Source organism: Vespula vulgaris, chromosome 9, assembly GCF_905475345.1.
Source record: "Vespula vulgaris chromosome 9, iyVesVulg1.1, whole genome shotgun sequence".
Classification (NCBI taxonomy): Eukaryota; Metazoa; Arthropoda; class Insecta; order Hymenoptera; family Vespidae; genus Vespula; species Vespula vulgaris.
The window spans coordinates 3519656-3763448 of record NC_066594.1 but is presented as its reverse complement, the minus strand read 5'-3'; the positions used below and the strand labels follow the sequence as shown (position 1 = coordinate 3763448).

Below are 243793 nucleotides of genomic sequence, written 5' to 3'. Positions count from 1 at the left end.
CGGCAATAACCTGATCTACTTTCTGAAATATATACAAAGTCTGTGTTACAAGTTGTCGAGTTTTAAAGCAATATTAAAAGAAAATTCGTTTAGAGTCGAATTTCCACGATAACCTTTAAAGGTTAACTTTTTGCAGTCATAATCCCTTTTAGAATTATACTCCGATGGTTGGAATTATTTTTGCTTGTACAATGGATGACATACTTCGAAAGAATAATTGCCACGTAACTCTTTATTTTTAATTTTTTTGTCGAGATTCATCTTTCGTTGATATTTTGATATGTATATTTTAAAAAGGGATCTAAATGTAGTGCAGTAACGTGAGATATCTAGGGTTTACTTCTTAAGCAACAACCGTTCGCTTGTGCCAAATCTATCTCGACATACAAACGTGCTGGTAAGTACACTGCCGAGTATATCTCGAGGTTCAACGGCAAAGAGCTAAAGTAATAAAATCGGGATCAATCAGAAAAAGGGAAAAAAATAGAGAGGACGAGAACATAAAACTTTTTTCTCAGTTATGAAAAGCGAAGAAAGTTTAAAATCGCTTGAACCGAGATATGAAATGAAAAATTAGCGTTCTTTATTCATCGGCTGTATAAATGATCATCACAAATGTTAGCAAAGAACGTTAGCGATGAATGCCGATCAATAAGAAAAATAATTAAAGAATAGAATTAGAATAAGGGTATTTTTTATTCATGCTTGTGCTTAGAGTGACGCTAGGAAGAAATAATTGAATTACTCACAACGTATAAACATGAGTTTCTCTTTTCTATTCTTATCTCGGTATAAAGTACTTTCGCTTTAACGAGTCGCAATTTTTTTATATAATTCGCACTAATTATTTGTGGTCAGCAACGAGAAAAAGATCTAATGAATCACTTCAGGAATGAATAAAACGTTTTCTTTGATTGAGTACGCGCTCGTTATATATAAATACGTGCCCACCTCGCTAAATACTTTTTTCTCTATTTTTCAAAGCAAAAATGAAGAGAAATCTCCTCAGTGACATTTGTACTATGATAAATTCAAAAGATCATGAATATATTTAATTTAAAAGCTTCCAATTTGTAAAGACGTATAGTTCTCCTCGATCGAAAGAGGCTTTATAGTTCTCAAACCAATTTAAGTTTCCTTTAAATATATATATTTAATTGTAAATATCTCTCTAAAAAGAAAAAAAAGGAAGATAATTAAAGATAGCAAATTTACACAATGAACATCAAAGTTGTAACTACGTTGATCGACTTAATTAAAATCTGAAAAGAGTTAGAAACTTATCTCGAAGAATGTATTGACTTCGACTCTAGAGTGAGAAAAGAGATTTGGTAAGTTCTTCTCAGTAAACTTTTTCACCATTAATCTCTATAAGAAAGACGAGAATGAAAACTTGTGAAACTTCGCTCGTTCTTCTGTTAAACTTAAACTTTGAGTTCGCTATACATTTAATTTACGAGTTAAAAGTGTGAGTAGATCGTAGAAAAAATTATTCAAGTAATTCGATTGATTTTATGAGCAACGATAGAATCGAAAGGCACGTGCGATCGCGAGAAGGCGAATAGGAGAAGAGGGTTGAGGAATGAAGGGAAGGAGGGAACTAGGAAGGCGAGCGATAGCTGCTCGAGATTTCGTGAAAGATTCCTTGGGTCCTCGGTCGCGCTTACTCGGGCGTTCATGCAGGGTGGGCTACCAGCACGGCGACAGAGTCGCAGCCAATGCGCTGTGAAAATGAGTAGTTGGGAAAGGGGGTAAGGGAGGGTGTACCGAGGGCGGCGCGCAAGCGTCGTCGGCGTATCGACGCCTAAGCACCCGGGCAGACGGAGCGAGAGAGAGAGAAAGAGAGAGAGAGAGAGACGGAGGGTGGGTGAGGGAAGAAGAGAAGAAGGGAAGGAACTTGGCTGTTCTTCTCTCCCTCGATTCTCTGCTAGTAGTAAAGCCCAGGCCGGGTCAGCCGAGAGACTGCGAACATGCACGGACGTGCGTGCCTCGCGTGCAAAACTCGCATAGAGATCGCGTAGCGAGCTACCGTTTTAGTTTCAAGAGGATTCGAGATTATTGGCTGAAAGCTACCTCTCCTTTTCCTCTTCTCTTTCTCTCTTCGTGATCGAGTTCCAATCTAAAGAGAGAGGGAGAGAGAAAGAGAGAGATGTGTTAGAAGAGAAAGACCGAAAGGAATCCAGTTTTTTGGCTAAATAAGAAAAAGGAAGAAAGAGAAAGAGAAAGAACATCGAGAGACCCTGACACGAGGGTAAAAAAAGTGGCGCGAGCACGGAAACTCGGCCGAGAACGGTGGAGCTTCGAGCAACACAACGAGGCTACTAAGCGACGTCGTCGGGATGAAATCGCGAAGGTACGAATAAATAAGAAAGATGGCAGTGGCTGGTCGGTTCACCGCATCGAGTATCGTCACTAGGATGCTGCGTGCTCCTAGAGCCATCCTACTCGACTTCGCTTCGACTTTTTCTCCCCCCGATATTTTCTTCTCTTTTAAAGCATGTCTACGAGCTCGTAAGGGTCTCGTGACAAACCGCGGGAAACATCTGAGATCTAACTTCTTCTAAACTCTTCGTTCTTCTCAAATTCGCAGGGATTTTCTATCTTCGATCGCTCGTTCCAATTCGTAAGTAATTTACGACTGCATTATCTGGCACGTGAGTTTTAAAGAATTTCTTTTCTCTCTCCCTCTCTCTCTCTTTTAGCCCATTTTATTCCGATTTTAGTGAATACCTGATAAAAATTCTATCGAATCGATTAATCGATCACTTTACCACGTCTCGGGTAAAATATTTTTCGACGAAAAAGTTGATTGTTTCTGCGTATATTACATACGTAGCCTCGTATATAACATCTATATCTGTGCATATACGTACGTATATCGTGTCGTATGCTTAGATCGCTTCCGATTTTGCCTTTGACATTCTTCTTCAACAACTCAACCCTTGTCACATTTTCCTCTCTCTTTCTCTTTCACCCTCTTTTCTTTCCTTCGACGTTGCCTTTGATCTACTTTCCAACGCAAACGTTCGAAAATTGATATTTACGATACGAAAAGAGCGCATGCTATTCATATATAGAAAGGCGTGCGTGAACCTCGTACAAGCCAGCATGAAGGCAAAAGACATTACGAACACGCGCATCTTTCAGCAAATGTTTGGTTAATTAATGGAATATTACTGATAACTGAGATAATTCACGTGTGAAGAATATTAATGCAAATAGATTTATTCTATGAAAACAAAAAACAAATGTAAAACAAACGGATGAAAAGAATTTGAAACAAAAAGAAGAGAGAAAAAAGAATTGAAATAGTTGCGGACTTTTTAAAAAATGTGCCTTGATTAAGTTCGATTTTCTTTCCTCATACTTTTTTTCCTGTATTATACGAATTCGATCGTACGTCGCTGTAGAATGTAAGTAAGAAGGAGCAATTAACGAAGGGGTTTCTTATTTATGCGGCATCGTTGGCGAGCCGTCATCAATAGCACTTTGGCGCCGAGCCGGTTTTTTACTCGACTTTAATCGCTGCACGCAGGACACGAAATCATGGTTGACGTCTTATCGGCCGTATTCAAAGGAACGCTTTATCTCGCAATACACGAAAAATTTTCTTCGCGGCTCTTTCACAGCAATCGAGCACTTTTATCGCTGCGTCGATCAGAAAGCGATGGACAAAAATTTGCTGGAATAGCGATGCCGCTTGTTGGAATTCGCTTTGTTACTCTTCGGTATTTCGATGGAATTTTTCTCCTGTAAATAAAACAATACCTCGTAATTCGAGAATTTTATTATAATTTGCCAATCGAGTTATTAAACGCGTTTTTAAAGTAATTTCCGAGATAATATCGTCAACAATACAGATTAATTTGATTTTACAGAGTACAACATGGCCGCTTTCATTTTTATATTATCTAACAGCATGTTTTATAATCTCAATGGCCAATGTTTTACGAATATTTGCAAATATATGCAAAATATTTGTATTACCAAGGAACATCGTATCATGCTATCTTATCTTTTAATAATCACTTACCTCTTATCTGTCACATGATAACTTTCTCAATCGATTGTTTTCTGATGATACATTAACGGAGCAGATAATGATCCGAGAATCTTTCGGTGAAAAATCTTTCCAACGACTATTCGTGTAAGCATCCTGTACAATATATAAGCAAACGAAAGATGGTAGAATTCGAGTTAAATTTATCTTAACTGAAATCGAGAATACTTTTTTGAGAGTTCATTGTCCGAGATGAAGGTAATGAAAGTTTAAATTACAGGACTGATTCGCTCGATCTATATTTTACCTTTGAATAAAGAACCTTGATAGAGTCACGTGCAAGGGAAGACTATTCGCAAGATAAAAAAGTTACAATGAGAGAAAAGAGAAGAAAGGGAGTAAAGTAACTTTGTAATTTCAACATTATACCTCGAAGACTTCGTTAAGCAGCTTTTCACATAACAGTATTTGATCGACGCGAGTATCGCGTGACGCCATGCACGAAGATTTTCTTAACAAGTCGTTATCGACAAATTTATTTCGTTCCTATCGTGACCACGAAAAGGCACTTACCTAGAAAAAAAGAAAAGAACGGAAAATAGTAAAGTCTCGAAATGGTCGTTTCCAGTAGAAAACTTTTACTTGTTTCTACAAAATGTCACAGTGTTAATACAGATTTGGTCAAAACTTTCTAGCTGGGTTATTATAAAAATCAATTACTCTTCTTCGAGACTTTTTAAGTTAATCCTTTCTCAGATAATAAAACTACAGAACTTTTAGCCAAGTCTGTACTTGTACAGGAATTAAATCAATGAGAAAACCAATTCGATAAGAAGTATTTATTTTAGATAAAGATTTTAAATCCAAAATCGTTTTATCAAAAGTTGTCCTCTTATATCCAAATTAACCTTTTGACGTAGAATTTAATTCGGATTATCTTTCATATGAATGCGATTAATATTACAAACCTTATGACAAGTGTATTTGTATAAATGGAATCTAGATTTGGCATTAAATAACCATAACGAATCAGATTCGTCATCTGAGGTTAAGGAGTTAATCTTAAAAACTATTCCTTTGTGAATAGAATTTTGATCTGAAAAGATGAGATTATTATTGAATCGAAAACGAAGAAGTTAGTTGAACGTTCGCTAGAAATGAAATATTACGACAGATCATACGGCTTCGTATAAAATCCAGAAGTTCCACTTAAATTCGGAGAAAAGGAGGCAACACATATCTGCCACGCTATACTACATAATATACCCCCATTCAGAATCGACTGGGCTAAATTATGAATGGCGGTCGATATCTGCGGAGGGTAAGCGCGTGTAAGCCATACGACGTGTCGCGAAGAGGAGAAAGCTACGTGGCTTTTCCTAAGAATACGAAAAAAAATTTACCTCGTCATCGTTCATCATTTCGTATGGAAGATTTTTTCTATCAAAATCACGAGACGATTTGATATCAGCGATTTCTTTAAATTCATCTTATTCTCAAACGAATAGAATTTTCTTCCTCTTTCTTAGCTTCCACAGTTTACGATTACACTGTTTGATTGACAACTTTCTTATGTACATGAAATATGAAACATTATCTTGTTTCTGACTACATCATTTTAATAGATGGTGATTTTTGATATATTATAATCGTGTATAAAAACATTTCAGCTTCGATTTGTCGATTATTAAACATCAATAAATTCGCGCTTTTCATTACAGCGATGCTACTCTATCGATTCTTCAACAAGATCGTCGAAGATGTGAACCGTTTGCCGAGGACTGTATCGCATGAAGGGCTCCAAGGTTTGAGTCAAGTGGAACGACGGACGTAGAAGATCGAAAAACGAGAGAAAAAAAGAGAGAGGAAAAGAGAGAGTGAACGAGCAAAAGAGAAAGAGAAAGAGAGAGAGAGAGAGAGAAAGAGGAGAAGAGAAAAGAAGAGAGAAAGAGAGAAAGAGTGAGAGAGAGAGAGGGTTTCGTGAAGAAAGAAGGCCGTAAAGAAGGGTAAAAGGAGTTAGAAGGGCGGGTGGGGGGATGCAGCTCGAAAGGGTGGCGGCATGGAGGAGCCCTCGCTGGAGGCTCTCATGCAGGCAGGCCTCATCTTCGTGGTCTGTGTCGCCATCATCCTCTCGAATCTCCTCATCATCGCCACATACCTCAATTTCCGTGGTAAGTTGTCGGCCAATGAGCTACATAGATAAAAGCAATGCAGTTTACACGATTCGCAACAGCGTTCGACCGTATTAGCTTTAGACGAATTTATCAACGAGGGAAAAAAAGAAAGTTAAGCAAGTGGAATAATAAATAATTTTGTAAGAGATTGCAAGAGTTCACAGTATACCAGCATGTTGTAATATACTGCTCTCCTATAAATAAGTATATATATATATATATATATATATATATATATATATACGTTGTAAAAAGTACAACAACATTTGAAAAATGTTTCTAAGAAGATAATACCTCGCACAGGTCCCTCCGAGGTGATAAATTACTACTTGCTGTCGCTGGCTTCAGCGGACCTTCTTTGCGGTCTGCTAGTGGTTCCGCTCTCCGTATATCCGGCTTTGGTGCGAAGATGGGTCTACGGAGACATCGTGTGTCGTCTGGTCGGATATCTCGAAGTTACCCTCTGGGCGGTATCCGTCTATACCTTCATGTGGATTTCCGTCGATCGTTACCTAGCCATCAGGTGAATCTAACATATTTTTTCTTGACTTATCCAATCGTCAAATAACAATTTCATTTAACAAATTTAAATGATCAGTTTTTTTTTATGAATTCTTTTTATTCTTTCTACTGTTAATAGAAAAATAATGACAATTATTTTGTAATAATCTTTACAGGAAACCACTCCGATACGAGACCGTTCAGACGAAAACTCGATGTCAATGCTGGATGGTCTTTACGTGGATCAGCGTTGCCATGATGTGCTGTCCGCCTCTTCTCGGCTTTAACAAGCCGATCTTTGATCGCGAGGCTTTCATCTGCATGCTCGATTGGGGCAACATGGCCGCTTACACTATCACCCTGTCGATCCTCGTACTAGGACCATCGGTAATCACCATCGTCTATACCTATTTCTACATCTTCTCGATGATGAGACGACTGAAATCGGGCGTACTGATTCACGACAAGGAATATGCTACTGCGCTTTCCGAAAATTTGAGTAACCCGAGCCACATCATGTCCTTCGTCCTGGTGATGGCTTTCTGGATATCCTGGGCACCCTATGCAGGAGTCAGAATATATGCTGTCATTAACGGACCTCCTCAGGTACTGTTTCATTTTTTTTCATTTTTTTTTTCTTTTTTCTCTTAAAGGCTTCATCTCTCTTCTTCTTCTCTTCTCATCTCCCTCTTTTGCCTCTATTCCTTTGTTCGTTGGATACACAAGCGAGCACTGTACGAATTCTTGGCTACTTGTAAGATTTTCACATTGAAAGCTTGCTATTATAAGACGAATGGTCGCACGTTTAACGAATGAGAACGATACAATGGATACACTTGATAAAAAGAAAAGAATTTTAACGACTACCTCGGAAAATTTGGGTCAGACCATTTAAGAGGCGGAGTAGGTTAACAGAGAATTCTTAAAGGTGGAAAATAACGTGTAGATATAGATATTTACCTCGCATGGTAATTTTCAAAGATGGGTAGCTATTTTTTTCTTTTTTTTTTAAGAACGTAATATGTCAACCGTGAAAAATTTAGAACGTAATCGCCCTTAAAAAGCATCGCATTTTCTAAATTACATGGAGATTATTGCTCGAATCTTCAATGTTGCAAATTCACAATTCTTATTCTATAAAGTATGTAGTATACGATACTAATATTTACAATAATATTTTTTATAAAAATACTCGACAAAAAACTTTTGATAAAGTATATCCTTTATTTTTCCATCGCTATCACAACAGAAGAAATCTCTTTTTAACTTTTAAACATTCCTCATACAGCACACTAACTTTTCCTTACCTACTCAAACTTTCAAATTTTTTTTTCGCTTTGGAAAAAGTTATTTAATTAAAAGAAAAAAGATATTCCTGTGATTGACCGTACGTAAAGTATCACAAGAAAAGCTACCAAGAAAACTTTGAAATTTACAATTTGACTTTTTTTTATTATTCCCTTACATAGAAGTATACGATCATATTTTTCTTTGATCTTTCCATCAACCTTTTTGTATTCTGCAGGTACCGTTTCTACACTTTGCCGTGGTATGGCTAGGGGTGACAAACGGTTTTTGGAAGGCGATCGTCCTCGGAACTCTCAGTCCTCAGTTTCGGCTCGCTGCGCGTGTTCTTTGCTTGACGGTGTGCTGTCGACACAGAATGCTTCCGCCGGAGCTTCTCGGCCTCGACGACGACGACTAAAAATTGAACGAAACGCCTACGCGAGAACGACGATTGCTTTCCTACCTTTACGCGCGACGCATTCCTAAAGCATCCAGCTTTTCCTATTTTCAAGCTTCCTCTTTTACTTTTTCTCTGTCTCTCTCTTTTTCTCTCTGTTCTTCTCTTTCTTCCTTTCTCTCTTTTTCTATCCCTGTCTCTCATCTTTCTCTCATCTTTCTCTCATCTTTCTCTCATCTTTTTTCCCCCATTCGCTCCCGTTCCCGTTTTTCCTAGCGTGCGCTCTTTAAACTAGTCAAGGTCGTTGTCATACCCGGAACGACGACCGTCGATGCATTTTCTCTTCTTTTACTCCTCAAAGCGTGAAAAAAGCCACACATCAGGCTCAGATTTGTTCAATCACGGTCTACGTTGTGCACAGAAGCAACGTGGAACTGCATCCTCGCAAGCCGTTAGGAGAGAGAGCAAGCGAAGCAAGACCGACCTAATGCGCGTGCAAAATATCGAACTACGTCGGCTTCGATAAAAGGAAAAGAGAGGAAAAAAAGCGAAAGGGGAAGGAGAAAAAATAATACTCGATCCGTTCAGTCGCCGTTCGCGCGGTTGAGCGTGAAGCACGCAGATACACAGCGAATTACGTACGTTTCGTTGAACGTATAACGTATTATCCGTGAAACCGTTTCCAGAGCAGCCTTTATCGATACGTCCGCTCGGTTCTCATTTAAACATGAATTATCACGAATTTTCAGCACGGCTATATACGACGAATCTTGCAATTAACGATGATCAAGATGTGATTTGTCGCATTTAATATCCTTTCGGCACTCAATTTTGCAAAGTTCATTTTAAACCGTTTTTAAATTTCCTTTTTTTGAGATATAAAAAGTTAAAACTATACTTCTCAATAAGAAAAGAAAGTCTAATATAAAAAAATATAACAATGAATTATCCTATATATTTTATCTATGAAAAATTATGAAAGATATTGGATGAATATATCGATTTTCTCAAAATCGGTTCGACATTCAACCTGTTAAATATTTTATCGTCGATCGATTTAACGATACACGGTAAATTCGGAAAAAGATATATAATTATATATGTATATTTTTTTAAACTACATTCTTTTACGATCGTAGACAATCAAAGTGATTCCTAAGTGTTATTCGGGCTCAACCGAAAAACGGTCGCGATCTTGCAGCTCCACGTTTGCGTCAGTACAGTGTTTTAAGAAAGATCTCTACGCATTTCTGGATACAACGAAGATCATCCTACTCGCACGCACGATGTCACGTGCACGCGTTCATGCTCGACGATTTGTTATACGAGAAACTTCAATAAACGAGCATAGACTGAACTACGATCGCACGTATTTAAAAAATATCGTCGACGTCGTTCGATAAGATCTTGCTTTTTTCGTAATGATATTTTACCAGATAGAGTCAATTTTTCTAAAAAAAAAATACTAGCCTTTTTAAAACCAAAGTATAATTATATACGGTAGCTTGTAACAATAACAAAAAAAGAAAAAGAAGATACAGTACGGTGTATAAGAGAGAAGATCTAATTATGGCTGTTTTTGAATCGGCACACGAACACTGCATTAACTCATTTGATTTTTCTTTTTTTTTTTTTCTTTTCATTTTACGATAAGCATAAACGAGAGAATAGAGACGAACGAGGTTGAAGGATAATATCGTAATTTGGTTAATTTTCACATTTTTAGTACATTTTTTTCTCGATAATACGTTATGTCGATCCCGTAACTCGCTATTGTCAAAATATGTCAAAAGAAAGAAAAAGTAAAATAGAAAAAAAAAAGAAACGAGCAAAAAAATGAAATAATGAAAAAATGAGAATGAATTAATTGAATAAAAGGATCCTTTTATGCGTACGGTACCTGAAAGGACGACTACATTTTTACGTTGTTGTCGTAACTGTGAAGATATTTCAATATAATCTCACATCCTTCGGAAATTCTAGAGCCGAATATTTAGATTTTAAAGTAATCATTTTCTTAACGCGAAACGTACGAACGTGTCATAATCAAACGGAAAAAGAAATACTAATGAGGAAACATAAATTCGTTTAACGATATTTAAAAATTAGTTGTTGCCTATTCTAAATTGTAAGATCATGCTGAATAAGTGTTGTAGTCTATTTAAATGAAACAAAAAGTTACTATGGCTGTCGCGCGAGCTACGAAAAAAAGGATAACGAGAGATAGAGATAGAGATAGAGATAGAGCGAAAGAGATAGGGAGAGGAATAGGGAGATGGTAAGAGAGATTTGTAGAGAGGGTGAAACGATAAAAATCTAGTCAATTAATGGAGATGCCTCTACAAATGCGACGTGCAGATGCGATCATTCTCGTTAAAGTGCGCGCCCGTAGAAAGCCCCTAAAAATAAAAATTACAAAAAAAAAGAAAATAACTAGGTAAAAAGATGTCACAGAAAAAAAAACACGTCGAATCAAGAGAATCCGTAGTTACTTTCTTACGTATTTTTTAACGCGATTCCTCTCTTATTATCGATGCTCAATACGATTAATTCTCCTTATTCTTTCTCTCTTCTACGTTCGAACGATCGGTGAAATGGTCTGCATAGTTCGACGAATATAGAAAACGTCGATTGAATATAGTTATTTATATGTGTGTGATATGTATATATCTTCGCACACATAAATACGTTTGCATATTATTCTAATAGCTTCACAAGTATTTATGGAAAATCTTTTATTAAGTCCAGTATTTGTTTATAATCATTATCATTAGATTAAATCTTATCTATTGAGTTAACTCCTTTCTGAGTCTTTTTGAATTTAGATACGATTCTACGTGGTAGACAATCGATGCACATGGTTTGTCGAAATAAATTCGACTATAAAATTCATATTGTTACATCGATGTGTAGAACTTACGTTAAGAGATTTTAAGCCTTGACCGAGTAGAGTTTTTCCAAATCTACATAAAATGTTATTTAAAATGTTAGCGTTTACTTAAATGTTAAAATCATTGGTAAACGCATTGTTTTTAATGGAATCTCACGATCGATCCTTCTGGTGCTATTACCAAGAGATAGCAGAAATCTGAAATTTTAGCAGACCTTCTCACGATCTACATAGTTGGACTGTCGTTAGTTTTCTTCTCGATTTATGGGGTCGTAAATACGTTATTGTTCTTCCTAATAAAAAAAAAAAAATGATCCTCGCATCGAACATCGCACATCGCACAGGTAAAAACGAAACCGATCGACTAATATTTCTCTCAGTACGAATATATAACGTCCACTTATCGCATTATGATTGAAAGGTGATTGAAAGTAAGTAAATAAAAGAAAGGAAATGGATTGTCAGTCGATATCTTTGTATCGAAGAATGGTAGACCCCATAAGTCGTAAGAAGGATGACATTTTCGATTCTCTACATGTTGCGAATAATGTTTATCTAATCGCGGCCGTGGCCTCAAGTTTTTGGCTAATCAACTTGATCAAGATTTAGTGTCGCAACGTGATTGACAAAGCACTTGTAAGAAATTCCGTATTTAAATGGAAATAACAAATCTCATCGATCGCTTCGTTAAAAAGTCGAGCGAAACGAAAAAACCCTTCGGCCCTCGTTATTTCTGCCTCGTAATTGTACTTTCAATCGATCGAAAAAAAAAAGGAAGAACTCAAACTTTTAATTATCTTCCAATAAATTGTCGATATATATATATATGTACACATAAATAATATGGCAAAATGTAAAAAAAGTACAATTGCGAGAAAGAAAAGACACAACGCTCCTGCTTAAACTAGGCTAGAAAGCTAGAAATAGGCTTTCGACGGGAGCGCTCAACTATCGCCGCGCGAAAAACGTTCTTTCATTTCGAATTATCTCACCAGTTTTTCGAAAATGAAATTTCGGCACTTTACAATTTTAAGAATATTTTTTCTGCATTAAAAAGAAAAGAAAAAGAAACGACAAACATTAACCCTTTAAAAAAAAAGGAAACTTAAGACGCCAATCGATGTCTGGTAATATAAGAGGTCTTTTTCTTCTGATCTTTTTTTCCTTTTGCACGGACGAATTCCTCAAACGTTCTATCCTAATCGGTAGAATGTCATTTTTTCTAGGATAACGCGTTCGATTTTACGCGAACCCCTTCAAGACGAGCAATCAAAAACGTTAAACCCGTTCGGGACATATCATAAAATTTTGATAAATTTAAATTAATAATTAAAGGGTTAAGGTGCCTAGAACGACTAGAGTACACACACGAGTCGTAGATAAATATGCGAAATAAGCAACGTTTTCTCGTTATTAAAGGTATTTGCAATGAGTGCATTTAAAAATGCATTTGTGCGATAACCAAAAAGAAACGGGGAAATGAGTTTATGGCATCACTGTGTATTACCGATATAAATATAGAGAAGAATCAAACAAAATTCTTTATTTTATCGTAGCAAAAAATCGTTTAGATGACATTATTCGGCTAAAATTTGACGCCGAATCGATATGATCTAATAAATAAATATTTTTTAGAAATGACATACATTGATAAAATTAGAAGACACGTGATAAAAGTGATATAAGCACTGTAAAGCTAAAAAACGCTCGACGCATAACACTTTCTCGCTGCTTACCGACATGGTTGAACGTCGACGTTTAGTCGGATTTGATTGAGCATATAAAATACTTTATACCCGATGCCTGTCCACGTGAAACAAGTAGGATCGCGTAAGATTGCATTCTTTTTCATTTGGATTCGTTATTATAAGCTTTAATCTTGTACTTTAATAATGTCTCGAGTGCATATTGATTCGAGGTAGTCACGTTATTAGAAAGAAGATTCTTCGAATAAATTTTCCAACATAAATGGGCATAAAAGAGTATCGTTCTAACGATATATATCTATACAATTGGATCGCTGTGTGTAAACCTTCGCTTTAAAAAAAGATAACAAGCCTGAATCGCCTTCTTTGTCTCTTTTACGATAACTTTCAAATAATTGTTATTTCCACGTTTTTATCCAAAAATCTCGATGTTCTAGCTCTTACCGATTATACTAATCGTGACTCTCGTACCATTTTGCACTCGTAAAGTCGCCAAAAATTGAGCAGTATTATTATCCTCAGCGATAACGAGATTCTAAAGAGATCGCGAAGTCGTGCAAGAGAAAAATGAGAGAAAAGAGAGAGAGAGCAAAAATTCATGCATGGCTACGCAAGAAAGAAAGAAGTGAGAGAGAGAGAGAGAGAGAGAGAGAGAGAGAGAGAGAGAGAGAGAGAAGAAAAAGAGGAGTAAAAGAAGAGTTTGCAGGAGAACGGAGGGCCGTAGGGTTGCAACCATTCACCGGGAGTACGATGCAAATGATTAACTCGATGAATGAAGGGTGGAGGGGGAAAATAAGGAAGGAGCTGGTCCCTGGCAGTTTCCCGGGCGGCCTCCATTATTAACGATTAATTACATTTTTGTACCTAGCTGCTAGTTTTGTACTAGTTTTCTAACGTACCTCACAATGGACGTGCTGTTATTACATGTTTTAAACGGTTGTTAAAGAGAACAAAAAAGAAAAAAAAAAGCAGAGCATACGTTGATCGATCACTCGTACGTATTCGTAATAACGTGTTGTAATGTTCGACTCGGTGTGGTTATCGAGTAGGTATCATTTATTTCGCCTTTGCGACGAAGAAAAAGAAAAAATATAAAATAGAAAACACTTTTGTCAAAGGTGTTCGGTACTTAAAGATCGAGAAGAGAAAAAGCAAAAAAGAAAAAAAAATAACAAAAAGAAAAAAACAAGAATCAGTGCTTTTGCGCGTTGACAGACAAATACCCATTTCGATTAATAATCGAACATTTAGCGAAGCAACGAACTTATTCGCCGCTGCTTTGTAAGATTCTTTCTTATTAATCGCCAAGAAGCATTTAAAGTAACATCATCACACTGACTAAGCGATTAATTATGCTTTGAAATGCAACGCGATTGATCGGGAATGTTTTGCAGTTGTGATAGGATTGAATACACAGATGCAAACGAAATCGACACACCAGTCGGAAGCTTTCGTCGATCGTGCGAAGGATAACGAAAGGGATATTCGATACTCGATCCTATGCTATCATGTGATCGGTCGACTTTTTTTTGCAGACCTACGTAAAGCTTTCGTCTGCGTTTGAATCATCAAATATATTGTCTTTTACACGGATATATGTGTATGTGTAATCGTAATGAAAGATTTCTTAGGGTGGAAGCATCTTAAGATATAAAGACGTAGATATTGGAAGGATGGAATGGGAAAACAAGGAACGACAACGGCTCGATGATTGGTATGCCTCCACCCTAAAATTCTTGGTGAACATTAAAGATTATGGAAAAGTATTTATCACGATGGACTTAGAAGCAATCCCGGTCGTCCGAAATTAATGATGTGTACACAAAGATGCTGTGTTCTGGCGTGAATGACGCGAGATGATAATGGTACAATATTAATGATTATTGTCCTAGAATCTAGAATATAGTGAAAAGAAGATTCCAAATAATAAACAGCGAGGGCATAGATGCAACAAAAATGTCATTCTTTTGTGTCATGCAACTAGACGTTTCGTTCATTATTCTTTTTAATCCCACCTCCCGAATTTTCATAAACCTCGAACGATATATTCGGTTATCGATCTTTCATATCGTCAGCAGAGATTTATTGTTACCAAAGTATTACTCCATATTTCTCCTCGTTTCTCGATCGTTACTACGCGGAAAGTTTGTTAAGTCTGATTAAAAATTGCTTCGACAGGATTGTAAAAGATTCGTCAGTTTATTCTAAAATAACTGACTGACCTCTTAGACTCCAAAGTGCAAAACACGAATTATCGTCAATAGTATCGTACCACGAATGCTACAAAATTAATCGATAGCCGAATTGAATGTTTATGTACGAATCGAACGTTCTTTTTTTCAGACGTTATTCAAAGAATGTAGGTCAAGCAATGAAGCAGTTCTTGTACCGCATCCTCCGTATAAATACGCTTCAACCTCCAGCTTTACACGGATACACCGTAAGCACAGACGTACTCTCGAGTGTGTCCGTCCTGACACGGAGTGGTACTACTTGCTAGTTCGACACACCAACCAACCATTAGTCAATACTTCACGTTAGTCGATACACGTTATAAACTACTGCCAACGCTTTCGATATACCTATATAGTTCCCTGATATAAAATTATCTAATTTACGATCTTCTGTCAGTGATAATACAGTTTATTACCCATTTATTATCGAGTAATCTTCTCTACTGGAGAAATATAGATACCTAATTTACGTAATTATCTTTTTTTTATTTTTATTTATTTTTAATACTTCATATGAAATAAAAAGCATGCGAACAATATGTTTAGAAAAAAAAAGATCTTGATAGCTAAGTATTAAAGTCGGCAAATATTTGGATTAAACAGATTTACTTTATCTACTAATTATAGATTTGTACTGAAAGAAAGGAACCCAGAAGAGGAATGGGAGAACAAAAGCTGAACACATTATGTTAAAATTTCATGCATCGTTCTAGCAAGTTCTTCTATTTTAGGACAACGAAAAATTTTATTGACATCACCAAAACTACGAAAGAAGCCAGAATAAGCAAAAATTAAAAATTTAGATAAGAAACCGAAGAAATTAATAAATGAATTATGTTTCTTTTTAGCTCCATATTAAAATAGTTATCAGATAACTGGTTGATAACTGGAGTTCATTAAAACAAATTCATTTTACGTAGAACTATTCTACGATGTATACTAATTGAGTAACGAAATAGAATTCGCATTAGTTTTGCAGAAATTAAGTATCTATTTCGTAAACGTTAAAGTAAACGTAACTTTTTCAACAAAACATCCAAACGAGTTATATTTACAAACTTTCACAGGAAGTGGTTCTCTTCTTTGAACGTTTCTAAGTAATAATCTATTCGTACCAGGAACAAAATGCAAAATTTTAATACGATCGCATGCAGCAAAGAGTATAATAAAGTTGAGATGAGGAAGCAATTTACGTAAAAGGAATATGAATTCATAAGTATATTTACGGCGCTATGAATGTGCACACATCGTCATTCAAAATTACACCTGTGTATATACGTCATGTCGTTCTTATGTTACCCAGAAAAAAATATTGTAGAATATTACGTACTGCGAGTCATATATAACATATGACGTGAATGTATTATTCGATTTTAGTGAAAGATAACTTTTTAATCTGATTTCTGCTTATTGTGCAGTAGCTTGATTTATTTAATGCATTTTCTTTTGATTAAAATCGTGCATTTTAAAGTTGAAATATTAAGACACCGTAAGGGCATCAACTGTTATATTTATTTATTAATCGTAATTCATATAATACTAATTGCAATTATACAATAATACATCAGAGACGTGCAAAACATGTGTGCACTTTATTAAATTTTTAAAGATAAAGAAACTTCGATATTTCGTATAATGCATCGATTATTTAATCATGAATTGCATTGTAAGAACATATCTTTTGGTTCCAATACTTATTTTATCGTTTCATGGCAGGATTTTCATTATATTTAAAGATTTTATAGCGTTGCCAAATAAATGGTAATACATATCTCTGTATTACCGACATTTTACAGGAGCCCCTTTCGGCCCAGTATTTGTAACGCTCCTGGATATTTGTAGTATTACATCGTGTTCATTATAAATGATGAAACTTTCGAATGTACTACTAGGTAGCGCTTCGATCACCTATGATTTTATGAACAAGATAAATCATCTCATATTATTAACTTAACGTTTTCTTAATCTATAGCTTTACAATGATCAAATAAATTTCATTGATTTTAATAAATTTTCTTACATATGTAACATAAAAAGTCAAGACCATAATGGTATCCAGTATGTCTAAGCTTTACTGTACAAGTTAAATATATTTTTACATATATATATTTTAATCAGAGAGATTTATATAATTCTTATTTAAGAAAATTTGCAAGTGCTGCATTACTATTAAATATTATTCAGAGTGATAATGAAAGTTTATCAAATAAATTGCATAGTAAAATAATCTATAAGTATCATATAGCATAATTGTCTATAATTAATAAAATTGTACTTTTTATAAATTATAAAACAAGATACAATACATAATGTTTTATATATTTATTAATAAGTGCAAAAAATAATAGTAAATTACATACTTGAATATACTAAGATTTCATATTTTTAGAGATAATGTCTCACATATTTTTGTTTTTGACAATAAAGCAATTAAATTAAATTCCTAAACATGTTGCAAATGCAATTCAATTAAATGTCAAGTAAAAAAAATGTTTACTGCAATAATATGCAATCTTCGCGTTTCATCTTTTTTATATTATAATTATAATTATATACGCAAATATACATACATATGTTTATAAACATATCTACGTATGTTGCATACATATTACTGCTTTTTTATTATAAAAATTTCTTTAATGTTATTTATCGATCAGCTTTAAGCGATAAATATATTTAATTATCGACTATACTACATTGGTAATTAATAAGTATAATCTTATACATTGAATAAATAGTCAAACTTTTCAATAGACTTTTAATTGGTCATTGTCGTCAAATCCAGCACTGTGTCCTGCATTGCGTACAATGAAACTTGTTCCATCATAATGCATGCGCCGTTCTCCTCGGCGTACAAATAAATGAGACGTTTGACCCAACGAGGCCGTGCAATGTAGAAACGGAGTTGTTAAGGATGCAGTTCCATTGCTAGGTGATGTTCGTAGCTGATATTTGTTGCTATTACGTCCAATTCTGTTAAAAATTGTAAAGAATTTATTGCGATTAATTATATTTGCATACGCTTTTTAATGGATTTATACAATTATCTAAAAATACCTGACAAGTCCATCCGGAGTCTGAGAAATTCTAACATTATTGATGATCCAATTTTCAACACCTTCATCTGTAATCCAATATTGAGAAGCTCCGAGAACTGTAGCCGCTTCTTGTAAGCACGTTGATCCATGTCGCGAGCCGGAGTAAAAAACATTTAAAGAAAAGTCCTAAAATAGTATAAAAATGAATGACTGATATAACTACGATCGCTAAATTTACAAGATAATTAATCTATTATATACTTGACTCATGTCCAAAAACGAGTCAGTAGTCGTTCTAGTTCCTGCTGTATCCACTAAATATACAAGAGCACATTGTTCACACGTAAAACTGACACCCTTGTACCACATCTTTGCGTATCTATCAGAACCAGTAAAAATTATAATTGTAATTAATGATAATGTCCTTCTTTTTCTATAATCTTTCAAAGATAACTAACTTATTATTGCCATGCGTATCGTGAGCCAGAATTTCAACGCGCGATCCATATTGATATATTCTTCCATTCGGATGTAGTAATGCAGAGGCTGTTCCAGAACAACTTAAGGAAAGCACGATATTATTCTGCACTGACGAAAGATGTAACAGATATATGTAACTATCGTGTCAATACTCTTTTCGTTAATACAATCATCGTAAAATTTATAAGGGATCATCATAGAGTGAGGACTGTTCGTCGATATCACCGAAATGAAAATTTTTACAAAATGATAAGCGCACCTTAAAATTGATCACTCTCACAGCACGATCAACAGTCATGTCAACTCGAATCCTATTGCGGAGTCTCAAGGAGATGGTACCGTGTGGTGTAGTGATGGCACCTCCGGTACCCGCATCTGTTTCATGTTCTCTCCAATTTTCCGTATAAACACAGGGTTCCTCAGTCGCGTAATAAGGAGTTGCAATCGTTTTAGGATTTCTTGGCTGTCTCCAAATCGCCGCCGAATTCGAATAAGTAGTTGCACCCGTCATACTAGTCCATTGATCCGCTGGTGGTGTTTCGAAGTACTTGGAAAATTCACTGTATCGCTGAAAGTTCGTTCTCGGACGATTACGAAAGAGGAAACACGAGAATGCGGCTTCCAATAGACGGTAGAGAAGACAAAAAAGCAGAGAAAAAAGAGAAGTGAAACTTGTAGGTATGAATATACATACTTGAAAGTTAGCGTCCTCGGTCTGCGCGTGATAACTGTGAGTCGTATAAAGTGATCGTGGTCGCATTGGCGTTGTTGGTGCACTTTGAGTTTGAATCGTCGTCATGGAACAAGCCGGTAATACAGCCGGTTGCGGACCTGCTGGCGCGATACGTTTTTGCATATCCTTGCGGAATTCCCCACAAGGATTTGCCATGATCTTCGCCTATGATATGTCATACAAACAGTTAATCCAGAAAAACGATTATTATTATTATTATATTGTCATATTTTGAGGAGATGTTGAAAAACATAAGAAAAAACTCTTTTCCATCAGAATCTAATGGATATTTAAATGACATAAAAACTGTCCTTGTGTGTATATAAAAATTAAATTTTAGATAAACCTTCGAATCACTGGTCACGCTTTTCGCTTTTTTGCGACGAGCATTTCGGTGTTTGGGCACCGTCGTTTGGCTTCCCTCGTTTATGTGATCCACGGCTGAAACGATTTTTTTCCTTCACTCTAAACTTTGTTCTTCTCTCTTCGAGCGATCTTCGACGTTGTCTTCTTCTTTCTCTTCTTTATCTAAGTATGTATATGTTATATTTATGGGAAACCTCATCTAAGAGCTATCATATGCTGCTCTTACGCTTTATTCGTTTCTTCTTCTTTTTTCTTTATGAAAAAAGTCTTGTGATTCAAGAAAAAGGACGCAAGTCAAGCAAAGAGAAATCGAGACTGATAGATAATTATCCAAAAGGAGCTCATTCTAAAAAACGATTCCGCTTTCTATCTTTACGATAGAAAACAATTGAAAAATTTGATTGTCCGTTGCCCTTGACGATCGAAAGAGAGACTACGCGATACACACACACACAGACACATACATTTATATTTATTATATATACGTGTGCATGTATATACACACATATATATACACACAATCTCTAAAATAAATCGTCAGAGACGTGACTTACTTCGCCTCCTTGCAAGTGTCGCATTATTCGTATTAAACGCTCGTTATTATAGTTGGCTTGTTACATCGTCATCACGGTGTAACGTTAGTATCTACCAGTCTCAATCTGTGCCAATTTGTGCAAGGACATTTGATTGAATAATGATATAAATAAAATTAAGATAGAGAATTTGGTACAATGTATGTGTGTATGTATATATATATAAAAGCAAGATATTTTTATAAGACTTCAGAGATAATTAGAACGACAATAATACTAATACAATTTTTTACTATTTTGTTTAAAAATATTGACGTATTATATATAATTAGATAATTTCTTGTCCTTTGATTTAAGCTAGGATAAAACGTTTATCGGTTAACGTGTCTAAGGTAATATTGTTTTATATGTAATTATCAATATTTATAATTATATATATATTTAAATTATACTTAAACGTCACAAAAACTTCAAAGTGTAAAATCAACAATAATATCGTTCGTTTAAAACAAACAGAAATATCCTATTATTAAAGTATGATTACAATCTTATGATTCATTCCAATATTTTTCTGAATAATGTTATCTCAATGTGAAATCATGAACTTCACCTTGTATCAATAAATGAAACTACGAATAGGATAGAGAGAATGAGTTTTTACCTTGAACTTGAAGGCCTTAAAAATTAGTTTATTCTTTCTTTGTGCTATGTTTAAAACGCAATTTATACTGCAATAATGACCTTACTATCGCTAATCAATTATTTTTAATTACATCTGGATATCATACACAATACATAGCGTAATATTACTTATCTCATTTAACTAATATTGATTGAATTTCATTTTTTCATTGTATATATGAAACAAAAATAATTATAAAATAAAATTCATATGTAGTAATTTAATAATAAAAAATTATATTATATATTTAAAAAGATTATCATATCATGTATATACTACACTTCGGTATCTATTTTATTATTGACAACATAATTTATAATACAAATATATATATAAATATATATAAATATATATATATATATACACACATACACATACAAATATGTACACATACATATACGTATATCTCAACACATAGTAATTTACATTATGTTCATCATTCTCAAGACTATTACAAAACTTTCCTTACGTGTAGTCATTTCTTGTGTATGGTGGGGATGCGCGACTTATCTACTTGCGCTTGTTTCAAAGCTTCAATTGGCGCGTATACGGCACGCGTAACTCCAAAGTTTATATTTTACGTAGACGTTAAGTAGAAGCCTGTTCACAAAATAATTTACTTCATTTCATATTATTAACATGAATTTTTTATTGTTGTTCACTCTTTTGAGTGTTTTAAAATTAGATTTAACTTTAGGTAATTTTATTTCACATACCATTATTTTTTGTATATTTAAAAAGAAATTGTGTTGAGTTTACGAACATCAAGGAATTTTAATTGTGTTATCATGCTAATGTAATTCTTGAAACTATAAAATGTACAAATTACTTTTCTTATAACTTCATATTTCTATAAAATAATCCTATTTATATTTCAGAATCTCCTGTTTCAAGTGGCGATGTTAAAGAAAATGAAGCGTCACATAATTACGAAATTAACGAAGATACTTTGCGTCTAGTTATAGTGGTAAGTTTAGCATGATAATATTATGCTTAGAAGATTAAGAAATTAGAGATATGAAAAACATGTGCTCAATTTAATTCTTTTCTTATCGTTATTGCAATGATTATTATGTGATACGCGTAAATTAATTTGTTAAAAATATGTGTGCTATATATATATGTGCGCGCGCGCATGTTATATATATATTTTTAAATATAAATATACATATATATATATATATATATATATATATATATTTACGTTTTTATTTTTGTTGAAAAAATATATATTTTTTTTTCAACAAATGAAAAGAAAATGTATATATATATATTTTTTCTTTATGGCCATTAAAAAATTTTGTACATTTTTTTCTGTTTTTTTTTACATTAGTTTTATACTCGCGTTTTCATATACACTATATAATCTCATCTTAATCCATTTATCATCAATGATAAGAATCGGCAATAAGGTAGAATATCGTGTTCCACGATGAGCAAGCCCACGTGGCCTCGTTTACGTAACAGATGTAATTAAATTGATTTATCGAAGAACCATTATCGATAAGAAAAAAATTATCGTTTATATTCTACTATGGACAAAAAAACAATTTATGTGCATACGTGTATGTATATAATGTACTATTGTTTTTATCAAATTTTAGGTCATGCGTCATGGCGAACGTGCACCCCAAGATACTTATCCAAATGATCCTCATGTGACAGATACCATGAAACCATATGGTTGGGGCCAATTAACAAATGTAAAAATACTTTTTTTTTCATTAGTATTATGCTTTTTCTTTATTAGAATTTTGCAGCATGTAAATATTACGTCCTTATGTTTTTACGAATCTAGTTAGGTCGAGTTAATCAGTATAATCAAGGAATCTTTTTAAGACAACGTTATAATCAATTTTTGGGCCAGACTTATAATCCTGATATATTTTATTTGCAATGTACCTCTGTCGATCGTACTAAAATGTCAGCTATGTTAGAAGCAGCTGGACTGTGGAAACCGACTCAAGAGCAATCTTTCAAAGCTGATTTTCCTTGGCAGCCTGTTACATTATTTTATCAGAGACGCTCGGAAGATACCGTAAGACACTTTTATTTCTGATATACATTAATATATATTAATGAATTTTTATCGATTATTCTATATAATCTTACGAATTTTTAGCTCATGTTAATATGGAATACATGCCCGAAATATGCTCAAGCGCGTAACACTATATTGCAATTACCGGAAGTTCAAAATGTGCAAAATGAAAATAAACAACTTTACGAAGAATTAACAAATTTAACAGGCATGACAATTGCATCTCCTGATGATGTTAGTTCATTGTACAGTACATTAAAAGCAGAGGTTCGTGAGAAAAAATATTATGAACTGTATATGCGTTACTTTGCCTCGTTTAGCGTTAAGTATAGAAACTATTAATAAGATAAAAATGTTTACTTTTAGGTAGTAATGAATTTAACTTTACCTGATTGGACTAAGAAATATTATCCTGATAAATTATTACCCTTAACAATGTACGATTTTAAACTTAACACGTATAACGATATGCTTAAGAGGCTTAAAGGCGGTCCATTGCTTAAAAAGATCGTTTATGATATGATAGCCAAAAAAGAAGGAACTTTACATCCTGAAACAAGAAAAATGTTTATGTATGTAGGACATGACAGTACTGTAGTAACTTTACTTGATGTACTACACATTTGGCATGATCAAATGCCAGAATATAACATTATGACTCTGATAGAACTTCATGAAGATGACAATGGTTGGAATGTTCAGGTAATTATTGCAAAGAGAGATATTATTTCTGTTAATACAATTATAAAATTATATACATTTTTCCATAAAAGGTATTCTTAAGAAATACAACTAGCCATAAGCCATATCCAATGACTATACCTGGATGTGCCATGATTTGCCCAATAGATAAATTTATAAAAATCTTAGAACCAATGATCCCTGATAATTGGGAGGATGAATGTAAAATTGATGGAAAATATACTTTACCACCAGCACCGGCGCCATGATCATAAAAAAAAAATAGTTCTATGACATTGTTAATAGTGTGATTATAGAAATGAATTCATTATCTCTAATAACTTTTAAGCAGAAAAATTTAGTATTATTTATAAATATAAAAATATTTTATACTTTAACTAGACAATGCATCATTTATTGTTAATATGCAGGCTGTGATTACAAGTGGATTAAATTTGACAAACTCTTTTAGGATCTTTTGGACTTAACTTAAGTTATCTATAATATATCACAAAAAGTAATGACTTTTATAATAATCTCTTGTAAGAATATTTTAAGTACATACCTCATCAACTGTATATTATCTCATTTTAATGATACTTCAATGTTTTTACAGTTTGTAATCTTTATTTTCTTCACCTGAGATAATTAAAGAGCTCATATATTTTTTGTCTCCTTATGTATAATAGAAGAAACAATATCAAATCATATTTTATCTTTTTTGTAGCCATTAATAGACTACTTTAATATGTGTGCAGATACTTATTAGCTTCTTCTTCAACTTGCTGCGCTAATACATTGAAAAAATAAAAAAAAAATTAATAACTGTATGTCCTTTAGAACCATGATAAGTATAATATAAAAATATTATTATTATTATTATTATTATTATTATTATTATTATTATTATTATTATTATTATTATTATTATATACCATGCTGGTGCCAGAATCATATTTAAATAGGGAGAAATACATCTCCTTCCTTCATTATGTTCCTCTTTAAATATATGCTGATCTTTTTAAATTATTTCTATTAAGAGCCTTCTTAGACTAATGGAGATTATACCATTTATGATCCATTTTTTTTAAATCTTATTCTTCAAGAGCTAAAACAGTATATTAATATAGTTTTTAAAACTATAAAATATTTAAATTAAAATTTAAATTACTTATTTTTAATTATTAAAGTACTTACTTTTCTTGTTTGTTCTCAACTTCTCTAAATCGTTTTTCTAATAGTTCTTCATAATAGTTCTAATAGATCTTCTTTCTAAATCTTTATATCATTAACTGCAAGATTACCTCATTTAAAAAATTATATATAGTGTCTTCCTTCATATTTATTGTTGTAATCAATTGATATATCCTCTTATATAATTCAATCAAATACAAATTTCCCATTGATCAATCTTTTAACCTGATGTTTCATTTTTACAAAACCAAAATATCGTTTCTTCAAAACTTCCGGTTCTTCCTCTTTATCTTTATCTTTTATTTCTTCTTTTTGTAATTTGAGCATCTCTGTATCTGCTTCATAATATAAAAGAATTTTAACTTTACATATAACTTAAAATCAAAATGTATAATCCAACTTACTGTTCTTTATCATCTTGAATTAGACAATTAGAGTGAAACAAAAACGAAGGCAACATAATAATTCTGGTTCAAGTATATTTAAACTGGAATAACGAAGGAACAACTTTATTAATATCACATAAAGATGTGGGATGGAATTTGCAAACAATAAACTATACTTAAAAAAACAGAAATGAGCAACTTAACCTTACTTTTAGTGTTAGTAAGAGTCACGCGCCCTATGAATAGGCGTATAAAGAGTGTTATACTGTATTACTGAAAAGAAGCACTATCTATCAGCGCCAAAGCGTCGATATGTTAAATGAATGAAACAAAATGCAGCACTGCGCAAATCCACCAAGATTGGATGAAAAAGAAGGAAAAAAAATAATCAGAGATATCGATTAGTCATAAACATTGATATTTTAAAGATAGAAATATTAAAAGAACTATATAAATAAAAAAATATACGTACTTGATACTTCAAAAAAGAACTATATAAAATTCTTTTCGAATCGTCCAAGAACTTTTGAGAAACAATAAAATATTATATAAGATAAATGTATCGTCAAAATCCTAATGAATTATTAAATAATTTACGACGAATTATTTAAATATCGATTTGTAATTCATCTCGTATGCGTTTCATCTACGAAACGAAGGGGAAGAAAACAAGCTTCTTCCTCGAAAAGGATGAACGATGTATTCTTGATGCAACAAATGCATCAATGGATAGATATCCGGTGTAAAATTATACGAAAGCAGTTAAAAGCACTATTGAATGAGATATACGAACTTGGGATTCCATAGATTTCATTTGATAGCTACTACTAATCCCACGATTCTTCTTTCTCTTTTCTTCTTTGTCTCTTTCCCTTTCCTCTCTCTTACTATTGTTCGCCAGACTCAATGAACAATTGACCTTTCTTACCACTACTCTTTGTCCTTGTCCCTTTCTAAGAACATCTGCTTTGGTGGTACAAAACATATATTTCCATAACCAGTTCCATGCCTTGTGCATGTAAAAATTAACTACATAATAGTTTTGATTTTTTTTTTTTTTTTTTACAAGCTTCGATAACTATATATATATATATATATATATATGCTCTATATACCTATGAACAATTTGTTCTTTTTTTAAAGACAAATTATAAAGTGTTAATGAAAATTTCTTCGATTAATTTTTTTGGAATAAATTGACAAACAATTTGATTTTTTAACTTCCAAAGCCTAAAACTCGAATAATCATTAATATTATCGCATTGCGAATATTAAAAAGTTGATTAATAGAATGTTTGAATAGAATGTTTGAATACGAATTAAATAATTCCTTTTTCAAATGTTCGTCGAACAGTAAAGCAGTTCTTGTACCATAATCTCTATATAAATAGGATTCAAACTCCAGCTTTATATGGATACATCGTAAACACGGATTTACTCTCGAATGTGTTTGGCCTGATACAGAGTGGTACTAATTGCTGGTTTAGTCTACCAGCCAGCCATTAGTCAATACTTTAGCTTTAATCAATACACGCTTTCAACCATTACCAACTTCTTTGTATATTTATAATGATTTCCGATATAAAAATGCCTAATTTACGATCTTCTGTCATCGATAATATCGTTTATTATCCGATTATATCGAATAATCTTTCTCTTTTGCAAAAATACATACCTAATTTGCATAATTACTTTTTCTTTTATTTTTCTTTATTTTCAATAGTTCGCTTTGATGAAATAAAAAGTATAAAAAATCTCGACAGCTTAATTCGAATATTAAAGTTGGCAAATAAAAAGATGATCTGTTTGATTTATTAATTATAATTTTAATGTAAAAGAAGAATACGTAAGAGTGGTAGGAGGAGAAGAGGAAAGACAAAGAGGGAGAGATAGGGCAAGCAGTAAGGCTTAGATACGCAGTTAATGTCGCATTACTGTGCAAGTTGCATAAGGACGTACATCGTTCTGACGATTTCCTCTGCTCTGGGACGACGAAAAAAATTGTTGACATGTCCGAAACCACGGAAGAAGCCAGAGTAAGCAATAATTAAGAATATAGACAAGAAAGTAAGAAAGTTAATAAATTAATTATGTTTCTTTTCAATTAGATATTAAAATAGTTATCATTCAATTGATTTAATGACTTGTATTATATTATCAACGAATTTATTTTACGTAGAACTATTGCATGACTATACTAATTGAGTAACGAAATAGAATTCGCAACAGTTTTATAGAAATTAAATACTTATCTCGTAAACGTTAAAGTAAACGTAACTTTTTCAGCAAAACTTTTCGAACGAGTTTTGTTTACGAACTTTCATAGTGGATCTCCTTTCTTTAAACGTTATCTAAAGAACAGGAACAAAGTGCTAAATTTTAATGCGATCGCATGCAACGAAGAGCGTAATAAAGTTGAGATAGGTCAGCAATTTGCGTAGAGGGAATATGTATTCACAAGTGTATTTACGTGCTACAGATATGTACAAATCGTCGTTCAAAATTACACTTCCATACATAGGTCATATCGTTCGTATGTTATTCAAAAGAAAATACTGTAGAATATTACGTGTTTTACGTACATATAACATGTGGCGTGAGTATATTATTCGATGTTAGTAACAGATAACTTTCTAATCCGAGTTATGCTTATCGTGTAGTAGCTCGATTTATTTAATGCATTTGCTTTTGATTAAAATCGTGCATTTTAACGTTAGTACGATATATATTATGGTATCATAAGGCCATCAATAGTTATGTTTAGTTATTAATCACGGTTCATGTAATATTATTACAGCACGCTCTATATTTTACAAATAATTAATCGTTTCTTCATGAAAGGAAAATATGACGATATATTAATATAGCTTAATATAAAGACATATATATCGATAAGAAATATATGCACTTTATTCTACTTTCAAGATTCTACTCAAAGATAAAAAATTTGTTTTAGTAGCGTTTTTTAATTTTTCATATAAAAAATTGCATCACACAATTTATTTAATTCAGGAATTTGTTTATAATTCAATATAAAACCGGTTCATTAAGAATTAATAGTTTCTATAAATGCAAACTACAGATAATCCTGAAATAATGCAATATTATTTGATTTTATAGACAATTAAGAAAAATGTAAAGAAATTTATTAAAAAAAAAATGTTGACCTTTCTATTCAAGATTTCAGGCAAAGTTATATATTATTTTAAGCTCACGTATATATCAATGAGAGCAACGTTAAAAACAATTTTTTATTTCTACCGAGCAAGAATTACTAATAAGATATTCACTTTATTAATATTGAATGAATTTAATGAGAACAAAAGTTCAAATATTTAAGCTCACCTATTTGTAAATAAGAAAAATCACAACCAAGTACATTTGCAAATAGTTCATTGTGTAAATTTAGCTGCGAGAAAAAACACGTTGTAATATCGACTGGTAAAGGTAGAATCGCGAGGAAGTTCCCACGTTAAAGACACGAACGATACGTAGAAGGGTGGTGCCAGACACGAAATAGTGATACTGTTAACCCACCCTTTCCTTCGAACCCTCGCCTATCCAGCAAAACTTTCCGATTTCAGTCGTCATAATAGTGATACTCGAGCACGATCACCTGTCGGTTCTTACTTATCTAAACATGTTTGTCCAAGGACCCGGTATGGTCCAAAATAGATCAGACAATTCCGAGGAGGAAAGCGAAGATGAATTTTCTGGTGACGTTCTTCAGGTCGAATTTTAAATTAAAATCAAACAATTATTTATTTCTTAATTTATTTATTCTATAAAATTAGAGGATTAATCTAAATTTTTTGACAATTCATGATCGATATTTTTCAGAAACGCCGCGAAGAATGCGAGAGAAAGGCTAGACGAGGAGAAATGGATCCTCGTTTGGAATTTGCTTTTCAGCTTTTGATGGATGCGACACAGCTAACACGTCACGAGGTAATGGACCATGTTTTCGAAGGCGACATGTTAGACGAAATCAATCAATTGTTTTTACCTCACACGAGGTCGACTCTCGTCTGGTTTTATCAAGAGGTCGTTGAAATGGAACCTTCTCGTCCACTTGATACGGTAAAATTTATACGTTTACACGTTTGTAATACTAATCGCTAAGTTGCATTGCTTGTAACATGACGATTAGAATTAACATCGGTTTAACAGGTACAAACGAAACCTACAGGTGCTCGAATCGCCCCAAATACGTCAATGTCGAAAGTAAAAGAATTACAAAAGGAAACTAAAGAAGCAACGAAAAAGAAACTTTTTTTAACCGACGGTTGGCAGGTGCCTTGTACAGGAATCTGTATTTATATGTTTCGGTATTTACTTTACTTTTTTATATTGATTAATGTTGTAAAAACTACATTCTATTTCCTTTATTTATTCCTTAGAATTAATCTTTCAAAACAACTACCCGAAGAAGGATTTCAAAAGGATTTGTACACAGGCATTATAGATACTATGAAGATTGGTATAGTACCATCGATTCAACGTGTCGTTGAAAATGTTTTTATGGAAGCATTGGCACATTCCATTGGAGAAGGAGAAGATGATTGTCCGATGATAAAAACTCTTTTGTTGCCTGGTCTTAGATCATTTTGCAGCGCTTTAAAAGGTAATGATTTCTTTTTTTTTATTTCGACAACTATTTAAATATATATGAAATAAATATAATAATACTTTCTCTTAAAGTATGCGAGGACGTAGCTTTGGAAGGAAGTATATTCGACGATGGTCAAAATATAATGGTAAACGTCCATAATTTTGAGGAAGCAAAAGTTTTTATATCTCAAGAAAATGCCATCACTAAAGTCGAGGAAAGAGTAAAAGTATGGATAAAGAAATTAAAAGATTTCATGGCGGAGAGTAAGCAAGTTAAAAGAGAAAACGATAATTCCGGACCGCAACAAGAATTGGAATATTGGAAACGAAGAGGAGCGCAATTTAGTCAACTTGTTTGTCGATTACAGGTTCCATATTTTTTTACTAATATCTTTACGTTTTATCTGTAATGATAATTTAATGATAAACGAATTTATTTCGTTCTCAGGATCACGAAGTGCGAATGTCACTTCTATGCTTGCAAGTAGTTCGCTCGGCTTACATTAAAAACTGGGTCGACACCGAAAACGAAGTGACTTATTGCTACAACGAGGCAAAAGATAACGCAAAGTTTATTCAGGCCTTAGAAAAATGCTGTCACTGTTTATACCTCGACGATCCCGTAAGATGGTCTTTCCAAAAAGATTCGATGATCAACCGATTCCTAAAAAGCATCGATTTTGATTAATTATTTCAGGTGAAAATGAAAGATTCTCTTATATCGTTGCTGCAAACTGTAAGATTGATATACAGTGTATCGAAATTTTATAATACTTCAGAACGAACTAGTTCGTTAATGATCAAAATTACTAATCAAATGATAGTCGCTTGTCGTGATTACGTCACGAAAAGAGGAAGAGAAACAATTTGGGGTCAGGACAGGATGGCTGTTAGATCAAGATTAAAACATTGTTTAAGATTGAACAAGTAATTGTTCTATTTCTCATTCGAAAGAAATCTATTATTAAATTTCTAGTTTTTTTTTTTTTTAGAATAGAAATATGTTCTTCTTTCAAGGTCGTACAGAGAAACATACAGATTAGTACGATGTTCACCAGCCGTGACAGAACAAGAATTTTCCTTTTCTGAAACTCACGTTTTTGGAAGATTTGATTCTTTTTGTGCGAGAATCAGAAAGATTCTTACAATGTTCGATCTCATTGAAGATTATCAGAATTTGTTCGAAAGACGAATGGAAGGATTATTACTAGGAGAATGTACGCTTATATTTCGATACGATTAAAATTAATTGCAGATACAGTCATATTTATTTTTTTAGCTTTAGAAGATGCTATGAAGGTTTTCGAAGAAGCTAAGCAAATAGCTACGAATAAATCATACGATTATTTGGATCCAAGAAATTTTGAATTTGATACAGACTATGACGAGTTTATGGTGAAGACAGATAATTTAAAAGAAAACATTGGCGATATCATTGAGAAAAATTATGCCGATGTTTGGGAAACTCCGCAAGGTATACGCTTTTTAACGCGATTCGAGAAGGTAAAATATAATATTAGCTCGAATTTATGAACTTTTTATTTATCCATGATTAACGAGTACTTTTATTCTATGCAAGGTCAGCAAAAAGATTCCATTGACGAAACTCGAAGAGAAATATAACATTGTGATCAAATATTGTGATAGAGAAATCGAAAGAATCTTGAAACTGTTTAAAAGACAACGAGACGATCCACCATTGCCCAGACATATGCCTCCTATAGCTGGAAGAGTAACTTGGGCAAACTCATTAATGTAAGTCGATAAGAAGATAATTGCTATTGAACAAAGTTTAAATCGTATATGATGGTTATCAAACTAAAAATCTCTCAGAGTACATCTAAACGAATTAACTACTTCTGTGACGAGTCACCCAGTTTTAAAAACGTTACCTCTCACTGGAGATTTAGAGAAGCGTTACGCCCAGGCACTCGTTGTCTTAAGTCAATATCGATCGGATATTTCCGAAGTTTGGACACATCAAAATTCATGGATTATCGAAGATTGCTTAAAACGGTAATTGTAGATTCGAAGAAGTTTAATCGAATAAAGGCTAATATCCATCCTTTTTCGAAGTTCAGATCATTGTTAGCAACTGATCAAAAAACAGGAAAAATCAAGGTCAATCTGGAAAGTCGTATCGTTCTTCTATTTCGTGAAGCTGACTGTTTGGCAAAGTTAAATTTTAACATTCCTATCGTTGCACTGGCGATATTAGCTAAACGTGACTACTTCACAATGGTCTCGAATTCTCTTCAGTTAGTAATAGAAGAATTTGTTACAACAGCTCAACGAGTAAAATTAGAAGTTAGACCACTTCTTTTACCACATTTGGTCCGTGTCGCATCGTTATTCAAACCTGCTTTAACATCGTTAACATGGACGCAACCGGATTGGAAAGAATTTTGCCAAAATACAAGAGAACAAATCAAAATCTTCGATATACTTATAATTAGAATTCATGATGTATATTCCAATAGGTATTAAATAAGACAAAGTAGTTGCATTTAGGAGTTTATAAACTTTAACATATTTGTTTCGTAGAATCTTACACGTATTAGAAAGCATGCAAAAAATCACTTTACATTCTTTACCGACTTCCAATGATCCATGGACGATAGAGGAATTTATAGAAAAAACGGAAGAAATTTGTAGAATTGCTGCAGTAGATTTGTATCGTAAAAGTATGATGGTGGAAGAGGCGGTAGAAGAAGTTTTAGGTTTAGTTAAAAATGCCGCTGCTGATTTCAAACAGATTGCTGACTCTGATCAATTTGATTTGTTAATCGAAGAAGGTTTGATGCTTTTTATAAAATTTTTTATATCATATATCAAACAAATATGAGCTTTTTTTTTAAAGAAAACATAGAAAAAGATGCGGAGCAAGGAGTGCAGCAACACGATTGGTCCATCGTGTGGGCTTATTTTGACAATCCTCATCAATTATTAACGATAGATAGTTTACCTAAAGGAATGCAAGAAATGGTTGGAAATGCAATGTCTGAAATGAGAAGATACTATTCCAGAAAAGTCGTGGATGTATTGATAAAGGTTACAAAAGCTTCTTTAGACGCTATAAGAAAACGATTTGTTCGAAATATAGATCTTGGTAAATAATTCGAAAGATCAATAACGATAAGTACTAATAGAAAATTTCAATTGGAAGTATTTTTTTATCGTTCATATTCATAGATTGTCCTCCGAATCCTGTGTTCCTATTACACGCCAATCTAATGATACCAACAGTAACAGTAAAACCAACTTTAAACGACGTACAAGAAACTTTATGCTCGGCTGGGAAAATAATTACCGGCGTATCGAAAGGTGTTTCGCAATGGAATGTCAAAAGCAATAAGGTATTAAAAATACCACGATTCGAAATAGCTAGTAATTATTTATATTAAATTATGCATTCGATCGTATAGAATTGTTGGAAAGATTTACAATGGGATATTAAAAGGAATATTACTGATGTAATAATGCGAGTGCAAGTCGATGTTACGAAGAAGAAAGAAGAACAATTGGAAGATTTAAAAACTAGAAGACGCAGACTTTATAAAATAATCTCCGAAGAGAAACCGATATTTATAATCCAGGAAAGAAATTTTTATTCAATGGTTATCGAAAATAAGGACATCGTCAAAATACTATCGATGTTGAACAGTTGCACCCAAGAACTTAAACAGGTAAATCATTTAATCGATTTCAAAAGTTCGAAAAATCTTTTTATACAAAATATACGTATTTTTGTAGGATTTGTCAAATTTTTTCGAACGATGGGAACCTTATAAATTTCTATGGGAAAACGAACGAAATATGCGAGAACTTTTACTAGTTTCTCTATCCGAATTTGAAAGTACTTTACGAAAACACGGTGAGCTAGAAGATCTTTTAATCACCGAACCCGATATGATTCTTTTTGGAAGATCCATCGCTGTATCTACGGAAAGGTTGAAGTATGGACTCTATACGGAAATAAAAAGCAAGTTTATTAAATTTTTATCGTATAAGGATACTGTTCGAAATATTCGTAACTTAGAAATTCTTTTAAACTTCAGGTTCCACACACAAAATTGGTCAGGCAATGAAGAAGAAATATCGAAAAGAAATGGAATATGTTTATGCGGTAATGAACGAAATGGATCGTAAATTGGATCGACAAATACGCGATCTAGACGACGTACGTCTCATAATGGATACCTTGAAGAAAATTCGCGACCAGGAGGTCGACATGGAGCTTAAAATTGATCCGATCGAAGAAGCTTTTAATATAGTTACAAGATACGAGGTCCCTGTTGATCCCGAGTGCTTAGAACAAGTCGATAATCTTCGATACACTTGGCAACAATTATTGGCACGTGCACAAGAAAGTCATGTTTTATTACTGAATCTCCAGCCTCAGTTCGAAGATGATTTGAGAAGGAATCTCGAGAAATTCCGTATCGACAATGAGACTTATTGCGAAGAATATAGATCGTCGGGACCAATGCAGCCTGGTTTAAGTCCTAGAGATGCTTCCGATAGACAAATACTTTTTCAAAATAGATTCGATGGAATGTGGAGGAAGTTACAAACGTATCAGAGCGGCGAAGAATTATTTGGATTACCTATTACGGATTATCCAGAATTGTCGCAAATTCGAAAGGAATTAAATTTGTTGCAAAAATTATATAAATTGTATAATGACGTTATCGATCGGGTCAGTAGTTACTACGATATACCTTGGGGTGAGGTAAGAATCATAATTAAGATTAAACTATTTATCTTTATCATCGATGTAAATTCAACTTGGTGTTTGTTCATATAACAGGTAAATATCGAAGACATCAATAACGAATTGATGGAGTTTCAAAATCGATGCCGTAAATTACCGAAGGGTTTAAAAGAATGGCCTGCATTTTTTGCGTTGAAAAAAACGATCGACGATTTTAACGACATGTGCCCGTTATTGGAATTGATGGCGAACAAAGCCATGAAGCCACGTCATTGGCAGAGAATCGTCGAAGTAATGAGTTACTCTTTCGATCTCGAAAATGAAAATTTTTGCTTGAAGAATATTCTTGAGGCACCCTTGTTGAAATACAAGGAAGATATCGAAGACATTTGTATTTCCGCGATGAAAGAGAAGGACATCGAAGCAAAATTAAGAACAGTGATAAACGAGTGGTCTTCTCACGAATTGACCTTTATGACTTTTAACAATCGAGGAGAATTGTTACTCAGAGGAGATACCACTGCGGAAACAATAGGACAGCTAGAAGACAGTTTGATGATTTTGGGTTCCTTGATGTCGAATAGGTATAACGCACCCTTTCGCAAACAGATACAGCAATGGCTTGCAGATCTTTCGAATACAAACGAGATTCTTGAAAGATGGCTACTCGTCCAAAATATGTGGGTTTATCTTGAGGCTGTATTCGTGGGTGGAGATATAGCTAAGCAATTGCCAAAAGAAGCTAAAAGATTTAGTAAAATCGATAAGAGTTGGCAAAAAATTATGCAAAGAGCTCATGAAACCCCTGGTGTTGTGCCTTGTTGCGTGGGGGATGATTTATTAAAGCAACTTTTACCGCATTTACAAGAACAGCTGGAACTTTGTCAAAAATCTCTTAGCGGGTAAATATATTAACATGATTCTGATCTATAATGATAATCTACGATCGTTTTTATTTGTAGGTATTTAGAAAAAAAACGCATGATGTTTCCAAGATTTTTCTTCGTATCCGATCCAGCACTTTTGGAGATACTTGGTCAAGCATCAGATTCGCACACGATACAAAATCATTTGCTTTCGATTTTCGATAATACCAAATACGTTAAGTTTCACGACATAGAATACAATAAAATGACTGCAATTATTTCCTCGGAAGGTGAAACGATAACTGTGAGTATTAAATATACTCATAATTTAATTATCAAAGCATTTCGAGAATTGAAGATTTAACTTTACAGCTGGAAAAAGCTGTGCGAGCTGAAGGTTCTGTAGAGACATGGTTGATGCAGCTTTTACAGACATCTCAATTATCTTTACATTCCATCATTCGTCAAGCCTACTCGATGATGAATGATATTAGCTTTAACTTATTAAATTTCCTGGACAAAATGCCGGCACAAGTAGGAATATTGGGAATACAAATGATTTGGACAAGAGATGCGGAATTAGCTCTAGCACAAGCACGTGCGGACAAAAGAATCATGAGCGAAACAAATAATAGATTTCTAGATTTGTTGAATACCTTGATCGATCAGACCACGCGAGATCTCTTGAAGATCGATCGAACTAAATTCGAAACGTTGATCACTATACACGTGCATCAGCGTGATATTTTTGATATACTGGTTAATATAAACCTACTGACATTAAATCTAATTTATTTCCGATAATTTATTAATTTTTTATTGTAGTGTCGCATGAATGTACGTTCCGTAAATGATTTCGAGTGGTTAAAGCAATGCAGATTTTATTTTAAAGAAGATATGGATAAAACTATGATATCTATAACAGATGTACAATTTGTATATCAAAATGAATATTTAGGATGTACTGAGAGACTCGTTATAACACCATTAACAGATAGGTATAACTTATATAATAAATTAATAACTTATAAAATAAATAAATTCTATACATTAATATATTTAAAATATTTCCTTTTTGTTATATCTCAGATGTTACATAACGTTAGCACAAGCGTTGTCTATGTCAATGGGAGGTTCACCCTGCGGACCTGCAGGAACTGGTAAAACTGAAACGGTCAAAGATATGGGAAAGACATTGGCAAAATATGTCGTAGTTTTCAATTGCTCCGATCAAATGGATTATAGAGGACTCGGCCGAATTTACAAAGGATTGGCTCAAAGTGGATCCTGGGGATGTTTCGACGAATTCAATAGAATCGAATTACCTGTCTTGTCCGTTGCTGCCCAACAAGTTGCTGTTGTTCTAGCTGCTAAGAAAGAAAAAAAAAAGCAATTTATATTTACAGATGGCGATCAAATAGATATGTGCCCTGAACTTGGAATATTTATTACAATGGTAATATATGTTAATAGGATAAAAAGTATATCCTTCATATACTTGTTTATCATATACTTTTTTATAGAATCCTGGTTATGCGGGTAGAAAAGAACTTCCAGAAAATTTAAAAATACAATTTCGTACCGTAGCCATGATGGTACCCGACAGACAGATAATTATACGAGTAAAATTGGCTAGCTGCGGATTCCTAGAAAATATTACTCTAGCTCGTAAATTTTATACGCTTTATAAGCTTTGTGAGGAACAACTTACCAAACAAGTAAATATTCTCAAAATTCTTTTCATAAACCATTGCTATCTTTACATTAAAACTATCATTTCTTTCAAGGTTCATTACGATTTCGGCTTAAGAAATATCTTATCCGTACTTAGAACGTTGGGTGCTGCAAAAAGAGTAAATTCCAAAGATTCGGAAAGTACAATTGTGATGCGTGTTCTCAGAGATATGAATCTCTCAAAACTCATAGGTTCACATAACCAATGATTTAATCTTAATATAACTATTATAGTGCAATAGTAATTATACTACCAATAATAAATGTTTTTACAGACGAAGACGAGCCATTGTTTATATCATTGGTAGCAGATCTTTTTCCAAATCAAGCTTTAGAAAAAACTTCGTACCCGGAATTAGAGACAGCTATTAGTCAGCAGGTCGAAGAGGCTGCGTTGATTTACCATCCACCATGGGTCTTAAAATTAATTCAACTTTATGAAACTCAAAGAGTACGACATGGTATTATGACTCTCGGACCAACAGGTGCAGGAAAAACAACCTGTATCCATATACTGATGAAAGCTTTAACTCAATCTGGTGATTACCATAGGTAATTAATTACTAACTACATTTAGAAGAATGTTTAACGATATATAGAAGGTATATTGAATCATGTTAATATTGTATTCGACAGAGAAATGAGGATGAATCCAAAAAGTATTACAGCCTCTCAAATGTTCGGTCGCTTGGATGTGGCTACCAATGATTGGACAGATGGAATTTTTTCAGCACTTTGGCGTAAAACTTTGAAATTAAAAAAAGGCGAACATGTATGGATGGTCCTTGATGGACCGGTCGATAGTATATGGATCGAAAATTTAAATTCCGTATTAGACGATAACAAAACCTTGACGCTTGCCAATGGCGATCGTTTATCAATGGCACCTACATGTAAAATTATTTTCGAGCCACAGGACATCGACAATGCTAGTCCTGCAACAGTTTCTCGTAATGGTATGGTATACATGAGTTCGTCAGGATTAGATTGGAATCCAGTAGTTACAGCATGGCTCAAACGTCGATCGCCACTCGAACGGGAGACTTTGGAGCAGTGCTTTGTCGATTCTTTTGTTCAGGTATATCTTTAAATATAAACAGTCAAGTTTTCTTAAAAAAAATAAAAATAGTTCTTATTTCGCTTATAGGTATATTCTTGGTCCACTCAAACGCTTTTATTAGCCATCAATGTTCTACAATGTAATATTGTTCAGCAAATGCTTTCTATCCTCGAAGGATTAATACCACCTGAAATATCGGCGGAAGATGGTGAAGATAATGATAACGAAAGAGATAGATCTCAACCTATAACTTCGGAACATCTAAAACGTCTCTACATTTTTGCTTTAATCTGGGGTGTGGGAGCGCTTTTGGAAACAGCCGATAGATTAAAATACGATGTATTTTTGAAAGAAAACTTTCAAAGCTGGGATCTTCCAAACTCAGAAAACTGTCCTGATGCGAAAATCTTTGATTTTTTTGTCACCGAAAAAGGCAAGTGGGATACTTGGACGAGTATGGTAACGAATTATGTGTATCCCGAATATTCAACACCCGATTATAGTAACGTACTCGTGCCAATTCCCGATAATGTACGTATTCAATATTTGATCGATGTGATTGGCCGCCAAGATAAGGCTGTTTTATTAATTGGTGAACAAGGATCTGCTAAAACAGTTATGATGAAGTCATATATGAAAAAGGCGAATTCTGATACCACCTTAAATCGATCCTTCAATTTTAGTTCAGCGACTAGCCCCTGCCAATTTCAGAAAACTATCGAAAGTTATGTAGAGAAACGTATGGGAAACACGTTTGGACCACCAGGTGGTAAGAAGATGTTGATCTTCATCGACGACATAAATTTGCCGCAAATAAATGAATGGGGTGATCAAATCACTAACGAAATTGTACGACAGACTATGGATATGAAGGGTTTCTATTCTCTCGAAAAACCTGGCGATTTCACCACTATCGTTGACGTAACATTTCTAGCAGCAATGTGTCAACCTGGCGGAGGAAGAAATGATATACCTTCGAGATTGAAACGACAATTTTCCATTTTCAATTGCACTTTACCCAACAACGAATCGATCGATCATATTTTTAGTGTACTCGGAGAGGGACATTACAACACAAAAAGAGGCTTCTCTGATGAAATTAGAAATCTTATTAAAAAAATGGTTCCGTTAACCCGAATTCTATGGGAAAGAACGAGAGTAAAATTGTTACCTACTCCAGCTAAATTCCATTACGTTTTTAGCCTTCGAGATTTATCACGAATTTGGCAAGGAATAGTTGGTACTTTATCCACGGTAATAGATACAGAAAACGTATTAATGTCACTCTGGAAACACGAATGTATGCGAGTTTTTAGTGACAGATTTACAATGCAGTCAGACAAGGAATGGTTCGAGGAACAGGTTGTTCTAGTTGTAAAAGATATTTTAGGCGAAGATTACATCGACATGACGAAACCAAATCCTGCGTTTGTAGATTTCATGAGGTAATCCTCTAATTATTATTACGTTATGGAAAAGTACTATGGCACGAAACTCTTGACATTGATTTTTATTTTAGGGACGCGCCTGAACCCACTGGTGAGGAAAGCGAAGACGCTGACGTAGAATTACCAAAGGTATATGAACCTGTTTACGATGAACAAGTATTACGAGACAGGTTGGAAATGTTCCTGGCACAATTTAATGAAATGCAACGAGGCGCCGGTATGGATCTTGTATTTTTCCCCGACGCGATGCTACATCTAGTAAAAATTTCTAGAGTGATAAGACATCCAAAAGGAAATGTCATGTTAGTAGGAGTGGGTGGCTCGGGTAAACAAAGTCTGACAAAGTTATCCTCTTTCATCGCTGGGTATAAAACCTTTCAAATCACATTGACAAGATCCTACAACGTAGCAAACTTTTTGGAGGATTTAAAATTTCTTTATCGATCTTGTGGTGCTCAAGGAAAAGGCACCACTTTTATCTTCACCGATTTGGATATCAAAGAGGAAGGTTTCTTAGAATATTTAAATAATATTCTAAGCTCCGGTGTAATCAGCAATTTATTTACGCGCGACGAACAAGCAGAGATCATATCGGAATTAACACCTATTCTGAAACGTGAGAATCCTAAAAAAACCATCAACAACGAGCTAACGATGGATTTCTTTCTGCAAAGAACCTGTCAAAATTTACACGTTGTCTTCTGCTTTTCACCGGTAGGAGAAAAATTTCGAAATCGAGCTCAACGCTTTCCAGCATTAATATCTGGTTGCACGATAGACTGGTTCCAACCTTGGCCTAAAAATGCACTCATTTTGGTCGCCCAACATTTTCTCCATGATTTCGAAATTGCTTGCACAAACGAAGTTAAAATCGAACTCGTGAATGCTCTTGGTTCTATACAGGATATCGTCGCTAAAACTTCGATGGATTATTTTCAACGATTTCGTCGAGCGACGCACGTAACACCGAAATCTTATCTTAATTTTATTGGCGGTTACAAGAACATTTATCGTAACAAACAGCACGAGCTAGGAGAAGGTGCAAAAAGAATGGACACTGGGTTGGCTAAGCTCGAAGAAGCTTCCATATCCGTCGAAATTTTAAAAAAAGATTTAGCTTTAATGGAAAGGGAATTGGTGCAGGCATCGGAAAAAGCGGAAACGGTTTTACTAGAAGTGACGGAAAGAGCGACGCAAGCGGAAGCTTTTAAAAATCAGGTACAAAAAGTGAAAGAAAAAGCAGAACAATTAGTGGAATGCATAGCCGAAGAAAAGGCATTAGCAGAGGAAAAGCTCGAAGCTGCGAAGCCTGCCTTAGAGGAAGCGGAAGCTGCCTTGAATACCATCAAACCTGCTCATATAGCAACCGTTCGTAAACTTGGAAGGCCGCCTCATCTTATAATGAGAATAATGGATTGCGTATTGATTCTGTTTCAACGTAAAATAGGTTCAGTCGTACCGGATCCCACGACCCAATGTCCAAAACCTTCATGGGCCGAATCCTTAAAGTTAATGGCTAGTACTACGTTCCTCTTGCAATTACAAAATTATCCAAAGGATATAATTAACAACGAGATGGTCGAGCTACTGCAACCTTATTTCAAGATGGAAGATTATAATATGGAAACAGCCAGACGAGTTTGTGGCGACGTGGCAGGATTGTTATCGTGGACCAAAGCCATGGCGTTCTTCCATTCCGTAAATAAAGAAGTTCTTCCCTTAAAAGCTAATCTAGCTTTGCAAGAGGCCAGATTGAAAGTAGCTATGGAGGATTTGGCAAATGCCGAGAGAGAATTGTCGGAAAGAGAGATGGCTCTTCAAACTGTAAAGGAACAATACGATGCCGCGGTCTCGGAAAAACAAAGATTAACCGATGCTGCAAATGTATGCCTCAGAAAAATGACAGCAGCGACGACTCTCATCAATGGTTTAGGAGGTGAAAAGATTCGATGGACCGAACAGAGTAAAGATTTTAAGCTTCAATTAGGACGTTTAGTCGGTGATGTTTTATTAGCGACAGGTTTTTTATCATACTGCGGTCCTTATAATCAACAATATAGAAGTAATTTAGTAACTGCTTGGATGGATATTTTAACGACGAAAGTCATTCCATTTACGAAACATTTGAGTATAACCCATATGTTGGTCGATACCGCAACTATGTCGGAATGGACACTTCAAGGCTTACCGAACGATGAGCTATCCGTGCAAAATGCATTAATCGTTACGAAATCCACGTCGTATCCTTTATTAGTGGATCCTCAAAATCAAGGTAAAATGTGGATTAAAAACAAAGAATGTTCAAACGAATTGCAAATCACTTCTCTAAATCACAAGTATTTCCGAACGCATTTGGAAGATAGTTTATCGTTAGGCAGACCTTTACTAATTGAAGATGTAGCGGAAGAACTCGATCCTGTTCTTGACAACGTGCTTGAGAAAAACTTCATTAAGTCAGGCTCTATAGAAAAAGTCATTGTTGGAGATAAAGAGTGTGATGTAATGCCTGGTTTCATGCTTTATATTACAACTAAGTTGCCAAATCCTGCATATAGTCCCGAGATATCTGCAAAAACGTCTATAATAGATTTTACTGTGACAATGTTGGGTTTGGAAGATCAATTATTGGGTCGAGTTATACTTATGGAAAAAGCTGATTTAGAAGCTGAAAGAGTAGCTCTGTTTGAATCTGTCATGACGAATCAGCGTTCCATGAAAGAACTCGAGGGCACTTTATTACATAGGCTCACATCTTCAGAAGGATCTTTGGTGGACGACGAAGAGTTGATAGGAGTACTTCAAGAAACTAAATCTACAGCAGAATCGGTAAATGAAAAATTAAAAGTATCGGCTCTAACCGAAAAAAAAATTACATTAGCTCGAGAAGAATTTCGGGCAGTTGCATCTAGAGGATCCATCTTATACTTTTTAATCGTAGAAATGAGTAACGTTAACGTGATGTATCAAAATTCTTTAAAGCAATTTTTAACTATATTTGACAATTCTATAACAAGATCAGTCAAAAGCTCTATCACCGCGGAAAGAATAAATACGATACTACGACATCTCACATATGAAGTATGGGCTTTCACGTTGAGAAGTCTTTACGAAAGACATAAATCTTTGTTCACATTAATGTTAGCCATGAAAATTGATTGCCATCAGGGTACGATCTCTCATACGGAATTCAATGCGTTCATAAAAGGCGGTGCATCCTTAGATCTCAATGCGGTTACTCCAAAACCATTCAAATGGATTCTCGACATAACGTGGCTTAATTTGGTTGAAATTAGCAAATTAAATAGCTTTTCAGAAATTTTAACAAAAATTGAATTTAGCGAAAAAGAATGGCGTGTTTGGTACGAAAAGGAAAGACCGGAAGAAGAAGAGCTGCCATGCGGCTATCAAAAAAGTTTAGACGTCTTTAGGAAATTATTACTTATCAGATCTTGGAGTCCGGATAGAACTTTATCTCAAGCAAAAAAATACGTTGTTGAATCCTTAGGCAGGGAATACGGAGAAGCAAAAATCTTGGATTTAGAAGTAACTTGGTTGGAATCGGAAGTCCGGACACCATTAATATGTTTATTATCGATTGGTTCTGATCCTAGCCCACAAATTACAGCACTAGCCAAGCAGAAATCCATTCGTAGGTATATTCATGTTGATAAACAAGTAATATAATTCTGATATACGTATCTACTTTTTTTTTTTTTTTTTTTTTTTTTTTTCTTTAGAATTAAAATCAGTGTCTATGGGTCAAGGACAAGAATTTCATGCACGGCGAATGATCACGGACGCAATGAATACAGGTGGTTGGGTTCTTTTACAGAACATTCACTTATCTTTATCATTCTGCACGGAAGTAATGGATGCACTCGTTGAAACAGATATCGTTCATGAAGCCTTCAGATTATGGATGACAACAGAAGTGCATCCACAATTCCCTATCGGTCTATTACAGGTTTATATTAAAAGCAACAAATATTTAATTATTTCAATATTATATTATAAAAGATATTATCTCGATGTGGTTTCAGATGGCAATCAAATTCACTAACGAACCACCCCAAGGTATTAGAGCTAGCTTAAAGAGAACTTATCAAAACGTAACACAAGATACATTGGACTATAGCACACAATCACAATGGCCACCATTATTATATGCAGTAGCATTTTTACATACGGTTGTACAAGAACGTAGGAAGTTTGGTCCACTTGGTTGGAATATACCTTACGAATTTAATCAAGCAGATTTTGCAGCTTCTGTACAATTTATTCAAAATCATCTTGATGACATGGATCCCAAGAAAGGTGTATCCTGGCCAACAGTCTGTTACATGCTCGGAGAGGTATGATAGAAGCGTAGAATGGACAGTACTCGCCATTTGCATTTAACGATATCGATTGAAACCCTATATAAGACATGTTATTAACGCTGTAAAACTTCCAACAGGTTCAATATGGTGGCAGAGTTACAGATGATTTTGATAAGCGTTTGTTAACAACCTTCACGCATGTATGGTTCTGTGATGTTCTTTTACGTCCTGGTTTTGAATTTTATCGTGGCTACAAAGTACCGCAAACTCGAAACCTTCAGGCATACGTAGATTACATCGACAATCTTCCAACGACTGACAATCCAGAAGTATTTGGATTGCATCCAAATGCAGATATCACTTATCAAATTAATACAGCTAAGGGTATTTTAGATACTATTCTCAGTGTACAACCGAAAGAAGGTGGTTCACAAGGTGGTGAAACTAGAGAGACTATCGTTTACAAATTAGCAAACGATATGCTATCCAAGCTACCAAAACAATATAATTCTTTTGAAGTAAAAGAAGCACTTCACAGAATGGGAGCATTATTACCAATGAATATTTTTTTAAGGCAAGAAATAGATAGGTAAATTTCACGTTTGATGTCCCTTTACTAATGCGCAAATTTAAATTATATTTTATCTGTTGTATGCAATGATATAATCGATTGATATTATTTGTTATATTTCATAAATGAATTTTATTTTTCAAGAATTACAAGAGTTATTAAAGAAGTTCACGATACATTAACGAATCTAAAGTTGGCTATCGAAGGTACTATCGTAATGAGTCAGGGATTACGTAAATCATTGGATTCGATGTATGATGCCCGTATACCAGAAAAGTGGTTGAAAATTTCTTGGGAATCAGCTACTTTAGGATTTTGGTATACGGAACTTTTAGAAAGAGATCATCAATTTAGGCATTGGTGTATTCATGGAAGATCTAAAGTCTTTTGGATGACAGGTTTTTTTAATCCTCAAGGATTTTTAACAGCAATGAGACAAGTACATACATTTAATATCAATATAATGACGAATATACTATATACTAATATTATATACTAATAATATAAATACAATTATTGTTACTCCAAAAATATTCCATAAATTAGGAAGTCACCAGAGCGCACAAAGGTTGGGCTCTAGACTCGGTAGTGTTACAAAATCTTATAACACGTTTTAATAAAGAGGACATTAAAGAACAACCTCAAGAAGGTGTTTACGTGCATGGATTATTCTTGGAGGGTGCATCTCTTGATCGTAGAGCTGGAAAACTTATAGAAAGTAAACCAAAAGTCTTATACGAACAAATGCCCGTAATTTACATATATGCAATTAATACGACTGCTGGCAAAGATCCAAAACTTTACGAATGCCCTATATATAGAAAACCTCAAAGAACAGATCAAAAATATGTTGGTTCTATCGATTTTCAGACTGATCACAACCCTCGTCATTGGACTTTACGTGGCGTAGCTTTGTTATGCGACATTAAATAAATAAAATTAATAAAAATATTTATATAATACAAATATGCAATCGGATGTTATTTAATTTAAAAAAAAAAAAAAACATTTTTATTATTTTAATTACAATAGTTAATTATAATGGTTAACAAAAAATTATTAAAAAATAATATTTTTAGAATGTTTAGAATTGATAACAAATTTGTATTTTACAAAAAAAAAAGAAATTGAAAGAATTACTTTCAAATAAAAATGATAATTATTAAAAAAATAACAAATAATAGCAAGAAAATAACTTTAGTATTTAAACTGAAATGTTACAATAACATTTTGTAAAATTCAGTAAAACAATGATTATTTTCATAAATTATTACTGTGCCCTTTGTAATCATTTTTTTACAAATTGTAACACAGCCATATATTAAGTTTTATCTTAAGAACATCTATATATGTTAACTACGTTAACTACTTTGTTTTCTCCATTTTGTATACAGCCTTTGACAAGTAGAATTGATAAATTTTAGTTTGTTATGAATATGTTCCAGTAATACATAAAACATACACACATATATATTACTTTAAACATACATAATATATTACTTTAAAAGCAATATAAGCGAATCTATTAAATTAATAAGTGCTTTATATTCAGCTTCCTTTTTAGTTGCTCCTGAACTACATTGCACAATACGTGGAGAAGAATCAACTGCCATACTGACTATAAAGATATCTGAACTTATAGCATCTAATGGTGTTACAGTAACTTGTAAAGCCAATGGTGTTAAAATATCCTGCAGTTTACCTAAAAGAGTATCTACCATATCATAATCACTTGTATCAGGTTTAATAGCTTCCAACTTTGTTACAATCTCCTGGTGTATTGTTATGAAAGTATTTTTTAATTTTGTATGATAACCAGAAACTTTAAGTCCTAAATTAACTTTCTTAGATGTACTTTTATTTAACTGAGGATAGCGTGCTTCAGCAATCGAGTTATTTATCATTTCATTTATTTTATGTTGGTTTTGTTCATTATTGCCTAAAAGCTCTGGACAATTAACAGAAACAAGTTCTTTTATACGATTTAACATTTTTTTAGCTGCTTCATGTTTTGCTTGTTTCTTTGTAGTTGCAATCCCTTCCTCTTTAAATGTTGAAAGAACACATTGATAAGTAAAGATTCTTGCATGTGGTGGACCTTCATCATTAATAGCTATATACTCTGGTTCTTGCAAATTATTTTCTGCACACAATGTCTGTAAAATATAAAAGATTTATAATGACCATGTATTTTATATTTTTATAATTAATACCAACTTAAATATTAAAAATAAAAAAATACCTGTAAAGCACCTATTGCATTTACAAAAGGTTCGTTTGGTGGAATTCTTGGAGAAGCTGGTATAACGGTTGGTATACATGTTTTTATGGGAGACTGTGCAGGTGAAGCTGGCAATTGGGGATAAGCTCTATGAGCTGCTATTTTTTCAAGCATAGCTTTGGCAGCCTCATGTTTTGCATCTTTTTTACTACGTCCAGTACCTGTTGCGCTAAGCCCTTCACATGTAACACGATAGGTGAAAGTATTTACATGTGTACCACCACCATCATGTATTAATTCATAATCCGGTATCATTTGTTTTTTCACCATCATTTCTTGAAGTATTGAAACTGGTGTCTTACTCATATTGATTAATTTATAATTTTTTTAATATTAAAACCTGAAATATAAATAATAGCTTTAATATTAATCAAATAGTATAAGACGTCTTATATATTATTAGCTAATATTTTTTAGTTTCTTAGTAAAACAAGACAATAACAAAAAAGAACGCATAAAAAAGAATTCTTAACTCTTTAAATTACTTAATTCCATTAAATAGTTGAACGTCTATACCTGTTAGCCGGGAAAGATCTTCGATCGAATAGTAATCTTCAATCGAGCACTAACAAACAATTTATATTATTTTATCAGATGAGAAAAGAGATTTTCAAGACGAGTTACTCTTGTCCTCTCCAATCAGCAGGTTACAATTATAAATATTTACAAATTACATAAATACATCTTACTGATATTAATAAATACCAACTTGTGACCTTTTATTACTAATAATGGTTTTACTCACCCTTCATCATTTGCAGACTCTACCGCCCACCGGGGACTTCAGGGAACTGTCAAAAATTTGCTTATTGATTTTCGATATTGTTATATTATAATAATATAAAATTATAAAAATATAAAAATATAAAAATATATAATATTATAATAGTAAAAAGAATAAAAAATTACATGACGCGACAAAGCGTACAGTCTGCCAGCAGTAGAGAAGAAAATCGATTAGAGTAAAGAAACGATCGTATTCTGATTGTCTGTATAGTTATATAGTAAGTAGTCATGGATGGTGCTGCCAATAAAAAAATCTGAATGCAGATGAAAAATTCGTACATAGATACATTTATGCTAAATTTGTAACATATAAATATTTATCTACATGTATAAATTGTAAATCATTATTTAACTTCAAAATGCAAAATAAAAATTCATTAGATAGCAATAAGATAACAGAAATAATAGAAAAAAAATTGAATTATTTCTATTCTTTAACTTTATTTCTTCTTTTACGTGAATTTCTTATGAAAGCATAATGAAAGTGCAGATTTTAATTTTAAAAATAACGATATTCCAATATCGAAGCAAGAATTTATTACGTTCGTGATTTTAAAAAATAACTAATCTATTTAAAAAAGACCGTTGAACTATTAGATAACAAGATTTTATATGATTGTTTTATTTTAAAATAGTCAAGGAATAGGACTATTAAGATAGTTAATGTTTCTTTTCTTGTCTCATCATAAAATTTGTTTAAAAAGTTTGAAAATGTATGATTGATATTTAAAACTACCTAGAAATTGTTGAGTCACCTAGGGATTTTTGATATACCCTATATTTGATATTAAATATTTATCAAATGTTCTTAAAAATAAAAATGTATGATCTTTTTTCTTTCTTTAAACGTGATTAAGACTCAAAATATTACATTCGTAATGTGAAATTTAGATATATAACTATCTTTTAAAAGATTGTTAGTGATCATAAAAAGCAAGCAGATGTCGCAATTGCACATAGCCATTGTTAGGGAAGTTATCGAATAAATGTAGATTTTATATTTACTTTTGAACGTATTTTATTTTAATAAATTATTTTATTAATATGTAAATAGTGAGAAATCTCTTAATTGGTGGTTAGTATCTCTGATAGAGAGAAGAGAAAAAAAAAGTGAAATAATATCGCTATTACGAATAGCGTGTCTCATTTTCAAGCTCGTGCCACCCGCCATAACGAACGCTTCTTGGTACGAATAGTTCGTTTGAATGAATCTTCCGAACGTGCTCGGGTTTCGTTAATTGGTGTTAGTTTTTTGGTGTAGCATTTTTAATGCACACAAGATAATTGCATGCGAATTGACTTATGGTGACAATTTGAAGTCATGGAAGTGGCACGAAAGTTGCATTTTGATGCGTGTGATATAGAAGATGAGGAACTTAATATAAGCAGCCTTGGAAACAACTCGAGTTGCGATATCGAAGATGTTTTTGATTCTTCGACCGAGTATTCCGCATGCTTATCTACACTTCAACCGAAAAAATTGTCTTTCACTAGTCCAGCCACATGTGAACTCAATGGAAGCTTTACAGTACCACACAATAATAACAAAACACCGGCCATCAGTGTGACAGGTTAGAAATAAAAAAAAATATAATTTAATAAATGTATGTGTATATATATATAGGTGCGAACACACACACACACAAGTATTTGTAAACAAACATTAATATATTTGTAGTTGGAAACAATGCTGTCAATGAAATATTAATCTTTAGAATGCATTCTGCTTTGTCTTATGACATACGTCTATTTGCTTGAAACATCTATCAGGTATACAATAAAGAAAATTCTTCAAATAGAATTACATGTGTGTGTTCAAAACATTAAGGTTAACATAAGATAGTTACTTGATGTATCTTGTAGATATAAGAAGATGAGTTATTTATTATTTAATTTTATATCAAATACTTTAATACTTCGACTTATATATAGGACCTTCTGGAATAAAGATTCCATCTCGTGAAATTGGCTGTTCACAAAAAATGTCTCTAGCTTGTAGTCCACCATACAAGCGTGTCAGAGCATTGAGATTATTTGACTCACCTGCTACACCTAAAACTTTAATGGAAAAAAGTACAATGCATACTCCACTTCCTTCCAAATGTACTAGACTTTTCTCATTAGAAAAGCCTAGACCTGTAGCTAGCAGTTACCAAAGTAAATCTGATAGACCTGCAGCCAATGTTAATCCTTTTACACCAAATGGAATGTTATTAACAGCAAGAAAAAGAAGTAGATCAAAACGTAGTCTTAATGGGTATGGATAAACTATTCTATGTTGTAAGATTTGTTTCATTTTATATTTTATTAAATATGTTTTGTTTTTGTTTTATATATCAGATCTCCAGATGTTCAAAATAATAAATTTGATCTTGCCGACTCTGAGGATTCTGATAATGAAATAGAGCAACCAACTAAACGTGTAGCTTTACATGAATCTAACATTCCCAGGTACCATAGAGAGTTCCATGAACTTGGTTTGATTGGTACTGGTGAATTTGGTTCTGTTTATAAATGTATTAATAGATTAGATGGATGCGTTTATGCTATTAAAAAAAGCATTAAACCTGTAGCTGGAAGCATCAATGAAAAAAATGCATTAAACGAAGTATATGCACATGCTGTTCTTGGTAAACATCAACATGTTGTACGATATTATTCCGCGTGGGCAGAAGATAATCATATGATTATACAAAACGAATATTGCAATGGTGGTAGTTTGGCAGATGCCATTTTAACCTTGCAAAAAGAAAAAAAGCATTTATCTGAAGCAGAAATGCGGCAGTTATTGTTACATGTTGCTGAAGGTTTAAGATATATCCATAGTGTGCAATTAGTACATATGGATATCAAACCAGGAAACATATTTATTTCAAAAGAGAAAAGGTTACTTGCCGTTAATTATGATTCAGCTGATGATGGTTTTGACGAAGAAGAAATTGTCGAAGAAGAAATTACATATAAAATTGGAGATTTGGGTCATGTAACATCTATTAGTAATCCACAAGTTGAAGAGGGTGATTGTAGATACTTGCCAACTGAAATCTTACATGAAGATTTTAATCATTTAACAAAAGCTGATATCTTTGCCTTGGGTCTTACGGTATATGAAGCTGGTGGTGGTGGTCCACTTCCCAAGAATGGTCCCGAATGGCATGATATTAGAAATGGAAATTTAAAAGAATTATCGCCCTATAGTAGAGATCTCAATGATTTGCTAAAGGTAAGTTAATAACTGCATAAGAAGTTGTAATATGTTTTTAATAGCATAACTTATTAGTACTATTTAAAAAAAAAATAACATTATTTGCAGTTGATGATTCATCCGAATCCTGAGATGAGGCCTTCGGCTATATCACTTATTCAACACAGAGTATTATGTCCATATGGAAATAAAACAAAAGCTCAGCTTCGACGTGAATTGAATGCTGAGAAATTGAAAAATGAGATTTTATCAAAGCAATTACAAGAAGCAGCAAAGTGTATTAAAACATTTGCTCCAAACGTAGCTGCAATAAATGGCACAGTAAATTCTGAAAGATATAGATTAAGATCAGCAACAAATAGAATCTCAAATAGAGCTATTGGCAAAAAGGTCAATCGTAGCAATAGTACTACAAATTTTTAAATGTTATGTATTGCTTTTACACTTTATTAAGAATACAAAGAAGATAAAGGTGCTACAGAATAGTAGTTCTGCAAAGCATTTTCATCTTAATATTGTGATATCGTATTAATTTTAGTTTCTAAATAAGGGTAAGCCAGCCAACTTATAAACTTCATATCATTGTAATATTATAGAACATTGGTTTCATTCTTATTTATAAAATAGATTTATTATTATTAAATCTTGTTTTGGAAGGTAAGTGGATTTTGGAATCAACAAGAAAAAAGAATATTAAGTGTAATTTATAAGTAACATTTGATACAATGGTAATATTTCAATGATATAAAGTGCAGTGTGTAATTGCATGGAACTATGATTACTACTTTTTACTGTGATGAAGACTATATAGTGTTAAACAAAAACTAGGAATTTTACTTGAGGAATTTCTTTTGCTTTTGTTGTTCAGAACATCTTGGACAAAGTAAAATCACATATAATATTTCATGTTACACAGCTCTATTATTCTTGATTATCACTGTTACGAATATATTCATCTTTTTTTACTGAAGAATACAGTTGATGAAAGTAGTAATATTAGTACAACTTAATACGTAATGATTGATTATGATGGTTGTACATTTTCTAAATTTTTGTGCAAAATGAATCAATGCACTTAATGTTTATAAATACAGTAAATGAATTCAACTAAAAAAGTATTTTTGCCATTAAATTTCATCAGTTTTATATCTTCTTAAATTTATCATTTTATTAGATATTAAGTATCATTATTTTACCAAGGGATTAAGGTATCACTTAAATTGAAATTATGCTGTGTTAAATTTATAACATAGCTTTTTTTGTGTACACTAGCAAATAACAGCAAACTTTGTGTGAATTTGCTTTTTCATTATTCATTTTTTCTTTCTTTTTCTTTTTCTTTTTTCTTTTTTTTTTTTTTTTTTTAAATATGTACACAAGTCTTATCTTTGATTCTTTTTCTGTGTGTTACAAATTATTACATTTATTTCAATTTTATAAATTTGATATTTCTTGCATGTTCACAATTATTTTTATTGTTTTATCTGAGTATTAATTCGTAATACATTTATTATCCATGATTCATTGACAGTAACAATACTATTTTTCGTTTTAGAAAGCTTGCCCTATCCTTAACTAGTTTATTAAATCTAAAAATCATAATGATAAAAGAACTTTTTTTTTTATCTATATTCTCATGTATTAATATTTATAAAGGCTCAATTATTAATTTAGTATTAATTACTTAAAATAGATTCCACATGACTAAATTCATTTAGTATTTTTCTGGCAGTGACTGAGCGCATTTTACACAAATTTAATGTGCTTTTAATTTATATTTTTCAGACATATTATATCATTTTTTGATGCATGTAATTAAATATAATAAAGAGAAAAAAGGTTGTGTCAATTAAATAATAACTTTTTGTTCCATAAATTTTATGTTTAAAATATTTTTAAAAAGGTTTTTTTTACAATATAGTTATCTATAATACAAACATTTATCAGGTATTGAATCATACTTATTTATAGTATGTTTATGTTCATAATAAGATATTTAGCTGTAATAAACCATGTTTCGTTGAATGGACAATTTCTATGTAATAAATATTGTCAAGTTTTTAAATTAGCATGAGAGAAAAATAAATTCAGCTGATTATAGTTACATGTGCATCAATTTAGTATATATAATTTCTATGACAGAGTTAAAAATTATATATTTTTTACATCATTTATTTTGCCTCATTTGCAAACAATATTGAAATACAAGCCTAAAACAGAATGTATAATAGCATGTGTAGCATTACGACTTCAAATTGAATTTAACATTTGTTATTTAAATGATACATAAATTTATTTCTTTTAACAAGTCTTTGTAGTATCCAAATATGTCTTATATAACGCAAATTTTGTTCAATTCTGTTTTCTTTGCTTTTCTAAGATAAAAGAATGTTTGAACTAAACATTTAATTTTCATAAAACTTATTACTTACTTTGGTTTATTTTATATGTAAACAATAATAAATTTTGTAAGATGTTTGTATCACAATAACGATTATATAACCTAATATTAAGTTTATAATAATTTTAACTTACATATAATTACATTTGTAAACCATTGTTTTTTGTATTTAGACCTAAGTTGATCTATCATAAAACTTACCTATATAAATTAGGTAAGTAAAACAATGGAAGTTATTATGTGCCAATGAGGGTGGATCCTGATACCTGGCAGAGAACTGATGTTTTCCATTTTTCATATAAATATAGTATTATTTTTTTATTACTAATAATATAATTATTACAATAAATAATAATAAATTACAGTATCTTTTTTATTTATTTTTATAATATACGATTTCCATGAAACTTGTCGCGGTCATATAAATTTAAAATTGCAATAGAAAATAAATACAGAAGACATTTTATCAGAAGTAAAGAATCATGATAATATATAAAATAAGAGAAATGGAATTCTCTTTCAATGCAGTTCTTAAATATAAATATGTGCATTTTTTAGGTCAAATTTCTTAATTTTTATACGTGAATAAAATGTGAAAGTTATTGTTTTTAGAAGAAAACGTTTTACTTTCTTTTTTTATAATTGTACTTATTTTTATATTTAAAATAACTTTACACATCTTCAATTACTAATGTATCAAGTTCTTGTCCTGGACATAAAACAGAGTCAATATTATAAAAAATTGCATGAAGTGTTACTAGAAACCAGGATGCACCTGTAACAAACATACATATATTTAAAATTGTTTTAATTTTTTTTTAATATTTTTGTGTAAATATCAAATCATAGTAATGAATACAACTTTTCTTTATCTTACCAAGTACCCAAAATAGATCTGCTCCAGCACCAATAAAATAAAAGAAAGGTAATGAACAAATCCCAATTAATGCATATAATTGAACTAAAGTTAATTTATGACCATGAATCGACAATCTTTCATTAACATGCCATTTAGATACTATATAACAAATTCCAAAAAGCATTATAATAGCAAGTAGTAATAAACTTGATGTAATCCTAAAATAATATTGCGCAAATAATTAGATATTTAAAGTATGAAAATACAATATAAAAGTAATGTTAAGATAAAAAGTAACGTTTAAAAATTAAATTTGATAATTTATATATATATATATATATATATATATATATATATATTATTCCTTATTAAGTAATTTTTCTCAATAATTTCTACATTGTAAATATTATTCATAAAACTTACAAACAATATATAAATAATCCAATGAATACAAAGAGGTAGTTGCTGTGAAAATATTCAAGGTTTTTCACAACTCTTTTACTTAATATTGACACGCTTTGGGGTGATTTGACATAATTAGTATTTAGAAATAATCTCCAAGGTTTTATATTAGTTTTCGTATGTTCGATCCATGCTTGAACTTGAGGATATCCTAATTTACTAAATTGAAGTTGTGGTAATTGTAAAAAATTCAATTTAATAATATAAACAGATTTAAAAAATTAGTTATATTAAATTATATGTTAATATTTACATAGTACGTATACGAATATAGTAGTAGATTATAGAAAATATGTATAGATATATATTTTATATGTTTTAAATATATCTTTACCCGCTTATGTTATTATGTTTAGGCGGTTGCATCTTTCCTGAAATTATAATATTCGTGTCTATTATTTTAGACTTTTATAAATATAAGTAGCACCAGTTGCAGTAAAATATAGTAATATTTCAATACGACCAAAAATGCAATTGAAGCTAGGTATACATATAAACATTCTGGAAATAAATATTAATCGTATTCCGTTGATTATTGAATAAAAATTATTGACATATTTGAAACAAAATAATAACAACAAAATTCATAACATTAAATTCATATGTTGATTAAAATTTTCCATTCTTATTTTGAAAAATATTTTTCACTAAAATACGATTAAAAAATTTGATAAAAGTAGTCGAAAAATATTTTAGGGATCTCAATTGTTTCCATTATTAAACTTTACTCATTTTCGATATTCAACAAATTTATTACTTCTCTAGGGGAGTTTGTTTCGCTTAAGTGGTAACCATGATGTCTCCTACTTAATAGTTCAGAATAGTTAAGAAAATGAAAATGGCCGATTAAAGTTATTGTCAGAATGTGTAATATGAAGATAAGTTGTTTTACAATGGAATCCTTTGAAAATATTTTGAAATCAAGACAGGGTAATGCGACCGAAATTGTACAGCATAATGGTGATACATTTATTACAAACAGCGATAGAGGTTTTGCTAACAAAAGTTGGTTTCGACATACTGAAGAAAATTTCATTTGCAATTACGCCTGTAGAGCCTATCAGCATTGTAAGTCATCGATACAATGAATATATTATAAATTTTATTTAGATTATAGATAATTTATTTACAACTATTGTTTTTATATATCTAAGCTCGCTTGGTGCAAGGAATTTGTCCCCGCTAAAATGCTTTTGGCAGACTCAAGGCCGTTTAGTAACGGCCACGTTACGACTGACGAGGAATATAATTTTAAACGAAATACATTTCGACCACGTTTAATATCAGAAAGTTCAGTCGATTCAGAAGATAATTATGAGATTGTTTTCGAAACAGATTCGGAAAATATTTACGACAGCGATTTTGATTACAATGAATCGACTGATGAGAGTCAAAATGAAAATGAGAGTGAATGTGAAATAGCTCAGAATGAAAAAACATATAATTTTCAAACTCGTAAGGTAATGAATTTGAAATAATGAAATATTTATAGTCTTAATAAATTTTTATAATTTTTTCAAGTTTGTTTTAACATATTGAAAATGTAAAGTCTGGAGCAATTATAAATAACGTGAAATGACACATAATAGTTCAAAATCGCTTAATCATGTCTGATGCAATAATTTATTTTGTGTTATTATTTTATCACATTGTTAATATATTGCAGGTAACATTTAATCTGACACCAGTTGTACATACGATGGTACAGTGGGACTATGCATATCGTGCTGCTCGAAAAGGTCCATGGGAGGAAATGGCCAGAGATAGAGAAAGATTTAAAGGACGTATTAATTGTATTCGATGTATTCTTGAACCTATTCTACAAATACAACATCGCACTCATATATGGCAAGAACGATTTGCATAGTAGGATCAATAATTGTTTATTATCTGTACAAAAGAAATTTTTCACAAAGGTTGCTGAAATCACTAAGGAAAGGGATGAATATTTTGCAATAAAAAATAATATGTATAATAAAAGTCTTCCAAAAAGAAAATAGAAAAAGGCTGTGAAAGTATAGTTTAGAACAGGGATTCCCAATAGTTACTAAATTTAGATGAAAAACATCCAGAAATCTTAATAATATATGTTCAATGGTATGAAGTAAATGATGAAACAAAATTTATATTTCTTCTTTAATTGCAATAATAATTCTTTTACAGAAAAAATGAAGTTGTCAATACACAATACTATATAAGAAACTATGGAAATTAAAGTAAAGAAATCATTTGATGCAATGAATACACTTTTGAATATTTTTTATAAAATATTTGTAATTTGACTTTAAAAAAGTGGAATCCCAGTATTTCTTCACAGTTTCATATTTTTATTCAAAAAGGTTAAAAGATTTGTTACTTATAATTATTTTTACTATATAAATATACTATTAAAGAGAGAAGATAAATTGCATATAATAATGAAATTAGAGGTTTGCATAATAACTTCAATTTTAGCCAACATTTTTTTATTATTTTAAATATAATATTACATACAAGTAATATATTATTTCAATATTATTTAAAATGTATATTTATAAGTATTGCATTCAAATAATTTCTTTTACATAATACTAAATTCAATTGTTGAACATCAGTGGAATCATTGCTAGCATTTGGAGTATATCTGGTAACACATATATTTTTTATATTATGAAAACCAAAGAAGCATAGTTATATGTCATTGAAAAATGCAAAATAAAATGTTTAAATAAGTCATTCTTATAACGCATTTCTTTATTAATGTGTTGATATCTATTATAATTATTGTCTTAAACTTAGCATACATTATAAAAATTTCAGTGAATTATTAAATCTTTTTTCAATTATTATTTGTAAGTAGCAATTGTCAAATGATAATGAAATACAGATTTTAAATTTATGACAGAAAATGAAATAAGAAATAACAAGTGTATGATCCAAGTTATATATCCCAGAAAATTCAGCAGCCTTGTGAAAGGTATTAAAGATTTTTCTTAAAGCGTTTAAGCTTAATCTGGACAAAAGTTTAGAAATAAAGAATATTATATACAGGATGGTATATTAAAATGGAAACACTCAACAATTCTTTGTCATTTATGAATTAAATTTAGACCTTTAGAAAGACATTCTTTTGGACAAAAATATTCTATTATTATATTTATTCTTCCAAATACTATCTTTTTCTTAAAGAATATTTTATATCAATAATTAACCAAGATATTTAAATAGTTTTCTTTAAATGTTTCATCCTGTATATTTGTAATATATATTAAAACTAGGTGTAAATGCTAGAAATCAGTAAACTCACATTCTAGAGCACATTTCCGCGTGGTTTTGTTTTACACATTTTATGTAATATATATATGTATATATTTGCGTGTGTGTGTATGTATGTATGTATGTATGTATGTATGTATGTACGTATGTATGTATGTATGTATGTACGTATGTATGTATGTATGTATGTATGTATGTGTATATATATATATAATATGTATGTATGTATATATGTTTATATATATGTGTATATATATATATATATATATATATATATATAAAATGACATTAAATTATTATACGAAAATTATTTTAAACTGTGTACTCATCAAATGTATATAACAGATTTTTAATGTATTATAATACGTTCACAACACGAATATTATGATTTCTATGCGCACCATATAAATATGTGTGTATATATATATATATATATATATATATATATATATATATATATATATATTATATGTATATGAAAAATGCGTGAGCTCAATAAATTCTACGATTCGAGTAGTAAACAACATAGGCTTGAACTGAAAAAATGCGAGAAGAAATGGACAGAACGTGGAACAATACGTGCGATATATAATGAGAAACTCTTCACTGCTATTTTCAAATCTGTCAATAATTGACTAATCAAAAATCACCGTTTTATATGCTCTTCACATTCCTAAAAAATATACTTCTCCATTAGTAACAATAATCGTACATAAATACATAGATTAAAGCGTTCTGTTTATTAATAATAAAATCATTTCGCTGTAATATGCGCGAATGAAGATGTTTATAAAAAAGTGCAGAATTTTGTACAACTCAATAAAGCTTTGTATAAAAATTGAGAAGATTATTTTACGATATTTTACGATTATTTACAAATGAAGCATTGTGGATCAGTAAATATTTGGTATTTTAAAATAATTTATTTTATGATCAGGTATAATTGTCCTTTTCTATTTTTATGTTTTAAATAGCTATTATCGTTAACAATTCATCGTATAAAAAATTAGAATATTAATAAACAAGACAAGTATATAAAACGAATATGTTATATAAATAAATGAAGTAAAAAATTGAAATTAAACGTATAGCAACGACAATAGCTATTCAAACGCTAATATAAGAAAATGATGAAACTATCGACTTTGTTCCGTAAACTTACGTATCTTTATAAACACATTCTTGATTTGTTCGACTTTGTAATGGTTACTTATTCTATTCTAAGAATCGCATCCTTCTCTTTTAAAAATAGACCACTTGTGATCTCTAATCTTTTTCTTGTACTTTCTTAGACTGCATCGTTACTACATACGAGATCATTCTATTTTTGTACCAATTTTTATCTCGTATAAAGATTTGCTCAAAAGAGGATAATGACGCGACACTTTCTGATAAATCAAATCAATGACGATGACGAATTAATATCTTGTGAAGAATGCATTCGTACATATGTATATATGTATATACGATGCTAGTGAAAGCGTGTGTAAAATGGTAACCATTTATAAATATGTGTTATGGACATTCGATGGCATAAGTAATCTTATATTTCTCCTTTCACTAAGGTATATCGAGATTGTGGTTATGGATATGCTTATCATTATGCTTGAAATATTCTATAAAATACGAGATTAATAAAAAGAGCATCAAACAAAATTGATTCTTAACAATGTCTATTAGCTTACACGGTTTCGCTTATACAGAAGATTAAAAGAAAGAAATTTTAATAGAAAATAATTTTCATATATTATTTTGCATATTATATTTTTTTCATTTTTTATGATAGTAACATGTGATATTAAAAAAAAATTAAATTAAATATAGATCTGAATTGATCTAGATACGATAAATTTAACGATCGTTGCTTTTAACATATAAAGAAAAATTTCGACATTCTCTTTAGACGTTTAAAGTTCCTATACAGATGGTTGAATTTTCTTTAACAGAGAGAATTTCTTTTTTTAATAATATCATATATCCAAACAATAATATATATATATATATATATATATATATATATATATGTAATATTTTAAACATGTACATAATATTACATATAGATAAAAAATTGAGAATTATTTATATATGTTTCAATAAGTATCGATGCGATGGCGCGACTCGTATCATCTGGCTCTTATTTTTCTTCGATACGACGTAATTACTGTTTCTATCAAAATCCGACCATATTGTTATACTTCGAAATTTCAAACTCCCACTCCCGAGCAGGTGTACTCTGACGACGATGTAAACACTGTGCACATATATAAGCAAGGCGAATGGAAAGATTACGGTTCTTTTCGCTTTCAATGTAAAACGTGGAAAAATCTCGATTTTGTTTTTAACAGGATAAAATTTGCGTGTCGATACCTTCCTTCACGATTAATTTGAATTCATATTCCATTAGAAGTAAGATTAATTATAATATCAGTAGTAAAACTAATATCATTGCACGTGATTGATGCATTGGAATATGCGAAAAAAAAACTGGGAAGAAATTATTAAATGACAAGTTTCGTAAGAATACTTAATCGTTAATTTTGTTAAATATGTCATTGATCTTTAAACTCTTTCATTAATCTTTTTCGAACGTTGTATTATTAAATTCGATATGACAATTTTATAAAACAATTCGAACTTGGGAGATTCTGAGAATAGAATTCTAGGAATGGAATAGAATTAAAGATTCTATTTAAAATTCTATTTGATTCTGGATACAAAGTATCCTTATGATCAGCAAAGAATTTTAGCAAATTAAGCGAATGATATATTCGAAAGAAGAAGAGAAAGAGGAATAGATAGATAAAAGAAAGACGTGTCTTAAAGACAACATTTTCGAGAATAAACACAGCAATATAGAGAGTGACAACGGGAATGTTTTTACAATTGTCCGATGAGGTATATAATTCGCGAAAGACAGAAATTCATCATCAATGTACGAAGTACCATCCACGATGAAGATATACTTGGCATATTTTCTTCTTTGGGGTTTCATGAGCAACCAGCAGTTGGTTAAAGCTACGGAAGCTGATTCTTTGGCATCGACATTGGCTAATGAGTCGAGCGTTAGGGATGATGCGGCTGTCCTTGACTCAAGTTCGTACAATTGGTCGTCCGGTGACGATCAAAAGTCGATTGACTCGAAATCGTCTAACTTGGCAGAAGCAGATTCAGATGGAGAGGTTTTAGCGAAGGCGATTTTGAGAAAACCGGTAGGTTTGAAGAGCGAAGTAGGATCATCAAGCGCAAGTTATGGGGAAATTAATCCTGTTCTACAGGATGATCATGTTCCAGAAAGCGGCGGATCGTTGGAGGCGACGACAGAGACGCAAACGAAGGCAGATTCAAAGGCTCAAGCTCGTGCCGTGGAGGACAAAGCGAATGATGAAGCGAAAGCAAGAGTGAAAGCTAAATCCGAAGCCGAAGTTCAACCCGAACCCGAACCCGAAGTCGAAGTCGAAGCCGAAGCCGAAGCCAAAGCCGAAGTTAAGGCCGAAGTCAAAGGCAAAACCGAACTCAAAGCTGAAGCTGAAGCCAAACCCGAAGCCGTACCTGAACTCAAAACCAAAACCGAAGAAGATAGAGTTCGAGTCATGACCGAAGCGAAAATTCGTGCCGAGGTCGAAAGTAGAGTGCAGACGGAGGTAATTAGCCGAATGTTGGCTCAGGCAAAAGCGGAAGCGGAGATACAAGCGAATAAGGCAGCGAAAGCAAAGGCTAATGCTCTCGCGAAAGCGGAAGCTTATGTGAAGGCATCTATAGCTGCTAAAAAAGCTACTACGGATGCGGCCGAGATATCGAAGAGAGCTGTAGCTGCACGAATGAAGGCAGCTAGGAAATCAGCTGCCGCCCAAGCGGCACTTTCCGATGAAGAGACGACATCTATGCGTGCTGTCGCCTCCGCGGCTGCGGTCCAGGCCGCGCAAATGCAAGCCTTGATCGCCGCCCAAGCTGGGGCTATCGCACAGAAAAATAGTTTCTTTCAGGCTTTGACAGCGAGCAACATAGTCACGGCGAACGCAATTGCTGCCAATGTAGTTGAGAACAAAGCGCTCATCGTAAAACAGAAAGTCAACGAAACTATGAACGAAACTCAAGCGGCTATTCTAATTCAATCAATGGCCGATGACGAAATGTCAACGGCAACCTTAGTTCAAAATGAAGCTTTATCGGCGGCCATTACCACAAGTGTTTCGCAAATCGCTGCACTTGCGGAAGCTAACGCCGCGTTACAGGATATTCTTGCGGTCGACGTTCGTCATGCGGAACTTTCTGAAAGAAACCTTTTAAAGACATTTGTCCCAATTGATTGATTTATTTTTCTTTACGAACCTATTGATATACGCTCTCTCTCGTGAGCATTATGAAATCGAGTTGTTAAAAAAAACGAACTTTTGCATGTTCAATAAAGCAAAATGACAGTAAATCGAAAACGAATTGTTTGTTTGTTAATTTTATTTTCTCATTACATCCAACATAGTTCCTTTACGTTTTTACGATCGTAACAAAATTTCACATATGTACAATGTATGAATAAGAATTTTCTTTGCAGACAAAGTTCTTCTCAAATAATTGTTCTTGAGTATGTGCCGAAAATCGAACATTATATTTTACTATTTTATCCAATTTAATATTAATAGCTTAAAATCATAAAAGAATATACGCATTTATATTGCATATTCATATATATTGAAGCTTGTATTATACTGTGAATATATTTTATTTTGTAAAATATCTAACAAGTTACCATTGATGTTGTTTATTTAATACAGGCAACGTTTTTTATTAACGTTAAAGAGTAAATTTGTATTTATCGTTTTTATTTTTCCTTTCGTGTGGCTAAAGTAGAATACAAAGCATACATTTTTTGCTTTTACAATGTAATATAACGAATGGCAAAGTCATGACGAAAACATATTTTAGAATGATATGTTAGCATTTTAACGTATCACGATAGCAAGAAAATATACTTCTGGAAAGTAGTCAATGTTGAAACTAAAAGTTAAAATATATTCCAAATTTCATCTCTCATGCGTAGGACTCATGTAAACTATGTGAAGAATCTCGAATATGTTTGTTTCTTTATATATACGAATTCGAAACATCATTAAAGCACTGATATGGTTTCATGTAAAAACTAATGTTTATATTTCAAATCGAGGAGAATGCACCAATAAAGAATAAACAAAGATTTAATGCGAGGGACATATATACTTAAGGAAGATTGAGTTTAAGACACATACAAATTGTGAGAATCGAGGAAGCGAGTCTAGACGTTGATTTTTCGAAAGAGGGGGGAGAATTTGCAAGTGTTCGGAGATTACTGAAACAATATTTTCGGAGCGAATTGACTCGTACATGTAGCTTGAAAGCAGAGATTTCGCATGGTATTTAGACAATTGTGTGCGAATCGGTATATAACGAGCAGCCGCGAGGGAAGATCATCAATATTCGAAGTCACAATCGAAGATGAACATCCTAACGATACTCGCGACAACACTTCTTCTGAGTGGCTTCGCCACGGCAGCAGAAAGCTCAAGCTCAAGCTCAAGCTCCGCGGCGTCTTCGGCTTCGTCTTCGACATCATCCTCCGAAAGTAGAGGACAGTTGTTGGTTCCGTTAGAAAGGAGCTCTACCAGAAACTTACTGGATTTGGTGAGCAGTACTACGAGCAATTCTGCGACAACCGCATCGGCTGCAGCCGGTGCGAAGGCAACTCTTCGAGCGAGTAAAGCAACAAATGCCGCTCAAGGGGAAGCTTTGACGCAAGCGGCAGCTTCTGCAGCTGTGAATGCAAAAGCACGCGCAACCGAAGCTGCTGCAGCGCAAGCCACTAACGCAGCCGTTAACGCGCAAGGGAAGGCTTCCGCGCAGGCTACTGCAACAGTGGAAGCGGCAGAATCTTTAAGGAAATCGGCACTCCAAGCTCAATCCGCTGCGAGCAATTCCAAATCGGAGGCAGCTCAAGCTTTAAACTCAGCTAATGCCGGAGCCAGTGCTCTCGTGACTGCTTCTGCCCAGGCCTTATCCGCGAAGAAGGCGGCCCTCGCCTATGCCGCTGCTGCCGCTGACGCAAACACCGCAGCGGCTAACGCTCGTGCCGCCGTTCTCGCCGCAGAAGCTGCCTCTCGAGCAGCTGCCCAAGCCGAAAAAGACTTCACAAATGCCTCCTCCCTTGCGGCTAAAGCCCAAGCTGAATCCAGAGCTGCCGCAGCCGCGGCTGCAGCAGCGAGACTCGCTGCATTAGCCGCAGCCGATGCCAGTGCCCAAGCCAATGCAAGAGTCAGACTCACTTCCGTTCAAGCTGCCAACAATGCTCTCAACAAAGCAAACGATGCTCAAGCCACAGCCGACGCTGCAGCCATAGCCAGAAGCAGCTCCAGGGACGCACAAGCGAACTGGGTTGATAACAGGTCCAGTTCTTCATCATCGTCTAGTGCGTCGTCCAGTGCATCGGCCAGTGCATCAGCCAGTGCATCGACCAGTGGATCGGCCAGTGGAGAAGCCGATTCGGAAGCCGATTCAGGATCTAGTGCATCAGCTGGTTCACCAGCCGGTTTGAATGCTGATTCATCTTCCGGTTCAGCCGCCAGTTCAGCTGCTGATTCAGCCACCAGTTCAGCTTCCGGTTCATCAGCTCGTTTAGTTGCCAGTTCTGCAGCGGACTCATCAGCTGGTTCAGCAACCAGTGGATCAGCTGGTTCAGCAGCCAGTGCATCAGCTGATTCAGCAGCTAATCCAGAATCTGAAGCTTCCTCCAATGCCTCCGCCGGCGCTTCTTCTGGTGCTTCCTCCAGTGCCGCCTCCGCTGATGCCTCCACTGATGCTTCCGCCATTGCTTCCATCGATAACTCCGCCGAAGCTCTATCTAGCTCCTCCGCCGAGTCTTCGTCGTCCTCCTGGTCCTCTTCCAGCCAGAATATCTGGTCCTCGGATTGGTAGATCAAAAAAATAAAAGCTACCACATCCACCCAACAAACCATTTCGATGAGATATTTACTTCGAGGTAGCTTAGCCAGTGAATCTATGTACAAAAATGTCTAAATAATGTGGAATCGTGTCTAAATTGCTCTCAAGTTGTAATAAAAATAAATTTGAATCTAGCATATATATGATTTTATCATCCTCTATACATTACATGTCTTCCTTTGGTTATGTTAGACGTTTAATGACAAACGAATAGAAAAGAAAGAATAAAAAAGAAGACACGATATGATGGATTCGCTATATCTGCGTTAAAATTCTCGATTAATTATTTCTTTTTTCGGGTAGAATTCAATACTTATACTTAATTTCTCGTGATCTTATTAATTAAGTTTATATCTCTTAAATTAGTAATATATTAAAAAGATAGACAATAAATTGGGAGCAAATATATAGACAAAGAATTTAATATATATATTTTAATAATTATTTATTTATAACTTAAAAGTTATTATTAATAACTGAATAAATCGATATATATTACATCTACTTGTACGTCAACAAATTTTACTTGTTTTCAATCAAATTTTTTCCCTTCCATCAAATTTTTGTCCTAGAGAATAAAATTTACGTTTGATTATCAGTTGCTTGACAGAAGAAAAATGTTTTAATCTCTTTACAAATCTTATAAATATATAAATAAATGTTATGTATATTGTGAGCATAAAGTGTCATGAATTTATGTTAAATAAAAGATTTAATATAAATCAAATACATTTCTTCAATTCTACTTTTGTCAAAATGAAACATTCATCGATTAAGCATACAAGAACGAACTATTTATTGTTTCGATCATTGAAAAATATTTGGAATTGCTACATAAATACGAATGGAAACATTCATTTAATATCTCGATCCATCTGTAATGGCTCGTGGTGGAATTATTGAATAATCCGTAATGAAGAAGTTACCGTGATTTGCATCTCTTTTTCATTTGAAATGAAAATATTGAAATGTTAAATGTACGAACTAATGTTTATTTAAATTTTTAATAGTTTTAATAACACGCCAAAAATTATGATAGTCTTCAATGACAATTTTCTATCGTATACTTTAACTCATTAAAGGTATTGTTGCAATTGGTTCTATGAGCTTGTTATTTATTCGATATAAAATATCAATGTCCGGACGTTGTGTTCAGTCTAAACATTTACAATAATCGTTGTCGACTGTATCAATACGATAAAAATAATTATTAAGTATATTGTGTAAATTTTGCCAGAAGAATTAGGTAAATAAAAATACAAGAAAGATATATAACGAAATTCTCGTGGCAACATAAGAACACGCTTTACGAGGCTGTGACTATTAAGTCGAATCTTTATGACAAGTGGGCCTTGATTTTCTTTGCCAACAGTAGCAAGTGCAGAGTAATAAACAAAAGAGGCTGCGCGTGATTGAAACAACAGAGAGATAGAGTAAAAGCGAAAAAAGAGGAGAAAAGGAGAGGAATTTGTATACGCAGCTATTGGATGAGTGGGGACGAAAGAAAATATTTTAAAAGAAGTTGGTTGGTGTGTTAGGAGGAAGAACGGTAGAAGCAAGTGTTTGTACAATTGTCGGCGAGCGTTGTAGGTATATAATCGCGTATTCGTATATCATTCAGCATCAATCTGCGAAGTACCGTACAAGATGAACATACAAGCGACATTCGTGTTTTGCCTGCTCGCATTGTTCGGCAGCGTAGCTCAGGCTTGGCCACCAAGGTCGTCCGAAAACAGTGACTCGTCCGCAGCATCTTGGTCTTCGAGTTCGGCCTCGAGTTCGTCCTCGTCTTCGTCCTCGGCTTCTGCTTCGACTTCATCAAGTTCGACAGACGATAACAGCAGGGTTAAAGCATGGAAGAAGGGAAGAGGTGGCGGCGACAGCTTAGTATTGTCGATCGATGCATCAGAAGATCCGAAAAACAGAGAGCTTCTAGAGACGGACGCCGGATTGGGTGCGGTCGCTGCATTAGCGCGAGCTGCCGCGGATGCCCAAACTAAAACAGCAATAAGCGCCGATGTTACGGCTAATAAGGCAACCACGAAAGCTCTGTTATTGGATGAGGCTGCAATAAGGGCGGAAAACGCAGCGAATCAAAAGATCCGTAAGGCGTTGTTAGCGGCACAAGCTCTCGTCTCAGCATCCAGTCGTGCGAAAATAGCAGCTAAAGCTGCGAAGGAAGCTGCTGCGGTCTCTGCTGCAGCTGCCGCAAAAGCTTCCACTAATCAAGTAAAAGCCAACGCTGACTCGCTTGTCGCTAATAGAGCTGCAGCCGCTCTTCTTGTCGCTGCCGAGGAAGCTCTTCAAAAAGCCAGTGCTTCGCAGAATGCAGCAGCCGAAGCTGCTGCGAAAGCTCGCGCCGCAGCTAACGCAAATGCCGCAACCACCAGAGCCGCGGCCTCGGCTGTACTCGCCGAAGCTCGTGCCAAAAACGCTATCATTAAAGCACTTGCCGCTCAAATGACGGCTACTTCTCAGATTACTGGCGCTTCTCAAGTACAAAATAATGCGAACACACTGCAAGCTGCAAGCGCTTCTTTAGTCGAATCCAGAGCAGAAGCCGCAATAGCTGCAGTTGCGGCACAAAATGCCATCGTCGCAGAAGCTAACGCTCAACTCGCTTATCTCAACAAAGCATCTTCAGATGGTTCCAATGAGGCTTCGGCTTCGGCTTCAGCTTCGGCATCAGCCTCCTCGAGTAGTAGCAGCGCCTGATTACTCTAATCGACTACTACCTTCCTCCGACGTCTCTGTGTGCTGCCCTACACCAACCCCTTTTGGCACACAATATCGTAAATTCATCAGATATGATCCCCAAATTTGCCTAAGATAGGGCAATGGCGAAAAGCAACAAAAGCAGATGCATTAACGATTCGAAAATTGTAATAATATCAATAAAAATCTTTTATCATCTCAAATATTTTTTTTATTTCACTATTTATGGTTATCCTTATATTCCCTTTGATTTAACTATATACACCTAGATCTAATTATAGATCGATGATGAGGTATTTCAGATATGATGTAAATCTATACTTCTGTTTGAAATTAAATCTATATGTTTTTTAGTTTAAACTTTCGTTTTTTCCATCTTTGTACAATTACTATCTAAGCACAATTATTACGTATAAAATAATGCTCTATATTCAAGATCTTTGAACGTTCTGTATTGCTCTAATTCTTTACACTAATGTAAATATTATTGTAACATTGCAAAAATTTCAAATAAAATATGTATTATAAAGAAAAGAATCTGTGTAATTAAATTTAATGGTACTTATCAATTACTTTATCCCTATAGTGGCTTTTCAGATTAATTTCCTATTTCCTTTATAACATGCTTATTTTAAAACTATAATTCTATACGATTTCTTTCTATATAAAATAGAAATTCTTTAATTCTCTTTCCTTTACAAATTTATGTATAATAAATATATTATTATTTTATTGGTAGAAAAAAAATTTCTTTTTTCTTTTGTTATGCTTGCACATTTATCTTATAGAAAAAATCGAGATTGCAATTTATTGCTTACAGAAATTATGAGAAAAATATCCTCTATTTACGAAAATTTTCTTTATATATCATAATATCTAGGCAGATTTGTGTTGCTGTTATTACCAAGAAATACACAATTTGGAACTAATCAAACTAAAAATGACGTTGATAATGTTGATATATTATGCTATATTATCAAAAATTTATGGAAAATTTAAAAAAGATTTGATTGACTTTGATTTTTACTGCCAATTTATAGCATGATACTCAGCGTTTTCTGAAAGTCCGTTTGACAACACGATACCGTAGTATAACTTTCTGATTGTAATCATAATAAAAAAAGAAATTATTAAAACATCATAGAAAATAGAAGAACGAAAGAAAGAGGATAGCTCAAGGAAGATAGTACGCGTTGGATGGCAGCGTTATCATTACTCGGCAATATTTACGATAAATAAACGAGTTTATTATGACAATAGAATCGGTAGCGGGAGGAAAAGACATGTAGCAATATTTAGAGAAGCGCGGTAATCGCATTGAATGTTTTCACAATTGCGTGTCACGGTATATAACCGGTGCATGATAGGCGGTTGTCACAAAGCTACAAAGTTCTGTGGAAGATGAAGATCCCCTCGATTCTCGTAACGTGCCTTTTTACCTGGGGCTTGGCTGCCGGGAGTAGCAGCTCGTCTGCGGAATCTTCGGCATCGGCGTCAGCGACAGCGTCCTCAGATGCATCCTCGAGTGCGTCCTCGAGATCGTCAACGGTTGCTTTTAATAGAGCACCAAACGTGGTTTTAAATAGGGCACCTCAACTAGGTGTTAACCCGGCAGCGGTTGCATCGGCTCGAGCCAGCATCTCGGCAAATGCTGCAGCAAACGAAAAATCGGCTCAAGATACGCGAGCAATCGCTTTGGCCCGAGCAAGAGTTGCCGCTACAGCGGCAGCACGAGCAATTGCAAGGACGCAAGAAGCCGTTGCGGCGGGAAGAGCCGCAAATAAAGCTCATGCGCTTGCTTCTGCTAAAACTTCGGCAGCAATTTCTGCATTAGCTGCAGGAGAGGCTGCCGCCCAAAAGGCGGCTGCTGCTGCTCTCGCCGTAAGGACTTCCAATCTTAAATCTTCCAAATGCGCAGAGGAAGCTCTGGCGGTGCAGAATAATGCGAATGGAGAAGCGGAACATGCGAGTCGTGCCGCTGCTGCTAATCTTGCCGCGGCCATCCGTACCCGAGACAATGCTCTCGATACGAGGAAAGAAGCAGCTCGGCTGAAGGCACTCGCCACAGCTGCCGCCAACGCCAATAACAAAGCGACCAGTCTTAACGAAGCTTCTAGGAACCAAGCAGCTGAAGCAAACTCCGCTGCCGAGGATACATTTTCCGATCAATTTGCTGCTCTCGCTCAATCTAGGGCCCTTGATACGCTCAGCACGAGTCTCGCTGTTCTCCAAAACACCCTATCCTCCAGACAGGAGTCCAATGTGGCCGAAGATGAAGCTTCCGCCGCAGCCAAAGCCTCGCCTAGCACTGCCATAAGAGACGGACTTAACCTTGGTCTCGGCTCTGATGCTGGTGCAGCCGCTCAATTGAGAGCCCAAGCCGCAGCATTAGCACGAGCAAGTAGAAGAATTAGTTCCGGTCCTGCGTTACCAGCACGGAGGAGCGAAGAATCTTCGGAATCGTCAGCCTCTGCAGTTGCTAGCTCTAGCGCCAATTCTAGTTCCAATTCTCGTAGCGCATCCGGAAACTAAATCGATTTCGAGACTCGTACGACAGCACGACGATCGAAATCGTCTTAGCAAAGCGTTTACCAATACGAAGGATTCATGAATTTCAGAGCTCGATCATTTGCAGAAATGAAAAACTAACCGAAATTTTGTCATTCCAAAATTAATAATAAAGAATAACATGCTTTTCAATCGATTACGTTGTCTTGCCTTGATTCCTCTAGCTTCATGGGATGAACAAGCATCTTCTATGTAATCGATAATTGGTCATTAATTAAAAATAAACATTTATAAAGAGAACCTTTTTCTTTGTCTTTTTTTGTCCTTGTTTTATAATAAAAAAACTACGGAATCCTGTTGATTGAAACAAGATCAACTTAAATTTTAGTCGATAACATTTTTTTTACATGTTTCATACAATAAAACAATTTTACGATTGTTAAAAGAAACTTCAAATGCTTATTGTATATATTTTCCAGGATCATATTACTAATTTATTATATTAGACACTCAATATAATCCAGACTAGAACTTGAAAATAATTATTTAATGCCATTCACATGAATCGTATACTTCGATTTTGATCCACGTTGTCTTAAGAAAGACACAGATTATTTGTTATTTTCCTCAAACGTTAATAGTTGTTACTAGTTACAATCATTTATGCAATTAACAAAGTATCCATTTAAAAATATCCGATATTATGATTTTATATTAGAAATCAATATACATGTATATGTACGTATACATATGAATATATAAGTTGATGTAACATGTATGTACCTTAGAATTTATAAATTATTCATTAGATTTTAATGTAATGATCTTTGCATAAAAACGTATACAAAATCGTAACAATATCCAATCGAATCTTTAGACGAAAACTATAACTTTTCAAAAATATTCGCAATATCATAAAATTGGCATAAATTGTTATTTTAATAAACGGTGTTTTATAACATAATAAGAGTTTGCAACATAATAAGCAACAGAGTTTGTTATTTGATAAAACAATGCAATATAAATAACATAGATACTATCGTAACAACAATATCTGTTTTATTTTTCAATATTATTGATTCGAGTGGCTGCGATGTTTTAAGTGTTCGACTACTTCAACATAACATAAACAAGAGATAAGAATCGACTGTATCGGTTAAGAACAACAATGCTCCAGATTCATATAATGCGGATGCACGCGATGCTTTCTGTAAGAAAACAAAAATCTATCGATTCAGGCTTCAAATATCCAACAATAAATCTATGTCAATATATGTTTCACTTGTCGATTTATAGGGGTATACATTCAAGAGGAATCGTGAAAGAATAGAATATTAAAAAGACGTTGAATTATTTAAGGACAAACGATCAGAGACACGGTAACGATGGGCAAAGCATAATAATTTAATATTTATATGATATATTTAGGCAAAATTAAAGAAACGCATGTTAGTAGAACAGTAATGACACAGAGACGTTCGCGTGCCGGCTGCGTATTCGTATACCAAACAGATTTTTAAAAGCATTAAAGTACGGACAAGCAGGTAGCGTGTAATGTTTGGACAGTTGTGCGATGTGGTATAAAATGGAGGACTATCGGTGCAGGTGCATCAATCGACGAAGATCCTACGAAGATGAAGTATCTCTCAACGCTCGTGTCGTCGCTCTTGTTGGGAGCCTGTGTGCTCAGTGTCCATGCCGACAGATCGTGGGCAGCATCGGATGCAAACGCTCAGTCGTCATCCCCAGCAGAATCGTCATCTCTTTGGGAAAATTCATCTAGCGGAAGCGCAGGAGCGCCAGCTACAGCGGATTCATCTGCCTGGGATGATTCATCCAGCCCAAACGCGGGAGCATCAGCTGCAGCGGAATCGTCATCTAGCTGGGAAGATTCATCCAGCGGAAGCGCTAGTTCCAGTTCAAGCGCTAGCTCCAGTTCAAGCACTAGTTCCAGTGCAAGCGCTAGTTCCAGCGCAAGCTCTAGCTCCAGTGCTAGTGCTAGCGCTAGTACGGAAGGGTCTAGCGAATCAAGGAGGGGTATCGCAATTGAGGGGGCCCTTGTAGGTACGGGCGCGGCAAATTCGGCTGCGGCATCCGCGGAACTGCTTTCGGACACCGTAGGATTAAGTCAAGGTAGTCTTCAAGCACAAATAGCGGCCGTAACGCAAATCAACGTTGCCAGCGAAGCCGTCAACCAAGCTAATCGATTGGCGGCTGCTGTAGCAGCAGCGGCGTCAGCCGCAGCTTCCGCACAAGAGAACGCCGCGTTGTTAGCACGAGCTTCGGTGAATGCGGCTGAAAGTGCGGCTAATGCCAGCTCGAAGGCTGAAGCGAGCTCCGAAGCGGCTAAAACGGCTGCGGAGAAAGTTTTATTGCTCGCGCAAAACTCCGCACAAGCGCAAGCTCGTGCAACCGAAGAGTCAGAATCTTCGAACAGAGACTCAGCTGCCAACGCGGCCACCGCTGCGGAAGCCGAAAGGAAAGCCACCTTGGCTCTAAGAGCTATAGCTGATGCCAAGGCCAAGGCCGCTGCAGCCGTTGCCGCTCAATCGGAGGTTGCTGCGGCCACCGCAGCCGCTGCAAAGGCACGCGCCGAAGCCGAGGCAGGTGCCACTTTAGCCGCGGCAGCGCGTGTTGTCGCCGCATCCGAAAATGCTGCTTCCAATCGAAACAACCGTCAAGCTGGTGTAGCTCAAGCTGGAGCATCCGCCGCAGCCGAGACCAGAGCGCTCGCATCCTCTGCCGCAGCCACCGCTAAAGCAGCCGCTTACTCTAATGCCGATATCCGAACACTTTCCGTAGCTGCTTTGGAATCTTCCGTATCTTCGTCCTCAAGTAGTAGTGCTAGTACATCCTCATCTGCCAGTAGCAATGCCAGTAGCGGTGCCAGTAGCGGTTCCAGCAATGGTTCCAGCAATGGTTCCAGCAGCGGTTCTAGCAGCGGTTCCAGCAGCGGTTCGAGCAACGATTCTAGCAGCGATTCTCAAAACCTCACAGGAGATGATGCTTCATCCAGTGTCAGTAACGCAGCTGAAGCCGATAATAGAGCTAACTCGTTGGACCTAAAATAATCTCTCTTCCTTTGACCAGAACGTCCGTCCATCCGTCCACCGATGGAGTACCCGAAGTGCTTACTTACCACTAAACTAGAATCACGATTATGCTCAATAATAAATCTTTAATAGAACCAATATCTGGAAAATATTTTACGAGTAAACTTCTCATAAACGAATTCTTGCAAACCCGAAAACCAATATATTTCTTATTTATCTCCATACCCTATTAATCAAAAGATGTCAACCCATGGTAGATGATATTTTCTTATTCCCGCATTCTATTCTCTTAAGAATGTTGAAATAATGACGTTTTAATAGAAATGATCTTAAGAAGACGACCGTGTAATTTAATGACTTACTACCGCTGAACTATTAGAAGAAAAAGAAAAGGGAACACCGAGTGGTGCAAGATCCATTATTTGTCGTTTCTATATAATTCCGAGTATACGCGTAGTAGCTGTCCCATTGCCGATTGTGGGTGCGTCCGACGCTTGCGAGTGAAACACGGGCTACGAATGTGAACGATTCTTTGGTGACTGGTGGTTCAAGAGGTGAGAGACCATGAGAAGTTGGAGGGGGACAACGGGGCCTCGCCCGGTGAACGGCTATAAATTGCCGGCAAGTGCTTCGGACCCAACCAGTCTTGATCGGAACACTAAGACCCTTTTTTTTAGCTATTCCTCTTGGAGGATACTTTGCTTTCACTTGGAATCTGTAACGATGAAGCTCATCGCACTCTTCTGCCTTACCGTTGCGGTCGTTCTCGCCGCCTCCGAAGACGAAAAAAAGGAGCCAGAACGGCCCAAAACCTTCAGAAGACTTATACCGGCTGATGTTCTTCGTGGTGAGTTCTCAGCATCGATTTTAACCTTTTTCACGTTGGATCTCAGCCGAACGGAATGTGATAATCTTTAGAATGTATCACTTTTTCTTTTTTATAATTTATTAACGTTGATCGTCTTTGCAAATGTTTCAAATGTACACGTGTGTAACAGACACTCTCTCCATTCTCCACATAGACGTATGTACATACATGTATACGTACGTATCGAAACGATAACCAGTTATTATCTTTCGTTTCTTTGCTTTTGTAATCTCGATATTGTCTATTATATAAATTATGTTCATGTAAGTATCTTATGGATGGTTAATGGCATGAATGAAACATTAAAATCGAAGAAACATGGAAAGAGTCGTATAATTATCGAACGTTCGCCGATATTGATCGTTATGTATAAAATAATGGGAACAGAATTAGGTACTTGATTGATTCTGTCTGTCTATCTATCGTCCTTCGTGTCGAAATCCAGTCGTACGAAATTCGTTCGATTGATGATTATTTTTTCATCGCAGAAAAAAACAGGGTCGACCCAGTCAGAGCCGATGTTGTTCGGTGAAAGGCAGCATTTATTAAGGTCGTTTGTATGTTCGTAAATAGGGAAGCCCGGAACGTCAGTCGATGAATCTTGCTTTCAGAAAAAGAGAAAGATTTTTGATACATAAATTAATCACGCTTTGAGAAGAAAGAACTAGATAGTCTTTTTCGTAAATAGTATGCCAGATTAAAAGATACATGCAAAGTAGGACGATCTTGAGTTTTATTTTAAAACTACTGATATGCATCTGATATTCGTCTAGAGTAGTTTAACGAGTTCAAGTGTCGGAAAGAGAAACTCCGAAACATCGAGATTTAATGTCTTGATGGTATCTTCGATGACTCGAGAACTTTCCAAAATCATTCTTCGTTATATGTAAGCGAAAAATCCTTTTTTTTTTTTTACGATATTATTAACGATCCACGTACTTTATTACAAGGCGCATTAATCAATGAAAAATATTGCTTTACCGTAATTAAATTAATTATTTATGGCTTATAGCGATAGAATAATAATTACAATCGATCCATCGAGAACTTCCTTTTAATTAGAAATCGTCACGCTCATGATTACCGATGAGAGATATTAATATTAATAAAAAAAAGTAAAAAGAAAGAAAAGAAAATTATAAATCAATCGTAGTGATGCGTACACTGAAATAATCAAATAATGCATATTATGAATTTTATAATTAAGTATGGGTAAAATTATGGGGAGGAAACATACCTTTAAGACAATGCAGCCTTGATATGCCGTATGTTTTACGTTTATTCGTAATTATGTCATATGGAAGAATGATGCATAAATTCACATCTCATTGTTTCCAAGTTTCGATATGACCTTCCGACGTTTTTAAAACTATGCCATACATATAAGTGCATTTCTGTAAGGCAGAAAGTACAAGAAAAGAATGGCTCGGTATCTATACGAGTAAAAGGTTCGTCAAGCAGCGAATCAGAAAGTGCAAATGAAAGCGACGTCTCGATTTCTTCGAATCGCAAAAGGTCTTCGCCTGTCTCTGTCCCACGGCATTCCGAATCGCCACATCAGCTTTACGATAGTCACCCTGCAGGACCATGCTGTTATACGCTTACTCACGAGTCGATACTGGTAATGTAGACTTCTTAGTGCGTATACGAAAAGAAAGACAGGAAACTATATCCGCGCCAAGAACGTAAGTTCACGAGAAAGTATATTGATATAACTATCGCTTCTCTATCTTCCTGTAGCAATCTCGACAGTTTTTTAATTTCATTTTCCTCGAGATATCTCGTATACGCTTTTGAATTAAACGTATATAACATTCGAATGTTCCTTTATAAGAACTTTGATATTTTAAAGATCTTCTGGTTAATCCTTGATCATTATATAAAATTGATCATATAATACCGAAGGTGTGAATATGCTTTTCAAGAAACTCTTTTAGTATCTAGAAAAACGATATTTAGCTTTAACTCACTTTTAACGCATAACTTCTAATTGGTACGGCCTCGATACCCGTTATGCGTTGCTCTAGTCCCAGATTCCCAGGAATACTTGAATTACCGACAATGACCTCGTTACTCCTATTAACCAATGGCGTACTTAAGTTCAGGGATAGCGCGTATTTTAGATCTTTTAAGTGGCGCTCCATTAGCATAACCCTTTATGGCAATTTTCCTTCGAAAGTGGTATGGTATCTAGACTTACGTAAACAAACGGTAGTCGTAGGAAAGTGTGATCGCAAGCCTACTATCATAAGATCTATTACAGAATCTTAAGGCTACGATCGCTGCACATACTAATTACCGTCTTGCGTTTATTCTCCTTCGATTTGCAATATCGTGACATATATTCTCGTTGCGTCTTATTGTTTATTACGTTATATCCGAGTCCAAAGAGTACAATTTTTAAATTGTTGAAAAAAGAAAATCAGGTCATCGTCCGATCCTATATACGATATTTTTCTCGAGGACAATGAACGTCGGCGACGAATATAACGGTACTACGAGAAAGAGAACCGCCGAACAGTTATTTTAGAATAAGACCAAAGAAGAATGACCAATATTTTACGTTCTTATATTAAAGTCACTTAAATTTACGATAAGATTTTTTTTAAGAAGCGTATTGTTACATGAAAGTAGATACAAAGATGAAATTTAGGTAGCACGAGTTCAACAGTTAACTGGATCCGTTCGTTTCTCGCTTACAATGGACGTTCAAAATACATATATACAACATATGCCAACAAGAAAGCGAGAAATTAGAGATGCGAGTACACTCTTAGGGTATTCACTTTCTTCTCGCTCTGCCAGAGAAACTGCATCAGAGAACCTGCTCTTAAATGCATGCTCGGATCGTATGAAACGGCAACGAGTCGTTGGTCTTTCACAGATTCAGATTCGAGAAGATTTAAACATGTTCTTTTTTTTTTTAATGAAAGTAACAAAGAAAGTAAAAAGAAAAAGAATATCGTAAAATATACGCTCAATTTTTCATATTATAATTTTAATAATAAAATTATCACACAATTAAATCAAGTTGGGAAATACGTTTCGCTAATCGTACATACCTATGTATAAATAAATACGATTCTATTCGAAAGCAAGGTCTTCTACATATTATATCTGTACATTGGAGATGTATAAATGCATTCTATCTCAGCATCCAAGAGGTATGTCGATATATCTGTATCACCGTTTCGCATAAGATTTACGTTGGCGTTAAATGTTTCACATCTAAGACCTTCGTTTTATGGATAGCGTTGGGATAAGTAGAGCGAGCCGATTATTTAGGTAAAGTCGATATGCCATTACGTAGTTCGTATGTACATAATTGTACAAACGATGATGACTCAAAGTCTAAAGCTTAGACTCTAAGGCGTTGACGGCACATCGTCGTTATTGCCATTGTCGTTGATATTATCATTGTCATCGTTGTAGCTCTTGCATAAACGGTATTCCGGTGTGTGACAGTGAAAGTGTTTCTCCTTGAAGTTTCTACTGTGATCATTGTCGATGAAACTTCAAGTTATGCATACAATAGATGAAGGTACTCGATGACAATAGAATTATACCTACAATTCGTCTCAGGCGTATGATTCGAGAAGATACGAATGACTCATCTTTGGAAAAAATTAGATAATGATTGTTTTCGTGAGAGTTATCCAACAATTTGAATTTATGTAAATTCATCGATTGATGAAGAAATATATGATAAATATTGAAATTCTTTGATTAATCGCGTTCCCTTTATTATTTTTCCAGATTTCCCTGGCATGTGCTTCGCTTCAACCAGATGCGCTACCATTGAACCAAACAAAACTTGGGAGCTTTCACCGTTCTGTGGTAGATCCACTTGCATAGCCGCTGATGACAATTCTGGTCGCCTTTTCGAACTGGTAGAGGATTGTGGACCTTTACCAAAGGCCAATCCAAAATGCAAACTTTCCGATAAAACCAACAAAACGGCCAGCTTCCCAGACTGCTGTCCGATTTTCGAATGCGAGGAGGGCGCTAAACTGGAGTACCCTGAGATTCCAACTTTGCCACCACCGACGGAAATCTTTGAAATTGAAAAAATAACGGAAACGTCAACGGCGAAAGCTTAATGCATTGCGCTTCCTATTTTTGTCCCTTTTTTTTCCTCTTCTCGATTATCTTATTCGAAAGCGAATAACACTTTTAAGCTCTCTCAATCACGCCCGATTTCTAATTAGTATCGCATCATATCCTGATCATGGCGAAATAGATCGTAATAGTGCCGTGAATAATTGGCCCCTGGCAACTGGTTAACAACTTGAATCATTAATTTTACTTGCAAATGTATACGAAATGTTACTTTCACTTCGATTCCGGGTTATAAAACTATCGATCAAAACTCGGTGCATCCGAGGAACCTTTAGACACTTTCGTCTAAATATCAGAGGACAGCAAGATCGTTAAAATTTTTCTTGATACATGCTCAATGATTATCTGCGCTACGCTTTTGCTGGTTCGTCATGGTTTAAACATAATGGTTCGCACTTAATGCTCCTTGAACGAGAATTTCGCCAAGCTTGCATTTGTCGATCCTAATTTCCTTAGCAACATATGCGTTTTCACGATTGCAACTTTCTCACGTTATTTCTGCACATCACGATTGCGAAATCAAAATACGATCTTTTCGCATTATTATCGTCCTTATGTTTATGACGTGCACTTCTCCTAATATAATTAATGCGATCCCGCTAATTTTCGTACTTTATGCCAGTGATATTGTATAAACGAACTTGCATATGCATTGTAAATGTGTGTGATCCTAAGTATACTATAAAATAATAAATTAATATCTATTTAAAAAAACGAAATTATTGTTCTCATTTTTTCCTTGTATCTTCCAAAACAATTTTTAAGTATGTGAAAGGGACAAATATTTTCTTTTTACAGATATATATATATATATATATATATATATATATATATATATATGTATGTATATATATAAAATATTTAATTATTTCATAGTAATAATATAATAAACTGTTTATTCATATTTTTATAATAAATTCAATTAATTTTTAAATATTTATTAATTTTCTTTTCTTCCGCTCGTTAATATTACATGTTTTCTGATATGTATTCTCGATTTTCTAATACAAAACTCGCGCGTTAATGGAAAGAGTGAAACATAACCTATAAAAACGAAAGAGCTCTTAGCGCTAGTTACTAGGTCTTTTCATGACGTCAATGTTACATCTTTTATTACGAATATCCCTAATATTTGTAACTAGTGTTTTGTGTGTGGGCGTTATATTTACTTGCAGTTTTGTTAGATTATTTTCATTGTATGTATTAAAAATATAGTGCTCATCTATGAACTTTTCCTAATTTATATCACAAAGTAACTTCCTTTACCACTTTACCCACTTTTGTCGATGTTGCTACGTCGACAGAAACAGATTAAAAGAAGCGATGCGAACTGTCATTACCAGCATGTGGTAGCTAAAGCGATTAATATTTTTAAAACATTTACATACAAACGTTTACACTGTTTGTTATGTGTAAATCTTAATTAAATAAATTAATTTTTACGTAAATCATTTTTAAAATGTCAGAGAGCTCGATAATATGGCTCTCCTTAGTTATGCTAGGTGGTTCGTATTTGGCCGGTTTTTTACCGTTAATTATGAATTTGTCGGAGGTAAGAGTATTTGTCAATTAAAATTGTTCAAATTACTATATCTATAATGATTTATAAGATCACAATTATACAACCAAACCTATTGATTGGATATTCTTTAATACATATCGGAATCATGCATTATGAAGTATCAACTTATTTTTAGGATAAGTTGCAATTAGTATCTGTACTTGGAGCTGGGCTTCTTGTTGGAACTGCATTAGCTGTAATAATACCTGAAGGTATAAGAGCATTATTTACAGCTCCTGCTAGTAGTGATCACCAACAAAACGATAGTAAGCTGTTATATAAATTTATACTTTCAAAATATAATAATATTCTAAAAACATTTAAAGATTACATACTTCTGTTATATGTTTTATAGGTGATCTACATTCTTTGATAGGAATTAGCTTAGTACTTGGTTTTGTATTTATGCTTTTGGTCGATCAATGTACAAGAAGAGGCGGAGGAAAGGAGAAAAGTTTCACTGCTACGTTAGGCCTTGTTGTTCATGCAGCTGCAGATGGAGTAGCATTGGGTGCTGCAGCAACAACCTCGCAAGCTGATGTTGAAGTTATAGTATTCCTAGCAATCATGCTACATAAAGTAAGAGCAAAGTAAATTGTACAAAAATAGATTTATGTATAATGAAATACTTTTTATGACAGGCACCTGCTGCATTTGGCCTAGTATCTTTTTTACTTCATGAAGGTGTGGAAAAAAAGAAAATAGGAAAACATTTATTAGTATTTTCTCTTTCTGCACCCTGTCTTGCACTTTTAACATATTTTGGTATTGGAAAAGTAAGTTTGAAAATTATTTTTTAATATGTTTTTTCATTGCCATGCCAGTACATGCATTTATCTTTTTTGTATATTTAGGAAGGCAAGGAAACGCTTAGTAATGTCAATGCAACAGGAGTAGCACTGTTGTTCAGTGCAGGAACTTTTCTATATGTAGCTACTGTACATGTTTTACCAGAATTAATGACCAGAGAAGTTAATTATTCTCGTCTACCAACAACAGAAACAACAACAACAAATGTCTCTGGTCTTAGATTTAAAGAAATATTAGTACTAGTAATTGGTTCATTTTTACCATCACTACTTACAACTGGACATCAACATTGACACAGAGCTCATATTTTATACTATATCAGTTCCACTCATTGTGCTCATACATTCTTATAATTTAATTTTTTATACAGATAAAAACGAAAATTTCTTGAGAGGTGTATGACTACAGCACTCTTTGTTATTAAACGATATGTATATAACATTATACAAACTTGAAATTGAAAGAAACTCTAGATACTATCATAAAAAAATATTATTTAAAGATTGAAAACAAAAGTTTTCTATTATTTCAATGTTTCTATACATCATAATGATAACCTATTTCTTATTCAAAGTTTAATGAATACAGGGATATCATTTAGTATGGATATTGGGAATAGTAAAGAATTTTTGATTTAAAATATATTGTTATTGCATTATAAGTAATGCACAACACAATAGAATTTTGTATGATAAACTATCTCAGAAAAGACGATTATACATATGGATATTAATTTCTGTTGATAATATTGATAAAATAACCTTATTAAAATTTCTATTGATTAGAAAGATACATTTATTTTATAATTATGTTTTAGATAATAATTTTTATTATGTTCAACGCATACAATGGAATTAGTGTATTTTCCGCAATTAAAGATAACACATTAAATCTTGAAAACCACATGAATATAAAAACAAACATATTTTAAAGTGTTTTAAAGATAATATGTGTATCTTGACATATAAAGAATTTTTTTATTCACACGTGCAATTGTCATCGCATACGATCTATAGTAAACTAAATAATGAACAAATAATTGTAAACATACATTTCAGATTATATTTTTAAGAATAATAAATTATTAAGATCATTTTTCTATATCAAATGACATTCAATGTATTTTATGTATTTTTATTTATATTTATTTTCTTTAATTATTTTATATCTTTTCATTTGTTTCAAATAATTCTGAACTTGTAAAAACAAAGATCTGAATCTTATATAAATCATCCTCGAAGAGGTGGATAGATCGTGTGTGAACAGTCTGATCAAATAATAGGGTATTTAATTCTTCATATAAATTATTATACATATTAGTGTTATATGAATCATAAAGGTTGGCAAAAATGTTTCGTGAAGATGGTATTTATCGAGATATATTGATAATTTTATTTGATTTATGGAAACTATTGGTTTTTAATAATGTCAATCAGTATTGCCAATATTAAGAAAAAAGAAGAAATAATAGGAAAAGTAGTAGTAGACGAATCATAAGATATCTCATGTTACATAGATATAGTGACATAAATATAGTGTAACAGTGGGACGTAATGTGCCGCCAGGTCGTGTGGGCATTTGCCTAGTAACGTAGGTGTTGATACGTTTTGATATATTATTATTTTTGTTAATGTACACGTTAAGTGTTTATTAATGTTCTTTAACGAAATCAAATCTTTCGTTTAAATATAATTTATTTTAAATGCTTAGAAAGTCCTTTTCTTATAACTGAAATACGTAAATAAGCAGCAAGAATGGAAATATAGTAATGTGTTGTATTTTTAAGATGAATATACATAACCTATTTTGTGTGTGATTATAAAATTATAAACTTCACATATTGTTGCATTGAAATGTAATCATGTTACTGTTCATTTTAAATTTATAGTTCATAATACGTCACGTTTCATATTGCAAAATAAATTCTTGGTTTCATAACCTATTCGTTATAATTCGTATGTTTTATACTATTGAACGATTTAACCAAAATGAATGGAGCAGTATTGGATGTTTCAAATGAGAATTTAAAGTCAATAAAAGAGTATCAGCAAATACTTCTAAATCAAGCACTTACACAGGTATCAGTACGAATGAATTAGTTAATATATTTATTTTATTCCTTAGTAATTCTATAATATAACTCTATGATTTTATTAAAATATTCATACTTCTTTATATGGTGATTTATTTTTATATATGATCACACAATTATATTTAATAATTTAATATTATAGGGAATTCAGAGAAATGAAGAACAGTTCAAGGTATGGACTGAATATAAAAAAAGGCATAAAAAAGTTATAGAAGCACTTGAGAAATTACCTTTAGAAGTAACAATTAATTGTATGGTACCTATTGGTAAACGTGCATTTATGAAAGGAAAATTAATACATACTAATGAGATCCTGGCTTGTCTTGGAGATAACTACTTTGCAAAGTATAGTGCTGCTCAGGCAATTGCTCTATGCAATCGTAGAATTGAATGTATGGATACACATTACACAGAGTATTTTATTTGTAACATTTATAATAGTCTTATTCTCTTTCAGCTGCCAATGAGGTATTGAAAAATTTGGAGAGGGAAAGAAATTTATATGAGATGAGACAATTTATCCCACAAGAATTTGATGTTTTTGGTGAGAGAGAAAGGACAGATTTAGTAGAACATTGGGATGAGAAGAAACTAGATGATTGGAGAGGTGACTATTAGAAAAAATAATATTAGTTTACCCAAAGTAATATTTGTATATTGAAGTTGTATTTGTTTATAGCTGAACATAGACAACGAGAAAAAGAATATCACAAAAAACTCTCTGAATTAAGGAAGAAAGAAAAGACTGATATTCAAACTGAAGAAGATCTCTTTGAAAGATTAGATGAATTGGAACTTCAAGAAGAATTAGCAGATGAAATAAACAGGTCTCTATCTTATTAGTTTGTTTTATACCATAATAATCGTAAGTTCTGATATTTCTTGCATATTTGATTATTTTTTTTATTTCTAATATTTGATAGATTAGAAGAGGAACATGAAAAGTTTTATGGAGAAGAATTACAAGAAGGAGAAGTATATTATGAATCAGATGAAGAAGAAAGTTCGAACGACGAACATTCTTTAGAAGAAATAGAAAAAGAATTGAACAAATTGAAAGAGATTCGAATGGGCAAAAATGCAAATGAACAATCAACGAAAAGTAGCGTGCTCAATACTACTGTACATACAGAAAAGGAAATACCTAGTAGTAATTTAAAGGAAACTGAAGAAGTAGAAAAAACTTTATTAAAAACTACTAGCGAGGTTTCCTGTACTAATTACGATGAAGATAAAACACTTAAAATTACTAAATCAAAAAGTATGAGTAACATAAGTAACGATGAAATAAAATTAAAGGAGAAAAGAAGAGTATCGTTTGTAGAACCAGATTTTTCGACGTACAATGATGATAGTAAAATAGTTTCTATTAAAAATCAGGAGGAACAATGCACAGAATTATCGAGTGACGATATAGATGATTCAGAAAATGATAGTGATATTATTCGAATTGAATTTAAACATACAGACAATAATTTATATATACCAGAGTTCACGGAAAATAAAATAACGTCTCCAAGAGATATATATAAAATGTTTTCTAAACCAAAATCTATTTTGAAAAGATCACCCAATGATGTTATGCCACCACAAAATACTTCTTTACCTACATATAGTTCAGAAGAAGAAGAGGAGGAGGATGAAGGCATTAAACCTTCCGCGTATAATTTTGTAAGTACATATTTCTTTTGCATATTCGATTATTTCGTCAAAGGGTATAACATTTATATTAATTTGATTGTTGTAGATTGTAAAGGACATTTGCGAGAAGGAATTAGCAACCTCTAAGAAGAAGAACGTCGAGAACACAGAGGACAAGAAACTAGTCAGTAGATTTAGGATGGAACGTTCCACGTTAAAAAAATAAAATAAATATATCGATCGCTGCATAATTGAATCCTCGTTTATTTTCTTAATTTCACGTTATTAATTAATTAGACGGTAATGCTGACACATTCTAATTGCTAATCATACCTATGTCGAATAATTGAGAGCTAACTAAATAATAAGCCTTGTCGTTTAAATCCATTTTAATGAGCCATTTAGAATAGGTTTATGCTCGACAAGGTCATCGAATTTCTCACCTATTCATTTATTCGCGTGGTGTAGCATAAAGGACAAAGGGCTTATGTAACATAGCACCCGGAATGCAAACGAGTCGAGGAATACCGTGATTAGAAGTACGATTAGTGTAACGATCTTTATCTCGTGACAACGATTAAAAGCTTCGCAAGTTCGATTCGTACGTGAGAACCTTGATGTTTATTAACAGATTATATCGCAAAAAGAAAGTTCTCTTTTTCTCTTTCTCTTTCTCTTTCTTTTTCTAATTATCTCTCATAAATTTATTCAATCTTAAGATCACCGATAAAACAAAGGCTACAAAATTACTTGGCGCAAAATGCATGTCATAATATAATAGAAGTTCATTGACGTTAATCTTTTCGTGCACTAATATCTTTGTTAAATCGTTTTTTCGCATTACGATAAGAAAAACGATGACATTAGAAAGGGGATATCTTTCGTTTTTTATTTTTTGTCATGCAATATACTATCGTGCGAAAAATAGACGGCCTAGATAATAAGGATGACAAGTGAGGTCGCGAGCAATCGTCCTCGTATTAATTAGAAAGGATAGAATAAACAAGAAATAGAAAAAGAAAAAGAGATAGAAAATGTATTTGGAGCGAATCGAAAATGATTGAGGTATATAACAATTAAAGTTGTTCACGTCATATTTACGTCTATATACGGATACGTGATTATGTAGGTACATAATTATTTTTGTAGAGGATACTCGCGGTCAATGAGGTAATTCTATATTGTCGTACTGTCTCTTGTTTTGAAACAGAATTTAATTAGAACATATGTTAAAACGTCAAGGTACCTTTCAAAGCAAGGATCAAATTTAAGTGTAATCGAATCTCTTAATTTAATTTTGAATTTCATCCTTTTCAAAGGTAAATTTCAAAGGTAAATGAAAAATGAAAGGATTCGGATCCTTTGATCAATCGATCTTTTTTTAGCTTCTCAGTTCATTGACTTCCATTAATCTGTATTTGAACAAAAGTAATGCAATTTGTGTTGGAGACTTATTCCAGTCGCGTCAATTTTAAAATTGCCAAGAAAATACAATGAATTTGATCTCAATTGTTTGAAGAAAATCGAACAGAAGGATTGTCATTTGTGTACGTATGTGTGTGTGAAAGGAGGAGTGAGAGAGATAGGAGACATGCGCTCTACGTGCGTTTCCCTTTCTTGTTGCAACGGCTCTCCGTAGGGTAGCAGCCAGTTTTCATCCCTCAGTTCAACGCCGCGTGCGAGCGTGACACGATGAGAGACTACGGTTCATTTCTTCACGCTTTTTTCTAACTAAAATTACTAACTCTCAGTGTCACGTTTTTCTCGCTTTCCCCCTTTCCGTGCTCTTTTCCAATCACCGAACTTGTAAAAAGGAAAAAGAGACACAATGACATTCGATCTAATTTATGACTTCTATTCGTAGTTTTACGATAAGATTTAAAATAATCTTCTGTTTCTTCATCCTCTCTTCCTACATATTTCTATCGTTTTAATTGTACTTATCTTGCTTCTTGAAAAAAAAAAAAAAAATCGAGCAAAGTACCAAAATCGTAATCGGCGCAAAGAAAGAGACAAGAGAATGGAAGATAGAATTGGTATCGATGAATCTCCATTGAAATTGCGAGCGTGAAAGTGACTGGTTTTTTTTTTTTTGAACGCTCCTTATCCCTATCTATCCAACTTCTCTTTTTCTCTCACTTATCTATGTCTTTTAAGGCGACGAAGATCGCAGAAAATCGATGAACTATGCGTTCGGTCGATCGACCGACTCTCGATAAGAAAATTCGATTCTCGTAAATAACGTACGTTCCACGGAGATTTTTTTTTCTTCATATCGATTAAACACCACGAAGAAGGCCTCCTCTGTCTTCCAGGGTGACACGAAGGGAATCAGTCATGTCGATGTCGTTGTCACTTGCGAGATCGAGAAAGACAGGCACGTTTTTGCGATCGTCCAAGTGGAAGGTGCAGTGCCTTGTGGCGTTGGAATTTCGTTCGAAGGGATAAGAGGAGGAAAGGGTAGAAGGAAAAGAAAAACTAGCTAAACTCTTTCACGTTTGCGTCCGACGACGACGAAGAAGAAGAATACAAATCACAAAGAGGATTTGCAAAGATATATTGCTCTTGTCAAAAATTACTAGTGCCAATTGTGGTGATAGTGGTCACACCATGACGTGATTTATCACGAGAAAGGATCCTCGGAATAAAGGGGAAAAAGAAGGAGAAAGTTCCTAATGATCGAAAAGAAGAAGGGATCGGTCTAACGATGAGTGTCAGTAAATTTCGTTACGCTCTTGTTCTGCTCGCGTTTACGCACGAATTTTTGTTAATAACCAGCAAGAGGGAATCAACGGAGATCGAGATGTCCAAGGAGTATTTGCATCATCAACAGAGTCATCGGCAACGAACCTTCGCCATGGATCGACTGATGGATAAGAGCTCGCGAGAAGAGGATTCAACAAATGCGAAGAATTACGTGGTTTTCGTCGAAACACCGACCAATGGGAAGGCACGAGGTGTAACCTCGGAATTGGCCAGTAAGGAAATTGAGAAAGAATTGGAGACGAATATCGAGAAACCGCAAACGACTCAGATCAGACATGGCAGATCTCGCAGTCATTTCGTTAGACAAATCAAACTCGAAGATCTGGAGTCGTTGCGCGTTAGGACGAAAAGAATACACCTTTCTTCGAATTTTACCGATACGGAGAACGAGAAGGTGCTTGAAGATTCGAATTATTCGAGGAGATACGAGTCAAGGGAAGGAAGGGAAGGTAAAGGGGATGATACGACAAAGAAGGATCGATGGTCTTACGGTACCCCAGAGACGTGGACCGAGTCAACGAGACAGCTGAACGAGCTAATTCGTAAAGTCTTTCGACAGCACGCTGACGTAGCTCGTGTGGAGCATCGCGAGAAAGAAGATATCTTGGTGAACAAGTTTAAAAAAATTTCTCGATCGGATAAGCATCGAATCGAGGATCCGTTCGATTCGACGGAGAATTCGATCATCGCTTACGGCCGTGTTCTACACTCTTCTACGATCGATGAAGACTCCTCGAAGATAGATCCTAGCGAAAACGATTTCGACGGTGTGTCTATCGAGGATTTCGATAAGTTCGTTATTCGTCAAGTCGTTGAAAACAGTTCGATAAGTAGAATCAATGATTACGAGGATATAGAGGAGAGTACAACTTCAGACATTGAGATAGATAATCTTTCCACGAAACGACATCTCGAGAAGGAATCCGTCCAAGTCGACATTGTCACGAGGTTTCTTCGTATAATCGAGAATCAACATTTACTTGGGGAAAACTGTACCGCCGGTACTGATCTCAATCTCGGCGAAGGTGTCGTCGACCGTTACGCTCAAGAAAGGTTTCGGCTCGAGGCAAATCTCGCGGTAAATCGGGCCAACATGCTCACCAGGTTATGGAAATATGCACCTGAGGTGATGCTTTCCTCGGAATATCTTCTACATGCAAGCGTGCTTTCAATGGTCGAGTTCGATGAAGATATCTTTGCCGCCGGTAACTGCTACGACAAGCTTCAGTACAAAGATCACTGGCTCTATTGTCCCTTTGCTCATCGGCTTCAGGATCAGGAGGGTGTTTTAGTAAAGGACTTAGCGATCGAGTATAAGTACTTGAGCAACAGCAGCGAGTGGTTTTACATTGCCAGGAAGAACGCCGAGAGGGTTATTGCCAGTAACAACCAATTTAGCCGAGGTGAGTGTACGTCCTAGTATTCTTGTAGCGGACAATAGATCGGTTCACTTGGAGTCTATGCTTCTATAACGATCTCCTGTTCATCGTTTTTGTCTCTTTCTCTCTCTCTCTCTCTCTCTCCCCCTCTCTTTCTCTCTCTCCTTCTTACTTTTGTTGGCAGAATACGCCTGTATATCGGAATTATGCGGATCACTTGATTTAGAAATGAAGAGAAAGAGAGAGAGAGAGAGATAAGAGGGTGGATATGCGAATTAGGAGAATGGAGAATCTCAATGGTTTTTGTTATCTATATATAGCTCCGACTTTTACATAAAATTTATAAGATCGGAAGAATATGAGTAGTAATGGCTCGTTTAGGTCCGTATATATTATTTTATTACTTGCTATCTGTGATATTTTTTTCTTTTCCTTTATTTATTTATTTTTTTTTTTTTATCTAAAATCGTTTCCCTCATCCGTTAAACTTTGCGTGACACATGGTGCTTGGCACAAAAGTTAAAACGATTTATGCGTAGCCACGCGTCGTTCAAAATATTCATTTTCGTCCTTCAAAATTCAATAGGGCCACAAAATTCATGTTCCCTAGAATATAAAATATGCCAGGTCGTTGTAATTGACGACAATTAATTTTACAATTAATCCAGTTAAATTGGTACGTGTGGTATCAGTAGGCGTTTCCACTTGTTACGTCGTAAATCGCTTTAATAGCCATAATAAGACAGACCGTATGAGGGTATTATCCCTTTATGCTCTAATCAATGATGAATAAAACGTAGCAATAATTAAAGCAGATTTTACAAAAGGATCGATTTTGTTCTAGCCTTTCTTTTTTATTCGAGAAATCGAAATTAGCTTTATAATATTTTTTCCAACTATTTTCGTTTGCGAACGTACGTGTAGTAAGATCAATACAAGTGTACAAGACATTTTTATTTTTTGTGATGGTCTAATTATGAAGCCAATTGACCTGAGAATAAGTCGTCGATTAATCGACTCATCGATATGCGCAGAATTATTGATATGCTTTTTAATCTTTACATATTCAAAGAAAAAGCTCTGTTTTTTCGTATTGTGTACGATCGATCACTGTACTTGTTTTTCCAATTTTCCCTCTTTCAACCAGGAATTAATTTCAAGCAGGGAATTTTCATTTTCCGTTTTAATTTTTCCGGATTTTCCAATTCCACGTTAAAGAAAGAGTTTATTGATTTGAAAAATTCTTTGCAATCGTATCTAATTAAAGAGATTTATAAAGAGCATCAAAATGTTAATAATGCATAGCGGATGTAGTTTAAATGAAATTTTATTCCATATAAATCGAAGATACGATCGAGCTTTTGTTTCTTCTTTTGAGTATATACTTATTGTATCAAAGTGTCAAGCGAATGCGATAATAAATTAGATTAATTTAATTTAATAAATTAATATATTATATATATGTATATTCATACATTGACCTATATTATTTAATTATCCATTTTATCTATGAATGGATTATTCGTGAAAATAATAGTTTCGCAATCATCGGTTTTACAATCAGTTCCTTATTAGACCTAAGATTTAAAAGTTTCGCAGTGAAGAAAGTTTTACAAAGATTTATTCATCCATCGACCAGAATATAAAAAAAAAAAAAATCGTAAATTTTACTGGCATTGCATATAATCTGATTTATCGACTTTATTTTTGCTTTTGCTTTATACACGTCGAAGTAAGAAATGAATTCTATTGATTAAACCTTTGTCCTCTATTAAAAGTAACTCTGTCCTTTTGACCTATCAGATCCATGATTAATATGAGAACGAAAGAGATAGAGATAGAGATAGAGATAGTAAGAATCGAGAAAAGAAATCAATATATAACAGCTCGCCGATTATTATCGAATTGATATCAAATGTAATAATATAATCAAATGTATTATTATAATATTTGCGACCAACAAACGTTTCAATTAATCGTTTAGTGGATTGGCTGTCTGCATCAGTAACTGTATATTATAAGTGAAAATTAAAAGAAAAATTTCTATAATAAATAAATGTGTTTATAATTGCCTTGTATGGCTGATTATTTATAAGTGTACATTAGTACGTAACGATAAATTGAGATAAATATAATGAGCTTTGGATAAATCGACGGAATTTCAACATTTGCAGTGGAATGAGAAATGTATGTTAAATCGACTACGAGTAATTAAAATGTTCCTCGAAAAGATAACGATGTTGTGATTCCAATTGAAGAATTTCCCATGTAATCGAAAATTACTATTGTTTTACGATTGTTTTTCATACATTCGAATAAATTTATATATTCTTTTTTGTTTATCATTCAATAAAAAATAACGAGGCAAATAACGTTTTCTTTTTTTACGTGAGATAGTCAAGGAAGGAAATAATGTAGGTATAGTGAAAAATTTAAATTTCGAACGAGTAAAAATTTCGAAAGTAAATATAATCAAATCGTGATAACTTTAGATCGAGTTTAAAAACCAACCTACACAAAGTTCTTCGATATTTTTTAAATTGAACGATAGGGAAAAATTCATCGAATGAAAAGAAATTAGAATATATATTACAAACTTTCTATTTTCTCTTCTGCTAGACGAGGTCTAACTCCTTCTGTAGAATCCTTATACGATCTAATTTCTACTTATTCTAGAGTTTGTTAAAGACTGTTTAATCAATGTTCGATCGGAATAGTAGAGAGGAACAGTTAGGAAAGTGATGTGATAGATATTAAATGAAGTAACTAGATATTAAGTGAATGAAAGAGGAGTGTAAAAATGTTGTAATTAATTTTACGGTAGTGAGAAGTGCTCTAAGGTTGATTATATAAGAAGTAATCATCCTTCGGCGATATCTTTCCTTATCGCAGGGCTAATTACAAGTTGGAAAGTTCTAAGCGATGGAAGTAAATTCGTCTCGTCTGTCGAATTAATCGGCACGCCTTCAACGATCCAGATTGCACTTTCAAACTTGACAATCTCGTGCGCTTGTATATTTTCTCATTCTCTCTTACATTCTTTTACACAGAGAAATGATCAAGAGTCGTATCTTCTTTCAAAGTATTTCGTGCATGGATACTTCTGAATAGTTTATTACATGTTTCTTGAGCGCTTAATTAATGTGTCGATTGAGACATTTCTTTCGCCAGATTTAAAATGTTTCCTTTGAGTTACGCAAAGGCAAGTAAATTTTTCATTTGCTGCACTCGTCTATTCAAGGACGATAAACTTATTGTATAAGTGCTTATTTACATTTACATACGTGATTTACATATACACGATATCATGGCGTGGTTGAAGGGTCCTTAATATTTGATAAAGGCTTCTTTTCTCTACGGTGTGAACGAGAAAAATGTATACACATATATTATCGTTGCTTTTGAAGGGCGTATTTTTAGCGTGGTATCTTTACGGTTTGTATCATTAGTAGTTCATTTGCATTTATATCACTCATTTGTCCGCTAAAAGAGTCCTGAAAAATTAGGAACTAATAAGCGTGGAATAATCATTGTTGATCGAATTATTAACTTCATTAAATACAAGCACATTTACGAACGTAATTAAAGTAATTTCAAATTACGAGAAAAATTCTCCCATTGGAATTACAATGACTATTAAATTGATCGAATATATATGGTCCTTTTAAAAATTATATTGTTGTGTTCTTAGTTTTATCAATAGTAATTTTGCTAACGTACTTTACACGCTATATGAAGTGCATTTACTTACGCGAGATATCATAAAAATTTCACAAATAATTTTTAGAGAATTATGTATCTTTAATTGTGCTTTGTCTAGTAATTATCTTCGTGCATCGTTTTATAGAAACAATGGATTATCCTATCGGTGGTTTTCAATGGAATCAAGCATTCTCTCGTTGAAAATTAGAATATCTACTGTTCGTTATTTTTAATATACATATTTGTGTGCGTGTCTCCAAACAAGAGGATTATTACGTCTATTATTTAAACGCTGTTCGCGACTGACATTTAAGTCTCTTTTAAGCTCGTTTTTATCCCTGAATTTTAATTACTATTCCATTTTCAATGGACTCTATTTTCTCCATTATCATGTACTCTTTTATTGAATATAATCATTGAACCTTTTTACCGAAGCCAATTTCATTTATAAAAGCTTCCGATCTCTACTCGCTTCGATGAATAGCTTCAAAGTGGTAACATTCAAAATCGGATATTTCAGTGGAAGCATGTACGTTAGTATATTGCGATAAAGAGCATTCGAAAGATCGATGCTGTCTTCATTTTTCAAAATTCGTTTGACATACAATATTATAAAAGAAAACGTAAGAGCAGCCAATATTACATCGATCCTTTATTCTTTACTTCTTTTTTTCGTTTTCTTTTTCCTCTCTTCTTTTCTTTTAAGAAAGATAGGAAAAAAGGATAATAATAAAAAGATGGATGTAGAAACATTGTTACGAGTATATATATGGTATAGTCTCACGGGATGGTAATTACGAGAATGTTTTAGGTACTACAAGAGACTTTATTCTTAAAGAAATGTTTTGCGTTGACTATATTGCGTTTTACTATAGTAAAGTCTTCTTTCAACTGATGATAGTCAGTAAAATTTAAGTTTTTCCTAATAAACCGATTTTATATACTGTAGGTATCAAGAAAGTCCATATATAAGGTGTATGTGTGTGTGTGTATATATATATATATATATATATATATATATATATATATATATATATATAAAATAAAATGATTCAATTTTATAAATTTTGTTTTTAAATTTTTCTTTTTCTTCTTTTCATGCATATGCAATGATTTTAATGCCGAATTTTTACAAAAAGTAACTTAATTTAATCTCTTTAATATAATTCGATATTAAATGTAAAGAAAATAAAGATATACTATAGGTATTTTATCATTATAAAATAATTATGATGCGTTATAAAATTCTATTTCAATCTATATTTTTCCTATATTATTAATATGATTTTTATTATTGTTAATAGATATTAATATTTTGTAAACATCTTGTTACATAATAAATTCCAGAATAATAATTTGCTTAAACGATTTACGAGTTCCTTTTTCGTGATATGTGTTTAAGCGACAACAACATATGAATTTAGCACAGAGATTTACCCACGGAATATTTTGTCGCCCGTGAAAATTAATCCGCCACTCTTGTCTCGACTTTTCTCGGCTAACGACTCGACTCCGACATATAACTAAAAATATAATTGCTATGAATCAGAAAGAAAATAGATTACAATGCCAACTTTTAAATGGAATAATGAACTCTCGACATTTTCTCAGCCTATAAATACCGCTGTTTATTTAGATAATTTTTTCGATCGGTAAAAGCTTTTCTGACCAAAAATGACGAACGTTCGACGAATAAAAATTTTCTTTTTGCATCCAATATTTACTTAATGTAGTTATATAGGTACCTATCCGTTGTTATTTACTGAGGATGAAATCGATTGTACAGAAAATAGCTAGACGTAAGCATATGCAAATGCCAAAGAAGAATCAGTTAGTAACATTTGAAGTTATTTTTTTCTTTTATACACGATCAACGAAAAGCTTTATGAATCGTTTCATGTATGTATGAGAATTGAAAGAAAGTATATTTTAGAATAGTTATGTGACGAGTACGAAGAACTGATGTAGAAGGAAATATCTTTCTTTAATTGGACTGAAAAGTTTTGGGATTATTAATTTGTGAAAAGTTCGGTCGGTAAAGGGAAAATTAAGAAATTTAAAAGAGGAAGAAGAAGAGAAACAGTGGATGAAGATCGGAATAGTTAGTAGACGACACCGAATGTATTGTTGCTCGATTTATAAAGTTCATTCGATTTAGTTACAACTTGCACAGTGCTGAGTTACCGTAATGTGATAGAAATTCTGAGACACGTAATATACACACTTCGCATAACTTTTAAATTATACGTTGCATAAAAAATCGTTTTATATCAAAGTTATGCAGGTTTTTAATAAAATTACTTATGTTGGCCAATACTGTCAAGTAAACAAAGTTACCTCCTTAAATTTTTTAACGACATTCAATTATTAACCTGAAGTTAATTTAAAGAAACAAAGTGAAACACTTTGTTAAATGTTAAATTTAAAATCGATAAAGATGAATACATTTTTACTGAGAATTGAAACTTCGTTTGAATGTTGGCCGACATGTATATAATGCATATAATCAATAAGTATATCTATTATTTCATTGAAAAAAGCAAAGTTGTGACCTTCAAATCTACGTAATGTTTTTACCTAAGAAAAAAATTGATATGCCATCTAACGACCCTCTTGAAACTATGCAACTTTTATATACAACAATTTTTCATAGAACGCATAATTTAAAAGTTATGCAAAGTGAGCCTGTATAACGCTTACGGCCAATAATACCGACGTGCAAGCGACATCGATCACCGAGGACATGCTTTCCGACGTCATGCTTTCCGTCGGACCGCTACGGATTATCGATTGTAAAACTCAAGATGGAAGGAGAGAAATACGCGGATTACTTCCGTGTCGTCGGCCGTTATTCGCCTGGAAATAAAGTACCCGCGAACGATGACTTATCATCCTGGGGCAAAAGCCACGAATGTGCTGGATCGCAGAAAGATTTTCCTGTGGATGAGAAAGAGAGAAAGAGAGATGGATAGATAGATAGATAAATAGATAGAAAGATATATATATATATATATATATATATATATATATATGTATACATATAAAGAGAAAGAAAGAGAGAGAAGATAAGAGAAAAGCTTTTACAGAGTTTAGATCCGAAGCTATAAATAGTTCGGTATTCTTTCATACTGTAGGACTACCCAAGAATTTAACTTGACATTACACCGAACGTTAATTACATACTAACGTTTCTATCGATATCGCTCTTAATTGAAATAGAACGTTGAGGTTTTCTCATCGGCGCCGTAGATGGCTAAGGATTAAAAGTCATTAGAGGGAATATTTCGATATGAAGTTCATTGCTAATAAGGTGATTGATCGATCATTCTCAGGTTAGTTTATTACGATTACGTAACGACGTAGATATATTTTTAATTTTGCTAAAAATATTTGGGTCAGCGGTGGTTAGGAATGTCAGATATTATCGGCTTATCCGTCTGCTTCGATTTCTTTTGTCTCGTCGAAAGAAGTCCGTCGCTTTGCGTTTGGCATTTCATCGAAAATGCTGACGCATTATGTCTGGCTCGAAGAAGACGTATTAAAACTATCTTTAAATTCTAGCGAATGCAAATTGCATATATGGATTTCGAAAAGAAATTTTAATCCGAGGAAAATCTCTGGATCATCTTCGAAACTTTTTTTCTTGCGTAATATACTCACTCTAACTTAGCTACCTCCTAAGACATTGTCTATTGATTTTATAGTCGTCCTATGTATACGTCCACGATAACAGTTATAAATAGATACTAGTTTTATAAAGCTTCTCCTGTTGAAATCTCATAATATTCTTTTATTTGCTATTACTTAAAAAGATGGAAATTTTTTAATAAATAGACTTTTTTGAAAATGTACAATAAGGATTCATTGTAATTAAAATTCTCTGACGAAAAAAATGTCAGAGAGAAAAAAAGAAAGAGAAAGATAGTACAAACAATTCTTCCTAATAATGACAAATACTATGTCACGCAAATAAAACTACGTGTTATTCTTCTATTTTCCGTTATTATTAGAAGCACCATAATTACAAGTACAATGGAACTTGTGTTTACCTTAGAGACGCAATATTTCCTACTTAATAAGACAAATATGTCGTGCTTAATAAGACAAATATTTCGTTCTTTAGATCGTTTACTTTTTAGATAACTCGTATGACCCGCTTAATCTTTTCGTTGTGTAAACCTACGAAGTAGTAAAAGCATTACATGAAATGGACCTTTATATTGTTGACATTTTCCTTCGGCTTTTTCTTTTATTCTTTTTCTAAAAATCTAACCATTGAAAGGGATAAGGGAGAACGAGATAGAAAAGAGATAGAGATAGAGATAGAGATAGAGAGAGAGAGAGAGAGAGAGAGAGAGAGAGAGAGAGAGAGAGAGAGAGAGAGAGAGAGAGAGAGAGAGAGAGAGAGAGAGAGAGTGTCGTGCGAAATGCACGACTTTTCATAACAATTTCGCAAGGGTTGCGGCTGGTCAGCACTTTGACCGAAATCTAGGACACACGTGCAAGCACACATTTTTACGATAGGCGGACAGTCTCGCTTGAAAGGACCACTTATCCTTGCTGGCTCTATCGTTCTCTCTTGTTCTTTCGTTCGCTGTTACATTCTCTCTTTCTCTCACTCTCTTCCTTTTTTTCCCTCTTTCACTCTCTAAAGTAACGTCCATCCGGCTGCAAATTCGAACGCGAAATACGGCCTCTCGACGGCCTCTCAACGACGATAAACCCCTTTTCCAGTCTCATGCTTGATTTTATCGTTTCTCACGAATACTCGTGAGAACCGTCGCTTTTTCAATCCTCTTCCAAAAGGCAGACTCATTCGTCTTATTTCTTCTGTCGTATTTCCACGATTCGCATTGTTCGCCAAATTCCACCACGAGCTATTCGTTGCTCTTTTAAAACGCACGCGAGAAATCGTCCGACATCGAGACGAGAATATTTTTCTCTCCCGATCGATCCTTACATTCTCGAGTATTTTCTTTAAATGTTTTCCTTCGTATCCCTGCGAAACGATCAAAGCTCGCGACTCATGTGTTTTCGTGAGACTCGGCAAAGAGAAACGTCATTGGAACGAGCTTCGATCGAGGAAAAAGAGAACACTGAGAAAATGCTTTGATCGATCTCTTTTTTCGATACATTTTTAACGAACTTCTTCTCATAAAATTTTTACAAGCTGTATTTATGATCGTTTTTATATATATATCTACGTATGTATCCAGATTTATATACGTATAATCAGAAGTTTTTAACAGCTTTTTTTTATTCAAACTTGAGTTTATCTCATAAATTTATATATACCTATAATTAATATATAAATATTAATCAAATACACGAATAAATACAAATAAATACAAATAAATACAAATAATACAATATATGCATATATAAACATATAAATAATTAAAACGATTAAAAGAATTAATATGATAATAATTATTATGAATAAAAATCATATCATAAATTTAATATCTCTTTAACGAAAAAATATTCTACATTTTTTACAATAAATAATATGTTGATACATAGATTATATAGATAAAAAGAATAATAATTAAATTCGATACTCTTTCATTCGGAAATTTACTGCACGAATAACCGCAGATAATGAGCTCGAAAAGTCATGTTGTATGCTTTTTAATGACAGGATAAAGCAACAGCGTTCTCAATTAGATAGAATACGAAGAGTATAGGTATACATATGTATATATCAACCAAAGTTTTCCATGAGAAACTGGCTCTTTAACTGGCACCTATTTTTCAACTTAATTACTATGAATACTGTTACACTTCATCTCCGTATTTTTTCTTCCCGTTTACGTCCCGTTATAAGAGATGAAACTTTCAAGATTCCTTCCATCATCCTCGTATTTCTTTCGAAATATTTCGACGAATAGATAGACGTAAATAGATAGATAAGATATATCATAATAGATAATAGCAGAATATATCATAATAATTAACAATAGGAGAGAGAGAGAGAGAGAGAGAGGGAGGGAGAGAGAGAAAGAAGCAATGACTCGTCAGAAAATATATATAATTTTCTTAAAATGTTCTTGCCAAGGCGAGTTGTATTCTGCGTCCTTTGAAAATTCTTTTTATATGTTCGCATGATTGTTCAGTTATTTCTGACTTCTTTTTCATCATCTCTTATCTCTTACACCATATTCCAACATGATCATCTTCATACAAGAAAGAAAGAACATTTTTTACTTGTTTTCTATGAAGATGCTTGATCAGAATGATTCCTTCCATTTCATTTTTTAAATTTCTTAAAATAATTTTCTATATGCAAGGATGAAGAATAATAATAATTATATATACTGATATTTTTTTGAGATAATATTTTTGTATATTGGCGGATTCCATTACCTAAGTGAATTTTTTCTCTTTCTCTCTCTTTTTTTCTCTTTCTTATCGAACCTGATAAAAGAATTTTTCTCGATAGAATTCTTATTTGCATTCCTGCGTGACTTCACTTCATATTCCTCATCTCTCTGGTTCTTTGTGTTCGTTTTACATTTAATAATTTTTATTCTTTTTTCGTTGAATGTATTTGTAATAAAATCCTTATAAATTACAAAGTCTATATAATACAATACATTTCGAAACACCAAAAATGTATCAGTACCTTGTTTTCTGTTCCAGTATGCTAATGAGCAAATGTTATCTTCTTGAATTTCCGAATTGTCATAATTTCGTGAAAATGAAATATTTTTTTCTTACTGACAAGTTCAGAAAAATTTAATATATCCTGTAAGACATTTTGTAAAAAAAGAAAAGGAAAAAAGAAAAACACAGAATGAATAATAAAAAAAAGGAGAAATAGGAATAGAAAATAAAAAGAAATAAAACATAAAAAGTAAAGTAAATTAATGATAAAAGCAGCAGCAGCAGAGTACCAGTAACAACGGGATCCTCGTTATCGTTACTCGTAATTAAGAGAGCTCTATAATAAAAAAAAAGCCTGAGCGTATACCCTTTATTGTCCTATTATTAAAAATTTGTTACTCTGATAGGTACTATCAGGATAGATAGACAAAGAGAGAGAGAGAGAGAGAGAGAGAGAGAGAGAGAGAGAGAGAGAGAGAGAGAGAGAGAGAGAGAAAGAGAGAGAGAGAGAGAGAGAGAGCAATAAAAAGCCACGAGTTGTCGTATCATAGGAAGTTATATACGGTTGAGAAACTTTCCTCCGATTTTATGGATCATTACGTGCGTTCATTCTTAATGGCGTAAAGAGCGTTAAAAAGCAATAATCACTGGGTTAATGGTTGGCGAAGCGTAACACGCGACGATTAAGGCGACAACGTTTGAAGACGCTTTTAAAGCAAAATCGTTACGATCGATCCAGAAAGAATTTCTCATCTTTTAATTAATTTTTATTGATCGGAACGATTTAGTAATTGAAATGACGGTAAAAAGAGAGAAGAAATGAAGGAACATAGAATTCTTCACTTCCAATTCACCATGGTGTAACATGGATGGACGTCTCATTTACTCTCGCGTTAAGAGGAACTAATTTTCTCACTGAAAGCTAGTATTCGCTCTACACACGCCCCAACGAGCAAGAGAGGCAGAAAAAAGGGAAGAAAGAAAAAAGAGAAGAAAGAAAGAAAGGAAGAAAGAAAGAAAGAAAGAAAGAAAAGAAGAAAGATGGTTGCATGGCGTGGCAAAAAAATAAAAATAACAAAAGATAGAGCAGGGATGAATGTGTCCAGATAGAAATAAGAAAATTAAGGATACGCTTTTAGAAGTCCAAGTCACGAAATAATTCTGACGCTTTTTTCTCGGACAAAGATCGACTAAATTTGTTCCCGGAAAAAAGAAATATCCGGTGTTTCATTCGGTTGTTTCATCGTATTTTATTTATTTATTTTTTTTTTTGAATAAAGAAAATGGAGAGGAAGATAGATAGATAGATAGATGGAGATAGAGAGAGAGAGAGAGAGAGAGAGAGAGAGAGAGAGAGAGAGAGAGAGAGAGAGAGAAAAGAATATTGGAAAATGTTAAAAATGTCAAGAAGCAATTGTTAACGAATTCGTAACAAATGAAGAAGAAATACGCGTGCACGTGCTTAAGTATGTATATATAGATTGATATACATTTACACGTGAAACCTTCTACGCGTGCAACGAAATACTCTCAAACTTTACTTGTTTGCTCTCCTCTTCTCGTGACTATTTGGCAAGCTTCCAGTTCTCGTTCCTAGCCAGCCGTGAGCGTGACTTCAAATTTACCATGAATTTCAGGATCGTCGCTAGACTTTTGTAACACGCAAAGTGACCTACCATCTGGTTATGTTTCTTTCTTTCTTTCTTTCGCAACTTTCATCTAAATCGAGATTTTTATACATCTATCGAGAGTTAGCCGAAAGTTTATATTACCTTCGATATAAGCATATACCTTTTTCACTTTCAACTTACTTTCTCATTCCATTCTTGCTTCGAATATTGGCTATTCTTTTTTATATCTCTTTTTTTTCGTTAACTATTCGATTTTTATATCTGACATTTTTGTTATTAAGCAATCGTCGTACATAGAAGTTGACGGCGATCATAATTCTTTTCTTTCATTCAATTAAACCACCTATCGCGTTCTTTACATTCAATTTTCAAATATAATTATGTTTCGTAAAGAATATCGCCTGCATTCATTATTTTTATATTAAAATAGCAGCAGAAAAGAAGAAGCAGAGAGAAAGAGAGAGAGAGAAAAGTATGAAATTAGAAGGACCGCTTCAGTTTATACGATTTCATTTGAATATTTTCGAGCGAAGAGACAATAATAGTCAGCTTTTTTATACTCTGCATTATGTAGCTAATGCAATCTTCAAATATTTAACGATATATTTTTACTTTGTATAATATACAAAGTGAAGTTAAAATTATTCGTCCGATAAAAAATACTAAACGACAAAATAGTTATATCGTAATACATTAAGACGTATCTATAAAAGCGATTGAAAAGAAACAGTCGATCGAGTTTTACGAGAAACTTTTAATTGTCGATGCGATTCAAATCACAGGCATCCTACAAATCCAATTTGTCCGCTTTTCAATTATCTCAAATTAAATTCAATTACTTATTTCACAATCGCCAAGCTTTTCCATTTGTTAATTTTTTTAAAATTGCATCTAAATAAATTTATATTATTTTTTTCTTCTTGCTATATTGTTCGAGATAATAAACGAGGATCAATAAATTCGCAATGAATGGATTCGATGATTGTATTTTTTTCATTTTGTTCATGAAACGAATATGATATTCAGGGAATAATTTACCGAATTTCATAACGCTTATTAAAAATCAATTTGTTCAATGGTCTATTTCGATGCGATAGTTCAACTTTTTTGTTTCCTTCCATATCAATTAGCTATTATCAATTATTTTCTTAAATTGAACAAACCACAGTTCATTTGTTCGAAAAGGTAATCTGTTGTTAAAATCTGTGGTGATAAATATTTGGACGCATCTGTATATTTATCGTTGAATTATAGATTGTCTCTAATTTCTGTTCAAGCAATGTGAGTATTGGAATCTGAATGGAAGTATCGGAAATCTCTCTGACATCGGTAGGTACATTAAAATTTTGCATATATGTGTATATTAAGAACGTGGATTATTGTGAGAATCTCAGTGATTATTGATACTCTATTATTGCTTAATATTTATAAAATTGTGATGATGAATGATAATTAGTTCGATATGAACAATATTTTTATTAAAAAAAAAAAAATCTATGAAAGAATATTATTTTTTTTTATTTATCTTAAAAACTCCATATTTCCTACAATTTTCTATAAATATAAATGAAGAAAGAGAAATTCAAATCGTAATTTTTTTTTTCGATTTTCATACGAACCTATCTAAATCGTTTACAAGATGCCGGAAGATTTGTCGTGGAAAACATCACGATCGTTCGTGAAAAAGGGCGGGAAATGCAAATCGCCATCGTTCGTTGTAGTTTCGATGCTTTTATTCGACGACTAACTTATCGTGCTCAAAGATCTCGAGTTCGCGTGTCTAGTGCAACTCTCGTCGTCGGTCTCCGTTACAAGCTCGCTAGACGTCCATTAAGTAGATTTAAATTTTCTTGATTGAACAACCATTCGATATAACTTCTTACCGTAGTTGATGTATTACCCGACTATACATTTTTCCGGATGATGATAATTACACGTTCTCGTGAGCGAACTGAAAAAACTCTTAAACGTTTAATAAAAATAAATAACTTCTTCTTCTTTCTTTTCTTCTTTTTTATGTCTCCATATACGTCGAAATATACGACGAAATTCTCATAAAAGTAAAACTGACATTCTCGAAATAAATTCAAACGTGTTTTGTAAAGAATTTTGTAACTTAATCTTGGAACGATTCATCTCGGTAGAAAAAAAGGTCAAAGAGTTGACAGGAAAAACGAAGAGAGAGAGAGAGAGAGAGAGAGAGAGAGAGAGAGAGAGAGAGAGAGAGAGAGAGAGCGTGTGGAGAAAATTTTCGAAAGTAACCAGACACGCCAAGAAATTCAAGGCAAAGGTGCGAAGTCAGACATAGGAAAGGAAGATATACTGGCGAGCTGTCGACGATAGAGAAGTCATTCTTTTCCTTTATCTTCTTAGACGCATGAATCAGGTCTTCTTGGGTCATGAGCTCATGGCTCGTACCCGTACATTTTCGCTGAATTGGCACATAGCTTTCTTGATGTCGATGAAATTTCGCTTAACCTTTGATCTGCAAAGACATTTTTTCTGTTCATTTTCTTTTTTTCTTCTTTTTTGCATTTTCATGACAAATTACAAAAAACATTCTCCTTTGAACTAACAAGAATTTTTTTCTTCCCGATTAATTATATTTATGTCGTCGATATATTTAAAACAATTTCACTATTATTATTATTATTATTAAAGAATATATATATATATATATAACGATCGTTCGTGTATTCTTTTACGATCCTGTCAATTTTTATTACCTTTTCTTGACGGTAGCTCATAATTTCTCTTCATTAAAAGACAAGAATAGCATCACGTTCGATCAACAACACGACCATTAAGTATCGTCGAAGTGAGATAAGCTAGATCGTTTAAAAAGCAATTTAAAAATTGCCATAATTAGAAAAGTAAATAAAAAGGTTTATAATCATCAACGATTTCTCTGTAAAATCTCATGTATTATTACGCAGATAAGTGGATAAAAAATAAAGAGTGAAAATATAAAGAGTAGATCGTTCGAACGAACGATATCACGAATTTGAGAAAAATCGTTTTGATTGTTCTAATTTACCGCATGATATCTTTTCACATTATCCGCTCAAATCGAATTGGCATGCGAATAAAAAGGCTTGTTTTGTGCAACAAAAGCACCAAGACTGAAAGATGCTTGAAATTGTTGAAGCGTTACACGCCGAGCTTTCGTGATTTTATTGGATTCGTCAATGCACCTCAGCGATCCGTGAATAAGCTGATATTTCAATTGAATCGACTCGCTTTCAACGATTCCGAACATGCACATCTGTCCCTTCCACCTATTACTTGAGCAGGAGCCGTACCGAATCCAACTCCTGATCGAATAAACGAAGGTCGTGTTTTACGAACACGAGCTACATATTCGCGTTTGCACGTTATCACCCAGGATATGATGCACGCGTGCGAAACGTGTGTGAAGCCACTGAAAAATATAAATTTCCTTGTAAATAAAACATTCAAATCTGATTTATTCTCTACTTCAATATTTTTTATTTGATAATTCTCTTTAAACGCTTTCATACGATTTTTGTGATAACAATTTTATACAGTTTTTGTCGCACTGACAATGAGTGATAAGTGAATTTAAAATAAAATTGGAATTTTAAATACTTTTAAAAATCAAATATTACAACTTAACGCGCGCGTTCAATTAAAACGTTTAAAAAATTTATATTTTTATCGAGAGGATATTCAAAAACGATTTATTACTTAAATAAGACATTCAAACTATTGATTCTTCAATATATTTTCTTTCGAACGATTTTGTATCATTTACCTTCGCAAAATTTTATGTAACTGGAATGTAGCGTTTATCGCTCGATGAGTAATAAGTTAAACGAGAAATGTAATCGTTGAAATATTAAATATCTTAGAAAATTAAATTTTTCAACTTATCGTGTCGTTAGATGAGATAAAATAGATCACGGAGACGGATTACCGAGAATAATTTATCTATATGCTCTGTCTTAAGAACTATTCGAATTCGAAGTGGATGGAGATATTTCGAATTAGTGCCATCCAATAAAGAATAACCGTGCATTAAAGATAATCGGATAGAAAATCATGAGATACTTCCAAGACTCGAATTGAATATTATCCGGATCGATATTTAACTTTTGCACGATTTGACGTTTTCCGTTGAAATAAGAAAAAAAGTATCGTTTATCGTTGGATCAATGTAATTTTATTTCTCGATTTTATTGCTCGATTTTTATTTAATCAAAAGAAAAAACAATTTTAATAAAGTCATTCTACAATCTTTTATTTCCGATCGAAAATATTTTTATTATTCTATTCTCCGATAAAAAAATTTTGTTATTAAAATTAATCTAATAATATAAGATTAAGGTATTTTTTTATAATATAAATTTCCTTGTATAATATATTGTCAGATTTTTAGAGAAAATGTTTATGTCATTCGTCAAGAATGAATTAATATTTCTTTATAAAACTTAGAATTCACGTAGGAAATGTTTGCATATTGTCAGTTATAAACACGCAAGTCAGTTAGGACCATCCATCATACGTGGATACTAATTATGATTTCGCGGCTGTATTATTGCACGCTTAATTTATTCTCATTATCATCGTCGAAATGATCAAATGACCATGATTGCATACTTCATTGATGAAAATACCTATTCATTTCGAAGGAAACTGGTACATTCGTCATCAACTTAAAATCGTACGTTGCTCTTATCAAATTTAATTTTCTTTTCTTTTTCTAATACTTGAAAGTACGTGTGGATTTCAACCAAGTTTTCTAATCAATAGTAGTATACAACGATTAATTCACAAAACGATCGATTATTCAAGAAAAAGTATATTTGGTTTATTATCGTGTTTGAACTTGCAAACAAGTACAACCTTCGATCTAAAATAACTCGTTCGATCTCACCGCAAAAGAGCTGTAACGACCTAACTTCGAAGGTAAATACCGATCTCCATTTTGCTCGTTAGCGTGTCAAGAAAATCAATTTCGGTTAATAGCGACTTATAATTTTACTGGAGTGTGTGTGTGTATATATATATATATATATATATATATATATATGTATATGTATATTATATGAAAAGAGTGATTGGATAGAAGAACGATCGTGAAATCGATAAAATTTCAGTCTCTCACGTTAAAATATGAAACGCCTTTCGATGAAGATGAGAGAGAGAGAAAGAGAGAGAGGGCATAATGAGTGAACGATAACAGAATTATCTTTAGTGCATTTACGGAATGGATGCTGCTCAAGATATTATCGAAATTAACATTAGACATCAAGCGTTACACTTTCTATCACACAAATATTCCGTTAAATGAAATATTGAAACTCGGTAAACCGGTCGACACATGTTATATCCACGTTGCTTTTGACGCGACGAATTTCTCGCATCGGTGATTCGTTTCAATTAAAATGTCGCGTTTTAGTCACGTCGGGAAGTTGCAAGCTGAAGGCAGAGCCGGAAGAAAAAATATCATTCTATTCCAGTATGACTAGACTGGTCTCTCTCGAAAAACTTTTGACGTTTCGAACGCAACAACAAAAATAATACACAAAAGAGCAACACTTTTTTCTTTTTTGTTACATGTCTCTACGTAGATACCATTTATTTTTCTAAAACTTTCTATTTATAGTTCACGTAAATATAAAAAAAAGAGACTTTTTCAATTACGAAACTCGATTGATAGAACGTGATCGAAAGAAAGAAAGAAAGATAGATAGATAGATAGGTAAATAGAAAGAGAGAGAAAGAAAAAAAGAGTTTAATATTCCAGGGAAAGAAATATTTGTTGATAAAAAATGTGGATATACAGTTTTTTTTTTTTTTTTTTTTTTTTTTTTCATATGAAGTTAAGCAATTGTATTTCCCGATGTTTGCGCTTTGCATATATTGAAACACTGATGTTGATATTGAGTCTTACGGGAAATCATCGTACAAGGGAATACGAGTAAAATTTTTATTATTCGAATAATTGTTTGTATATTGAGAAAATAGCTTTAAAAATACCAAGAATGATATGGAAGAGAATGAACATTCTTGTTATTTATTAAAAAAATAAAACAATTGTTATTATTAATAAAAATAGATAACAACTATTCGACGTAACGATCAACTTTTTCTAATATTTATTATGTCTAATAATAGTAACCACTCGTGTTCTTTTTTTTTTCTTTCAAAGGGATGAAAAATAAAAAAAATGTAATATATTTTTAATTTCCTTTTTAATGGCATCTCTCACAAGTTTTACTTAAAACTCATAAATTTTTTATTACATACAGAAATAGATTTTTCGTTTGAGTTTTCGTTCTCATTTACGTCAATGTAAATAACTACTGTCACCAATATCGCATTTCACGCAATCATTCGAACGAAATTGATTCGGAATCGCTGTTTTAAATTTTTATTCCTGATTAAAAATATTTTCATTTCTTCATGTACACTACGTGTAAATATTTCATATCGATTAATAATAATAATATCATGGAATAATAATAACGTCGTAGGATATAACAGTTTTTTGCTCGATTGAAAAAAGTTAAATCACGTTTTGTCTCTTGTTATACAAAAGAATCGTTTCATGGTATCACGTGACAACTTAAATTCTAGAAAAGAAAATTGTGTTTTAAAATGTTTTTTATAAACAAAAACGACGATGATTTTTCTCTTTGAAGTAATCGAATATTCGACAAAACAACCATGTTCTCTGTTATAAGTTAAACTGGTATTTGATTACATAAAGAGTATTTAAAAATAAAACATAAGTTGATGGGAAGTTAGACGCTCTATTGAAAATTGCAAAGAGTTCTTTTATTGTTAATTTCACTTTGAGAAATTCTATCAGCGTAAAAGATCGTACAAAACTCGACAAAGAATTCAGGAGGATCGTAACGCGCGAGAAATGAAAAATAAGAGAACAAAAGCGTGAGGAAGGAAAGAAAGCGTAAGGGGGAAGCAAATACGTGCGCAAAATCGATAATACATGAGATCAATCGATATCGGTCGAATGTATCTTCGATATCGAATATATTTCACTCGTCATAAGAAAACAAGGCTCACGTTTCTCGTAAACGTGCGTGCAATAACGTTCCCTGATATCGAAGAATCATAAAGATCTCATTCTCTCTTTTTCTCTCCCTTTGTCTCTCCTTCTCTCTCTTTCTTTTTTCTTTATGTTTTAAATCTACACTGGTTTCTTTTTCTCTTTTCTTTTCGGTATTTATTGTCGAAACTGCAAACACGGTCGAAAGGAACCAATCATTTTAGTTTGTTTCCGATATCACACGAGTTTTAATATTACTTGAACATTCTATTGTAAAAATTTAATAAATTTTATTTGATTTTTTTGAAAGAAAGAAATTTTATCTAAATAAATAAATCCAATTTGTTAAGAATTCCTTACGTCTACGATTATTACTCAATAATTCGTAAACATCTATATGTATACATAGTTTGAGTTATTTCTAATGACATAACCGATCATAATAAATGCACGTTGAATACATATATGAAAGTATATGTATACGAAGAACGGTGTGCGTACGTTTATAGGATACCTAATTATGCGCCAAAATGATACGGGACTATGGGAGGTTGCTTTAATATTCCGCAGCTGGTTCTTGCTATGTAGCAAGACGTAACGTATTACGGTACGGAAACATGTTTGCGACTGCATTTAACCTATTCTCTCTACCATTCTCTTTTCATCGGTTTAATCTAAAAAGACGATGTGAGAGGAATCTTTCGTGTGCAATCACGATGGTTGTACATTCGTATGTTCGCAGTTGCAAATCATATGTTTGGCATGTATAATTAGTAAAGAAGAAAAGCTTGCGTAAACATATCAAAAAGAAACAGAGAGAGAGAGAGAGAGAGAGAGAGAGAGAGAGAGAGAGAGAGAAAGAATAATTTAATTTTAGCTAAAGAAAATTTTAACGAAGGAAAAGAAAAACTTAGAATTGAATTAAAATGTCTAAAAATTATATTGTGTGAGATAATATATAACAGGGTTTCATTAATAAGAGAAAAGAAAAGAAACTCGAAAGGAAGGAAGAAAGGAAGAAAGAAAGAAAGAAAGAAAGAGAGAAGAGTTGAGTTGTAAAAGCTCTTGACACCAATGGAATCGCACTATTACAATAACAATATGTGACGAGAAACTGTTCGTATTCGAAACTATAGAAGCGGAAACCACCACTAAATCTGTCCGCTAAATTTAACGCGAACTGGAAAGACTCGAGATTTTCGCTTAGGTGTATATGTATCTACATATAATACCTATACCTATGGCATATATTTCTACTTACGTACATATATATATACACACACACACACACACATACACTGTCGTAGCCCTGTGGGCTATTTCCAACTTTTCCTTCCTAACTTTTCTTTCCCTACTTTCTCTCTTGTTCTCCATACTTTATTCTATCACCAGCATCGTTTCGCGTTTTTCGATTTTTTCGAACGACCACGATACCGAGAGAGAATCACATCGATAACTTTTTTTCGATGTTTTATGAATTCCTGAGAGAAAAGTTTTGGTATTTTCTTGTATTCTTAAAAATCATTGAATTTTGCAAATTCAACGAATACGTGACAAACTCGGTGTGTATATTCCAATCTTTTACGTCAATGCATTTGCAATACCTGATCGAAATCTAAAAAAATCTATTTCGTTAATGATATTTGTAAAAACGTGATATTGTATGTACATATATCATTTTTGTTTATATTCACTCGAGTTAATTAACTTTGGCGTATGCTTGAAAACTTTACGTAACACACACTTGTTTCATATTTCTTTTTACACTTCAAAACACTTTTACAACGATCACAGAAATCTGTTCAAATAACAAATGACTTTATAAATTGACTTAAGTTCAAATGCCGAAGTAAATAATATTATCTCGAAAAAAGAGACCTGTAGCCGACTTAATTTAAATTAGCTATCGTTATATCTTACATTTAATTGTTAACATTTCTATTTGTTTTCTGATCTGTTAACAAAAGAGACTTGTACACGATAGCTTACAATTTAATTATCAATTAACTCAAAATTTCTACGTCAGTAAAAAGACTTCAGCAGAAGATTGAATCGATGAATAAACAGGTATTACATTACATTTTGATACTGAATAATGATGAGAATAATGTAGCATTAGTAGTAGATAAATACTAAATAAATCAGACGACAAGGCGATACTACAGACGTTTATTTCTTTTATTTCCTCTAACTTGAAAGGTTAAAACCTCACTGAAGAAAGCATTTATAGAGAGGACCTATATAATTCGTGCGACATTGTTTCAATAATAAGATTGTTCAAATTCGTCTTTGAAGTCTTGGCCTATATTTTAAGAACACTTCGTAGAAGGAGACCACTCGTTCACGTGGCGCATTTCCAAGGTGCACTTTGTACAAGCCCATGTTAAATGCAAGTTCAGGGAGGGTAACGTTTACGGCCTTCGGTCTTCCATTCGCCAACTACTTCGATCACCCGACGAACCTATGCACCTTATCGTATATACTCACCGTTACCATCTCGACGCGGTTATTGGCTGCTATACTCGCATGGGAACATAAATTATTGCTTTAGTTAGCCAGTCAGGGCTTATCCGTTTTTACGACGAACACGAAAAGAAGCTACGATTTCGATCGATTTTCTCTTTGTCTGTCTCTCTTTCTCTGTCTACTTCAATTTCTCTCTTCCTTTCTCTTTTTCTCTTCAAAAATATAGCAACTTATTTGAAACGAGTTTGAACTAGTGAAATCATTCTATTTCAACAGAGCATATATACCAATTTAGATCTTGAGAATAGACGTTATTTTCCATTCGGACATATGTGACATTTTCAATTTTATATATGATATTCATTCACAAACGATTTCCATTCTTTTTTCCTTTTTACGACGAACCTGTGAATCAATGTTCGTCTATACCAAACCTACGTCCATATATTTTTCCATTATAATAATGTTTCTTCTCAAAATTGATTTACATTAATTCTTTTGTAGCATTGAAACGTTACATCATTTGAAATGTCATAAATGTGATCCCAATAATCTAATGTTATCTTTATAAATAAATGTTTTCAGATCATTGGATTCATTCTTAGTTTTGCTGGAAATCTAAATAAAAACAATAAGATTTTTCATTTGAAACGTGTCTACAGAGAAATAAATCACGTATGTACATATATACGTACTATATGTACGTAGGTATAGCATAAACATAGGTATAGTCTGAAAAGAAAAATGATAAAAAGATACGTTATCGTTTAATAACATTATTAATCGATATTCCGTTCTCAAGCGACGTTAAATTCATGAACTTCAAGAAAAATTTAAATTGAGGCAAGTTTCTGGCATTATTTCGAAACAAGTTTCGAGACTTTCGATCACACAAAATCGTCAACGTCGATTACAACCTATCTCTATATAAGCAAGCATAGAACATCACTCGTAACACTTCATCGAGCAGAGTGACGTGCTCGATCGATCGAACTGCGTGATTTTGCCATTCGGGAAATTGTGAAAAGTTCTTTTACTACTCACATTTCCACTCTCTCAATTCCTTTTACTATTTTTTTTATTCGCTTATTTTTGAATGGTACGAGTTGAATTGATTACAGTTTTCATTATCGTCGATTGTCGGAGAACAATAGCAGTGGTATCGAGAATATCTAGAGGGATGGTACGGAGTACAGATCGTCTTTGATATAGTATACGTTTACTCGAGATACACTACGTGATCTACCAAGAGCTTTGTCTGAACATTTGATTTGTCCAATCGACAGACGCGGTTCTGCATTTACCAAGATTCCTGCCATTCTAACTCAATTATGGTAGGATAATATTAGATATTAAAACAGGAATTGAATATAATCGATAGGTTCACTTCGGTGATTCTTATCATTATTATTCTGATTATTATTAATACACACTTATCGGTTGATTTACACAATATTTGCATATGAAATATTGGAAATATTTCAAAAGAATATATTCTTTCAAGATTTAAATAAACTTGGAAAACATACGAATAAAGAGATGTTTAAAACAAGATTAACGTATCGAATCGCATTGATTGGAATTTTGCTATGATTTGAAAGAATAAATAAGACTTCTGTCGTGTCTAATATTTTCTTTTCTCTCTCTTTCTCTTTCTCACTTTGAGTTTTTTCTTTTTCCTTCAACAAGCTTCAATAGCTTTCTCAGCGACTTTGAGTAAAGAGGACAAAAGAGACATAAAACCACGTACTTTCAATGTCCTTCTGGGAATAAGTTTGGACCATGAGTTAACTCGAAGAGTAAACTTTTTTTCAGAAAAAGAAACTGCGAGTACTCGATGTTTCTTAAACATCATTTCGACAAACTTATTTGAGGCAAAAGAAATAAAAGGAAATAGATGGATAGATAGACAGATAGATATATAAATAGATAGAAAGAGAGAAAGAGAGAGAGAGAGAATAAAAATATCAGAAAATAAAACAAAATAATTCTACAAAGTAGAAGAAAGTATTGTATAAGCACTTACGTTAAAATTTTGCGAGACGATGAGAATAGAAAAAACATAGACAAAGTTACAAATTACGGTCAAAGAGATGGAGTACTCCTATGTTCTGATCGAGTTTTTCGATAAAGCAAGTATCCTGAAAGCTAAGAGCTTCGCTAATTTCTGTAACAGTCTATAAACGAGGTAAATGAGAGATTTTCTGAAAGTTTACCTTTCGTCTCTCAAAGTTATGTTTTTATCCGTGCTTCTATGTTTATATAATATACTTAAACAGATACATACAATGCGTTTCTGTGTGTACATACACTTTCCTAACACATTCATATAGAAATATTCGGAAACTGAATGTATAACTTTTTGTAGTATGGATGAAATGTTCTGAATTTTTTTGAAGATTTGAACATGTTAGTATGCTTGATGAAATATATGAAAAATGTTAATAAATTTTCCTTTGATCATGGTTTCTAACATAAAATATAAAATAATAATTATTAAAATATTTTAATTAAAAACATAAAAACTTATTATTAAAATATTTTTTAAAAATTTTATAAAAATATATGCATTTCGTGTATTTTAATTATCTTATCTGTATGCTATAAATATTACAATCAATCGATCCTAAAATAATTTATTATTTAAAGATTCATAAAATTGCTATTGTATCGTAAGACTCTTTTTATTATAATTTCCTAAATCTTTTAATAAAAAAATAAGGGTTATTTTCTATTTCTTTTTTCATCGCACCTACGTGAACTACTATTTTTTCTCCTATTCCTTCCTTTTTTTTTTATAATTATTAATATTTTATGATATATATATAGCACATTGATACATTCTTTTTACATATATTTATTAAAAAATTTCCAGTTTTTTGTTGAATCAACAAAAAAAGAAAAGAAAGGAAGAAAGAAAATTATCCAATTTCAAAAATTTTCCGAATATTGTTGTAACCTACTATATATTGTCGCAGCCTTTAAGAGAGAAGTAATCTTTGTAATATAGCCCTGATATTGGACTGTAAAATCTCAGCCGTTAGTATATTTGACTACGAAATGGTATGAAAGGACTGCGAAATGTGTCGTAGTTGGCCGAGGAGAGGATTTCACCCTGTACGATACGAATGTGAAGATAGAGCTGTTAGAATGGTTACGTCGTCGTCACAGGAACAATCGTTATCGTACGAGAGGGCGCGAAACATTTCCCTAAATTACCATTCACTTTTAATAACGACTCTCGCACCCTTCCATCGCATAAACGATTGAATTTTGGTCTCTTTTGTGTCTTTTAAAAGATCTATTCTCTCGATAGACGAGATCTTTCTCTTTCGTATTTTTTCAAACTCACAAAATGATAGACGTTAAATCCTATTCTTCTTATAACTTCTTGTTAAATACTCAATGAAACTTGTGATTATGAAAAGAATCTAATTAAAAGTCATATACATATAGTATATTTTTTATTCCGAGATATTTGGACATTTTCGTTTGAATCATTTAAAAATTATTTTACTATAATCGCAAAGATAAAACAAAGTATATTTATTTTTGAAAAATAATTATTTACGTAATTAAAAAATTTGAAGAATATCGTGTTACGACATACATATTTTAATATCTCAAATTACTTAGACCACTTTCATAGCCATCGGTACACGCATGTATATCTCATTCCATGAATTTACGAGCTTTATCGTTGAAATTTGTGTTAGACGGCATACAGTTCAACTACAGATAAGATAACATTCCAATATTATTACTTCGTCGTTAGTTGACATGGATTAAGTCATTTCATGGTCTACTTTCTGCGAACACAAACACTTCATCGTCATATTACGATATCCTAACGTTTCAATTTCCGTTTGCTAGTTTGTTATATTGTATTGAAGTATATAATATATATACATATTTTAATACAATATAACTCCAATTTGAAAAATTCAACATGCGAGAGCTTTTCTTGAATCTTTTTTTTTTTCACGTCTTATCACGAATTATTTTATTTTTCTCGATAACGATATTATTCTTTCCGCGTGTAGTCCCTGAAATCGCTTGGAGAATCTTTCGTATGGTGTCCAATTATTCGCGACACGATCTGGATACGAGGCACGATCGTGTTTCGGTTCGCTGAACATCGAGGCGCATAGCTTCCGTTGATACGTCACAACTTCTTATTGGTAGGTACGTGCCGGTGACCGACTAACATTCTATCCTCGTCCGTGGATATCTATTTCTTCTTCTTCTTCTTCTTCTTCGATGATGCTATTTTTCTTCAAGCCATTTTCTCATAGTTTATGAGTCAGTAGGGAAGAGAGTTGGTTACCTACCATCTAAATCGTACCTCATAAATTTTATTTTTATTACCGAGTGTAAAAAATATCTAATGGTAAATATAATAAATCTATCGAAGGAATTAAATATATAAGAAAGGAATTTTTTTAATTATTTAGAAATATTTGAATTGATCGGGTATACACATTTTTGGATTAATTTATCTAATCGATAATAATCGAAATTAATTTATCTAATCAATAATATCAAATAAAACATATGACATATGATATCTTTTTGTGATACAATTTTGACAACTCTACTCTCCTGTAATTCGTCAAATAATGAAAAGTTAAGTTAAGGTCGATCAATGGATTAGATTGATAATGAGTTAAATATTTCTATACATGAACAGAATATTAGATATAGATTATACGATCATTTTGTCTGTATTACGTATTCGTACTTCTGTCAACTATACACATATTTATATTTTATACAATTTACGGAAAGATATGTATATATGGAATAATAAAATTATATATCAGAAATGATTAGAGAAGGTCGTGATTCATTTCATTTTTCTGACTTTACTGTATCTTTAGAAAGGTCAAGTCATATTGCCGGCCATTATACGAACTATGTTAAAAATCTTGACTCGTAGACATATCGTAGATGCATACGTCAAAACGAAGCTTTATTGAACTAGCTAAAACGTCAATAATCGAAATACGATCGTTCGATGTATCAGATGGATGTATCTCGCACGAAACATATAATTTCAGCGGCAGGTATGGTATTAACTACAAATACAATATTTGTTTTTAGTTAAACTTATGTACATCTAGCTAACGTTTATTTAAGAAGAATTAAAGTTTATTAATTAGCTTGATATTATTTACGATAGAATACGTACTATAAAAAAAAAAGGTTAACATATTATACCGAAAGTAATATCGTGTACTTAGCTTTGATCATGCGAAGGTTGTTACATGCTGCTTCTGAAGACCTATAAGCTAACGGTGACGTTGCTCTTTTTTAGTATTATTTTTTTAGTACTATTCTTTAAAAATCGAAGTAATATCAAAGCGTCATTTAAATCCCGGAATAACAAACTGAAATTTAATGTTTAAACAAATATATTTTTGTTTAAATTAAATACATAATTTATTATACCTTATATACATTATTACATTATTTAAATAACTATAAAATAATCAAAGATATAAATTATTTAAGCTTAACCGTATGGAAGGCTAGATCTTTAATATTTACTTGTCGGAACTCAAATGAATATTAACTCGATAACTGTTAAAATCGTCGATGTATTTGTTTTATATATAGCACTTGTATACATTTAAAATATATTTAAAGAAATAATATTGCGAATTAATAATCTTTTATTGGATTAAATATCAGTTCGTAAAATTAATTTAAAATAATATTTCAAATCGTTAATGAAACCAAGCTATTGATGAATGAAGTAAACAAATCTTTCAATCGATAAATAAAGTAAAAAAGAAGAGAGAGAGAGAGAGAGAGAGAGAGAGAAAGAGAGTAGAAGAGATATTTTAGTTAGTTAATATTTTAGTTAGTTAATATTTTAATTAGTTAATATTTTATAAATAAACAACGGCGAATAATTTGGCAAAGATGTAAACGAATAAACAAAGAAGTTAGTGCTAATAATACGGAAGACTTAGGTAAGTCTTAAGAGTAATCTCGCCCGGAAGCTTTTAAACAGTCGAGTTTTATGGTCGTTACCTGTGAATTTCTCGTAGATCTTAACTACTTTTTTCCATCTCTCTCTCTCTCTCTCTCTCTCTCTCTCTCTCTCTCTCACTCGCTCTTTTTTCCTCTCACTTTTTTTCTCGTTTAATAAACTAAAGCCTTACCTTCTTTCTGGGACACCATGAATTAATATTTTTCAATTGGGGTGAGTATCCTCGAAAAAATGGACGAGAAGGTATAAAAATTGCATTTCTATGAAATTCCAATAAAGGTCGCTGAATCTAACGAACCAATTTTCTAGACTTTCGATGATTTAATTACTTAAGATATAATAATTGAGCATTTCTTGAGATATATCAGATCGGAATATAAACTGCTATTCGATGTAATACGAAACCTCAATAATTTTTTTTTTCTCTTAATGCGACGAACGTGATAGTTTCTCATGCTATGTTCGTGATAAAAATAAACAAAATCAATGAATACAAGTAAAAGGTAAAAGATAACTGATCACCGATTAGAAAGAAGCAATGAAGGACGATATTTATATTTTTATTTTTTTTACTATAGCTACGTTAAAATGGTTTTATTGACGTAGGACTCGATTGCTCGCGACACGTACAACGAAAATGGTTGACACGAGATTTTCGAGAAGCATAATATACACAACGGAATTTTCAGAAGATATTTGCGCAAGTAGGTATGTGTTTGTATACTCACGCTATAAAACTCTAGGCCATTTTGGAGAAATAGGTTTTTCGTTTAAAGAATACACGAATGCGACTCCTTTTCTCTCTTGACTTTTTCTTAGCTTTCTTTCTTCATATTTCTTCCTTTTCTTGAAAAGTACATTTTAAGCGTTCTTTGAAAATAACAACGTATCAAGAATTTTCCTCGAAATTCTTTAATCTTTTATTTCTACTTTTTAAACTTTTTCCTTTTATTTTATTCATACGAACTTAAAAATTTATTTGTTTCGAATTGCTTCTCGAACAATGAGATATATATATGTACGTTCATTTCAAATAGTTTCATTTGTATTTCCCTACACCGAAGAGGTTTCTCATTAGAATTAATAGTGATAGACGTTGATAGACGTGCGAACGTGGAGTAAAATAATTATTAATCGGTATAGATAGCCAAGCGTCGAACTCGTTCTCTTTAAATAGTTTTCATTATATCGTTTTCCTATCTATTTACATACACACGTGTGATCTTTTTATTATGTCGATTTAAATACTTACGGTGAAAAATGATATCAAGATAATATTTAAATCGCGCAATAAATACGTTTCATTTAAAAGTATATAAATGTACGAGAGATACTCGAGCACTGAACTAAACCGTATGACTGCTGTACACAAACTAATCTATGTCTTAAGAAGCTACATATTAAGACGATCGATAATGATCTAACCAAAGTCAAAAGATAAAAACCAAACAATAATAAAGTTTGTTGCCGATATTAAACTACGCGTATCGTTTGCTTTGTATTTATCTGTGACCTTTCCTTTATTTCATATTAAATAATGAATGACTTTGTCATGATGATTCACGGTCAAATAAAACGCGTCTAGTCAATTTTGATTTCCGAGCAAATTCATGTATTTTGAACGTACGTGACATACATCACTATGACGCAATATCTTGCATTTATGAGGTTTATAACGAGTATTGCGATTTGCTCGTCAATGATGCATCATGGACGGTCTCGAAACCAGAAACGAACGATGAATAATTGCAAGATAAGGCAAATGTTAATAAGTTTTTTCGAGATTAATTTATTCATAAAAAAAAGACTTTTTTCAAATTTCTTTGTTGGCGTAAAGCATTATAAAAGTATGACTAGTGAACAGCTTTAAAGGGGAACAATCGATTTATCTTTCTAGATGAGTTATTTTCCAATGAAAAATTGTAAAAGTTTTAAAAGGCTATTATCGTAAGAACGATATTGTTCGTATCAAAGAATATTATTTATCGTAGAATCATAATGCGTGTGCGATATAAAATATAAATATTAATGTAAAATAATAATTCGAAATAGAATAAAATTAAAGGAAAACGCGAACGTATTGTGCAATATTCTTTATAAAAATACAATTATTTCTATATTTTTCATTCTCGATTTTCTATACCTTTTCATATGTCTGTTTTATCCTTTGTTCGAGAAATTTTCTTCTCGCAATTCCAACAATCAAACAGAACACATTGAGAGTTCTCATTTTTTTTTTATTCGATCGCTATCCTTTCTATTCTATATTTTAATAACTTTCTATAATATCGAAAGATGTCGAAACAAGAAGTCAATAATTTACAATCGAAAGAAAAGAAAATATACATACATACATACATATATATATATATATATATATATATATATATATATATATATATATATATGATTCAGTATAGCAGTAAGGATGACCGAAGAAGGAAGAGATAAATCGTCTCTCACGGAAATCCTTAGCGAATAAATCGAAGTGGAAAGAAAGAGGAAAAGAGATAGGGAAGAGCAGAGTCGTCCCACTTTCGAGCTTTACGAGGACTTTGCATTCTCGCAAGAAATGCGTGCATATCGCATGGGTCTTGAAGAACCTTAGATGTAACTCAAAGGGTGGGAAAAATTCACGACGCTATCAATTGCAAGCTATACGAAAAGGTAAACGAGTACGTAGTAAAGGATCAAAGATGAGAAGAAAGAGACGAGGAATAAAACTGAAAAAGGAGAAATCTGAATAGTCCCGAATGAAAGGGAAAAAGGAAAAGGATCTTCGTAAAATATTGAGGAAAAACGAGGTACCGTATGTAATATAAATGAGGATAAGAGAAAAAAAGAATAGTCAAAGGAACCAACTTCGTAAAGGAGATAAAGAAAACAAGTTGTCTACATGGAAATCAGCCTTCTCACTAGCGAACGCTAATATATGGATACCTTTTCCAGCTAGTTCGAGAACGATAACGCCTTTATTTCCCATACATTTTCCCGAGAAGCTAAGAAATTGCTTCGCTTTATTGGCTATGATCCGGTCGAACCTGAGAAATGTTATTTACGCTACTGCCAGGGAAGATCTCGTTTCATTCGAAATATATGTATGTAGGTACACGTTTTAGAAGCTATGCGTATTCTTTCTTCGAACTTTGTAAGAGTTAACGTTAACCGAACAAATCCAACTAGTCTTGTATCTTTTTATTCGATCCATTTTCCTTTCTATCCTCTTCCGTTACTCCCTCATTGAAAAATTAATAAGTTGTTCAAATAGATCTAATATCAAGCACCCATTATTTTTCTATAGTGTCTTGGAAAGAATGTTTTTTAATTTCTTTTACTTTTCCTTTATTTTTTTTTTTTTTTTAGATCATGATCGATTAACTTAAACACTTAGAAGGTCTTTTAAAAGCCAAATGTATGTACAACTTAACGAATAGATTAGCTCGAGGTATTAACAAAAAGTATTGATATGAAAAAGCGTGGAAAATAAAGTTGAGAAAAAACAAATATATATGATTCTAGCTTTCCTTTAATCTACTTATGAATATTTCGTCTTTAGCTAAAAGCGAAATAATAACTGGCTTAATGTTCTGTTTTTTTACGGAGAGTTATTATTTTTAAAAGTTGATACAATTACAAGATTGAAATTCTGATTTTCATCTCGTATAAATGGGATGTAAGTGAATGTTACGGAAATTGAAAAAATAATTCTGTACATCATTATTGACCATGTAGACGTACAATATTGAAACACTACGGATTACACCAGTTTTCGTAGGCTTAGCTGCTAGATTTTTTTTTTTAGATAACTTCTTTGGTAATACGCACGCCCGGATATAGAAAAAAATATACGATATCTTTTAAAAGTTAACATAAAAATCATTTACAAAGAATATAATATTTACCATAGAAACAATATCCGGATTTAAGCCGCTTTTCGAATTCGTAACGAATTTCGAAAAGCTTTGATGGACATACGTCTGTTAGAATACGCGTCGTTAAATTACGAATTCGTCCTCGATATATTCGTTTCGTCAATGTCGACGTTTAATCTGTACGTTTTCAGCTTGGTTTTGAATACTAAGATTAAAAGATTAATGATTTTTCAGTATTCTCCACTTTTATGAATACCGAAAAAGATTATTGTATCTATTGTTTCCTCGAAATAATGTTTAGAATGTGCAGTGTATATATACAGTAGGTGAGCCTTTTTTAAAGATAGACGAGAAAGAAAATGATTGACAATATCATCGAAATCGAAATATTGTTTATCAATCAAAAATAATATTTCGTATCAATAGTAATAATCGTGGCACTATCAGTGTGATTCAAAACTATTGATACAGAAATTGTACAAAATAAATATGTAAATATAACTAAATATTTTATATCATACTAATTCATAAAAAGTATCGTTTTATTATAATAAACTGTTTATTTATAATAATAGAATCTACTTGTTTATGAATTAATCGAATGTAATATAATTTATAGATATATAAAGTTTAGAAATTGAATGGATCTGTTTGAATAAATACGATTATAGTATCCGTGGGAAATATTATTCCAATATAAAACATTTAATATCAATTGCACATGAAATATATTATCCGTTAAGATGATAATCTCGTGTCGAAGTACCATTATGGGTAGGTATGCTATTTATTGTACGCCTATTACTCACGGTGATTCGGAACGCATTGACACCACGATTATCGATTTTGACCAGCTTCAGAGACATATTTCACAAATGTTTGTGTCGTTGGCAGATAATTATTATCACTATATCCGGTCAAGCGAAACAATGCTCTCACATTTCGCGCGTCAACGATTCGAAAACAAAACTCGATTGAATTTAGCATCCAGAAACGCTTTTACATCATTTCGTTCGTTCCATTTTCTCCTTGATTATTCTCCGCTTCATACTTCACTTTTCGAGTCACGCGAATATTAGCGAGCTTGATCGATTTTTTACCACTCTTTAAGAATTTCTTGGAAATCCGCAAAGCACGAGAGATTATGATTACGTCGTAAAAGTAATCGCATGTAAATCTTCCTTTCAAAATTTCTCCTTATGACCTATCTATAATCAGAGAGAATTGATTATAGTATTGTAAAAACTACGATATAAAATAAACCTGGCGTATCATAAATTATTAATAAAGAGTATCTTTATGTAAATAAAAGAATATGTAATATATTCATTATTGCATAATGGTATAACTTTAATTGCATGTTATACGTGTGCGTGTTGAAATATATTAATAAGTTTATTTAAGAATTGATTTATATGAACAGTATTAAATATATTAATAAATTAATTAGGTTAATAAGCGATTATATTAAAAGAAACTCTCTCATGAACATACGATAGGTACATACAGGAATGTAGTTTTTCATTAAATTTCCTAAAATAATATATATACATTATAATAATATATATACATCTATATCTTTCTTAATTAATTAAAAAATTCTAGAGTTGGAATTTTATTTCCTAACTATACTAAAACTAGTACCATACATTTTTTTTCGTAAGAATTTATACAAGAATGATTCCTTCCATGAATATACTAGGGTCATTTGAAAAATTCATAACTTTTTTTTTTTATTGTTCATTTTAAGATATGTTTCACTTTAAGAATGAAATGTATCTATATATCCTCGTATTTAACGTTCGTTGTAATGAATTATTAACGTTTGGCAAAAGTCGGAAAAATTTTAATGATAAAATTTACGTTTAACGATTTACTTGTTCTAATGAGTTTTCATTTCTATCTTTGAATTTATTCTAATGATAAATTTAAATTAATAAACGTTGCGCTTTTACAGGTTTACATACGTATACTTATAACGAGAGCACCCATACCGAACGGGAGGAGGACGAAATACTTACTGTGAAATATGAGGATGGCAGATGGTCAAAACCTTACTACGATTGTGGTGGTGGCAACATTTGGATGTTGACTTATACCGTTCCTTTCTTTGGATATGTTAACGACACATACTTTTTCAAGTACGTATAAAATATATTAATTACGGTACCTCGAGCAAATGAGAAAGATAGAGAGAGAGAGAAACATAGAGAGAGAGGGAGAGGGAGAGGGAGAGAGAGGGAGAGGGAGAGAGAGAGAGAGAGAGAGAGAGAGTACGAGAATGAAGATCAATGGGACACATTGAGCGACGTAAATCGATTTTACGTCAACCAAAGAACGTTCTTCCATCGCGAGGACGACGTCATTACACGCACGGAAGAAGCTTTGTATGTGCTAATGAATATTAAAACCTTTCTTACCTTTTCCCTTTACTGTTGGCATGCAAGACTCGAGTTGCGTTAATTAGTAGAGGTTTCGAATTGCCAATTTTAATGAACGACGTTAGAGACGAATAGAGAGATACATTTACTTGTCATGTTACTAGAAAGACATTTGAACTTTCGAGTTTCTTCCTTCTTGAAATTTATCGTACGACATAACTTGTACGAAAATTTTCTCATTCTTTCTCTCTCTCTTTCTTGATTTTTCTCCCGATCTTTCGCTCTCTCCTTTTCTCTTTTCCTTTTGATCAATAGATCGGTCGATCGTTTACATACGAAAAGTAAAATTGGATTGTATTGATGACGAAGGACAAAGGTAAATCGATATTTCCTCGAGGTACTCGACTCAGCTCCTACGCAGCTCAGGGACAACTAAACGGAGACTGAAGCGAGCTGCCACAAGTTACATCAAAGTTTATGACTTACTCAGGCGCAACCTTGCCGATATTGCTTCAACGAAGTTGAGTTAGCCTCCGGTAAACAAACTACTTCAACTGTTTCGAATTTTGTTAAAAAAAATATATATATATACATATATATTTATGGGTCGAATAATCTGCGTTGTCTGCTCACCTTGAAATTTTCGAAAATCAATAATATTTTCAAACACTTTTTCCTTCCTCGGAATAATAACGTTTGTCGAAAGGTCAACAAATGTGTATATTTCTTTCTATAATAGTTTTTACATTAATAAACGTTTGCTCGTTCAAATAAATTTTGTTTATTCAGAAAAGCGTATATATTTGTTATAAATGAAGAAAGTGGAATTATTCAAAGACATTATTTATCCTTTCTTGGTAAAAATGTTAAGAGAAAAAGAAATAAAAAAGAAAGGAATAACAATAATTAGATCGGAACGACGGTCCTGCAAATACCATTCGAGTCCTGTCGTTGACCAGACGGACATCGTTTTCCTGTATGATTTGGAAAACCGATCCTTCCGGTTTCGTATCATTTGAGGATTCCGTGGTGGGAGATTCATCAGTCTGAGAGAGCACGGGATCAACGAAATTCGTGAAAATAAGGAGAGAAATCAGGGTGGTTGCAATCAGTGCCACTGGAAGGTGTTTCATATTTGTAAAGGAAAGGTATGCGAGCAAAATAAAATTGGGAAAAGGTAGAAAGTTTTTCCGTGGAAAAAAAGAAAAAGTGAAAGTTTAATCTTTCGAAAGGAAAACGAAAAGAAATTTGTAGTCTTCCTTGAGTGCGATGATTGGGTTGTTCTTCGTCTCTTTCCGAATAGTAGCAACTACAATTAAATCATGAAATATAATGTTATTAATTATGCCGAAGTAATCAATTTTAAAAAATATTCTTCATTTCCTATAATATTTCCGAACAATATCTTTCATTAATTTTAACAAATTCTAATTGATATTTATCGTTTAGTGAATATCGAACGAAACGTTATACATATCATTGAAACGAATAAGAAATTGTTTCTATCGATTATTCGATTCATTTTACTTATGTTTTATAAAGAGATCAAGGTACTTTCTTGATCGTCATCAAATCTCGAAAATAATGAAAAGATATTGTATACGGAATTCAACGCACACACACACACATTCATACAAATTTTCCTTTAAACGAATTTTTCGATTATATCAAAAGGATTTATTATACGTTTTAATGCTCAAACTTCGCAATTTTTATGTAATCGACCTTCTTAAGTTCATTCATATTTTTTCGATAAAATTTCTTATCTCGTGGAAAATACGCGAGCCGTAGTTGTATCTATTTATAACGTTTACCGCAAAATAAAATCGTCCATCGATGACGATCATGTGTTAATTAACTCACATCACAGTTCACTCGATATTCTTTTTCTCCTTTTCTTTTTTTTTTTTTGCTTCTTTTGATAAAGACACTCCACGAGGAATGACGTGATCGACGGATAAAGAGTTTTCATATATAACAGCGAATTCTATACCTTTGAATTATCGAATAGCTTATATACGAATGCTCGTTTTCTTTGTCTTTCCTTTATTTCTCTATATATTTTGATTTCTTGAGCTTTTTAATATCGATATTATAGATTATGCAAAAGTTCCTAATAAGAAAGCAAAGATGTTCTCGCAAGAGTATCTACCGACACATCTGTTTCTAGCAGCATTCCACGTTCATATTTATAACCTACTGCCAGCAGTACGCTGGTATATGACGTAATCTTTATCAATGCTTCGCGGGTGAAAAGTTTTCTTGGAAAGACATAGCAAAATTCGCCCTTGAATTATAAACTCATACGTATTTCATGCAAAGATACCACTACAATATACACAGGTATGTACATCCGATGTATGTACGTATACCTTGTGTTATCAGTGAGAATAAGGTCGCTTAAATTTTATGAAAAATAAAATACAAAAAAAAAAATAAAAAGAAAAAACAAAGAGAAAGTAAGAAAGATTTACGTTCGTAAGTTTATGATTCGATTTAAAATATGATACTTTATAATTTTTAATTCAAACAATTCAATTGGATATTAAAAAGATGAAACGATTCGCATTTTCATTTTTAAACATTTTAAAGCTATTTTTATCACTCGTTATATCATTTATATGAATTTGCATACGTTTTCAAGATGTATTTTCGAAAAGGCGTAACAAAGCATGTCTGTCGACACGATGAATACGTTCAACAAATGTTACGTTATAAAATGTTTCTTTGAATCATTTTCGAATCATCCTTTTATCTCGTAATCGGTTCGTATCTATAAAGATCAAGATAGATCTAAGTAAGAGTTATATTTAGAGATCTAATAAGAATTCTATTCGTCTCAATCATTTTTCATGATCTACAATATTACCATATTTTCAATAACGACGACGAGTTTTATCGAGAAATGAAATTTTGCTCGATTCGATATCTAATCTTCGAACTTTAAAATTATTTATGAATTTGCGACAAGATATTAAATTTATTTCTATATATAAAAGAAAACTTTTGTAAAATTTCTTTTCCTTTATAACAATTACCATATCTAATTTTACGGTATCTAATAGTTGATTCTCTTATAATTTCCACATTATTTTCCTTCCGGTAATACTGTTATTAGAACAAACAAATTTGACTTGTTGCTTAAACGATATATCGAAATTGAAAGCCATATCCTGCACATATAACATAAATTGTATGATTTCACGATCGTGCTCTCATCGCAATTATATCTCAATTAATCGTTAGTAACAGAATCTATGTATCTCTTTATATAAATTTATATTCTTTGGTACTAGTATATTGATAATAATCGTGAATTATGAAAGGGATCAACCGTGTTATCATCGTGTTAACTTTTTTAGTATATTCCTGGAATTCAGAAATATCTGATATCTGTATATAGGAAAGTATTTCGCTAAAAAATATTTGATTTACAATGCTAACAAGCATCAAGGATTACGTTTTATGAAGGACTTAAATTTCACTCCATCTCTTTTTCATACTATTACTATTTATTAACATCATCGTTATAATCAGTCATAATATTAAACATTAATCTTAATATTTGATATGAGTGTTATATAGAGTTTTATCTGAACTATTTCATTCTCTGTTTATATTGTATGTTATTTTTAATGTCTTTATTAAAATAAAAATTATCAATAAGCCAATATAGTATATAAAATTCTATTTGTATATGTGTCTATTGTTCACTATTTTAATATTATTATTATTAATATTATTATTATTATTATTATTATTATTATTATTATTATTATTATTATTATTATTATTATTATTATTATTATTATTATTTGAACCGATCAAAGTGCTCATCTAGTAGTTCTATTTTTTCAAACTTTTTCTATTCCCCTTTTCGAAATATAAAAAAATAACCGTAAAAATGATATTTGAATGATGTTAAAATATTTTTATCGATAAAAATAATGTAATCTTTGTATTCTGAGCATTTTATTATTTATTTTATTATCTCTTTTCGGTTGTGCATTTAATATAAAAATATATGATTAAGGATTGACTGGTCTCCAGTTCCCATTCGTATCTAAACGATATTCAATTTCATCTTTTATTTTAAATACCGGTGCTGTAATAATATTTCTTTTTGTACGTTTTTTGCTGTTATCGTTGCCATCCTCTTCTTCAGACTCCTCTGCATCACACTCCTCTGCGGCTTCTTCACCTTCAGCTTCAAGTTCCTCCTTGACTTCTTCTTCCACAGGCATTTTCTCATTCGACTCGGACGATGAATTTTCTGCCATTTTAATTATCTCACAATTGACTGGTTTTTCCAACAAAAACAAATTTCCTTTCTTCTATCAAACGCAAGGTCACCGATATTCTCCTCAATGACGATAACTTCAATGTAATTCTTGTCTTCCTCTTCTTTCCCTTTTCCTCTCTTCGCTAATACCGATAACGTCCTCTTATCGAACGTTATCAATTTCACCCTGAAAATGTCGAAGAAACAATTCGTCAAATGTAATCGAAGCAAAGTAGTAACACCAAAAACTTATGAATATTTGCATAAATGTGTCTGTATATATAGAGATAAACTTATTATCTGTGTTTCTTGCTTATTTATTTTCTTATTTTTTTTTTCTTGAGCGATTAATTTCAATTTACTGTTGATAAGCAGTTGATTAATATGTTTTATGTCTGATTTTGAAGTCAACAAAAAAGGCGTAAATTCGAGAACGAACTAAATTATTACCAGGAAATGTTCCAGTAGAAATGATAAATATTCGAAAAGTACGACAAATAAATAACGAGCTTGAAATCTAGATATCTTCGTCTTTATGATTTGATTTTTTATCTATTATAAATACTCACCAAAAGGAGATATAAAAATTGTAGTTAGCTGCGCTTAACTCGTCCGATCGAATCGTAGTTATTCCATTGAAACATAGATCTAGAATGAACGCTCTCGAACAGCTTAAAACTATTGTAAACTTCAAAATGTTAAAATAATCCTTTTACGTTGAATTTCTTTTACCTTTATCGAGTCGAAAGTATAAATATCGGATAACGATAAGCTTCTAACTTATCGTTTACCTCTTAGATTATCTGATCGTATAATTTTACGATACAATACACATGAAGATGTTTTACGTTAGTTCTAAAAAAAGAATGATCGTTGAAGGTGAAATAGCTTGATCTAATTTTGGCATGGGTTTTCTCTCTCTCTCTTTCTTTTTTTCTCTCCAAGAGTCGAATTTATCGACAACTCAATGTCGGCTGTGCGAGAACGTTCAAGACTCGATTCGACAATACACTCCGACGATCCTTTTCACTATCTTGTGTGTTTCCAACTGAACTGCCCCGACGAAGCGAACCTCTTCTCTGTTTAAACATTGTTTCCATTTTCGCTTCGAGTATTCTACAATGTAACTAACGATTATAACGTTGGTCACTAGACAATCTTTGTCTTTCTTAAAATAGGAAGGAAAGGAGAAAGAATAAAGAAAAAATAGATGTGAACGTTCGAAAAGTCATTAAACTTCTTCAGAAAAATATATTTGACAAGTTCTCTGTCCTAGAAACTTCAAACGGAACACGAATTTCTAATTTAATTTTCGAATTTCGTCTCATTACGAACATTCATTCGTGATTGGAAACAGTAACTCCTTTTCTCTTTTCTTCGATGTTATTAACTTTCTGGGTTTTAAGAGTCAGGTCAAACGAAGATACGATGAGTATCGACCGACCTTTTAAACGATATTAAAAGAAGATCCTATGGTCTAAGCAAAGCCTCAGTAATGAGAAACTTGGTGAAATTGATAAATGATTTATTTGACTTGGTTTTGTATATTCTTGATTCTACAATCTTTAGGAACATAACAAATACACTTGTATGCGTATGAAAGCTATTAGAGAGTTTAGTTAAATAGATGTGTTAGAAAAAGAGAGCACTGACCTGTGATAAAATTCACCGTAACCATGTTACAAATTAGATCTGCTAACTCTCCTCTGCCAGATAATTCGTTTAAGCGTTTAAGCTCGAAAATAGTAGAAAGCCGAGTTTCGTTTGATGGCAAGCGTATAGTACCTCGACAGAGAGAGAGAGAGAGAGAGAGAGAGAGAGAGAGAGAGAGAGAGAGAGAGAGAGAGAGAGATGGAGAGAAAGGAGGAAAAATAAAAGTGTGTTGTAAATGGATTTTTCAACGGGTTAACTGTAAGCCACAAGACCGGCATAGGTAAATCTATCCGTAGCACGATTTCTCTTGTCGATTAAGTTGTTAAACTATATTGTCGCTAATAAAATTTATGAAGGATCATTTGTTCGTTGAAACCTTTCGTGAGATTAATGATTTTTGATCTATCAAAAAAAATCGTCTTACAATTAGATATTTAAGATTTCTAAAAATATTGCAAATTACGATGTTTAACAAAATATGGATATGAGCGATGAACAGACGAGTCGTGGCAGACAATAAACCTTTATTCTTCTTTGGAATCTTTATTTTTTTTTTCTTGTTAAGTCACTTTTTATTAAGTTAAAATAAAAAAGTCAATCCAAAAGCTACGATCTCTTTAATCTTAATTTATTCAGCCTATTTAATCCTTGATTATCTTATTCATTTATATTATTGATACATATCTTCACGGATTTTCTAAGCGTCATGATTATATTTGTAGACACATGCTTCCGCTGGCGATGTAGTTGTTTCCGAGAATAAAATCACTAAGCCCTCGGATGAAAATTAATCTAAAGGAGACCTAATTTTCGTATATTACGAAGTAAGGTTGACTGTCTGAATAATGATAAAGAAAGTATAATGATATAACATATTCTTATATTCTTATGATTACTATAATAAATCGAGTTAACTAATGAATACAACAAACACATTGAGATATAATTTTATGACTTGGGATGTTGCGACTGACTATTCAGCAAAATGATCGAAATAGTTTGGAAAAAAGGGAAAGGGAAATGGAAAGGGAAAGGGAAAGGAAAAGGGAAAGGAAAAGGAAAAGGAAAAGAGAAAGTGCGTAGGAGGAGTTTCCAAATGAAAAGTGTACAAAAAGGGAATGATATCTTGATTGGTTGTTGTAAACGTGTTCGGATAGTTTATTTAAAATGTTTAAACAATTTCATGTGGTTTCTTATACGAATTGACAGCACGGATGAAATGAAAAGATGAAATGAATGAGGTGAAATATTTCAAGCGTAGACTTCGGACAACCATATTAATCTTAGCTAGTAGTCTGAGTTTATTGCCTTATACATTTTAGAAAGCTAAGAGCTCAACTAGAAACGTCTAAGACTCGGACAATGACGAGCAATGTATATTTTATTCTTGGTGTGCATCCAAAATCCAAAGAATTCTCACGATCAAATAATCTGCATGGTTCTTGAAAGAAAGTTTAAGAAAACTAAGAGTAGTATACGTCAACGTATAAATTTTGGCATAAACATCGTTTATCGTGCAATATTAAATTATTATTAACGTACTTCCCTCAGCCAATAAAAAAGAAATCTGTTGCCGAAGAAAATGAACGATTTCCAATGTCCTCTCACCTGTTGAACTCCTTTACTCGTTAAATCCTTCTAATCACCTTTCCAGCGCATCTAATTAAAAAGAATTTCTATTATTTTTTCACACAAAAACCTTTCATAAATCTTACGAAGAAAGGATAAAATATATAAAAGAAAGAATTGGCAAAGTTCTTAAGTTATCGATAAAATGATAAAAATTCGTTCGTGAAATGAAGTGAATCTATCGATTGAATCGAGAAAACTACTATTTGTTCAATCTTTTCTTTCTTTTTCTTTTAGCAATGGTTTTCAAATCACGATTCGTTCCTTCGGGATCGAAAGCTTCAACGTTTTCAGCAGATTCTCGCGAAAGGTTCGTCCCGAGTGCTCTTTATCCTCTCACCCTTAAACCCGTTTGGACGTTCGTGGAATTTTACATTGGGACTGTAGAGTCGCGCTCTATCGGATTTGCAATTACTGATCTTCCTCGAGGGAGCCACACCTGCGAATGATTGAAGACGCGAGAACGACCTCGTCGAATCTCGTCGCTTTGAAATAGAGACGTCCTCGCAATCTAGCATATGGCGACGTTTGTGAGATGAAAAGAAAGGAAAACTCGATTTCATAGCTCTCGGACCTTTTTAATCAATTCCGTTTTACGCCATTGGATTTTCTATTTCTTCTTTTTTTGACATCTCTCTTTTATTCTCTCTCTCTCTCTTTTTTTTTGTATTTTTGAGAACGAATATTAGGTGTTAATTAAATTCCAAATAATCGTTAGCATTTGATTGTTTTGCTTCTAAAAAAAAAAAAAAAGATTAGAGAAAAAATTTTTCATTTTCGTACACCTGTAAAAATTCTATAATATTCAAATCAAATTGACTTATGTCGGCGATATTTAAAAAAAAAGAAAATAAAAGACTGAAATACGTCAAGTTCTATAACAGATGATATACGCCTGGGGTTAACCGCTTGTTAAAGTTATCGCTTCTATCGAATAACGTTTCGAAAGTATCGCTCCTATCGAATATCATTTCGAAATTATCGCTTTTATCGATTTTGCAAAGCAATGATGATGTATCATCGAACGTCGACAAATTAGTTAAATGACACCACCTGAAGTTGAAAATTCACAATGACACTTTATAAAACGAAGTTTCTCAAATTTACTGCTCTGGAGATGAAAGTTATATTACAGTGGAATATAATGTGAAAGGATGAGCAGCTGCAAATTTTAAATGAAATAATGAGATTTCGCGTGATGACATTCCAATGGGGATTTATGTATTTGCCTTTTGTTCTACGATTGTTCTCGTTTTGAAATATATTAGTACGTGTAATTATAAATTCGTAAAATTTCGAGAATTTGTTTTTTTTTTAATTTTATTAGTTTACATTTTATGGAATTGGAGTATTTGTTTTATAAACAAATTTTTCCAATCCGCAAAATGAAGAATTTGAATGAGAATTTCTATATATTTCGTACCGTTTAACAATGAACCGGATACGTTTATAATAGGGAGCGATTTTCAGGAAATATTTTTTTTATCGGATTATACACTTCCTGATAATAACTATATAAAATAATAACAATAAAAAATATTATTGTATTTTTGTAAGTAAATTGGCATTCAAATGTTCTTATTTAAATGCACCATTTTGTACGATATTCAAATGGAGATGTCGAAATTTAATGGAATTCATACGTTAACCTTTTTATTGCATTAGTGATTAGAATACAATTCGCGAATATTCCTCCTACGTTATATCTTATACATTATACAAATCTATTCCGTGCGAAATAGCGTGTTCGAGGACAGAGATATCAAAGAAAGAAAAAAAATACTATTGAGCTTCGTCGACGTTAATGAACTTCTCACGTTCCTTTGAAAATGTAACGTGTAGTCTATATTTTAACGTGTCCCTGAGGGCAAGCACATTTGCACTGTGAAATTCCACCTTGGAGCGAATATTTGTCGATGTCATGCTATTCGTCGATTTGCTATAGACCTTTTTTTCTTTACTTTTCTTTTTTGTCTCTCTAGCTTTTTAAAAAAATAACCAGTCGCAATCGTTGTTCGCTTTTATTGCTTTCGAAATAAACGAAAACTAGTCGCGAACAAAGCACGTTATTCTTTCTTCTTTTCTCGTCGATGCGTCCCATCTTTTGTACACGTTTGTATTCGATCGACAATTTCGTTTCTCTTATCGCACCGATATGGTACGAGCTTTCTCGAATTCTCTTGTTGTTACTCGTATTGTACAATGACGCACTTTACCTCGTCGAAGACGAGAAAAGAAGGGAGAGATAAAAAAAAGAAAAAAAAAGAATGAAATAACTTTACGTAAAACCAGAGAGAGAGAGAGAAAAAAAAGGGTCAGTTCTTCTTTTTATTCACATAAACAAATTTGTTTTTTTTTTTTTTTTTTTTTAGATAAAGTAGAACGCAAAACAACGAAAATTCATTTCTTTGTATTTTTTCTACTGTTCAGAATAATTGACTTCGTTAATTCTCTTCCTTCGATAATATAGTAAAGATCATTTCTGATCACTTTTACCACTATGCCATGTAATATAATATTTGATAAAGAAGGTTAAAAAGATAAAAGAGAGTATACCATAGCGATTTTAATATTCTTCCTATTTTAAAGAGATCAAAGTAGTTGAGAAGTTCATGTGACAACATACACTCAAATGAAATTTTTCATTCTATCTTCTTCACGTTGACCTTTTCTTTCCTTTGATCTATTATCTCATTCTCTTTCTCTCTCTCTCTCTCTCTCTCTCTCTTTCTCTCCATTTATTTTCGCAGTGTCGCCGCTGAAAACAGTAATTGCCGCAGATGAAAACAGTAATTCAATAGTATTCAAAGTCTCACGTTGAATTGAAAAATTTCGTTACGAAAAAAACTTTAATAATTCATTGCAAAAGTTTTGTTTTTGAAAATATTTGCCTAACAAATATTTGCAAAATTGATTGCTTTGCGTATAAACGAATATTTATTACTCGTGAAATAAGATTAAGAAATGTTAGTGAAATAACTTGTATATACTTCCACTATTAGATTTCGTATTGCATTTTTCATAGTTCTATATTCTATGATTTTGCATTGTCACAATTTCGAGCACGAATTTTTCTTGTTTAGTAATCATGAAGTTAATGAACAAGGAAACAAAAGTTTGCAAGCGATTTAACTTGATATCGTTAATTGGACTACGTGTCCAGCAAAATCCTTACGGTAACTCGACATACGGTGAAATTAAACAATAGATCATCCTTTAATTGCCTTACCTTTGAAGCATGAACTTTGGTCAACCGATATAAAATCCAATTAATGTATTTAATCATGATTCTACTCCAATTCCTAGATCGGATTCAAATGAAATTGAAGCATTTTAGCGTAAATAACTGAGTAGATTAAATTAACGGATTTGAAAGCATAGAGAGAAACCTGAAATTATGCGCTTTCAAACAAAGAAGGAGAAATGATAGCAATTAAAATAGTATTTATCTAATATAATAATAACTATTTGTAAAATATCAGAAATATGTTTGATCTATATAATAAATAACGTTTCAACGGTAATTTCAGAATTATTTCCAAAACCATCGATAATTTTATCGGTGAATTTTTTAACAAATCGTCAATATAATCCGGTTAACAAGAGAAGATTCTCAAATTTGTTTTAGATAATCAAATTTCATAGACGGAATGTATCAAAGTTAAACAATAAAACTATCCAACTATGTGTGAAAGGTTATTTAATTGATATACGAACGGTGTAAAGTTCTGTATTGTTAACTTTGACAATAATGAGTGAGTTTCATTTAAACCAAGAGAAATGTTAACGGAAGAACGAATAAATTATTTAATTTAAGAAACTCAATTAAGGTAACTTAGAATAACGTATGATGATTTAGCGCGTTACCATTATGACTAACGATCTCAAACGCTTACTAAATCTTCTTGATATATCCTTTTGCTCATCAACAACATCGGTAAATTACCTATGTCAAATTAATCCTATTTCGATTTAATCCAATTAACTTTGCCTCGTTATTGAGAATCCATTCTCTCGAGGATCGAAATCCTCTCAAAAAGGATACACCTTTGTCTCTCTCTCTCTCTCTCTCTCTCTCTCTCTCTCTCTCTCTCTCTCTCTCTCTCTCTCTCTCTCTCCCCTTCTCTCCTTTCTATTCCTCTTTCTATTGAAATAAAGCCAATAACTTCTTCATTCGTCTTATATATTTTGTATATCCAGTAAGACATTTTCCCAAAACTCAGCCAAAAATTTCAACACGATTCAGCATTTTTAACTTCTCTCATAAATTGTAGTTTTCAATCGTTAGTTTCATCGAGAAATAAAGAACGATCATGCAACGTTGAAAAAGATAGAAGTCGGAGAGAAAATATCATCGAGATAAAATATTGTCCGATTTTTACCTATCCAAAAAAAAAAAAAGAGACGAGAGTTCTACTAAATAAGCGAAATATGATTTATACACAGTAGATATACAATAGTTTTCCATGATTCTGAATATTTTCTTTATTTTCATTTCTCTCCTTCGTTTCTTCTTTCTTTTCTTCTTTTTTTTATTATTATTATTATTAAAATCCAACATTCGCCTTTTCATAAGCGATATGAATTTCTACTTGATTTAACTTATATTAAATTATGAGAATTCCATTGTCGAAGGAAAGAAAAAAAGTTTGCTTATAAAATCGTACCAAGAAGTAGTTCCAATAACGGTGCTTTTCTGCGCTTTAAAGAAGCATTACGCGCAAATGTTGGTGCGATCAATTTTCCGAAAGATTCGCGGAGAGGTAACGGCAGTTCGATTAATCTTGGAACGGTACCACCTCCAAAGGTCTCTATCGTTCTCCAGGGAGAGATTGCGAAGGTCATGAGGAATGACAGATACATTATGTCGCATCCCTCAACGAAAGTATACCGTGAAAATGTATTTTCGATGACGGCTTTTGAGCATCCACCACGAGATTTATCCTTTAGAAACAAAGAGACAAAAACAGACAGACAGACAAAGAAACATAATTTATCTTCATTAGGTACTGTTTTAGTAAGCGAAAAGAAGATAGAAAAGTTATAAGATAATTCCAATTAAAATGAAATATATATATAATAAATCATGAATTTTCTTCAATCAACTTCAATCAACAATTCTTGAATCAACTGCGATATTAGATCTTTTCGATTAAATGGCAAACTTCAATTTATTAAAGAAACTGTGATCTAAGCACGAGTTTGTAAAATCTATTGCGATAAATGAACAATTATTTTGATTACAAACAAATTTATTGAATTAATAAAATAATTTAGTGACAAAATGAGATTTTACGTTGAAACGATTTGTTGCCATGAAGGTAAACAGAAAGTGGAAAGTAAAGCGAAAAAAAAAGAAAAAGTCGAAAAGGGAATGTAAAAAGTCGAACGTGAAAATTCCATTTAGCAGCTCAGCCTGTGTGAGAACGATCATGATAAAAAAAGAAAAAATGAAAAAAAAAGGAAAAAAATAGAAAACAAAAAGATGTTTCTCTAATTTGTTAGAAATGAACGAAGCACGTTGGAGTGTGACGAACGTGCACATTTACGTGAACGTCGAATCCACGAATTGGAGAACGGCCAAACAAGCCGCTATACAGAGGTGTGGCACGTTTTCCAAACTGGACCATCACCCCTCTCTAACTTCACTCTTATTTAACAGCGATATCACACGAGAATCAGAATTATTTTAACGGCCTCTATTTAAAGATCGACGTTTCGATAGACTGAAAAAATATTATTTGATATACTATATAACTGCATTACCAATAAAATGCATTTCTTTTCGGACAGATAATGAATTTGAATTCGAATTCGTCCGCGATAGTCGAGTACAATTTCCTTTCTGAAACGTGTCTACCTAAAAAAATGATTCAAAGGTGGGACAAGAGAAAGAGAGAGAAAGAGAGGAGAGAGGGAGAGAGAAATTCAGAAAAGAGGAAATAAAGCGAGCGACGTCTCGATAAAAGAATGAACCAATGTCCCTCAATAAGAAAAATGCAATATCCGTTTAAAGGAAATTTGCTATCGGGAGGTGTGAACGGCAACGATCGATGCTGTAATTCTCGCAAATCAAGAATCGATAGAGGGCAAACCGTCGAACGGCGATGAGCAGGGTAAACCGAGAGGATAGGGTGAACGAGGAATGAGAATAAACGATAGAGAGAGGGGGGAGAGAGAGAGAGGAAGGGAGGCAGGGAGGGAGAGAAAAAGATAGAGAGTAAATAATGGTGGTGATGTTGAAAGAGGCAGAAGCCAAGGGAATAGAGTCGAAATAAACATCAAATATGTTAATTTACATCGTTCAGGCAAACCGCCAATCGTGAGACGAATCATTAAACTTCAAATGTTAATGGTGAGACACCCTTTAATGGGAGAGAGAGGGAGGGGGAGAGAATGAGTGACTGAAGCTTGTCCAAGACATTAAGAATTCCTCTCTGAACTTAATGTTTTCGAAACTCTGTCTTTCTCTCTCTCTCTCTCTCTCTCTTTCCTTTTCTCTCTCAAAGTTATAGGTACGTTGGGATATGTTAGGTGGAAGGTCTCTCCATTTTGAAGGGAGATTATCCGGATATTTCATACACACATACATATACTCGTGAAACTAATACTCATAAGAACCCGATATATAGTTGAAAGCTCCAAACAAACTTATAGTTTTCGTTAAAATCGATAGCTCCATAGTTTCTCTATTTCCGTTTGCTAAAAGTCAGTGAATGGGATTAAAGCCATCACATATAGCTTTTCGCTGATGCGATTACAGCTCTCTCTTTCTCTCTTCTTTCTTTATATTTTGTTTTCGCTTACTTATCATGTCTAAGGAAGCACGTAAGCTTCTTATGTAGCTTCGACAGAGCAACCGTGGCTCTTAGATATGTCTTTTTCTCTTTATTTTTGTTCCGTTTTTCTTACTGTTCCCTCGCAAGTAAAACCTATCTAACTGTGAGAGAGAAACATGTGAAAAGAGGATCGTTGTATAGAACAGCCATTTCCGATGACTCCGTAGGAAGAGAAAAAAAAAAGAAAAAAGAGTCGAGAAAAGAAGAGAATAGAATAAGGGAGAAGGAGAAGAAAGGAAAATGATTTTCTTTCGCGGCTCGCCACGAACGGCCTTCGACGATATTTTTGCAGAAATTAAACGCGATAAATTTCGATTCGTTCCAAATCGGCGCGAGTACAGCATGGTAATAATGATCGCAACATAGAAAAAAGAAATTCAATAAAAGGAAAATCCTTAAAATGATCTCCATCGTCTCTTTTCCCTTTTTTTCTTTTTTTTTTCGACCGATGACAACGACGCAAGCAGACCTTAGCCCGATGTTGATTTTCATTATAAGACTAATTTTTATGTCTACCAATAAAAAAAAGAATCGAACGGATAACACATTTATTTTCCATTTCTACAGATATGCTTTTTCATACGCTTACTTCAATAACCGTTCAATACCAGCTATCATATGAATCGTTGAAAACCTCAAATTTCATTCTAAAAAAAACATGACCTCGAAGATATTTTATTTTTGCAATCGTTAAAAAAATATAGACCGTTTTAATAGAAGCATATAAAGTTACAATGAAAAAAAATGTGACGGGGATCAGTTCAAGTCTCGTATTGCAATTTGTCATTATGAATTCTGTTAAAAAATTTTTCACGTCAAAACGAATTAGAAGAATGAAATATCTCGGCGGAATTTATTTCGCTTGGTTTTGATATATATGACATTTGAAAAGAAATCTGATACGGAAACTAAGATAGAAAGGAGGGAAAAAATAGAAAAAGAAAGAAAGCCCGGTTGAAACACGTAGATCATTTTCCATTGAAAATGCATTTATGCATTTCGAACGAATTGACATTTCATGTAGAATATAACAGCATCTGAAGCAAGCTTGAATCTATTTAAATTTGTCATCCTGATTTAAAACGTTTTTATAAAATGATTCACATAAAACCTCATCTAATGCTTTTCTTTATGTATTTATCTTGACAAAAATAGTGCTAATAGCAATGATTAATGCGTAAAGTATTTCTAAAAGAATGCTTCATGTTTACATTAAATGCTGAAAATTACATTCTTCTGTCTCATTATTATCCACGTGCATGATTGACGTGTTCGAAAATATATTTTGAAGCGTGTCAAATAATGAATGAACTGTTCGACAGATTTTTAGAAAATTTTTAAATTACTACTGTTGATGTTAGATTGAGAATGACGAAAAAGATGAAGTTGGAAATTTAAAAGCGTCTCATGAGTATTCTGATTTTCTATTGTGTGTACAAGTTGTGCATAGAATATTTTTCATCTCGTCATATTGTACATGTAAATAAATAAATAATGCTTTTGGCATAGAACGATGTCGAGATGAAAAAAATTTATCGTAGGCTATCTTCTGTTATTAATTAATAAATTAAAGCTAGTATTATAATGGACATGGAAAAATAAACAGTAAAAAAATATAGATAGATGAGAAAATTGTGGACTGATTTGATCGTTGATCTTATTAGCTGTTTAATCATCTTTTCTAATCATTTTTTTTCCTAATCTACATTCAAAAAAGGTAAAAGACTTGAAATTTACAATGTTGTTTGAGAACATTGATATCGATAGCAATTTAAAAAAAAAAAAATTAATCAAAGTTTCGTACGTAACGTGGTACCGCATAAATTAAATTTCTTTTTAATCCAACAGTATGCTAGGCACTATGTGGCTTATGTGCACGCGCACGAATGAAAGATCTACTCGAATGAACTAACTTTACGAAGTTTATTTGAAATTGTAAATTTGATATCCCTGTTTGTACATATCAAGAAAATTTATATTTTCTCGAGAAAGTCACTTCAAGAGTTTTACAAATTTTTTTTCCATCTCGTCCGAGTTTAATTTTTAACTTGTAGCTGGCTCAAATGTTAAAAAAAAAAAATCATAAAAAGTATGTGTGTGTGTGTATACTAAAGAGGAAGAAATTAATGACGAAAATAACAGTAAATATTTATTTATATAAAATTATTCTCGGAAATGGAAAATATGACGATTTAATTGTTCGACCTAATTTATTCAAATTAGACTAATTAACTCATTGAATAAACCTTTATTTGTCCTCTTTCTTTTTTTCCAGAGGTACCAGTGGAATTGATATCGATTTACGAAGAGTCGACATAGATCAATGCCCTTTACCACCAGGATCTAATCAGCTCAATATATTCGCTGCCAGTGACAAGTGTAAAAAACGTACAACGAAGGTAAATTGTATATTTAAATTAATGCATTATTGATTTCAATATCATACGTAGTTCGTCAAATTTCATTCATCATTTTTAACGCATTTTCTCGAATATTGCTTTTTAATATTCATTTCAAAAAATCGTTGTTAACAATTTTCATACTTTTAAATGGCAACAATTGTTTCTCATTCACAAATATGCGAAATCAAAAGCTAATACGTAAACAATTCATATTTTAGCAAGATAAAAAATAAATTGATTGAAAATAAAATTTGATTGAAAATTGTTACGAACCAATAAACAAAAATTCAACGTTTACCTCGTATGAAATTATTCGGATGTTCTTTTTATTATTATTATTATTATTATTTAGATTTTGTATTCTATCTTTTGTGTTACTTATCGTTATTGGCATGCACTCTAACAAAACGTGAAGTAGTTTCCATGTTTGTTGAAATACGAGTAACACCTACGGATTTACGCAAACAAGAATTTTTTTGAATTTTTTAGCGTTATGTAAATTCCGATCGTAAATATTCGAATTCAACTGTACAAAGTACACCAATCGATTTCATATAACAAACAGAATTTATTTTATTCTAACGCGGTTGGAATATATAACTAAATAAAACAAAGAAAATTCTATATATACATATATATGTATATATTTATATTAAATAAAAGAAAAGAAAAAAGTTTCAATCGTAGCATCGTCAAATTTCAGTGTGTCGCTATTCCTGGATTGGGTTTTCGACGTGGAAGTTACCGATGTGTTTGCAAACGTGGCTTTTATTACCCGGATACGAAGTCAACCAAACGTTATTACAACGGAACCGTGATCGAAGAAGAGTATGAAAAATTGATGATGGTATGTTCTCAAAATGTCTTCACGCGAGATCACATGCACTTCAAATTGATCCTAATCGATCACTCTTCGGCATTCTATATAATACAGATAACATATATTCATTTCTTGGATTTTTTTTTTTTTTTTTTTTTTTTTTGATAAGAAATAAATTCGAACAAGCGAAGATATTTTTATCTTGCTCGACCGATCGATCTCGAAAATTGGAAAAGACATTTTAAATAGAAATCAAAAATAAAAGGATGATTGCTTCATGCACTTTTATCGATTTACCAACAGTACGCGGTTTTATTTTTCAGAATTAAAGGTAAAAGAAAATCTCAAACGTATTCGCAAGCAATAGGCTACCTCATCTCGCTACAAGACATGTAATATCTACTGACAGTAGGTGCCATTGTGCATACTGTCGATAACGATTTTATATGAAATATAAAAGAAACGTGAAAATTGCGTAAAGAGACGTCTCGTCCTGTTTGTTCTTCTTCGACATTGACAACGTTTAACATTTTACATCTACAGCATGTATCAAATTTAGCTTGTCATTTACCCAACCATATACAACAAATATGATCGTAATTTCTGCACATCAAAGAATAATTAGATGACAAATATGATTCTCGATTTAATGAATTAGAATTGATTACAAGTACTAATAAATCAGTATCTATGTAAAATGAAAATTACATGTATCTAGTCGACTTTGGATCGTTGCATTTTAAATCCGTATGAGATTAGTAATATATTTTTCTACGCGATAAGATAGAATTTCTGAAAAAAAGAAGAAATTTTCAGCTATCAGCGTCATATTGATCGATATGCTGTTATTAACCGGCGATCTAGATACATACATTTATTTGTTTCAAAGTAAAAGTTAACAATTCACATATTGAAAGAATATAGTTTTATTTTATAGCAAGTCTATTTGATACCTTCGTTGAAAATATCGACAAATCAGCTAACGATGTGTAAATAAAAGTTTGAAGAGCAACTAAACGGAAAGAAACAACTAAACCTCGCGGTATTTTCGTTTCAAAAATATCTTGTTCCAGTAAATAATCTGTTTTTCTAGACTCCTGTTTATGCTTCAAGTTATGCTCTTGTTTTCTTTCTTTTACCTTTTCCTTTTAATGAACGAACGTCAGTCATAAAAATAGAACGCAAATAGAAAGTATTCCGGAGAATATTTTCGATTTATAAAAGTTTATTGGTTGGTTGAGAATTGAAAAGTTATCATTTGATTTTGACGTGAAAATTTTGATGTCGTTCAAGTGTCAACTCATGCTTAAATCATTGATATAAATGGAGAAAAAAGTTTTGATATCCAGACGAATGGGACGTAAACAAGTCAAAGATTACAACGGAGAATATAAAATGTGGAAATAACGTAGATAGGAAGATTCGCCAACTCTCGTCTTGTCTGACTATAATCGATCGGTATTTATTTGATATACGTCGATACCTATCTCTCTGGCTAAATACCGTGATCAATTCTCACGTCGGTGATCGCACCAGCTATCCATCGACTGTCAAATTTCGTACTCGGCATCGAGCGATAATTTAAACTTGTTTGTGTCTATCAATAGAAATTCTAATTGCTCCAGGGATACGATCATAAGGGGAATGGAAAATGAAAAAAAAAAAAAAATCGTTTATGAAAAAGTAAATATCAATGAATCATTTAATAATCGTTGAAATGAGTATTATTAAATTTTATTTTCTTTTAAATTATATTATACTTTTTCAAACTAATTTTTTAATAATTTATGCACAATTTTAAAGCACATAAATTTAGTAGAAAAAAGTTATTTAATTTAATTTGAAAAAATATGTAAATGTTTCTACGACTTGTATGTAAAATGTTGGAAAAAATAAAATAAACGGAAAGTGGAACGGAGATCAAAGAGCATAATGAATTCATGCTCCAGGAAATTTTTTATAAATTTCCTTTTGCAATCATTCATAATTTCTACAATTTTTTTTTTTCTTTTCGAATAGCGAAACAGACAAATTAAAAGCTTCCGTAATTTAGGCAGTAGACTTTATGAAAGTATATTGCTCATTGAGCATTACCGTCCTTTTGTCCTGTATTAAAATTAATAAAATATTTGAACGTACAATTCTTTTTTAAAAAATTAAGTAGAATTACTTTTCCTTGATATAACATAACGTTAAAATCGCAAATTTTAATAATCTCGAAAGTTGAAAATCTCCGAATATTTATTTCTCGAAAACTAATCCATTAAGCTTGCGTTTCTAACAGAAATCCATATTTTTCCGATAATAGGAAAAACTACTTTCCCACTCGGCAACGTTCTCTATAACTTGAATGAACGTAACGAGTCATTGTTTTCTTGTTTTATAAAAAGAAAAAAGCCAATCGGCAGCTCGGAGCTTATTGGATTATTCGAGAGTATCAACGTAGTTCAGAAATACTTGTTACTTTTTTCACATTTATTAGTCCATTGGTATCAAAATTCCAATTCCAACGTTGATCTATTGAGAATTCTCTTTTTATCAAATGTTTCATAACGTATTTGAACGAAAGAAAAGTAAAATAATTCACGACGTCAAATGTTTTTCCTTCTTCTCATTCTTTCACGAATTTGGTTGTGTTCACGGTCAATTATGAATTATTAATTGTTAGAAAACGAAATGAAACAAAAAAAAAAAAGAAGAAAATATGCGGATTCGAGGAAAAAGCTAACACTGCAGTGCAATTGATAAATGAAATTTTAAATCTTTCAATGACAGAAGATCTTCTACCTTGTTGCTTTTGGAATTTATCTCATAGAATGAAATGCACAAGACTTGATTCTCGGTAAGACCTAACCCAAACGCAAAGACGAATACATTCGTTGTTGACATGGCAAGTATTTCAGCTCTCGATTCTTTTGAAATAAGCGAGAGCAAGCAAGAAAGTGACTGAAATAGAGAGGAAAGATACCTCATCCAACGACTTATATACTAGTAAATATTTCTTTTTTAAAAGCATTCAAGGTAACATTTTTCGCGTTTCTTCTCAGCAAATCTGTAGCTCTCGCGATTTCGCGAATAAACCCGAGTTTCCTTCACTCGAACAACTTTTAATGCATTCCTTTATCTTACATTCCTATGAATATAGCGGATATCCTTTGACCTCTTTTCGTCTTACTACAAAAATTGAAAGAGCAAGAAAGATTTGTAATAAAAAAGGTTATCCCTAAAAAGTTTGTCCTAAAGAATTGATAAATCCAAATAAGAAGAAACTTTGTCTTGGTTGTTGAAAAACTTTACGTTTTAATCATGCAGTTGTTGTCAGAGTTTAATATCGTTAGGTATACGTCGAAATCAAAAGTTGGCCGATACATCATAGTTGTTACTTCGTCGCGTTCGTTATTAATAATAAAGGAAATGATAATTTTAAACGAGGGTTAATCTCGGACTGGCGCATTTCGTGCAAGGTTTTATTAAGGTTCATCGGTCTCGGAGAACAAACGAATAAGCAAAGGATTCGATGATGTTACGAGATGGATGGTCCAGGCAAAAGTTTAGAGAACCTGTCAGAATGATGCATCGGCAAACGCGACAGAAGTTAACTCGAAGATTCCCGACGGTCCTAATAACAGGAAAACCGTCAAACTCTCGGCTCCCTTGCCAACAAAAGAGATAAATTATGATTCGCTCATGCGATACCTAACCTTTTGCAGGGCGAAGAAAGTCAATACGCCGTTGAAGATTCCTTCGAGTGTCTTCCTTGCGCGGAGGGTTGCGAATCCTGCGTCGATGGCTCGCCCTGTGTCGTGTCCTTGAATTGGCTCATGAGAACAGCCATACTTATCTTGGAGTGTTGCGTCATCGCTTGTCTCCCTGCCGTCGCGCTCTTCACCTGGAAATACGGAAACGTCAAGGTCAGTTACCATTATCATTTCTTTTCCTTTTGCCTTTTCTCTTTCTTCTTCTTTCTCTTGTTCTTGTTCTTCTTCTTCTTTATCTTATTTCTCTCTGTCCCTTTCTTCTTACTTTAATAAATAACACTTTAATCCAAATGAAAGTGAAAAGGATCCGTCCTCGTGTTTAAAGCCAACCAAACTCTTTCCCGCCGATCTTGCATTTTCTCTCGCGTGGAAGCAAAGCTTTAAACAAGATTAAGAGGTTTCGGAACAATCACGTCGTATCTCTTCACTTGATCTCAGCCGAACAAGGTTAACGAATTAACCTTGATTTATCTGATCATCCATTAAGATTACCCACCGTAACTCACCTAGCCCACATATATTCTAGCCATTCTCTTGTGATGGTTTTGCAAGTCTCGAGGCAACCCAATTTCTATGTTAAAGACTCTTTAACTCGAGAGATCTCGGGATGACGTTTTTTCTTTCATAGATATAAAACGAAATTTTTAGACCTTGATCCTTCTTGCTTGAGTTAAAAGAGATCTCGTTGCAATAAATTGAATTCAAGCTTTTAGTGTAGATAGAAATTCGTGAACTGAGCGTCGCAACATTAGTTCTCATCAGAAGAAACTTTGCTAAGTTTTTCGGTGACCTGAAAACTTTGTGCGAGTGAAAAATCTTCTTTATCGAGACGACTCGAAGAAACCGCAAATAGATTCGAGGCGTTGAACGTATAATAAATTTCTCGAGAAATTCATGAATTTGCATTATCGAGGATTAATTAAAACTGAAGAAAATAAATAAAGGGGAAAAATGTATATATGTATAATAATACACAGAAGAAATAAAAGAGAGACAAGAGCAGATTATTATCTAAGGAATCACTGATTGTTTCGGTTCCATATCAAGGGATTGCTGTTTCTTTCTCTTTCTCTCTATCTTGTTGTCCTTATTGCCTCACTGGCAAGTGAGAATAGTTTTCCCCGTTTGCCGGTTATGAGAATCACGTAGCCGCAGCAACGTGTTCCTCGGAATATCTATGTGATAAATTGTCTCGCTCGGTATCTTTAATACGGGCTCCCAACGGAGCACTCCTAACTTCTCTCTCTCTCTCTCTCTCTCTCTCTCTCTCTCTCTCTCTCTCTTCCTTTCTCTCTTTCTCTTTTACATTTTTCTACATCTTCATGGGATACCACAGTAAGTGGACCGTTTTCTCTCAGATCTGACTTATGACAGCTTTTGGATTTCTAAGATGTAAAGAATCCCTCGAGCACGATTGTGAAGTCTATGATCAACTTTATATTTTTGTAATACCTATGTGTGTGTATGTTAAGTAACACTTGAGTAAAAATATTCAACGAAATATTTATATTTATAAGTTATATGAGTGATAACGGTACGGATGGATACATATCATACAGTTGAATGGATGAATACTTAATCAAAGTTCATTTAATTTCGCGTAACAAAATGCCAATTATCATATTAAGTACGGAGATGACTAAAGGACATTCCCTAATCATTTAATAAAAACTTTAGAAGGTCAATCGGTAAGCATAATGTTAAGTATTACATAAAAAATCAATATTATCTGTCTTATATCTATTCTTTCTATATTAAAGTACTTATTAATATAAAATCTTACGTTTTTGAGATACGTTGATATCTATTATAAATAAATCAAAGGCTCGAACAGAATTATCAATCAAATTTGTTTAATTGACTCCTATTTTATTTGAAAAATAAAGGTGTTTATTATCAAGCTTTAAAAGAATACAATTACGACAATGTTTGTTATTCGTTGATATAATTGTCACGTAGTCAAGCGAGCTTCTTCGAGGATCATATCAAAGTAGTAAAAGTAACTTCAATCATAAACTAATGAATATCTAATTAAGTTAAGTCGAGAACTCTCGAGTTACGTAACTAGACAGCCACGATGATATCGCACTTATCGTATCTTTTAATGAATCATTCATTGAACTTTGGAGACTTAGTAAGGGAAACATGTCAAACAAATATTTCTGTCTACATTATTATTTTTATCACTTCTTGAGCAGGCAATACTAAAAGCAAAAAAATAAACGCATTCTATGGAGATACCTAGTCATTTATATAATGTGCGTGTGTGTGTGAACATATATATATATATATATATATATATATATATATATATATAAAATTACATATGTGCATTAATAATAGGAACTGCGGTCTCTGTAAGAAATTCGAAGAAGGAAAAGAAGGGAAAACGGTAACAAATCTGTTCATGTTGTACGTCGAATATGAAAGAAGATGGAATAATGGAGCGACAAAGTAAAAAAGAAGAAATCTTTTTTGGCGCATTTATATGCTAAACTGTTATATATTACCGGATGGTGGCACATTGCCAAGCTTATACGCGCGAATGTATTCCGTGCACGCTTTTTAGAAATGGATGCTGCTATGGGAACAGCAACGTGCAAATTAGACGTCCTTAACGTTTTCCGATTGTGCCGAAATTTTTTATTCAACATAATTCTATTCTTTAAACCTGAGTGATCGTTAAAAAGGAAAAACGAAAAAGAAAAAAAAACTACGAAGCTGATAACGCCGATAATCCTGATCGTTAATTCAAGAACACGAGCACGTAACTAATTCCTATGGTTTCTGGTTACGTCCGAGCCTTGAAAATGCTTTTAAGACGTCCAGGAAAAAAAGAATAAAAACTGGAGATCATTAATACTGAAATACGATAGGAACGATCCTAAGTAACGTGAAGTAACTAAAGAAAAATACAGTAGAACGTTCTTGGAACCGACATGCTTCCGTAAACGCAATTTTCATTATGCAGTTCTTGTTAAAGTTACGTCGAATTGGAGAATAAACAATATACATAGTTGGATATTGTTTGCACAGTATCTATGAACAATGTGTATCTAACAAAACACGAGTAATATAGCTCCAAGAAATGCTAAAATAAGATTGAAAATATTTGAAATTATTCAGTGCATTGAAATATCAATTTATTCGAAAAAGTAAGAAGTAATATTAATAATTGAAAGAGAATTCTGTCGAAACGAAAAAAGAAAAAGAGGAAAAAAAATACAAGGAACATCGGTATGTAACCTTTTTCTCGAAAATTGCAAGTTGCACATTGGTAGATGATTTCGAGGGCGCGAAATAAGCCGCGAAATTTAAATGAGTAAGCCACGCCACAATTAAAGAGAGGAGAAGAGAGATCTTCGGTGAGCATTGTAAATTTTATTAAGTGTTATTACTTTCGAAACAAATGAGATTCACGGGTTAACCGCTTGCTTCTATTTGACAAGACGACGTCTATTCTGTTACCCTTGCATCATCCATTCTGGTATCCCTAAGATTTGACTCCCTCGAATAAGAGAATGACTCTCATAGGATGACTTTGAAGACGGTCTTTGAGAGTTCATTTTGAAGAACCTCTCTCTCTCTCTCGCTCTCTCTCTCGCTCTCTCTACCTTCGTTCCAACGAATTCTTAATTAAGAGTAGATCCCATTGAATCTAATCTCGTTAAGAGAAGACATCAAATTTTATCATAGGAAGGTTAATTGTATATATTATTATATATAACTTTTCTTATCCTCTAGTTTATTAAGACTTAGCTCCACTACTACTTAGTATATAAATAAACTTTTAAAATATTAAAATAGTATATGAATAAATGTTACATGAATATCAATAATAAATGAAGTATTAAAGTATGAATATATGTTAAATTAACCATTTCTATCATTTATTAATATCTTTCATGTTTATTTACATTTAAGTTTCATCATTGACCTAACTATAAATAATTTTATGTAATCTAATAGTGATAAACGTTAATAGTGATAAATGTTTTTAAAATGGCCTTCTATAAAATTTATCATCAACAAAAAAGAATTTCATTTTCTTGTTAATATTTAATCGTAAAGCTCCACGTTATCGTGCCATACTCCGAGAAAATTGATCGACACGTGGTTATCTGCACGGCGATGAGTAAAGAGCTCGATGAGCTTTCAGACGGTGTTGCAGGCTACGATTAGACTTTACTACATCACCCGTTATTATTCACCATTTCGATAACAACACTTTATAATGCAGTCTTGAGTTTCCTCTATTATTTCTAGCAACCTATATATTGCTTTATTATCAAAAAAGACATTGAAATATTCTCAATTGCATCGACTTGACTGTAAATGTAAAAGAAAGTAAATTTTTTCAAAGAGTATAAAAATATGTTTCAGTTTAATTGTTATCAGCTAAATGAAACCATATAAAAATATATACAAAGACTTATATATAAAAATAAAAAAAAAATCCCTACTGTATAAAGTGTTTAACAGGTTTTTATCAAAACCTGAAGTTTTGTTCAGAGAAATTATTAAGAATCCATACTGGTTTTATATCGTATTTTGTAATAGTGAATATCCTTTTAAACTCAAGTTAACCCGAAGTAACATACGTACGTGTACGTAAATATTAGAACGGAGAGAGAACAGGTCGCGGCTTGTGGCTCACAAATAGCAGGACACCAAGGTAAAACCCAGAATGCACTTAACGCGAATATACGTTATTAAAGTTATAATAGAGGTACGAGAGTTGTAAAAATATTATAGGGAAAGAAAGAGAGCGAAAGAGAAAGAAAAAAAATATACCAGGTCGCTATAGAACCGTGTCAAAATGTGACGATCATTGTTGCACCAATAAACTGATTATCCAATCGATTTCCTACCAAAATAGAGAGAATTTTAACGTTTAATTCCAACGAACAATGTAGAAAATTCAACGAGTAATGGCGAGTTTGTCTAAAAGTCAAAGAAAAGAAAAAAGGTACTTGACTCTATTGATTTTTCTAATTAACAATCGGTTAATAACATTCATTTCAATATTGATGAAAAAGAAAATGCACTTCAAAAATATATTTCTTATCGATGTAAAGTAGTACTATAGAAATATTATAACTATAACATTCTCGTATCTTCAATGGAAAAATATCTAGTGCTCCAATAGACATAGGTATCTAGTATTTGTATTCGATATGAATCATTCATCTATCTTCATACATTTTACATGAGAGCAAAAAGCGAGTGGAGGAGGTTACCTTTGAAATTCAAGAATATTATCGGTTCCTTACACGAAATAGTTTTCTCTCCTTCGTCCTCAATGATCTCGTGCGAACGGATGTTCTTCCCAATTTAGTCGTGATAAAGAAACGATAGAAAGGGAAGATAAAAGTGAAGATTTATCCAACGAGATTGCTTTGAAACGATCAAAATAGATCTTCTTGACTTTAAACAAACACACGGAACGCTTTGATGGTTATAATTTTGAATATACGTATAGTAGAAATGTCGAGAACGCTCGACCATTCCAATGAGTATTTTTAATATATAGCTAAAGAAAATCTTTTATACTTTTTCGTACGTTCTATTGTACAATTCAAAATGTTTGAAAGAAAAAGAATATTAAAACATCAAGAATTTTATAATTAAATTTCTGACTTTACATAAATTCTCTGACCGCGATTGAATCAATAGGTTTTTCTAATTTTTCAATATGATATTACATCTATATATATATGAACTTGTGTTTATAAACGAGTATGTATATGAACACTCCAGAATGAGGAATAATTAATTCTATACGATGAGGAAGAAAATGAGAAGAGAGCCATGGTAAAAAGGTTATTACGTATTCGAACTATTTAATTATTCTACCTCGTTCTTTTCGAAATCTGCTTTTTGCGAAATGCACCTCTAATCCAACTTAGCGTAAGCTGAGAATTTCTTTTATCATCTTGATCTCAATTCAATCTTTATATTTTATCCCTAATATATATGTATATCCTTATCATGGTCATTATTTCAATTTTAATAGATAAAAATAAAAGAGAACAGCGAAAACCTTCCGAATCCTGAAACTTATCTCTTGATAAATCTTATTTAAGATGGATAACATCGTGTCGTAAAGAATACTTCTTCTCGCAGCTTTTCTTATCTTCTTCAAATTGAATTTCGTTGTAAGATTGTTCACACATCTTACTAGACAAGATTAAAAAACCGGCTAGATATCACGTTGATCACATAACAGATCACCTTTTTTAAATTCATTTGAAAATTAAGAGTATAATTAAGAAAATTAATCAATTGGTAAAAGTATTAATAGAGGATTATTATACGTATACCAATGTTTGCTTGTATATTCTTTTCTTTCTGATTTAATTATTCCTTCCTTTTTTTGGAAGAGAGGGGAGTTAAGTTTCTGAGATATTCACACCAAAGTACAAAGTTTTCTTTGTACGATAAAACTACAAAAGTAGTTTGCAAGCACCCTCTTGTACTACTGCTATTCAATTTGTCCCCAAGTATTACAAACGAAAGAAATAATATCGCCAAGAGCGAATGTAATTACAAATCTCTAACATATTTTGAACCTTCTACCTAAAGATCGAGAATTGTTCGAAGTTATTGCTTCGTTGCTACGAGCAAAAAAATAGTGAAATCCATTAGCATACATCTTCCAATCTCTATTACTACATTTCGTGTGATGAACGATCGAGATCAATCAAATTTCTCTCTTTCTCTTCCTTTTTTATGTTTCATTAAATAAACTCATTACATTTTTTTATTTCTAATACCAATGTTTTTCTCATTATTACGTAACTAAAAATTTAAATTGTAAAAATGATAACAATTTTTTAAAGAACACATTGAACGTATCGATCGATTTTAAACAATAAAAGGAGAAAAGAAAAAGATTTTGGACGAGAGAATATAAAAGACTTTGATTTTTAATCATTTTCCAAAGAAAGTATAATCTACGTTATTATTTTAATCGCAAAAGAAAACAAGACTTTTACACTTCCTATTTAAATAATTTCTTCATCATTTCAAAAATCATTTCTCTTGGTATTTACCCCGAATTGTGGTCTTTACTTTTTAACTATAAAAAAGAGTATTAAAAAACGGTAAAGGGATACTAACTACTTAAGCGAGAGACTGTCGGCCAGCTTTAAAATTAGCATTTCTCGTGAAAATGAAAAACATATTTTTATTCAAATTTAACTTGCATTTCTCTCTCTCTCTCTCTCTCTCTCTCTCTCTCTCTCTCTTTCTCTCTACCTTTTTTTCTTTTTCTTTTCCTATTTCCTCGGCCTTAATAGATCGTTTCTTCTAAATGCAATGCCTCGTAATCCTACGTTTCTATACGGAATTGCTTTTCGTAATGTGTTTCTTATTGGAAAATGCGGCAGCTGGTGAATAAGTAATATTTAACGAATCCACGAAACAAAATTACTCGGAAACTTAAAATATCTGTTGTCGAATGAAGAGATGCAAGAAAAAAAAAAAAGAGGAATAGAACTATTAATCTAAATGTAAAAAGGTCTCGTTTATTATATAGAATGTATGACATGTGTTCGTGCTTTGTTGTTAAATCGACCAACTTTCGAACAATTACTGTACTGCTGTCCATTTTATCCAGCACGACATGTACACTAGTACAATAGACAGCTATTATGGCTTGTCGTCTTGCTTCTAAATTCGTCTCTCGTTCAACAATCATTTAAATTAATGGCGAGCAAACAAAAATGGCTGAGGATCGCGATATTTTCACGAATTTTATTCACAACAATAATAAAATATAAAAGAGAATAAGAATTTTTCTTTTTATTTCTGAAATAAATATTAAATGATATTGATGCACTCACATGTACATCCTTGTGACGGTCCATTAGACCATATTTTCCTAAAGGTTATTTATTTACTATACGAGTATTATGTACTATTCATATACTATACATTCTGCTAAGAGTTATTTATCTATTAACTCGGTGCAGCTATTACGTGCAAGGGACCACAAATGAGATTGTTCAAACATAATCGAGACGAAAATTCGAGACGCAATTTTTTTTAACACAAACTTTTTCTTTACCTTTTCTCTAATATTACCAATTTTCTCTAATCTCCTCCAGATAATTACTCGATTACAAAATCTCAAAATGTAAAAAAACGGGAAAAAAAATTAATAAAAAAATTACGAATACCTTGCATATGTATCGTTGCTTCAAATGACGATATAAAAGATATCTATTCATCTAATGTTTAAAAAAATGTATCAGAGACACACGAAAAGAAATCAAGGAAGGATAAAAAAAAATATGATAGCAACCTTCAAAGAACTTCAATTTCGATGACAGTTACGAACGAACGAGGCTAGCCGAGGCTTTTCCTACGATTACGCTCCTTGACAGTTCATTTTTCTAAGACGTAAAGTTACATGATAAATCGCTCTAACATAGCACGTACGCTCGTACGACGGTTAATTTTGTTTGGTGAGTGCTGACAGATGTACTTGTCCGACAGTTTGTTTCATTTGCATCTACAACCTACTACGTAACGTTCATCCCAATATATAACAGGAGATCAACATAATCTTCTTTCTTTCATTTGCATGTACCTATTTTTATTAATAGATAATTAATAAAACTACGTTTCAATAAAAATAATATTGACATAGCATCTAGGATATAATAAAAGGAAAGAAATAAAAAAACTAACGATATAACACGCTTTAAGACATTGATCTTATACAACCATCGTTCTGTGACTACTATTGCGACGATAAACAAACAAATAAAAAACCAATAAAGCCAAGTTTATATCCGTGTTCAACCCTTTGGCTACTACACCCCACTATAGTGGCTTCTCGCTAACTCATTTCTTGGAACATAGCGTTGCTATAGTAACTTTCCTCTGAGTGATGCTTTTCACTTGAAGAACCATTACGGTGGCTTACTTGTTTTCTTACTTTGAAATTGTCCGAGAGATGTTTTCAACTTATGATGGTTTCCAATTTTGTATATGGAAATAAATAAAAATATCGTAACTTACGTCAATGCATTATCTGGTATTAACGCAGATATGATTAAATACATGGTTGAGGACATAGAAAAACACCAATTCTGGTAATTTTGTTTACACGTACCTTGCGGCGAACAATCCTTACAGATCGTACAGTTTCACATTTAACTTCATCGTAACTAAAGGGTTAACTTCAGAATACTAAGGAACCCACATGCTTATGACATTTCATTTCCGCATTTGTCTTGAATTCTATGGAAAGGAAGGTTAGCAAAGTGACTTTTGATCATCGGAGTATTAACATCTTTTAAATGTTTACGTCCTTTTAATCTTCTAAATGTTACGTCTAAAAATAACATGTCATAAGCTGTATGTGTTTAGCTGCTTAGATAATAGCAATAAATTATCGATATAACATTCTTAATTCTCAAAATAACGATTTCAACGTATCATCATTTCAAACTATAGTTGAGCACATGAACGAATATGATAGATTTAAAACCATTAGAAACTAACTATAAACTGTCTCCGTCCAGAGCATTAATCGTGACACATGTTCCAAAAACTTGACGTTGAAATAGATCCTTCTCCAAAGTATCAAACAAAATCAAAACTATTATATATAAAGTATCGTCGTATACTTTAGAAAAAATATTTCATATTTTTCATCAAATCTACCGATCGATATTGCTTTGATACAACGTAATTCAATCGCTTTTTTCAAATTACGATCAATGCTCTTTTCGGTGCAGTCGTGAACTATCGTTATCTTGGTGTTATCTTATCCTTGTATCTTCTAATATGAAACTTCGAAATAAGAACTGCGGAAAAAGAAAAGAAAAAAGAGAGAGAATAAGAAAGAAAAGGAGATATTCTCGAAGGCATCTTTACGCTAGTACTATGTTTTATCAAGTTGAACAGACTCACAACACACGAGAGGCTTCATTAAATTTCCCCCTTTCGAAAGAAGGGAAGAAAGAAAAATAGAAACACGAAGGGCGAAAACCCTTGCTATGTACGTGATAACCATAAACGGACCAAGAAATTCCTTTAGGACGGATGAGTCTGTAATCTTGAAGAAAATGAAGTGTATGATACTTCTTCAGTATTTATTTTCGTTCGGTATAACTCGAAAATGAGGTCTACTTGATATTCACTTAAAAGTCGAGAATCTTATGTATATGCTCCTTTCAGATTAAAGATTTAATTAAGCTCAGATGTTCCCATACAACTTTTACAATGAATTTTCTATATGCTTGATAAAAACAGTCTCGAACATCGTAACGTAAAACTTTGATAAAAACGCTTCAGAAATAGTAAAGATTTTGATTAGTAAGGAAGAAAAAATATCAAAATGGTTAATATTTTTATTGAAACCTTCAAAATTTTTTCAAAAATATTATCCTTTTTACAGTTTTTGATCATTTTAGTATCTGGATTCTCTCTTTTTCTGTATTTCTAAATCAAAACAACTTTTTATCGCCGGCTTAAAAACTAATATGATCTTTCTATTTGTTGATGAACTTTAATGACGTACATAAGTATGAGTATATGCATAATGAAATGAGAGAGTATAAAATTTAAGCCATACTTCGAGAAAATTTCAAAACAAGTTTATTGCTTTTTCCTAACGATCTTTCTATGAAAATAAACCACGTTGAGACATAACCGAACCATTATCGCGCTATATCGGCATACTTTCTGTTCGCATACGAAGAGAACGGCTTGAATATATCAGACTCTTCTTCTTCTACATTTCTATCACCCTTCACCCCTTTTACACAGCACTATTTAAGACTAAGCCGTTTTTATGAGAACACTAACCGTTTCTTGTACCTAAAATACGACAATGTAAATGGCTGATTAATATTATTTATAACCGTAATAACGATACCCTTCGTATCGTACGCGTATTTCGCAATAACTATACCCTTTCCCTCTTACGTCCCTTGTTTAAATGTAATAACATTTTTCGTTGCTTTTTAAGGATGCCTCGAAAAATTGGGAAAGTCGTAGAAAAAGATAGAAGGATCCTCGTTGTTGGTTGTTCCACTCTATGGCTAATTCCACTATTGGATTTTCTTTACAAAAACAAACACTATTTATCTAGCTACATTGGAAGAAGCACGTATATCCTCTTTTCTTATTTCTATCGTTCATAACCTCTTTTCCAGTCATTGTTCCGAGAACGAACGTCTTTCATGTTCACATAAAAAAGAAAGAAATTCTCGGCAACAGTTCCCTGCTGATATGGGAGATAGTAGATACTTCAACATTTTGTCGTTTCTCGAATAAGGAAGAGGGTCTTGCGAGATGCCATTGAATGAAGTGCATTTCCAATTTAATGTAAAATTGCTTTGGTTACGAAAACATCAATTTAACTTCTCTGCAATTTTCATCGAGTCTACGTCTCTCTCTCTTTCTCTCTCTCTCTCTCTTTCTCTATCTATCTATCTCTATCTTCCTCTCTCTTGTTATTGCTTGTGCTCTTTCTTTTGCTTTTACTTTTGCACTTCTCCGACCCTGATTAACTTCTATTGTAAGGGATCGATAAAATGTCGACGTAGGAGAAGGTCGAGAAATAATTTTTCTTTATTCCCAAAGAAGTGGCGAAATGGGAAGATATTGAACAGACCTGCCATTACTCCTCTTATTCGCAAATTACAACGCATAAAAGTATTAAGAATGAAAAAGTATTAAAATTCAGTTATATATTTCATTTTAATAATAATCTCGTTAGATACGAAACAAGGATTCCATATGTATTTTCACAAAGATGTCTTTAGGAATAAATTCAACGTTAAAGTGATCCCTCTGCAAGAACATTCTGTTCTATGCTTAGAATCTTGCTTTGATAGTATCGCAAATTCGCCGATTTGCATAAGGACAAATACCGATGCATTTAGATATACAATAGGAACATTCTTCGTAGATCCATTTAGATCTAAATTATGAAGGGTCCGCAAACATTTCAGATCACATTGTTGTAGAGTATGCCTTCCTGCAATTGTGGTACAAACGAGAAGGGAATTATTTTTGAAAAAACAAATCGAAACAGTAGAGTAATCAATTTTTTATACGAGACTTGGATCATTCAACGGATATCAATGCAAATTAAATATATCTCTCGTACGAGTGTATTTATAAATAATTGATAGTAAATCATAGATTAATAAGAAATCAAAATATAATAATACTCTTTACGTATTGTCTATTAATACTATATTTACAGTCAATTTTCTCGAAGACCTAACTAAAGAAACTTTATTCTACAATTTCGATTTATTTCCTCGAAATTCTCATTACTAGACAAGCATATATATTATTATTTGCTGCGCACGGATGAATGTGATTATTCGATCGAATAAATAGCGATCAAAGACTTTAATAAAAATAACGATTTATTCTAGGTTAACAGTTTGATCGACTGAGCACATCCGTGGCTTGACTGTCACTCCCTTCGAACGTGCATGTTATTTGCATTGGAAAAAAAACATCAAAGGATTACACTCGCTAGTGTAAACATTTGTAATGTGCATTGCCTGACAAAAATCTAAATGATAAACAGTCGTATTAGCTTCGATAGCAAGTTTCTTTTTATGTTTTAAAAAAAGATCAACCTATATGCAGTATGTGAAATAAATTGAATGGCAAACAATGAGAGTAAACATTGTATATGCAACGAGATTATATATTGATCCGTTATGAAAAAAGATCTGAATGAAGGAAGCAAGCCTCATTCAATTTCGCACGTTATGTAACTTTAATTATTACAAGATTTAGTGTAATTCAATAAAAAAAAAAAAAAAAATATGATAGAAACTTAATATTTATAAGTGTTCGAATAATGAAACAAGAAATTTTTTGAAGCATTGAATTTAGTATATTTAAGAAAGAAATTAGAGAGAATAAATAATTCATTTTCAGATTTATAAGCAACATTTTTTCTGATCTTTAAAAAATAATCTAAATTACCTAAATCTTGTATCATATTTAACTTTGCGCTTTTGTCCAAATCTGAAAACATCTGTGAACTTTATCATTTCTCTAGAACACCTCGAAAAAAAAAGAAAATGAAAAAAACATCTTTACCGTCGTTTTTATTGAATTTATTTACTACCTCGATATTATTTCAAACGTTCCGACGTCGATTTAATAGAGTATTATTACGAACGCGATTTATTTTTTATCGGTATAAGAACACGAAAGAAATACTAACGTGAAACAAACATCTGCATCGATAGAAAAGGAAATGCAATGCTTTATAAGAAAATACGTCGTGGATTAAGAAACGTTATATGACTACATTTTTATCCTCTTTTTATTAAACTATTATAATTTTTCTTTCTATTCGAAGGATCCTTTCGTATAAAATCTCACATACATATTACATATGTATCATTGAAGCGATAAATCTTAGAAGAAATAAGGTCGAAACGAGGACGATGCAGCAAGAAGAGGACGCATTAATCGAGTTTACAGCTCGGACTCTTTTTCGTTTGAATAACATAGAAACTTCGAAATAGCTTTTGCGTTTATGTACGTCCACGAAGGTGCTGGCCAGTTTCAAGAAACTTTCAACGTTACAATGAGACCACAATCTAGACCACCTCTGCTCCATTTTCTATGAACGATGCTTTATCTCTTTTTGCGACACAAAAATGAGTACCTCAAACTTTGGAATCGATCTTCTCGAATTTAACCCCGTTTACCTTTTTCCCCCATTATCCGATCAAATTGAATTTTTCTCGTTGATGGATTTGACATTAGTACAATATATCAGTATAACAAAAAAAAGAAAAAATAAAAAACAGTCAGCGAAACGAAAGAGAGGATAACAAAGCAAAGTTCGTACTGGCAACAAAGCTAATTTCCCGTTTGCGTGTCTCAACTGTTTCATTTACGGCATTACATCGAATATACTTGCTTACTGTCTGTGTTCTCGACTACGTGTACACGAGAAAAGAGTCAAAGAGAAAGAGAGGGAAAGGAGAAAGAGGTAGGGAAAGGTAAAATGATAACGAATACGTGCGAAAGAAATTTACAATAAATAATTAAACTATTGCATGACATTCTAACTTGTCATGACTAGCTGACTTTTGTTACAATGTCACGGAATATATTATATTTACTTGAGCATCAAATTTAGTTGCTCATTGAAATACTTCCTCGTTTGCTTTATTCGCTCATTTTTTAACACGAATTAATCATCTTCATATCTTAATTGTACAAGAGCCAAAGAGAAGCGAATGTCGTTAAAGAGAGAAAGAGAAAATGCGACTGTCTTGTCTTAATTAAAGATCCTTTTATAAAAATATGAAAAGGTCTCTAACAAAAAATACCTTTTGCTTTTCTATTTCAGGTGGTTAGAGCTGCCAGCCCCGTTTTGCTGCGCGTTATAGTACTGGGCGCCTTCTTCATATATTGCACGGTAAAATCTGGGTCTTTGTCAAAACAAGATTAAAGCTTTGGAAGATTTGTCAAACTTTTTTTTTATTTTACGGATAAATATTCCTAAGGATAAAAATAAGTATTTAGCATAGAACTTTGATTCATGTACTTTGCGTTAACGTTAAAAAATTAATATTGCTTTTACATTACGTTACCATATCTCTGCGTTAATTATCCTCTGCTATGTCTATAATGACAAAGATCATTTAAACCATGTTAAATACGATATGAGAAATTAATCTCTCATGCTTTATCACATCGTTTCGTTAGAGAAATTCTATTCTTTTCATCTTTTGCAGACAATAGTTATGTATCCTCAGCCAAACGTTATAACGTGTACTGTTCGAGTTTGGCTCCGAGAAATCGGTTTTTCCCTGACGTACGGTGCTTTAATGTTGAAAACATGGCGGTAAGTAAACAATAGAAAAAAATTGCCCTCCAAATATCCTCGAGAGATTTCTGTTACTCGCGTTCAATAGAAAAATATCGATAAAAAATGGAGATGGAAATTGCAACATCGATATTATTTGTTTTTGTGTAGGTGTTAACTAAACTTTTATGTTATTGAGCAAACGCGGTGATAATAAATGAAACTTTAACAAAAAAAAAATAAAAAAATAAAAAAATGAAATAGCAATTTTTCCATATACTTCCTTTTTTTTCTTTTTCTATTTTCGTACAACATGAAGATAAATTGTTATTACGTTGTGATATCAACGACTGCGGCGTTACGTTTTTTCCACTTATTTTCTCGGATATGAATAATTAAATTTTTGAACGAGTTGAAAGAAAGAACGTGATAAATTAGTTTTCCTTTTCGATAAATCATAAAATACAATAAGGTGGAAAACATTTAATTATTTAACATCGATGATATATAGAATCGAGAACGTATAATAAGACATTTATATATAATAAATTTTGAGTAGGGTAAATCAACGCTCGGAACCATGTCAAGATTATTTGATATCTCGATACATCCGAGAAAATTGCGTTTATGAAATTTGTTATTACACGATGAAACGAACTGTTAATATAACTTACCCCGGATGTTCTATACTATCCTTTAAACAATAGAAATATATTAAATTCATCAAAAAGCATATAACACTGATATAATCTACTGTCCAAGCTAAGATCATCTGAGTGTTCACTGGTCAATTTGTATTTAGCTATAGATACATATGTTAACGGGTCAATATACCTACGCGTTAGGTATCTACTGCCATTATTCCGATTTAGTTCGATGAAAGCCACATCTCTGTCGTATAATATCTACACGTATACATATAATGCGTATCTATATGTATATGTATGTTGTTGGCATACATCCGGTCGGTCTGATAATATGGCTCATATATCGATATATTCAGTAAAGTCTTCGTCAACCCTGTTAGTCCGACACGTGGCAGAAGCTCTAATCCAGCCCGCATACCACCTCTAATGTCTCTACTCCCGATCTCTGCTTCGAGATCGGACATTTTGAGATTTAACGTGTTGGTACCAACCTCACTCGCATTCGCTTTCTCGCTAAATCCGACATCACCGATCTCTGTCCGAGAGAAAATACTACCCTTCCCGCCGATACAAATACCTCCATGGATATCTCGGACTCCCCCAGGATGGTTATAAATTTCTCTCTTTCCCTATCCTCCCCTTCATGCAAAATCACATAAGCGGTTCGACAAAGGCGTTACGTTATTTTCATGCAGTCATCTTTCGTGAATCATAAAAGATACTATTGAGTCTATTCCACATTGAAGAGGATTTTTCGCAAGGTTTTATATCTCATTTGTATTCGTAGCAAACGACTGGTTGCATTTCTTTTGCCGTTTATCGGCTAAGAAATTCGATGAAAGATCTTTCGGCAGTTTCTTCCTCAAGGATTCACGAATTCTTTGAAATAGGTAACCCGATGCAAAAAAAAAAATATCGTAAATGCTTAAAAGTTGTCTTAAAAGGTAAATGTACAATCCAAAGTATTAGTAGTAGAACAATTTTGAAAAATATTATGACTTTTGTTCTTACGGAATAATCTTACTTCTTACGGAATTCAAACGTTTTAGAGATAATTACGATATGGGGAGCAAGTAGACGGAGAATATCTGTAGGATTATGGTACTTCTATCTGATAGAGGGAGAGAAAGGAAGAGAGATTCCCGTTGAACATGGGAATGGCTTGAACGAATAGAAGTACGAATACTATAATACTTGCAATCGAAAGCTTTAGTAAATACCTGCTAAATACCTTCATAAACCTTTAATAGCACATCAGCCCTGCATTTAGCGTCTTCTCTCGAACTACATCACTGAAAAACGCGTCAATTGCTGGTTAGAACTAGAAAGAGCAAGGAAAGAGGGTCGGAACTTATCAAGGATCGATAATCGAGCCGGTTCCTTACTATTTCCTCGTACTTGTCTCTTTCGATCCAGCTTCTCGAAACCACAGGATTTCCGGGTCTTTCAAACTTCCGGAACAAAAGATCGCTTTTCCTTCTGCTCCTTTTCTCTCTTCTTGTTCCTCTATCTCTGTCTGCCTCTTTCAACTTCCTTCGTTTTCATCTTGAGAAAGTTCGAATGCGAATCTTCTTGATCTAAACCTATTTTCTGACCACATGATAAAATAGAAATATTTCAATGTCGTTGATATATCCATTTAATCGTAAATTAAATAATATCTTTTATGCGAAGAATAAACCTTGCTATTGATTTATGTACAACTGAATTTTATTATGGTAAATTGGATATGCCAATGTCGGCGAGTCGTTAAAAGTAAATAAAGTAAAATGAAGCAAAGATTCTTTATCCAGAGCATTAAATCAGTTTCTATAGTGTATTCCTTAGATCGACGAAACTAACGCAAAGCTCACCCTTTACGATCAAATACACTACTATGTCCCTTTCTGTACTATTGTCAAATCATCGTTAATCTTCGTCGACATAGATTTTACATTACGGAACTGTTCGGCTTTTACGATTCGCATTCGGTACTCTTTGTTAACGATAAGAAAGATCCATTGTTTCTCATGCTATCATACTTGACTCGTATAGTCATTTATCGTTAATAATGAGAATAAATTAACGAATTACGAGAAGATAAAAGCAAAGAAAAATTATAGAGTAAATTATTGTTTATAACTTTTTTACTCGAATTGAATTTTCAAATGTAAGATTATCTCAAATCTTTCATTAATTATAAAATTATCAATAATTCATTTGTGGTTTGAAATAACGAATGTATAAACACAAAAAATATTCTTATTTAATTTAATAATTAAATCAGAAGTTTCACAATCTAAAAGTTGAATTTAATAGAATATTAGTTACGTAACTCTATACTTAATAAAATTCATACATATTCGTGCGTTTCACATTACCCACAAAAAAGAAAAAAGCAAAAAGATCGATTACAGATTTAAAGAATATAACGCTCATACGTAAATAATTAAAGACGATAATCTGTTCTTTCGTTATTACAGGCAGAGATAATAGAAAATAAAATATGGTAGGAATAATCTTATACGAGAAAATTTATTCAGATATTAATGTAAATGAATCGGAAATTGGAAATGCATGCAAACGAAGATTTTTGAATTTGTAATATTTAATACCAATTTTGATTCCTAAGATAATAAATATACCAAGATAAATAAAAAAGGAAATAAAAAAGGAATAAATCTCTATCTCGTTAATAAAGTTAATAACGAGAAATTCGATTCTTCGCTTAATGCTTCCCATCATCTTTCCCGTAAAAAAGTCAACATTTTTTACGATTATTATAAATACTCTTTTTTATTTACAGAATATCGGTGATATTTCGAGTGAAGTCGGCAAAGGCGGTAAAAATTACAGATGCCAGTTTACTCAAGCGACTTGGTATCATAGTCATGATATTCAGTGTATTTCTAAGTATTCGTACTTTGGTTGCACCACCGGTAGTCATAGTCGCACGTACAGCCGATGATTTGAAAGCGTATCTTTGTCGAACGGATTGGTGGGATCACAGTTTCACGACGCGTAAGTAGCATAATTTCCACAATTGCAATTTAACGAGACTAACTGATTTAATAAACTATAAAAAAAAAATATAAAGGAATCAGCCGGCCGCATGTGGCTCCTTTTTTTACTTGCCTGTTCCATATAATAATATGAGAGGAGAAGAGCCCTACTATTTCACACAGTTTTACATATTTCATGAGCTGCATGACTTTTATTTTTATTTATTTGAAATAATCGGTTGGAATGATACTAAACTTAAGTATCGTACAGAGATCATAAAAATATTTCTATAAAACACGCGGGTATAATTGACTGACTCATTGCTTAAAGTAATCTTATAGATATTGATAGAATGACATCTACAAATCCTATTCATAACAAAGAGAAAGAATGAGAACTATGTATTGAAACTGATAGTGAGTCGGATATTACGATAAAATATTGGCATAGATTTTTATTCACGATCCAGCGTAAATATGGAAATCCTACAACTATGTAACTAATTGTAAGATCCTACCCTGTAGATAAGAAAAAGACATTAAAGATAGGGATAGGCGGAGCAATCGAAAATCTCCTCTTGCCGTCCCAGTGACACTCTCCTGATCTCTGCAAAATAGTGGGGGAATGGATTGATTGATGATGAGGACCGTATGCCTTCTAGCGAAGAAGAAGTTACCCACCTTTGATTTACGCAAAAGATCCAAGCTAACGACACATGGTTTAAGTGCTATTAACAGTGGTTACAGGTCATTACACGCGTATCGTTAAGGCGGAAACTTTAACAGAAGATCATAAACCTCGTTTCGGGATATTTCAGTTGAATAAGCAAACTTCCAATCGATCTTAAGGAATCATATAGGCATTTAATTATTATAAAAATTAACATGCACATTAATAAAAATTAACACATACACACACAATGGTGAAATTAACTATTCATGTAGTGAGAATATAGAAACAATAAAATGCATATATGAATACTTAAATCTTTCAAAGCATATATGCAAATGACTTGGATCGTACCTGAATATTTATCGATATTTTCTTAAAAAAAGAATCGATAAAAGAAGAATTCGAACTATCCGAATTTTTTCAATGAAACATTTTTTCGATGAAATATTTCCAATTTTACTTTATCCATCTTCCTCTCTCTTTCTCTCCTTTTTTATTTTTTATAGCATACTGCTGATACCAGCCCCTTTAAATTTTCTCGTCTCTCGAATGAAAGTTATATTCGTGCAATCATCATCGGAATGGCGTTACGTTCCCTTTAAAGCTTTTAAGTGTTTCCTTCGTGCTGAGATCTTGCGAATTTGGAACGATTAACTTTTATCTTAAAAATTAAAATGGTTAAAAAAGGTCGAGGGTCATTGAGTTTCTTAAAATCATATCTCGTTGCTGATTACAGTCGAAAAAATAAACTTAGGAGCAAACGATATCGTTTTTCGTCGACTAAGCTTACTGAGAAACGTCGATTAAATGTGTCTCTCTTAATCCGATCGATTAGAAACAATTGAGTATGTTCGATTCGAGAGAAACTATAAGAGAAGGAAAGAGAAAGAGAGAGGAAGCGTCAAGACCAGCAACGAAGTAATAAATCTTTGCGATTTAAGTCTAACCCAGCGTTTATTCTCTTTCTCTTCAAGGCAAGAAGGGATGAAACTAATCGTAACTAAAAAAGAAAGCAAAGTATAAGAACTTAACCTCTGGCGGTCTTTTAGCAAAAGTCCAAACCTGTCCAAGTTAAATCTCTAGGACTTATCTTCTCTCTTTTACTCTTTCTCTTTCTCATCCTTGTTTTTTTCTTCTTTTTTGGATACGAAAAAGAAATCTAACGGCATTACTTTCGAAAAAGAACCGTACAAGAAAGGAGAGTTAATTGTTCCAAATTACCTATATATCTCTTTTCTCAAAATAAAACAGAATGAGAGCAGGCGCCGTTCCGTTGCAGAAGAATTATTCTTTGAATAAATACCTTTCCTTTCACGTTTATTTCCTCTTTCTTTTGTTAATGTAAAATGAGGAACGAGAGACGACAAGTATTTACTTCAGTATTCGCAAGTTTGGCAATTTTTCTAGCAGGGAAAAAGAAAAAGTTGCATTACGTTAACTTGCAACTTCGTGCTTTGCTTAAGTAGAAAATAGGACGGTCTAGGAATTTAAGTTTCACAAAAGCGAGGAAGTCGGCTTACATCAAAGTCAAGCTTAACGTGGGAACGCGAAACTTGCGAGAGCTATCCGAATCGTTTCGTTTGGCGAGAGACACAGAGAAAGAGAGAGAGAGAGTGTGTGTGTATGTGTGTGAAAAAGAGAGCGATTAATTGCAGGAAAGGCACGAAAGTGAATTTATCGAGTGAACTTTTTCGTTCGTGTAAAATAACACAACCAATTCGTTTGTTCCGCAAAATTAAAATTCAAAACTCGAAGATTATGGAATCGAAATAAAAATATAATATCTACTGATGCGAATGAAAAAATACCATCATTACAATTTTTTCATTTTTAAAATTTTTCAAATATATATTTCTCTTGCGTTGTATATCGAATGTTTTCGTGACGAATTTTCTGTTTCCTTCAAATTAAAAAAAAAAGAATCGACGAATTCGATTGGTTATTAATTTAATATGTTTAATGATAATTAAAGTTTTGTGTTGTCCACGTAATAAATGTTATTAAAAACCGTCCTTAATCAAGCTCAATTTTTTATGTTAATTTAAGCGCATTTAATAAACGGCATTGGATTTTAAAGAATGATAATTGTTCGATTACTAATTAACTAATTTCAATTCGATATATAGAATATTATTATCGATATATTAGCATGTGTATTTATCTTGAATAATAATAGAAACAAGGAACCGTCGAAATAACATAATTGCAAATTACGTTAATGGTCCAAAATAATTTAAAATCGATTATATCATGCTAATTTCGATAAAATTACAAAGACCCATGAAGTACTATCGTCATTATTATTATGTGTTGTTCTCATTTTAATCTTTTAATTTAATAAATCTGTTCTTTTTTCTTTTCGTCTTTCAGTCGAAGTGATGTTCCTTATTTGGGGTATCAGACTATGCATCGTTGTAAGAAAAACTCCGTCTGAATTTAACGAGAGTCGATTTATATCGATGGCCATTTACAACGAATTTTTGCTATCGGTCTTCCTCAATGTTTCAATGTGAGTGCACCTATTATACATTAACAATTCCAACTAAATAACAACATTTTTACTATAAGTAATGTTGAAATTTTGTTGACGCTATTGATATTACAATGTCAATTAAATACACAAAAAAAGTTATTAAAAAACTACCTTAATTGCTCATTTTTAATTATTCACGAAACAGTATTTAATTTATATTGCTCACTATATTACGCATTACGGGAAATCATGAGAGATTTTTTACTGTTAAACTAAAAAAGTACTTGCCCAGTATTATAGATATTTATTATAAATTCATCACTTTTGTTAAGTCAATGAAAGTATATTTATAATAAATTCTATTGGTACCATATACACGTATCGAATTTTTTAAGTTAACGAAACGTTGTTAAAATCAAGTGGATAATATAATTTTGCGAATCAAATTTAAACAAAAAATAAAGCTAAAAGTGTAAGAAATCATGTTTCTATCTACTTGATAATTGCATACTGTTTTATAAGATATTTCATCAAATTTATCAAAATAATATAAGATCTCACGAAGTTATTAAACGTGTACACTTTTAGAGGAGAAATTTAATCGACATTGACACATAGAAACACTTAATAGAAGACAACTCGTTCAATTGAATTCTACTGTACTCACCAAAGTGCCGCTCGAAAGTCTATCCAAGTAATTATCAATTTCGCTCGTAAATTTGACAAACTAGAGAAAGAATCTCGAACAATGAATTTCGAACTATTCATTTAATCGAATCGACTTTTCTTATTCGGCAATCTCCTATATTTAATTCGACATTTCGCACAAGTAAATCTCCCTAACTTGAAACGATAGTTTTATCGCCACATTGGATATATCTCTTTTAATCTATGATAGTTTTTTTTACTCCCAAAATAACTCTCGAAACGAAATAAAATGTAAATGAATCCAAACTTCGTTTAGAAAACATTATTGCGAATTTGTAGTTCCAAATAAGTTTTTGAATCTTTGTGAAGTATGTACATTTGAATTTTACTTTTTTTTTTTTTAAATGAAACTTTCGAGATAATTACTGTCATGGTTCATACAAATTTTTTTGTCGTTACAGGCTGTTTCTGCAATCACCGGCCAATCCGGATTTATTGTACATCATATTTTTCTGTCATACCCAACTAACCGTCACACTCTTATTATGTCTTATATTCGGCAGCAAGGTAAAAAAGAAATAATCAATGTGTCGAATGATTTATCAAAGAAACTCTAACTTTATTAACTTGTTAACCGAAAAAGCTAAAAAAAAAAGATTTAACTTTCTTCGTAATAAAAGAACAAATAGATTATTTTTTCTTACTCTTACGAAAGAAGAATTATATCACTTATATACTTTTTTTATTTCTTTATTAGATATACTTTCTTTTATAACGAAAATTTAACCTTTACCTGTAATATTTCATTTTCAATAAAGATAAATGAATTTATATTGACCAAACCAAGAATTTCTTCGGTTAACATGTTAAACGATATATACATAACTTTACTAATTGAAAGGAAAACGCTCATTGCTTTTCCTTTATCAAGGCTTACGTGGTATTTCGCGGTTATGGCAAAGAGGATTCAGCCGGTAAACTTTCTGGTCCAGCCAGCAAGTTTTTGAGTAAAAGCAGTCGACCTCAAGGTACCAGCAATCAGACAAATTCAATATCTCTCCAACAAGGTAATTTCACAGAGGAGAGCGACGGTACTACGGTAAGACAATTTCAAGGACACTTAGTTTTTTTATTTTATTACATCTCGGATATTTAGTCTTAGTGATATTAATAAAAAGTTGGATTACGTAGTGAAAGAAATAGAGATGATCGTATTAAAGATTCAAAGACAGGCAGAGAGAAAGACAGAGGAAAAAAAATTTATTCGTATTGACTAACTTAACCTTTTAAAACTTAGATCGCCGAAAAGTAAGTTCGACAATTACGTTAAAAAAACTCGATAATATTATGATTAGGTTCTCGTTTGGTATCTATAATTACAACATAATTTCACATGTCTTTTCACACTTCTTCTGAATAAAAACTACAAGTTTGTTTAGTTCATATTAGATATTTATCGAATAATTAAATCTACTTCGTACATTAAATTAAAGCAAACTAAAACTAAATTATACTAAAACTCAAAATTAGTCATAACCTTTTCTGCTTACTATTATAGCTTACAAATATATAGATAATAAATGACGAAAATACATTTCTGTATTTGAACATAAAAATAAAAATCAATAAGCGTGCGACAAGCAAGTATGAATTCTAAGCATTGTCATCATTAAAAATTTCGATAATTGATAATACATTTTTGGTTAAGATTTTTAACAAAGTACTTTGTATTTGATGTTCGAATAAATTGAAGAACAAACCACAAATATACGGTTCGTAGCATTGGCTCAGCAATTTCAAGCGAGCTAGACAGGGTCGATGATAAGGGAGCGTTTGTACGACAGATTGATTGTTTCCTTCAAACGTTAATACTCTTACCACAAAAGTGAGGAAAGTGATGCCTTCGCTTGATAAGGATTTAAGGTTGGATTGAGCACTTAGAATCCGAATCGTGTGTGTGTATATATATACATATATATGTATATATATATATGTATGTATGTATATATATATATATATATATATATATATATATATATATATATATATATATATATATATATATATATATAGACACACACATCTTATATGATCGTAGAAATATATTACAATATCTATGAACACACTTTCTGATGATCCACGAATTTATTTGATTAATTTGATGCTTCTCGGAGTAATAACTCGCAATACTATTTAATTCGTTCAAATCCTATATACATAAACGTAGAAATGAATGGGAAGACAGATAGCGGAGTGGAGAACAGAATGAAAAGGAGAAAGATATGAGCGAAACAAAACAAACACAAGATAAGCGTTAGAGGACGACGACATCAACAAGGAAAAAGTACAGCAGTCGAAAATATTGTAGACACTCAACTGCGATGATCGTTCGACCTTTAAAAGCTTTAATTTTATTATTTATTTATATACTTTTAAACTAAATCAACAATTACTTAAATTTGGATATATCCCATCTAATATATTATATACACGAACAGAATAAGTTGTAAAAAAGAATAAGTTCTATAAATTCAATGTCGTCTTAAACGAATTAAATATATTATCATCGAGAAAATTTTTTAATCGTTCAAAAGTACATATCTATAAATATTATCTATATATCTACAAATATTATGTTAGATTTCGGTATAATCACGAAAATAGTTTAAATCACGTAGATATTTTTTTCTTTTAACTGATATTAGTCATATCAAAATATTGCAAGCACTTTATCGATGTTTAGTTATACTTTTCTTTCGACATAAAAAACATCGATAATACCATGTTTTTACGAGTCGACTAAGAATAATCCTAACTTTTAGTATGTAAATAGGTTTCTCTCTGTCTCTCTATCTCTATTTCTTTCGTCGTAATTTACTTTATAAACTGCAGCTGACGATTTTTTGAAAATAAAGATATACACACGTACACACATATATTTTATTTAAAAAGTTTGCTTAATCTCTCTGACAGTTTTCAACATCTCTCTAACTGAAGTGTAAATATTGTAATTCCCTTTTCCAATCATAGTACGAAAATTTCTCCTGTTCGTTCCATGTAACAAATTTTATTCCATTGGGACTTCAAAACTAAATCTACATACAAATCGTAATCTGAAAAAAAAAACAAATAGCATTTCTTATTCGATTCTATCTCGTGTGATCTGATACATGTATATATATATATAAAGTCATATTTTGTCAAAAAGGAAAGAAATTTTATTTGTGAGATTCAACTTTGAAATATATAGGAAACAATTATAAACTTTGATTATTTTTCTTTTCTTTCCAAGAAATTAGCTTAGTCATTTCCCATTCTTCTTTCTCTTATTCTTTCTTACAAACACTCTCACACGAACACCTTCCCTCTTTCTCTCCAAATTCTGATAGAAAATTACAAAAGAAGCGGAACTATGCGGAATTCGCATTAAATTTCAGGAGGAATTTCGTCGTCTGATCGCTCAACTGGATGTTTTAAAGGAGAAAAACGTTTTATTGGGTAACCACTATCTAGTCAGTAAAATTGCAGCGATGCAGGAAGCTGCAAATCGTAGCGAAGCCCAAGTATCGACAATTCAAGCAATCTCTACGAGCATTAGACTGAACGATCTTAACGGTTCGCGAACGGTCGTGGAAAGCGAATTGGGTATATCATGTGAAAAGGATCACAAACTTATAGGTAAGAGTAACAGTAAAGTAGATACTCAAAAGGCTTAATAGGTACTTAAGAATATTTCCAATGAGAAATATCTTCTAAGATAGGCCATATGTATAATAAGACCGTCTTCACTACATCAAGAGCAAATTTTTTCCATTTGATCAATTTCTTCGTTAAAATTTGGAAAAAATTAAAATAAAACGTTAGAATGTTAAGACTGAGATAGATTCTAAATGAAATAAATTATAAAGTAAACGTCGTTGTATAAAAGGTATTGGACTTCATGAGAAAAAGTGTCAGGCTTGTATCGAGAAGAATGGTCTTCGAAGCAAGGACCAACATCGCAATAGTGATCCTAGCAGTAGCACCACAAGCATACGAAAAGGAGAATATTCGAATTTGAAAGAAACCGATAAAGAAGTTCGCGCTAGCGATGGTAAGAACGATGTTGGCGTTTCGACGTCCTCGAAACTAATCGGCACCTGTGAGGACATAGCCACGGAAACGAACCCTGAGCCGAACGGAAAAGAAAATGATGCAAAAGATAAGTCCAAGAGCAAATCCGGTCACGCCAGGACCCATGCCATTGTAATCAACCTCGACGATAAGAGCAGATTCTCAGAAGAGGTCACCGTCTAAAGGTTCATCGAGATAACCTTCAGACCCTTCTCCTTCCTTCTTTTTCTTCATGACGAATGAACAAATGAGATTTACCATGGCCATCTTCCTTTGTCACGATTTCGATACATTTATTTCGTCAGTACTTCGAAAAAAAAAAACTATTTTTTTTTTTAGAATAATCATCGATAATAAAACTTTGTTTCAAAAACGAATGGAAAACGGTTCAAGATCGTCCTTGAAAATATAACAAAAATCCTTGAAAATGATTAATTATTTGAAATTCGACTATTGCGCAATAATTGGTTGTTCAATGAAATATATATGATCACTCGTTTTTTTTTTATCTTTTTTTTTGTACTATTGAGCGTTTTTACGTGCTCTAAGCGAAAGAATTAAATAAGATCTGCCGTAATTTACACATGTAAATACGTTTTAATGCGCGCGTTCAAAGTCTTGCCGTAATTATACACGAACGCATTGTATATATCAATATATAAATGTAATAATATGTTTAACGATCAAAAGTGAATAAAAGTGAAAGAAAATAGGACTGAAATTTATTTCCTTCTACGTAAGGATTAATTGACGTCTTAACGTTGGGAAAAAAAATTTATTCGAAACAATTTGAGAAAAAAAAAGCGGACTCGAATTTAAAATATCGATTTGTCCGTTCTGCCATATCATTATTTTGTAAATATCTTGTAAATAAAAAACAATATCATTGCAATATTAAATAATTACGTTTGTCTAAAGTTTGCACACATACGTATCGATTACGTTGAAAATGGATATATGTATATATATTCAAAAAATAACTCATGCTTCACGAGATCATGCAAAAATAAAATTAAAAAAAAAAACAAGAATCTCAATAAATCAAATTCATTTGTCGAATTACCGAACAACTTTTTCATTAATTTTTTAATTCATAACGATTTCGATTCGACCATTGATAATTTAATCGGCGAACATATACATACATAACTCGATTTTAAAGCTAAGCTTTTAAAAACATCCGATGAAGAGCAAAAGATCATCTTATATATTGACCTTGGTCAACGATTGAAATGACCTTCGCAATATTACGTCGAATTCATTAGCAAAGTTCTTTTTTTAAACATAACTATAAAGAATACACACATATACAATAATAGAAACAGATCGTAGAGCACATAAAAAGAAAGGAAATAAAATCAGAATTGGAATTGATCGCTCTACTTGCGCAAAAAAAAATGTTGCTAATATCAACAACAACGCGTTTTACTAGGGGAATAAAAAAAAACAAATAAAATAAAATAGAATATAAAAGCGCAATATTCTTAAAGGGATCATTTCTTATGTCCACCGTCGAAATTTTATGCTCCGTTGATGTACAATAGATGTACCTAAATGTCCTAAAACAAATATCGTAGAAATTAAGATAAAAAAAAAATAAAATAAAATAAAATAACCAGCAAAACGAAATTCGTAAGGCGCTCGTTTCGATCTAGAGATCATCGATTTTATGCACCTTAGAGAGCACAATCCACATCGAATTTTATCTCTCGAAGAGATATCGAACTCTTTGGACGATCGGGCTAATTCTTGCAATTACGTTGAAGGGACGTCGTTGTAATACAATATATCGCTGTTGTTTGTTGTATATACATACATATATACAGTAAGTCCAGAAATATTTTAAAGATCTTTTGAAATTGACTAAAATTCTTTTTAAATCGTTCATATTATACAACTTATTTAAATGTCTATAAAATCTTCATCAATATATTCTAAAATTCATCGTTTTACAATGATTATAAAGATCATAATTTGCTTTAGCATTGATGGAATTTTTTTTCGTGTAATTTGCATATATGTATATATCCGTTTTTTTATAAGACTCGATGAGAAAATTTATTTTATAAATGTTTACTACCAGAAGAGAAAATCCATCTTATCTCTTAGACATACTCGATATCTATTCAGGAAATATTTATTCAAAGTTTTGTTTGAACTAGAATAAGTTATACAATTTTAAAAATGTATTCAAACATTTCTATGACTTACTGTATATAAATTTGCCGGACAAATTCCTTTTCAGAGCATGTAATGAATGTCTTTTGGTGTATGGTGTGTTCTACGTATCTATAATACGTACATACATATGTTAGAAGATTAGAGATCTTACGAATGCGAAAGTACTTACAACATTGTTTCTGTTAAACAGAAAGAAAAGATAAAGAAAAGGAAAAAAAGAAAACGAAACGAAAAACGAAAACAATTTTTCCGAATAATCTTGCTTTATGTTGACGCATGATTAATGAATACTCGTGAAATATGTCATAAGAACAAAATAAAAAGTAATCATCGATCGACGAACGATAATTTTCTCTATGTTTTTATCGTATCCCTTCTCTTTTCCTATTTCCTTCTAATGTCACACTTATATCAATTTCAAGCTCAATAGAATACCTTGCCAAATGACAGAATATTAAATCCTGATAAGATATACGAGTTGACCTGCTGAGATCAATGAACCGAGAAATAACGAGAACGATGTACATATTTAACGAGACGTATCTGACAGATCCTAACACGAACATCTGGCAACAGGCATACGCATATGTCACGCATATGTTCCGTCAAAACTAATTACTAATTAATGTAAGAGGATTTCAATAATCTAACTGGCACTGCTTTCAATCGGTTCCCATGAGCTATCGTAAACTGAATAAGCAATGATATCAATTAATATGTTTTTCCCGAAACCTTTTTATTGTTATGAATATGTTTCAAATACGTTTGTTGCTTTTATATAATATTTATATTTTTGTCTATATATGATAGACATATGTGGAACTATGATTTATATGGATTTATTTATATATCTATACCAATTTCATTGAGATACTAAACGATATTGATGCAATATAAACTTAACCACTAAATTGTTCTATCTTGTTCATAAAAGTAAACGTTCTTATTACAAGACTGTATTTGTAATTATAATAGATTCACTGCAGATAGAAGAGAACAATGGCATATAAATTTATATTATTGTCGACAGTTTTATTTCACTCCCAGGTCATGAAAAGAGTAAATAAGTAAATAATTCCGAAAAAAAAAATTTCCGAGAGAAAGCAACGACTAGTAAAGGAAAATAAAGGTTCATGTAACGAAAAAGTTTGTAACAAGTAGATAGTTATTTTTAATAAAAGAGATTAAAACAAGAAAATTCTACCATTTAATGCTTAATTGTACATTTTGTTTTCGAACTGCATTCGAAGTAGAGGCGGATTACTTTTTTTATTGTGAACATTTCTGATAAAATATAGCCTATGCAAATTGCAATTAAACGGTGCATGCATATGCATATATATTCTGTATGTCGACAATGCTTTAAATCAGTAAGTTGCAGCTACATAATATTAACCCCATTCTCTTGCCTTTGCTTGTCGGCATTCTCATTACAGAAGAAATTTACGATTACGGTATTCTAATTATCTGTATCGTAATTCCAAACAGGTTGTTCCTGTACCATCGTTGCTTATACAGTTTTCAGCATACAACTTTATTTCAACGTTATATTCTGTTTCCTGTATCTACTCTTCGGTGTTCCGCTTGAAAATACTTCTTTGAGAAAAAGATCTTTATAAAACTACTCTCATATGAGGTTATGATACATAGTGAAGTTACTATATTTGCTGGCTTGTATATTACAATAGATACATAAAACTTTACGTAAAATCTTTACAATGCCCGAGAGATAAATGGTCTATGTATACATATGTGCAAACATGTGACATGATGTGTATGTGTGTGTATGTGTACATATATACATACATAGATAAATACAAACATATATATATATATATATATATATATATATATATATATTATCTTGATATTATAAATATACTGAAAAAGCCAGAGTAGATGATATAAAACAGCATCCGTATTGTCTTATAGCAGCGATTATTCGTCACCGTTCCATTTAGAAGCTACCCATAATACCGTGCCGACAATTTTTAATCGTTAAGATAGCCCCGCTGTTCTCCCTAGAGCTTTTTAACTCTTAAAACACAACTGCCATTGTTCTTGGCTTTTCTTGGAAAGTTCCAAGTAAGCACATCGAGAAGGGATACTTTAAAAGCATTCGCATGATACTTATCGCCAAGAAATAAAACTTGCTGATCAGTGACATCGAAATTTGTGAATCGTGAATATCGACCCAGTTCACTCGATAACTGACTTTCTTCGTAAATCAAATTGAGGAGAGAAGAGACATTTTGCTTCCTTATCAAACTTGAATCTCTTAAAAAAAGATTATACGCTGGGGGATTTTACTACAATATAAAAGATGAACCGTATTAAGGTGATAATTTGTAATTGTATTATAGATCCATTTAACAAATTTAAAAAATTGATCTATGAAATATCTACGCTGACAAAATTATTGTCGCACGTATGACAAGTATCAAAAAAAAATATTACTAATACTTCGCATTACTTTTATTGTATATCTATCATGGAAAAAAAATCTATCAATGACAAATAAAGACAAAAATAGTTTCTTAAATAAAAATGTAATTTGTTTATTAATTAATTATAAATCAATTATAAATCATTGCATCTGAATTCTTTTTCCAAAAAGTAAAATGAATTCAGTTCTTAAGAAATTGTTTATAAAAATTGTTTATAACAAATTATTAATTAATTATTAATAATATGCTGAAAAAAAACAGAAAAAAAATTCCGTCTTGTGAAATGGTGTTTGATTTAAATTTCTACGACTTTGGTTCGGAAGATATTCCCATGTAAATGGAAAATATGATTATTAATAATGTAGAAATTTTTTTAACAAAAACAGTGATTTGTTTATTACTTATGCATTAATTTATGTAATTTTATAAATCAGTATCAATCTGAATTCCTTTCTGACAAAATAAGATGAATTTATAATTATTAACAATTTGTTTATAAAAATTGTTTATAACAAATTGTTAATTAACTATTAAGAATATGCTAAAAAATAGAAAAAATTCCGTCTTGTAAAATGGTGTTTGATTCAAATTTCTACGATTTTTGGTTCGGAAGATATACCCATGTAAATAGAAAATATAGTTATTAATAATGTAGGTTTTTTTTAATAAAAAAAAAAGTGATTTGTTCATTAATTATGTATTAAATTAAGTAATTTTATAAATCCGTAGCAATCTGAATTTCTTTTTAACAAAATAAGATAAATTTACAGTTATTAACAATTTGTTTATAAAAATTGTTTATAACAAATCATTAATTAATTATCAACAATACGCTGAAAAAATGGCGAAAATTCTGCCCATTAAAACGGTATTTGTTAAAAATTTCTATGACTTTTAGTTCCGGAGATATTCCCATTTAAATAGATGTTTATATCAAGTCATTGACCTATATAATTTCATTCATATTGTCTCATTGACACACTGACCTACTTAAATTCTGAGAATCTACGCGAATCAGCTGGACAAGTTACTACTACTACTACTACTACTATTACTACGAACAGGTGATCTGTACAAATTATGAATGAAAATCTTTCGGAAGCGATATCTTCGGAACGAAAAGTCGTAGAAAGTTGAATCAAAGACCATTTTCAAGTATAATTTATGCTTTATTTATTTAAATAATGCAATAATATTGGTATAATAGAATCGATTTTGTTAATAATTTTTTTAATTAAATTTTTTCTTTTCATTCATAATAAGAACGTAGCAATAATAAAATCATTAAAATTTTTATTACTATCATGTAAATTTTATTTTGTTTATTTAAAAAAAAGGAATGAAATCTTATTAATAATTAATAATATATGAAATTGAATTATCAAAAACACGAAAGACTTTCTTTTCGTAATAAGTTTATAATAAGTTTTTCTTTCGTAAAAAGTTCGTAATAAATTGGAAACTCTAATGAAACGAATATCTATATACTCGTACCGTTAGAAAAATGACTTTTTAGTCATAAACTTCATTTTCCAGTGAATAGTAAACGCAATATGGCGAAGCGAAGTCACCCGTTGATAATACGGAATGCTCCTTATCGCAGTATTTCAAGAATGATATTTCATGAACAAAACATATTTTTCCTCAAGAGCAAAATTTGTTGTCTTTTTCAACAAAGAGAATTATTATTTTTATTTTATACTTGAGCAAGAAATATATGTTTCCTACTTCACCAATGGTGATAATATATCATTAAAATAATACGACTTAAATTATAAGAAAAACGATTGAAGAATATTCTAATCGTATTACAACTATGTACTTCATGAAATTCAACGAAATAATTAATCTGATCAAGACTCTTTTGTTAATAAAAAATTAAATATAGTGACTTAAACTTAAAGAAGCTTAAATTAATTAAAGAGCATTAATTACTTGCTTCATTAGTTACAATTCCTCTTATAAAAATTAAAAACAAATCTAAAAATATCAAATTTGAATAAATGTTTGACAAACATATTCCCTATTGTCATTCATGACTGATAATAGTTTCAATGTTTGTCAAACTCCGATGTTATAAATCTCGTTTCTAATCTGGTCAATATTCTTGAAGAAGGAAAAGGATCGATCCGCCGTAAAAAATAGTTAAAAATCATGCCCTAGTAAGGCAATTCACGTAAAATTAGATCCTAGAAAGTATGCGAAAATCCAGGATGAGAGAAAGTTTCAGTCCGGATAAAACGTATTTTTCACCGACAACAGATTACCCTTCGCGATAATCAGCTTCACGGAAAAATCGTAATTTTACGTGTGAAACCAAAAAAAAAGATAGAGAGAGAGAGAGAGAGAGAGAGAACGAGGAAATGAAAAAGATCAAAATGTGTGAATCAGTAAAAAATTCAAAAATAATGTGAGTATGTTGAATTATTTGAATATTGTCTCAATTAACTAAAGATTCTCATTTTAATAGATTAAGTCAAGTTTATTTAAAATCCTTATGACCTATAAGTGATTAATATCAGATATATATGTGAAAGACAACTTAAACGAGTTTATAATTGTTAATTATATTCGATCATGCCCATAATAATAATTTTTCAGCGATTTACCGATTAATTTCTTATATAACAACTTTTCAATTAAAATCTAACTTCTTTCTTTATTTTTCATCTTTTCCATTGCAAGTATATTTCTGTTTTGCTGTATCTTCCGAGTATAAAATTCAACGACTTCTTTTTACTTTACTACCTTGAAAAAAGTTACCTATCAATAACTTGTAGAATATATCCTCTATGAAAATTATTTATTGTTTTTATTGGGATTATGACTTGTTATAAACACGAATTCATGAAAACATTACATCGTCCAGAAATTCGACAATTTTAAAGAGACGAGAGGCAAGAAGATTGATATAAATAATAAGAAAATTTATATTTTAATTACTTGCCAAATGAGACATGCAGAAGTTCAAACGGATGAAATACGAAAGACTCTTCTTGATGCTGAAAGAGAACTTTTGCTGAATTCTTCAAGAATTCAAAAGTTCTCCCTGGTCAACATGATAAAAATACATATCTTAGATGAAATATAAGTATAGATTTCTTTTAAAAAGTATTACTATATCTTTTTACCGTAGAACACTTTTTCTCGTTTATTAAGAAAAGATATTTTCAGATTCGAGTCACAGCAATCGAAAGCAAAATATACATTTCATTAACATGAAAGCATCTTTTCCCCTTTCAAATAAGTAGAAAATAACGTCTTATATAGGAGAGAAAAAAAATAATAAGTAATAAATCTTTCACGTAAAAAGTTCAATACGATAAAAATTCGAGACGCAAGGAACAAAGCGATGTACAAAACAAAATATTTTAAACGATAATAGATCTGTTATGTCAATAAAAACGAATGTAGGAATGCATTAAATCAATCGCAATAAAATAAAAATAAGACATTAATGATCCAAGCTAGCAGCTCTTTGAACTTTCTCTTTTCATTACCTACTTACGCGAGCGAGTAATTATCTAAAGTACTTAGTGAATAGAATATAGAAGTTATTATTTCTCTATATTCCTTCGTTTTAGGAATTTACTATATCTACTATAAACTTGGAACATACTTGTTAAAGCTTGTTATATCCCCAACCATTGTGTTTAAGATTTGCTATCATAATTAACGTCGAATAATTCGAGTGTAAACTTTTCTAATTAACGTATATTTTAGGAAATGTATACATAGATACATGCATGCGTTAGAAAGAGATAATTCATGACAATTTTATGAATTTATAAAACTAGAACATCGAACGTACGTGAAAATTTGTACAAATGTACCAAACGGAATTTAATTAGTCCGAAAATAAGTATGAGAAAAAATTGAATTCGTACAGAAATAACAAAGTTTGTCTATAATGTTATTTTAGTCATGTATTTTACAATGTATTTTAATAAATTTTTACACGAGTTAAATAAAAAAGAATAAAAAATAAATAAATAAAACATAGGATATATTATTATTTTAAAAGATGAGATCTTTAGTAATTCGTTCGATAAAAAAAAGTATTTGTTACTTTTTATCCTTTTTTCATCTTTCTTATTTTTAAGCGAATAAAACAATCGAAGGATGAAATAAATTTCTTTTTATGATAGTTATGCAATTGTGATCAATACTTCGAATCAAACAACACAAGTAAGAAGATTCTAGAATTACGTTGAATAAAAAACAAAATAGATGAAAAATATTAAAAGAGCCAATTGAAAATACATGAATAAGTTATTCCATTAGTCATAAGAATATACTCGAAAATTAGAAATTTTTTTTTCACTCGAAACAAAAAATGCGAGTGAAGGATGCACGATAGTGCGGATTTTCGATACGATTTATCCGTACGTATTTGAATAGAAAATACGAAGGACGAGGAAGCATCTGAAAACGGGATTCAGTCCGAAAGTAATGGCAATCTTAAGATAAAATGCAAACTACAGTCGATCAATCGTTAAATTCAAATCGACATTCAGTTCGAGTTCCATTTACTTTCCTATACATTTACTATACCATCCACACCGACTGTACAATTGTATATCTCAGACTACTAAAAGAAAATTAATATACTCGACGAAACGTTTCATACCGATAAATACGAACCTACGCAAACTGAATATCAAGGCGATTTCTCGATACAAAAAGTGACAATCAAATGCTAGTCACACTCGAACATTGAATTTATAAGCGTGAAATTAAGGAGAAATATCGATGGAATAAAAAAATTTCGCTCGTGAATCGATTGATAAAGAAGAAAAGTTGTTATTCGGGTTAGCATAGTATTATAATAATATGCATAATGTTTTTTCTATCGAATTAACTTGATTTGCTTTGTAAGTAGAAGTTAAGTGGATCTTCGACTAAAACACGACGCATATGGTGCCAAAGAGAATTAAGCCGCCATAGAGGATAACTCCCTTTGTCGAAGAAGTTTCTAACTTCCACACGAACTTGGTATTTCTCTGCATTACTGCAATTCTCCCTCTCCCTCTCCTTCTCTCTCTCTCCTTCCCTTTTTCTCTATTTCTATCTCTATCCTTTTCTTACCTACCCTTTTCATCTTTACGTGCCTCCACCAAATCATTTTACAGAATGCGGAGAGTGAACAATAGATTTTTCGGTTGGATCGTCCAATAAAAAGAGTCGATACGTGCTTTGCACAGATTTCAAGGGAGATAGATTCTATTCGGTGTTATTGATTTTAAAGTAAGGACGAGTTAAGTATCCTCACCGTCCTCTTTTTCTTTCTCTCTTTTTCCCGAAGCATCTATGTTAGAAGTTAATCCTCTTCGTCGTCAATCTATCTATCTATCATTCTCTCTTTCTCTCGCTCTCTTGTGAAAGATAGAGTAGGCACGCATAAAAAATTTGTCTGCAACGTTTCCTTCGTTTTTTTGATTCAGAAAGAATTCTTCATTTAACTTACGCAAAAGAAGTTCCCGTCTTCTCCAAGATGAATCTTCTTCATTTTTTTCTCCCGATGCACCAGATCGTCTGATTCAAACGGTAAATTCCCTAATTACAAATGTTGACTCAACTAATTACAAGGGAAAACGAACGTTTAATTTTTGCTAGGATGTTTTTTATAACTTTAAAAGAGTAGAACGAATAAAAACGCTCGTAACTTGAAATAAAAAAAAATATATATGAGAGAGAAAATATATAAATTCGACGTAGAAAATGAATCATTACAAAATGTAAATTTGAACGAGTAAAAACGTTGAATTTTCGTTATCAAAAATATCAATAAATTCGTAATATTCGTATTAATTAATATACGAACCAGAAGATTAATGATATTTGATTGAGCTTCAATGGAATGGTTCATTTTTCTATGTTATTATAATGAAAATATAATGTCTAGATGATTCGCATATGACAGAAGAGAAAATAAAGTGATTAAAATACTGACTTGAAATAACTGATTATATTAAATTTTCCATACCTCATTGATCCCTATCTTTGATTGATTTGTAAATCTAAAATTATTTTCATAATTTCAAATTATCCTTTCAATTTTTTATTGACGTGTAAACTATATACTGCATTTAGTCGCTTCATAAGCGATGAAAATTAATAAATACATATGTACGTACCATACATAAGTAACGTTGATTTCACAATTAATATACATGTGAGTTGATACCTATAACGTATGAATAGTAATCAATAGTAAATTCAAAATATTAACCGCTCGAGAGACTACCATTAACACAGTATAAAGAACAACAATGAAAATCGATTATCGATTGAAACCTACGATTATCTCTTTACAAGATATTTCAAGTGGATGTTAGAAACAAAGCGGAATCAGTGCAAAACGAATTTCAATTATCCGATCCAATATTAATAATTAATATTGATTTGAAAATTTGTAGAAAATCAACAGAAATACTTTAATACTAATCTAAAGCAAAAATTGAAAGAAAAAAGCTCTTAAATAAAATATCCACGCTCTTACTAGCTTCGTGAAATTATGACAACGTTTTTCTACGAAATCTAGTATGAAAGAAGGAAGATGAAAACAATGAGATTACTCTGTGTATATGTTTTTTCTACTGTCGGATTTGAGTCCAGCTTTCATCCGAATCCAGCTTCCATTTAAGAAGTTTATGTAAAAGCAACGAATATATCGGAATCCCTTTACAAATTCCAAATCCGTAGAGTACTTGACGCGTAAGTAGGAAAAAATGAAACGCATTAACGAAATGGACGACTTATGTATTCTTATTTCTACCTCTTTTCTCTTCGTGGAACACGATAGATACTAGAAATAGATTATTTAGAAAGTGGCTGTAAGCTTCTCAGGTTAATAATACAATTAAGTAATGAGTGTTGGGCGCATGACCATCACAGCCATTAATTCTATTAGGCAACTAATTACCTGTTAACTTTCGCCGGCAGGCATGAACAACGTAATACATCGATAGAGACAAGCGAGGAAAAGCCTCTATCCCTCTAACGGCTCGTCCGTTAGAAAAATTTCCATTGATGTATATACGTGCAATCGATCCCAAAAATATTTGGACATTTTTAAAAATGATTTCTTAGACAAACGCGATAAGCAACGTATAAAGGAAAAAAACTGATTTTATCGATTTAAAAACCAAGATAAGCATTTGTCGAATCGATTAATCTTACACGATATAATAGCAATAAAATAATAGACGAATTGATTGGTTTTGTATGTATTTACACTATTCCGAGACAATGTTCTCACTTGATATTTTTCATCGTTACTATAATACATTAAAAACATTTCTTTTTAATTCTTCATATTGCTAAAAATAATTATTCCATTTGTTCGAATATTTCTTTGATTGATAATACATAAATGAATGTGTAGGTACATAAATAGATCAATAGATATATTTATTATATTCTATTTATGATATATAAAAACTATAGCGAGCTATTCGGTATTAAAAGTAGATTGAGAATGAAGATTCCATTTTATTAAAATTACAAGAAATTTATGATAAAGTACGATTTATGCTGCACGTAGAAAAAACATTTAAATATTTATTGCTCTTCTCGAAATATTAACTTCACACTTTATCGTATTTATTCCGATAAATTTATACTTTCGCGATATAATTTAATATACATTCGATGTTCTTTGTAATTATTTTGTGTAATGTAGCGAATTTCCTCTTCACTTTTAATTTTTCAAGCGTTCTCATAAATAACTTTTTGAATGTAATTTTCAACCAATCGTTTATGAATACGAAATGATTATGAGGATTGTCAATAATCCTGAATAAAATAGAAGATATTAAATACAAAAAAGAACGAGTGAACACGTGAAACGTAATTAATCGCAAAAATTGCTCGGAACGGTCTTGAAGTTGGCACATTGCAAACCTGGATATCTATATAACAACAAGTAAAAACAATTGTGATCACTACCAACAGTGCCAAGTCGTAATAATGTTAATCAGGAGTGAAATAATTGCAAAACGGTTCGCGATGTTAGGTATGAAAATGCGTGTACAAGATCAGCTTCTATGATAATCCCCGAGATTTACATAAAAGGTAGCTTTTACTACAGCCAAGGAGAGCATGACGTCACTAAGACTTTAAATCTCAGTGTAAGGGAAGTCATTGTGTGTACTTAATTACTTTCTCAGTAATAACCCAATTTCTTTCTTCTTGTAATAAATTTAGGCTTGGCCGAGTAGAAATGCGTATTAAGTGTCACGAAACGATTCACCTGTATAACTAAACCTCAAAAAGAAAAAAAGAAGAAGAAGACAGAAAAAAGAAAAAGAATGAAAAGAGTGTAAGTATAATTATACTTACTTATTGTAAATACATACAGCGGGAGAGTAAAATTAAAATGATAGTTATTATTTCTAAGAAAAATCGATTTGTCAATTTAATTATCTAACATTAACGATTAACACTCTAACATTCCTAAATTTCTAACATTTGCTCCTTTACCTCATGCTCATAGAAATCTAAAAATCGTTAAAGCAGGTTTTCAACATGTGTCTAAATTGAAAATGAATCTACTAATTTATCGTTCCAACTTTTTAAATCTGACGCAAGTAAACAGTCACGCAAGACTTACAAAAAGAATAATCCGAAAAGCTTCGAGACGTTATCAAAAACTTTGGCAAACGTGCGACGAAAGCTCCTATCTTTTAGGTGTCGATGCCCACTTTAGCCTGACAAGCGAATATTTATCGACCGTTATAAATTTAAGCTTTCAACTTACGTATTGCTGCCAACCGTATTCGGAAGAAACGAAATATGTTTCCCAACACAAAGGAAAAATGTTTTTATTTTCATCGTATAAATGCTTCATTGAATCTTAGATTCTCCATAATAATAATAAAATTGAATAAGATGATGTACATCACTATTAAAATTGTTCATCTCTTTTTTTTTCTTAGATAATCTACCATCGATGTTAATAGAGCTTTTTCGATAGTTTCTTGAATGATTACTTATGACAACAATTAATAACATCTTAATTACGTTCAAATTCACGAAATATTCGATATCGAAACGCCTCGATTTGATAGGTACACCGTTCTTCTCGCTTTGTGCTACGCTTAGGAATCCTATAATAGCAAACGCTTCAATCGGTCTGATTGTCCTCGCCATATCGCGTAATTTCCACATTCCTCCTTTCCTCTGTGTATCGGCTCTGGAGCACTGAATGGAAGACAAAGATAGAGATAGAGATAGAGAGAGAGAGAGATTCGTTTCATCTCTCGAGGAGAGACAGAGAGAGAGAGAGAGAGAGAGAGCGGGAAACTGTGAGATAGAGTTATATATGGTGAGAGAGAAGGGAGAAAGGGAGAGTATAGAGAAGTAGAAGCATGTAGGCATGGATATTAACCTGCTTAACTCATGACCAAATGCCATTCCTATCTCTAATACCGAACCTCATGAGTCGAGTAAAATCTATGACATTGAACTGGTAGCTTCAAGAAGCGATAGAAATTCCAGGTGCATATACTCTTGGAATATTAGCGAATCTTGTAGTTGGTAAGCTCGTCACGGAATGACAATCAAATCTGAAATATTGTCATATTGTTCCGGATAATATAGATAGAACGGATAATAAAAATTCATCAGATAAACGCTGTTTATTGAGACTAATGAAAGTAGACATCCGAATTAATTTAATATGTATGTATATATTTCTTTCGTAATAAAAAGGATTAACACATGTTTTATTATCTTGACGATCTTGAATTGAACTTTAATACATTAAATTTTGACGATTATATAGTTCATATAATTTTTCGAAATTAGTAAATCAGTCATGTTAGAGATTTTCAAAACTAGAGCAAATTCTAATTTTGATAAAAATTCATCTACGTTGAAAATGTAAAACTTTTTCAAAATGTAAAATTCTACAAATCATTCTCCTTTTCTCTCTCTCTCTCTCTCTCTCTCTCTCTCTCTCTCTCTCTCTCTCTCTCCCTCTCTCCCTCTCTTCTTTCTATTTTCGTAACTCGTTAGTATGGCTTAATATTGGAATATATTATATAGATTTAATGTAGATTGTAAAAAAGACATGAACAAGTTTGTACCAGAGAAATCTCCAGAAAGTTTGCGAATGCAGAAAGTCTGAAAATTCTAAATAAAAATCCCATGTCTATTGTATTCATGAAATACGTAAATCCACTTTCCTTCTTAAGAAATAAACCTCTCGTAAGACGATTTCCTATTAAAATTCTAATTGGAAGATATTTCTATTCTTATTCTCTATGTAATGTCTCTCGATTACCCAATGTTGTTCTCCGAAAACGAAAGCCGTGAATTAATTGGCTTCTCTCGATGTATCGATCGTATCGGGTTCATATCGAATGTACGTATCATACTTACACATATCGCATATAGGTAATCAAGTTCATTGTCTACTCGCCAATAACCGTATTCACGAGCTATGATACGCTCATTATTCTCTGGCTCGTTAGTTACATGCGTTACACGTCAAAACCATTATCGTCACACATAGAATCTCGAAGTACCGTTTACATATATGTACATACATAAATACAATCGAATCGTTCAATAATTTTCTTAAACGATTTCAAGTCACAACGAATAAATTTAGTTAAAATGTGAAATAGTCGACAAAGAATCGACATGGAAGCTATTTAATGAATCATTAGCTATCGTATATTCCCTTCACTATTTATTATTTTACCAAAGGGACCAATAACACGAGACCTCTCGCATTTTATTTTGTCATGGTCATCGAAAATTCACGTACCATCGTCCTCGATAAATGGCTCGACGTTTAGGAAATTAAAGAAGTCGGACGTTGCAATTCGATAAATTAAAAGTTAAAGGAAATCATTCCGACCGAAAAAAAGTTTTTTATAGTATACAACTATTCATTGTTTTTTTTTTCAAATGATAACTTATCACTTAAAGAGATGACTCACGTTTATATTTTCCATGAAAAAAATTAATATAATCTCTTCACTTTTAATTTTTCGATATTAAAGATAATCGATATTAAAATATCGCAAATCGTGGGTTAGAGGAAGAACGAAAACATTAAGAATAACGAGGAAGAGGAGAGGTAGTTCATTTTAACCCGCATTGATATAGACAGGAGAATTCTCTCAGAGAAATTTCAGTGAACGTGAAACTCGGGAGATGATCCGTTTTGAATCATCAACAGATGTAGCCGCCACATCGAATTACAGGATTTAGAAGAGAAAGGCAGAAACGTTAAACGGTTTAGAAAGAGAATTGAGATCATAACTCGAGTTAATACTGAGAGAAAGATAAGTCGAGAATACGACCGAATTGAGTAGCATGCTTCCTTCGCTATTGCAATAATTCCTTTTTTACGTTCTCTTCCGGTTTAATGATTCTAAAACTAAAAATAAGTACCATTGTTGATCAGCAAAAAAACGAACTTTGACTTTTGCAGTACCGTCCACTCGTTTCTGTCGACTTCACTACGTTTTAACATAAAAAATATTTTATAACGGCGAGTCCAATCGATGAAAAACTTTAAACGAACCAGCATTACATTTGTGACTTAAATAACTTATTTATGCGCTCAGATACTATCTTCCTACAGCATGAAAAGTTTCGTCGATCGCATCAAAATGAAAATTAAAATCATTCATAGAACACATATTAATTTTATTTTCATTAATATTTAATCATTTATTTTCTCTTTCTTTCTGTGGACATATAAATAAAATCGCGTCGATTTTAACGGAAATGCTTTAATATTTGTCGAAATTTATCCGGTATCTCATTAAAAATAATGTCATAATCGATTCCTAGTTGCTCGGATAACCATTTTATAGTAGTAGGACATAGAAGAATAATGGCGATGATGCTAGCCGTCAAATGCATAAAGAACAAGCGTACCAACTGAAAGACAATTTTCTTTGCTGAATAGGAGTCACGGGTTTTTTTGCTAAGGGTGACAGGCACACCGTGTGAAAGCATAAATCTTGCTACTAAACGAAATAAAGTGAAGATAACGTACGTGAGTTATCGTTGATACCACCAGCCATCCCAGTAAGACAGTACTCGCTGTATTCAAATACGACGCATATTCCGAACGAAAGAAATATCGCAGATATGGAACTTTTGTATTCAAATCCATCCAGATTACGTCGAGCTATACACCGTAACAATTCGAGATTATTGTAGTTATTGAAAATATCGTTAATAAAATTTGCCTTTTCACAAACTTTTTCTCAAAATTTTCATTGTATTTTTCTCCTGTGTATGTTACATTATTTCAAATTTTAATAAATTATCAAACCCTTTGTTGTATATTTTTTACCGAGAATTATTCTTCGAATAATAAAATCGTTACTTACATCCATTTTGCGAAAGAACAAACGAATTCTTTGCAACGTAAATGAATTTGATTTAAGCTTTTTACATGTTCAGATTTGAAAGCCCTTGGGATATTAACCGATGACAAAACAAATGATATGTGAATACTAATCGATATGCGAATCGAGCACGCTCTATGAATCATTTACCTTTCGGTTATTTTTATATAAAATTAATAGTAAAATTTCGTTTCATCTTATTTATCATCTACTTTCATAAAATCCTAAAATTCTATTCTCATAAAATATCAATAACCGACATAACACTCGAGGAATATATCTGAATAAAAATATAAAAAATAAATTTATGACGAACGTTTCGACGTAATTTTCTCGGCAAGCGATTGGATATACAAAAGATAAAAGATGCCACATTTAATTAGAAAAATATGCTTATAAATACAAAATAAAATAAAAAGAAATATAATAAAAACGAAAAGAAAAAAAAGCAAATAATACTACTATTTATAAATAATAATTAATAAGTAGTTTTTAATATACTTTCAATCTTTCACATTATCCACTAAATTAAAAAAAAAAAAAAAAGAAAAAATATTACATTTAATTTTGTTTGTATGAAATCTTAAATCTTGAGACCCGAAATATCACGATTGGAAAGTTAAAATTAGTAAGTTTAATTACTTTCTCTATCTGCTATCCTCGAAACTTTTCATCTTTTCATAAAAACGTAACAAAAGAAATATGATTAAAATTAAACCAGTTCTTATTCTTATCATCGCACTGTAATTGAAAGTTTCAATATATAAGAATTCGATTGATAACCCGAAGATGCTCGCTACTGTTACTACTTTCGCAGTAGTTCGACTTGATAACAAAGATGACCTCAATCAAGTCTTTCAGCTTAAAATGCAGAAGAAGAATAAAGGTGTGGGTTTAAATTGAAAGCGAACTTGAAATCATTTTTTTTTTTACTCGTTCAACCTTCTTAGAAATTTTTATATTAGAAAATGAAACATACGATGCATTTGGTTTCGAATCAACAAGACATCTTGAAATTCGTATCAAGTTGTTATCGTAATTTTAACTCGATATGTTGACCTCGCATATACTCTCCTTTTCTTCTTCAACTATTTTCCCTTCTATTCTCTATCATTAATTCATTCGACTATGTTTTGTTAGTAATCAAAAATATCTAATCAATATTTCTATCAGATAATAAAAATATTAACTCTATCTATCCCTCTTTCTTTCTTTCTAAGAAATATTTCGATAATTGAGAAACTTCACCAAGGATTTTTGTGTTTTAATTAAAAATGGATAAAAATATTTTATTAGATTGTAAAATTCATTTCAAATCATAAAAATCACAGACGACTTTGTAAAGTAAAATAATCGTTTACTTATTCGTTTTTAAGATCTCCTTTTTGTTTACAATTTACAATAATCAGATACCTCATACAGACGTAGATTATAATAACGATAAAGTATTGCTACTTTCGGACAACAAAATGAATTTAAATGGTTAGATTACTGGGATATTGTTGCTTTAAACATTTTTTATATTCAAGAAGATCTTGCTATAATTTCTCTCTCTCTCTCTCTTTCTCTCCCCCTCTCTCTCTCTCTCTCTCTCTCTCTCTCTCTCTCTCTCTCTCTCTTTCTTTCTGGCTAATAATATATATACGTGGACTTGCATTGCTTGTTCTTAATTTTAAAAGAATCTTTCAATCATCATCTTCTTTTGTATCAATATCTTCATCCTCTGATTTCGCTATAATTTGATCTGCTTCGCCTGGTTCTTCATTTGTTAATGCGACTTCTTTATCGTCGTTGAGATTCAACTCTAATGGCTTCGCGTAGGGATGATCCGCCTGAGGGTAAACAATTCTTTCGTACGGTATTACGGGTGCTCTCAAATTAATATCGAGAACTTCCGTTTCCTCCTTATGAACATCACAAATTTTGCTGAGGGTTTTGCACCCAACATATCCAGTCATCCTTGCTGATAGGCTCGTTATTAACTGTACACGTCCAAGTATGAAAAATTAACTGGCCATGGGGCTCACAAGCCCTGCCTTGTTCGAAAATCATTCGCTTAGCATTAATCCTTGATTATAATACTTTCAAAAATATTCAAATAATATCATTCATAAATGATAATTTAGTTTGGAAACAGATTGTCGTTAAAAGAAATATTATGAATTATATAGTTCGATGTCCTTATTTAATTCTATTTGGCTGCATTAAAAAGAAAATGGAAATGAATATGTTTCCAATATAGAAGAAATTTCTAAAAATAAGAATTCATGAAAACTTAAGGAAAAGTAATTTTTTCTGTCATTCTTTACAAGTTTTAATTTTCATAATTAAGGATTAAGCTTCATCGATAAGATAAATTGTTATTATCTTAAATCTTGAGAGCAAATCGTGTGCAAAGAAATTATATAAATACCGACATGTATGATTAGACTAGAAAGATATATCTATCTATAAAAAAAAAAATGGGAGAATAATTTAGAGAATCTATGCCCTATTCGATTTTCTTTTTGAGTTATAAACATTTTTGTATATTGATAATTCAAGTTTTTGGAAAATAAAAAATCGTTAATAAGATTGACATTAATTAATGAAATAATTAATTCGAGTACTAATCAAATTTAACAAAGATCAAATAAGATATATGATGTGAATCATTCTATTATATTTTAATGTTTCTATTTTTGAATATTTCAAAATTATATATCGTATATCATTATTATCGCGTATAAACATTTTGATATTCTCGTTATATACATGAAGAGAATTCTGTTTCGGTCGGCCAAAACGAGTAAACGTTAATTAAAATCATAGTGTAATTTGTTTTTTCTCAACAACTGAAACTCATTAACCCGAAATGCCTTTAACTGTTTCCGATCTTCTAGCTTATTTCAAATAAAGTTCATATCGTAATCAGCGTCATTGACAAACAAGTAACACAGTAACACGAGTTATTCCTGTTGCTAATTTATTCATATTATTTTTATGTGTTTTATATACACACGATTCTAAGTAGATATATCTCGAATAAGCATCGTTCTAATTATTCGTTCGACAAATAAAGAATATTGTTGAGCCAATGCAAACATTTCCTATTTTTTCTCGCGTTCAATCAAAAACTTTCAATTTTCTTTGAATTTGAAATTCTATTTGCGTAAAATTAATCGCCCGATTAAAATAAAAAATATCCATCGAAATTAATATTTGATGAAAATACAATAGTCCCAGTTTCCTGTTCGCTTATAATTTTTTTTTTTTTACTGACACTTTTTTAGATATTATCTATAGAATGCAATAAAGCCGATGGAACATACGTGTATCAGCAAGTAAATTAACGAACGAATTCATTTTCGTATTGTTATCGGAAATCGAACGTTAACTCGTAACACGAGCGTTACACGCGTATTATGATTTACAAAATTATCATTACTCTCGCGTTCAAAATTTTCAAAGAACGTATGTAGAATGACACAATAATCCGTACGAGTCATCCTAAAGTTAATATACGTAGATAAAATAATTAATGTTCGTTCTATTTATTTGTAATTTCTTTTACGTCTGTTCATTTATTCACAGATCGATCGTAGTTTTATTATTTTTATTTAGATAAAATATGATTAAACGTTGATAACAAAAAAAAATATATTTAAAATGGATCGCTAATTATTCGTCTTATAGTAGATTTATCTAAAATATTGTTAATAATATTAAAACGTTATCTCACTAAACGCAAACTCATACACTTGTACGTATATATAAACATATAGATACTCTATTACATCAAGAGCTCGTATACTCACAACGAATAATTTTACTAACTGCTGTACTAAGAAGATACTGGTAGGATATATCAGAGTAATGGCAACCTCCATTAGACGCGAAACAATCGCAAGAGATAGCAAGAAACCGGTTAACACAAGCAGTAATGCAAATTGAAACATTCCAAACAATATCTACGACAACGAAAAGAAAATTATTAAATTTATTGAATATCTCTTCTGAGACGATCAAGACCATCGATTCGAAAGCTTCTCTCGTTGCTTTAACATAAAAGAAAGCCTTTAGGCGAAATAAATAAATTCAATGAGATGGAGAAATGCGGCAGTTCTATATAATATACATATTTAAGAAAAAAAGAAAAAAGAAAAGAACTCCAAGGATATCATAAAAGTTTCAATTTAATTAGAAACACTTTATTAATAATAAAAAAAAAATCTTACGTACGTCTCTTACGACACGTAATTACTCGTTAAATGAGTCACGTAAACTTTCGAATCGATCGATCGTCCCTGGCCTTTTATCTTTTTCCTCGAGAAAAATACGATGAGGGAATAAGGGATAGAAAAAAATAACGGAATAAGATAAAGAACAAAATAAAAAGAGATCACCTAGGAAGATGAAGAATGGTCTTACACAGAGAAAGAAAAGCATCGCTGATTTCCTTCTGTCAGATCGATCGAATGTTTTTTCTTTCCATGCAATGACGTCAACCGATTATTCATAGCTTTTATTGCTTATTCACAATGTTAATATTTGACTTCCGATTTTTCTTATATTATTTTACAAAATATTATAAATGCAGAGTAATACACTGAATTTTCCTTTTTGCTTTCCTTCACTCTGTGTTCGTGATCAGTCCAGTCAACAGCACTTAAAGAAAAAAAATCGTATTCCGGCGCATCGTATTCGCCATTTCTTGGATGACACCCAACATGTCTCCTCGTCAGAAGAAGCAAAACATGAAACATGAAAAATGGTAGTCCATCCTGATCGTTTGACTTTTTAACTCTTTGCCTTCCGAGATGCTACTCGAAAAATCTTACGTATCTCGCGAGGATGAATATATCGAGAGATCGAGCATTTTTCGAGATACGAGTTCTTCTTTTTCATCATGTTTTTTCTCGTATTTTTAAATTGTTTATTGTCCAATAAAACTAATATTATCATTTATTCATTACATTTATACTTTTTTCAAAAATATGTATACGTACGTATTAATTTGTTTCATAAATTTTTGATAAAAATTCAAATTAATGTAATTTGCAATTAGAAAAAAACATTATAGAAATATACCGAAATATGCAGTCATTCGCCCGGTTGTACTTGCATATTAAAAACATTAAAAATAATACTATCATAATGATATCAATAATGATAATTGAATTATCAATAATGATAATTGGATAATTCACAATTACATTTCGACCCACAGGCTAAAATAACATATTAATTAGTCGCGTTTAATGAATAGTTTATCGACTCGATCGTAGTCGATAGAAGGTTCATCAACCATGATTTTTCCCTATCCTACCCGTGAGAAAAAGCTTGAATTCTTTATTGTTTATCTTAAAAATATCTTTACAAAATTCTACGCTACTATACTTAATTACTGGCCAAATTTTTACATGTAATTTGTACATTCCGGAAATATACAAACTACATGTATTTTATAATCGCTACTATGCTACATTTATAATTAATATACTATGTTATTGATAAATCTAAAATTAGAGATTTAAAACTAAAATAGCGTACTTCAGGAAATTATGAAAAAAATATTGTATTAATTCATAAGTAAGTATCGTTTTATAACTAACGGCACTCATTTATGAATCCACCCAATATATATCCAGTCTTTTTAAACTATTTTAATTACTAAATGACAGATAATTAATCGATCTAGCATTATTGCCTTAAACTAACCTTAAAAATAATTTAACCTTAGAAAGAAATAGAAGCCGTAATAGTACTATTAAGATAAGTATGCTAAAGGATAAAAAATGAAGCATTAGAATCCCAACATGCAATTTTCACCATGCATAATAATTATACTCCTAAGAATTAGCGATGTACTAGAAATATGAAATTTTTCAAGAAATACTTACTAATATACTTTACCAGTTTATAAAATAATGTATAATACAAAATTATTCTAAGTTAAGATAGTTATATATAATTTTAACATTTACTATAATTATAATCTAACTTTAGATTACTTTTTTCAATAATAATTTTCTCCTTACCAAATACCTGAAAAATAAAAAATTGTATGTAAACAACAAATCATAAAAACAAACAAAATAAAATTGCAAAAGTATGTAATTTCATTCTGTGTGCCTGCCGATATTATCAATATAAAAAACAAATCACATATAAAATCTTTGAAATAATTGAAGTTGTAAACCTGAAACAGATATTTTCATTAATTAAAGGTTTCATTTATAAACATCTATAAAATCTTCGGTACATCCCACAAATATTCGAAATTTGTTATAGTTATATATTGAAATTATATTTTTTAAAAGATTATAAATAATTATATTCAAAATTTTGTGTTTGCCTTCAGAAATGCATATATATTTTAAACAGCAGCCATTTTAAGCATTCTGATACGCGATAATTGAGGAGTGATATTAACAGATCCAACGATGATCACCTGTAACAAAAAGAAAATATATTAATTATAAAATCAATGTATAAAAACATGAAATATAATAAGTCCACTTGACGTGCCAATATGTAGATGCACTTTTCAATTTAATTCCCTATCTATTTTTATCAATTCCTATATCACGTTGCAATAAGTTAAAATTTAAACGCATGACTCTACATTACAACTTATAATGATTAAACAATTGACAAAGATTTCAAATATTATTACTAAGAATAAAAAAAATGTATGTGAATTATACTATCAATTACTTCTTTATCGCGTTCTTTATACAAAAATTACTAATAATATTCGATCAAAATTAAATATTGTATAAGAATAATTACTGTAATGTTAACGATAGTTAATTAATTTACAAAATCTAATAATACGCGAATCTAAGTATTTTGGACTTTAACTAACTAAAAACTTGTGCATCTATTAAACGATTCAAGCACGAACTTTACCAAGGAGATGGAATATCTCCAGTTATCATGTCCAGTTATAACAATTACTACTGACGAGCAAAATGACAACGTGGTAAAAAAATAAAAATATATGATAAGACCACGAGCCATTATCAAAGGAACATATTATGATCCTCCGAAAAAATGACTCGTCGTCGATAGTTGCCCTCTTGAGCCACAGTTTGTGGGGGCCTCTTCGGCATATAGCCTCTTCTTTTCTTCGTGCCTTAACAATTGCTATAGAGCATTCCCTAACAAGGATTACAAAAAAAAAATAAAAATAAAAAATGAAAGCTTATTATACATTTTATAAACTATCCTAGTCTGTGGACGATCAATGGATCGGAAGAATCCATCAATCGTACGCATTTACACAGACACATTTACTCGAATGCCCAAGCAAATATCTAATCTAATCGATGAACCTATTATTAACACTTCGCATTTAAATAATTAAAAAGTATCGAAAAAAACTACAAAATCTATGATACATCTCATGGTCTTATCCTTTCAAAGGCCAAAGAAACAAAGAATCATGTTTACTTTGTATTTTTACTATTTTTACTTTACTATATCTACATGTATAAAAAATGATATATACTTTATAAAAAACAAATCACAAAAGAGAGTGCAAAGTGTTAATATACTTAATACTAAGTATCCAACACGTTCAAAAATCTTTGCTAATTCGAAGGAAAGAAATTTTTAAACAAATGCAAAGACTTTTAAACTGTTCGATACTGATACGTATATCTTGCAATACAGAGCATCAGCAAAATATGAGGGAAAAAAAAGACACAAACATGCTGTAATAATTGTAAAATTTGCTGAAACTTTGCCTAATATGCGGATACGGAACATTCCACTTCTGAGTGGAAATTAGAACGCATTGTATCCGGTCCTACCTACTTAAAATTAAATACACAGTCACACAGAAAAAGGTATGCTACCTGCCTGCCTATAACCTATATTTAAAAAATAGCAAGACATTCGTTCCAACACACACACTCCACGATTCTCTCACATACCGCCAGGGTGCAAAAGCCTACACTAGAGAGTATGCCCCGGGGCACCTCCGACACCCTAGCTCAAACGCGTATTTTTTCTAATATATTAGGAGTACGTACCAATTGCTGTAATCGACTGTCAAGGCTAATGATTATTGCGTAAAAGACTAAAGCAAAAAATACTAGTATATACTAGTATATATATGCATACTAGTAATATACGAATATTTCCATACAATATGTGCTGACTCTACTATGCAAAACGATATGAATAATAATATATTAGTATAGTATTTTAAATAATAATCTATTAGTGTAATTGTTTTATTCGTATTTATTTATAAATAATCGCGAAACGATGTACAATGCACCACCTAGCACGAACACACAGATACAAGGTACATCGTGCGCAATCACTAACGCTATGACAGTCGCCAATATGGGAAAACTTAAAACTAAACCCATACTAACAGTTTCTCACCCATACGAGTAACACCTGGGCACACGCATAAATGAGAACGCAGAAAGTATGGGGGGGAGAAACGGGAATTAGTTTGTTAGAAGCTGAAAATCCTGATCTAAAAAATGATTAACTTATTCTAGGGCCTACGAACTATGACTCTACAAGTCTCTTTGTTTTTTATTAGCAATGATTCTACTCGACTTTTTTCTTTCAAAAACAATGACTTTATTGAGACTTTTCTTTTATGAACAAAATAGATTGAATATTTCATTAATTTTTCATGTAACAATAATCAAAATACCTCGGACGATTCCTTTTAACAAGTGACTAATTTCTAATTAAAGAACAAAATCATGATCCATCACTTATCTTCCAGAATCTATCCGTCGCGTTTGTCTTCTTGTTCATTTTTCACTACATCTATATCGATATATCGAAATAAATCGCGATTAAATAGACTAAATACGAAGCAATGCATATAACGTAGATCACATTACACGCTTTTTTTGACGAAATCGGATAAATTAATATCCGATTTCATTACTAATATCGCGGGCAAACACGAATAAAAAAGTGCTTATTAATTACACTATTAATTAATCTAATCTATGAAACAAGAAGACCCTATCCTAAACTAATAAAACAGATATAAACAATGAAAACACAGGCGATTAAAAATATACCACTCGCGAGTAAATCCAAAAGAGGAGTTACTCACGGTCATGCTCGTCAATAATTTATATAAAAAATTACAACCAGTTACTCGTGCCGATTCGGACCTTTCGTCCTCGACATGATTGAGCACTGGAGGGACTTAAAATTTATTTACTCACTACTTAAGAAGTTCTACGGTGGCTCCAAAACACTCGTCCGCGATTTAGGTCGACATTGAGGTTGGATGATATGTAGCTGGTTGAAAATGAGGTAGGTAGACACCGAAGTTGGTCGAGATCCTCTTCAGTGATGCACTGACTCTAATTCGCGGTAGTTATTTATTAACGAACGGTCACTGAATTTACTTCGCGAAAATCTAGCATCTTTTATAAGTACAGTCTACGTGACTGTTAAAGTCACTTTGTACGAGCAAACACTGACTCTATAACTGACTGCATTGCACGCAGTCGACACAAGAACACTTGAAATTAATTTAAATCGCGAAACGCGGTATAATTTAAGCAAACGAGCAAGCACTGCTTCTATTTCGCGATCTTTTGGTTTTTATTTTAGCGATACAACACTCGATTTATTCATTGCTTCACGCACGGTTGCAATGATGTTCTGAAAATAACAAAAACAGAATTATTAGTATCATTGTTATAATAAAAAATCATTTAAATTATTGAAGAAATGTTTAATAAAAAACTTTACTTACTTAAAATCTTCGTTGATGCTTGCAGGATGGGTATCCTGCCCTAGGATGGTGAAGAGGATGATTCTTTTTTTATTTGAACTGAAAAAGAAACAAAAATCAAATTATTAGTATCATTGTTATATTATAAACTTATTGAATTTATTAAAAAAATATGTAAAGTAACATTTACTTACCGGAATGTTTGCTGGTTCTTTGTATGATGAGCATCCTGCCCCGTAATGATGAAGAGAATGATTCTTCTTTTTTTTTGAGCTAATAAAGAAATTAAGATTATTAATATGGTTATGTTAAAAAATTTGGAAATTTATGGAAGAAACATTGAGTGTTCTATGCCTAAGAAAATAAAGAATAATGCAAGTATAACACTAATTCTCAAATTTCTATTTAATCTAATTATATTTAATTAGCTTATTTAGCTATAAAAAGCAGATTAGAATAGTACAAGCAAACACTAATTCTAAGACCAGTCACAAATAATTTTTAAAATTTGCAAAGTTAGAACATACAGTGATAGATTTTTCTTTTTTCATATATAAAAAAAATACATTTATAAAACACATGTCCTATGAATCATTACCAAAGATGACATATTAAAAAGTATATTATTGAAAAATATTAATAAGTAATTAATGTCTGACATTTAATCCAATGTTAATTTAATTAATATTAAATAAAGCTTTTTGAGATATATCAAAGTATATAGCTCTCGGTAGTACATGCTTAAGATATATTTTAATCAAACCAATTATAATTTTATTCACGCGAGAATTACTACGTATGACGATAGTAACGAAAATGTTATAAATTTTCTAAATAAAACAATAATTGCACCAATCGACCGAATTATAAACTATACAAATTTGTATACTTTCTTGTGCAATGATCTATACTTTCTTCCTATGATATCAAATAAATGCAAACAAAAGTAGAATTAAAATATTCTAAAATAAAATAAATGCAAGGAAATAATTAATCCACGTTTCCTTGGTTGCGTTCATGCCGAAAGATTCTGTAAAACTAAAGTGTACTATATCACCTTGGAGGAACTCGAACGTTCCATTGTTTTCGTCACACGCTCGATCAAGAGATTTCTTTGAAATACGCCGATCTCTGATTGTTAGTTTACCGAGTGCTATCTATCTTTCTCTATTAAACTCGCTTTGTATGTTAAAGGAGAAAGACTTACCTTGTACACAGGACGAAGGCCAAAGTATATGTAGAAAAAGAAAGCCGGGATGTTTCGCTGTCGGTACGTAGAATTCTTGGAAACCTGAAAAACAAAAGATGAATTAGTAGAGAAAATATTTATTATGTGTGTATTATATATATATGTATATATACATATATGAGTACTTGGGAAAATCCCAAACGTCGTGTGTGTGTGTGTGTGTGTGTGTGTGTGTGTGTGTGTGAAAATCGAATATAATAGAAAATACGATTAATGATGAATAATTAATGATAAATTATTATTAAAAGCATCATTAAAAAGTAAGAGAAATATCGATATCGTGGAAATAAAGCTAGAAAATTAAAAAATAAAAGTATGACGCAATAGCTTCCAAGACAGATTTTATTTTCGCGAATATCTTTTAAACGCGGAAATACCCCGACTTGCGAACATTTACGCGTAGAAATCGCGTTTTTAGCAATCGATTGATACATAGGAAGACAGTGTAGAGTAGAAAAATATATTAATTACCTGAAATTAATGAGGACGATACGGCTTCCGTGTGTAGCTGTCGATCACCGAACACAAAATGGCGTAGTATCCACCGACAAGCCGATTACGCAAACGCGCCGCGCATGCGCAGATACGTCACTAGTCAATTAATGGATAATTTCTCGATCTAATAAACGAAAATATAAAATTTTTATAAATACGATATAAAATTATACGAACCGTCGAAATACATCACAAATATTCTATAATCACATAATTAGGAGAGAAAAGTAAAATCTATAGAGAAATAATACCAAAAAAATACGAAAGAAAGAAGACGTAATATGCAATCATCACTTTTATTTTCATTAATATTTCTTTTTCAATACTATTATCACGATTTACGAACAATACACCATAAAAAACACATTTTTAGGAATCGAGTGATATACTGAAAGATAATGTATCTTAAAAAATAAATACTAATTACTCGTAATTAATATAGATGTATAAACTGACATATACTGGTATATACTGATATGGACGTTCTATATTGATCGTATACTTCTGTGTTTGTATGGTGTGTATATACGATCGTATATGAAAATCGAATTTAATACAAAATATCAATCGTCATTTCGAATTAATACCTATGTACCTATATAAAACTACCTATATCTATGTACCTATATAAAACTACCTACAACTGGACTGACATTCGTGTGTGTATATATATATATATATATAATTTCTTAGAAAAGAATCTGTTGTTTTCGATGAGAAAAAAGTGACAAAGAAAAGTACATTTTCACACACGGATAATGACACACATGCACACGAAGGTCAAATCGACGAAGTACACGTCCTAATAAATGCTTCTCATGTACATAGATATATCTACGTATATACACACAAATATCTTCGCAGAATTCGAACTTTCGATCATATTGTAGGTTATTTTTTATCCTTTTCGATTATTGAGGAAATATTTAAAAAAAAAATTTACTTACGGTATGTATTATTGATTCTTTGCACAATGAATATCCTCCTGCCACAGGATCGTGAAAAATGATGCACTAACACTGATTTTATACACTTCGATGTTCTGCTATTCTAGCTCGGAATTTTTGAAAATCTGAAAAGTGTAAGTTTAATTAGTAAAGGATAAGATTAAGAGTGTATGTATATGTGTATAGGAGAATATACGTGTGTGTATATATATATATGTATTTATGTGCGTCATGTGTGCATATCGTGTGTGGATGCAATCGTAAATAAAAATCGAATATAATACAAAGTATCGATCAATCACAACTATTAATGCAAAATTATTAATTAGAGCATCGTTATCAAGAGAGAAAAGTATCGATATTATGAAAATAAAGCCAGAAAATTGAAGAAAAAGGAGGACGCTCGAGACCGATTTTATTTTCACGAATATTTTTTATACGCATTGAGGGCCCGACTTGCAAACGCGGCCTTATAAAAATCATGCATTTAGCTATCATTTGATATATAGAAAGAGGTAGTTAATGTACGTTAGAAAAAATCTAGTAATTACCTGTAATTAACGAGGACGATATAGACCCACGTCAGGATGATACAAACTGGAATGCCAATGGCGTCATCTACATTGTAAAGCTGGCCAAACGATACGTTTGGCACATGAGAATTGCATCATTTTAGATATATTACGCATTAATAAATATATTAATATTTCTTAACATATTATTGAAAAATAGCATAGAAAATAATATTTAACTATGAAAAATCATTCAAAATTGCTATTAATCACTTGATTATATCCTATTAAAATATCTAAAACAAATTCCCGCCATAGATATATAAATTCCCGCTTTATTATACATAGCTTTCTTCTTTCTTCTATCTCGTGAGTCAAAAAGTTGTTTATTAATAAATCGAATAATCAAAGAATGTATCTTTTTTATGATTAATTTCTCTTGTAAATCTACAGTAAGAATGATATTTTATTGTAATTGCCTATAAATTGATCTATAAGTATTAATTAAAAACTGCCTTATATATGGAATATTTGTTATGAACTCGGTAGTAGTTAGAAGCTCTGCAGTCTTTCGGCAGAGAAGCAGAGACAAAGAAGTAAGGAATAAGGTAAGAAAATAAAAGATTTTATCCTATATTTTCGAACATTACTATCTATATAAATTCTAAGAAGAAGCATTATCACACCGAACGATATAATTTCTTGGAAAAATACGTGTATTTAATGACAAAATATACATACATAAAAATTTTCTCGTATGCTGTCACACAGATACTGTACACATGGACACGAATACACGAAACTGAGTATGGCGATGAAGAAATTTGATCTTATTCTGCGATCACTACTGACCCATATAAATCGACACGCTGGCATATATAATTTCTTGGACAAATTCGTGTTTTAAATGCCAGGTAAGCAGATAAATACTCTTTCAGTTCTTTGTACACATATAATATAGGTAAACGTTCGTAAAAGCATTACGTAAGTGTTAATACGTCATTAGAATAAAATAATTTTATGATAGGTGTACACGGAGTTGAGTAAATTAATATTTAAATAATAATACATTCATATATATGCGTATATATATGTATATATATATACGCGCGCGGGTGTGTGTATATATATGTGTATACAATATATATATATATATATATATATATATATATATATATATATATATTATGTTCAAGCGAATGCTTTATTATTATTTCAATCGGAAAGTGCGTTATATATAAATTAATATTACTTTAACATTTCAATACGATTAAATTTTGATCTCCGGATCGTAGAATACATTTAATATAAACAAAACAAACCTTCTATTGACTGATATTTATCGATCCAGTCTTCCTTCGCATTTCGACGAGTAAACGTCGGAGATCTCTCTTTCCAAACGTTTGGTATTAAAATATTAATATTTTCGGTAATTTTATAATTATTTAAACAAAATATAATGTACACCATGTACAGAAAACTAATATTTAAACAATTATACATTCGTTTAAACATTACATGACTTGAGACGCACATTAAATATAAAATAATTTTACTTTAACATTTCAATACGATTAAATTTTGATCTCTGGGTCGTAGAATACATTTGATATAAACAAAACAAATCTTCTATTGACTTTGATATTTATCGCTCCAGTCTTCCTTCGCATTTCGACGAGTAAACGTCGGAGATCTCTCTTTCCAAACGTTTGGGATTAAAATATTAATACTTTTGGTAATTTTATAATTATTTAAACAAAATATAATGTACATCACGTACAGAAAACTAATATTTAAACAATTATACACTCGTTTAAACATTACATGACTTGAGACGCACATTAAATATAAAATAATTTTACTTTAACATTTCAGTACGATTAAATTTTGATCTCCGGGTTGTAGAATACATTTAATATAAACAAAACAAACCTTCTATTGACTTTGATATTTATCGCTCCAGTCTTCCTTCGCATTTCGACGAGTAAACATCGGAGATCTCTCTTTCCAAACGTTTGGGATTAAAATATTAATACTTTTGGTAATTTTATAATTATTTAAACAAAATATAATGTACATCACGTACAGAAAACTAATATTTAAACAATTATACATTCTTTTAAACATTACATGACTTGAGACGCACATTAAATATAAAATAATTTTACTTTAACATTTCAATACGATTAAATTTTGATCTCCGGGTCGTAGAATACATTTGATATAAACAAAACAAATCTTCTATTGACTTTGATATTTATCGCTCCAGTCTTCCTTCGCATTTCGACGAGTAAACGTCGGAGATCTCTCTTTCCAAACGTTTGGGATTAAAATATTAATACTTTTGGTAATTTTATAATTATTTAAACAAAATATAATGTACATCACGTACAGAAAACTAATATTTAAACAATTATACACTCGTTTAAACATTACATGACTTGAGACGCACATTAAATATAAAATAATTTTACTTTAACATTTCAGTACGATTAAATTTTGATCTCCGGGTTGTAGAATACATTTAATATAAACAAAACAAACCTTCTATTGACTTTGATATTTATCGCTCCAGTCTTCCTTCGCATTTCGACGAGTAAACATCGGAGATCTCTCTTTCCAAACGTTTGGGATTAAAATATTAATACTTTTGGTAATTTTATAATTATTTAAACAAAATATAATGTACATCACGTACAGAAAACTAATATTTAAACAATTATACATTCTTTTAAACATTACATGACTTGAGACGCACATTAAATATAAAATAATTTTACTTTAACATTTCAGTACGATTAAATTTTGATCTCCGGGTTGTAGAATACATTTAATATAAACAAAACAAACCTTCTATTGACTTTGATATTTATCGCTCCAGTCTTCCTTCGCATTTCGACGAGTAAACATCGGAGATCTCTCTTTCCAAACGTTTGGGATTAAAATATTAATACTTTTGGTAATTTTATAATTATTTAAACAAAATATAATGTACATCACGTACAGAAAACTAATATTTAAACAATTATACATTCTTTTAAACATTACATGACTTGAGACGCACATTAAATATAAAATAATTTTACTTTAACATTTCAATACGATTAAATTTTGATCTCCGGGTCGTAGAATACATTTGATATAAACAAAACAAATCTTCTATTGACTTTGATATTTATCGCTCCAGTCTTCCTTCGCATTTCGACGAGTAAACGTCGGAGATCTCTCTTTCCAAACGTTTGGGATTAAAATATTAATACTTTTGGTAATTTTATAATTATTTAAACAAAATATAATGTACACCATGTACAGAAAACTAATATTTAAACAATTATACATTCGTTCAAATATTAGATGACTCAGGACACTTGTTAAATATAAATTAATTTCAAAGTATTTTCTTTCAGACTTAAACCTTGAACTAACGGTCATTGGCTACGTGGAACATCAACAAAATCAAGTCTTGATCGACTTTGAGAGTTTCTGGATCAGACTTTCTTTGTATCCCGACGAGTAAACATTGAAAGTTTCTGAGAATATCTTTCCTGCAAGTACCAACGAAAGCTTAAAGTAAGTATATTTCTATATCACATATTTCTTGAATAATTTATACAGTTTCTTATTATAACAGTGATACTAATTATTTTGTTTGTATCTTTTTGTTTCAGAACTTCATTGCAATCGCGCGTGTAGCAATAAAGTAATCGAATGTTTGTACCACTAAAATAAAAATCAAAAATTCGCGAAGTAGAAGCAGTGTTTGTTCGTTCGTGTTTCGCGTTTTAAACAAGTGTTTTTTCATTGACTGCGTGCAATGCAGTCGTTAAAGTTAGTTCGCAAAGTGTTTTATTTTTTTAACAGTCGCACAGACTGTATTTATAAAAGGCAGTAGAATTTCGCGAAGTAAATTCAGTGTCCGTTCGTTAATAAATAACTATCGCGAATTAGAATCAGTGCATCATTGAAGAGGATCTCGACCAACTTCGATGTCGACCTACCTCATTTTCAACCAGCTACGAATCATCCACCCACAATTTCGACCTAAATCGCGGACGAGTGTTTTGGAGCCATCGCAGAGCTTCTTAAGTAGTGAGTAAATTTTTAAGTCCTTCTGCTTACCCAATCATGTCGAGAACAAAAGATCCCAATCGGCACGAGTGATTGGTTGTAATAAACTAGTAAAAAAGCATTGAATGACTAGGAGTAAATTTCTTCGGAGATGGACTCATAAATGATTTCTTATTTTTTTCCTATTTTTTTTTTCCTTATGCATTTCGTCTCTGGCCTCACATTGCCACACGTACGCGAATAAGATTATTTCATATTTTATACGTTTTTATTATCAGAATTGTGTTTCATACATTTTTTCCCTTTTTACGAGAAAATAATTTTTTTTTCTTTCACTTATCTTTCGAAAACTTATCCAGAATTTTTTATTTTCTTCTATTTTTCTAAAGTTAAATTAAATTAAGAATTTTATTTTTCATATAAATAATATACATATGTATATATTCTCTTTTCTTTTCTTATTTCTTTTCTTTTTTTTTTTTTTAGTTGAAAAGAAATTATATTAGTTCGAAAATTGATACGTTGATTCTATGGTCACATTGCTCACGATCAACAATTGAAGATCTGTTAAATAAATATTGTTGAAACAAATTAAAAACTTTTAAAAAGTTAATTATTAATGGTTATATAACTACAAAATAATAAAAATAATATCTAGAATTGGGAAAGATAAATTGTATGTTTCTATGGTAGGACATTATTGTAAATTTTTTAAAACCCGTAAAATATAACAATAAAACCGTATATTTTAAGCTGATAAGCGACTAGAAGTGTACAATATTTTTATAGCATAAGAAGCAGAAGTTTATATAGTACTAGTTATTATATATATATATTAATTATATTTATTATTATTTATGCATTTATATCGTAAAACAAATGCATACCGTACTGCGTGATATCAAACATAGATCATTACAAGACGCACGCCATCATCAAAGAAGGATATAGATATGAGAAATTGAAAAGTGTAAATTCAAAGATTAGTAATACTACCTATTCTAACTCACACTAATTCGATTGTTATGTTACGAGTAAGAAAGATATAATCTACACAAGCTTATGCACTGATATGATAGGTGCGTGTTAGCGTAAACGAAATTAATTTTTTTATAATTATTGAAAATTCACCTTAACGATATTATTTTTCTTTCGACCAATGAAATCTCAGATATATGTGTGCAAATACAACGCTTAATTAAAAATTAATATAAAATTAATTCGATAGAAACTCGCTATTAGGCATTCAATCGTAATATTTGGAACGCTTATTGAGATCGGATACGTTAAGAGAAATTCTTAACCTTATTTAAATCTATCTCGTGTTAAAGATATTTTAGCATACGAAATGTTTTGTTATTCGAATCGAAGGTAAAGCGCTTGTGAGTATGTTACAAATAAAGAAATCAAATCGTTGAAAAAAAAAGGATGGGTACACAGACTTCAAAGAGGTAACATCATGTTATTTATATTTTATTTATTTGTACATCTTATCGATCGTAATATTTCGAAAGATACAAGATAAACAATAAGAAAATAGAGAATGAGACGTTTCAAAGTAATTTTAATGGATTATCCACTGAAAACGTTGAAAGCCGGTCCTTCGAATTAAGCGATTTTCGTCGATGAAGTTTTCTCCTCGATTATTTTCTCGTTTATCTTGGCATCCTTATCGTTTCTTGTGAATCTAGGTTTCAGAGGTTCGTTAAGCAATCCGCTCGTTTTCATCATGTTTTCTTCTTCTTTTCGATTTTCGAGAGTCGGGGCAGCTTGACGGCCGATATCCATAAGTTGCATTCCTGTACTCATATCGTAGTACATATTTGGATTTTGATCATAGCTATAACGAGCCGAGCCGTCCATAGATTTATAGGTTTTCATATCAGACTGTAATAGTAAATTTATTAATTTCATTAAAATGAATTTCAATGCGTGTAATTTGGTGTTTAGTTGAAATAATCAGTTATTTACCATTTCTTCTGGTTGCATTCCGTCCTTATTTCTTGTCGTCTGCATAATGACCATTGGATAGTTAGATGGGCGAGGAAGAGAAGCCAGTTCCGAGGTATAGTGAGCGGGTGATGATACAGGAGCGGAGGATGCAGCAGGAGGATAGATGATCATTGGTATAATCTTCGTACCCTTGTCCTTAAAATGAGTCCTTAATGAGGAAGATGCATCTGGATGTGCTGGATGCGTTTGTTTGCAGCTGCATTCGGTGTGGAATGGTCCTGATTGTTGAAACGTTGATCCTGGTACTTGGATGACCGATTCGTAGTTCGCTCCGTAAGGAACCGATGGTACTTGAACAATACTAGTAGGAGGGCAATTTTCCTGTTGATTCGTTACTAAAACAGGATTTGGCACAACGACGACTTGTTCTTCATAGGGTTGACGAATCGGAGCCACTGGTACCACTTTGATAGTTTCGACAGGTCTTGGAGGTTGTACGACGACCTCTGAGTAAGGTTTTTGTTCCTCGTTATCCTTCTTGTCTTCGGTCATAACCGACACATGAACTTCCGATTTATGCGAGTGCTCGCCATGTTCTGGCTGAGCAGCTGGCTGAACAACTGGCTGAACGACTGGCAGAGGAGATGGCTGAGGAGCTGACTGAGGAGCTGGTTGAGATTCTGGCTGAGGTGCAGATTCGGAAGGTGGCAGGATAATTTTCTCAGAATAAACAGGTTCGGATAATTCTGATTCTGGCTTCGATGGCAATGTGATGTGAAGAGATTGATGTGCTGGCTCGGATAATTGGGCAGATGGTTGCAAGAAATTAAGGGTTTGGATAGCTGGTGGATTATTGCCTTGAGGTTGTAGGAATTGTACGGCGTGCAGAGTCGGTGCTGGTTGAATGATGTTTAATGTTTGAGGTGGCTGAGATGGTGCATGGATAATATTCACGCTCTGAGGACTGTGTGGATGTGCTGGGACCGATTGAGGAGATGAATAAAGAGCTGGGCTATCAGGAGTTTGTTGAACGCTTAATTGTGGAACGTTTCCTTCCTTGTTCTTGCAAGCACAAGGTATCTGAACAGGTTCGTTGCTTCCAGGTCGGATTTCCACGCAGAAAGTCGTGGTAGATTTCTTCGATCGATCCTTTTCATCGCCGATCTCTTCGATCTTCGGAACCTCCTTTACGAGTTTCGTATTATCGACCAAAGATTTCTTCTCAGAAATTTTGGATACTGGTCCAGCTACAGCCAAAGCTAGGACCAGCATCAAAAGGAACTGCACGATCGTAAGACGCATGATTCTTTTTTTCAAACTGTTGTTAAGAGATCGAACTAAAGAACCGAAGTGAAGACGAACGATTCGATCCAGGTTTTTAAAGAAATCACTGCCACACATATTTTGCCATCTCATGCGAAATATTGGTATGCAAGTTTGCACAATCGCATACGCATCGAAAATACACAATGTCATATCGATGACGTCTGGCTTTACTTTTCATTAGGTTAATCGTGCCAATTTCGAAATTACTGCACATGGCGATCGCGAAATGCGTAAATCAAATAATATTTAAAATGCGTGAGCTAAATAATATTTGACATTTTGTTCTTGCGTAAATAACAACGATGCGAATTTTTCATTTATATTACGAAATCTCTTCCTTACGCATAATGCGAAAAAAATTTTCCTTTTGCAATACGATAACGCATTATTTTATATATTGTATTTGAATATTTGAAACCAAATATTTCAAGCAATTATTTGCAGCTATATTTTTATATTTATGAATTATCTATTTCCTAATATTCCGAATATATATGCATAATTAAGAAGCAGACGTTTGAAATCTATGAAATATTTTTAATTTTGAATTAAGATTAATTTTATACATTGGATTGAACTAAGAATTTAATAACGAAATTTCTTCAAAATATTTCATTTCCATCATAAACGATATATATATTTACACTTAACATGTTTTCTTCATTTCTTTAATAAGAATCTCTATCCTTTTGATAAATCTTGTATAAAAGTAAATGTCGATAAGTACAAACGTCTTATTCTAAAATGTCCGTATATTCTCAACTTAAAAGCTATTTTCCTTTTCCTTGATTCTCTCAATCGTAATCGAAAGTTTTTATTTTATAGGAAGCAATAAAGATAAATTGTTTGAAGTGATATATAAAAGAAAAATGAAAGATATTCTGTTTCAAAAATACGGCTTATGTAAAGAGAAAACTTTTATATCTGAAAAAAAAGAAAAACAAAGGTTTTATGTGTAACATATTTTTATTTTTATCAATTTTCAAATTTTATTATATTATAAAATACATAAGGTGATATTCGAAGTTTCAATGTACATAACTTTCGGCGTATTCATAGGAGAATTTATAAGTACGATACTTTCTATTACATATATATTCTATATACATACATCTTTACTATCGAGTAAGCAAAAGACAATAAGAGAGCATAGAAAATGTTGAGCACAAAGGAATCGTATTATCATCATTAATTCTCTGTCATCATCGAACTCTCTGTAGATTCGCTCATAGTAATTGGTTCTGTCGGTTCAGTAGGAGGATTTTCAATATCATCTAAAATATCGGGGTCAAACTTTAAAAAAGTTCCCTTGGTAGCATTATGTTCCATGTTGAACATATTTAATCCTTCCATGGGAAATAACTTTTCTTTCTCGTTATTAGTAATGTCATGTTGGCCGAAAAAAGAGCCATCTTTCGTAGATTCTTTCGCTTTATAATCTTTATTGGGTGTTAGACTCTCTGATGATTTATCCCGATGAAACTGCCAAAATGAGGCAATTTCTTTACGATCGGGAAACAGCTGATCTCTATCGATAAATCGTACAGTTTTAGGGATATTAGATTTCTTTAACAAATCATAATAATTATTATGTTTGTTTTGTTCTTTTAGAAACAGCTTAGACCTATCGACGAATGGCATGGAATCGATAATTTTATTTTCCGAAGGATTGTGTCTAAAGAAAGAATTCGAATCTACGTAAGAAACCGATTCATCGATCTCCTCTAAACTCTCAGGAGGAATTCTCGATTCTCTAAAGACATCAGCGGAATCATCCTCGAGTTCGAACGAATTTTCGTTTTGATCGGCACGATAGACGACTAGAAATTTTTTCGAGGGCTGATAATCCTTGGTATTTTCTTGCGATAATGATTGAACCTTTCGATAAAGAATTTCATTCATTCGATTCGATCGATCGACTTTGTACTCTTGATTGTTCTCGACATTCCTTATTGAGTGATCACCGAATTCATGAAACTTTTGAGGCCGATAGTTTCGACTCAGTAATCTATTATTATTGTCAGAGTTTGTCATTAACATAAAAGGATGTTGGTTTAACGTTCCTTCTTGGCTTAATGAAGCGGTGGAAGTCTTAGAAGCCAAATAAGGATCGAACCTTTGTGATTCTCGATCTTCAAAGGAATCTTCATGTTGGTACGGATTTCCCGTTCCGGATATTGCGACGTCTGTGGGATCGTCACCTCCGTTTCTCGATGGGTGTTCGTATTTGTTGAGAGAATAAGACGTTGACATTGGGCTTGAAGGAACCCATTCGTTGTAGGATTTTTCAGCGAAATCAAGATATTCCCTGTTGTTTGGTACTTCCTCGTAGTTTTGTCTTGGATACCTAAAAAAAAGCCATGAATCCTAATTACTTATGTTTATTTGTCGATTATTAATCAGATTATCATTTTTTCTTTTGCTTTTAAGAAAAGATTAAAAAATTTATTTTTTCATTAGGCAACCTTTTTTATATTTTACTATGAAGCCTCTTATAGGAGATACGACAAGATGTCAGACTAAATGGGTCTCTCGTTGTTTAATCTCTACATTTGGCGAACGTTTTCGTTTTTCTTTTTATCCTGTTTTTTTATCATTAAGCCTCTTACCAGGGAGATGACAAGGTGTCTGCCCAGTCTCGATTACACGAGGTACAGGAAGCATGTTTTGGAAATCTCGTTCTTGCGTTATTCCAATAATAATTCTGCGATCCACAAACTACATCTGCAAACACGCAAAAGAAAATGGTTCTAACAGAGATGGCAATAATCCTCGTCATATTACTTACTTATGTATCAGTGCTGAATGATTCTCGCGTTTTTATAAGCTCGTCTTCGAACGATCGTATTTGAGATTGTTATGATTCCAATGAAAAATATTTTCTTTCCTCATCTCTCTTTCCTGTTTCTGTTCTTCTCATTTTTCGAGATCATTGTGCAATATTATTGATCGTAAGAGTTATTTTATTTATATTTTTCTCTTTTTATACTTCCGTGATAGTGATCGGAAGTGAATTCTTTTTTATATCTCCGTGATAATAATTATAATTGAAATTAAATGAAACAGGAAGCATAATTGATCGTACTTCGTATAATATATCGTACACATAATTGACAATATGATATGGCGCTTATTAAATTTCTATTTACCAGTGTCCGATGGATATTCATTATTTATCGAAGGAATTCAAGCGATATGTATTTATTCGATTCTACGAAAGCATTAAAAATATTTTATATGACTAGGAAATTCAGTGCATATATATATAAATAACAATAATGGTATTATTAGTGGTTCACATTTTCATTACATTCATAAATCTCTGAAGAAGGTATTTGAATGGTTAACAATAGAAACATTAAAAAATGCAATTGGTGTATCGAGCGATTTTTATCATATCCATGTCGCGTATCTATTATAGCCGCTCGATCCTACGTGTCAAGGATAATTATTCACGAATTCGCGATATTACGCGTATTGTTCGAAATAGTGCTAAACCGCAATACAGCATATAGCTAATCTGTTTCCCGATTAGATTATCAAAACGTATGCCTCATGAATATGTGATAAGTCCGTCGAACGATATCTCTGGTTCGTTTCGCAAAAAAAAATCGGACATTTTACGATCGATATAATTATCGTATAGAAAAAAAAAGAAAGAAAGAAAAAAGAAAAATGAAATTGATATATTTTGTTACATATACTTTATTTATATATTTTATTATTTATTTACATCAATTGTTTATTAAAACAGGCAGGATGCAGGCGATGAAATAATATCGAAAAAATCTCTCTTGGTGGTCAAAGAAATCATTCATTTTCTGAAAGAACGTAAGTTTCGTATAACGTCGATCGTTCGTTTTTTGAATAATATTATAAATAACATATATAAAATACACTTAAATGATAAGTATAAATAACAAAATAAAAAAAAATAATCTTTAAGACGCACGAGAGGAAGGCCTATTTCGTAGAGCAGGACGCCGTAAGCTCAGACATCGAATCTTGAATTCGTTAAAAAAGGGAGAAAAGCCACAATTCGAGCTCGGCGATGATGTTGCTCTGGAATGCGCTGCTGCTTTGCAACTTTTTTTAAGTCGTCTGAAAAAACCCGTCATGCCGCAACATGTTCAAGAATTAATTTTGGGTTATTAGAAAATACGTTATCAAAATGTTTTTAACACTCTCTTTTTTTGGAGTTTCTTAGCTTGAGTGTAATTCTTTTCTTTGTTTGAATCGTAATTTATTTATTTATTCCATCTATTATCTCGATCTTCTTTTTAATCGATCTTTATAACGATCAAAAAATTCAACGTTTAACTTCTTTATTTCTTTATTTTCTTTTTCTTTCTTTCTTTCTTTTTTTTACTAGAAAAATATACTTTATACTACAACATCTCGTAAGTACAAATGTATAATATAAATGATAAAAAATATTACGATGAACCAGCATCTGTAAAATTCTTACGAAATGATTGAAACTCGTCGTTCTAAATACTTCGATTCTTCATATGCCATATTTCGCAAAGTAAAACGTTATTGCGTATTATTTCGCAGTCAGCAAAAATAAAATGAAAGAGAAATACGTAAATGTTGTAATCGTGTCATCGTAGGGTAAAAACGACAATATAGACATTTCGTAATGAGTTTGTTAACATTGTAGAAACATATAATGCGATACGAATAAGGAATATTATTATTTCAATTAGCTGATAATCCTGGAGTAACGGCAGGAGTAGTCGCACGCGACGCCCTTGGTTTAATAAGACAAGATGTCAGTGGTCGTCATAGCGAACTTCTGACTGATCTTCTAGATTTAATTAGACATTTGACACTTTCTGGACCGCCTTCCGAACGAACAGAATTACAAGGATCTCCTTTACCTATAGCTCTTTTACCCGTGTTTTTCACGTTAAAAGTAAGATCCTCGAAACAAAGATCTTTTAAAATACATCCTCGTAAACGAGTTTATAATTTATAAAGCCAGCCGATCTAACAAAATGGAAACAAGTTGCTGCACGATTCAACGAGTTAATTACCGAAGCACCGAAACAATTACGAACTAATGAAAATCGTCGCTTTGAATCAATGACTACATCAAGATTCAATGAAAATGATCAAAATGTAATGAGAACATATTGAATTCTGCATTGCTAACAATCTCTATTATAAATTCTTACGTACTTTATTAATTTAGGAGATTCTACAAGAAACTGAATTAGAGGAATCAACAAGATTCGGTGAACTACCTATGCTATATCCTTTTATTAGACTCGCAGATAATTATAATCGATGTATGTAAAGCGACTAAAAGTTATACAACGATTGTTCTTCGTTAATTCAATCTGTTTTCAGGCCACGCCGGAGAAATGGCACATATCCTTGCAACACCTTTACATTGGCCTCCTGCTGATAGATTACATCCGTTTATATCACAAAGCGGTCAACAAATTAGGAGCAACGTGTGAATCTTCTTATCAGTTATTTATTTTAATCAACATTGCTATAAATATACATTAACTAATTGTCTATAATTTTCATGGCCACATAAGGAACAGGCTAACAAAAAATTCAGTCAATATGTGTTTAGTGCAAAATAATTCATACAAATTTTTTATACAATATATATATATAATTATTAATATACTTCTGTTTCGATAAAGAAATTTATTTTCTTTTTTCTTTTTTTATTAAATATCTTGATTCCATTTAAAGAGCCATAGGACGCAACAGATTGAGAAAAATTTAGTTGAAATAGTAGAGTACTATTTACCGACATATAAGTGCCGGTAATAGTAACAAGCCGTATTCTATCGATCAAGTAGTATAGTACCGATAATAGTAGAGATTTGTTTTATCTATAATAAGACACTCATATATTATGGAACACTCATATATTATACATTCATAAAATACACCAAGCTTTTTTTTTCTTTTTTCTTTTTTTTTTTTTTTTTTTTTTTATATTTCAATTTATATTTAATGTGATGGTAAAATATGAAGAGAGAGAGGATAGAAGTGAAAAGACGTTTGTTTTCAAATTTGTGTAATGTAATAATAACTATTTTTCAATTTATATAGAATACTTATTAGTGAAATTCTTTCATAGTTTATAATCACATTTTTGTCATATTCAGAACGTCGAGTTTAAAAACTCAAAACCACTTTAAAATATTTGGTCCCAACAAAATGCAATAATGATCAGTGATTTTTTTCCTTTTATAGAAACAGGTTCAAGTGTAGATTAAAAATACTCAACGTTTCACACTTATTATGCTATCTTTACTGTGCAATTTCTGTGATATATAGTAATTAGACAATAATCTCTCTATTACGATATAGGAAATGACGATGCAACAATTATTTGTGATAACAACAAAAAGTCTTTATGTTTAAGTAGCCAGCCAATGAACACATATTATTCTACATCTGTTTAAAAAAAAAAAAAAAAAACAAATTTGATGAATGACATAGTCTGAAAATTATATCTGTGATACTTTTTCTTTTCATAACTAATTACGAAAAGCGTAACATATTTTAAATAATTTTTAATGTCGTCAACAACATTTATATTACTTGTGCAAAATCTAAAATAGAATTCAAGAAATTAAAGATATTTGTCCTTTTAACATCAATGCTGAGAGAAAAATGCTTCAAAAAATTTATAGATATTACACGTTAAAACAATAAAGATATCTGATTATATTGTTGAAGCATATATATATATACACATGTACATAAAAATGCTAAGATTTATTTGCACAATTTGTACTGTAGCTACAGGACCAGCTAGTATACGGCTGAAGAAATTTAATTTTTTTAATATCGACTATGACCATGAAAACCACGATCGATTGGACTGTGTTGGTGATTTAGGAGATGAAGGTACTGATGATGATGGGGTTACTGGTTTTGATGAATTTTCGTTGGCTTGATTTTTTAATCTCATTTTTTCATTTGTCTCTGCGTGCATTTTTTGTTCGTATTTTCGAACATCTTCGATGTTCATATCGTACCATTCATCGATCCATGCAAACGCTTGCCGATGACCCAATAGTAAAATATCTCTTATACACTATATAGACATATTAATACATAATTATGTACGAAACAATAATATTATATATAAGTTAAATGAAAATAAGTTTTTCAAATAGAAATTACCCTGTGTATGAAATCTTCTACCCGAGTTTGCATACCCCAAACTTCAAAGGAAGCATGAACTAATTTATAAGAACACATAATTGGTTGTACCGTGTCACGCCAACCTTCAACTAATGGACCTCTGCCTGTTCGTTTAGATTGGAAAAACTTAGGATCCTATAATAAAATTACATTAAGATAATCACTCTGTATCATAAGCATTGTAATATCGTTATGTCTGTATGAATTACCTCTTCTTCCTTATAATGTTTTGCAGATATTTCATCATAAGCAATATCAATATAATCAACTTCCCGATGTATAATTTCTATTGGAGATAAACCTAAACACTGTTGTTTCACAAATGTTTAATATTTATTCTTATGAAAATTTATATAGAATATAATATATAAAATTAGATACATACATTTTCTGTCGAACCATTGTTATCCTCGTATCTTGTTTTTATAGATATATTAAACTTAGGTATGAAAGAACACTGCAAAACATATACTTATTAATAACAAATTATGAATAATCTCAAATGCTTAATACTTACAGTATATACTATAGTTGTCATCCATACAGATATAAAAGAAAAAAAATGCATTAACGAGTGATTCTTTTATACAACAATCTGATTGTTATATTAAAAAAAAAAATATGTCTGCATATATATTTTATTTACCTGTCATGGTAAATGGATAATAATTCCAAGCTTTTTCAGTCACATAAAATATTTTTGGTATGACAGATTGAATCCAATAAGGAAGTTTACTGAAATGCAATGAAAAAATAATGATGATAAAAAATGATTGAGATGTAGTTGAAACAAGTCATGAATATATTTACGAATATTTTTTATTTACCTTGAGAGGTGAATTCTCTTTTCTGTATACTGACCCTTCCCATGTTCAGGATCTTCACACTCAACATTTTCTACTACTTCAACACCATCATCGGAATCTGACTGTTCATGGCTATGTCTTGCTATCATATACAGTTGTCCAATTCGATACTATGTAAAGAAACAAGTTAGAAATAATAAAGAATATAGCTCGTGATAAATACTTTACCTCTTCTGTGGTAAGAGGCATACATATTCGATATTCTTTCGTTAAAACCATGTTCTTATAAACACTTTTGTTAATGTTTTACGATAGAGTATTAATAAACCATTTGTTATATAAAATGGTCCACGCACGAGTATAATATTTATTTCATGAATGTACGAATAAAGAATTGTTTTAAAAAGTTCATAATCATTCACAGAAAACCATCAATCGCATACTCTCTCTCGAAGTCCGTCTTGCTTACTATGAAATCGATAGTTGTGTTAGCCAATGTTGAGTCGACAAATGTAACTATTATGAAATCAAGAGAATCTTCTATGTTGTTAGAAAGTGTCATTAAGCATAACCAACTTAGGCGAATATTTTCTAAGTTCATATATACTCGTTTAAATTGATATCCTCTCGCGATCAATAATAGCCAATCACAACAGATATCGGTACGATAATAGAAATAACGTGACTCGCTGATTGGTCCACGAGTGCGATGCAACATGTACAATGGTGAATGGACATAACATAAAGTTTCCCTCAATGAACTTGATCGATGAACTTGTGGATACATAATATGAGCTTACAGTTATTATCGATATTTTAGCAAAATCGAAATTCTTTGTAACGGAAACGTAGCGAAGTTCACGTATTACGTGTACAATTGTACGTAACAAATTCGTCGTAATGTGGACAGCGATCAAATTTAGATAACCCATCGTTGAATACCATATAATGAAGAAAGAAGGCTAGAAACAAAAGGGAGACGAAGTTGGGAGAAAAAACAGTGGTCGTAAGGTGTAATAATCATCAAACAAAGTTTGACACACCAATGGCCTATCAAACTTTTCGGCAGGAGTACCTGCAAATGCCTGTGGTAACACGAGTTTATACGACAGCTTGTGTCATCACAACTCTTGCCGTGGTTTGTAAAGCTCTTACACGTGTTATATCGTATTATATTTGAAACATTGGATAATGAGGTTATAGGACTTTATTATCCCTTTCAGCAATTAGATTTAGTTTCGCCGTTTCAACTGTACTTCAATCCCATTTTAATAATAAAACAATATCAGGTAAATATATCCATATCTGAAGATCAAATTTAACATACGAGTTTTAAGTACATATCAAGTAAAGATTTGTACTTTGTAGTTATGGCGTCTGATAACCACATTTTTATTCTTTGGGAATATTGGTTTCAATTTTTTCTTCAATATGATTTTTACATACCGATATTGTCGAATGTTAGAAGAAGGATCTTTTCGAAGAAGGACAGCTGACTTTGTAATGATGTTTATTTTTGGGGGTATCTGTATGATTGTATCCTTTTAACGAAAAATCATAAAATGCTCATAATTTTTGATTATGCGATATAGCTCCTATATGATAATAGACATTTGCGTTTTTTGTCAACTTATTGTTTTTGGGACATGCATTTACAATCATGTTAGTCTACATATGGTCACGACGTAATCCATTTGTGAGAATGAATTTTTTTGGAGTTCTAAACTTTCAGGTATGTGATATTCGAATATATAAGTATAATTTAAGCATGAAAAACATAATCGTTGAAGGTAAATTAATTTTCATTTTTTCGATCCAGGCACCATATTTGCCATGGATACTTCTTGGATTTTCTATACTCCTAGGTAATGCTATATGGGTAGATCTTGTTGGGATGGCTGTTGGACATATGTACTATTTTGCTGAAGATGTTTTTCCACAAATAAGAGGAGGTTTTCGTATTCTTCAGACTCCACAAATATTGTAAGTGTGGTATTATAAAAAATTTAGTTTAAGTTATATGGGTGTATGTAATAGAAATAAAACAAATTCAAGTTTGATTATGGTGCATAACGTATCTAATTTATTTTTATTTTATAGTATTATTTTTTATTATTATAATATATATTTTACTTTATATACATAGAAAAACATTGTTTGACGCACATCCAGAAGATCCAGATTACACTCCACCACCTGAAGATCGACCAGGTGGTTTTAATTGGGGTCAAGGAGCTATGTTATAATTTTTTTTCATCTCCCTATTTCCACGAGCCATCCATTGTTAATTGATATATCAAGTAAATTTATGAATTTATATACATTTGTGAAATTTGAATTTTGTTTTGCAATTTTTACAATTACTAACAAAGATAAAATGATTTGAGCATACACATCTAGATATACGAAATATATCGTATATACTGACTGTATTACAAAGACTTCCATCTGCTACCAGGGGTTACAATTTTTTTCATGAAATGATTGTGATAGTCTCTATACACAAGATTACTTGTTTATTAAAATATATGTATTATAGAAGCAAAGATCAAGAATGTTGAAATCATTTGTAGCGATACTATCTTGGTGGAAGCATTTATTTATACTAGCACTAACATAACATAAATAATATTTCCAAAGTACAAATCACATTAAATGTAAAGTGAAGAGACACTACATATTATTTTAAGTTTATTTATACTTATCTTAAATGTTAATATAGCTCTGGACTAGATACATTATCCATATGCTCATAATTATTCTACTGCAATAAAAATCGATCGTTACCAAATGAAGTAGTAATATTATCAATGATTGTTACTTTTAATAAAATACGAGTCAAACTGTATATAGTAGAATTTTCAATTCCACGAATCCTTGATAGCATTAATTTGTGTGATAATTGAATGAACTTTCTAAAAAAACAATAAAATTGAAACCCCTGATGTAAAAAATATAAATTTGTACTAACAATGTTTTGTCATATTAATATCTTTTTTAACTCACGTGTCTTATAATGTATCATAGGTATAATAGGTATTACATACAAACAAATGCTACTTTACATCAATATATTTGATGTCATGTTGCAAATAAATTGCATGGCATATGATGAATATATAGAATACATCATAGAGGTAAACACCTCTGACCAGTAAACATTTTGTAATAAAGTGTTTCAAAGAATCTATGAAATGATATTGCACAATTAATACTATAAAATGAATAATCACAGTAATTGAAAATAGGGATGCACAGTTTCTGATATTGAATATGAAAACATTGTGAAGCAATCATAGTACAATAGAATCTGTTTTTGCTCATATACTTGTTTCAGAATATGCATTTACACAATAATGAATATCAGTCTGATATAAGTAATATGGATTTTGTCAATAAAGTACATCTACTCATTAATAAATACAAAACATGTATAACAATGTGTACATAAAAATAGGAACTATCAATTTTATCTGTAGTATGTTATTAACAATTGTTCCTAACAAACATTGTTTAGAACATAATAGTCATTACTGATGCTCACTCGAAAGTAATAGTTTTATGTACGTCGAGATAATAAAAGCAGATTTTTACAAGCATACTACAAAGTTATGAACTTTGTTTATTATAAATTACAAATGAACATTTACTAATTTGCTTTTTATAAGCTACTTATTGCCAAATAATTGCTCATTCTGTCTTTACATTTTTTATATTTTCCATAAAATTATATTAATGTATTCTTATATAACACTGTGATGTATTCAAATTGTAAAAGGAAATAATGCATTTGTCATATATATATACAAATTCGTATTCTGATCTCATTATTGTGTTATAGTAAAATTTGTATCAATGAAAAGCCAAAGCATTATAATTATCATTTTTGATATTATATAAGAATATGTTTAGTTGGCTTTTACTTTGAAGCACTTTTCATTCTATATATATTAGGAAACATATTTATATGTATACTAAAGTTTTAATAAAAACCTTTTGGTTTAATGTTACTGTTGGTTATACTGTACACTACTTATGATAAACATCCCTATTTCATATCTTTTTTATAAGTTTTGTAATTTTTAACTGTTTCATGTACTTTGTTTCTACTTTAAAAATAATTTAATAAGATATCAAATTTAATTTTATAACTCAAATTCCATTCAAAAATTTGTTATGATGATAGAAACTAATATTGTAATATGTGAGAGGTGATTTATAAAACCATTTATTTAAATTTAAATAATAGATGATCATCATAATGGAATATAATGATGTATCACTAGATACATATATGCGATGATATGGACTATAATACAATGATTAACGTTCTATCATACACATTTTCATATCAGATTGCCACCGTTGCTAAAAGCACCGTGATATCGTCAGGTTTACCACCTAAGAAAAATAACTAATTTAGTCACACCTTAGACTGTGCGTAAAATATATGTTTACATAACAATGTATAAATATTTCTTCTACACGCGCGCGTAGGTACAGAATGTACAGATTATTTATAGTATACTTTTAGTGTCTACGTTTGATTAACCTTAATATTAACATAGAAAATATAAAATAATAAATACCTATCGCGTCGATTCCATTTTCTCTTGCACTTTGGGCAAAAGGTGACATAAATGCTCCATCAAAAGCTAAACTACGCGCCATCCAAGCTATCGAATTAGCAACACCCTGTATCTTTCTAGGGTCCCTTTCACCTTCGATTTTACGCATTTCAGTAACTAGCAACTGATCAGGCACATTGTCAAATACACCGTCGGTTGCTAAAAGTATTACATCTCCATCCTCAACTCCAAAACTAGAAGTATCTGCAGATTCTGGACTATTAAAGAAAGAAAACAAAAGAGAAAGTTAAAAACGCAAGATTTATAACTTTGTAACATAATTTTTACAGTACCTGTCACTAAGTACTAATCCAGAATGACCTGGAGGTGGTAGAGATAACTGAAATGGAGTATTGAAGTAGTGTTGCTGCTCGTTAGAACGGTGAACAACTTCACCTTTTCTCACAACTACAAAACCACTATCTCCTATATTTGCTGCATAAATGCTGCTCGTTTCCTTATTCAGAATTATTACGCATGCAGTACTGCTACCTATAGATAATATACACCACAGATCATATATTTCTACAGGTTACCATATTTTTCCTTTATTTCATTTATATTAAGCACAACTTCATAGAATACTTCCTTACCTAAGATTGGTTGTTTATTTTCTAACAGTTCATAGTAACTACGTGCTAATAAACCAGCTGGTTCTGAAGGAATGAACCTGCCTATCGAGACTAGCCTTTCGCACGTTCTCATTAAAAAACTGGAAAATTCGCCTGGGTCTATTCCATAGTGTCGCCACCCTCCCACACCATCGGCTACACCTATAAATTATATGTTACTATTAGAAAAAAAACCACATCTAAATAAAAGTAACAACGTTTATCGTTTAAAAGTCAAAGTAAAATCGATGAGCGTATTAATGAAAAAAAAAAAGTTTTTTTTTCAAAACGTTTACATCCGTTAAACACGAAATCATTTTATAACGTCGAATGACGAAACACAGGCTAAAACAATAGGAATTCTATAGGTCGAAGTATAAAAGAAAAAGACAATAGAAGAGAATAAGACAGTAAACGATTAGCTATCTCCATTTTAATCCTGACGAGCACGTGATGTACGTAGTACGTAAGTTCAATCTGATAGAAAAATTCTGTTATTTCCGTTAAGGATTAAAGTGATGAATCTCGTCATGAATCGTTCAATATATAAAACGGAATGGAAGATTCCAATTTGAAAATTCTCTTGCAATCAGTTATTACGAAATCAAAGCGTAATAGATCTTAATGATTAAACGATAGAGACAACTTTTTTTTTTCATGTTGACGAGGGACGTTTCGTTAAAACGTACCAATTACTTCAACAGCCTTGAATTTGGCACTGAACCAAGCGTCATCTCCAAATTGTCCTTTTCGTATACGGCCTCGTGCAAAATCCTTAGGGAAGCCACACACCGCCGATACGAAAGATGCTTCTCGACGCTTGTTCACGTTGGGATCCGCGCATGCCGAATAATTTGATATGCTATTCCATATCGCCCGAGACAACAGCCTCCCGGTCCAATAAATGGACTGCATATCGTACGACAAGGCTCAAAACTTCGTCGCGCACATCATCTTCAGCTAAGCCGACGACAAATTTCTCACAAAAGTCGTATGATCACTTCAAAAGCATATATCGGGACATGTCTCTAGCTCTAATGTCTCTCCCTATATAAGATCGTCGCGTAGCGTGAGAGGCACGACAGAATAAAAAAAAAATATCTCTCGCCCGATTTTCTCCCGCAACACTTTATCATCGACCGTACTGCTAGCCTTTCATTTTCGTCTACGTTAGCGAAATCTAGAAGATCAGGAGTTGAATATTAACAATTTAAACGACGCCACAACGTCGATGGCAACCAAAAGAAGCTCGTTCGTAAACGTTTGAGAATTGCGTCCAGAGATGGCGCTCTCTTTTAGCGGGAAAAAGTTTTCGTTCAAACGAGTGAACGCTTGTTCACGTGGATGCTTCGGATTGATCCAGACCCTTCGAAATAACTTTGAAATATACGTTTTTCGTGTTAAACGTATCGACTCGCTGATAAGTTTTCTATAGAAGCGAGAAGCAATAGGGAACGAGAAGAAAATTAAAGGAAATCAAGAATAGCTTAAATCGCTGATAAGAATAAAAAGAAAAAAAAAAGAAAAAAAAAGTAAAAAGAAAAAAGAAAAATAAAGGAGAAAAAAGAAGAAAAAAAGTTCCGATACTTACCGACTCGAGAGAGGTAGGATAACGCAGGGTTGCGCAGGGTAACGCAGGAAAAGAGGAGAAAAGCGAGAGAGGGAGCGGTTGTAGGTGAGAATGAAAAGGGATGGAAGAATATGGGTGTGGGGGAGAGGGGAAGAGAAGGTAAGGGAAGGGCGAGAGGAAGGGAACGACGGAGAACGAGGAAGCAGTCGGAAGAGAGAGCTGGCGGAGTAGTCGAGCAAGAGCGAGCGCGAGTGGGGCGAGGTTGTTGCGGGTGAGTCCGAGAGAGGGTGGTGAGGGTGAGAGGGTGGCGAGGGTGAGAGGGTGGTGAGGGCGAGGGTACGTCCGTACGTACACCGTGAGAGAATCGATCTAAAACTAGGAGTCGCCGCAGTAACCGCTGGGAGGAAGCCACTGTTACAATTTGCACCCATATGCGCTAGTGAAATCTTAGATCGAGTAATCGTATGGCGAGCTGCTCGAGAATGAGCTGTACCCGCCACTCGGTGGTTGCTCGCGTATGACCGGCGCGTTAATAGGGGGGAACGCGAACGGAAAGGAGAGAGAGAGAAAGAGAAAGAGGGAGAGGGAGACAGAGAGAGAGAGAGAGAGAGAGAGAGAAAACGAGAAAGCAAAAGAGAGAAAGAGAAAGAGGGTGGGTGGTCGAGGGGGTTAACGATAAGAGAGGGGGAAGGGTGAGGGGGTGGAGAGGAGAGCACGGTGTCGCATCCTACGGTGATTCGGTGTGTGGCAAAAGGAGAAGAACGAGCCTGGAGTGAGCGAAAGGGGTGGAGGTGGTGGTGGTGGTGGAGGAGGAGGAGGAGGAGGAGGAGGAGGTGGAGAAGAGAGAGCAAGAGAGAAAGAGAGAGAGAGAGAGAGAGAGAGAGAGAGAGAGAGAAAGAGCGCGCAAGGCTGGGCGGATAGCGAGCACCGCACGAGCAGCATCCCGTCGCAACGATAATGCGACGACGTGCACCTTTACTCCTTTCTCTCTGAATAAGTGTGCTTGCTGGGACGGTCCCTTACCTGCAGGGATATGACGTAATGGCAAGAGAGGTACGCAATCATCCCTTTTTCTTTATATTCATTGACGCATTGCTTTTGCGCTATCGGTCCCCTATCGTACATGCATATATATGTTACCGTGTATATATATGTATATACACACGTATGTATGTATATATTATATATATATATACACACATAGATACATACGTACACATACGTACATACACGCACAGACGCATGGACGCACACAGACATACACACACATGTATACATATTTATCATATCCCCACCCCCTTCTACTTCGTCGCGGTTCGTACGGTTCTTAGCCCGTTCGGGAGGAGAAGATAAAAAAGCAAGCGTCTCGTAGGTATCATCGCGTCGTTTCGTCGGTCGTGCATCTCGCGTTCGTTCGTATCCGATTCGAATCTCTCTCTGATCGTGTACGTCCGAAACACAATTCGCCTGACCTAGTTCCTCGACGTCGTGACCTCGTGACACCAGCAGAACGGTGGTGGCCGATCCTCTTCTACCACCACTACCACCACCGCCACCCCGCATGCTTCGCTCGAGTACGCGAGCAATGTCAAAAGGCACGATCCTCTTTCTTTCTCTTTCGTTTGCTCTCTTTCTCATTCTCTTTATCTCTTTCGTTAGTCGTTAGTTCTCGATCCGAGAAATAAGAGACGCGAGTTCCTTTTCCCCCTGTCCGACCAGTCACCGTCTTTATCCACTGTCGTCGTACGACAGCGCCGTGAAAGAAGAGTGCGTTCGGTAGGATCGCGTGCATCATTATCATCTTCGTTGTAATCGCCGTCGCGGACAACGTGTTATCGCATTTTTCCGGCTTTCTAGATTCATACGCCACCCACAACGAAGCGTCCTCCTTTCTTGCGTGTCCTCGAATCGCTATCCAATAAGATTACGTTTGTCTGCCGTTGTTTACTAATTGTAAGACTTCCCCGTTTATTGCAACGAACGCCGTTGGTCGCTTTTCTTAACGTTTCTGATTCAATCTGTAAAAAAAAAATTGTCGAAGCAAGGACCAAGAGCAGCGATAGCGACGATCGTGACTAACTTGTTAGAGACATTTTTCACCCTAGAAGACCCGGCACCTAGACTGTTTCTTTCTTTCTCTCTCTCTGTCTCTCTCTTTTATTTTTTCTTTGCTTTGTCTACCCTTCCCTCACCCTTTTCTTCCTCGTCTCGTCGCCCACCTTTCATACGACGCCTTTTCTCTTCCCTTCGAACCTTCTCCGAGACGGTTTTTACCCTTCACTCGAGAATGATTGAATCAGGTCAGTGTTTTCGACCATAAGTTGTGCCTGCGCCTGCGCCCTACACGCTTAGCGCCACCCTGTTGAAAACTAGGGACAACCCAAACATAATATTCCCCGTTCGATTAGCCTTATTCTAATGGCACTCGTCACGCTGAAATATAACGCTCCCTTTCTTTATTTCGCGCAGCGCGTACTCGTGTAACGTGCCGATAACGTAGAGAGTGCACACGGGTTTCTGGAAAAAGGAAAAAGAAAAGAAGAGAACGAGAGAGAGAGAGAGAGACACAGAGAAAAGAAATAAGAGAGACAGAAAAAGAGAGAGAGAGAGAGAAAGAAGGAAAGAAGAGAAAGAGGAGAGATCATTTTGCGTGCTCGCGTGCGTGCGTGCGTGCGTGCGTACGTGCGCTAGCGCGCTTCATCTTTTTCTGTGCCTTTATCTATTTTCTGTGTGTATAAATCGCTATATGTCTTCTTCGTACGCGCATACGTATCGTTCGTGTTGTATTTTCTACGAGTTCTACGTACAGCCTCGGTAAGGAAAAGAACAAGAAAAAAAAAGAAAAGAAAAGAAAAGAAAACGATCGGGTACAAAGATTCCGAGTGCAGCCAATCGTCGACGTACCCTTCATAATTAGCACCACCGTCGAGTCTAATGAACCCAGAGGTTTGTTCCGACATGTCTAATATGTACGTGCGCGCGCCTGTGTGTGTATGCGTGTGTGTGTGTATGTGTGCGTGTGCATGCATATGCTGTGGATAAGTGTACGATGTATTTAAGAGGATACAAATATTATTTTTCCCTTTTTCAACTTTTCTCTCTGCAGATCTGTATTCGATATAATCATGAATAAGTGGATTATTTCTCTTTATTTTCCATCCATCCTCTTTTATTTGTCTAATTAGAGTCATGCTTTCGATAAGCTCCAATCAATGTGGACTTAGGATATTCCTTTCTGGTCCTGTAACGTCCCATTTCGATGTACAGTTTTTATTTATTTATTTTTTTTCTTCTTATCCTTCTGCTTCTTTAGTTTTGATCTATTCATCTTTTTTTATTATCGAAGAGCGTCATACGATGACGAGACTCGTCCGTGTCTTTACGCCTTTGTAACATCACCGACGTAAAATTGATATTAACGCAAAGAAGATATTCCTTTATCGATTAAAACTGCATCCACCACGCGAGAAATTATTCATTTTTTAACGCTTTAATTTTCCGCGAGAAACTCGGTACTCTAATAAGAAAAGGTAAAGCAGCACTGCAATTAGATCGCCATGCTGTTGCACAAGAGGCTAAATGATACGGAACGAGTAAAGCGTCGGAGGGCGAAGAATTACAGTAGAGCTCATAATATATGAGACGTTGCAATTAAAAGCAATTTAGAGTTAATTCCTGTTTCTCTCTTTCTCTTCCTCTCTTTTTTCTTTTTCTCTCTCTCTCTTTTTTTCTTTTCCTTTTCTTCTTCCTTTCTTCAATTTTGCTTTTCGATTCAAGAGTAGGACACCGGGAACGAGTATGTAGGTAGTCGGTAAGGTGTGCTGCACCGGACACACCTATCGATTAAAGTTTAAACTTGACACCCAAAGTTAAGATCTTTAACCTAAAGATTAGTATCCTAAGAACGTCTTTCCATATTTTCTTCTTCTTCTTCTTCTTTTTATTATTATTATTATTATTAAGTTTGAAGTTTAATGAATTTTTATTATAAACCTTCGAACGAATGACTATACGCATGTCTGGCGCGTATTTAAAGCTCTAATTAAGATTAATTTAACTAGATCGATCCTAAATCGAAAAACATTCCCTTTCGTTAGGAATTATCTTCCACCATTAATCGCTATTCCACTTTCACGTATATACGATTCATGCAGGTTTGAGTTACGATTCGGTAGTTATTTTTCTCACCTGGGATATACGGTAAACTTCGTTTATCATCTGTTCTACTTAGTCACTGCGTATAAAGGATACAGGGTGGATTACTTTCCCGTTGACCCGGTAGAGACACTTCACTTAACATCGAGGTGATAAGCATTATCTACGGACAGTTTAAAAGTCTTACTACCCTACCACTACGCGCATACCTGCCCTTTAATTTTTTTTTAATGCCACGTATGTATGTACGTTATGCGGACCAAAAAATTCTCGTTTTATACACGTCGAGATTGCCTACGAACGATTGCTTTTTTAAAAACTAAAGAAGGATAGAAGAAGAAGAGAAAAAAGAGAGAGGGAGAGAGAGAGAGAGAGAGAGAGAGAGAGAGAGAGAAATGAAAGAAAAGAAAGCGTTCGTTCTCGTAACCTCGTCGTATTTTTAGCTTTCGATGTGAGACACGTTTTAAAGGCAAAATTATCGCAATATCTTTTCGCAGGAGTTACGGAGCAAGAGACCTTTTAAGATATGGGACAGTTGGCGTAATGTAAGAAAGGGACTGGTCGTAAGCAATTTCGAAGAACTGATACATCGTGGTAAGAATTTAAATTTTTCTGTGAAATAAAATTTTTGAAAAATCGGAACGATAAAGTTCATATCGAAATGAATCGTACATCTATTCATTCGAATAATCGAAGTATTTACGTCAAAAGGAACGTGTCGTTGCTCAGGACGAATGTAACTTTTTCTATCCTTATCTTTTTAAATTAAATTTGGTATGTTGAATTATATATCAAAGGGTATCGCTTTTATCACGCAGAATATTTCACTCAAATCAATTATACGGGGCGGAACGATGAAAACAGAAAGTAATAAACAGAACAGCTGAGTAAATAATGACGAGTGGAAGAATCAATAAAATTATATTTACAAATAAAATAAACGTGTCGATTCTCGAAAGGTAGGTGATCGGAAAAAAGAAAGAAATAAAAAAGTACGGAAGAAAAAAAAAGAAAAAAATATATCATACGACAGTTTTCACGATACAGCTTGACACATCCATTTCGTCTAAGAATTCTCTCTAAAAAAAAAGAAAAAAAGAGAGAGAGAGAGAGAGACAGAAAGAAAAGAAAAGAGAAGAAAAGAAAAAGGAAAAAAACGATAACATTGTTTCACCTTTTACGATGATTATCTATCAATCAATCATGGATATCGATTCGATGTTCAAAGATATTATTTTTAATTTTTAATCATTTCTTACTGATTCTGACTAAGGCAATCATTACTGTGATTTTAGGTAAAGAAAAACTGGGCGTACCGCAGAACGAGAATGTTTCTTTAGTATTGGAATCGGACGGGACGCAAGTGGAGGACGGTGAATACTTCAAGACACTAGCCAATAATACGATTCTTCTTTTACTGCGGCATGGTGAACGGTGGTGTCCAACTGGCGTCGACATCATACGAGCCGGTACATTACTACTTTCGACCGTATACGTGCATATGTATTTATGTATGTCTCTTGTAGGTATCATGTATGTACATACATACATAAGAGGAAATTTTGTTAGAGCTTGCAATAGTATTCTCGATATTATCTTTAATATTATCTTTAATAAGACGATTTTACGATCTTTGACGGACGTCTCGACGCTCGAAATAGGTTCTCATCTTCGATCGTATGCGTTTCATTCGAGCGTTAACGAGTCGTTAAAAGGCGATCGAAGGAAATCCATAGTTCTTTCATGCTCTACGTTTTTTTTTGCTTTTTTCATGTCTACTATCACATCATATAGAGAAGGGAAGACAGATGAAACAACGAACTAATGATAGGCAACGTTTTTTGTTGATGGCGGTACATTAATGGAGCTTAAGAAAAAACGTACAACAAAAAATGTATATGGACAAGCTCATTAGTTTTGTCTTTTAATGGAGAGAGAGAGAGAGAGAGAGAGAGAGAGAGAGAAGGAGAGAAAGTGTGATGTACATCTAGACACACACACACATATATATATATATATATATATATATATATATATATCCAGTGGCACCCAGTGGAAAATGGAGTGAAAGGACTAAGCGTGTGGGCGGTTCTCTTATAATAAAATATTATTTGTCTTCTTTGTATCCTGACTGAGGTCGATTCTTTATCTGAAAGTAGTAAAAATATGTGAAACCTTTTATATATCGCCCGCGTCCAAGTCTGACGAGCGTCCACGTGCGAAACGCGACGTTAAATGTTAAAGCAATATAATATGACCTAATCTCGCACGTCTGACTTTGTGCGAGCCGATGCTACTCGTGCAAAAGATTTTTGAATTAATTCCGCTTGACATATTTCCTCGATAGCGTTGACATTTCTCAGTTGAATCATTAGAACCGTTTATACTTAGGAAGCATATACTTTATAGCGACGTCTAATTAAATGACACAAATATGTCGATATTAAGGAAGCGTATCATTAAAAGGGTAAAATTATGCAGGTCATTAAAAGTGACGCAAAGTGAAAATGCTCTTACTGGAATGTTGTATTATTTTACGTATGCTCGATTGTCGCCACTTTATAACTCACGTCACAATAGCCGGTAATAATAATAATGGAACGTGTACGAGTACTCTTGAATAGAAAGCCAATGTCGATTCGTAAGTATGATAAAACAAAACTGTTAGATTCAAGGAATAGAGCGATCAGATAACGATTAGTTTTCTCGTTCAAGTAGGTACGTTGAATCGAGAGAAAAATGTTCTCTGTCTGCCTCTCTGTTTCTCCGCCTCCCTCGTGCGTTCATCTTAAACCTTCTTCATATACCTAATCCTTAAATGATAATAATCGAAAGAGCTCAGCATCGAAATGACACGCATTCCCTCGTTTTCAGCGATATCGGCGATACCGAAAATAGTTTGCGAAACGATCCACGCCCTGGAGCTGCACGATGAGACGCCATCGTGGAAAATCATGGACAATAAGGGACGAGTCACAGTGGTCCTACACTGGGACCAACGTTCGTCGTCGTCGTCGCAGGTTCAATCGCAGTCGAAGGGCACGGATGCCCAGTCCTCCAAGTATTCGCCAACAAAGAAAGCCGATCTGAGCGGGAGTCAACGACCCTCGTTGGTGATTCAAACTAGCCTTGACAAATTGAATTATGTGGGAAAGCCAACGCATCTGGCGGGCGAGCTTGGTCCCAGCAGATACGCGAGTCCCCAAATCACTGTGATAAATCATGATGATATGGTAGAGAAAAATGTTGAGAGTATTAGAAAAGAATAATAAGAAGGATTTGCATGTCCGACGATTCGGCTAATTTTCTTTCTGATCTCGTAGCAAGCGCAGCAACAGCAGCAACAACAACAGCAACAGCAGGCGCAGCAGCAAGCACACGGTATGCCAGGTCGTCTGGTGAAGCAAGGAACGAACTCGTTCGAAAGCACGACCATCCATATCCATACGCCAGAGTGTTCAAATCACATTCATCAGCCAGTAGCAAGGAACGGTAGTCCTGTAAACGGTGCGGACAACGGAACGACCGGGGAATGCGACTTTCATTGTTGCGCCCTACACGAGGAAGGTCGCAGGATCGCCGTACACAAGTCGGTCGCGACCTCGCCGATCCAGGACAGCCAACATCAGCAGTACCAACAGCAGCACCATCATCCGCATCAACAGCAACAGCAGCAGACCCAGACACAGACACCGTCGCCCCAACCGCCCTCCTCCCTCTCCGACGGCACGAGGCGATCGGGACTCGGTAAGGGCCACGTCAGATTCCGCGATACGGCCGACGAGGAGTCGAGTCCCCGTCTAGGTCCCGGCAACTCTACCGGCGGCTTCCATCTTCATCATCATCATCACAATCATCATCAAGAGCACGACAGCTCCGAGTCAGAAACCGAGAACACGATTATGGAGGACGAGATCGTCACATCTGAGAAGTTTTTATTGCTAATAGATCAGCTCACCGTAGATCAAAAGCATCACCTCAGCATCAAGGACATCGGCATCATTCTCGAACGTTTAAGCTCCAAGATATTGGACGTCGAACGATTGGATCGGGAGAGCGAAAGCGAGGAGTGTTACAACTGGACGATCAAGGCCATCATCAGGGGTGACGTACTCCGAGAATTGGGCGTCATTTACAATGGCAATTATTATGCCATCTCGGAGCATCCGGGATACAAAGAAGAGTCCGAAGAGAATAATGAGGATAACGAGGAGGAGGAAGAGGATAGACTTTAATACGATGCTGTTTTACTAGACGGACAGACAGACAGATAAATAGATAGATAGATAGGTAGATAGACAGATAGATATGTAGCTAGTTAGATAGATAGATAGATAGATAGATAGGTAGATAGATTATATACCTATTAATGGTATTATTAACATAGCATTTACTAAAACGTAAAAACTTGTTGGGGCTCGTTTCGATGACCACTGCGTATTAGTGGGTCATGGATACGAGCCGCAAGAGAGATTTGCCGACGTACTACTACCCGAGCAAGCGCGAATTGTGTACGAAACGGAGTTGCACTTGAAAAGACGCAAGGAAATTGTCGAGGGTCGACTGTTGCGAAAAAGACACGTTGCGGATGTTCCGTCGGGACATCGACGGAAATTGCGAGGCCGGGTTGACTCGTATCGGTTAAGCATCGGTAAAAAGTGATTTTTTCAAAAGGTTTTCATATAATAATACTACCACCACTACTACTATTACTACTACTACTACTACTACTACTACTACTACTACTAATAATAATAATAATAATGATACTAATATAACACTAATGATGAAAACAGAAAGGAATGCATTATACTGAAATCATACGATACATTATAAACTTAGTTCTAAAGACGGTTGTTGAAATATCTACTTATTAAATAGTATGTATACTTGTAGGAAACATTTTTGGGATTACGGACGTTGATTCCGTAACCGTCCACAACACTGCCCTATCTAAAAGAGAGAAGAGGAGGAAGAGGAGAGGAGAAAACGAACGATGCGATATGTTACCTCTATCATAAGTGAATACGACGACGACGTTTGCGCACGATTTTTTAGATTTATGTTCGATGCATTGAAGTTGAACTTTCTTCAACTCCTTTTCACCTTTCTCTCTCTTTTTCTCTCTTTCTTCTCCTCTCTTTTTTTTCTCTCTCTCTCTCTTTCTCTCTTTGACTCTCTCTTCTTTTACGAACGATAAATTACCTCGATCATCACTAAAACTTGGTTGTATCTTGCTCTAAAAAAATAGATAAATAGAGAGAGAGAGAGAGAGAGAGAGAGAGAGAGAGAGAGAGAGAGAGAAAGAGAGGGGGAGAGAGAAAGGGACAGAGAAAGGGACAGAGAGAAAGATAAAAAGAGAAAGGAGAAGGAGATTAAGAAAAGGGTGAGAAAGAAATTGTGATAGAAAAGAAGAGAAAAGAATGCTGCCGATGATGCGAAATGAGAGAAAAAGGAATGATTATATATACATATATTGTAAGGAGAAAGAGCGAGCGAGTATGAGAGTGAGAGAGAGAGAGAGAGAGAGAGAGAGAGAGAGAGAGAGAGAGAGAGTTATGGAGAGTGCGAGAGCCATATTGTACATCGTTTATCGCCGATGTAAATTTACCATAACGAGAAAAAAGGAAAAAAAAAAAGAAAACGTAACGCGCGCACGAACTTTCAAACGTCTCACGCTAACATAAGAAACTACGATGAATTATAATCGTGCAAAAGATGAAAACTTGTATCGTTCAATCGTCACGACCAGCCGTAAATAGTCTCTCGTCATACAATGCACTCGCGTATAATAATAATAATAATAATAATAATAATAATAATAATAATAATAATAATAATAATAATAATAATAATAATAATAATAATAAAATCAGTCAAGAAACACTTCGCCAAATACACGATATGCCATGTACGATATTACATACATATACATAGACATTACATACATACATACATACATACATACATACATACATACATACATACATACATACATACATACATACATACATACATGCATGCATACAAGCATACATCCAACGTGCATAGATAATTCATCATTCAGAATTTACATTAGTCGTATATACATACATACATACATACATACATACATACATACATACATACATACACGATGCATTACGATTAAGTGATAAAGAATCGATTAAACGATAAGGCGTGTCACGGACGAGATCAATCGGCGCTCTCCGTGTGAGAAAACTTTGCAATTTTAATATATTTCTATTGTAAGTATAATACTCGACGACTGTGAGAGAACAAAAAAAAATAAAAGAAAAAAAGGGAAAAAAAGAAACAAAAGAAAAAGAAAAAAAAAGAGAAAAGAAAAGAAAAATATAATAATATAAAAAAAAAAGAAAAAAGAAAAACGCGGAAGATATAGAGAAATACGACGAGAAGAACGCTGACTCGGATAACGCGCGCTTATCTCTGCTTGTGGACCGGCTCCTATGTGTGTACGTGCGTACGAGCTGTGGCTTAAACTTGATGGGAATAAAAGGAGATAGAGAATAAACATAAAAAAAGGAAAAGAGAATTATATAATATGTGTATAGAGAGCCAGGAAAAAAAAAGGATGGAGAGAAAAAGTGAGGAAGGAATATCCTGTAAAAACACGTGTTCGACCATACACCAGAAAGTAAGAAAGAGAGAAGAAGAGGGAAAGAAAAAATAGACGGATAGATACATAGATATGTAAATAGAAGAGAATAAAACGTGATGCCTCCCTTTTTCGCGTACTGCGTTCTCTATGTCGAGCTCTTCAAAATGTTTTTTCGCAAATGATTTTTCCTCGTGTTCAGATAGCTTCTCATTCGAATTGAGATGTACGCGCGCGAAAGAACCTTTTGTCGAACAATGTTACGTGACCGTTCGATTTATTCGATACGATCAAACGTTTCTTACTATTGTAAGGCCAACAGTAAGGTTTTCGTAAAGGGGAAATCATGGAGATGAGGAGGAGGAGGAGGAGGAGGAGGAGACAGTAAAAGGGTGGTGTCAAACGGGTGGTTGTAAAGCGGGAGTAAATGATAATAATAATAATAATAATAATGAGAAGAATAATAAAGAGAGCAAAGAAGACGAAGAAGAAAGAGCAGAGAAAAGTAATGAAGCGAGAGACGAAAAGAACGACGCCTTTGTTATCTCGAAGCGTCACGAGTCTCCCTTGTTCGATCAGATCATTTTCGATTTTTTCTTTCTTTCTTTCTCCGCCGACGAGAGGCAGGAATCGAGAGAGAGAGAGAGAGAGAGAAATATGAGTATACTTTTACGATTTTTAAATGTAGACGACTTCCTCCCCAAGAACATTTTACGATTAAAAACCCTTTACAGGTTTCTGGTATCGTAGTGCCATTTTAAATAATAATAATAATAATAATAATAATAATAATAATAATAATAATAATAAATAATAATAATAATAAATAATAAATAAATAATAATAATAATAATAATAATAATAATAATAATAATAATAATAATAATAAACAATGATGATGAAATGATGATGATACGATAACAAGGATAACGAGAAGAAAAGAACAAAAAAAATTAAATACTAATAATAATAATTACAATAATAATAAAAATAAAAAAATAAATAATAAATAATAATAATAATAATAATAATAATAATAATAATAATAATAATAAAGGAATAAAAAGATTGTTATAAGTTGTAACTGTTGTTTTTGGTACATGCAGATACTATATACCCACTGAAAATATGGCCTCTGGCATTTATTTATGTAGCCTTCTCCTACAATCCTTTAGTAAAGCGAAAATAGACGCGCTGAAATTATGCAAACGGCGACCAAGCAATCTGCATTTTTTAGAATGACAAAAGATGACGGATATTAGTCTGTTGAATCATTGCAGGGCATTCCTCGGGATCGCAGTGTATTGGTGACAATTTTCTCGGTGCCAAATGAGAAAAGTGCAAAACCTTTTAAAAGTTTCGCATCTCCGTTTTACGCATGTGGAAAATAATTCGTTTAATTTGTTATTAGAAATAAGAGTGCTCGGAATATCGGTTCGTGCGAAACTTTTGTCGATCAATGATAGTTGAGTTTACGATGGGTCACTTTTTGCATACAATCGCCAAGCGAACGTCATGACGAAAATGGGCGTGAAAATTTTCTTTTTCTTTTTTTTTTTCTTTTTTTTTTTTTTTTTTATCGAAAGCGAGTATCGGTCTGCGAAATAACGTTCTTGAAATTGGCAGGGACAAGATAAAAAAGAAAAGATAATAAATAAATAAATAAACAAATAAATAAAAAATAAAAAAAACAAAAAGGAAGACTACGAGAAATATAATAAATACGGAGGGAGAGAGAAAAGTTCGAGGTAAATGGGGAGGAAAGGAAGTGTTTTAAGATATAGCATAAACAACCTCGCATTTTGATTACCTCTGTGTATCTGCATTGCCGCATTACAATAACCTTTAACTACTTCTTACAAAGAAAGACAGAGAAAAAAGAGCAAATATGTAGCCGTCACTCGATGTAATACGACATATATACACACACATACACATACATATATTTATATGTATATATATATACATATAATCAATTAATATGTATATATATAAACATATACATATACATATACATACATATATATATATATACATATAAATATATATAAAGAGATCTCTATACGATCAAGAACTACACTTTCGACAGTTAGCATCTCTTACCGCATAGCAATTAGATGGTATAAATTACGATGGTTACAAAGGTAAGGCTTACACAAGGTACGTCGTGTAAATCAAAAGAGAATGGCTCTTTACAAGAATTCGAAAGGTCTTCCCTCGCACGAGATGTCGCGTTGCTGATTTATACATAAATATATATCGTTTATATATACATATATACGTATATATATATATATATATATATATATATATATATATATATATTATATATAAACGATGTATTCACACATTACTATTGCGGTAAAGAGTAAAATCACAATATTTGCGATTCTACTATGCACTGTCAAAACGAAACATAAAACGTAGTGCAAATTAAGGTTTTTTAAACATTACGAACGATGTACTGACTTTTTTAATAACGTTTTATCACGTTACAAAGTAATATATATATATACATACACAATATATATATATATATATGTATATATATATATATGTATACACATATATATATACACATATACATATACATGTGAATGAAAGAGTGATTGAATAAAGTTAGCGAATGAAAAACCGAGAGAGAATGTAAATAATAAAGACAGTATATATATATATATATATATATATATATATATATATATAATCATAAAAAATATCTACCTGTAATTGCCAAAATCTATAGTATACATATACGTATATATAGTTACTTGTACATCTACGTATTTATACATACATATATATACACATATATATATGTATATAATTGCATGCATATATGTATGTATGTATATGTATATATATATATGAGTTCGATGCAATGAAAAAGAACACTTAGTGACCAATAATAACGTGGTGTCAGAAACGTCAGTTCTAACGTCTGTTGAACATGAATCGTGCTGACGTCGAGCTTATAGATAAACGTTAAAATTAATGTTACTCAGATGTTTTTACACGACTGCTAGTTTACACGATTGCAAAAAAGGTTGTTCATCGAGGTTGGTGACCTGTCAGGGGTATCGTTTTATCGTGACTACTTCGGCGTTTCGACGCGAGCTTTTAAATATGCAAAAAGAAGGCGAACTTTGCGGTTCAAAAAAATACGGTGTTTAAAAGTAAAATATATTTGTTTTCCTCGAATACGGATTAATATGCAGCCGAAATGTACCTACTATACGTAAATAAATAAATAAGTGGAATAAAAAAGGGGAACAATAAGGCTAGGATTTTATTGCTGATTATCATTACGTTGAACAATTATTGAGATATTTTCTCTTATTCTTTCTTCGTTTATTTCATTGTTATTATATTTAATAATTTTCATTCAAGAGGACCTAGGAAAGATTATGCAACCAATAATGAATGTCAAATCGTGTTAAAAAATTTTTGAGATTCTACCATTAAATCGATCGCTTAAAGATATCAAAGGAATAAACTGGCATAAAATAAAATCTGATTGAAATTAGAAACAACACATCGGTCGTAGAAAATTAAAATCCGATAGTTAAAAGTAGTATGCGATTCGTTTTTGCTTCATCGAGCGAACATTGTGCGACCGTGTAAATTTATTCTGTTAATTGACATTTTCCCAGATTCAATGCGACCGGAGCAACGTACGTACGCACATACATACATGTATGCATACATACATACATACTTACATACATACATACATACATATATAGATACATACGACTTTTCTATTACATATTGATTGACGTAACAATATGTTTTATAAAACTTAATTCCAACGTAGGACAGTATCGAAACGCTTTTATAGATGCTTGGCAAAATTGATTAAAAATATTTCGATAGAATATTATTTCAATGATATTACTATCCACAAAAAAGTTTGATGACAAAGACCGTAAAGATATATACCAGTATAAAGGTTCATATCTCGAGCGACATGCCCTTTTGATCGCAATATGTCTTAATGAAGCGAAGAATGTATATACAATTTTCACAGAACGCGTTCGACGTATCGTAAAGTTAAAATTAAATTGACGCGTACGTCAAAAGTGTACATCGCCGTCGATGGTCCTTAACATTTAATATATACAAATGCAAGATACAATTTCGTTGTCACCAAAGAGTTTCAAGAATCCGTAACGCATAATCAAATCAACTAAATTATTTGTCATTTACCGAGAGAACCGCTGCGAGAGTTGGAGCGCCACGCAAATACGAATTCTTCGCTTTTGACGTCATTCGCGAGTACGACGTCATCGACTATCGAGCACTTTTCCCAGAGTAGGAGACTTTAGTTATTTCCCTGGAATATTATTTTTCTGCTGAAACTTTTCCATCGCAAAACATACAAAATTGTCTACGAGACGATTCGATTCCGCTCATAACGTTATACTATTATCATCCTACGCAAACACGCAAATACGCATGAGGATCTGACAACGAGCGACGACGCATCGTTTGCATGGTAACAGTCATGCTCTATTATTCGTGCGATGAATTAAGCCGTCTAATCGAGTGACGCATGAAAATTTTAGGATCCGACCCACTTTCACGATATGGACCCGAATGCTAACTCGTTCTTGACGGTCCTTCCCTTTCCATTTGACATCGATTGTTCTATTATTTAAAATAGATCAGAAGAATAGATATCGTTCGTCCTACATTTATCCAGCAATGATCTACAATATTACGAAAAGTCGATTACGACAATACGATACAGGTCCAAGTTATACGAAATTTTCAATGTCAGTAGTTTCAGCGTATTATGGGTCTGACGGTGGCAGATGTTCCTTTTGTTGAGCTACGCGACGGAGCCCTTTTCGGGCGGATAGTGGTGTTAAGAGTTTTTGGTGTATCGCGATAGTTTGAGATAAGAGAGAGAGAGAGAGAGAGGGAGGGAGAGAGAAAAGGACACACACACACACATGTACATAGATATATATATATATATATATATATATATATATAGAGGAAGAAGCAGCAGACCGTTCGTTTTGTTAAGCCAGTCCGAACTAGTTTGTTTCTTTAGTCGAATATGCTTCATACTCGTTAACAAATATAGTAAACAGCCATTGTAAATAGATCTCGTCCGTGATGAAACTCCTGGGCGTAACCTATCGCTATAGAATTCGCTTCCACGTTGTTCTTCCTTCCAATATACGGTTAATAATAGGAATATGCAACGTTATTGCGAATTCTACGAGTATCTACAATAATATGAATGAATATTGGAAGCAATAGATGTTTTCCTTTTGTGCTTCCTTCGTAACTCGGTGAAATAAGAAAGAAAAGAGAGGATTCTTGAAAAGTTTGGAACGAATAGAAACCGAAGGAGGGTATTTCATGTCAAACTAATTCTCTATCAGCACTTTTACTTCTCTTGTTTATGGACGAATGCACGACAACCACGACGACCACGATCACAACGATGACGACGACGACGACGACGACGAAGCCAACGAAAACTTTGAACGCGCTTAATGCGAACCGCCGTGAAATTATGTAAGCCTAAAGTGTTCAGCGAGAAACGATGTGCTCGGAGACTTAATACTTGAAGAGAGGAACTCCCTGTACGATCTGATAATCCACCGTCAGTCATTTTCACAAAACTTAGCCCTTGAGGTGAGGTCCCCCTATCTACACACACTCCAGAGAGCACCCTCCATTTTGAAGCGCGTTATCTATGTGAATCGCCAACGTAGACCCGTTTCAAGTAAATTGATTGCCGGCTAAGATTGCACCGGGTGATTTTACCATTATCGCCAAGGAGAAGTAGCTGGATAAGAAGAGACGTGAACTTTGCTCCACCACTTTTACATCATACTCCAGACTCCTAATCGAGACTCGTCGTTGCATCAAGACTAAATTATACCGACCGATAGGACGAGATTTTTTTTCATGACCATCATCGACAGGAAATTGTCAACGAAAAAAAGACTTATCCCGAATCGTTTTTTTTTTGTGTTCCTTTCTTTTTTTTTTTTATTTCATTTTCTTTCTTGTTCTCTCTTCTTCCTTTAAATTAGATAGATTTTTTTTATCAAACTCTATTCTTGGCAATTGAAATCTTTTAACGTTCCAACTCGAAAATTTTTCCTCGACAACTACTGCTTGACTTTTCTCATAATGAAAACTAGGCCGTCGTATCTTGTCCGTACTGAGAAAATAAGAAAAAAAGAAATAAATAAATCATTGATAACGAGGTAGCTGGATTTTACATAAGGAATATGCGCGCAGCCTGCAATGTTTAAAAAGAAAATGGATATGGAAATAATCGAGGACTCGTGTACTCCTCAAGTTTTCTTCTTATAAGGACGGTGTATCGTCTTGGGGCGTAAGGAATCGCTTGGTTCACCACGCGAAATGCTTTTCATTAAATAATCCATTGAACGCGGAACGCGCAAAGTGCGCTTCCTCGTGCTCGGCTATGCTCTCTGAGAAGAGTCTTGAAAGTTTTATACGTACTACGTGAAATTCGTACAAAATATCACCACGCTTCGTAGAAATGGCTTTTGTTGCTAACGTACTCGGCCTACAATACGAATTCTTTTGTTTTAGCTATCAACGATAATGCAGTACCGAAATAAGTTACAGATAGAAAAGAAAAGAAAAAGAGAAGGAGAGAGAGAGAGAGAGAGAGAGAGAGAGAGAGAAAATTTTGTTAAAGAAAGATACAGAGTAGATATTTTATAACACCTTTTCGACGTTGTTTTTCATCGTACAACTTAGAAAAATAGGATGCCATGCTTCGGTGCTGTCCATGCCAGGATTTTCACAGCGAATCATTTTTTAACCGGTCCACCAAGCGAACTGAGATAATTCAGCCAGCTGTCTTCTGATCCCGATGGAAAACCTTTAAAAACTATAAAAAATGATGCGGAATATAGTGACTCTTCTAGATTTTATGAACGGGCCATTTTTTTAAACGATCTCCTCGATCTTCCTATCGTCAATTTTGCAAATATAATATAGGAATCCTCTCACTGTGAAAACCCGATCGAAGGCGTTATTGTTATCAAAGACAAAAATGTGAAGAAAATCAAATAAAGACGTAAAGGAGCAAGAATCCATAATGAATATTTCAACGAGCCCTTTCGATCTATGTAAAATAGACATATAGGTATCCACATACAGGTATATGTATATATCTATATATACCGATGAAGTTCTTCAAAAAGGAGGATGCATTCTTTCTCGAACTCGTGTCGAGCACGAAGCTCCGTCATCGACCTTTGACATATCTAAAAGAAATTATTAGAGCAAAAAATTCTTTGTTCAAACCTCGCAATCGTCTCTCTCTCTCTCCCTCACTCTAGTCTTTCTCTCTCTCTCTCTCTCGTAAGCTTTCGCATGATCAAGAAGGATTCGTTCATAATCGGTAAAAAAGAAACTTTGAGAGAGCGTCGAGTTAATGAAAGAAAGTTATGTAATCGATCGTACACTCAACATATCATTTGCTAATGCATTATCGAGATGCTTTTCGTATTCTTATATATAGCGTGTTGGGATAATGAAAAATACTCGGAAAACATTGAAAATCCTATTTGAAAAACATTTGCATTCCAATCGGATATATTCGCAGAGCGTAGAGGTATAACGAGAGTATTACTAGGTTTTTATTCGTTATTTTGGTTCTCCTATCGATGCGTACACGGAAAGCTGATTTTATAGGAGATCTGGTGACGTTGGTCATTCACCGTCGAAGTTGACGTCACTATGACGCGCGCGTCATTCTCAGCAACGATAGCTACACACAGACACAGAGAGGGAGAGAGGAAGAGAGAAAGAGCATTATAGGTAGACGACCACAAGCATTCAAGTAGATGTATACTACTATCGGGAAACCTGACATTTCCTTAGGCGATCGAAACTTACGCTTCTAGTTCGGCTCCCACAAGGAGGAGATCCGTTAAACTCTCTCATCTAGGAAAGAAAAAAAAAAAAAAGGAAAAGAAAGAAGGCAGGACTAGTAAGTTCGAGAGAAAGGTCGAAAATCGGTACCCTGGGAAAAGCTTTATCCTAGCCATCAATCGAATCTAGTGCCACGAGGCAGCAGCCCTGGTACACTGAAATTCCCAGCCGGCTCCTACCACCTCCACAACGACCACGAGCATCAGTAATAGCAGCATCACCGGGCTGCTGAACTAGGCAGCAGCGCATTAGCAAAAGCAGCAGCAGCATCAGCATCAACAGCAGCGGCAGCGGCAGCAGCAGTGGTGGCGGCAGTTCGGGTGGTTGCTCGCGTTTTCACGGACAGACTCGGCCGTCTCTCGAGTCGTTGCTCGATGACCGAGTTAGCATCCAACCTGGTTTCGGTCCAGCCCGTGATCCACGTCCCGGCGTATACTCTCTCCCTCTCTCTCCCTCTTTCCCTCTTTCTCTCTCTTTCTGTTCCTCTATCGAGGAGTGGCGGCGAAGCAGCGCCTCTGGCGTCGGTTTTCGTATCTTAGCGCGATGCCGCGTCTGATTCGTTCCGAAGAAGGAACCGGCACCACCACCACCACTATCGCTACCACCACCACCACCACCGCCATCACCAACGTCACTATCATCGCCACCACCGGCACCACTACCACCAGCACCAGTACCACCACTGTACCACCGCCACCGCCACTGCCGCCGCCAGGTTATTGATTTGACAGGAATGACGGGAAATGGCGCAGGAATCGATAAGAGGTGGTCCCAAGCTGCTGTCGGTGTGCGGGTCGAGGGGTTGCTCATGGGGAAGGGAAATGCGCGCGGAAGGGAGGAAAAAGAGAAGAGCGAGTGGGATGAAGAACGCGAGAGGGAGGTTGGCGGATAGAGAAGACCTTTTGCTGAAGGGGAAACGCGAAGAGAGAGAAAGCGATAGAGATAGATAGATAGACAGTAAAAGAAAGATGGATAGATAGAAGGAGAGAGAGAGAGAGAGAGAGAGAGAGAAGGGGAGGCAAGGTAGGAGAGGGTGGGGGTGGAGCAGCAGCAGAGAGAGAATATTTTCATACTCCAGACTCCCAGCGTAGGTAGAAGATGGCAGCCGAGGCGTGATTCGAGACCAGGACTTCTTCTCTCTCTCTGGCCGCGCGCGCTAGTAGGGGGTATCTTTTCGTCTCGTAACGCCGAGCGGACGTCCGCGGAAGTAGTACGCTAGCGTGGTGCATTATCGCGTGTCCAGTGTACCAGCTTGCTCGAGAAAATGTCCTAAAAGAGGACCGCCGTCGCCGTGTTACACATCGTTGTCGTGCCGGTTGTTATCGGATAAAGCGCGGGCCTTCCCCCCTCTCTCTTCTTCTCTTTGTCTCTCTCTTTCTCTTTCTCTGTCTCTGTCTGTCTGTCTGTCTGTCTGTCTGTCTCTCTCTCTCTCTCTCTCTCTCTCTCTCTCTCTCTCTCTCTCTCTCTCTCTCTCTCTATCTTTCTATCTATCTATCTATCTATCTTTGTCTTTGTCTCTGTTTCAATCTATATCTATTTCTATCTCCTTCTTTTTCTTTTCTTCTCTAAACATATATAGGTTCATACATATACTATATAAAGCTGCACATATATATCTCATACATTCTCTCTCTCTCTCTCTGTCCATTTTTCTTTCTCATCTTCGCCACCAACGTCTCTCTACATCTCTCTGTCTCTCAGTCTCGCGGTCGCAGCTACGCTCTCTCTGGTCTACCGTTCGCACCCGCCAGAGAGCCGTGCACGGTACTACCGCAGCACACACATCGGGTGTTATACTCATGATCCGACCGGCGACCAGGTAGTATCGCTGATTATTATGCGCGACATGAGCAAAACCGGAAGCAGCGCCGTCATCGTAGTGTTTCACGAGCGTCATGTAAAATGGAATTAAACAATGTTGTTAAGACGTAAACATGTTTTGGGTACACTGTGGACTCTTTGTTCTCGTGATTGCCGTACCTGGATTTATTAGCAGCGCCGACAGCACGTCCAAGCGAGGTAAAATCTGCCTGTCTGTCTGTCTGCCTGCCTGCTTGCCTGCTTCCTCCCCTTCTTCTTGTTTCTACCTATTTCTGTCTGCATTTTTTTCACAATTCCGTATAGATATATTACCCTCTGACGTTTGCACGTTCGTCCAATGAAATGAGACTTGGCCCGTATCTCTGCGTTTCTTCGTAAAATCGTTCAATTTCCTACAACCCTGGATTTTTCTCGCGTTTAGCGACCAAGACACTTTTCGTTCAACGATCGACATCTCTTTCTGTCTTTTCTTCGCATTAAAACTTGATAAACGCATTCGAATTTTCTTTTCTTTCTCGTTGGATGACCTGCTTCTGTCATTTTTCATGTTTCTTCGAGTTCAGAGCAAGTAGTATCGAGTTTGTACGTAGCTCGACTCGTTGCCTCGAGACATGTCAGACGCCTTGATGGTATCTTGGATACGTTAACTCGTAAGGCTCGCGGCTCTTGCACGTTTTCCACTTCTCGCGTCGATTAATACCTACACCATCGCACCCTAGTTTAAGATTTTTATTGCAACTCTTAGTCCGCCATATCACGGTGTTTCTCGACATTGGATATTATTCTACGCCTTATCAATTTACTTCCATTTATCTAATTTTTCTTCTCTCCTTTTTATTTTATCATCGTCGAATCATTACAACTATCGCTTTAGCTCGATCAATCGTTTAACTTTGCGTCAAACGGGCACATTCAAGATCGTAACCAACGATTGCCTGTTGCGGATCATTCGCTACCATTTTCTTCGACGATTCTTATCTTGCCGCTCGTACTGGGACTGCCATCGAGCGAAACCCATTTGCCTTTTTTTTTTATTCCGTACATATATCCAACGATCGTTTCAATCACAAAGATATTTCTAATAAAATATCAAAGCTAATTTGAGAGAGATCTAAGACTCGTATTCGTTTCGATAAACGTAATCTACATTCGACAAAGTAGTCTTCACGTTGACTCTCCTCGAACAATTTTTTAAGAGGTATTTTAACAGTTAAAATTTTGCATGTTGTAAGATGCACGATAATTGTCGATTTTGTTCATGTTTCTCGACATTGAGTTTTTAATATTAAGTCTTAAGTGAAAGTTAAGGAAGAAATTTAATGATCGGCGTTAATTCGTGAGTAATTTAATTGACGATCGTTATTAGTGTTACTATCTTAA

General features: G+C 32.8%; 22 protein-coding genes and 4 long non-coding RNA genes across 71 annotated transcripts in view; 14 read left to right on the top strand and 12 right to left on the bottom strand.

Moving 5' to 3' along the window:
* Positions 1-1866: 1866 nt before the first annotated feature.
* Positions 1867-13618, top strand: LOC127066438 (G-protein coupled receptor 52). Of its 2 annotated transcripts, none has more exons than XM_051000211.1 (5): positions 1867-2353; positions 5722-6171; positions 6478-6697; positions 6852-7281; positions 8201-13618. In XM_051000211.1, exons 2-5 carry the CDS (start codon positions 6060-6062, stop codon positions 8378-8380), a joined length of 942 nt encoding a protein of 313 aa, XP_050856168.1. In that variant the 5' UTR covers positions 1867-2353; positions 5722-6059; the 3' UTR covers positions 8381-13618. The 2 variants fall into 2 exon arrangements, with proteins under 2 accessions (XP_050856168.1, XP_050856169.1); XM_051000212.1 differs by lacking the exon at positions 1867-2353 and adding an exon at positions 2379-2623.
* Positions 13619-16221: 2603 nt separating this feature from the next.
* Positions 16222-25526, bottom strand: LOC127066432 (uncharacterized). Of its 4 annotated transcripts, XM_051000199.1 has the most exons (10): positions 25342-25526; positions 24941-25275; positions 24679-24851; positions 24309-24533; positions 19787-21621; positions 18967-19605; positions 18686-18810; positions 18489-18606; positions 18247-18413; positions 16393-18162 (listed from the first exon to the last, which is right to left on the bottom strand). In XM_051000199.1, the coding sequence occupies exons 6-10, from the start codon at positions 19594-19596 to the stop codon at positions 17937-17939; spliced, it is 1266 nt and encodes a 421-aa protein (XP_050856156.1). In that variant the 5' UTR covers positions 19597-19605; positions 19787-21621; positions 24309-24533; positions 24679-24851; positions 24941-25275; positions 25342-25526; the 3' UTR covers positions 16393-17936. The 4 variants fall into 4 exon arrangements, with proteins under 4 accessions (XP_050856158.1, XP_050856156.1, XP_050856155.1 ...); XM_051000198.1 differs by lacking the exons at positions 24309-24533; positions 24679-24851; positions 24941-25275; positions 25342-25526 and having other exon boundaries at positions 19787-19968; positions 21491-21620; XM_051000200.1 differs by lacking the exons at positions 24309-24533; positions 24679-24851; positions 24941-25275; positions 25342-25526 and having other exon boundaries at positions 18967-19275; positions 19402-19605; positions 19787-21502.
* On the top strand, positions 21570-24141 carry LOC127066433 (prostatic acid phosphatase-like). Its single transcript, XM_051000202.1, has 7 exons — positions 21570-21718; positions 21900-21988; positions 22626-22724; positions 22820-23059; positions 23144-23329; positions 23429-23764; positions 23836-24141. The coding sequence occupies exons 1-7, from the start codon at positions 21661-21663 to the stop codon at positions 24010-24012; spliced, it is 1185 nt and encodes a 394-aa protein (XP_050856159.1). The 5' UTR covers positions 21570-21660; the 3' UTR covers positions 24013-24141.
* Positions 25527-27201: 1675 nt separating the features above from the next.
* On the top strand, positions 27202-45614 carry LOC127066398 (dynein axonemal heavy chain 5). 10 transcript variants are annotated; one of them, XM_051000084.1, is made up of 34 exons: positions 27202-27359; positions 29164-29403; positions 29494-29651; positions 29724-29947; positions 30025-30302; positions 30383-30556; positions 30632-30861; positions 30952-31151; positions 31214-31437; positions 31514-31689; positions 31768-31950; positions 32016-32414; positions 32479-32729; positions 32795-33043; positions 33127-33290; positions 33360-33620; positions 33688-33916; positions 33993-34666; positions 34745-35550; positions 35611-35818; positions 35887-36273; positions 36340-36512; positions 36604-36970; positions 37038-37232; positions 37302-37440; positions 37524-37800; positions 37885-38326; positions 38396-39753; positions 39828-43405; positions 43494-43720; positions 43797-44108; positions 44213-44664; positions 44791-45085; positions 45193-45614. In XM_051000084.1, the coding sequence occupies exons 1-34, from the start codon at positions 27333-27335 to the stop codon at positions 45577-45579; spliced, it is 13944 nt and encodes a 4647-aa protein (XP_050856041.1). In that variant the 5' UTR covers positions 27202-27332; the 3' UTR covers positions 45580-45614. The 10 variants fall into 10 exon arrangements, 6 of the variants coding, with proteins under 6 accessions (XP_050856041.1, XP_050856042.1, XP_050856044.1 ...); XM_051000085.1 differs by having other exon boundaries at positions 27234-27390; XM_051000082.1 differs by lacking the exon at positions 27202-27359 and adding an exon at positions 28517-29053.
* Positions 45029-47972, bottom strand: LOC127066436 (interferon-inducible double-stranded RNA-dependent protein kinase activator A-like). Of its 3 annotated transcripts, none has more exons than XM_051000207.1 (5): positions 47837-47972; positions 47673-47718; positions 47444-47560; positions 46889-47267; positions 45029-46802 (listed from the first exon to the last, which is right to left on the bottom strand). In XM_051000207.1, exons 4-5 carry the CDS (start codon positions 47231-47233, stop codon positions 46143-46145), a joined length of 1005 nt encoding a protein of 334 aa, XP_050856164.1. In that variant the 5' UTR covers positions 47234-47267; positions 47444-47560; positions 47673-47718; positions 47837-47972; the 3' UTR covers positions 45029-46142. The 3 variants fall into 3 exon arrangements, with proteins under 3 accessions (XP_050856164.1, XP_050856166.1, XP_050856165.1); XM_051000209.1 differs by having other exon boundaries at positions 47444-47492; XM_051000208.1 differs by lacking the exon at positions 47444-47560.
* A 697-nt stretch (positions 47973-48669) lies between these two features.
* On the top strand, positions 48670-54396 carry LOC127066412 (wee1-like protein kinase). 2 transcript variants are annotated; one of them, XM_051000150.1, is made up of 4 exons: positions 48670-49284; positions 49646-49970; positions 50054-50936; positions 51027-54396. In XM_051000150.1, the coding sequence occupies exons 1-4, from the start codon at positions 49035-49037 to the stop codon at positions 51339-51341; spliced, it is 1773 nt and encodes a 590-aa protein (XP_050856107.1). In that variant the 5' UTR covers positions 48670-49034; the 3' UTR covers positions 51342-54396. The 2 variants fall into 2 exon arrangements, with proteins under 2 accessions (XP_050856107.1, XP_050856109.1); XM_051000152.1 differs by lacking the exon at positions 48670-49284 and adding an exon at positions 49310-49483.
* LOC127066445 (prenylated Rab acceptor protein 1) lies at positions 53950-55377 on the bottom strand. Its single transcript, XM_051000224.1, has 4 exons — positions 54975-55377; positions 54602-54799; positions 54197-54396; positions 53950-54094 (listed from the first exon to the last, which is right to left on the bottom strand). Exons 1-4 carry the CDS (start codon positions 55004-55006, stop codon positions 53991-53993), a joined length of 534 nt encoding a protein of 177 aa, XP_050856181.1. The 5' UTR covers positions 55007-55377; the 3' UTR covers positions 53950-53990.
* A 71-nt stretch (positions 55378-55448) lies between these two features.
* LOC127066443 (uncharacterized) lies at positions 55449-58733 on the top strand. Its single transcript, XM_051000220.1, has 3 exons — positions 55449-55708; positions 55795-56100; positions 56307-58733. The coding sequence occupies exons 1-3, from the start codon at positions 55574-55576 to the stop codon at positions 56505-56507; spliced, it is 642 nt and encodes a 213-aa protein (XP_050856177.1). The 5' UTR covers positions 55449-55573; the 3' UTR covers positions 56508-58733.
* A 1229-nt stretch (positions 58734-59962) lies between these two features.
* On the top strand, positions 59963-62329 carry LOC127066429 (translation initiation factor IF-2-like). The gene is made up of 2 exons (XM_051000193.1): positions 59963-61104; positions 61171-62329. Exons 1-2 carry the CDS (start codon positions 60826-60828, stop codon positions 62203-62205), a joined length of 1314 nt encoding a protein of 437 aa, XP_050856150.1. The 5' UTR covers positions 59963-60825; the 3' UTR covers positions 62206-62329.
* A 997-nt stretch (positions 62330-63326) lies between these two features.
* LOC127066207 (pneumococcal serine-rich repeat protein-like) lies at positions 63327-73334 on the top strand. The gene is made up of 8 exons (XM_050999634.1): positions 63327-64830; positions 64970-65048; positions 66452-67570; positions 67691-67743; positions 68837-68884; positions 68944-70105; positions 71513-71544; positions 71616-73334. Exons 1-8 carry the CDS (start codon positions 63362-63364, stop codon positions 73153-73155), a joined length of 5502 nt encoding a protein of 1833 aa, XP_050855591.1. The 5' UTR covers positions 63327-63361; the 3' UTR covers positions 73156-73334.
* Positions 73335-73770: 436 nt separating this feature from the next.
* On the top strand, positions 73771-78843 carry LOC127066444 (uncharacterized). Of its 2 annotated transcripts, none has more exons than XM_051000221.1 (2): positions 73771-73984; positions 77762-78843. In XM_051000221.1, exons 1-2 carry the CDS (start codon positions 73861-73863, stop codon positions 78103-78105), a joined length of 468 nt encoding a protein of 155 aa, XP_050856178.1. In that variant the 5' UTR covers positions 73771-73860; the 3' UTR covers positions 78106-78843. The 2 variants fall into 2 exon arrangements, with proteins under 2 accessions (XP_050856178.1, XP_050856180.1); XM_051000223.1 differs by lacking the exon at positions 73771-73984 and adding an exon at positions 77371-77546.
* A 410-nt stretch (positions 78844-79253) lies between these two features.
* LOC127066425 (zinc transporter ZIP9) lies at positions 79254-84484 on the top strand. Of its 7 annotated transcripts, none has more exons than XM_051000182.1 (7): positions 79254-79676; positions 79822-79951; positions 80041-80264; positions 80327-80461; positions 80540-82085; positions 82497-82573; positions 82730-82793. In XM_051000182.1, the coding sequence occupies exons 1-5, from the start codon at positions 79584-79586 to the stop codon at positions 80786-80788; spliced, it is 831 nt and encodes a 276-aa protein (XP_050856139.1). In that variant the 5' UTR covers positions 79254-79583; the 3' UTR covers positions 80789-82085; positions 82497-82573; positions 82730-82793. The 7 variants fall into 7 exon arrangements, with proteins under 7 accessions (XP_050856139.1, XP_050856138.1, XP_050856135.1 ...); XM_051000181.1 differs by lacking the exons at positions 79254-79676; positions 79822-79951; positions 80041-80264; positions 80327-80461 and adding exons at positions 83045-83194; positions 83267-83414; positions 83511-84258; positions 84335-84484 and having other exon boundaries at positions 80798-82085; positions 82730-82932; XM_051000178.1 differs by lacking the exons at positions 79254-79676; positions 79822-79951; positions 80041-80264; positions 80327-80461 and adding exons at positions 83045-83194; positions 83267-83414; positions 83511-84258; positions 84335-84484 and having other exon boundaries at positions 80798-82085; positions 82730-82979.
* A 136-nt stretch (positions 84485-84620) lies between these two features.
* LOC127066405 (probable G-protein coupled receptor 158) lies at positions 84621-172333 on the top strand. The gene is made up of 13 exons (XM_051000127.1): positions 84621-88397; positions 121642-121825; positions 138744-138867; positions 139574-139717; positions 143401-143601; positions 157811-157879; positions 158199-158308; positions 161702-161916; positions 164941-165079; positions 166153-166258; positions 166623-166790; positions 169129-169369; positions 169620-172333. Exons 1-13 carry the CDS (start codon positions 86936-86938, stop codon positions 169985-169987), a joined length of 3531 nt encoding a protein of 1176 aa, XP_050856084.1. The 5' UTR covers positions 84621-86935; the 3' UTR covers positions 169988-172333.
* LOC127066453 (uncharacterized) lies at positions 113346-117838 on the bottom strand. Its single transcript, XR_007782400.1, has 2 exons — positions 116541-117838; positions 113346-114148 (listed from the first exon to the last, which is right to left on the bottom strand). It is a non-coding gene; the product is annotated as an uncharacterized LOC127066453 (long non-coding RNA).
* LOC127066450 (uncharacterized) lies at positions 122831-124244 on the bottom strand. Its single transcript, XR_007782395.1, has 2 exons — positions 124059-124244; positions 122831-123374 (listed from the first exon to the last, which is right to left on the bottom strand). It is a non-coding gene; the product is annotated as an uncharacterized LOC127066450 (long non-coding RNA).
* Positions 126011-128219, bottom strand: LOC127066452 (uncharacterized). Its single transcript, XR_007782399.1, has 2 exons — positions 126917-128219; positions 126011-126534 (listed from the first exon to the last, which is right to left on the bottom strand). It is a non-coding gene; the product is annotated as an uncharacterized LOC127066452 (long non-coding RNA).
* A 15761-nt stretch (positions 172334-188094) lies between the features above and the next one.
* LOC127066446 (uncharacterized) lies at positions 188095-192678 on the bottom strand. The gene is made up of 3 exons (XM_051000225.1): positions 191223-192678; positions 190610-190762; positions 188095-188794 (listed from the first exon to the last, which is right to left on the bottom strand). The coding sequence occupies exons 1-3, from the start codon at positions 191238-191240 to the stop codon at positions 188498-188500; spliced, it is 468 nt and encodes a 155-aa protein (XP_050856182.1). The 5' UTR covers positions 191241-192678; the 3' UTR covers positions 188095-188497.
* Positions 192679-194292: 1614 nt separating this feature from the next.
* Positions 194293-198300, bottom strand: LOC127066454 (uncharacterized). The gene is made up of 5 exons (XR_007782401.1): positions 198248-198300; positions 197735-197818; positions 196722-196800; positions 196549-196626; positions 194293-196454 (listed from the first exon to the last, which is right to left on the bottom strand). It is a non-coding gene; the product is annotated as an uncharacterized LOC127066454 (long non-coding RNA).
* Positions 198301-205084: 6784 nt separating this feature from the next.
* On the top strand, positions 205085-212560 carry LOC127066440 (uncharacterized). Its single transcript, XM_051000215.1, has 7 exons — positions 205085-205249; positions 210832-210908; positions 211024-211224; positions 211787-211995; positions 212061-212201; positions 212275-212371; positions 212433-212560. Exons 1-7 carry the CDS (start codon positions 205227-205229, stop codon positions 212543-212545), a joined length of 861 nt encoding a protein of 286 aa, XP_050856172.1. The 5' UTR covers positions 205085-205226; the 3' UTR covers positions 212546-212560.
* LOC127066423 (bromodomain-containing protein 4-like) lies at positions 205256-207083 on the bottom strand. Its single transcript, XM_051000173.1, has 2 exons — positions 205770-207083; positions 205256-205685 (listed from the first exon to the last, which is right to left on the bottom strand). Exons 1-2 carry the CDS (start codon positions 207051-207053, stop codon positions 205407-205409), a joined length of 1563 nt encoding a protein of 520 aa, XP_050856130.1. The 5' UTR covers positions 207054-207083; the 3' UTR covers positions 205256-205406.
* LOC127066430 (uncharacterized) lies at positions 208110-209960 on the bottom strand. 2 transcript variants are annotated; one of them, XM_051000194.1, is made up of 2 exons: positions 209687-209960; positions 208110-209424 (listed from the first exon to the last, which is right to left on the bottom strand). In XM_051000194.1, exons 1-2 carry the CDS (start codon positions 209854-209856, stop codon positions 208266-208268), a joined length of 1329 nt encoding a protein of 442 aa, XP_050856151.1. In that variant the 5' UTR covers positions 209857-209960; the 3' UTR covers positions 208110-208265. The 2 variants fall into 2 exon arrangements, with proteins under 2 accessions (XP_050856151.1, XP_050856153.1); XM_051000196.1 differs by lacking the exon at positions 209687-209960 and adding an exon at positions 209543-209606.
* A 1251-nt stretch (positions 212561-213811) lies between the features above and the next one.
* On the bottom strand, positions 213812-215599 carry LOC127066448 (cytoplasmic phosphatidylinositol transfer protein 1). The gene is made up of 8 exons (XM_051000228.1): positions 215297-215599; positions 215090-215238; positions 214909-214997; positions 214780-214787; positions 214648-214719; positions 214472-214570; positions 214242-214397; positions 213812-214152 (listed from the first exon to the last, which is right to left on the bottom strand). The coding sequence occupies exons 1-8, from the start codon at positions 215345-215347 to the stop codon at positions 213907-213909; spliced, it is 870 nt and encodes a 289-aa protein (XP_050856185.1). The 5' UTR covers positions 215348-215599; the 3' UTR covers positions 213812-213906.
* A 206-nt stretch (positions 215600-215805) lies between these two features.
* Positions 215806-217916, top strand: LOC127066441 (derlin-2). Its single transcript, XM_051000216.1, has 6 exons — positions 215806-216206; positions 216292-216357; positions 216437-216604; positions 216678-216800; positions 216888-217051; positions 217215-217916. The coding sequence occupies exons 1-6, from the start codon at positions 216114-216116 to the stop codon at positions 217312-217314; spliced, it is 714 nt and encodes a 237-aa protein (XP_050856173.1). The 5' UTR covers positions 215806-216113; the 3' UTR covers positions 217315-217916.
* LOC127066439 (protein phosphatase PTC7 homolog) lies at positions 217124-221527 on the bottom strand. The gene is made up of 5 exons (XM_051000214.1): positions 220997-221527; positions 220290-220469; positions 219990-220188; positions 219658-219914; positions 217124-219469 (listed from the first exon to the last, which is right to left on the bottom strand). The coding sequence occupies exons 1-5, from the start codon at positions 221220-221222 to the stop codon at positions 219420-219422; spliced, it is 912 nt and encodes a 303-aa protein (XP_050856171.1). The 5' UTR covers positions 221223-221527; the 3' UTR covers positions 217124-219419.
* Positions 221528-222712: 1185 nt separating this feature from the next.
* LOC127066424 (basic-leucine zipper transcription factor A) lies at positions 222713-235913 on the top strand. 3 transcript variants are annotated; one of them, XR_007782393.1, is made up of 6 exons: positions 222713-222930; positions 226530-226626; positions 227328-227501; positions 228907-229265; positions 229356-230322; positions 230929-235913. XR_007782393.1 is itself a non-coding variant. In XM_051000174.1 (5 exons), exons 1-5 carry the CDS (start codon positions 222919-222921, stop codon positions 230265-230267), a joined length of 1554 nt encoding a protein of 517 aa, XP_050856131.1. In that variant the 5' UTR covers positions 222714-222918; the 3' UTR covers positions 230268-235913. The 3 variants fall into 3 exon arrangements, 2 of the variants coding, with proteins under 2 accessions (XP_050856131.1, XP_050856132.1); XM_051000174.1 differs by having other exon boundaries at positions 222714-222930; positions 229356-235913; XM_051000175.1 differs by lacking the exon at positions 222713-222930 and adding an exon at positions 223223-224823 and having other exon boundaries at positions 229356-235913.
* A 5735-nt stretch (positions 235914-241648) lies between these two features.
* LOC127066402 (disintegrin and metalloproteinase domain-containing protein 11) overlaps positions 241649-243793 on the top strand; it is a 53808-nt gene continuing 51663 nt past the window's right edge. For 7 of the 20 annotated variants that reach the window (XM_051000122.1, XM_051000119.1, XM_051000111.1 and 4 more), the window contains exons 1-2: positions 241650-241907; positions 242294-242611. In XM_051000122.1, coding sequence (XP_050856079.1) covers positions 242527-242611 — 85 coding nt within the window. In that variant the 5' untranslated portion in view covers positions 241650-241907; positions 242294-242526. Of the gene's footprint in view, positions 241908-242293; positions 242612-243793 lie in introns of all 20 variants that reach the window. The other 13 variants (XM_051000115.1, XM_051000113.1, XM_051000109.1 and 10 more) reach the window with 5 other exon arrangements.

Coding starts and splice junctions, on each gene's coding strand:
- LOC127066433 (XM_051000202.1), top strand. CDS start 21,661: ATGAATTTTTTATTGTTGTTCACTCTTTTGAGTGTTTTAAAATTAGAT. Junction 22,725..22,819: donor GTTGGGGCCAATTAACAAAT/GTAAAAATACTT, acceptor TTACGAATCTAG/TTAGGTCGAGTTAATCAGTA. Junction 23,765..23,835: donor ACAATGGTTGGAATGTTCAG/GTAATTATTGCA, acceptor TTTCCATAAAAG/GTATTCTTAAGAAATACAAC.
- LOC127066444 (XM_051000221.1), top strand. CDS start 73,861: ATGAAGCTCATCGCACTCTTCTGCCTTACCGTTGCGGTCGTTCTCGCC. Junction 73,985..77,761: donor ACCGGCTGATGTTCTTCGTG/GTGAGTTCTCAG, acceptor TTATTTTTCCAG/ATTTCCCTGGCATGTGCTTC.
- LOC127066424 (XM_051000174.1), top strand. Junction 226,627..227,327: donor CGAAGAACTGATACATCGTG/GTAAGAATTTAA, acceptor CTGTGATTTTAG/GTAAAGAAAAACTGGGCGTA. Junction 227,502..228,906: donor CGTCGACATCATACGAGCCG/GTACATTACTAC, acceptor CCTCGTTTTCAG/CGATATCGGCGATACCGAAA.
- LOC127066405 (XM_051000127.1), top strand. CDS start 86,936: ATGAGTGTCAGTAAATTTCGTTACGCTCTTGTTCTGCTCGCGTTTACG. Junction 157,880..158,198: donor CCTTCTTCATATATTGCACG/GTAAAATCTGGG, acceptor CATCTTTTGCAG/ACAATAGTTATGTATCCTCA. Junction 169,370..169,619: donor AAAGGATCACAAACTTATAG/GTAAGAGTAACA, acceptor GTTGTATAAAAG/GTATTGGACTTCATGAGAAA.
- LOC127066425 (XM_051000177.1), top strand. CDS start 82,484: ATGAATGGAGCAGTATTGGATGTTTCAAATGAGAATTTAAAGTCAATA. Junction 83,415..83,510: donor TTAGCAGATGAAATAAACAG/GTCTCTATCTTA, acceptor AATATTTGATAG/ATTAGAAGAGGAACATGAAA. Junction 84,259..84,334: donor AACCTTCCGCGTATAATTTT/GTAAGTACATAT, acceptor TGATTGTTGTAG/ATTGTAAAGGACATTTGCGA.
- LOC127066440 (XM_051000215.1), top strand. CDS start 205,227: ATGGGTACACAGACTTCAAAGAG. Junction 211,996..212,060: donor CCGTGTTTTTCACGTTAAAA/GTAAGATCCTCG, acceptor TAATTTATAAAG/CCAGCCGATCTAACAAAATG. Junction 212,202..212,274: donor TCAATGAAAATGATCAAAAT/GTAATGAGAACA, acceptor TTATTAATTTAG/GAGATTCTACAAGAAACTGA.
- LOC127066398 (XM_051000082.1), top strand. CDS start 28,964: ATGTTTGTCCAAGGACCCGGTATGGTCCAAAATAGATCAGACAATTCC. Junction 30,557..30,631: donor GTTTATACCTCGACGATCCC/GTAAGATGGTCT, acceptor TAATTATTTCAG/GTGAAAATGAAAGATTCTCT. Junction 33,044..33,126: donor TGTTCGAAATATAGATCTTG/GTAAATAATTCG, acceptor TCATATTCATAG/ATTGTCCTCCGAATCCTGTG.
- LOC127066443 (XM_051000220.1), top strand. CDS start 55,574: ATGCGACCGAAATTGTACAGCATAATGGTGATACATTTATTACAAACA. Junction 55,709..55,794: donor CTGTAGAGCCTATCAGCATT/GTAAGTCATCGA, acceptor TATATATCTAAG/CTCGCTTGGTGCAAGGAATT. Junction 56,101..56,306: donor ATAATTTTCAAACTCGTAAG/GTAATGAATTTG, acceptor AATATATTGCAG/GTAACATTTAATCTGACACC.
- LOC127066429 (XM_051000193.1), top strand. CDS start 60,826: ATGTACGAAGTACCATCCACGATGAAGATATACTTGGCATATTTTCTT. Junction 61,105..61,170: donor AGGCGATTTTGAGAAAACCG/GTAGGTTTGAAG, acceptor CCTGTTCTACAG/GATGATCATGTTCCAGAAAG.
- LOC127066439 (XM_051000214.1), bottom strand. CDS start 221,222: ATGCAGTCCATTTATTGGACCGGGAGGCTGTTGTCTCGGGCGATATGG. Junction 219,915..219,989: donor GGATTAGTACTTAGTGACAG/GTACTGTAAAAA, acceptor TTTCTTTAATAG/TCCAGAATCTGCAGATACTT. Junction 219,470..219,657: donor AAATGGAATCGACGCGATAG/GTATTTATTATT, acceptor TATTTTTCTTAG/GTGGTAAACCTGACGATATC.
- LOC127066441 (XM_051000216.1), top strand. CDS start 216,114: ATGGCCTATCAAACTTTTCGGCAGGAGTACCTGCAAATGCCTGTGGTA. Junction 216,207..216,291: donor TCATCACAACTCTTGCCGTG/GTTTGTAAAGCT, acceptor TATCCCTTTCAG/CAATTAGATTTAGTTTCGCC. Junction 216,605..216,677: donor TTGGGGGTATCTGTATGATT/GTATCCTTTTAA, acceptor ATATGATAATAG/ACATTTGCGTTTTTTGTCAA.
- LOC127066432 (XM_051000199.1), bottom strand. CDS start 19,596: ATGGCAAATCCTTGTGGGGAATTCCGCAAGGATATGCAAAAACGTATC. Junction 18,607..18,685: donor GATACGCATGGCAATAATAA/GTTAGTTATCTT, acceptor TGGTTCTGATAG/ATACGCAAAGATGTGGTACA. Junction 18,414..18,488: donor CGTTTTTGGACATGAGTCAA/GTATATAATAGA, acceptor ATACTATTTTAG/GACTTTTCTTTAAATGTTTT.
- LOC127066446 (XM_051000225.1), bottom strand. Junction 188,795..190,609: donor AGTTAGTAAAATTATTCGTT/GTGAGTATACGA, acceptor GGACGTGTACAG/TTAATAACGAGCCTATCAGC.
- LOC127066438 (XM_051000211.1), top strand. CDS start 6,060: ATGGAGGAGCCCTCGCTGGAGGCTCTCATGCAGGCAGGCCTCATCTTC. Junction 6,172..6,477: donor CACATACCTCAATTTCCGTG/GTAAGTTGTCGG, acceptor TACCTCGCACAG/GTCCCTCCGAGGTGATAAAT. Junction 6,698..6,851: donor GATCGTTACCTAGCCATCAG/GTGAATCTAACA, acceptor TAATCTTTACAG/GAAACCACTCCGATACGAGA.
- LOC127066448 (XM_051000228.1), bottom strand. CDS start 215,347: ATGGTTTTAACGAAAGAATATCGAATATGTATGCCTCTTACCACAGAA. Junction 215,239..215,296: donor TGCCTCTTACCACAGAAGAG/GTAAAGTATTTA, acceptor TTCTTTACATAG/TATCGAATTGGACAACTGTA. Junction 214,571..214,647: donor ACAATGGTTCGACAGAAAAT/GTATGTATCTAA, acceptor GTGAAACAACAG/TGTTTAGGTTTATCTCCAAT.
- LOC127066207 (XM_050999634.1), top strand. CDS start 63,362: ATGAACATCCTAACGATACTCGCGACAACACTTCTTCTGAGTGGCTTC. Junction 64,831..64,969: donor AATATCTGGTCCTCGGATTG/GTAGATCAAAAA, acceptor ATTGCTCTCAAG/TTGTAATAAAAATAAATTTG. Junction 65,049..66,451: donor ACATGTCTTCCTTTGGTTAT/GTTAGACGTTTA, acceptor CGAGCGTTGTAG/GTATATAATCGCGTATTCGT.
- LOC127066423 (XM_051000173.1), bottom strand. CDS start 207,053: ATGCGTCTTACGATCGTGCAGTTCCTTTTGATGCTGGTCCTAGCTTTG. Junction 205,686..205,769: donor GAATGCAACCAGAAGAAATG/GTAAATAACTGA, acceptor TTACTATTACAG/TCTGATATGAAAACCTATAA.
- LOC127066412 (XM_051000150.1), top strand. CDS start 49,035: ATGGAAGTGGCACGAAAGTTGCATTTTGATGCGTGTGATATAGAAGAT. Junction 49,285..49,645: donor ACCGGCCATCAGTGTGACAG/GTTAGAAATAAA, acceptor ACTTATATATAG/GACCTTCTGGAATAAAGATT. Junction 49,971..50,053: donor TCAAAACGTAGTCTTAATGG/GTATGGATAAAC, acceptor TTTATATATCAG/ATCTCCAGATGTTCAAAATA.
- LOC127066436 (XM_051000207.1), bottom strand. CDS start 47,233: ATGAGTAAGACACCAGTTTCAATACTTCAAGAAATGATGGTGAAAAAA. Junction 46,803..46,888: donor ATGCAATAGGTGCTTTACAG/GTATTTTTTTAT, acceptor TATATTTTACAG/ACATTGTGTGCAGAAAATAA.
- LOC127066445 (XM_051000224.1), bottom strand. CDS start 55,006: ATGCAACCGCCTAAACATAATAACATAAGCGG. Junction 54,397..54,601: donor GGATTATTTATATATTGTTT/GTAAGTTTTATG, acceptor ATATTATTTTAG/GATTACATCAAGTTTATTAC. Junction 54,095..54,196: donor AGATCTATTTTGGGTACTTG/GTAAGATAAAGA, acceptor TGTTTGTTACAG/GTGCATCCTGGTTTCTAGTA.
- LOC127066430 (XM_051000194.1), bottom strand. CDS start 209,856: ATGACGAGGATTATTGCCATCTCTGTTAGAACCATTTTCTTTTGCGTG. Junction 209,425..209,686: donor GACACCTTGTCATCTCCCTG/GTAAGAGGCTTA, acceptor GCTTTTTTTTAG/GTATCCAAGACAAAACTACG.